Source organism: Pelophylax lessonae, assembly GCF_965119305.1.
Source record: "Pelophylax lessonae genome assembly, chromosome: 1".
Classification (NCBI taxonomy): domain Eukaryota; kingdom Metazoa; phylum Chordata; class Amphibia; order Anura; family Ranidae; genus Pelophylax; species Pelophylax lessonae.
The window spans coordinates 650,970,028-651,232,570 of record NC_138768.1 but is presented as its reverse complement, the minus strand read 5'-3'; the positions used below and the strand labels follow the sequence as shown (position 1 = coordinate 651,232,570).

Below are 262,543 nucleotides of genomic sequence, written 5' to 3'. Positions count from 1 at the left end.
GGGTGACCACATGTCCCGGATTGATGGGGACAGCCCTGCATTTTGCAGGCCTGTCCCGGGTCCCAGACACCTTCCTTCCCGGGACAATACAGGCTCCCCAACACCTTCATTCCGGGATAATACAGTGTCCCAGAATGAAACTGAAAAGCTGCCCTGTACAGTACATTCTGTGCCCTAATTGGGAAAGCTGTGCCCAATTAGGGCACAGTAAAGCTGGTTGTTAAGGAGCGAGTCTGGGAAGCCAGGCCATGACATCCTTTAAGCGGAGTTCCACCCAGTGAACTTTTTTTTTTAATAAAAATACCCCCGGGACAGTCAGGGCTAGTGCATTCCACAATGGCTAGCCTCTGAACTGTCCCGGGTTGCACTTACCTGCAAGAAGAAATACTTACCTTGAAAATGTATTGTCCAGCGCTGCCATCTCAGGTGTGGGCAGATTGAAGCCAGCGCGATCCTCTTCTGTGTCCTCTTCCGTCTTCTTCGGTCCCACGATGCACTGCACCGGCCCCGCCATCACTTCCGGTGCCGTACCGTCATCCCTGCACAGCTTCTGGGCATGCCCAGAAGCTGTTTTGCAAGGTATGACGGCGCCCGCACCGGAACTGACGTCGGGGCCGGTGCAGGGGCATTGATTCCTGGGAGCGATGACGTTCAGCTCCCAGGAATCATTGCAAGCCAGGAAGTAACGACTCGCTGCGGCCGCCGAGGGGAGGAAGAAGGAAGTAAGGTAAGTATATTTTCTTCTAAACGAGGTAAGTAAAAAAAAAAAAAATAAAAAAAAAAAATTGCGATTATCCATTTGTTTTTCAGGTGACCCGGAGCGAGAAGATGGAGGTAAATATAATTTTAGGGTGGAACTCCACTTTAACAACCGATGAGTCATCAGCTGTCAATGGGCTTCCCCGCTGCCAGCTGAATAACAATAATAATAAAAAATTGTCGGTAAAAACAGCGTGGGGACCCCCCTTCAAGTCTGGTATGGATTTTAGGGGGAACCCCACACCAACATTAAAAAAGAAAAAGCCTTAGTATTCCCCCCAAAAATCTTTACCAGCCCGAGCGCGCCCCCCCCCCCCCTTCCTGAAAACCATATCAGGCCACATGCCCTCAACATGGGGGGGGGAGGTGGGTGCTATGGGGCAGGGGGGGCTCTTCTGCCCCTCCCACCCCAAAGAACCTTGTCCCCATGATGATGGGGACAAGGGCCTCATCCCCACAACCCTGGCTGGTGGTTTGTGGGTAGTGGGGTTATCAGAATCTGGAATCATTTCTTGAGGCCCTTAGGCCCCTTTCACACAGGGGAGTCCATCGGCAGACTCCGTTTTTATCTCAGCGGGGGATCGATCCGTAGATCCCCCACTGAGCAGGCAGATGGCAGCTCTGTCTCCACGCTGTGTGCGGAGACAGAGCTGTCAGGTCCCCGCTGTTCGTTCTCATCCGATCCCATCCGCTGGATGGATGGAAAATAGGGTTTCCATCGATCCAGATTTGACGGATCGGAGGTAAGCAGTGACATGTCTCCGCTGACATCCGATGCCCCATAGAGATGCATGGGGCATCCGTTCAGATCCGCCAAAAAAACGATGACATCCGATCCGATCCTGTCCGTCAAATCCGGACGGATGGAAACCCTATTTTCCATCCGTCTGGCGGATCAGATGAGAACGGACAGGAGGTCCGTTCTCATCCGATTCCCCAATAGGGGAGAGCGGAGATATGACACCTCCGTCTCCGCACACAGAGCGGAGATGGAGCTGTCACCCGCCTACTCAGCGGGGATCGGCGGATCAATCCACCACTGAGTTGACGGAACGGAGCCGTGTGAAAGGGGCCTAACATGTCAAGACAGTACAAATACCCCCCAAATTACCCCTTTTTGGAAAGTAGACAGTCCAGGGTATATAGTAAGAGGCATGGCGAGTTTTTTGAAGTTTTTGAAGAAATTTTTTTCCCACAATTCTTTAGAAAATGTAGAAGTTATTTTTTTGATATATTTTTTTTTTTTTTACAGAAATGTCATATTAACAAGTTATTTCTCACAAACGGTATTGCCATACTTGCAACTACAACCCAAAACACATTCTGCTACTCCTCCTGAGTATGGGGATACCACACATGTGAGACTTAGCACCTTCAGCCATAATCCACTTTAAGACCAGGCCTTGTTCTGACCCTTTTTGTTTACAAGTAAAAATCGGTATTTTTGCTAGAAAATGACTTCGAACCACCAGACATTATATATTTTTGTAGCAGAGCCCCAGGAAAATAAAATGGTGGATTTTTCAAATTTTTATGTCGCACGGGATTTGCGCAGCAGTTTTTTCTATCGCAATTTTACACACTAATGCAAAAATATATTTTAATAAATTTCAATGCACACAGAGACAATATAATACCCAAATTTCAGTAAAATGTAAAATATGGCATTGCGCTGGGTAAATAGATACCAAACATATCACACTTTAAAATTGCTAGTAAACACGCTAGTAAAATGGCGCAAAACTTTGGTATTTGAAAATCTCCATAGGCGATGCTTTATAAGCCTTTATTGGTTACCAGTTTAGAGTTGCACAGGTTGTCTGGTGCTAGAATTTTTTCTCTCACTCTGACGTTCATGGCGATACCTCACCTGTGGTGTTATTGCTGTTTACGTATGCGTACGGTACCAACGTGTGCGTTAGCCTTTACACACGAGCCTGGGGGCTCTTTAAATGTTTTATTTGTTTATTGGTGGGACATTGGTACACTGACAGATGTTGATCGACCACTGAGGGACACTGACAGATGTTGATGTCACAATGGTGCACTATTGCAGATCTTCTGTGCACTGGTACAAATATAATGGGACACTGACATGTTTTGTGCACTGGTACAGATGTTTTATGGGGACACTGACAGATGTGCATGGGGCAGAGGTGACAGTGGTTCTTGGTATACTGTTTGTGGGGGCCTGTGACAGCTGTGTGTGTAAAATCATCCTTACACACAGAGCTGTCACAGATCTTGCAGATTCCCCTACCCCCCCCCGCCCCCCCCCCCCACCCCACACTGAGCTCTCACTGAGCTCAGCGGGGAGAACTGTCACAAAGACAAGCATCTGTGTTTAGATTGTGAATGCTGTGATTGGACACAGCCGTCACGTGATCGGGAGGGCCAATCACAGTGCCCATATCCAGATCTCGTCTTGGCTGTGTCCTGTGATCACAGCCTTCATTGGGTCGCGGCCACGTCCAGTGGGAACGTCCACTCAGAATGACGGAGTTCCTACCCGGCCATTTATATACAGTGGCCAGGTGGGAGGAGGTTAAAAAAAAAATACAGTTTCCCCCCATATAAATCCATCGTCAATCACGCCGCCCACCTACCCGCAAAAAAAAAAAATGTTCCCGTCGTCCATGAAGGCTGGCCGCCTACTGCAGGCTCCGCCATTTGACAGGCTGGAACATGCTGGGTCTGTGATGTCACAAGTGGGTGGTGCCACCAGGTGGCATCGCCAGGTGGCCTCGCCACTTACCTAAGAACTGTCAAATGGCAGATCCTGCAGTAGGTGCGGCTGGTGGCGTGATTGACGATGGATTTACATCAGGGGAGACACTGTTTTTTTTTTAATAAAGGAATTGTCAAAAACTGTCTCTATGTTTTTATTACTATTCGACATTTTTTTGGTGAATGGGTAAGGGTACTATGCACTCCATACTCATTCACATAGGGGGGGCCCTTGTTAAAGGGGGCTTTCATATTCCGATAAGCCCCCTGCCCACATTCTCCCACAACCACAGCCCAGGGTTGTGGGGAAGAGACCCTTGTCCACTACAACATTTTTTAATTTTGACGTGGGGTTCCCCTTAAAATATATACCAGACCCGAAGGGGACCCCACGCTGTTGTTTTCTACTTTTTTTTTTTTTAATTTATGTGTTTTGACTGTTTTTCTTTCTTTACAAATGTAATTTTTGCTTCAGCATGTTCTATACATGCTACAGATCTACAGATGTGCCATTTTACAGGCAGACTAAGGGGATCCCCATGATGTAAAAAGTACGCTGACTTAGTTAAAGCAGGTGCACATTGTATACCACCTGTCTTAACTGGTGACCACTGTTTGCTTTTGATTTTCCAAAAATTGGCAAAAAAAAAAAAAAGGTATCAAAGATCATCTATTTTTGGGAAGGGGGGTTCCTGAATGGCCGTTTGGAAATGTGGTCACCCCACAGCTGCCACATTTGGCACATTTTGGGGGCGGGGGCACCTGGTTATGACACAGGTACCCGCTCCCACAGCGGCAAACTGAGCCGAAATTCGGCCCCCTCCTCCTTCCCCCGCAGCCAGCCCTTCACACGTGCACAGTAGGAAACCGGCTGTGAAACCGCGAGGCTTCACTTTCAGTTTCCCTTAGTCAAGGTGACAGCGCGAGCACCCGATTGAAAAATCGGCTCAGGTGAGGACACCACTGGATTCCTGGACAAGTAGGTGCCCTAATATTAAAAGTCAGCAGCTACATTATTTGGCATACGCCAAATTGAGTCCACTCACTCCGGTAAGCCTCCTTATATATATATATTGGTGGTGGATGGTGTCACAGAAAATCTTCATTCATTCACTTCTGGAATACACGTTTGAAGATTTTTCTATACTCAATCCATTCAAAAAGACTTTTTGCCCTTATTCACTTTTTATTATTACCGTATAGATTTTTTTGTATATGTATTCTTCACAATGTTATGAATTTTCACTGATTATCATATGTTAATTATCTATGAGTGCTGCACATTTCGATATTTATACATTGTTTACACTGGTTCAAGCGTTGTGCTGGCTGCTGTGCTTTCTCTTTGGACGCAAGCGCGGTAATTGTTTCTGTATTTTTGTCTTTTCATGCGACAACACTAAAGAAATGACACTTTGCTACAACGTAAAGAAGCGAGTGTACACTTTGTATAACAGTGTAAATTTGCTGTCCCCTCAAAATAACTCAACACACAGCCAGTAATTTCTAAACCGCTGGCAACAAAAGTGAGTACACCCCTAAGTCAAAATATTTAAATTGGGCCCAAAGTGTCAATATTTTATGTGGCCACCATTATTTTCCAGCACTGCCTTTACCTTCTTGGGCATGGAGTTCACCAGAGCTTCACAGGTTGCCACTGGAGTCCTCTTACACTCCTCCATGATGACATCACGGAGCTGGTGGATGTTAGAGACCTTGTGCTCCTCCATCTTCTGTTTGAGAATGCCCCACATATGCTTAATAGGGTTTAGATCTGGAGACATGTTTGGCCAGTCTATCACCTTTACCCTCAGCTGCTTTAGCAAGGCAGTGGTCGTCCTGGAGGTGTGTTTGTGGTCATTATCATGTTGAAATACTGCCCTGCGGCCCAGTCTCCAAAGGGAGGGGATCATGCTCTGCTTCAGTATGTCACAGTACATGTTGACATTCATGGTTCCCTCAATTAACTGTAGCTCCCCAGTGCTGGCAGCACTCATACAGTCCCAGACCATGACACTCCCACCAACATGCTTGACTGTAGACAGGACACACTTGTCTTTATACTCCTAACCCGGTTGCCGCCACACACACTTGACATCATCTGAACCAAATAAGTTTATCTTGGTCTCATCAGACCACAGGACATGGTTCCAGTAATCCGTGTCCTTAGTCTGCTTGACTTCAGCAAACTGTTTGTGGGCTTTCTTGTGCATCATCTTTAAAAGAGGCTTCCTTCTGGGATAACAGCCATGCAGACCAATTTGATGCAGTGTGCAGCGTATGGTCGGAGCACTGACAGGCTGACCCCCCCCCCCCCCACTCCTTCAACCATTGCAGCAATGCTGGCAGCAATAATATGTCTATTTCCCAAAGACAACCTTTGGATATGACGCTGAGCACATGCACTCAACTCCTTTGGTCGACCATGGCGAGGCCTGTTCTTAGTGGAACCTGTCCTGTTAAATCGCTGTACGGTCTTGGCCACGGTGATGCAGCTCAGTTTCAGGGTCTTGGCAATCTTCTTATAGCATAAGCCATCTTTATGTAGAGCAACAATTCTTTTTTTCAGATCCTCAGAGAGTGCTTTGCCATGAGGTGCCATGTTGAAGTTCCAGTGACCAGTATGAGAGAGTGAGAGCAATAACACCAAATCTAACACACCTGCTCCCCATTCACACCTGAGACCTTGTAACAGTAACGAGTCACATGACACCGGGGAGGGAAAGTGGCTAATTGGGCCCAATTTGGACACTTTTACCTAGGGGTGTACTCTCTTTTCTTGCCAGCGGTTTAGACATTAATGGCTGTGTGTTGAGTTATTTTGATGGACAGCAAATTTACACTGTTATACAAGCTGTACACTTACTACTTTACATTGTAGCAAAGTGTAATTTCTTCAGTGTTATCACATGAAAAGATGTATAAAATACTTACATAAATGTAAGGAACATACTCACTTTTGTGAGATACTGTATATATATATATATATATATATATATGTATACAGTACTGTGCATAATTGAGTCACTTAGCTTTGCTTCCATGTTTCCATGTTCTGTGTGCGAAAACATAGCATCTGGGGTGTGGAAAAATGGCAGCAGATCTTGACTGATGAGTCAAAATGTATGATATTAGGCTGTAGCAGGAGGCAGTTTGTGTGCTTAAAGGGCTGGAAATAGAGTTTCCATCCATCCGGATTTCACGGACAGGATTGGATGCGGATGGCAGCGGGTGTCAGCGGACATGTCACCACTGACATCCGCTGCCCCCAGGGCCGGCGCAACCACTAGGCGGACCAAGCGGCCGCTTGGGGCGGGCAGGTCCGCAGCCGGGGATGGGCGAAAAAATTAACCTTTTTTTTTTTAAACTACTTTATTATCCGCGCTCTGCGCTTGGGAAGACGAGGCAGCCGGGGGGCGGAGCAGTGCGCCCCGACCCGCCCATTCTGTGACAATAGTGAATGAGAATTCGCTATTGTCACACGGATCCTCCTCCTGGGCAATCAGGGAGCGGGTCCTCCCGCTTCCTGATTGGCCGATTGGCAAACACCGTGCCATTGGACGAGGAGGAGGCGCCGGCACCGCGGGAGAACAGAACTGCGAGACCGTCCGTCCGTCCATGAGGTAAGTGCAGCTGAGCTTGAGTATGATGACTGCTGCAGCCACTTGCCTTGATTGATGCACGCCCCGGGCCCTCATCCCTCTCTGAGCTCTCTCTTAGTGGATTGCTGCTGTGCGCGTGCCCTGAGCTCAGCACATCATCCTCATCATCATCAGGGACAATGTGCTAAGTGCTAACCACAGGCCCAGTGGTCCACCGAGCGTCTTAGACACCTGGGGACAGATCCCACCCCCTTATCTATACTTCAGAATCATTTTTCAGTAATAATCAGATCAATTGAATTGGTTTTCAAGGCCAGAACAGATACGAATAAGGCAATGTTTTATTTGTTCGGAGCTTTAGATATCTATAAACATGCCCCCCCCCCCCAAAACAAATACAATTGATGGAATGATAATGGTGAAACACAGGGCTGCTGTGGGGTGCATCCGAGAATGGGAGGTTAGCAGGTCAGTGTACAGGGGGGGCATCAGAGAATGGGAGGTTAGCAGGTCAGTGTACAGGGGGGGCATCAGAGAATGGGAGGTTAGCAGGTCAGTGTACAGGGGGGGCATCAGAGAATGGGAGGTTAGCGGGTCAGTGTACAGGGGGGGCATCAGAGAATGGGAGGTTAGCGGGTCAGTGTACAGGGGGGGCATCAGAGAATGGGAGGTTAGCGGGTCAGTGTACAGGGGGGGCATCAGAGAATGGGAGGTTAGCGGGTCAGTGTACAGGGGGGGCATCAGAGAATGGGAGGTTAGCGGGTCAGTGTACAGGGGGGGCATCAGAGAATGGGAGGTTAGCTGGTCAGTGTACAGGGGGGGCATCAGAGAATGGGAGGTTAGCAGGTCAGTGTACAGGGGGGGCATCAGAGAATGGGAGGTTAGCAGGTCAGTGTACAGGGGGGGCATCAGAGAATGGGAGGTTAGCAGGTCAGTGTACAGGGGGGCATCAGAGAATGGGAGGTTAGCAGGTCAGTGTACAGGGGGGCATCAGAGAATGGGAGGTTAGCAGGTCAGTGTACAGGGGGGGCATCAAAGAATGTGAGGTTAGCGGGTCAGTGTACAGGGGGGGCATCAGAGAATGGGAGGTTAGCGGGTCAGTGTACAGGGGGGGCATCAGAGAATGGGAGGTTAGCGGGTCAGTGTACAGGGGGGGCATCAGAGAATGGGAGGTTAGCGGGTCAGTGTACAGGGGGGGCATCAGAGAATGGGAGGTTAGCGGGTCAGTGTACAGGGGGGGCATCAGAGAATGGGAGGTTAGCGGGTCAGTGTACAGGGGGGGCATCAGAGAATGGGAGGTTAGCGGGTCAGTGTACAGGGGGGGCATCAGAGAATGGGAGGTTAGCAGGTCAGTGTACAGGGGGGGCATCAGAGAATGGGAGGTTAGCAGGTCAGTGTACAGGGGGGGCATCAGAGAATGGGAGGTTAGCAGGTCAGTGTACAGGGGGGGCATCAGAGAATGGGAGGTTAGCAGGTCAGTGTACAGGGGGGGCATCAGAGAATGGGAGGTTAGCAGGTCAGTGTACAGGGGGGGCATCAGAGAATGGGAGGTTAGCAGGTCAGTGTACAGGGGTAAGTGCAGCTGAGCTTGACTATGACTGCAGCCACTTGCATTTTACTGTAATATAAGTAGCCATCCATGGATTAGAGACCGAATTAGTTAACAGAATGTTGCTTCAGCAAATGATCAGCAGAACTCCAATGGTGGCTGTAAGGCACATAAAAGCACATCCTTGACATGTCCACCATTGGACGTCCCCAGAGAGACTTTATCCACCCCTTGCAGACAGAAAATAAAAGGTGTTGACAGAATTTCCTCCTCCACAGTCTGACCCAAGTTCTGGTCCTGTGTTAGAGCCATCAGAAGGGAAGAACAGGCCGGGCACATGCCAAAAAAAAATCATGAGCCCCAGCCACAAGACAGAGGCAGGGACAACATATCCACAATTAAATAATGGTAAAATATTGCGCTCAACACATTAATATTCACAATGAAAAGTGCACTTGTGCAAATAAATTCATATAAAAGTCTTTAAGTGCTTAAATTATTAAAGGAAGTTAGGTGGTTAACAGCAGCAGTTTGATAGAAGCACAGACTTGATAGGGGTGAGATTCCAAAGCCTCCACCTCCACACTTTCACCCAGTGCTCTTATAAGATACTCCTTACAAGAAGGATATGACCTGGTATAGGGATTATTATGGGAAATCCAAGTCCATTCAAGTTCTGATGCAGATGCAGAAAGATACCCTCTGATCTTGAAGGAATCCAGTGTGCTCCTAACTTCTTGTTTGAGCTGACATGGCTGGCACTCTGACTCTGCAATTGGGGGCAATGCTGTGGCTGGCACTCTGCAATCATTGGGGGCAATGCAGTGGCTGGCACTCTGCAATCATTGGGGGCAATGCTGTGGCTGGCACTCTGCAATCATTGGGGGCAATGCTGTGGCTGGCACTCTGCAATCATTGGGGGCAATGCTGTGACTGGCACTCTGCAATGATTGGGGGCAATGCTGTCGTCACTGTGCATTGAAAGGGGGCACGCTGGTCTCTCTGCATTGAAAGGGGGGCACGCTGGTCACTGTGCATTGAAAGGGGGCACGCTGGTCACTGTGCATTGAAAGGGGGCACGCTGGTCTCTCTGCATTGAAAGGGGGCACGCTGGTCACTGTGCATTGAAAGGGGGCACGCTGGTCTCTCTGCATTGAAAGGGGTGCATGCTGGTCTCTGGGCATTGAAAGGGGGCACGCTGGTCACTCCGCATTGAAAGGGGGCACGCTGGTCATTCTGCTGGGAAAGTCAGAACTGGTTACTAAAATTTTTGAATCCCACCACTGGCCGGGTCCCCCGCTGTCCACTGGTGGCTCTGAGTCTCCCTGCACACTGGTTGCTAGGAAAGCCAGCCGATTGGCATCTAGCAACCAGTGACGTTCTGAGGAGGACCCATCATGCACAGCGGAGGAGGATCCTCCTCATCGGCTTGTCCTCCTCTCTCCACGCCTAGAAGATGGGCTCCACGGCCTCCACCCACCTCCTCCCTTCATGCACTGTGCAGCCGTTGTGGAAGGTAAGCAGACTGCTGCAGCTGCTCGATTTCATCCATTGACTGTCTGTGCCATCCTTTTCCTGCCCTATATATCCTCTGTGTGTGCCATTCTATTCTCTCTCTCCCCCCCTCTCTCTCCCCCCCCCTCTCTCTCTCCTCTCCCTCTCTCTCTCCCCCCTCTCTCCCCCCCTCTCTCTTTCCCTTTCTCTCTCTATCTCTCTCTCTTTCTCGGGGGGCCCAGTGCACTGCATTGCCCGGGGGCCTATAAGGCTCTTAAGATGGCACTGCGTCGGCGCCCGGTGTCCCGCTCCGGTGTGCTAATGCGCCGCAGCGCCTGTCAGCTGTCACTGTCACTTTGAGTGGAATTACCCTTACTTGGCAATTGGAATATTTGATTATTATAATACATATCATTTTCTGCAGCACACTACACAGCAGGCGTTAGTAAGGAGCCTGTTCTGAAAAATTCTACAAATATGTTCTTGTTCACATAGCTGGAAAACTACAATCAAAATGCCAAAACTATTTAAAGAAAAGAAATTATCAGGAGCGGGCTTCAGAAAGAGACGAGCAGAAAAAGAAAAGGCTGGGAAGCAGATGCCTGGAAATTTAATGAAGTTCTTGACCTCTCACAAACCCAGAGAGGAAGATGCTCCTGCATCAGAAACAGTTTCCAGTGTGGAAGATGATCAAGTTCACGTAGCTATGGATGAACAATCTTTCACATATGTTGTATCAGACCAACAGCCTGTCACACCTCAGGAGGCTGCTAATCTTCATGATGCAAGTGCTGAGAAAAGACAAGAAGTAGGTGATGAGCAACCTTCTACATCATCATACGTACCATCTCCTCGCCTTGAAAAGACTGTTGATACAGAAGGATCAAGTGAAGCAGAAATGGAGCAAGAGGAACAATGTTCTACTTTGGAGACTCTTGATTTGTCTGATCCTGCTAATTGGCCGACTGTTCTCACCCCCTCATTAAGGGATGCTATTGTCAGGAAAGGTCCTTCAAAGCAAAAAGCTAATTTTTATTTTCCCAAAGATGCGTCTAATAGACGCTTTACTAAAGCAAATTATAAGAGACAACTGCCAAACGGAGAAGAAACCTATAGGAACTGGCTTGTTTATTCTGTTAAGCTGGATAAAGTGTTTTGTTTTTGTTGTAAGCTTTTTGCAACTAAAATAACAAAAAGTTTGACAAGCGGAGGCTACTATGATTGGAGGAATTTGTCTCAAACCCTTCACATTCATGAAATGTCACATTCTCATATTGTTGCTGTAAGAGACTGGAATGAACTCTCTAGAAGATTTGGATCAGGAAAAACAATAGATGCTGCATACCAGAGATTTTTGACAGCAGAAACACAGCATTGGCAAAATGTTGTAAAAAGGCTTGTAGCCATTGTAACATACCTTGGTCGCCAGTGCTTGGCTTTTAGAGGTAGCAATGACACATTACATAGTGAAAATAATGGAAATTTTCTTCAACTGGTAGAAATGCTTGCCACATTTGATACGGTTATGCAGGAACATCTGAAGCGTATCAAAAAAAAGGAAATTTTACATCATTATTTGGGGAAGGACATTCAAAATGAACTGATTGGCCTTATAGCCAAAGAAATAACTAAACAAATTCAGCACTCACTGAAAGCTGCAAAGTATTATTCTATAATACTTGATTGCACCCCAGACATTTCACATATTGAACAAATGACTATAATTGTTCGATTTGTGTCCATCAAAGAAGGGGGGTCTCCTACTGCTGAACCAGAGGTCTGTATAGAAGAACGATTTCTTGGCTTTATCCAAATCCAAAGCTCAACTGGAGAAGGTCTGACAAAGGCAATTTTGACAGAACTTAAAAAACAAAATATTCCACTTAGTGATATGAGAGGACAAGGCTATGATAATGGTTCCAACACGAAGGGCAAACACCGGGGTGTTCAGAAGAGGATCCTTGATTTAAACTCGCGAGCCTTTTATGTTCCTTGCAGTGCTCATACTTTAAATCTTGTGGTGAATGATGCGGCCATGTCATGTAGGGATGGAGCAACATTCTTTTCTGTTGTGCAGAAAATATATGTTTTTTTGTCGGGATCTACACTTTGTTGGAATGTCTTGAAGAAGTACATTGGAATACTAACAGTTAAACCTTTGTCTGATACCAGATGGTCTTCAAGAATAGATGCTGTTCGGCCATTTCGGTTCCAGGTTGGAGAAATCTATGATGCCTTGACAAGTATTTCTAAGGATAGCTCGCACACAGCAATGGCACAATCTGAGGCGGAATCCCTTGCAAAAGAGCTAAATAACTACAAATTTTTATGTTTCATTGTATTGTGGTACAACATTCTAAAGAGAATTAACTTTGTCAGCAAGCTGCTTCAAAGCAAAAGCATGTACCTTCCAGATGTGATCGATATTTTGGAATCTACAACAACCTTTTTAAAAGAATATCGATCAGATCAAGGATTTGAAGATTTGCTGGACGAGGCTAAAGAGCTAGCCACAGAAATGGAAATTGAGCCTGTTTTTCCTGCATTACTGCGGCAAATAAAGAAAAAGAGGAGGTTTTGTTATGAAGGTGAAGATGAACCGATTGACGATCCTGCAAAAAAATTTAAAGTTGAGTGCTTCTTTAGTATTTTGGATGTTTGTTTTAATTCTCTTGATGAGAGATTTGAGCAAATCAAGCATCACAGCAAGCACTTTCAGTTTCTTTACAATATCCAGAAACTTACAAATGTACCACATGAAACACTTCTGAAGTATTGTCTGGATTTGCAGAGTGTATTGACTGATGAAAACTCAGGAAATACTGATCTGGATGGAGCACAGTTATGTGAAGAACTCACCATATTGGCTCCTATCTTGAAACCGACAATGACCCCTACACACATTTTAGCATATGCACTTAAAAATGACTTTGCTCCCAATGTCTCCATAGCACTGCGGATATTATTGACATTGCCGATATCTGTTGCATCTGGTGATCGAAGCTTTTCAAAGCTCAAATTAATAAAAAATTATCTACGTTTAACAATGTCACAAGAGAGATTGGTGGGACTTGCCATGATTTCTATTGAAAAAAGTATTGTACAGGACATTGATTTTCAGACTTTGCTTTCTGATTTTGTGAGCGCAAAAGCAAGAAAGGTTAGATTTTTATAGTGCTCACTTTGAATGTTTACATTATCTAGCACTTTAGTTGAATTGCATTGTTAACTCTCTGGAAACTTATGTTCTTGGCATGGCTTGGCTGCCGACTAGTATGGCCGCGTAGTACATTATCTGTACGTTATCAGTGTGTGTTATCTTTGGTGTTGAATAGGACTGAAGGTCCTAAAAATCTCATGTTCTCAAAAAACTCATGTTCTGATATTATAGTTTGAAAATATGTTTATATGCACTTATTGCTCTTCTTTTAACCAATAATGGTAATGTTTTGCCTTGAATAGGCCGTTTTAGTGTTGTACTGTTTGTGTGCAGTACTATTTCCTGCACTTCTACAAGTCTGTTTGCACTATTTCCTGCATTTTTGCTCATTGGTAAATGGTCATGTTAATTTAATGGTAATATTTTGCCTTGAATAGGCCGTTTTAGTGTTGTATTGTTTGTGTGCAGTACTATTTCCTGCACTTTTACAAGTCTGTTTGCACTATTTCCTGCACTTATTGGTAAAAAATTTGTTTTATAGCTGTATAACTTATTTTGTTAAACCGTTAATAAAAATGCACTTAACAAAAGCACAAATTAGTGTGTTTTTTTATATAAAAAAATTATTGAACAAAACATTTTTGCAAGGGAGGTGGGTGGCCGTTGGGGGGGGGGGCCAAAATGGAGCTTCGCTTGTGTGGGCAGAAATCCTTGCACCGGCCCTGGCTGCCCCATAGGGATGCATGGAGGATCTGATCAGACCTGCCTAAAAAACTGACAGGCGGATCTGATTGGATCGTTCGTGTGAAAGGACCCTTAATGCTGTTTTGAATACAAAGGGTGGTCACAACAAATATTGGTCTATTATCTTCTGTTCATTTACTTTCCATTTTATTAATTGATAAAAAAAAAAAAAATATTAACACTTCTGTTTTGAAAGTATTCTTAATTTACATCATTTATATATTACAATTGTTAGTGGTCCAAGTTGCAATTTAGGCTGTCTGTCTTTTTTTTTCTCATCAGTTAAGCTCTAAAAATGAAAATGCCTCACACTAATTTTGTTAACTTGATATGCATGAGAAATAATCTTACTTTTGTGGAATGTTTAAAGTTACAGATCAAAGTCTGAGGACATCACTGTTAAATATTGATAGGATTGTACTTACTCTGCGCAATCCCATTTCCCCAACTCCTTAAAAAAAGATTTGCAGATAAACTGTATGCATTTCTTCTGGAAACACTGTGAGTAACTACTTGGTAATTGTTTTATAACCTGGAGGTCCCTTTTTTTGTGGCCTCTTTAAGAATATCAAAAAATTGATCCAGTTAGTTATCTTTCTTAGTGAAATTTTTGGGTTAGCCACATAGATCCAAACCTCTGTGATATGACAGATTTAAATCTGACCGGTTGCTTTGGAACAGTGCAGGAAGCCTTTAAAATAATAATAATCTAGGCCGTATCTGATTATTGGTAGAGTTGTGCAGATTGGTCACATTGTTATGAAATATTAGATAGTGTAAGGCAGCTGGAAAGTATAAATTGCAGGTAAAGTATTCATAATGTGCAAAATACTTTAAAGATACAAAAGTGAAATATTGTAAATTTTTTTGAACCTGTATTACCAGGTTATTGACTGACTGTCAATACTTTTACAGGTTAATTGTCCGTTGCGATTTGCATGCACCTTTTATTCCAGCCAAAGGAATCTGGTGATTCTTTCCACTGGAATCCAGTGTATGCTGCTAAACTGCTGTATGAAGGAGGCCTTACTGTTATAGGATAACAACGTTCTGTCTTCGTCTTAATTATTTTCCTGGTTGTGATGATAAAAAGTGGTATGATCCACCTCTCTCATCATCTGGAAACCATCCCTGAGAAATGCCATTCAGCCATCAATGCAATGCAAACTTTTAGACAGACAGTAACTGGAAGGAGGCTGCAGGAGAAAAACAGCAGCACTGAGATGCAACAAAGAATGAAAAAAGGAGAAAAAAAGTATTTTTCTTAAAGAAAATGTTTTCAGGGTTTACAAATACTTTCACTGTTTTACAGGCAATGGATAACGTGGATCTGAATGACCCACCAGCTGGCCTAGAAAATGAGTTCCATACACTACTGACACCTGATGCAATTCATTTTCTGGCTGAACTTACTACAGCTTTTAATAATGATGTTGATAGGGTGAGTATTTTTTACAAAGCGAGCAAACTTATCTGACAAAAACCCTAAGCTTATTTTATCTGAATATGTAATAAAGTAGCATATTTTTTTTCTGAGGTTCCATGTAGTACAGTATACACTACACTTTCATGACTGACCAGTAATATCAGTACCTGAACACCTTTCCAGTTTGGTGCATCTCATTAATGCATATGTAGCAGCCATATACAGTAACACACCTTACCGCAATGTATGGCAAGACACCTTATGTACGTTAGCACTTTGCAATGCCATTCATTTTGAGCACACATTAACACATGTGTGTTACACATTTTGAATGGTACCTCAATGTACTAAAGCAAGACTGCTATATGTGTTCTGGCATGCTGCATTGCAAAAATTGGAGCATGTCCTTATTTGTACATTTTGGCACATTTCCAATACTTTAATATGAATGGGCGGACAGATCAGACCCCTAACAGACATTTTTGACACTTTTGGGGGTACCAGTGACATTACTACAATAATCAGTGCTATAAATATGCACTGTTACTGTAAAAATGACACTGGCAGGGAAGGGGTTAACATTACTGGTGATCAAGGGGTTAAGTGTGACCCTAGGGGCGTGATTCTAACTGTCAGGGGGCGTGGCTTGTGAGATCATCACAGAGACATGCGATCCTATATAGCAGGATCACATAGCATCTGTGATAATCTAAGGGAGAATGACAGACGGCTGTGTTTACATCAGCCGTCTGTCCTTCTCTCTCAGCTGCGGGATATGGCGAGTGGCCGGTGGCCATCGGAGCCACCGGTCACACGCGCTGGCTCTCTGGCTGACGGGCGGGAGCGCGCCAGCAGCGGCACGCGCTCGTCCCCTAGAGTCTCCTGAGCGAGCAACGTAGTACTACGTCACTTTGCCCAGGAGCGGCTGCCTGCCGCTGTAAAACTGCGGCGGGCGGTGGCTATGTGGTTAATGCAACACACATTGATATGCGAAAAAATGCATGTGCCTTAACATGTGCAATAATGGAGTTAACCAGGACACCAAAGGTCTGAATGAGCCTGAAGACTCATTCACACTAGCAGTGTTGGACCGTCTTCTCCAATGCAATCCCAAAGGAAGAACAAGGCTATTTACCTTCTGCCACTGTTCATACCAATACACTGCTCAAATGTGCACTGAAAAAGCAGGGCATGTAATTTTTTTTGAAAAAATGTTCCAATGTGCTGTAATGGATCACAACACATTGAGGTGCAAATGGTCCTTACTGGCTACAGTATTGGGCATGATAGGGCAATTTGTTCACTTACTCCCTGCTATTCTTTTCTTTTCTTCTTTCCATTTGTGTTGTTATAATTTGCATATCTTCTATGCAGTAACTAATACAGTTTATAAATTAGCTGAATATTTTCTTATTTATGGGGCTTTATGTCTCTGATAGATCACTGAAAAAATGTTCTGATGTCGGATTTAGATTTAAACCCTCTAAGATTCCTTCATAATGAACTTGTATGGGTGAACCAAAACCATATTTTTTTCAAATATCTTGAAAGCTAAACCCTTCTATTCCTTACAGCCTAGGGCAGTACCATCTTGGCCTCTGTTTGATCTGCAGTTGCCCAGTGTTGCACATGTGATCAACTATGACACCATCCATTTGATGGCTTTAAAGTTTGGTCGGGAGCTGACAAAAGCATGCCGGTGACTTTGACTGTTATCACCAGAGGCATCTTCATACAACAGGTCAGCATCACACGATATCAATTGTAAAAAGTCATTCATTTCAATCCATAAAGCAGTGAAACAGTAGAAAAAAGTTGACTCGTTTCAGCCCTCCTGTGCCTTAGTCATAACAACAATACAAACGAAACAGTTCAAATAAATAATTACCGCTCAGATCTGAGAGGTGGTGCAAGGCTGACAGGTTAACAAGTTAACCCTTCGTACACCAAACAGCATCCAGTAAAGATCAGCAGCACTTATTACTATAGCATATAATTCAATACAAACATCTTTAGATCAAAAAGAAAAAATCTCAACAAAGAGAATCAATGAAAAACAAATAAAATTAAAAATGATAGCTAAATAAATTAAACCAAATGCCAATAATGTATTTAGATACACTGTACCAATGAGGGGGAGAAAGGAAACAGAACTACCAGAGAGGATGAAGGGAGGCTATCGCAGATGCAGACCAAGGTCCCTCCTGAGGTTAAACCCCTTTGGGACTCTGGTCTGCAATCTGAAAATCCACCAAGCCTCACTCTCCAATAATTTCCAGTGGTGATCCCCTCCCCAGTCTGAAAACCACATGTTCTATGCCAAAGAATCTGAAATCAGAGGTGTCACCTCCATGCCATTCTTTGAAATGTTGGGAAATTTTTGATATGAACTTGGCATTTGGATTCTTGGAGACAACACCCCCCCCCCCCATCCGCTGCCACCACCTTCAAAGTGCCTCATTGTTGATAATAATCACACCTTTGCACAAGGCAAAGTTTAGTGCCTAGTGTCCTACCAGCAGACATAAACAGTGTAATAACATGCAATATTTTACATTTTTTGGGTTCATTTGGTAATAAACAACCCCTTCTAATCCTATACTTGCCCAACCAGACAGCTCACAGTAAACATAATATTAGGCCTCAAAGGGTAAATGTATTTCACAGCTATATTATGGTTCCAAAGCTTCCTTTGTCTGTTTTTTAGGAATTGCCTTCCTAATTGTATGTGTGTGTTGGTATTATGACACATTTGCAGATTTTGTGGCAAAGAACTGCACGGAAAGTTGAGCTTGACATGAAAAATGGTTATCCAGACTTCCCTCTGGAAAACACTCACATTCGAGATGATCCACACTGGAGGGTTGCAGCTGTTCCCCAAAGACTGCAGAACAGACATGTGGATATTGGTGATACAGCGCCTTGTCAGACTGAACGTTTTCACCAAGCCCTACTGTCATCTGCCCAAGGAATTCAGGTACAGTTTATACTAGTGATCAGCTTGCAGAAAATCTTTAATGTTGCATCAAATCCCATTTTTACCTGTTTCTCATCAAATGCTGTTATGAACATTATGAGTCTAGGGTACCAGTTTGGACTTGTATATTACTAAATACAGTAAGGCTTGTATTTTCCAAAACAGGTCAGTTTTGTATAAATTGAAAGGATAGCGGGCTGTTCCAAAGGAAAGCATTTGCAATTCGCAGATGCATGCGACAGCAGCTATCATTTGTGCCTCACTGCAATGCATAGCATCATGGCCACACAGATTGTGTACACCCCAAGCTGCTAAAGAGGGAGCCAGGTGGACTTGAATTATTTTTCTATTACGTCTTTTGATAGTGGAAACCCCTTGCGTCTATAGACACACAGAGTGCAGGTCAGAATTGAGCCAGCAAAAGTGTCCCCATAGCAAGGGGCTTGCTATGAGTGCACTCAGCAGGGGTGAGCGCTGCACTCCTTAGAAGAGGAGGATTGGTGCTGCTCTGTGCAAAACCATTGCACAGAACAGGTATATATATGACATGTTTGTAGTCCTGTGCCCAGGGCTCTGAGTATTATGCAGTCCTGTGCCCAGCACTCTGTGTATTATGTAGTCCTGTGCCCAGCGCTCTGTGTTTTTTGTAGTACTGTGCCCAGGGCTCTGTGTATTATGTAGTCCTGTACCCAGCGTTCTGTGTATTATGCAGTCCTGTACCCAGCGCTCTGTGAATTATGCAGTCCTGTACCCAGCGCTCTGTGTATTATGCAGGCCTGTGCCCAGCGCTCTGTATATTATGCAGTCCTGTGCCCAGCGCTCTGTGTATTATGCAGCCCTGTGCCCAGTGCTCTGTGTATTATGTAGTCCTGTACCCAGCGCTCTGTGTATTATGCAGTCCTGTGCCCAGCGCTCTGTGTATTATGCAGCCCTGTTCCCAGTGCTCGGTGTATTATGTAGTTCTGTACCCAGCGCTCTGTGTATTATGCAGTCCTGTACCCAGCGCTCTGTGTATTATGTAGTCCTGTGCCCAGCGCTCTGTGTATTATGCAGGTCTGTGCCCAGCGCTCTGTGTATTATGCAGTCCTGTGCCCAGCGCTCTGTGTATTATGCAGTCCTGTGCCATTTGCCAATAAAAAAAATATGTCCCCAGATTTAATTTTAAAAATCTGGTCACCTTACTAGTATATCTACGGTTGGCTGTCCACAAGCGGTTAAATTCTGCTTTCTTTTGAACAGAAATCTAGTTATGATATGATTATAAGTAGTAAAATAGTAATCTGCGGTATATAAAGCTGTATGCACATTGTGACAATACGAGGCCCTGCCACTGTGGAAATGTAAATATAAATGACACAGATTTTTCATGTATATAGAGTTAAAGGCTCCAGAGTATCGATTATGAGTGTAGAAAACAGTTTTTACAGCTTTCTCCGGGTTTTGGTATTGCTGGACTGGGTTCCGAGTTTGGCGACTTTAAATCATGGGTGTCCAACCTTTTGGCTTCTCTGAGCCACATTGAGTGTAGAGAAATTTTCTCGGGCCGCATATAAAATATATACTATAGTTAAGGTATGTAAGTAAAAAAAAGCCGCCGCGCCCTTCCTGCGCCGCCACATGCCCCTCTCCCCCCACACTAATTTAACACAACTAGAGGATGATCAAATGAAATAGAATCAGTATACAGAGGTTTACTTCTTCTGAGAGATATTAAAGGAACACTCTAACCACCATGGCCACTTCAGTGATTTGAAGTGGTCATGTTGGTATGAGTCAGAAACACTGAACATGCTGGGATGTTTACGGTTATGTGATGGGGGATAGTTGCACCCCTAGCACATATGACTTAGGCAGCCAGAAAATGTCATGTCTTTATTCATACATGTATGAACAAGGGCATGACATATGACAAAACACAACTAGTTATTAAAAAATATATTGCAACAATTTACACACGCTAATGCACATACCTTTTCTACTTATTTTGCAGACTGCTGGTGGGTACTGCTGGTGCTGGTTACTGCTGGTGCGGTTACTGCTGGTTCGGATACTGCTGGCAGGTACTGCTGGCGGGTACTGCTGGCAGGTACTGCTGGCGGGTACTGCTGGCAGTTAATGCTGGTGGGTAATGCTGGCGGTTACTGCTGGCAGTTAATGCTGGTGGTTACTGCTGGTGGGTAGTGCTGGCGGTTACTGCTGGCAGGTAGTGCTGGGTGGTACTGCTGGCGGTTACTGTTGGTGGGTAATGCTGGCGGTTACTGCTGGCGATTAATGCTGGTAGGTAATGCTGGCACTGCAGGTGGGTAATGCTGGTCATGTGAGTACTGCTGGTCATGACATTGGGTACTGCTGGAGGCAGCAGCGGCTGCAGTAGAGCCACTGCTTCCTGTATGGCTCCTGTCACCGGCAGCCTGCCACCAGATACAGTGGCACTTGCCACCTGCAGCCTGCCACCAGATACAGTGCCACTTACCATCTGCAGCCTGCCACCACATACAGTGCCACTTGCCACCCACAGCCTGCCACCACCTACAATGTCACTTGCCACCCACAGCCTGCAACCACATAGTCACTTGCCATTCACAATCTGCCACCATATACAGTGTCACTTGCCACCCGCAGCCTGCCACCAGATACAGTGCAACTTGCCACCTGAAGCCTGCCACCAGATAAAGTGCCACTTGCCACCCACAGCCTGCCACCACATACAGTGCCACTTGCCACCTGCAGCCTGCCACCACATACAGTACCACTTGCCACCCGCAGCCTGTCACCACATACAGTGCCACTTGCCACCAGCAACCTGCCGCCAGATACAGTGCCACTTGCCACCAGCAGCCTGCCACCACATACAGCGCCACTTGCCACCCATAGCCTTCAACCTGACCCCCTAGGTAGTGGATATCTTGGGGTCTATATCCTTTCAAGGTTAACTCCCCCTGGGTACTGCATCCCTTCAAGGCTGACTCTCCTGAGTCCCAGCCAGATCTCTTCAAGGCTGAATGCCTCAGACTGGGGTCCTGGATCCGGGTAGTTTCCCAGCGATCAGCTGCATTGCGGGCGGGCTCACTGAACAGCCAGTGTACGTGAGACTTCGTGGCTCCCCTGCAGTCAAAAGGCAGTACAGACGGGCTCACCAGATAGCCGATGTGTGAACACTCCCTGTGAAATCCCAGCCAGTGTCAGCAGGGCAAGCATTGGCGGCGACAGCGGCACTCTTCTGAATTTGACACCTGGGGCGGGCGGCGCCCCTCTCAATTTGGTGCTGTCCCTGGTGAGTGACGTCACAGGTTGCTAGATGCCAGGCAGTTCTAGCAACCAGTGGCTAAAAGCAGAGCATAATGCAAAGATGACTAGAGGGAGGGAGCCTTGAATCCTTGGGCAGTCCGCCCCTGATGCTGCCCCTCTTAAAATTTCGCCTGGGACCCATGGACCCACCGGGACCCATAGTAGGGCCGGTTCTGAGTTCAGTGGCCGGTGGGCCGCATTGTCTGCGGTTCCAGGCTGCATGCGGCCCATTGCCCGTGGGCCGCAGGTTGGACATGCCTGCTTTAAAGAGATATGTGAGGAAAGAAATCTCCAACCCAGTGTCCAGGCCTTGCATTAGACCAGCAAGCTGTGGGTGCAGGTACACACAGCCCTTATAATAAAGAACTTAGGCATAGTTCGGAGCTCCTGTCAGGAGACAGGTGTGCTCCACTCAAGAGACAGCACTCCCTGCTTGGGGAGAGATTCCATGTCCATCTGCCTGAGATGGTTTAAGCGGGTTAAGTGAGTTCAGGTAACTGAGGGATTGTAGAGGTCTTGGAGGAATGAGAGAGCCTGGGGTGCCAGAACATCCTCTGTTGAGAGGCTATAACTACAGGCTGAGTGAGCCAGGAAAGACCAGAAAACCAGGAGAGGAGGGTGGGACAGTCTGAGGGAACAGTGAAAAGAGAAGCGGTGCTGCTGAAGAGGGAGCCAGGTGTCTTTGCATTATTTTTGTATTATTTCTTTTGAAGGTGGAAACCACCGTGTGGGCAAGTTTTCTGTTAAACTTTTACTTTCCCGTTTAATAAAAGTGGGCTGACCAGCCCTAAAATGAAGTTCGGACTGGCAGATCTCTCTAAAATTGTTACTACCCCTGAGCCAATAACCCCCCAAGATCACAACATTCATATTATACATATTGATTAAACCCAAGCTGAGCATTTAGTAATCAGTTCTTATATGATGGCGGCCAATCGAATGGATTCTTATATATTTTTTTTTTACTTAGGTGGACTTTGATGATGGAAACTGTCCAACATTTTTCAATCAGATAAAAGGAATTTTTAATGTCTACCAAGTTGTTTATAACAAGGTACCAGGTAATATACTGCACATATCATACTGAACAACATGAAATAAATTACACACAGTATATGTATCTCATTGTATGTGTGTTAATCCACCTACAGGTATACCACCAATCTCAGAGGCCCCAGTGTTAATGCTTAGACCAAGAGCATGGAACATGGTGGAGCACAACATGCTGGTAATTTGTGATGACAATACACATTAAATCCAACATTTTCTAAAAGAAACCTTACCAATATTGTATGCAGGGCCGGACTGGCGTAGCGGGATACCGGGGAATTTCCCGGTGGGCCGCTTTAAGATGCGGCCGCTTTAATCATTTGACCGCGCCGCGGCCGCGCTATGATGGCCGCTGCAGCCCAGCCAGGCCCGGCCCCCGCTGCGCTCTAGTGACGGATCTTTCCTACTTCAGCCGCTATGAGCGGCATGACGTCACATGCGGGCGGCGGGAGCAGCTGTGTGAGACTGTGAGTGTGCGGCGGTGGATAATTCATCTGCCTGCATTGCAAGTAACTCTGCAAGAGGGTCACGGCGCCGATCCCTCACACAGACGCCAGCCAGCAGGCAGCAGCAGAATGATCGCAGCAGCCTGACTGAGACTGACCGTGACTGAAGGAAGGAGCGGAGGCGGAGCAGAGCCTGAGACATCCAGCTGAGCCAGGCAAGAGTAAATGGGCTCGGGCCTGGGGGACCTGGACCTCTTGCATTTGGGGGGGCAGCAGCATATTTTAGGGCCCCTACTAGTACTACAATGCTAACCAACTCCCCCCTAATAAAATGCTGACCTGCCCCCCCCCCTCATACAATGCTTATTTGCCATGCCATTCCCCCCCCTGGGCCCCCCTCCACCTAATACAATGCTAGCCCCCTCCCCCAAATAAAGTGACGACCTCCCCCTAATACAATGCTGTTTCCCCTCCCTCCCCCTAAATTTGGACCTCTCCTGTATAATGTCCGCACAGCCTCTGACCTCTCCTGTATAATGTCCGCACAGCCTCTGACCTCTCCTGTATAATGTCCGCAGCCTCTGACCTCTCCTGTGTAATGTCCGCAGCCTCTGACCTCTCCTGTATAATGTCCGCACAGCCTCTGACCTCTCCTGTATAATGTCCGCAGCCTCTGACCTCTCCTGTGTAATGTCCGCAGCCTCTGACCTCTCCTGTATAATGTCCGCACAGCCTCTGACCTCTCCTGTATAATGTCCACACAGCCTCTGACCTCTCCTGTATAATGTCCGCAGCCTCTGACCTCTCCTGTGTAATGTCCGCAGCCTCTGACCTCTCCTGTATAATGTCCGCACAGCCTCTGACCTCTCCTGTATAATGTCCGCAGCCTCTGACCTCTCCTGTGTAATGTCCGCAGCCTCTGACCTCTTCTGTATAATGTCCGCACAGCCTCTGACCTCTCCTGTATAATGTCCACACAGCCTCTGACCTCTCCTGTATAATGTCCGCAGCCTCTGACCTCTCCTGTGTAATGTCCGCAGCCTCTGACCTCTCCTGCTTAATGTCCGCAGCCTCTGACCTCTCCTGTGTAATGTCCGCAGCCTCTGACCTCTCCCGTATAATGTCCGCACAGCCTCTGACCTCTCCTGTATAATGTCCGCACAGCCTCTGACCTCTCCTGTATAATGTCCGCACAGCCTCTGACCTCTCCTGTGTAATGTCCGCAGCCTCTGACCTCTCCTGTGTAATGTCCGCACAGCCTCTGACCTCTCCTGTATAATGTCCACACAGCCTCTGACCTCTCCTGTATAATGTCCGCACAGCCTCTGACCTCTCCTGTATAATGTCCGCACAGCCTCTGACCTCTCCTGTATAATGTCCGCACAGCCTCTGACCTCTCCTGTGTAATGTCCGCACAGCCTCTGACCTCTCCTGTGTAATGTCCACACAGCCTCTGACCTCTCCTGTATAATGTCCGCAGCCTCTGACCTCTCCTGTATAATGTCCACACAGCCTCTGACCTCTCCTGTATAATGTCCACACAGCCTCTGACCTCTCCTGTGTAATGTCCGCAGCCTCTGACCTCTCCTGTATAATGTCCGCACAGCCTCTGACCTCTCCTGTATAATGTCCGCACAGCCTCTGACCTCTCCTGTATAATGTCCGCACAGCCTCTGACCTCTCCTGTGTAATGTCCGCACAGCCTCTGACCTCTCCTGTGTAATGTCCGCACAGCCTCTGACCTCTCCTGTGTAATGTCCGCACAGCCTCTGACCTCTCCTGTATAATGTCCGCAGCCTCTGACCTCTCCTGTATAATGTTCGCACAGCCTCTGACCTCTCCTGTATAATGTCCGCACAGCCTCTGACCTCTCCTGTGTAATGTCCGCAGCCTCTGACCTCTCCTGTTTAATGTCCACACAGCCTCTGACCTCTCCTGTGTAATGTCTGCAGCCTCTGACCGCTCCTGTGTAATGTCCGCAGCCTCTGACCTCTCCTGTATAATGTCCGCAGCCTCTGACCTCTCCTGTATAATGTCCGCACAGCCTCTGACCTCTCCTGTATAATGTCCGCACAGCCTCTGACCTCTCCTGTGTAATGTCCGCAGCCTCTGACCTCTCCTGTATAATGTCCGCAGCCTCTGACCTCTCCTGTATAATGTCCGCACAGCCTCTGACCTCTCCTGTATAATGTCCACACAGCCTCTGACCTCTCCTGTGTAATGTCCGCACAGCCTCTGACCTCTCCTGTGTAATGTCCGCACAGCCTCTGACCTCTCCTGTATAATGTCCGCACAGCCTCTGACCTCTCCTGTATAATGTCCGCACAGCCTCTGACCTCTCCTGTATAATGTCCGCACAGCCCCTGACCTCTCCTGTGTAATGTCCGCAGCCTCTGACCTCTCCTGTATAATGTCCGCACAGCCTCTGACCTCTCCTGTACCATGTCCGCACAACCTCTGACCTCTCCTGTATAATGTCCGCACAGCCCCTGACATCTCCTGTACCATGTCCGCCCAGCCTCTGACATCTCCTGTACCATGTCCGCCCAGCCTCTGACATCTCCTGTACCATGTCCGCACTTTTACCACTTTTAACTAGAATTTGCTCTTTTATATATAAAGCCCTTTATGCTTTCATATCTGTCTTATCTATATATAATACAGTTTTCAAACTTGCTTTTAAATGCATGGTTTTCCCTTTTATGAAGAAGATAATAATGGCGTTATGCTGTTGGGCCGGTATAATAATGCTATGGGGCTGGTATGAAATTTTTTCCAGGGCTGAATTTTATTCCCAGTCCGGCCCTGATTGTATGTAATGGCACTACCTCATCTACAATACAATACAAGGCACTGCTACATAGTCATGTGACACTCTTCTTATGCTATTACTCCTTAGTAAATTAAGCAAGATCACCTTTAATGTATCAAATCAGCTGTTTTACTTGTGGACTCCAGAAGACCCCATTACAATCATACTTGGAATAAGTTGGATATTTTACTCCTAAGGTCTCATGCACAATGGTTTCTTGTATGTTTATTCCTGACAGGAGAAAATGAGTGAATAACCTCACCTAAGCTGCAGTGTTTGGAGTTTGGGCATTCATTTATTTTTTTAATTTGGCCCTCTAGCAATGACCTATGTTGGGACCGAGATAAAAGAAAGGTGTTATTGCGCCATAATGCAATATTGGAATCTTTGTGTGAATCCACAATATCCAAAGTTATGGAAGCGTGATCAGACCACATGATGCTGTGAATGCTCACCTTAGCCACCCGCTGTATTAGATATTTATCCATAAGAAAGAAGTCAATCCTCGAGTAACTGTCATGAATATTAGAATAGTAGGTGAAGTCCTTCTCTGTGGTATGTAGGCACCGCCAGGGGTCATAAAGGTCCTCCCTAAAACAGAGTGGACCAAAATCCTGCCACCTCCTCATAACACTGGAAGAAGAGTCCATAGATGCATACATCACCATGTTAAAATCCCCACATAGGACAAGATTACCCTTCTACATTTGTTTAGCTTGTTTTATGACCTTCATATGACACTTGTTAGGGGCATATAGGTTCAAAGTAAAAAAATTCCTTAATGGCATTTATTTATTTTATTGGCCAGAATTTTTATTTAAACTGGTCATTAAAATGAATAATGCCTAGCGTTTATGCGCATTTATGTGCGTTTACACATGTTGAACGTTTTTTGGGGTCAAAATTTCCTCTCCTGAATACAATTTAAAGGCGTTCAGAAAACATCCTCTAAACTCCTCTGCTACTAAACTGGATAACATTAGGATAACATTAGGGGGGTTCATGGGCAGAAAAAAATGCCCAAACTCACAAAAAATGTGCATGAGACCTTAGTGCTATTGTTTATGCTCTGAGATAAACCTGGGGCCAGGGATGCCTACAAAGTCTCCTACATTGTCTACAAATGCATGAGTATATGTTTAAACAGTGATCCTTTGTGAAAACAGTTGTTGGCCCTTTTCATCATGCACTAACAGGTAATTACTGTCTAATGTCTATGTCCAGCTTTGGATATGGATTACTGCCGTGAATAAGTATTGCTCAGTCACAAAAAAAACCAAAAGATTTATCATTATATAGTCCAGTGTGTACATAGATAATATCATAGATCCCAACTGTCCTTGATTATGAGGGACTGTCCTTCATTATGAACAAAGTCCCTCTGTCCCTCTTTCCTCCTCATTTGTGCCTCATTTTGGTCTGATCTATATAGTTGTATATAAAATGCACTACTTATTTATCAAAAAGTGTTTTACAGTGCTAAACCTTTCATCAGAATTCTAAACTGCTGCATTTGTAAATTCCAAAGGCCAATATAAAGAAATAGAAGGTAAAAAAGCACTCATGGGTTTAACCAATCGTTTTTTCTGTCTTATTAACCGCTTGCCGACCGCCGCACGACTATTTACTGCGGCGGTCAGCCCCTCACAGGCAAATTGACGTAGTACTACGTCGCTCGCCTGTGAGGCTCTAGGGGGCGAGCGTGCGCCGCCGGAGACGAGCTCCCGTCCCCTCTCGTTCCCTAAGCAGTCCGCGCGAGTGACCGGCGGACCCGATGTCCGCCGGTCACTCGCGATCTCCCCGAGGAGAGGGAGAAAGGCAAGCGGCTAATGTCATTCTCCCCTGTGTAAGAACAGAGATCATACGATCCCACTAGCCACACCCCTTTACAGTTAGAAGCACGCCCCTAGGGACACACTTAACCCCTTGATCACCAATAAAGTTAACCCCTTCCCTGCCAGTGTCATTTTTACAGTAACAGTGCATATGTCTAGCACTGATTACTGTAGTAATGTCACTGGTAACCCCAAAAGTGTCAAAAATGTCAGTCAAGGGTCCAATCTGTCCGCCGCAATGTCGCAGTCCCGCAAAAAAATCGCAGATCGCCGCCATTACTCGTTAAAAAAAAAACACCAAAAATGACAGAAATCTTTCCCTTAGTTAGTAAACGCAATAACTTTTGCGCAAACCAATCAAAATACGCTTATTGCGATTTTTTTTTACCAAACATATGCAGCAGAAAACAAATTGGCCAAAAATGTTAAAAAAATTTGATTTTTACTTTTTTTTTTGCGAATTTCATATAAAAAAATGTGAAAAATATTATTTTTTCAAAATTTACGCTCTTTTTTGTTTATAGCGCAAAAAGTAAAAATCGCACAGGTGATCAAATACCACCAAAAGAAAGCTCTGTTTGTGGGGAAAAAAGGACGTCAATTTCATTTGGGTACAGCTTTGCACGACCGCGCAATTGTCCATTAAATTCACGCAGTGCCGAATCGCAAATTAGGGCCTGGTCAGGAAGGGGGTAAAATCTTCCTGGGCTTAAGTGGTTAAAGGAGGGTGTATCAGGGTATGTGTCCTATGCTTACATACGTTTGCTAATAGGTGTCCCTCATTCCTGTCTCAGAAAGTTGGGAGGTATGAATATAGCTCTGGAAATAGTGTTACTGATTATAATAACTTCTTTACAGGTAAACGGCAGGGAGATCCCTGGTCCGCTCTTTGATTTTGGCCTACTGATTTACCATACGGGAAGAAGACTTTATGAAAGTAAAAGTGGACCCTTTTTCTATTTATCAAAGGTAAAATATATGTCAGCTCTTAGGCCAGGTTCTGCAGTAACAGGCAGATACTGCAGAGGGTCCATCTAGAGGCCCTGAGAACCATCTCAAGAGTAGCAACCTCAAGATACATGTTACTTATGAGTTTATAAGTCATTGGTTGAGGAACAGCATTGTAAATTAACGTAAATGATTTTTAATATTCATTTTGTTTGGTTACGATGTTTGCAAAATGAAGTAACAAAAAGTAGAAGGCTGTAGCACGAGAGGCCTACACATTCTCTCACACTAGAATTCCCATATCTATTCTAAAAAAAACTGTTGTACAACCGCTCCAGCGCCCCTATTCATTATTATCCCAACCCTAGTCACTGCTACTTTTACTTGATAGGTTGTTCTGTAGATGTAAAAGAGGCAAAACATAAATAAACATGTGAAATAAAAAGTAGATATACTGTATATGACCACACAAGTGTAGGTTTGTATATGTACTTTTAATTGTGCTCTCAATTTTAGTGCCACAATTACGAGTATTAATTACAGCTATCAGAATACAATATTTTAATTATAGTGACAGGACAAAGTTACAGTGTTTACCAGCTAGCACATATTAATTCATTGTTTTCACTTATTACCTGGAAAGACTGTATAATATGTGGAATGCATTTTCCACATATGCAAAAGAAAATATCAATAGACATTGACTGTATGTGTGTACATTTAAAAAAACATTTAGTAAATGTGATTTTCATCCAGCGAATCTGCTAATACTTTTGTTCTGTGCAAATGAAGCAAATGTGAATGTTCTCTTTCTATTTTCTCCCAATGTTATTCCTTCATAAACAATAGTTTGGGAAAATACTGCATAATGGCCACAAGGTGGAGCTGAGGGTCATAGGAAACAAATACTTATTTCATATGATCATTTGCTCCATCTAGTGGGTATAATGTGGTATTTCCCTAAACCACTCTTTTTTATGAATGAATAACTTTCAGCCTGTATAGGAAATAGCCTGATAACATTTAATTTTGCCCCAATTGCACAAGAGGAGTGTACCAGCAGTTACTCAATCCAATAGCTATGCAAAATTTGTAATTACACCTCCTAGAGTAGCCAGATGTGGTTTCTAGACTACTCCTCAAGTGTACATCAGTTGCACATATAACCAAATGTTTAAACATGGAAGCTGCTCCACACCACACCAAATATTCCAACCCTCCACTGAGTACCCAAAAGCATTATCTACCTACCAATTAGATGTGATCATACAAGTGTAGGTCTGCATGTGATTTCTTTTTCTCAAACCTCCAGCTTCAAATGTGCACAGGCTTCTGGCTGGATCCTGACTCTGCATGAAGGCTGGCTGCTGTTGCTCTCTGTTTCCAGGTTCCCAGCAACTCTCAGAGGGCCAAAGGAGGGGAGAGAAATCACATAAAAGAGCTTCTCTCTATATAGAAATATATACCTAAAACATAAAACAAAAAACAAAAATTGTTTTAAAACTTCAAAGTAATCATGTCATTTTAACTCAGGCATAATTCAACCAACTGCGTTGTCTTTCTCAAGAACTGGCTCATGCAAATTCAAAGGCATTTTGCCTCTGAAAGCCTAGTTGGTCAAAACTCTGTTAATCCCTCAGTGCAAAATGTCAAACTTTACATGCAAATAAATAAAATGTGACATAATTTTACATTTTTCCAGGTGGAAAGCTACCACGAGGCCAGACTGTGGAATCAGATATTTGTATGGACTGAAGAAAAGGTGATTTGATAATTGTATTGCATTCTGGTACAGCTGTTTTTTTTTTTTTTGTGTGTATTTTATTGCAATATGGGCTATGCGGTAGGTTTGCAGTATCCTTAAGTATCAAATATTTAAGGGGGATTTTTAAAATTGAGCTAGCTGTTTTATTGATCTATCTGATCTATCAACTTCCAGCTAGGGACCCCAAATTATTAAGGGAGGTTCCCCACCCCCTAGGCGACACAAAACGCGGAGCTCGAACCTCCGATCGCCCCGGGATCAGCATTGAAACTCACTGAAAACTGAGCTTGTGCAGAGCTGTCAACACTGCTCTGCATAATCCCAAACTACATTGGGGACATGCACAGAAAGAGGAGATAGAGAGCAACAGGATCAACCAAGTATTTTGCAGAATACAGAAAATGATTGAATATGAACATTTTGTAATACACCATTTATTAACAGTTTTTATGATGCGGGTTTAGTGACACTTTAAGGACACTGTATAATTAGAAATAATATTTTGGGACTCCTGTTAGTCTGTTGTGGAAAAAGTGGTTTTGGGGATGCACTAACTATTAGGGGACCTATAATAGGAGGACATGCCATACTTTCTGGGTAGGAGTGTTATTTCTGGGTAGGAGTGTTATCAGCTCTACCATTATAGCCGCTCCAATTCTCCATGAGTTTGTGCAAATTGCAGGTGAATATCTGACCGAGTACACAGAGACCAGCGAATTTATTATATATATTCCTAAGTAAGAAAAGTGTGTTATTTTCCTTGGTGGGGATGGGGAAGTATTATCTGATCATATACAGTAGTTGATTCTGTTGTTTTACTATGTAGCTTCACCTACCCTTGGGAAGCATAAAGGCTACAGTGCTAATCGAAAGTGTGTTGGCTTCCTTTGAAATGGAAGAAATCCTGTATGAGCTTAGACAACATTCTGCTGGGCTGAACTGTGGCATCTGGGATTACTCGGCATCTTTTGTTAACAAGTTTGGTAATGAATACACTTTAACTTACTTATTGCATGCTATAAGTTAGCATTTAGTAGGGCACCTTAGTAATTCGAACAATTGGGACACATACACAAGATTATATATTTTTTGTCTTTTCTTTTCTTTCCTTTGCAAATGTAAAATGTGTCTCTGTGTGAAGACAGCCATCTTGGTAGAGGAACATGAATTTGCTTCCTTATGATGGAGCTGCCCTTCTGTTGTATGGTGATCTGACAAGTGTTCGGCCGCAGGCCGGTATTTGTAGGAGGAGCTAGCGGGCTTTATAGCACCGCCCCTCCTCTATACCGGCCTGCTGCTGCTCGGCTCGTCACTCGGCTTGGTCAGGTGTTCTAGTTAGTCACCTGACGTCGGCTGGATACCGCTGCCTCGAGGACCGGACTTCCGGTCGGGACCTGAGACACAGGAAACACCGCTGCTTGCGCCGAGCTCCTCTATCCCTACGGTGCATCCCAGCTCTTCCTCTGCCAGTGCCAAGCTCGTCCATCGCTGCCATCCATCCCAACTCCTCTGCCTCCAGCCGCCGTCTGCACTTTCGGCTACTGCTTTACTCCGCTGCTTCTCCCCGCTGTTCAGCAGGGGGTCAGGTACCTGCAGGGTATGGGGGGGGGGGGGCATCTTCCTGCACACACTGCCTGCCTCTCTGTAGGCCACGGCTACCTTCCTCACACATGTACTCCTGCACACACTGCCTGCATCCCTGTAAGGCCACGGCTAACTCCATTACACAGGCTCTCATGCACACACTGCCTGCCTCTCTGCTAGGCCACGGCTACCTTTTTGATTATTCGTGTTCTCCTGCACTCACTGCCTGCCTCTGTAAGCCTCGGCTACCTCATCTCACGTTCTCCTGCATTACTGTGCCTGCTTCTTGTTACACGGCTACCTTGCATTGGGGGGGGTCGCTCTGCCTTTGACGGAGAGGGGGGGGGGTTGGTGCCCGGGGGTTTGGGGGGGGGGGTCTCATTAGCATTTGCAGGGTATGTGTTTTGTTCCTGGTTCCATGTTATGTATCTACTAGTGGGGGGTCATGGGTTGACCCCCCTTTGAGCATTTTGCCTTTTTTCTTCAGGTTCTCATCATGTCCTTCAATGCCGGCATCAGGTACTACTTCAGGTTCAGGTTCCTTGTGTACCACACGGCTCCGCATTATTTAGTCTTCACAGACGCTACTCTGGCGTCGCCCATAGACACTGCTAGGCCAGTTCCGTCTCATTTGGCCTCCACACACTTAGTCACCTTGTCTGGCCATGCGCCCGGTGGTTAGGCCCCTTCCGGTTACACTTCAGGCTCGTTCCACACCTTCTGTGATTCACCTGCGGATGCCATTCGGTTCCTGTGCTCCGTTACGGCTTCATCACCTCTGTGCACATACCACACTTCATGTCGTTTTGTCCTCCTTGTAGGCACTGTTATTCGCTGTTGCACTCCAACTGTGTTGTTCTTGTCATGTATTGTTCCCCCCCTCCCCCGTAGGGCGAGTAACTGGCTGTTAGGGTTCAGGTGCTGGCCCTAGTTCCCCCCTTCATAGCCGGTCCCGTGAGGCCAACCTCCCAATCTCGTCGGAGATTATTTCGCCCCTCTGGCCAAACCAAAGCTAGCGCCTCGCTCCACCCTTCTCATGGGTTTATAGTTAGGGCCTCACCTGTCACGGCCACACGTTTTGATTCTGTTCTGTCACCGAGAGGCCAACTTTCCCGCCACCACGTCAGTGGCTCACGCCCCACGCCCAAATCATAGGTAGAGCCTCTCACCGGCCGCTTGGCATCTAGCAGGGCCTCACCTGTCACGGGGTAGTTAAGTTTTTCGCCTCTGGGCACTAGCTAGCCAGCCAGTGGTTCTCCAATACGTTACGGTCGTTAATCGGACTTGGGCGTTTTATTTTTTGTTTCCTTCAACAGCGGGCCTCAAGGAGCCATCCTGGAAGAAGGATCTTCCTCCCCCTCCACGCCAGCCAGACCCAGCACCCCTGTCAGATCTGGTACCCCCAGGGGTCGTCGGAATCCATCTCCGCTGGGCTCCTATGGGTCTTGGACCATCCCGAAGATCTCGGCGGTCCTACGCCAGAAGGGTATCCCGTTCCCAGCCACGGCAAGGAAAGCGGAACTATTCAGATTGATGACGGAACATCCAGAAGATCCTGGACTGGGCACCAGCTCTCAGGGCTGTACGTCAGCCATGCAAGGGACCCTGGACTCCATCCTGTCTTCCCTGCAGTCCATCGGCGATAGACTGTCCAAGCTGGAGGACGCCAGTCCAGCTCACGGGGGTCCTCCTCCTTCCTTGCCGGTGCAGACCCCAGCTCCCGTTAGTGATCAGGGTAGGCCCCCAGTTCCCCTCTTGCCCTCTTCTACGGTATCTCCTATCATCACCCCGGCCCACATGGTCCCCCCAGCTCTCCGCAAGGATATCTTGGAAGGGAAGGATGTAAACCTGATGGCTCTCCTCATTGCCTCCCAGGACATGGTCGAGAACAAGGTCTACAATTACGGAGATTTGTCCGTAGTTATGAAGGCCAGGGACCCCAGGCTCAATAAAAAGCTCACTATTCCAGAGTTTGTCCTGGCTTTCGGTATCTACAGGGACGTACTGTGTTCCGTCTACCCACATCGTCGGGAGGAGTTAGATCTTTACCTGCATAAGGTCGTGGATCTAGGGCACAAATACGGGGGTTTCACCTTTTTTGACTTCCACAAGTCAGTCTCAGCCAAGGCGGCGGCGGCCTTGGCTCAATTCAACGTACGGGTTGATTGGAGTCTTTTGGACACCGAGCTGTTCTGCAGGCACTTTGCAGGCTTGGTACCTCCCTCCTGTGCCACATGCTCCTCCACTTCGCACTCTGCCAGCCTTTGTCCCATGGAGGCTGAATCCTCCCCAGCCGGGGTCCTGGGGGGGGGGGGAGCTGGCAGGTCAGAGCAGCGTGGCTTTAGGGATAAGCTGGGTCGCCCCATCGTTTTCTTAGGTAAGGCCCAGGTTTGTAACAATTTTAACGGGGGGGCATGCAGCTTCAGTGCCTGCAGGCTGCTCCATGTTTGTTCCATCTGTTTCAGGGCCCATACCAAGTCTATGTGTCCGTCCAGGCTTAACCCTAAACAATGACTAACCGGGGTCAAGATCGAGGTGTTGGAGTTTTACCTGCAGGCTCACCCGTCTCCTCACCTGGTCGAGTATCTGGTACAGGGGTTCTCGGGAGGGTTCCACACGGGGCTGGTGTCTCTACCCACTGGGTCATTGGAATGTCCCAACTTGCTGTCGGCCAGGGAGGACCCGCAGTCGGTGGACCTGCTGCTCGGGAAGGAAGTGCAGGAGGGGTTCATGTTAGGCCCCTTCCCGGCCCCCCTCCTTCTCCTCCTGGCGTACCAACCCCATTGGTATCTCTACGAGTAAATACACCAATAAAAAACGATTGATAATCGACATGTCGGGTCCTCATTCTTCCACTAACCCTAGCCTAAATTCCCTTATCCCTTCAGCCGAGTTCTCTCTCCACTATACCACCGTGGACAATGCCATCCAAGCCATTTTAGGGGCAGGTAGGGCTGCTTGGCTCAGCAAGACGGACATAGCCAACGCCTTCAAGCTGCTGCCCATTCACCCCTCTTTATGGCACGTCCACGGTGTTAAGTGGAGGGAGGAATATTATTTTGCTATCAGGCTGACATTTGGGTCCAAAAGCAGCCCAAGGATCTTCAATACCTTTGCAGAGACGCTCTGCTGGCTCCTTCTGAACATCTCCAGGTGCCCCACGGTTTTGCACTACTTAGACGATTTCTTGTTGGTCGAACGAGGCAACTGCACGCCGGTCAGTTTGAGGAGCACCATGGCCTTATTTTCTACCTTAGGGGTCCCTCTGTCGCCAGGCAAGACGGTCGGACCTGTCACCAGGTTAGATTTCTTGGGGATTACCTTGGATTCCATCTCAATGCAGTCCAGCCTCCCTGAGGACAAACTTAGACGCATTCGTGAGGTGGTAGGCAGGTTCTTGGAACTAGGGTCTTTTTCGAGGAAAGAGTTGCAGTCCTTGATCGGGTCTTTGAACTTTGCCATGCGCATCATCCCCCAGGGCAGGTCCTTTATCTCCCGGTTGCTGCGGTTGTTGCCAGGTCTTCCGGAGGGCGTCATCTCCCACTTGGATCCCCCTGCCAGGGCGGACCTGGGTATGTGGGTTGAGTTCCTGGAAAGCTGGAACGGCATCTCCATGTTCATCCCGCCCATCTCTTCCCAGTCCCCCGTGTTTTGGACGGATGCGGCCGCCAATACCGGGTTCGCAGCCATCTTTGGGGACTCATGGTTCAGGGATAGTTGGCCGGCTGAGTCACTTGCCTTACCTGCTTTCCAGGAGACCTCAGCTTTGTTTGAGTTATATCCTATAGTGGCGGCAGCTGTCACCTGGGGTAGGTGCTGGTCAGGGATGGCAGTCAAATGTTTTAGTGACAACAAGGCTGCCTGTGACATTATCAACAAAGGCCGGTCATCATCTCTGACCATCATAAGGCTGGTTCGCAGGCTGACCTTGGTAGCTGCCACCTACCAGTTTTTTCTTTACTGTGAGCATATCCCGGGTCACTCCAACTCAGCCGCTGACGCTCTTTCCCGGTCTAAATTGCAGGTATTCTTCAACCTCCACCCGACGGCCGACAGATGCCCCACGCGGACCCCGGAGTTCGAGGAACTAGTCCTGGACTAGCCCGGATCATGGCGCATGGACGGGAGTTGGCCCGGATGGCTCTGTCATCCAACACCAGGAAGGCCTATGACCGAGTCATGTCCATCTTCCGAAGGTTTTTATTGGAATTTGGGTTGGACGACCACTCAGTTCAGACAATGGTCGCCTTCGCTGCCTTTTGCCACCTCCAGCTTAAATTATCCGCCAGTACCATCAAGCTGTATCTGTCTGGTGTTCAACACCATGTCCTGACGCACCAGCCAAACTCTTCGCCTTTTCTCAGGGCATATCCACTAAAGAACCTCCTGAAGGGTATTGGCAAAGTGGATCACCATACCTCGGTCAGGCGGTTGCCAATAGAGGGGGAGAAATTCCGGGCTCTCTCCAACTTGCTGGACACGGTCCCTTTTGAGCCATTCACAAATGCAGTTGTAAAAACCGCCATGTAACTGGCCTTCTACGGCTTTCTCAGGCCCGGGGAGTTTACGGTAGCTTCCTTAGCGGAGGGGCGCTCATGTCTCCTCAAACGAGATCTGGTCAAATGGGGGGATTACTACGTTTTGTCACTCCGGTGCTCCAAGACCAGGCAGGTGGGCCACCCCGTTACCATCCCTTTTTACCCATCGGGGAATCATTGGTGTCCAGTCAAAGTGCTGGACGAATTTGTGGCTCAGACCCTGAGCTCTCCTAGCCACGCTCCGCTTTTTACGCTGCTGGACGTTCCCCTCACCACGTCCAGATTTATATTCTACATCCGAACTCTTTGCATCAGACTGGGTTGGGACCCTGCAGCGCACTCTGGTCACTCCTTCCGGATAGGTGCGGCATCAGCTGCCTCCGGGAATAACACGCCAGGCCACATCATCAAAAGGCTTGGTCGGTGGGAGTCTGACGCTTTTAAGGTTTATATTCCTCACCCAGAGAAGGAGTTGAGACTAGCTTTTCGTAGGCTTGTGACTTGAAGTTGTATAGAATAAAGTGTGTTGTTTGCTTCCTCTTTTTGCCCTCTTTATTTACAGGCTACCCCCCTTACGTCGGTTCAGGCACACCACACCGACTTCCGTACCAGGGTGACGTCCTTAAGTACCGACCACAGGTGTTCGGCCGCAGGCCGGTATTTGTGGGAGGAGCTAGCGGGCTTTATAGCTCCGCCCCTTCTCTATACTGGCCTGCTGCTGCTCGGCTCGTCACCCCACCCACCTTCACCCTTTTTTCTTAACCTCTTACTTCCGGGGTGCCCTCTTTATTTACAGGCTACCCCCCTTACGTCGGTTCAGGCACACCACACCGACTTCCATACCAGGGTGACGTCTTTAAGTACCGACCACAACTGGTAGGAAATATTCAAGAAGCAGCGGAGGGGAGGTGCAGAAAGCACAGGTCTACAGAAGAAATAAACCAGAAGCAAGGAGATACTTGTACTGCAGATCCACAGGTAGTGTGCCCTTTCCAGCAAGCAGCATCCGTCACATCACCAAATCTCCCTCCAAGTCATAAGACTAGGAGTTGGAGGCAGCAAGTGCTTTAGGTGATCTCACAATGCAGGTATACAGCCATGAGACTGTAGGCACAGGAGTGCATAGGCATAGGAAATGCACTGCTATTTTTCCACAGGAATTCAAGATAATGTTTTGTTTTTTCAAGGTGCTGCTAAGGCACCCCTATAACAAAACAGATATTAACTTTTGAAGATCAGATCCTTTTAAGGAAAATAAGGCTGCATTCACACCTGAGCATTGAGTTTTTCGGGGCATTTTGTCTCGTGCTTTTATGTGTGTTTTTGAGCGTTTTTGCTTGTGTTTGTACAGCATTTTTAAGGTATTTTTGAGGTTTGTCATTTTTTTTATTAGCCAATAGAGAAAAAAAGATTCTGGTGCATAATTTGTTGCTATGTTTTAGCTTTTTCATCCTTATTATTTATTTATTGGGGGGGGATTTGAGATTAGGGGTTAGGCTTTAATTCATTAATTTAATATTCTAAATATTTGAATTAATATATATTTTTTTATTGTTAGGGATAGCGTTAGGGGTTAATTTATTTGTTTATTTAATTGTTAGGGTTTGGGTTTTTTAGGTGAGGGGTTAATTTATTTATTATTATTTGATATTTATTTTATAGATCGATTTATTTATAATTACTATTTGTTTTTGTTATTATTATTATTTATTTATTTTAATTATTGCATCTGAGCAGGGAAACACTCAAAACGCGCGATAAATCATGCGTTTCAGTGCCGGTTCACATTAGTGCGATCGCATGTAATTCGGAGCGCACTTCTACTAAATTACATGCGATGTCTGTGCGGTGCAAATTTCAGCCATACAGTTTGTATGGCTGAATTCGCACCGCAATCGCACTAAACACGCACAGGACCCTTTTTTTAATCTGCAGCAGAATCGGATCGCATGGTGGTTCACACTAGTGCGATCCTATTCTGTGCAAACTTGCAGATCGCACTGCGATATGTGATCTCAACTTGGGGTGTCGTTAACTTTTAATTGACACCCCCTGCGTATCGCATATGGCAGTGTGAACTGCCAGGGGTGCGGATGCGATGCGGGAACACTCTGCATATTTGCAGCGTTCCTGCATTGCACAAATGTGAACCGGGACTCAATGCGGGGAAAATAACACCTAAAAAACGCACCAATCTGCCCAAATTGAGCTGCAAATAAGCGCCAAATCTTTTTTGAACTTCAGGTGATTTGGAGTGGAGATGTGAACCAACTTCTCAGAGAATAATTGATTTTTTTTCTCCTCCAGCGTTCTGGAGCTTCGAGCTACAAAACACTTAGGTGTGAATGCCGCTGGTAGAATGCCACTATTCGATTATTGAATGTTGTACAATATCAGTCTTCTATCCTAATGACTGCTAGTCAGTTATACGTCTGTGAAATGACAGGGAAAAGTAGGGCAAGTACTACTTTCATATATCTTTGTTCAGCTATCGATCTTTGAATAATCACTTGTTCTTTTCTTTGATAGATGGTCAGGCTCTATATGCAAACCCCAGTCTGCATTCTACTTCTGAAGTTAAACAGTCTCAAGTTTAGTGGGATGAGTTGTGTGTTGGGAAAAATATCATTTTATTTAACACTTGCTATTTCTTCCATTGTTTCTAAAACATTAAAATACATTTTCTATGTTTATATTATGAATGATGATTTTTTCCATACTTTTAGGACATAGATTGGAGTTCTTACTGCCAGATCGCAGTAAGTATGTAAACATGGAGAAAAGGTTCCTCAAAAGCTACATGGATTTACTGGTCCAGACATGTCATCAGCGAGGAGCCCTGGCTACAGGTGGCATGGCTGCCTTGCTGCTCCCTGAGGACAAAGAAAGTGAGGAGTATAGCAATGTCATGGCAGCTGCCAAAAGGTGAACAAAAAATATCTAGCCCACTCATCTAAAACACTCTATACTGTTGTACTTGCTACAAACTATAGCCCAGTATCTGGTGTTACAACTCAGTAAAAAAATCAGTAAAAGTAAAAAATGAATTTTGCTTCAGTTTTTTATCAAATGATTTCATATAGTTTGACGTAAAATATTAGCAATATGTTAATCCAGCAGAATATTTGTATGCAAAAATCTATGATGTAGAGATAAGGTTGTTCAAAAGCCAATTGGTGCATTCTTGGTGACTTTATTGGTTTGCTGGAAAAGTTTGCTGCTGCAACTGAGATTCTTCATATGCAGTTCAGTCTCAGATGACCACTGTATACCATCCAGTCTTAAAATATACACAGCTCTGTGACATATAGTCTTGTCTGGCAGGGCAGGACACCTGAGTGTTTTTCTCTGCTGCAGTTAACTAAAGCCCCGTACACACATACCGATTGTCGGCCGTAAAGATTCGGCCGACGACCGATCAGCCGATTGTAGGCTTGTTAGTATGATGCTTCCGACAGCCGACAGCGCATTTTCGGCCGAACAGAATCTGTCGTGCAAGCATTAAAATTTTTGTTGGCTAACACCAGAACGGCCGATTGTTCGCCAGTCAGTACAGATTTCGGCCGACAGACAGCAGATTTGCAAGACTGAGTATGCTCAGAAAAGAAAAAAGACAAGGAAAGTTAACCATCACATGACATCACTTCTGCAGTCAGCTGTTGTTGGCCGACAAAATTCGTGTGCAGTCTTTTGCACTTTTCAACAGACAAGACAGCCCTCGGACAAAAGACGGCCGATCGTTCGGCCGACGATCGGTACGTGTGTACGGGGCTTAACACTTGTCCCTTCCCAACCTTTGATTGGGCATTGAAAGGAGAAGCAGCAGGACTGATGAGCTTATATGTGTCTGAGTTTTGGCTTTAGGCTTACTTTAGGAAGTCTAAAGCTGACCATAGATGGACTGATATTTGGCCAGTTCAGTATAAACTAGACAATTTTCTATCCATTTAAAAGAAGGCTGGTTGTACTGCAGTTGATCCATCGATCGTCTTCAGTACAATCAGCCTTTCCGGATTTTTTGCTATAAGCACAGGCACTGATCATTGTATACTGAGGAAACCTCGCAATGTAAGATTGCAATAGCTCCAGGGGAGGGTTTCCCCCATCAACAATTAATGTGTTGATGGGGTAATTGACCAATTTTCTGTCCTTCAACCTGTGGCTGAAGGAAAGAAAATTGGTTAATCTATGGCCTGCCTTTGGCCCCTTTCACACAGGCGGACCGTTCAGATCCACCTGTACGTTTTTTTGGCGGATCTGAACGGTCCCCCCATGCATCCCTATGGGGCATCGGATGTCAGTGGAGACATGTCCGCTGACATCCGATCCGATCCGTCAAATCTGGACGGATGGAAACCTTATTTTCCATCTGTCCAGCGGATCGGATGGGATCGGATGAGAACGGACCGACTGTCCGTACCCATTCGATTTCCCCCATAGAGATGTATGGGGAACGGACAGCTGTGTCTCCGCACACAGTGCAGAGAACAGCTGTCATTCTCCTGCTCAGCGGGGGATCGGCGGATCGATCCCCCGCTAAGAAAAACGGAGTCCGTCCAACGGACTCAGTGTGTGAAAGAGCCCTTATGCTGACAATACACAATACAATCTGATTTTACAATCTCCTTTTGATCTACTATCAGCTATGTTGTGAAAGGGCCTGCATTATTCGATACAAAAAGATTGGATTTTTTAGGTTTATGCTCATTTCACGTTTTTTTTTTTTTTTTACAAACATTGTGTAGCTACATTGTATAGTGTATGATTAGCTTGAAGTGCTGTTTGATAAATCAGTGCTTATATACAGGTGCATCTCATAAAATTAGAATATCATCAAAAAGTTCATCTATTTCAATAATTTAATTTGAAAAGTATAGCTCACATATTTTATATAGATGCGTTACACACAGAGTGATATATTTCAATCATTTCTTTCTTTTAAGTTTGATGATTATGGCTTACAGATAGTGAAAACCCAAAATTCAGTATCTCAGAAAATTAGAAAATGACATAAGACCAATAAAAAGAAGGATTTTTAATACAGAAATGTTGGCTTTCTGAAAAGTATGTCCTTGTACAGTATTGTATGCACTCAATACTTGGTTGGAACTCCTTTTGCATGAATTACTGTATCAATGCGGTGTGGCATGGAGGCAATCAGCCTGTGGCACTGCTGAGGTGTTAAGGGAGCCCAGGTTTTTTTGATAGCAGCCTTCAGCTCATCTGGATTGTTGCGTCTAGTGTCTCTCATCCTCCTTTTGACAATACCCCACAGATTCTCTATGGGGTTTAGGTCAGGCGAGTTTGCTGGCCAATCAAGCACCGTGATACCATGATCACTAAACCAGGTATTGGTACTTTTGGCAGTGTGGGCAGGTGCCAAGTCCTGCTGGAAAATGAAATCAGCATCTCCATAAAGCTGCTCAGCAGAGGGAAGCATGACTGTAGACTTAATAAAACACAGTGGACTAACACTAGCAGATGACATGGCTCCCCAAATCATCATGGACTGTGGAAAATGTTGCATTTCATTTGGAAATCAAGGTCCCAGAGTCTGGAGGAAGAGTGGAGAGGCACAGAATCCAAGTTGCATGAGGTCCAGTGTGAAGTTTCCACAGTTAGTGATGATTTGGGGAGCCATGTCATCTGCTTGTGTTGGTCCACTGTGTTTTATTAAGTCCAAAGTCAGTGTAGCCCTCTGCTAGGGAATTCTAGAGCACTTCATGCTTCCCTCTGCTGACCAGCTTTGTAGAGATGCTGATTTTATTTTCCAGCAGGACTTGGCACCCGCCCACTCTGCCAAAAGTACCAATACCTGGTTTAATAATCATGGTATCACTGTGCTTGATTGGCCAGCAAACTTGCCTGACCTAAACCCCATAGAGAATCTGTGGGGTATTGTCAAAAGGAAGATGAGAGACACCAGACCCAACAAGCGGATGAGCTGAAGGTCGTTATCAAAGCAACCTGGGTTTCCATAATACCTCAGCAGTGCCACAGGCTGATCGCCTCAATACCACGCCGCATTGATGCAGTAATTTATGCAAAAGGAGCCCCAACTAAGTGTTGAGTGCATACTACACTGTACATGGACATACTTTTCAGTGAGCCAACATTTCTTTATTTAAAATCATTTTTTATTGGTTTTATGCAATTTAAAATTTTCTGCATTTTGGGTTTTCACTAACTGTAAGCCATAATCACCAAAACAAAAAAATAAAAAAAATCCTTGAAATATATCATGCTGTGTGTAACACATCTATATAAAATATTTGAGCTTCACTTTTTGAATTGAAATACAGAAATAATTAACTTTTTGATGCTATTCTAATTTTTTAGATTCACCTGTATGTATTTTACATGAATTTAAATGCTGATACCGGAAATATACTGCCATGTTAAAGACATTTTCAAAACACAGATTAAAAATATGTCTTTGCTTTTAATGCATGAATAGCCCAATATTTGAATTTTTTTGGCCCAATTTTTGACTGGCTACCCAGAAATGACTACCCATTTAAGAACACAGTCCTGCCAATCCTCCTAAGGTCTGTGACATAAAAAGTTTTTTTTTTTTTTAATAAATACAGAATTCAAAGCTAGAACTAGATAATATATATAATATATGTTTCCCTAGAAACATAATTTCTTTACATAAATCTTCATTTTAGGTTAAAGCTTTTTGAAATCAATGCTGGAGTGGATGGATTTATGGTGTATGACATTGATCTGGTGTTGCCAATGCAGAAGGTAAAATAAACCTAAAAAAGGTAAAACAAACTCCATAAATTGGATGTTGCTATTGTAGACTCTGTTCCATTTGCTTGCTGCTGATCACCATAGCAGTACACAGACAGGTAGGAAGAAACAACACGACATTCTGAGACTTTTTATTTTTTGCTTTGCTCTCATTGCTTACTGGCAGAACTGAAAAATCTGGATATCAGTGATTTAAAATTAGAAATGCTGTCATTGCCCCTCCTCTCTGCCTTGTACAATCAGAGAACGCTTTGCATTCACTCAGATAATGCAAATGGCACATGTGCTGAGCAGCCATCCTCCTATGTTCAGAATACAGCAAGCCAGCTGTTCAGCACAGGACTTGGGAGATTACTGGAGTAGTAGTGTCTACTTCAATGCTTTCCAACATCCAAGGGCATTGGCTTGGTATATACACAGTTACATTGGTCCAAGCTGGACCAATGTAACTATGTATAAAATATCCATACCTGAAATTCTTTTTTAGCCCCCTGTTTACATTGGAGCAACTTGTCATACAATCTGATAGGTCAAATCACACGACAAGTCGCTTCCTATTGCTAGCAATGGCACTCTTCAGTGTGCGACTTGAATAGATATCGGTGCATGAAGCTGCACAGTCACAACCATAGTTGCACTGAGGTGCGGCTTTGAAATTGTGCGATTTCAGATGCAGTTGCACAATTTCAAAGCCGCAGTCAATGTGAATGGGGGCTTTAGGTGTTTCCAAAAGCCCAGGCTTTATGTTGCCTCAGTTATGAATCCTAACGGGTATAATGAACCAGCTGTTCCAAACGATGTTGTATGACTGATACTGTTACCTCTGTTAATGGCAATTTACTTTAATAAAACATTAATGGAAAAAAAAATGTGACTGTAAATACCCCTTCAATGGATAGATGTACACAACAAAATATGTTAAAAAATAATAAGTATCTTTATTACATTCAGTTAAAATTTCATATTAAAAGCACCCAATTTGTACATGGACTTTAATTCAACCACTTGTCTTATACTTAGTGAAGTAGAGGATGTATGGTATGATAGTCCTCTAGGATTATAATGTTTATGTCGACGCGTTTTGTGGAAGGATCTGCTTCATCAGGACCTCAAATCTTGTGCTAAAGTACAACTGGACATTAAAATGACACTGGAGACAAAAATACAAATCAATCACATATAATACAATATACATAATGTGTAGCATTAGTTGCTTACATATGAGTTATCTCCTAAAGGGAAAGAGGGAAAAGATGAGAAAAAAAAAGGGGATTGGGGGGGAAAGGAAAAAAAAAAAGGGGAATGGTAACAAAGGAAGGAAGGATAAGGAAAAAGGGGTTGAGGGAAGCAAAACTGTCCATTTATACTTATAAACATTTCTCATAGATTTACACCTTCCAAAAAAAAATATTATCCAATATAGCTTTGCTTGGATATATGCTCGGATATATACTTCAGAATGTTAAGAGGATACGGTAGATAAGTGTGAGTAAAGTCACGCACAAGTCAGAAATCCACTTTTGAGCTGTGCTAGGTATTAGAATATTGAATGAAATATTCTCAGTTAAAAAACTCTTAAATTATATAAAGGGATATTGTTGAGATATAATCCTGTTGCTGACATTTCATATTCCTATATGTTCTCGTATTTTTTAGCTTTTCCAGGAGTACACGGATGGACCAAACCAGTTACATGTTATTCCAGCTGTAAAGATCACTAAATCAGACTTACTTACAATGCCTGCTGTAGGTAGAACAACCTCTGTGCTATAACACCAATATGTAAAATATAATATAATGCATATTTGTGGTAATGTCATTATAATTGGTTTATACTGCCATCTTGTGGTTGTTTCGGTTGTTGCACTTGCTTTCTGTCTTTCCCTTCTGTGTTCCCTCCTGTCCCCTCCCATTTATGATGTATTTCCTTTTCCTGCTTCTTTATGCTTGTGGGAATAGAGATGGCCACATCTGTCTAGGCCTTCATACAATTTGCTCGCATCTGGGAACACATTACCATGTTTTGACCTGCATATACCATTCTTCAATGATCTGCTACATTTTGGTGTTTGCTATACCTTCTGCTTGCAATAAAACGTGGATGGAAAGCAAAAGGTGTCTGGTGAGTTCAGCTATCTGATAATGATTGTCCGCAGTGATTGCATCAGCTTATACAGGCCAGGAATAGGTCTCAGCAAGGCATAAGTCACTATTACAACAATTGGAGTCAGAATAACCTCTTACTTTGTTTAGTTAAAAAAAAATACAAATTAGGTTTTGTGTCAGACTCAAAAATCACAAGTAATAATGAAATGAATTAGAATAAATCTGGAACAGTGTATTAGTCACCAAGGCAACACATACTGTAGATGATTCGATTTTCTTTCCTCCTCACACAGGAGGAAGGAAAGAAAATTATTATTATTATTATTATACAGGATTTATATAGCGCCAGCCAGCGTTGATTGGGAAATGCCCCCTGCGGCGATATTGTGATCTGCCGGTGAGGGGGTGAAGGGAGCCTTCCCAGCTTGTAAAAGGAGTCTTTTACACTACTTTTTTTGCCTTCATTGTGTCAGGTCATAATACATTCTATGGATGTAGAAAGGAGAAAAGCTCTAAATCAAATTGTATGCCTGGGAAAGATGACAGCCTTTATCCATGTCTGGTGGAACTAGAAGTCTTTCAAAAGCTCCCATGAATTAATCTTTATCTGCTGATCATGCCTACTCCACTAGTATAGTTTTCATCTTCTTCTGGCAGGATATACACCTAAGTGCATTAACAAGCTCATATTACTTTCCAGTGGTCAGCTGACAAATGTTATCACAATTCCTGTGATCTATCCATCCATCTCTATGTGGTAAATGCAGTGAATGGTTAATAGCATTTCAAAGTCCCATTATCTATTCACCAGGTGGGTGACAACCTACTTCACCATGGGGGCAGGCCGGTTCCACATAACTTCCACTCATGCCAGCCCCTTTTACAGTCATCCCGTTGAAGCGACCATCAGGTATAGGTGCTTTAAGTGGATCTCTTTTATTGGGGACTTTTCTCAAAGCACCCCAAATGATGAAGGGCGTGCAGGCTAGTATCAGCATGGCAGGGGACCACATGCCATGGAGATACCAGCCCACAAGTCGAGTATGCTGGGCAGGTAACATCAAAAGGGTGGTCTGTTTGCTGTTTTGTTTTTCCATATGCAAAATTAGTATTTTGTTGCAGTGTGTATGGCAGAAGCAAATTCAAGTTCATAAAAATTAAGTGCCTGGGCTATTTATAAGATCAATGATTGGGAATCTTCAAATGACAAATATTAGACTGAGTCTGTAACATTCAGCCTCAGTAGAATATTGTGTATCAATTATGTAAATTATAAATCTAGTTTTTAATGTTAACATTTCCTTCCTTTTCCCATGTTTAGGGTGGAGTTACTTTGTTTGGTCTAAAGTATAACATAGCTGTTGGCATTCTGTTCATTGATGCCTGGCTTAAAGGTAAAATTTCAGCAGCTTGAAAATGTGCATCTAAATAGGTAGATCTTTTTAGCTTGAACCGCATATAGAGTCAAAACTTTAACTGAAAACCATAAAGGCGTTGAGCTAATTTTGTTTCTTTTAAGTTTTGTTTTTAAAGCTTTATATCAGTATCAATCAGACAAAGCCAATTTGCATCTAGTCTGCCTTTTCCTGATCCAAAGTTTGGACTGAGCTGTCCGATAGGGGATGAATCATTCAGTTTTGTTTGTAAATTGCAGAGTTTTGAAAGTCCTCCTCACCATATTAAATACAGGTCTTATTAAAAAAAAAGCTCCTATACATTTTCTTTGGTTTAGCAGATATTAAATATTTTACAGTATTTTATTAAAGACGGTATATTCTTTGAATGGACTGTACCTGTTACATAGTTACATAGTTACATAGTAGGTGAGGTTGAATAAAGACAATAGTCCATCCAGTTCAACCTGTGTAGGTGTGTGTGACTGTAATCATCTAACATAGCCCTCAATCTCCTGATCCTTGAGATGTAAGTCTAAGAGTCTTTTGAAAGTCACCATACTACCCGCAGAAACCACCTCTTGTGGTAGACAATTCCACAATCTTGTAGCCCTAACAGTAAAGAACCCCCCACGTTGCCTGAGGTTAAAACGCTTCTCCTCTAATCGCATTGTATGTCCTCGAGTCCTCATGCAATTCCTTCGAATGAACAGCTTTTCTTCTAAGCTGAGATCCCCATTAAGATATTTATAAATTGCTATCATGTCCCCTCTCAGACGTCTTTTCTCCAGGGAAAATAAATCGAGCGATTGCAGCCGCTCTTCATAGGTAAGGTCCTCCAACCCCCTAATTAGTTTAGTTGCCCTTCTCTGGACTTTCTCCAGCTCCAACACATCCCTCCTGAGGACTGGCGACCAGAACTGGACAGAATACTCCAGATGCGGTCGGACCAGAGTTTTATAAAGTGGAAGGATTATAGTCTTATCTCTGGAATACATCCCTTTCTTTATGCATGCTAATATTCTGTTGGCTTTGGAAGCTGCCGCTTGGCATTGCATGCTGTTGCCTAATCTATCATCAACTAAGACTCCCAGATCCTTCTCCATTTTTGATTCCCCCAAGGGTTCCCCTCCTAACGTGTATTGTGTTTTTATGTTTTTGGTCCCCAAGTGCAAAACCTTACACTTCTCCACATTAAACCTCATTTGCCATGTCGTTGCCCACTCCGTAATTTTGTCCAGGTCATTCTGTAGGATATCTGCTTCATGCTGTGCAGTTATTGCCCTGGCCAATTTTGTGTCATCTGCAAAAACTGATAACGAACTACTGATCCCGTCCTCAATGCTGTTTATGAATAAATTGAACAAGGTTGGTCCCAGGACTGAGCCCTGGGGCACCCCGCTTACTACCTCAGACCAGTCTGAGTATGCGCTGTTTATTACTACCCTTTGGACACGGCCTTTTAGCCAATTCCGTATCCAAGAGCAAACCCTGCTGTCGATACCTGCAGACCTTATTTTATAAATTAAGCGCTTGTGGGGAACTGTATCAAACGCCTTAGCGAAATCCAAGTACACCACATCCACTGGTCTCCCCCTATCTAGCTCACAGCTCACTTCCTCGTAGAATGCTAAGAGATTGGTTTGACAAGATCGCCTGTTTGTAAACCCGTGCTGGTTACTACTGATGATGTTGTTGTCTTTAGCATACTCTACGATATAGTCCCTTATCATCCCCTCCAAAAGTTTACATATTATTGATGTCAGACTGACAGGCCTATAATTTCCCGGGATATGTCTCTGGCCCTTTTTGAATATCGGAATCACGTTAGCCTTCCTCCAATCCCCTGGTACATCTCCTGTCCTAATACTGTCAGCAAAGATCAGGAACAGTGGTCTAGATATAACCTTACTGAGTTCCTTGAGCTCCCTGGAAAGTTTCTTAATATACTTCTACAGTATCTCACAAAAGTGAGTACATCCCTCACATTTTTTAATACATTTTATTATCTTTTCATGTGACACACTGAAGAAATTACACTTTGCTATAATGTAAAGTAGTGAGTGTAGAGCTTTTATAACAGTGTAAATTTGCTGTCCCCTCAAAATAACTCAACACACAGCCATTAATGTCTAAACTGCCGGCAACAAAAGTGAGTATACTTCTAAGTGAAAATGTCCAAATTGGGCCCAATTAGCCATTTTCACTCCCCGGTGTCATGTGACCCATTAGTGTTAAAAAGTCTCAGGTGTAAATGGGGAGCAAGTGTGTTAAATTTGGTGTTATTGCACTCACTCTCTCACTGGAAGTTCAATATTACACCTCATGGCTAAGAACTAAGATCTCAGGATCTGAAAAAACAAGAATTTTTGTTCTACACAAAGATGGCCTAGGTTATGGGAAGATTGCCAAGAACCTGAAACTGAGCTGCAGCACGGTGGCCAAGACAATACAGAGGTTTAATAGGACAGGTTCCACCTAGAACAGGCCTCGCCATGGTCGACCAAAGAAGTTGAGTGCGCAAGCTCAGCGTCATATCCAGAGGTTGTCTTTTGGAAATAGACGTATGCGTGCTGCCAGCATTGCTGCAGAGGTTAAAGGGGTAGGAGGTCAGTCTGTCAGTGCTCAGACCATATGCCGCACACTGCATCAAATGCGTCTGCATGGCTGTCATCCCAGAAGGAAGCCTGTTCTAAAAATGATGCATAAGAAAGCCTGCAAACAGTTTGCTGAAGACAAGCAGACTAAGGACATAGACTACTGGAACCATGTCTTGTGGTCTGATGAGACCACGATAAACTTATTTGGTTCAAATGGCGTGTGTGTGTGTGTGGCGGCAACCAGGTAAGGAGTACAAAGACAAGTGTGTCTTGCCTACAGTCAAGCATTGGTGGGAGTGTCATGGTCTGGGGCTGCATGAGTGCTGCTGACACTGGGGAGCTACAGTTGATTGAGGGAACCATAAATGCCAACATGTACTGTGACATACTGAAGCAGAGCATGATCCCCTCCCTTCAGAGACTGGGCCACGGGGCAGTATTCCAACATGTTAACGACCCCAAACACACCTCAAAGACAACCACTGCCTTGCTAAAGAAGCTGAAGGTAAAGGTGATGGACTGGCCATGCATTTCTCCAGACCTAAACCATTTTGAGCATCTGCGCAGCATCCTTAAATGGAAGGTGGAGGAGCACAAAGTCTTTAACATCCACCAGCTCTGTGATGTCGTCATGGAGGAGTGGAAGAGGACTCCAGTGGCAACCTGTGGAGCTCTGGTGAACTCTATGCCCAAGAGGGTTAAGGCAGTGCTGGGAAATAATGGTGGCCACACAAAATATTGACAATTTGGGCCCAATTAGGACATTTTCACTTAGGTGTGTACTCCCTTTTGTTGCCATTAATGGCTGTGTGTTGAGTTATTTTGAGGGGACAGCAAACTTACACTGTTATACAAGCTGTACACTCACTTCTTTACATTGTAGCAAAGTGTTGTCACATTAAAAGGTATAATAAAATATTTACAAAAATGTGAGGGGTGTACTCACTTTTGTGAGATACTATATGTCCTATAAAACTCAAAGTTTTGTACATATCAGCTTTGTTACATGTACTTGTCTCCAGTCATGTAAAATATTGCTTAACTTGAATGGAAATGTTATACTATTTTCTGTTTTTTTTTTTATTTATTTTGTTTTCTGTTACTTTCATTTGTCATTCATCTTTTCCAAGTTTTCCATACCTGTATTTTTTTTTTAGAAATTTTATTACTAGACATCGGAAGGTGCAAAAAATTACAAATGACAAAATATAGTCATTGTTAATGTAAATTAAATCACAGGAACAGTTATTGCGGCAAGAGATGCTTACACAATATTTCATTACATTGACGGTCAACAACCACCCCCAGGCTAGAGGCTTATGACAAGCATCTACCTCTTAGTCTAGTAAGCTTTTAAAAGTTTAACCCAAAAAAAAAAAAACATAGACAAAAAACAAAACAAATATAAGGAATATTTGATTGTTTACAATGTGTGAGACCACCATTACTACATTCCAACTACTGTAAATGTCTTTGTTACCTCACCATCCCCTCCCCGGAGCACTCAAGCAGCTGGTTCGTTCTCCAGAATTGCAGTAAAGTCAACCCAATGAAACCAAAACTTCAGATATTTTTTGGGACAACCACAAGCTTTATACATTATCCTGTAGAGCGGAAGATCAATATTAACTAATCTCCTCTACATCCCTAAGGTTAAGGACTCCTCATGAATCCACATCCAGCAATAAGCTTGCAGACGTAAAAAAATTAGTCTGAGAAACAATTTTGTAGCACTACCCATCTCCTTATCCTCAATAATTTCCAAAAGACCTAAAAAGGGGTTACATAGGTTAGGAAAGCCGAAGTTGTCAGCTATGAGCTCTGTTACCTGAGACTATAAAGGCCTCACTTTGGAACACTCCCGAACCATGTGGAAGAAAGTACCTTCCACCAACTGACATTTATGACAGTCTCTCTACTGCATACAAAATAAACGTTCAAGAGTATAATATGTCTGATGTAAATAACGTAATAGAATCATTCGATCAGTAGAGGTGATAACTGTAGATAAATAGGTAGAAAGCACCTCGCCTCACTGCTCATCTGACAACTCCGGTACAATAGCAGACCAACGAGCCTTGGCTCACTCCACCAGATGAGAAGTACATGAAGCCAGGGCCATATAATATCTAGATACTATCTTAGCATGATCCTGATCCATACCTGTATTTTTGTTGCAGAAAAACAATATTTGCATAGAACAGAAACAGAATTGATTTACATTTGCGTATATATGTTCACATATATTTGATCTATGTGTTTTTTTATTTCAGGTGAAGGACATTTCTTCTACAAAGGAAAAGTTGAGGATTCTGCCACAGCTGAAATATCCCGATCTCAGGTATTTTAATGCATATGTCTTAAACTTGGGGCTTATTTAATGGCAAAATAGCATTACTAAACTATGCACCATTTTGAAAACCCAATGTTTATCAAGTATGTCCTTGGAGTGGGACATTTTATATTAAGCCTCCCTTCAAATATTCAATATCATTGACAGTACAACTAATTGGTATAATGTAGTATATTTCCACACCATCCATTATGTTTCATTAACTTGCTCAAATTTGATTTTCCAACGATTTTCCAAAACACTAAACCAGGTGCAGTCAACCTTGCACAGGAGGTGATCTAGTTACACTAGTTTGAAGAATCTAAATAGTGATTGTAATAAAATTGTTGTTTGATTTTAAGTTCCAGTTTCTCTGGAAATAGTAATTTTATGAGGGGAACAGGGGAAGATTGGGTATTTTCAAGCTAAAACGTAAAAACCTGTTCACAAGCAACCTCTGCTTCAATGTTGCTACATGGCAAGGTCTTCTCATATTAGGCCTCCATGCCATGGACGCTTTGCTGTCTGACCCAAACGCATTTCCTCCTGGAAACATAGTTTTGGCAGGAAAAAGGCTTAATGTTTGTAAACTCATGTAAAGTGTATCTAAAGCCATTCTTTCTTTGTTCTGGATAAGGCCATGAGGGACTAAAAAAAAAAAAAAAAAAAAGGTGGAATTTTATTTCTGCTTGTGTCCCCACTAGGAAGAATCACCCTCACTAGTTATACTGGTGACCAGGACTGTAAGTGATGAAAAAGTAAATTCAAATTTTGATAGTTGTCACCAATACTGGAACAAAGGGGATATCTTTCCAATGGATACACTTTATCTGGTGAGAAACAAAGAGGTGAAGCCGCTCAGGTGTGTGTCTCAAACCTGGTGCAGGTCGGATCCGTTGTCCAGAAACATGAGAGGTTTGAAATGTAAGACCGCACTCTGGTTGGTATTTGTTGAAATCAAAATTGTTTCCTTTATTCCTCAAAGTAAAAGCAGACAGACAGTGAACAAGCAGACGTGTTAGGTTGACGCGTTTCACGACATTCCTAGTCGCTTACTCATAACCACAGTGTGTATGCTTTTACTTTGAGAAATAAAGGAAACAATTTTTGATTTCAACAAATACCAACCAGAGTGCGGTCTTACATTTCAAACCTCTTACACTTTATCTGGTAACAGCTGTGTAAGAGGAGGTTTCCTCTCACTCTGGCATGATTCCTGTTTTGTCCTTGTGTATCTACAGGACAGTAAGTGAAAGGAATGTTCTCAATCGCACAAAATATGACAGGGGTTTTTACTATTCCCTACTCCTTTTCTTCTTTTATGTTTTAATTTTATCCAAAAAAGGTTTTGCTTTGGGTGGATTTACTCTTAACCTTCACCGTTTAACTAACAAAACTATTAACCTGACCTTGAAATGTAACCCTTAACACCTAGACTTTAAAATGAACACAACTTTAACCTGTAAAACTGGAATCTGGGAAAAATATATCCTTACAGTGGGCCTCCTCTCCCTGCAAAATGCAAGGGTTATATTCTTTACTCTAGTGCAGGGATATGCAAATGGTGGCCCTCCAGATGTTGCAGAACTACAAGTCCCATGAGGCATAGCAAGACTCTGTCAGCCACAAGCATGGCACCCAGAGGCAGAGGCATGATGGGACTTGTAGTTTTGTAACAGCTGGAGGGCCACAGTTTGCATATCCCTGCTCTAGTGAGTAGAGGAAAAAAGGAAAAGTAAAGGAAAAGGCTATAATTAGTACCTTTTTCTCCCCATTCCCCAGCTAGTAGCACTCTTTTCTCTGATGTGGGCAGGCCATTGCATACAATGCAGGACTATTAGCCCTGCATTGTATGTGATGATGTCAGCATACAAGGTTTATACAGCTTGTTTCTCAGCCCCTGGACCTAAAAAGGCTTTACCCTTGCAGTGCAGGGAGACCCACTGCAAAATTTTTTTTTTCTGTTGCCCAAAATTTGGCTTTATTCACATGCCCGCAAGAGGGCATATATCATGCATGGAGCGTAAATAGTTGGTGCATAAAATCCACAGGTGTAGCATACAGCCTCCCATTGCAGTAAATGGCTGTACACTAATAAGCAAGGGTTATCACCAGCAAATGCATTAACTTTACTTACATCCCTTCCACCCCCATGCTCACTTTGGAAAGTGAATTGATATGCTCAGCACTTTCAGGTATTGGGGCATCTGACTCAGTCTGTTTGTTTCTATGTAAAAGTGCTGGTGATTGGCAGCTCAGGCATAAAGCTCTGAACATGGGGTTGGGCAGAAGAGAGAGAGCATTCTCAATGCTTTGTAAGATTTAAGTCTGAACTTAGTTTAAACAGGGCTAACTTTCTTCATTCCAAGGGGGAGTAGGTAAGTATTAAAGGGTTTGTAACCCCAAATTTTGCTTTGCTGCCAGCCCCTCTCTTTCAAGCTCCCATCCTGCACTGTTTGTAAAAAATGAAGCCTCTAAATACCATTTTGACAAGTCTCTTCAGGCCGGTCACATGACTCCTGGCCGCTCTGCTATTACGATCCAGGGCTACAGCAGGAGGGGTCAAGCTCTCCCTCTGACATCAGTCGGGAGTCACGTGATCGCCCCTCCTGCTGTAGCCCTGGATTTTATCAGAGCGGCCAGGAGTCATGTGTCTGGTCTGAAGCTACTTCACAAAAAGGTATTTAGAGACTTTGTTTCCTACAAGCACTTATACAGTGCAGGATGGGATCGCCACTGTGTTTCTTATTTTTTGTGCTTTAAATAAAAAAAGACCAACATTTTTGTTAAAAAAAATGCATTTTTCTTTGTTTCTGTCATAAATTTTGGAAATTAGTATTTTTTCTTCAAAAGTTTTGGCCAAAAGTTATACTGCTACATATCTTAGGTAAAAATAACTAAAATCAGTGTATATTATTTGTGAAGGTTATAGAGTCTATAAGCTAGGGTGCCAATCATTGAAAATTGATCACACCTAAAGTACTGACGACTTATCTCATTATTTGTGACACTAACAAGCCAGGAAACTACAAATACCCCCTAAAACGACACCTTCTTAGAAAGTAGACATTCCAAGGTATTTAGGAAGAAGATTTTTTTTTCACAAAATTGTGCAATTAACAGGTTATTTTTCTCACTTGCCATATGCATTCTTGCAACTACACCCCAAAATACATTCTGCTACTCCTCCTGAGTATGGCGATACCACGTGTGGGACTTTTTCACAGCCTAACCACATAGAGAGGCCCAACATGCAGGAAGCACCGTCAGGTGTTCTAGGACCAAACTGTATATTACACATCTAATTTCTTGACTACCTATCACACTTTTAAAGGCACTGGAGCACCAATAGAAACGCCCACAAAATTATTGCATTTTGGAAAGCAAACACCCGACATATATTCTATGAGGCATTATGAGTCTTTTGAACATGTCATAATTTTTTCCCAAAAGTTTTTGGAAAATGTGGAAAGAAAATTAAACCACATTTTTTAATGCATTTTTTACACATTTTTATGGCACTGACGGGCATTGATGAGGATCCACTGACAGGGTGGTACTGAAGAGCACTTACTGATGGCACTGTAGGACCCCGATGAGCCCCATAAGTACTCACTAATGGCACTGATGGCACTAATAAGCACTCATTGAGGGGCACTGTAGGACACTGATAGCACTGTAGTGGCACTGCAGGGGAATGATTGTACTGTAGTGGCACACTGATGGCACAGATGACACTGTAGTGACACTTATGCCCAGTACACACGATCCAAAAATCGGACGACCTTCCCGTCCATTTTTGTTTGGTTGCTAGGAACTCTCAATTACTGTATATTCGCAAATAGGAGAGGTTACTTACGATACGAATTTTCTCGGACGATTATTCAAAAGCTTCCGGTATGCGTAACCACGCTGTAGCGTGTGAGGGGAAATGATGTCTACTGCTCATGCGCTGTCTACTGCTCACCATTTTTTTCGGACGAACAACATACTGATAATACGATTATCGTACGATGTGTTATAATACGATCAAAATTTTTATGCTTGCACGACCGGATAATATCGGGCGAACTGTCGTGATCGCCTCTCGTAAGCTGTGTACTAACGATCAGATTATCGTCCGATCTTTTCACAAGTGTTATTTTTCATCCGATTTTTCGGATCGTGTGTACGGGCCATAAAGGGCACTGTGATGGCACTGAGGGCACATAAAAATAAAACAGACTCATGCTGCTCTCCCCACATGCTGTATCAGTGTGAGTAGAAAAGCTGAACTGCACGATGGCGGTTTGTTGACAGTGATTTCTCCGTCATTGGGCGGAGGGATCACATGGTAAAGGGCGGCTGTAACTGGACCCAGCACTCACAGACACTTCAAGATGCGTGCCCCAGTGGGCACGCTAGAAGCGCATTCGCCGGGGGACAGCAATAGACGCCCTCCAAGAACTAGCCTGCTGCACTGTAGCCGTCAGTCATCTTTTTCCCTGGCAGTCCATATAAAAGTCATGCTAAAACTTCTCGCACATTTCTATTTGTTCCCATTTAAAACTTGCACTTTATTTTGGACTGTTGTCTGTGTATGTCATTGTGTTAATTTATTCAAGTAAAGCATTTGAAATTTTGTTCTTGCCTGGTCTGAAGTTACTAAAGGGGTGTAATGCAAGTAATCATCACTCATAGTTATAGCTTAGATCATAAAACACCTTGCGGTATGAAGATAATGGTACAAGAGTTTATACAGTGTGAAGATAAAATGGTTACCAAGGGTAACCAGAATTTCTCTAGCAGCCTGTTGTAATTGTGTACATGTGACAGATGAGATAGCCTCTTGCAGTGAGGGAGATACTGTCAGCACTCCTTCTGCAGCTATCCGTCTGCCATAGCAATGGGAGCAGATCTGAGTTAAGCGAGTGCATGCATGGAGTCAGTGCTAGGTGCATGGCAGGGATCCATACTGTTACAGGGAGTGAGGTAGTGGTGATACGCTGGATTGGTGGAAAGGGCAAGGGTTCTGCATGCCCCTCCTAAGTTACCGTGGTGGTGTTCAGTACTTCGAGAGAGTTTACTCAAAGTACTTATCTGTTCCAGCAAAGGTACCCCATGTGCAATGCAGTGATCCTATCTAAAGTGCCTAGCATAGCCCAGAAGAACCCACCTTGGGGTAGACCTCCTATGTGATCCTTACTTGGTACCCACAATGAGAGGAACATGGAGGAAGTGTCACCTGCCTAATCTTACATATTCAACACTGCAAAAGGGAAGATGTAAGCAAAAAAGCAACATTGAAAAGCATTGGTTTTCCTAGCTTTTGCACTGGATAAGCAATCCTAATTTCCTTACTGCTCTAGATCTAGCAGCGGACAGGGCAAGCAATTCTAATTTCCTGGTTGTTCTAGGTCTGGCAGTGGATAAGGCACCAAGTGCAGCTGGAAGATGACAGCAGAAAAGTGACAAGAAACATGGTCCAGTGTCTTGTTCATGATGTGAAAGAAGAGCTTGGTGATCATTTGCAAATTTCAGATCTGTGAGTATAATTGGTAAAGTACCTGAAACGCTACTTTAGTTAATAAGCCTCAATAATTCTTAGGTCCTGTCAAAGTTTGATGTTGACACCTAAAAACGTTAACACTCCTCTAGAAGATTGGTAGCATTAGCACTTGTTTTGTTGAGTTTACATAGTTTTACCTATGGGGAGGGGGGTGCAGTAAATGTCAGTGCTATGTGACATAATTTAGGTGCACACTGTGCTTGCACTTAAAGTGTTACTAAACCCACAACAGTAAAATCAGTCTGTATGTGCAGTAAAGAATACTTGTACTCACTGTGGAACCTAAGGGGTAATCCTCTGCATTGTGTAAAAAGGCTGTTTGATCCTGGTAGAACAGAGCCTTGGAGGCAAACTCTGCACATGTTCCCTTTGGTGTGTATTGCTGGAGAGTTCTTTTTTTTTTTTTGGGAGGGTGCATGTGATCAGCACAGGGTCAATCACCACTGTCCAGACAGAGGATCAGGGGCCATGCAGCCTCATAAAACAGTCAAAGCAGAATGAAAACTCCTCCTACAATATTTAACCAGTGCTCAGCTGGACACTCCTATATACTGCTGATGAGAAAAGGTATTTAGCAGATAATATTTACTAAAATAATTGCATTTCCATGTTCTGTGTACTGTGGGAGACCAGATATAGTGAATGCAGGGTCCTGGGTTTAGTAACACTTTAACTTTTTTTTACTTTGAAATGATGTAGCGGCATGCTGCAAACAAAAGGCATCTCCAAAAACGGATGGTCAGTAACAAATGAATGCTTGGACATTATAAAAATATCACCTCTGAAACAAAAGCCAACTTTTTAAAGGAAAGCCTTGCAGCAAAAAAATCTTTGCAGGACAGCAGCTAAAAATGATTGTGTTTGTAATTTTTTCATATGCTTTCCCTGCAACAGCTTCCAGTTCACTAACGCTAAGGCTGCTCTATGGCCCCCTTTTAATAGCGAGAGGCTTAAACAAAAAGCCCTTTATTGGCCCTCTAAGCCTGTTAGCCATTGTTCAAAGCCTATGCAATGCTATATTGATTTGAAACAACTCTCATGGGTGAATCTGTACATATATTTGCTGGGACTGCAAATCTTGAACCTACAGGATTTGTCTCAAACCCATGGTAGCAACAAGCCCTTACTTTTGTAGGTCAGTTTGCAGCCTATTCAAATGAATGTGCATTAAAGCTGAGCATTAGGCCAGCTTAAGTTGCTGTAAGTATGTATATTTGACATCCAGATGGCCACTGGTGATGCTGTAAGTTACAAGAGTAGTAGTCTGCTCTTTTGCGTTCTGTCAAGTGGCTTCCCCTCTACACACAGAGGATGGGTTCACTTACTTGGCACCTCCACCATTCTTAGAATGTCTTGTTTTTGTTTTGACATAGCGCTTTATCCTGTGATATATATATATATATATATATATTTTCTTTTTTTCAAAGTGTCCCTCTGTATGGTACAGACGCGAATTTCGAAATTTGTACCTGGAGCATCTTCTTTGTGCTTTTGCGGCTGTGGTCAGGAAGGAACCATGTTCCACATATGGTGGCAATGCCCCAAGGTACGCCGCTATTGGATAAGGGTGTATAATTTTATATACACCCTTATGCAAATTAACCTGACCAAATCCCCACAACAGGCTTTGTTGGGTCTGGGGATGGACACCGCCACGAGGGCGCAGAAAAGGCTCATTACATTTATTTTTTCGGCCGCCGAAAATAACGATAGCACGATCTTGGAGGTCTCCGGTCCTGCCATTCGAGCAGCTCTGACATAAACTTACCTGGATTATGCTCAATTAACGTATGTCGGCTATGCTGAATGATAAAATGAAACGGTTTGATAAAGTGTGGGAACCGTGGCTCCGCTACCTTACTGGTAGTGATTAGCGGGAGCTGCGCCGTGGGGGTATCGGGGACGTGGGGCGGGGTCCTCCTCTTCTCTCCTCCTCTTCTTTCTTCTTTTCCCTTTCTTATTTCCTGCTATTTATTACTTCTATCTCTTTGACTTTTTTGATGTGTCATGAAAGCCCACTCGAGCATTCCCAATTATGATACCTCAGTGTGCTTCCATTAGCTGCCCTGGTGTCGGGACATGGTGATGGGCTGAATAGGAGGCTGATACTGCGGGGGTTTTGTTATTATTGTTTTCCACATTTCTAGCCCCTATTGCTCGTGATAATTTGTTGCTTGTATCCACTAATACTTGCTTTTGGTTAATGTTATCTTGCTTCATGTTGGACAGTTTAAAGGCTTTTCGCTTTTCCCAGGTGACAGCGCACAGTGGCAGTTTAAGCCGTTTGTTCATTTTTCTTTTTTTTTTTTTTTCTCTGCTTTTTATTTTGTGATTGCGATGGGATAATTGGGACTGATACGCCTATGTTAACGATGACAATCTTTGTACTTTTCATGTTCTTTTTCATAAAATATTCAATAAAAATCATTGAAAACAAAGTGTCCCTTTGAAAAAAAAACAGTGGATGAAACACTGCGTCAAGATGCAGCTGCATGGTAATCTGTATTGACACTACACATTATCCTGGAGGTGTTGCTGAAGATGTGCGGGACAGCCAATTGCACTGCTAAGTGATCAGCTGGGATATATTATATGCCTTTGACATCTTTAGGTTTGTGAGTAGTTATTGGATGTTTAAAAAAATGTTAGTGTTTTTATGGTAATACACTATGCGAGTTCCCCTTTCTTTGCCTAATATCTGAGGAACCATCGGATTATCATTCATTTAAGTGTTTGGGAAGACTTTTCAGAAGTGGTGGTGCATTCTGAGCGATTTTTGACAAGCTTTTATACATGAGGCATAACCACTTGGTGAGTGAGATTCACATAGGGTGAGTACTTAAGGTGATTGCTTGTGGAGTGGGATAATATCATCTTTCCTGCATGATTGCAACACAGCTATTTCCAGTTATATCATGTGTGGAACTTTTGCACTGACTTTTTAATGAACTTTAACACTTCATGCTTTGAATTTCTAGTATTATTCTAGCTCCTTCTGGAATCTATTAACATTGATTTGATTACAGTGAGATGTTTGTTTAGGCAAGAGACAGCAGCGTCAACCAAGGGAATACCACAACAACCTGTTGTGACCTGGATCCCTCGGTGATGTCATTGGTGTGGTGGACCTATTGGCACTGGGACATTAGGTGGTGGCACAGCATATAGGAAGAATCGGCACACTTCCAGCGATCCGTATGCGGTTAGGGGCTTATCCCCTGTGCGGCCTGGGATAGTGCACTGACAGCAGTGCACAGTTTTGTCCTTAATTTCTCCCAATGCATCTACTTTTGTGAGTAGGATCTTTTTACATTGTTTTAATAAAGCCTTACATTGACATACTATGCTAGAGCAGTGGCACTGTCTAGCCCTTCCCTCCTCTTTTGTTTCAGCCAAAGGAATATAGCCCACTTTTTTGTTAATAGTTTTTCGACTGGATTGGGTTCAGCAAAGATTTTTGGGGGAATAAAAATCCTATCAGGATCCCCACATAATCAAACCTGTTCCTATTGATCAGTGATTAGAGTGTGAAAAGCTGTCCATAGGATAGAGTCTGGTGGCATTACCTCTATTTCTCCAGATTCTCCATTATGGAAGAAACCCAGCCTACCCCATTTCTACAACTATTCGAATTCTTTCTTATGGACCAACTTTGGTATCAAGAAGTTACAAGATGTTGTGCATAAATGAGCTCTGCTGTCCTTTGATGAGCTGAAGGCTTCAAACCAGCTGCCTAACTCCCACCTCTTACTATCTACAGTTCAGGCTTTTCAAATTCAATTTGGAACTATCCAGTTCTCCCTTCAGCCAACTAGATTGGAATTTATGTTAAGAGATGATGATTTCGCTAAGCCATTGTCTACTCTTTATAAGTGACTGCTTCCAGAGCCTGGTAGATTGCTGCAGGTCTGCAGAGCAGGGTCGGTAGCTGATGTCCTTGACTTGATGAGATTATGATGATTGGGACTAATTGCGGGAAGCTCCTTTCACAAGACTGGCATCAGCTAGAGATCACCTGATCCATTATAAATTACTACTATCCCTCTCATTCCTTCCACTAAGGTATGCTTTCTTGTAGTGATCGACCGATATCGTTTTTTTAGTGCCGATACCGATATTTTGGTCATCGGATATCGGTATCGGCCGATATTGGCTGATATTTTTGGACATTTTTCACAGGTACTATTGTGGAGGGATCTGGGTGTCTAAAAGACCCCAAACCCCTCCTCTGCACTTAAAAGCATTCATAACGCCAAGTTTGGCTGTTTTGAATGCTCACATTTTTTTTGAATTTGCAGCCAAGTACCCGGAGGTGATGTCAATACATCACTTCCAGGTTTTTTACATGGAGACCGATCAGAGCCGAATGCGGCTCTGATGAGGGGGGAAGACGTCCCCTCCCGCTCCTTGTAATGACAGCCGAGCGGCTTCTCAGCCGCATCTGTTGTCATTAAAAGACAGCCGACCGTCGGCTATGGACAACGGTACCGGGGTGATGCCTCTAGCTGCAGGCATCACTGTACAAGCACTTTCCCGAAATATCGGCAATATTGGTAACCTCAGTGGCCGATTCCGATATATCGGGGAAAGTACATATCGACCCCCGATATATCAGCATTGCCGATAATCGGTCAATCCCTACTCTCTTGGTTTAGTGGACACTACAGCATGTTAGCTATTTATACTTTGCTCAGGCTTAGCTTTATTATGCTAGGAAACTGATTATTTTGTCCTGGAAGAAGGCCTCTGCCTTACTTCTAAAAAAGCACTGCCCTTTTACAAAGCTACATATTCCAATAGGGCTATGGCCTTCAAATTTGATATAGTTTGGGGAGTTTGAACTGCACCTCTACTGCCTCTCATTAAATATGCTATAACACGTGTCAAACACAAGACCTGCAGGTTGATTCCGGCCCGCCAGGCCATTTCACATGGCCCTTACACCTCCCCTGCAGCTGCAGCACCCCCCTCGTTTCCACTCCCACCTTGTCTTAGAAGTCAGCAGCAGGGAGGAGGGCAGAACTCCTCCACCAGGTCCTGCGTGCAGCTGCAACACCCCACCCTCCCCCCGTCTCCACCTGCCCTGGTCTCAGCAATCAGCAGACTCCAGTCCTCCTCTGGTTCTTCTCCAGACGCTGCAGTTTCTGTTTGCCCCCAGCAGCAGCATTGATCTAACATCTTCTAAAACAGGAGCCCTGCTACAGGGAGCACAGCCTCTCCTCCTCTCTTTGTGTATGGTGGGCATTAGACATCCCCCAATAGCAGCACAAGGTAAGGGGGTGCGCTGTGATTTAAGAGATGGTGGATGACTCTTGACATCTGATGTAGAGGGTAATTGGGTGCTCTAGACATCTAGTCTTACAGATACAACTGGTCCTTTGAGAGCAACCTTAATGCTGATGTGGTCCACAGTGAAATTGAGTTTGACACCCCTGTGCTACAATATTCTAAGCTCTTATCACTGTGTTTCAGTCTGTGCTATATTCATTCTGAATGTTTAGACTCTGACCTCTATAACATTTTGTGTTATCATCAATGCTCATTTCCTATGGATCCCCTGACCTTTTAAACCCCAGGGATGGCATTGAACTTCTTTTTTTGCACCGATCCAGGTACACTGCTTCTGTAGATAGTGAACTTAAAAAATTCTTTGGGAACATAATAAAGGAAGCTGGCTCTCACTTTCTTGCGCCCCCCCCCCCCCCCCTGCTGCCCTTGGGCCTTTTTTGCTCTGGGGCATCGAGGCGGTCGCCTGGCCTACAGTTCTGTTTTATTATTTTTCCACCGCTCAGAGTCACCCAGCTCCCAAATGTAATGCATGTGTGTCTTTCTTTTGATATGTTGCTCTGCAGTTATACTATGTTGGTGTTATCTCACTTGCAATAGACCTGTTCCCCCGGTCTTGTGTTCCATGCATCTCCATCATTATCTCCTACTTACTTACAGTGACCCCCTATTAGGGGGGCTCCCCGTTCGGGTGTTTTTTCTTGACTCCCGCTTGGGGATCCATTGTTTTTTTTTTCTCTAGACTACCCCTCTCTTGTCCCCCTCCTTACTCTTCTTCTTTTGGTCTTTTACCCTTCTTTCCCTTCCTCGTTCCTCGCTGCCCTTCTCCCCCTCTTTTTTCTACTATCTTCTTTTTCTTGGGCTGGGCCTACATTTCTGCCTCGGGTATGCCCTCCCTCTCCCCGGAGGTGAGTGCAGAGCTCGAGACACCTATCTCAGTCAAGGAACTGGGGGTGGCACTGGCCAACTCCAAGCCCAAAAAAGGCAAAGGCCCTGGGTCCCGATGGTCTCACCCCTCTTTATTATAATACTTTCTTTGACATTCTCTCCCCTTTTTTAACTACGGCACTCAATTCCCTGAAGGATGGGCACCGGATGCCTGTTTACACGCTTCGGGCCCATATCTCCTTGATCCCCAAGGAGGGTAAGGATGTGACTCAATGCGGGAGTTATCATCCCATTGCCTTTCTGAATACCGACCTAAAATTGTTTAGGCTGGTTTCATCCCGCTTACGGAACCTCGGGATAACACTATCCGGGTACTGAATTTGATCCATGCCTCCAGATCCACTCGGCGCCCCCTTCTCCTGCTTTCTACGGATGCGTAGAAGGCATTTGATAGAGTCAATTGGCAGTTTATCCGGGCCACCCTGTCCCATATTGGGCTGGGGCTCTCGATGTTGGCTTGGATCCTTTCCCTCTACTTCAACCCCTCAGCAGTCGTTAAGGTCAATGACTGTCGTTCTGATTATTTCGGGATTCCCAATGGCCCCCGCTAGGGTTGTCCGCTCTCGCCTTTGGTCTTTTTACCTTCGCTGGAGCCGTTTCTTTCCGTGGTGCGGGGGGACCCAGGGATCACGGGCTATCGGAAGCCCTCTGGAGTTCATAAGTTTGCGGCTTTCGTGGATGACCTACTCTTTTTCCTTTCGGATACTCTGTCTTCCCTACCCCACTTGTTGCGGGCCCTCCGGGTCTACGGCTCTCTATCATACTTTCAGATTAACCTTTCCAAGTCCCGGGCCCTGCCTGTCGCGATGGACGGTTCCACCCTGGACTCCATCTGTTACCTGGGGGTAAATATCACTGCCGACCCCGCCAACCTCTACAGCTCTAACTTTGACCCAATACTCCAATGGATTCATTGTGACTTGGCCCACTGGCACTTATTTACCCTCACCTGGTTTGGACGGTAAAGCGCCCTGAAGATGACCATTTTGCCCAGGATCCTGTACAGGCCATACCCATTCGCCTTCCTTCTTCCGGCGTATCGACACTGCATTTCGGGAATTTCTCTGGTCCCACCGGAGACCGCGCATACAGCTCCAGCTGCTTCATCTTCCGAAGTCTGGGGGGGTTGGCCTACCATGCATCAAGACCTACTATAGAGCTGCCCATCTTACCAGGCTGGTAGATTGGCATTGTCATGCTGAGGCTAAGAGTTGGGTGGCCATGAAGTTGGAGGATTCTGGCTACACGGCCAAAAGCTGGCCTTGGATCACCCTTCCATTGCCTACAGACCTTGCTAAACATCCAACCCTAAGAAGCACACTCACTGTTGTCCGAGAAGTGATCTGCCACACCTAAATCTCCCTCATGCCCTCCCCAATGTTGCCCATTCTGGAAAATCCAGACTTTGTGCCGGGCATTGGGGGTGCGCCTGCACCTCTGGGATTTTCTTGGGCAGGACGAGAGGCTCTCAGTGGCCTACTTGACTGCTCTTGGGGACCCCCCTCTGGACTTCTGGAGTAGTCTCCAACTCCGACATTTCCTTCGTAAGTGTGGCTGTATCCCGGGTATCTTTAGACTGCTTACGGAATTAGAGTGGATATGCCACAAACGTGAGCCGCATCCGCACTGCCTATCTATTCTGTATGCATCTCTGATGGCTACACCTCCTGACTATTTCCCTCCGTTCCTGTCGAAGTGAGAGTCTGCTCTATCTGTTAAATTTACTGATGCCCAGAAGGAGAAAATTCTTTACTTCGCACATAAATCCTCCATGGCTACAAAAATACAGGAAACCAACTACAAGATTCTCAGGAGGTAGTACAGGGTACCTTCACTTCTTCACTGTTTCTTCCTATCAGTCCCAGACCACTGTTGGCGCTGCCCCACGGGTCATGGGACCATTCTTCATGTATTTTTAGATTGCCCTAAAATCAAGCCTTTCTGGACGGTTGTTACTGACACCATCCGCCAGCTCACCAATGTAGACCTCTCTGACGACACTTGCCTGCTCCATCTCTCCCAGAGGCCCATTTAAAAATATAAGGCGTCTCACCATTCACCTGCTAAATGCGGCTAAGGCCTGCATCCCGCTCTGTTGGAAGTCCCCTGCTGTACCCTCAAAGTCCCTCTGGTTTTCTAAGGTCAATGACCTGAAAGATATGGAAGACCTCACAGCCACGCTCTATGAAAAGGAGGAGTCCTTTTGGGACAAGTGGACACCCTGGCAGCATTTTGTTCTAACCGATGCTTATTTGCGGGAATTCCCTCAGCCTGTTTGAGGCTAAAGGGGCCGGAGCTGGAGGGACCCCACACCAAGCCTTCGCCTCTTTCTTACTCCTCCGACTCTTTCTTCCGCCTTTCTTCGCTTCTCCCCTTTTTTTTTTTTATTGTGAAGCAAACAACAAATAGGACAAAATAAAAGAAAACGTAAATGTGCATAACTATTCACCCCTCTAAAGTCAATACTTTGTAGAGCCACCTTTTGTGGCAATCACAGCTCCAAGTCGCTTTGGATAAGTCTCTATGAGCTTGCCACATCTTACCACTGGGATTTTTGCCCATTCCTCCTTGCAAAACTGCTCAAGCTCCTTTAAGTTGGATGGTTTGCGCTTGTGAACAGCAATCTTTAAGTCTGACCACAGATTTTCTATTGGATTGAGGTCTGGGCTTTGACTAGGCCATTCCAACACATTTACACGTTTCTCCTTAAACCACTCAAGTGTTGCTTTAGCAGTGTGTTTGGGGTCATTGTCCTGCTGGAAGGTGAACCTCCGTCCTAGCCTCAAATCATGCACCGAGTGGTATAGGTTTTGCTCAAGAATATCCCTGTATTTAGCACCATCAATCTTTCCCTCAACTCTGACCAGTTTCCCAGTACCGGCTGCTAACAAACTTTCCCACAGCATGATGCTGCCACCACCATGTTTCACTGTGGGGATGGTGTTCTTTGGGTGATGTGATGTGTTGGGTTTGCGCCAGACATTGCATTTTCTTTGATGGGTGAAAAGTTCAATTTTAGTCTCATCAGACCAGAGCACCTTCCTCCATACATTTTGGGAGTCTCCCACTTGCCTTTTCGCAAACTCAAAACGTGCCATTTTGTTTTTTGCTGAGAGTAATGGCTTTCTTCTGGCCACTCTGCCATAAAGCCCAACTCTATGGAGTGTACGGCTTATTGTCGTCCTATGTACAGATACGCCAGTCTCTGCTGTGGAACTTTGCAGCTCCTCCAGGGTTACCTTAGGTCTCTGTGCTGCCTCTCTGATTAATGCCCTCCTTGCCCGGTCCGTGAGTTTTGGTGGGCGGCCGTCTCTTGGCAGGTTTGCTATTGTGCCATGTTCTTTCCATTTGGTTATGATAGATTTGATGGTGCGCCTAGGGATCATAGATTTGGATATTTTTTTATAACCTAACTCTGACTTGTACTTCTCAAAAACATTGTCCCTTACTTGTTTGGAGAGTTCCTTGGTCTTCATGGCAGTGTTTGGTTAGTGATGCCTCTTGCTTAGGTGTTGCAGCCTCTGGGGCCTTTCAAAAAAGTTGTATATATGTAATGACAGATCAAGTGACACTTAGATTGCACACAGGTGGACATCATTACACTAATTATGTGACTTCTGAAGGTAATTGGTTGCACCAGAGGTTTTTATGGGCTTCATAACAAAGGGGGGTGAATACATATGTACATGCCAATTTTCTGTTTTCTATTTCTAATAAATAGTTTTATGTATATATTTTTCTCATTTCACTTCACCAACTTAGACTATTGTGTTTTGATCCATCACATAAGATTCAGATTAACAAAACATTGAATTTAAGGCTGTAATGTAACAAAATAGATAAAAAGTCAAGGGGGTGAATACTTTTGCAAGGCACTGTATGAGAGGAATGCCAGTATTGGCCCGGAATGGAAGTGGTTAAAATTCATAACATTGGAACAGAATCTTCACTACCTACCAGGCCCTAAAATCCCAATTCACACGTAGGAATAGGGCCAACTTAAATTACCCACAGGGCATACAAGAAAAGAGCAATAATAACAATTGATTTTTGGCACAAGAACACGTCTAGGATATAAAATGGGGATTGTGGTGCGCTTCAAGGTATCAGTATCAGTATCCGTGGTGCAGCATTAAGGTAATCAGTAGCACCCTAGATAGCGCAGGAACCACACGTCTAGGATAGTTGAAAGGAGTTACATAGTTTGTGAGGTTGAAAAAAAGACATCAGTCCATCCAGTTCAGCCTATGATGTGTGTGTGTTAGTACATTGTATACCCCTGTATGTTGTAGTCTTTAAGGTGCCCATCTAATAGTTTTTTGAAACTATTGATGCTCCCTGCTGATACAACTGCTTACGTATTTTAAGGTTAAACCGTTTTTCATCTAGTTATAGTGAGTGGCCACGTGTCTTATTGTATTCCCTTTCTCTAAAAAGTTTGTTCCTTATGCTAGGGTCCTCACCAGTACAGTATTTGTACATTGATATCATATCCCCCCTCAAGCCTCTTTTCTCCAGAGAGAATAAGTTCAATGCTTGTAGTCTTTCCTCATAGCCGATGCCCTCCATTCCCCTAATTATTTTTATTGCCCTTCACTGGACTTCACTGCCAAGCCTGTTGTCCACTAGGACCCCCAGGTCCTTTTCCATCTTAGATTCACCCAGAGGTTTCCCCCCTAGTGAGTAGCTTGCTTTCGTGTTTCAACATTAAACCTCATCTGCCATGTAGTTGCCCACCCCATTATTTTGTTCAGGTCCGCTTGTAAGATTTCTGCATCCTGCATATAAGATATTGGCATGCTTAGTTTAGTATCATCCGCAAATACCGAGATTGTGCTAGATATCCCCTCCTCTAGATCATTTATGAAAAAATTAAACAAGATTGGTCCCAGGACAGAACCTTGAGGGACTCCACTTTCCACACCCGCCCAATCCGAGTACTCCCCATTTATCGTGATAGGGTTGGGGGGTACTGCGCTACTAGGAAATATTACTGGCCGGTTAAATAGTGAAATACATGAATAAATAAATAAATAAATATGTGAATGTAAGACATTCACATATTTATTTATTTATTTAGTCATGTATTTCACTATTTAACCGGCCAGTAATATTTCCCAGTAGCACAGTACCCCCCAACCCTATCACGATTTCCAAACTGACTGGTTACCAGCATTGGTACTTGCAGCATCTGGGTAGGCTTTATTTTGCAACATATCCTCCCGTAGACAGCGCGAGACTCACTCCACAACATATACTCCCCATTTATCACCACCCTCTGGACTCTCCCCTGGAGCCAATTCTCTATCCAGGTACTCACCCTATGGTCCATACCTACATTCCTTAGTTTGTACAGTAAACGTTTGTGGGGAACGGTGTCAAAGGCCTTTGCAAAGTCCAGATACACCACATCCACAGGCTTACCTTTATCTAGGTGGCAGCTCACTTAATCGTAGAAGGTTAATAGATTGGTTTGGCAAGAACGATTTTTCATGAATGCTGATTACTACTAATGATACTGCTTTTATTACTAAAGTCTTGTATATGGTCCCTTAACATCCCTTCCAAAATCTTGCAGACTACTGATGTTAGGCTAACCGGCCTATAGTTACCCGGGATATATCTCGGCCCTTTTTTAAATATTGGTACGGCGTTGACTTTTTTCCAATCAGCTGGCACCATACCCGTCTGTAGACTACCCTTAAATATCAGGAATAATGGTCTGGCAATCACCTAGCTGAGCTCTTTAAGAACCCTTGGGTGCAAGCCATCCAGTCCAGGTGATTTATTTATGTTAAGTTTCTCTAGTTTAGTTCTAAGTCTATCTTCTGTTAGCCATGGTGGTACTTCCTGAGATGTATTATTTAGTTAAGCCTTACAAGCTGGGTTAATGTAGCCCCCCGATTCTTTTGTGAAGACTGAAGAGAAGAAATTATTTAACACTTCCGCCTTTTCTCTGTCCTCTGTGGCCATATTTTCCTTGTCGTCTTTTATGGGGCCAATGTGTTCTGGCCTCGCTTTCTTACTATTTATATACTTAAAGAATTTCTCGGGGTTCTTTTTACTCGCTTCCGCTATATCTCTCGTGTTCTATTTTAACCGCCTTGATTTCGTCTTTACATATCTTATTACATTCTTTGTAATGCTTGAATGCTGCCAATGACCCCTCAGTCTTGTATTTTTTTTAAGGCCTTTTCTTTAGTATTAATATGCATTTTTATGTTGGAGTTTAGCCACCCAGGGTTTAGTTTTGCTCTTTTAAATTTATTTCCTTTTGGAATGCACTGGCCAATCCCTTTGTTTAGTATGCTCTTGAAGCACTCCCATTTTTCCTCCGTGTTCTTTGTTCCCAGGGTTCTATCCCATTTGATATTTTCTAGCAGAAAGCGCAGTTTTGGGAAATTGGCTCTTTTGAAATTCAGTGTCCTTCTATTACCCTTGTGTTTCCTATTACTATGATAAATACTGAATCTAATTGACCTATGGTCACTGTTTCCTAAGTTGCCCCGTATTTCTATATCTGTGAGCAGGTCTATATTGTTGGTAATCAGTAGGTCAAGTACCGCATTTTTTTTATTGTCAGTGCGTTCACCATCTGACCCATAAAATTGTCCTGCAAAACATTTAGGAACTGCCGAGCCTTGGCTGAATGCGCGGTTCCTTCTGCCAAGTCTATATCTAGATAATTAAAGTCCCCATTATAATGACATTTACCATCCTTGCTGCCAATCCTATCTGTAAAAGGAGGTCCACCTCCCCCTCCTCCCTCTGGTTGGGGGGCCTATATCATAAGCCCAATATTGCCTTTCCTATAGTGTTTTCACTTTTAAGTTCTACCCATAGGGATTCTGCCTCGTCCATAGCTCCATTATTAATATCAACCCTCATATTTACCTGTACACTGTTCTTAATATACAGACATACTCCTCCCCCTTTTTTACCTTCTCTATCCCTGCGATAAAGGAAATACCCCTGAATGATCGCCATCCAATCATGAAAGCTGTCGAACCAAGTCTCTGTTATCCCCACAAAATCTAAGTCCTCCTCAAACATCAGTAGCTCCAGCTCTCCCATTTTGTTGGCCAGGCTTCTGGCATTGGTAAACAAACCTCATAATTTTGACCGGTTGCATATATCCTCGTTTGATGTTGTTTTTAGGCTGCTCTTGTGATTTTTCCCCATACCCATCTTGGGTTTAGGGGCTCTGAACACCCTACCGCTAAAGTCCCCTTTTGTGCCCTCTGAATCTTGCTCCCCGCTGGCTAATTCTACATCTGTACCCTCCCCCCCATCACCTAGATTAAAAGCCCCTTTAAGTTTATGGCCATCCTCTCACCCAGATTGCATTTAGGTGCAATCCGTCCCTACCAAAGAGTCGCTGGCCGACTGAGAAGTCGGCCCAGTTCTCCAGGAACCCAAAACCCTCCTTACTACACCAGCTCCTCAGCCACTTGTTAACTTCCCTAATCTCCCGATGCCTCTCTGGTGTGGCTCGAGGTACAGGTAGTGTTTCTGAAAATACTACCTTGGAGGTCCTATTCCTCAACTTAGCGCCTAAATCCCTGAAATCGTTTTAAGACTCCTCCATCTTCCTCTGCCTATGTCATTGGTACCCACGTGTACCATGACAGCTTGGTCTTCCCCAGCCTGCCCAGTAATCTGTCCACCCGATCCATGATGTGCCGAACCTGAGCGGCCAGTAAACAACAGACTGTTCGGCGCTCACGGTCTTTGTGACAGATTGCACTGTCTGTCCTTCTAATGATTGAGTCCATTACCACCAGCACCTGTCTTTCCTTTCCCTTTCTCCCGGCCTCACTGGAGGAGTTCTTCCCCTAGCAGCTAGGGGCGTTGCTCTGCTCCAGCAATGCTGGTCCCTGACTGGTTTCCCCAACAACACGCAACGGGGCGTATTTATTGGGGTGCTCCAGCCCAGGATCGGTCTCCTTGCCTTTTTCCCTTCTACCCTTCCTGTCACCCATCTACTCTGCTCTGATACCTGCACCTCCGTTTCTCCACCCACCTCTGTGCAGGCCCCAGCCTGCACCTGTGGGGTATGATCCCAGCTCTCCTTCGGTATGGACATTTGTCTCAGTGCTGCCAGCTGCTTCCTTAGATTAAGGACCTGAGCTTCCAGGGAAACAACGTGCTTACATTTTGTGCATTTGTATTCACCCTCGATCGCATGATCAAGGAACGCATACATATCACAAGATGTACACCGAATCGCATCTCCACACCCGCCGGGCATTATACCTACTAATCTAATCTAATGGGGATTCAGTAATTTAAGTCCATCCTGTGTGGCTGTTTCTCTACTTTCTCACCCTCTGGTACTCCGCGACACTCACTGACACTCAGGTACTCACAGCTTAAACAGGAGACTCAGTGGGATTCCCTGTGAATTAGCTGCTGGTGGGAAGCCCCATTCAAAGCACTGGGATGCTGACCGTGCCCACAGCTCTTTGCAGGTGTTTGCGTATGATTGATCACGCAGTGATTACTTACAGATAAACCGCTCTGGACACAGAACTTCTGCAGCTAGGGAGGATCATCCGCAGATAATGGCTATGTGACTGGTTACATGCAAACAGCTGGAAATATTTACAGGCGCTGTCAGCCTACCATTGCTTTGAATAGGAATGCCCACCTATAGGTATTTGCAGGGCACTCTGCTGAGTATCCAGCAGGAAATCACAGCCAGTAGCAATTAACCACTTAAGCCCCGGAAGATTTTACCCCCTTCCTGACCAGGCCCTATTTTGCAATTCGGCACTGCGTAACTTTAACGGACAATTGCGCGGTCGTGCGATGCTGTACCCAAATTGGCGTCCTTTTTCCCACCACAAACAGAGCTTTCTTTTGGTGGTATTTGATCACCTGTGCGATATTTAGTTTTTGTGCTATAAACAAAAAAAGAGCGACAATTTTGAAAAAATAACAATATTTTTCACATTTTTTTATATGAAATTCCCAAAAACAATTTAAAAATCTAAATTTTTTAACATTTTTGGCCAATTTGTTTTCTGCTACATATGTTTGGTAAAAAAAATTGCAATAAGCGTATTTTGATTGGTTTGCGCAAAAGTTATTGCGTTTTACTAACTAAGGGAAAGATTTGTAATTTTTGGTGTTTTTTTTTTTTTTTAACGAGTAATGGCGGCGATGCACTGTTACTGTAAAAATGACACTGGCAGGGAAGGGGTTAACTTTATTGGAGAGGCAGGGGTTAAATGTGTCCCTAGGGGCGTGTTTCTAACTGTAAAGGGGCGTGGCTTTTTGTGTAACCACAGAGATATACGATCCTACATAGCAAGACTGTATGATCTCTGCAGTTACACAAGGGAGAATGACAGGCGGCTTTGCTTACATTAGCCGCCTGCCTTTCTCCCTCTGCACCGGACTATCGCAAGTGACCGGCGGACATCGGGGCCACCGGTCACACGCCCGGACTTGCTAGGGAACGAGCGGAGGCGGGAGCGCAGTAAATAGTCGTGCGGCGGTCGGCAAGCGGTTAACAAGTGTAAAGATGATTGAAACCTAAAATCTGTTGTGATCTTTGAGAATTACTTCACAGCAAAAGCAGCTAGAAAGGTCAGTGTGGGCTTTTTTTTAAAGCTTTTTCTTCTTGTTAAGAATATATACAGACTTTAATGTCGATAGTCTGGGCACAGTTGCACTTTGAAGCAGTATTAAAACCAAAAGCAAATATTTATGATAATGTAGCTTACCAAATCTTAGATGTGATGGCTGCATTTGTTTCCTTATTAGGCTTTCTTTCTTCCATTTTCATCTGGTGATCTAGCCAGTACGTATATGTTGTTTTTTAAAAACAAATACTTTCTTGCAGTTACAGAGATGGGACAAGCCATTTTACACTGGTAGGAGTGCTTAAAATGATCAGCTTTTATTTATGTAAACCCTTTATCGCAAAATGAAAAAACTGAAATTTTGTAAAATCTTACCGTAAAATTCCTTTCTCTGAGTCCTCCGACAGTCAGCGCCCCTCAAATAGTCTTCACCAATGGGTATTGACTTCCGCTCCTCAGGAGTAGCTAGGCATAAGACTTGTTAGAAACAAAAGCTTTTAGCATAGACACACCCATGGGGGCTGTCCCACTGGTCAATACCCTCCCTGCATTAAGCCATCCCAACTCAGTTTGGTAGCACAGCAGTAAGTGTACAAGAAAAAGCCCCAAAAGAGGGGCGGGGGCGGCGACTGTCGGAGGACTCAGAGAAAGGAATTTTACAGTAAGATTTTACAAAAATTCAGTTTTCTCTTACGTCCTCTGACAGTCGCCGCCCCTCAAATAGTCTTCACCAATGGGATGTCCCAAAGCAGTGTAGACATGAGGGGTGGGAGACGCTACCGTAGAAAAGGCAACGCAGTACCCACATCAGAGAAAGGGACCTTACACACACAGTAAGAGAACCTTCTGGGCAACAGAAAAGGCTCAACAGGAGCAACAACCCAGGAAAACACCCCAACAGCCAGGGACCCACAAAAAACAAGGGTCCCCTATGGCACTGCCGCACTGAGAACTTTGCAGCCAAAGGAGGCATCAGCTGATGTCAGAACATCAACCTTATAGAATTTGGAAAAGGTGTGCACCGACGACCAAGTCGCAGCCTTGCACACATGGGTCACCGAGGCCTGATGCCGGCAGGCCCAGGACATATTCATTGATCTGGTAGAGTGCGCCTTAACAGGGAAGGGCCTGGACAATCGTCTGTCTGATCCATTTGCCAATGGTCGCCGCAGACGCCGCCTTCTGAGGGCCCTCAGGAAGGACAAAGAGGGAATCCGATTTCCGAAAGGATTCAGTGGACGACAGGTAAACCCTGATCGCCCTGACAACATCCAAGAAATGCAACGCAACCTCCTTAGGATGCTTAGGCTTCGCACATAGCGAAGGCAAAACAATGTCCTCATTAAGGTGAAAGTCAGACACCACCTTAGGGAGAAATTACGAATTAGGTCGCAAGACCACCTTATCTTTATGAACCACCAGGTAAGGAGAGCGGCAAGACCAACGCCGCCAACTCCTGCGAGCCGAAGTGATCGCCACTAAAAAAGGCAACCTTCTTAGACAGCAGAGGCAACGATATCTCCCGGATGTTTTCAAAGGGAGAACGCTGTAACGTGGACAGAACCAAGTTCAAGTCCCACAAAGGTACAGGCTCCCTCCGGGGAGGGACCAAATGTCGCACACCTTGAATGAAGGTGCGAATTAAGGAATGAGACGCCACAGGGCGTTGAAAAAGAACAGCCAGTGCAGATACCTGGCCCTTTATCGTGGCCAGCGCCAGGCGCTGGTCCACACCAGTCTGGAGGAAAGCCAACACTCTCGTCACCGAGTATGAGCGAGGAGAAAACCCCCTGGACTCACACCAGGTAAAATAAGCTTTCCAGGTACGGTAATAAATCTTACCACACAAGGCTTTTTCTAGCCTTGATCAAAGTAGGAATGACCTCTGAGGAGAGATCCCTGTCTCTCAGGACCTGGCTTTCAACAGCCAGGCCGTTAAAGCCAGCGACTGTAAAGCAGGATGGAAGATCGGTCCCTGAGACAGTAGATCTTCTCGCATCGGCAGTCACCAAGGAGGCTCGACTGCTAGGTGAACGATGTCCGCGTACCAGGACCGACGTGGCCAGTCCGGTGCCACTAGGATCACCAAGTTCGGTTCCGAGGCCAGCCTGCGAAGGAACCTGGATAACAACTGAATCGGAGGAAAGGCATACATCAGACGATATGAATAAATAGGTGCGCTAAAAAAAGAAAAATCACAATGTGTGCATATCAATATACAAACCAAATATATAAACAAATATAAATAATTGTGCGTTTTCCAATAAGGACCAAAGTGTCAAAAAAGTGATCTTCCACAAAAAACATGAATAAAACCACGTGTGTGGAGTGCACAAAATAAAGACAACAAGAGTCCCAAATTCTTGAAACAATAAAATCATAAAATCCAAACAGTGTTCTCAAGTGAAAACTATAAAGTCCATAAATTCAAAGTGCTGTGTCTTGTGCTGAGTGACTGAAGATCCCACCACCAAAGGGCTTGCCTCCTTACCAGAGATGTTAAGCAAGTAGACAAAAGTCCCACTATTAGGATAGTAAGAAGGAGATATCAGAGAATAAGTCACCCCCGTGGTAAGGTATAAATAGCCTCTTACCAACTTCTGCACAAAAACAGTATCCACTGCTGGAGGCTTCCTGTGTGGATCGATTATCAAAGGATGTAGTCCCGCTCCTGCTATCGGTTCCTTATTGCCTTAAACTTCCACAATTGGACATGTGTGGGGCAAAAAAAGAAGACCATAGCATAACACCCCAAATATATGTTTATTATGAAAAGTAGTACACTTACATAGAAACAGGGGATGTGAGCGTTGTATGTTGTTACACAGCTCCCGGCTGCAGACCGGGCTTGTGTGGGCTTGTGTGTGACGTCACGTGGCGGCGCGACACGCCTCCTCTCTCAAGACGATACTGATGCCAAGGGGCCACCAGCGCATCCAAGGCATCCACCGGAGGATCGCGTGTTCTCGGCATGAACCTTTCCACCTTGTGGTTTAGCCGAGACGCGAACAGATCCACGTCTGGGGATCCCCACCTCGCACACAGCATGTGGAAGACCTCTTTGTGTAGGGACCATTCCCTCTGATCCAGGGTCTGGCGGCTCAGATAATCGGCCTGCCAATTCTCCACACCCGGAATGTGAACTGAGACAGAATGTCGGTCACCCCCCGGGCCGCCCGGGCACTCCTGGTGCCCCCTTGGTGGTCTATGTAAGCCACCGCGGTCGCATTGTCCGTCTGTACCCGAACGGGATGGCCCCGAAGTCGATTTGACCACTGGAAGAGAGAGTTTGATCGCTCTCAATTCCAATATGTTGATCAGAAGGGAGGATTCCTCCTCCGACCAAGTGCCCTGGGCAGACAGGTTGCCCAGTATTCCACCCCAGCCCGACAGGCTGGCATCCGTGGTAATCCCTGTCCACAGTAACGGACAGAAGGATTTTCCTTCCAACACCGCCGGGGACTGAAGCCACCACAGAGGATCCCTTCTGGTCCGGCGACTCAACGAGACACTCAGATCCAAGGACTGAGGTAGTCTGTCCCACCTGGCCAGGATCTCCGCTTGAAGAGACCGTGTGTAACTGAGCAAAGGGTATCGCCTCGAAGGCTGATACCATCAGCCCCTGAGACCGTATGCAGGTCCTGAGTGACTAGGATTGGTTGTCCCTGAGGGACCTGATCTCGTCCTGTAGGGTCCGGAGCTTGTCCTCTGGCAGAAACACTTTTGCTTGAGCAGAGTCCAGAACCATTCCCAGATAGGGAAGACGAACCGAAGGAGACAAAGTCGACTTCTGTACATTGATGGTCCATCCGAACTCCTGGAGTGTCTGTACCGTAGTGGACAGATCGCGCAGCAGGCTCTGACTGGCACTCGATCTTAACAGGAGATCGTCCAGATATCCCAAGACCGCAATGCCCTGTGCTCTCAGCAGGCACCAGCACTTAAACCCTTGGAGCCGAAGTGAGACCGAAAGGTAGCGCTACGAACTGATAGTGGTCCTCCGCTATGGCGAACTGGAGGTACCTCTGATGACCCTTGAAAATGGGGATGTGCAGGTACGCATCCTTCAGGTCTATAGAGGCCAGGAATTCCCCTGGACTCAGGGAGGCCACCACCGAGTGGAGGGATTCCATACGGAACTTGCGAACGAGCACGAAGCAGTTCAGAGCTTTCAAGTCTAGGATAGGACAAACCTTGCCCTCCTTTCTGGGCACAGTGAACAGATTTGAATCAGAATTCGGAGCAGCCAAGGTTGGAGGAAACCGCGCAAACGTCCCCCCACCCCTGAAACAGGTGAGGGCATCCCTTCAGGCAGAGGCGGATTGAGCCGCCGCACCGGCATGGCCGGACTTTTGCTTGCCCGCCCAGGGCTTCTTCTGGCCACCTTGGCCCTTGAAAGGTTTGCCCTTGTTTTGTGGCTTAAAGGCACGAAATGACCCCTGATTGGGTCTAAAGGCGGGACCCCGCTTGCCGCGAAAAGGCTTGTTCTTCGGATTCTGGGGCAGCAGAGTGCTTTTGCCCCCAGTGACTCCTTTCACCAAGGTATCTAAAGCCTCGCCAAAAAGGCGAGACCCTGCATAGGGAAAATCAGACCAGCTCTTCAGCCAGATCAGTCGACGGTTAAGTACCGCGACACTAGACAGGGTGCAGCCAAAGGGGCCTCATTCAAGGCCGCATCGCACAAATACATGACCCCTTGATGAATTTGGTCCACCATGGTCAGTGTAGCAGGTGGGGCAGAATCAGATGCGAGAGTGCGTCTGAGCACCTTAGTCCAATCCGCTCAACCGCCTGAGCCACCATGACAGAAGCGAAAATAGGTCTGAGCATGGAACCCGCCACCATGTAGGCATGGCGGGCAAGAGACTCCAACCTCCTGTCCGTAGGATCCCGGAACACCGGGGTATCCTCAGCGGGAACCAAAGTAGCCTTGTTTAACACGGCCACCGTGTGATCCACCTGGGGAGCCACACACCAGCGCGAATCTGTAGAAGGTGCAAAGGGGTAAAGCAGTTTAAACCTATTAGGCACCGTAAAAGGGCGTTTCAAACTGCGCCATTGTTCATTCACAGTGTGATGAAACTCAGCGGGGCAGGGAAAAACCTGCGCCGACTTGCGGGTCCTATGTGTACCAAAAGAGGACACAATGCCCGGAGGAGTGGGCTCATCCTCCAAATGCAGTGTTTCTTTTACAGAAGAAATCAACGCATCCATAGCTGCGCGTTCTTCAGGCGACCCCGGGGGAGAATCATCTACCCCCTCCACCTCTGCCTCCCCCTCAGACCCCAGCGGGTCCAGGGACGAGCGAGACCCTGAAAAAGGGCACGCCAGCCACAGCAGCTACATCACCATCTGAATTAGAGGAGAAAGATAGTCTAGGCCTTTTCCTAGCAGCTCGTTCAGCCATCAGCACCTCCATTTTTGACACTAAAGTTGCCACCACAGCGGCCAAATTAGGTATAACGGGGAGTTCAGCAGAACTGGGGTCCCCCACCAAGGCTGGGGGGAATTTGCTGTCCTGAGATTCCATTGCAAAACAATGACAAAAAAGTACTGGCCCTTTAAAAGCGCTGCGGATTGTGCAGCCCACCGCTAAATACACTGTGTACACAAACCCCCCAAAAGGGACAAAACTGAGCCAGGAAGGATAAAACAGAGAGATATGGAAGAGACAGTCTGCAGAGCCCCACAGAGTGTTACCACACCGATCGCTGCTCCAGAGGAAAAGGAAGTGAGGTCACCAAAGGCTGAACTATATGCTGCAAGGCTAAGGGAAAATGGCTGCCTATAGAAAGTAATGGGAGGCTTCGGCAAGATGGCCGCCGACATGTGCTCGGAACGATCGTTCTGCCACACACAAGATGGCGCCAAAATACTACATAGCAAGCTGTTGCAAAGCCCATAGTGAAGCCAGACATGCTGCCCACATCCAAAATGGCGGACTGCGCGGTTGTTAGCCGCAGCGGCCGCCGCACACACAGTCTGCACCTCCCAAACACTAAAAGTTACACAGGAGAGGGGCCCCCAAAACCACACAGCGCCAGCAGTGCACTAAAAAAGACCCCCGCAGGGATCGCATTAGGGAGCCCCACAAACGTACAGACATGAGGGGACACACAGCAACACAGGACTGCCACCCCAGACAGAGGCCCCACACAGAAAAGTACTTACCTGTACCGGATGGCATGGGGTGCCTCTATTAAACGGAAAGCTGCTGTCCTCAAATGACAGGGAATGCCGTCAGCCAAAACGCAGGACACTGCAGCATGCAACCGCATATGCGTCCAGTGAGGTAGCCACCTCACAGGCTGCATCCCTGCTGCGAACAGGGATGGGTCGTTCATAGCGCCAGGGCGAACCATAGCCGAACGCTCGATGGCGGGCCGGGGATCCCTCTGACCCTCTGCCCTGGAGAGCCAGGGCGGCCAGTCCGATTCCCAGCTCCGCAAAATCCATCTTCATCCGAAGATCCGACTAAAACTAAAGCTGACAAAATAAACAGCTAGTAAAGCAAAGAAAAAAACTGACATTCTTGCAAATAAAAATCATAAGAAAATATTAGACTGTAGCCCCAGCACAGGGAAGCCTATCTACTCCTAACGCTAGGCAGAGACAAACTGAGTTGGGATGGCTTAATGCAGGGGGGTATTGACCAGTGGGACAGCCCCCATGGGTGTGTCTATGCTAAAAGCTTTTGTTTCTAACAAGTCTTATGCCTAGCTACTCCTGCGGAGCGGAAGTCAATTCCCATTGGTGAAGACTATTTGAGGGGTGGCGACTGTCGGAGGACGTAAGAGAAATATTGATTGCTTTAACTGATTATAAGGTGATATCTGGAGTCCAGCTTCAAATTGTTAGTGTATTTATATCTGCAATATATACTTTTTTTTTTTTTGGTTTAATACAGCTTTAGGTGCATTTAGGATCATTGACAATAGAGGTTACACCTTATATATAGAAAAATAAGTGGAGTCAATATCTTTCTGGCCTCTTTAATACACAAATTCGCCCATTCATGATTTTTTTTTATAATTTATAGACAGAAAAGAAGACTTCTTACTGCATCTGAAGTATTCATGGAGGTGGTTCAAAAGAGGGATTTCCCAGAATTCATTACTACTTATCTGAATATGGAGCACATCTTTATCTGTGGTGATTTTTAGAGATTTCTTGAAAAGCTGACACCGCATTTTGGATGGAACGGCATAAAAACCAACTGGGTAGTAGAGCAGTACAGAAATAAAATGGAAAATACCCTTTCAGCACTATTTCACAAAAGTCTAAAATAAAATTTGCATGTATAAATCATGGCAATATTTTTAAGATTACGATGAGCAAGGTGTTTAATATTAAAGCAATTGTAAAGTCTTTCAAACATGTCATACTTGCCTACTCTGTGCAATGGAATTAGACCATTCCAAAGACCCAGACAACGTGGCTCAGCCACCCCCCAATCACAGGATTTGACAGCAAAGCCTGTGAAAGCAGAAAGTGGAGCGAGCTACAGCTAGGCACAGCAATGGATCGAGTCAATCAAGACTCAGGGAAGTAAGAGGAGGAATGTATCAAGGTAAAAAATATTTAAGCTTTAGAAGCACTTTAAAGTTACAAAATTGATACTTTAACATTGTTTTTTAAAATTTCCATAAAGATTGGTCTAGAAAGCTGTCAAATGTAGCTTTATCATGTAACAATTAATGTATGCAAGATCGTTGCAGAAACTTCGATTTTTAGTTTACCTGTATAATCTCTTTCTTGGAGTACATCACAGGACACACAGACATTTAAGTTCATGACTACTTGGGTAACACTGCCACTTTAAGGTTAATAGACACTGGCCAAAAAAGGGAGGAATTCCCACTTATGCATAACTCTTACTACCTCAGCTAAGCCTCAGTTCTGTAACAGGGAACAGACCAGAAGAACAGGAGATCTGTGTCCTGTGATATATACCAAGAAAAGGATTTTACAGGTAAACCAAAATCCTAATTTCTTAGTCGTACATCACAGAATGCAGAGGAGTGCATACTGGTTTGACCAAGAAGGAATAGAAAACCGAAAGAAAAGGAATCAGCACAGGCCCGGACTGGCCAAAGGGCACACCGGCATTTTCCCAGTGGGCCGGGGCTGCATGTCTTTAGCTGGCACACGACATGCAGGCCTGCTGATTTTCCGAGTATGCCGGGTGATTGTGGGAGGAGCAGAGTTTCTTCATTCCCCCCCACAAAGCTGTTCCATGGCAACCTAGGCCGCCGAACTTAAAGCACCTGTTTGTGCATGTGCCCCACAGCTACCAGGCACCTGGCAACCAGGAGGGATGGAGAAGCCACAGACCTGCCTCTTGCACATAAAAGGCGGCGGGATGCTGTGGCCGCTTATAGGGAAAGCAGTGCGGCTCAGCTATGATGCTCCTGATCAGCTGCTACCGGCCAGAGATCGCACCTTTTGCTAATAATAATTATCTTTTTCTTCTTTAGTAACTGCAGTCTGATTAATCAGTGTGCACCTGCTGTCTCTGGGCACTCCTCTCCCTTAGCAGCCATGGGCCTGGCTCAAGATGAAGGGGAGACTGTTCTACCCAGAAAACATGACTGTGGATGAAGTATTTGACAGGTTTTGGAAGCGCTACAAGAAGTAATACTCAAAAAGACAGTTATAAAGCAATACTCCTTTCTAACTGGCTCTGTAATACTTTATAACTAGCTTTGCAGTACGAACAAAGCCATTATTTAAAGCATAACTCACAGAGCCAGTTATAATGGAGTTTTACTTAATAACTGGCTCTGTGAGTAAAGCCTAGCACACATGGGCTGAATGTTGGCCGACATTCAGCCCGTGTGTACGGCAGCCGGTCCGACAGAAGTCGGCCATTTGGCCAGACTTCTGACCAAAAACGGTCTGCCGACTGGCTCCTGATCAGCGATCTTAGCCAATGGTTGAGAGCCCTGACTGAAGTGTTCTGGCGGAGGGCCGTCCCCCCGTCAGGACCCAATAGTTCAGCAGAGGAGATCACTGTACTAACATTGGATTGGTAGTACAGCAACTCCGACCTGAGCTGTCAGTACAGTGGTGTGTACGAGGCTTAATGCTTTAAAACTAGCTTTTTAGTAGTCACAAAGTCAGTTATTAAGCTTTATTCACAAAACCCGTTACTAAGCATTACTCGCAGCCCCGGTAAAAGATTTGCCTACTACCTGGCTTTGTGAGTACTCCATTATATCTGGCTTTGTGATCCCTGCTTTATAACCACTACTTTAGAAGTTTTAAAAGGGAACTGCACTTTATAACAGGGCTTGGTAACTTGTTTTCAAAAGTAAGCTCTAACAAGCAGAGCCCTGTGATTCCTACTATATTGAAGTGTATTGTATCTGTACTGTCTACCCTCAAGTTATATAGCGCTGCGTAAACTGTCAGTGCTATGTAAATCCTGTATAATATTATTAAAGTAGTAGCTCCCAAACCCTGTTTTTAAGGCTTCATTCGCACATGTGTTTAGGCACAATGCAAAGGGCAGGGGCAGGAACCTGCTGATTCCTACTGCTCTTTTTGACACCTGTGAGTCGCTAGCTGTGTTGACCTTCTATGTGTTCTGAAAGTGCAGGAATCGGGGGTGATCAGAGGTGTGATGGTGCAGGAATCGGGGCTGATCAGAGGTGTGACAGATCAGCCCCAATTCCTTCACCTCCTCACCTCAGAGCACTGCAATTTTTTCACTATTGTGTAATGGTGCAAATCTCCTTTGCTTTCTTACTATGGTAATATTCAAGTGGTTTACAGCATTTACTTTATAAAGATTCTTTTTCGTGTGAAGTTGAGTTTTTTTTTTTTTTTTTTAACCACTGAAGGACCAGGCCCATCTCTGACACTTGTTGCTTAAAAGTTAAAACCAGTATTTTTTGCTAGAAAATTACTTAGACCACCTCAAATATAAATATATATATTTTTTTCTTTTTTAGCCGAGACCCTAGACAATAAAATGGAGAGCGTTGCAATACCCTTATGTCACATCCTATTTGTGCAGCAGTCCGGATTTTTGTAAGAACTTACCGTAAAATCCTTTCCTCCGAGTCCTTTGACAGACTTAGCTCTTAATGCTTCTTCACTAATGGGTTATGCACCATCTACAGGAGTAGATGAGGCAGTGAAAAGTTTTTTACTCGACACGCCTATAGGAGCTGTCCCTTAATCCCAGACACACTGCTCTTAAATCAGTTTCATAGCAAGCAGTGAAAGAAGACACAACTAACCCCAAAAAAGATGGGCATGAGCTGCGTCTGTCAAAGGACTCAGAGAACAGGATTTTATGGTAAGTTCTTACAAAAATCTAATTTTCTCTTACGTCCTTTGACAGACGCAGTTTTTAATGCTTCTTCACTAATGGGACGTCCTAAAGCAGTGTAGGCATGAGGGGTGGGAAGAACGTAACCAAAAACTGTTAACGTATTTCCAAGGCTAAAAACGTAGACAACTGGGCAACAAAAAGCTCAACCAATACCAACAGGAGCTTACCCACAAAAGAAAAAAATTCAACCCCTTAAAGAGAAAAAAAAACAAGTCTCTTTAAACAGCAAAACCTTGCAGGCCAAGGAGGCAGCCGAAGATGCCAATAAGTCAACTTTATAGAATTTTGTAAAAGTGTGTGCAGACGACCAAGTCGCCGCTTTACACACCTGAGCAACTGAAGCCTGATGGAGTAAAGCCCAAGAGGCACTCAGTGCTCTAGTAGAATCAGATGTCCGAAAAGACTGTGGCTGACAGGTAAACCCTGATCGCCCAAACCACATCCAGCGAATGAATGCAAGGCAAATTCCTAGGGATGCTTGGGCTTAGCACAGAGCGAAGGTAACACAATATCTTCATTGAGGTGGAAAGAAGACACCACCATAGGGAGAAAAGATTAATTAGGTCAAAGAACAACCTTATCCCTATGTATGAACAAAAAGGCAAAAGGCAGGACAGAGCCGCCAATTCAGACACTCTGCGGGCAGAAGTGATAGCCACCAGAAAGGCAACCTTCTGAGACAACAAGGGCAGAGATATTTCCCAAGGGAGGTCATTGAAGAACGGACAAAACCAAATTCAAATCCCACAGCGGCAAAGGGGATTTCCTCGGCTGAGCCAGATAACGCACCCCATGAATAAAGGTGCAGATCAAGGAATAAGTCACCAAGGGACGTTGGAAGTATATGGCTAATGCCGACACCTGACCTTTTATCATGCCTAAGGCCAAGCAGCGCTCAACCCCTTTCTGCAAGAAGGCTAAGACTCTCACCACCGAAAATGAGCGAGGATGCAACTTTTGAGATTCACACAAGGCAATATATATTTTCCCAATGTGATGATAAATCTTCCTGGAAGTCGCCTTCCTAGCTCTCAATAAGGTAGGAATCACAGAATCAGAGAGACCTCTGTCCCTCAACACTTGGCCTTCAACAGCCACACCATTAAAGCCAGCGACCGTAAAGCAGGATGGAAGATCGGCCCTTAAGACAGCAGATTCTCTCGCAGAGGCAGCCGCCAGGGAGGCTCCAAAGACCATCTTTACCAGGTCTGCCTACCAAGACCGGCAAGGCCAGTCTGGGGCTCCCAGAATCACCGACACATTTTCCACCGCCAACCGGCGGAGGAACCGTGATACGAGTTGAATCGGAGGAAAGGTATAAATCAGCCAATAATGGCTCCAAGGCACCACCACCAATGCGTCTGTGGCATGGGCCAGAGGATCTTGAGCCCTGGACACAAACCGATCTACCTTGTTGTTCAGACAAGACTCAAACAGATCCACCTCCGGACTTCCCCATCGGACACGCAGGAGGCGAAAAACCTCCGGATGATGGGACCATTCCCCCTGATCCAGAACCTGACGACTCAGGTAATCCGCCTGCCAGTTCTCCACACCTGGAATGTGAAGTGCGGAGAGAGCTGGAACATGTGCCTCGGCCCAAGTCAGAATCTCGGCCACTTCCCTGGCTGCCCGGACACTATCGGCGCCCCCCTGATGATTGATGTAAGCCACAGCTGTGGCATTGTCAGATTGCACCCGAACCGAAGAGCCGTGCAGCCGAGGCGTCGAATGAAGCAGGCAGAGTTTGATCGCCCTGAGCTCCAGGACATTGATCGGTAAGGATGATTCCTCCATTGAGCACACACCATGGACACAGAGATGGTCCAGCACTACACCCAGCCTGACAGGCTGGCATCAGTGGTTACCATCGTCCACAACATCGGCAGAAAGGATCTGCCCTGGCTCAGACTGGGCAACAGAAGCCACCACGAGAGCTCCAACCTCGTGAGACGGTTTAGACAGATCATTCTGTCCAAGGACTGCGGGTCCTTGCTCCACTTGACAAGAATCTCTGATTGTAGAGGCCTTGTGTGAAATTGGGCAAATGGGACCGCCTCAAAGGGTCGACACCATCAGCCCCAGGGACCTCATACAAGTCCGCAGGGAGGATAGATCGTTGTCCATCAGCAGCCTGATCTCACCCTGCAAGGTCTGAAGTTTTTCCTCGGGGAGAAAGACTCTCCTGCCCAAGTAATTCAGATGCACTGACGGGGTCAGCGCAGACTTCAGGTGGACCATCAACTTCCAGAACTCCTGAAATGTCCGAACTGTGAATGCCAGGTCGTCCGACAGGGTGGCAGGAGAGCTTGCCCTCAACAGGAGATCGTCCAGATGCCCGAGGATCCCAATCCCCTTTCTGTGTAGCAAAGCCAGCACTGGGGCCAAAACCTTGGTGAAGACCCTGGGAGCGGAAGCTAGACCAAAGGGTAATGGCACAAATTGAAAGTACTCTTCCGCCACGCGAAACGGAGATAGCGCTGTTGACCCTCGCAGATACTTATCCTTCAAATCAATGGAGGCCAGAAAAATACCATCGATTCAGAGAAGCCACCACCGACCTAATGGATTCCATGCAATACTTCTGCACCCGCACAAAGCCGGTCAGCGACTTGAGGTCCAGAATTGGACGTACCTTGCCCTCCTTTCTGGGCACCGTGAACAAGTTTGAATAAAAACCTTGAAACCTGTCCCGCTGAGGAACCGGGACGATTACGCCCTGTGCCAGGAGATCCTGCACTGCCTCCCTGAGATCCTTCAATCGATTCAGAGACAGATGGAAGTTTGATGGAAAGAACCTGTCTGCTGGGTGAGACCGAAATTCGATCTTGTACAGTGAACAAATCAGTTTGTGAACCCACTTGTCATGAATCAGAGACGCCCAGGGTTCCCGAATGTAACGCAGACATCCCCCCCACCCCTGAACAGGGGGAGGGCGTCCCTTCATGCAGAGGAGGACTTGGCCGCTGAACCGGACTGGCCAGCCTTGGGCTTACCTGACCAAGCCTTCTTGTTCCCTCCGGAAGCTCCGAATGATTTGCCTTTTTCCTGTGCCCCTGGGGCACGAAAAAGCCCCCTGTGAGCCTTGAAGAAAGGCCCCCGCTTATTCCTGAGGCGCTTTACCTTTTGCGGATTGGGGGGAGAAGAGTACTCTTACTCCCTGTCAGGCCCTTGATTAACTCATCATATGAGTCACCAAACAGGCGTTCACCCAAAAAAGGAAGATCAGTTCAGGTTTTCTTAGAAGCCTGGTCTGCAGACCAGCTCTTCAGCCATACCATGAGGCACATGGCAATCCCCACCGCAGACACCCTGGCAACCAGAGGAGCCGCGTCTAGGGCCGCATCACACAGGTACACCATGGCCTGGGCCATCTCATCCGTGAGCTCAATTAGAGTTGGGGGAACCGATTCAGCATTCAAGTTACCCTGAAGCACCTTGAACCATTCCATAACAGTCTGAAAAACCAGGAGGGACGCAAAAACAGGTTTCAGAATCGAGCCCGCCAACAAGTGCAGGTGGCGGGAAAGAGATTTGCCAGCCCACCGGGTCCTTAAAAACTGCGGAGTCTTCCACCGGTACCACAGTCGATTTGTTCAACCAGGAAACAGTGTGATCCACCTTAGGTGACACCGTCCAACGATTTGAAACAGTCAGCAAAAGGGTAACGGCGCTGAAAGCGCTTGGGCACCACTAGCACTGCCATTGCTCATTCACAATATCGTGAAAGTCCTCGGGGCAAGGAAACACCTGACCCGACTTCTGGGCTTTGCGGGAGCCAAAGACCACCCGCTTTCCTGACTGTGTGGGCTCATCATCCAGTTGCAGAGTTTCCCTGACTGAACGAATCAGTGCTTCCACCAGAGCGTGTTCCCGTGCTGCAGCCGAGGACACATCCTCCTCACCATCAGACTGAGGACAGAGACCCCTCAGGTACGGGATTGTCCGTGGCAACCATATTAGGCTTTGAATCAGAAGATTGAAAAGGCATCAGCCGTTTTTGGGCAGATACTGGTTTCATAACAAGGTCCACCTTTGATGCCAGAGTTTCTACGGCTGCAGCCAAAGACACAAGAGATGGCAATCCGGATGGCCCGGACGCACAAATAAAATCAGAGGGGAAATTTTTGCCTTGGGACTCCATTTTGCAAGAAAGGAAAAAAAATGTGTACTACCCCTTTAAATCGCAATGGCAGTCCGCACCGCTGTACCACGCTATATCCGGAGTCCAGTCAGCCCACTTTTTTTCTATAATATGAAAGAATGTTACGCCGAGTAAATGGATACCCAACATGTCAGGCTTAAAAATCTCCATAGGCGATGCTTTAAAAATTCCACAGTTTACTAGTTTAGAGTTACAGAGGTCTAGGGCTAGAATTATTGCTCGCTTGAACGATCGCAGCAATATCTCACATGTGGTTTGAACACCACTTACATATGGTGGCGAGATTTACGTATGCATTCACTTCTCCGCGCGAGGTCAGAGAGACGGGCCACTTTAATTTTTTTTTTTTCTTATTTATTTTTACAATGTCCCTTTAAAAAAATGTTTTGATAACTTTTATTCCGATTACAAGGAATTAAAACATCCCTTGTAATAGAAATAAGTAGGACAGGTCTTTTTTAATGAGTTATCTTGGGTTAAAAAGACATCAGATCTCACATCTACATTTAAAAGCAAAAAAAAAAAAAAAAGTATTTTTTGCAAGAAAAAAAAAATGGGCCCTTTAAGGCAGTTGGGAGGAAGCGACATATGACGGCATTCCAGTCCTCCAAGGCCATAGATTCGAGTTGGGGCCATCTTGCCCTCACTCGACTCTCTGCCTAGGACCTGAAAGGACCAGATCGTTTCCCCTGCTACAGACAGCTCCAGTAAGCGGAGAAAACGACCGGGGAGGGGGGGTGGACATCTCTCCCGCCGCCCATGAAAGTGATCCCACAGCCAATCCGCCACTGGGACCACTTTACGTGAAAGAGGACCGCCGGCCGTGTAGAAAATTACTGTGGTTATGGCAGCTATCTGCTACTATAACACCGATATTTAACGTCAAAGCACTAACTTAAATACACAGTGGGTGGTCCGGAAGTGGTTAATGTATCTGGCACTTGCAATTTCTTAAAAACATTTTTTGACACGCTATGCCCAAAAGGTTGCCCCTGGATTAGAGTAACCCTCCTCTTGTGCTGCTTCATACTATTTCCAGGACTCCACTATCAAAACCAGTTAAAGCGGTTGTATACTTAAAAAAAAAAAAAAAACCCTGCAAGACAAAAGGCATAATGAGCTAGTATGCATCGCATACTAGCTCATTATGAAATACTTACCTTAGAACTAAGCCCCGACACGGACCCCCAGACACTGCTGTGGGGGCCGACATGATCCCTCAGGGTCTCTTCCGGGTTCGGCGGCTCCGGTGCTGTGATTGGCCGGAGCCGCGATGACGTCACTCCCGCACATGCACGTGGGAGTCATTTTTCAGCAAGTTCCCGGCAAGGAACGCTGAAGGTCCGCCGGACCTTCAGAGCGCATGCGCCGCTCGCGTGAGCGGCTGCATGCAGTGCAAATATCTCCTAAACCATCCAGGTTTAGGAGATATTAATTGTACCTACAGGTAAGCCTTATTATAGGCTTACCTATAGTTAAGTCGCAAAAAAGCGGTATACTACCGCTTTAAGGAAGACAAAAACCAGCATCATAAGGCAGCTTTGATCAAAATTGGCCCCAATCTGTCAGAATAAACTAAAAAAGGTACCGTAATTGAATCGACACATCTGGCCCCACATCCCGTCATCAACCACCCCCACTAATGCTCCCCCTGGCTGCTCAGTCTAAACTGCCTGGGCATACTTTTTGTCCCAGTCCGGGTCTGAATCAGCACAAGGGACACATTCTACTGAGCATTATGTACCTTCTGCCGATTCCTTTTTTCAGTTTAAATACTCTTCCATACATTCTTGGCCAAACCAGTTTGTTAGGAATCCCCAAAATGGCCTCCACCTTTACTCTTCACAACAGAAAAAGAAGCTGAAGTGGAGGAAAAGCATAGATCAGGGAACGCCTGTGAATCCATGGTTCATGACACAATCCTTTTAGGTTTGTTCTTAAATCTGGACACCAGGAAATACACATCTGGCATCCCACTGTCAAAAAGAATCTCTGCAAACAGGGTCCATTCTCCTGGACTCATCTGCTGATAGCTGCCAATTTTCCCACTGGGAATGTTCATGGTGGAGAGGGCTGGAATATAAGGTTCTGCCCAAGACAATATTAGGTCTGTTTCTTCCAGACCAGTCTTGTGCCTCCTTGATGCATGCCACAGCCGGGACCCCAAAGGTGGACAATCCGTGGAGAGCCAGTTTGAATAGCCCTCCAGGAAATTGATCGGCTACCTCTGGTCCTCTGATGACCATGTTCTCTGAACTGTGAAATACTACAGAACACTATCCAAGCTCAACGGGCTGCCACCCATCAAGAGCGTCCACAGTTTATTAGAAGAAAGTACTTCCTGAAATCCAGCAGCTGTGTGGATATTTACCATCCCAGAGCTGACCTGGTCTCAGGAGACAGATGCATTGACAGATCCAAGGATTCTTTACATTTGCCCCATAACAGCATGCTATTAAAGCTGCAGAACTCCGAAGTGAAACTGGGAACCGATTCGAAGGCAACTACCATCCTCCAACACCTACATGCATGGTTGAATCAAGGGACCTTCCAAAGACTTAAGGAACTCCTCCTAGGTTCGAAGAGACAGGCATTCCTCCCGTGGAAGCAGTACCTTCACCTCTACCACATCGAGTACTAAATCTAAGTAAGCCAGATGTGTCAAAACCAAAGCAGAGTTCTGAAAATCCAGCACACAGTTGAACTTCTCTAGATCTTTTACGTTTTTTTTTTACACTGGTTTCTAAGCCAATTGCTCCCTGAGAAGCAGCTCATGCAGGTACCCCAAAACCGGAAAACCCCAGGTCCTCAGCAATCCCAGAACCAAAATCAACACGTTGGTAAACACTCTGGGGGCATTGGACAGGCTGAACACTAATACCAAAAACTGAAAGTGGCAATCCTTCACCACAAATCACAGAAACCATTGGTAAGGCTGTAAAATCAGGATTTCTGGGTTGGAATCCTTGACAACCACTAACACCAGGAAGTCCTCTCGATGAAGCAAAGTAATCACCAATGGGGTAAACTCTGTCCAGAATGTTTGTACCTTCAGGAACTTGAAGACTCTTAAGGTCCAGAAAAGACCAGACAACTTTGTTTGTCTTGGTAACTGTGAACAGGTTGGGATTAAAGCAGTGAGACCGCTCCTGTCAGCACAGGTAACAGGTACACATTGGGACAGCAGTATTTCTAGTGCTGTAAGAAAATATTTTTTGTGGGTCTTAAGATACCCCAGAATGCATACAGTGTTAAGGGGGAAAGCAGCTAAATTCTAGCATGTAGCCTCTGCACCCCCCCCCCGTGCACTTGGGGGCACCCCTTTCCTGTGAGGTGGATATGCCTCTGGAACTGTAGGACCCGAGGATCCTACAGAGAACTGAGATAATGGGATTTTTGACAGCTCCTGATTCTTCTTAACCATCGGGGTATACTGTCCCCTACAGAAGTAGGACACTAGGCAGGAAAAAGCTTAACTACGCCTACGGACAGTCCCAGGAGGTAAACACCCACTCTCAGCTGACACAAGCAGTATCCGAATAAAGATAACTCCTCTGAGGGGAGGGTGCTGTGTCAGTCAATGATCAGAGAAATAGATTTTACGGAAAGTCAAAAATCCCATTTTCTCTTTCGTTCATTGACAGACAGCTCCTGATTCTTCTTAACCATTGGGGCATCCCAAAGCAGTGTCAAACATGAGGGGTAAGAAACAGCATAAAAAAATGCCCAAGGCGAACCATAGCCAACCAGGTAACATGGAGCTCAACCATAAACAACTGGAGCTCAACTGACAAAACAATACACTCTCAAAGAGGACCAGGTCCTCTAAACAGCAGCCAGCAAAACCTTGTAGCCAAAAGAAGCATCCGCAGATGCCAACACATCCACTTTACAAAAAACTGTAAAAGTGTGCACCGACGACCAGGTGGCAGCCTTGCAAACTTGTGTCACTGATGCTGGATGATGGAAAGCCCAGGAGACACTAAGCCCCCTAGTAGAGTGCGCCTTGACAGGAAAAGGAGGAACCTGACCGTTGATGCAATAGGTCTGAACCACCGTCTGATCCATCTGGAAATGGTCGCAAAAGAAGCGGACAACCCTTTGTAAGGTCCATCCTGTGAGCACAAATAGTCTGACTTCCTAAAACACTCTGTAGCGGTCAGGTACACCCTAATTGCCCAAACCACATCTAAGGCATGCAAGGCAATTTCCTTCGGATGTTTAGGCCTGGGACACATGGAAGTCCACTCAATGACTTCATTCCAATGAAAGACCACCTTAGGAAGGAATGATGGACAGAGGCAAAGCACCACCTTAGCCTTGGGAATAACCATAAGGTGATCGACAGGATAATGCCACCAGTTCCAACACCCTGCGCGCAGAGGCGATACCCAAAGGAGGCAGGGAAACCTCCTGAATATTTTCAAAGGGAGAATTCTGTAGAGCTTAAAGCACCACATTAAGATTCCAGGGCGGAAACGGAGCCTGCACTGAAGGAACCACATGTCAGACACCCTAAAGAAAAGGTAAGTACCAGGGAGTGTGTGGCCAAAAGTCATTGGAAAAAGACCGCCAAAAAACTATATCTGGCCCTTGATAGTACTCCAGGCCAATCAATTTCTATTCAACCCCCAGTTGAAGGAAGGTTAAGTCTGACCCACCGAGAAGGAGCGAGAATGAACCCCAAGAGACTCACACCATGCAATGTACGCCTTCCACGCACAATGGTAGATCTTCCTTGAAGTATATTTCCTAGCTTTTAACAGCGTAGGAATCGCAGACTCAGACAAACCTCCATGCTTCAGCACCTGACATTCAACAGCCAAGCCGTCAAAGCCAGCGACTGTAAAGCAGGACGGAAGACTGACACCCGAGAGGAAGTCCCAAAGGAGCATCGGCAACCAGCCGTACCTGATCAGCGTACCAAGACCGGCGAGGCCAGTCTGGAGCCACTAGAATGACTGGAATCCCTTCTGCCTCGATCCTGCACTTCAGTCCTGGCAGACGTTTGAGAGCCTGGAACGAATCGGTCAGCCTACCTTAGAATTCCGGCTACTTACCGAGCCACCAGGACACTTCTTGTGCCTCCTTTGGTGACTGATATAGACCACAGCAATGGCATTGTCCGAATTAATTTTTACCGTACACCCCTGAAGACGAATTGTCCAATGAACCAGACAAAGTCTGATTGCTCGGAGTTCCAGTACATTAATCAGCAGTCTGGACGACTTCCCACCCTGACAGGCTGGCATCTGTGGTGACAAACATCCAGTACAGGGGAAGAAAGGATTTTCCCTGTCGAAGTGCCAGAGAACCAAGCCACCTGTAGAGACCGTGAATCCGAGAGATTGTGTGGAACTGTGTAACCAGACCGCCTCGAGGGTGGACACCATCAGGACCAGCACCCGCATGCAAGCCCAGAGAAATGACCAGTCTAGAGTTTTTCCAGAGGAAGAAACTTGTCCACAAAAACTGGACTACCTCAGTTTGAATAACCAAAGCAGACTCCTGAAGTTTCAGAATCCAACCGAACTCCCTCAGGGTTCGCAGAGCAACCTCCAGTTGGCAATCAGAGCAGTTGGTGACTCCGCTCGCAGAAGATGATCTTCCAGGTACCCAAGTACCGCGATCCCCCACTGACTCAAACAATGCCAGCACCTGGGGCCAACACTCTTATGAAGACCCGAGGAGCGGAGGTGAGACCAAGGTCAATGCCACAAACGAATACCCCCCCAGGGCAAAACAGAGGAAGCGCTGGTGACCGGCGCATATTAGAATGTGCAGGTAGGCGTCCTTCATGTCGATAGAAGCGAGAAGAAATCCCCCTGAGGTAGGGATGCCACTACCGTGTGAATAGAGTCCATGCGGAAACTTCTGTACTCGCACAAAGCAGTTTAGCACCTTGAGGTCCAGAATTGGACGTACCTTGCCCTTCTTCCTGGTAACTGTTAGGAGGTTTGAGTAAAAACCCCTGAAAATGTTCCGAAGGTTGGAAGGGAAGAACCTTTCTGGAGGATAAGACCAAACTCAATCTTGTAGCCTGACCAAATAACTTTGTGGACCCACTTGTCCTGTACCATTGAGGTCCATGGATTCGGAAATCAGCGAAGACATCCCCCCCCCACCCCAGAAACGGGTGAGTGTGCCCCTGCATGCAGAGGCAGCCTTATACACAGGTCTGGAATAGCCCACTCATGGCTTTCCAGACCAGGTCCTCTTGGAACCTCTGGTGGAGACCCTGACTTGATCTCTTGTCTTGAGACCCTGAGACACGAAAAGGCCTGTTATAAGCCGAGGAGAATGGCCGACGTCTACAACGGGGCTCCTTGCTCTTGGTAGCCGGCGGAAGAAGAGTACTTTTACCCCCCTGCGAGACCCTTAACGAGGTCATCCAAGAAAGCTCTAAACAGGCGATCCTCTACAAGGGGGAGATCAGATAGGGCCTACTTAGTAGTCTGGTCCGCAGACCAGCAGTTCAGCCGGATAATACACTGAAGGACCACTGCGGATACCGAATCCATAGAAATCAAAGGAGCCACATCCAAAAAGGCATCACAGAAAAAACTGGACCAACTGATCCGCCAGTTCCGCAAAGACAGGGGGAAGTTTTTTCCCCTCCAGGTCCAGCCATAAAAGTTTAGCCCACTCGGTCAGAGATTGGGACACCAGGGCAATAGTAAATACGGGCCTAAGTGCCGAACCAGCCACAGTGAACATATGGCAGGCCAGATCCTCTGCCCTCTTATCAGCCAGATCTTTAAAAGCCAGGTACTCCTCAACCTAAATTAAGGTAGCTTTATTTAACCTTTAAACTGACGAGTCCACTACAGGTGGGGTCGTCTACCTTTAAATGCAGTTATCCTCATAAGGACACCGCAAGCAAAAAGCGCTTAGGAACCACTGAATTTTGGACAACCCCACTGTTTTGTGGCAATGTTGTCAAAGTGAGTGGAAAAGGGAACTCCTGCGCCGCTTTGGAGAGCCTGTGGGTGCCAAAAAGAGACCGGCGCCAGCAGCAGCAACCTCCAATATTAAAGTGTTACGCACTGACACAAACAGTGCATCCACCAGTGCCTTTTCATGAGGAGCAGAGAAATCATCCTCAGTATCTGAGCACTCAGGGTGTGTGGACGCAGACCCAGTAGGGTTGCTATATACCAAGCTCACAAAAACAATCAGAGGAGGGTGCCACTGTGATCCCGCCAAGGGCCACAAATAGACCACCTGCTGGACCCCGCAAAAAAACAAGGGGGTCGCCCTTCATAGGGGGCATAATAGGAAATAGCCCCCTAAAGGGGTCGCCCGTTGGGACGCGGACGCAGAGTACCCCGATTGTTCTGCAGTTCAAAAAAAGGGCATGTGCCCCACACAGTAATGGCAGCAAGGCTGTCATTTACAAATGAAGCATCCCCACAGCGCTACCCGATCATAGGGAGGCGCCAAGCTGACGAAATGGCCTGGGTTTATTGAGCAGTTTCCTGCCAAAACACATGTATCATTTCTTAATTTGAGACCTGTTTAATTGTGTGTTTAGTTTTACGAATACATTTTACTAAGACTGCCATGGCTTGCAGCCCTTTTTGTGGAGGCCCAGCCGCAAATGCACAGATCCTCAGCCTGGCAGATGCCCAAAGGAAGAGCGGGAGCTTCAGCTAAACTCACTGGGGTTGCCCCCCCCCAACGGAGGAACATGGCCTAGTAGGCCACAAAGTTGCGGCCTAAATTTTTGTGGGCACCCATCTGCTTGCATGCAAGCCCCAGCAGAGCCGACCACCCAGGGCAGTGGAGGGGAAGGTGGATGCCCAAACGGGAGGCAGTGGTCTCAGCCACCCTCAACCCGGCAAATGAGGTCACCAGATACACTGTATCCTGAAGATCATTAGCTGCAGGATCCAGCAGCAACATTTCAGGATGTTCCCGTTCTTGCCTGTGTGGTCTGAGTACAGTCCCTCTTAACCATCAGGTTGTAAAGGCTGTTTCGAATAAAGCCCCCCCCCCCCCGAGCAGGGGAGTTAGCATAGGCTGGGAAAATGGGAACCATTAAGCGGAGCTGGAAGGGGTTATGCCTGGGCAGGGATTTCTGCCAATTTTTGGTTTTTGGCCATTCACTTGAATTTTGCAGCAAAACCGAAGTGGTCATGAACATGAATTCCTCTGTGTCCTGTGCTGTACAATTTAGCAATCTTAGTAAAATGTATTGGTAAAACAAACACACAATTAAACAGGTCTCAAATTAAGAAATTACGCATGTGTTTTGGCAGGAAACAGCTCAATAAACCTAGGGGTTAGGCAAAAGACATGGCCTTGGGAGTTCTGGCTTTTTCTGCCAGAATAGCTATAATGCGAATATGAGATCTTGCCTCCTTAACCACCTCTCACCCGGGCCATTGTACATATACGGCCGGGTGGGTGTCTCGTCCTTCTGATCGGACGTTCCGGAACGTCCTTCAGAAGGAGAGAGATCGCGCCGCCGCGGGCACGCGCAGCGGCGCAATCTCGATGTGCCCGTGTCCCTAGGACACAGAGCAACAAGACTCGGCAGGAGGGCCCTGTGATTGGCCCTCCTGATCACATGACGGCTGTGTCCAATCACAGCCGTCATGTAATGTCAATACAGCCGTTGTAACGGCTTCGATCTCTTCTCCTCCTGACAGATCCTGTCAGTGAGGAGAAGAGGAGAGGATCAATTCTGCAGCCGGGGTGATCAGTGAGTATTTCTAATTACTCACTGATCACAGGGGGGGGGTCTGTGCTGGTAATCAGATGATTGATTACCAGTGCAGCCCTGGGGGGAGGGGGTGCCACTAGAGCCACCAGGGATGCCCACCCATGACCACCAGGGATGCCCACCAGGGATGGCAAACAGGGCTCAGAGAGCCTGCCAGTGGTGCCCCCCTATCAGTGCTGCCCACCAGTGCCCGTTATTGCCATCTATCAGTGCCGCCCACCAGTGCCCATTATTGCCCACCAGTGCTGCCCATCAGTGCCACCTATCAGTGCCCATCAGCGCTGCCGATCAGTGCCCATCAGCGCTGCCTATCAGTGCCCATCAGCGCTGCCTATCAGTGCCCATCAGCGCTGCCTATCAGTGCCCATCAGCGCTGCCTATCAGTGCCCATCAGCGCTGCCTATCAGTGCCCATCAGCGCTGCCTATCAGTGCCCATCAGCGCTGCCTATCAGTGCCCATCAGCGCTGCCTATCAGTGCCCATCAGCGCTGCCTATCAGTGCCCATCAGCGCTGCCTATCAGTGCCCATCAGCGCTGCCTATCAGTGCCCATCAGCGCTGCCTATCAGTGCCCATCAGCGCTGCCTATCAGTGCCCACCAATGCTGCATATCAGTGCTATCAGTGCCCATCAGTGCTGCATATCAGTGCTACCTATCAGTGCCCATCAGTGCTGCATATCAGTGCCACCCCATCAATGTCTCCTTGTCAGTGCGGCGTCATCAGTGCAGGAAAAAAACGTATTTATTTACAAAATTTTATAACCTAAACAAAAAAACTTTTTTTTCTTTCAAACTTTTCGGTCTTTTTTTATTTGTGCACCAAAAAAGAAAAAACCTGGCGGTGATCAAATACCACCAAAAGAAAGCTATTTGTGGGGAAAAAATGACAAATTTGGTTTAGGTACAGTGTTGCATGACCGTGCAATTGTCATTCAAAATGCAACAGCGCTAAAAGCTGAAAATTGGTCTGGGAAGGAAGGGGGTTCAAGTGCCCAGTATTGAGGTGGTTAAAGCATTTTAAACATCTTTGGTTTGTGTGTTTGATGGGTTACAGTAAAAGGCCTCCAAACCAACACTAAACATGTCAGTATAAAGCCTCGTACACACGCACCGATTGTTGGCCGTGAATTTTCGGCCACCGTTCCGATCGGCCGATTATCGGCTTGTTAGTATGATGCTTCCAACAACCGACTGCGACTTTTCTGCTGAACAAAATCTGGTGTGCATGCTATAAAATTTTTGTTGGCCGTCAACAGAACGGCCGATTGTTCGTCAGTCAGTATAGATTTCGGCAGACAAAAATCAGATGAGCAAGACTGGGCATGCTCAGAGAGGAAAAAACACACGGAAAGTAAACCATCACATGACATCACTTCTGAAGTTGGTTTTTGTTGGCCAACAAAAGTCCAGTGCAAGTCTAGAGCACATTTCAACCAACACAACAACACTGGACAAAAGACGGCCGATCGGTCGGCCAACAATCGGTGCGTGTGTACGAGGCTTTATATGACAACATTCTGTAATCTAGTGTACTGTCATGTTATTTCACAGGGAAAAACAACACATATAAGCCTTGCCTCTAGGTTTAAGGAACCACCATATCCAGCTATTCACTTTGTGATAAAGGTGGTCATAGTACAAACTATTTGTAAAACCCCTATTAAAACTGAGTAAACCGCAGCACGCACATAGCTTTACACTAGTTACACAGTTCTTGTTCTAGTCAGACCCAGCCCTAGTGTTACGTTTACATGATTTAAGTGCAAAAACGGAGTTGCGTTTATGAATCCTGGACCAATAGTTACATACACACCCATCAGCCATAACTACCCACCTAATTTTGAGTAGGTCCACCATTTGCCACCAAAACAGCCCTGAACCATCAGGGCACGGATGTCACTAGACCTCTGAGGTTTTGCTTTTTCTGGTACCAAGGTGTCAGTTGCAGATCTTTTAGGTCCTATAAGTTGCGAGACAGGGCCTTCATGGATCAAACTTGTTTTCCAGCACATCCCATACATTAGATTAGATTGAGATCTGAAGAATTTGGAGTCAAAGCCAACATCTCCCCTCAAACTCATTGTGTTCCTAAAACCATTCTTGCACACTGGCAGGGTTCATTATCCTGCTAAAAGAGGCCACTGCCATCAGGAAATACCATTTTCATGAAGGAGTGTTATGTCAGCAACAATGTTTAGGTAGGTGGTACGTGTCGCGTAACACCCACGTGAATGGCAGGACCCAAGCTTCCCAGCAGAACACTGCCCATAGTATCACACAGTCTCCGCCAGCATGCCTTCTTTCCATACTGCAACCTGGTGCCATCTCATCTCTCAGTGTGCAACATACTCGCACACGGCCATCTATATGATGTACAAGAAAACAGGATTTATCAATTTAGCCCACCTTCTTCTATTGTTCTGTGGTCCAGGTCTGATGCACATGTGCCCATGGTAGGCACTTTTGGCTGTGGACATGGGTGAGCATGGGCACCTGGACTGGTCTGTGGCTACGCAGCCCCATTTTCTGCTTTCAATTTAACTTTAGAAACATCATATGTACTTGCTGCCCACCAACTTTCAGATGCAATTTTAACAAGATAATCTTATTCACTCAACCTGCCACTGGTCAAAGTTATGGCTGATTGGTGTATATACAGATGTGATTAGCAGCTGTGGGCACAATACACTGCTCAAGTGTTTATACATAACACCCATTATTAAGAGTAAAGATAAAAGCGGGACAAGTGCTTTATTTAAATGGGGAAGGATGGAAAACAAGCCATAATAACAAAGTTCATAATCTTCTCTCTCATGAAGCCTGCAATGCACTGAATCAAGCCAATCTTTCTCGATGCCCCTCATGCAGTTACTCGTCAGTTAAATGGAGAGATATGTAAACTTTATGGCCTGTCTGCACGGTCCAGTACCATTTTGAGTCAGAGGCACCTGAAAGATCTGGTAAATGACAGTGATGCAAGATAAGTAAACACTTGTCTTTTCTCTCTTGCACTCTGCTCAGTTTTAGGTGGAACTTAATCCACTCACAGGGTGTATAAAGCATTGTCAAATATACAATATATATTAAAATATGTAACAACTTTTAATTGACCAGACCGAACTGATACTTTCAAATTTTGGCCAGTAAGTCAACCCATCCACAGGCTTCTCACTTTATGCAAAGGCCTTTGGTGACCAGAGGTCTGAATGCAAATTCTCAGGTCCCTGTTCTAGCATTTAAAGGGAATTTCACATTCCCTACTGGATTTTTAATTTCAATTACATTTTGGACAATAGCAGAGGAGGAGTGAGATGGCATGATTGTAGATTTCATTCCCGAGAACCCATGCTGCACCTCCCATCAGGAATAACACACCAATAGGTGGTTACATTTTTCAGCATCTACCACAATCGGAGTGCAAGTTCTCTCAGAATGTGTGACTCCGAGTATATACAGAAGCTGTAACCAAGGAATCAAATGATTCGGTCAAAAAGGCTCAAGTGTATGCAGTAGCGTTAACCGAGGAATCACATGATTCGGTCAGATTGGCTCAACTAGTAACATTTTTCAAAATGTTTTATTGCATTATATTTGGTACCTCATGTTTGACAACAAAAAAAAAGAAACATAGGTAACTGCAGAGAAGAAGCCGGTCTGTTATTGGAAGAGGGGAAAACAGTATCTGCCGCTCCACTGCAAAGTGTAGAGCCACTCCGGTAACTGAGCAAGTAGTAGAGCTTTTAGAAATCAAGTGTTTCAAGTATAACAAATTTGTGACACTGTGGAAATAATCCAGAGGTATCTAAATTGCAGTATCTTTTTAATCTGCATAATATAAGCAAGGCCCTGCTGAGGTTGTACTTGTCCCAAAAGACCACCAGCCTACTGTGAAGCCACGTCTCCAAAATGTGGGTGGATTACACTGCATTTCATCCCACCAAAGAAAAAAAAAAAAAGAAGGCAGATTTTTCTAAACCACTTCTGTTGATGCCACAACACGGTGCATGAATTCTTTTGGTTCTTGCAAAAAAGTTTCAATGTTTGGCAAAAACAATAGTAATAAAAAAAAAAAAAAGTAGAGGGCCTAGTTTTTTTTTCCAAATTATATTAATGTAAGTTACTCAAGTTGGTTTCAAATAGATTATTCTAAAATCGATCAAAAATAATAAAAAAAAATAAGTGTAAGCACAAACACCTTTAGGTATCTCGAGAACTTTTCTTAAGATAATATACTGTATGTTGCAGAATGTCCGCTATTCTCCAGATACCCATTTTGTTATATGCCACTGAATATCACACTTCCTCTCTAGGTCTCTGCAAAACTGTGGAGTACTTCAAATGACCTGGAAATTCCAGAACATCTCTTGTGCTCAATAAAAAAGAAAAAAAATCCAGTGCTAAAACAGCATTCTGACCCTGTGCAATGTCCGAGCTGTCTGTACACAGGCCCCTCTGACATTATTGGGAGTGTGCTGTCCGGGAGCATTCATCTCTAAAAAGACAAGATTGGAAGTAATATTTGTGCCGCACACCTGCTCTGACCACTGTAACACCCTTTTGGCATTTTCATAAATAATTTGCTTTAAAAACAGGGCAGCTTACTCAGATTTTATTCCCTCTTTAAATTTTAGCAGCAAAGGTTATTTAAAGAAACCTATCCACCCATATCCTCTAATACATCATTAATCTTCATTTTTTTTTTTAATCTTCAGCAGGATATAAAAAAAGTAAAACAATCTTTAAAGGCAATGATTCTTTTACTCCTTTCATTCTCCACATAAGTTACAGAGCAATACAGCAGGTGCGTGACAAAAATATTAGATAGTTGATATGGTCCAATGTCTGTTCGATATCAGCCGTTCACATTTCGTTCGCCAGTTCTTCGGGTTCTGCTGAACTATCTCCATTAATTGTGATACTCATGTCCTCGTCATAGCCAGGTGGCATGAAAGATAAAGCATAAGGGTAGAGCTTGTGACAGCTGGTTCTGTAGCACTCTGCAGCTTCTTTGTTGTCTCCTAAGCTGCCATCACGCAAGGCTTCCAGCACCTCAGTGCAGATCTGCAAGTCATGGGGAGAAAAAAAAGGGGAAACAAAATCACTATGGATGAACTATATATAGACAGCAATCAAATGAGTGGAAAAATGTAGGTAGCTTCTGTGAACCAATCTATTACCCACTTCAATACTGGGCACTTTTACCCTCTTCCTGCCCAGGCCCATCTTCAGCTTTCAACGCTGTCGCACTTTGATTGACAATTGCGCGGTCATGCAAAACTGTACCCATGTTACATTTTTATAATTTTTTCACACAGACTGAGCTTTCGTTTGGTGGTATTTAATCAGCACTGGGTTTTGTTTTGTTTTTTGCTAAAAGGGTTTTTTTTTTTTAGTTTGCTTAAAATGTTTTAAATAAGTGATTTTTCTCCTTCCCTGATGTGTGCCGATGAGGCTGCACTGATGGACATAGATATGCACTGATGGGGCTGCACTGATCAGTGCCCTAATTATCTGTGTACATGTCCCCGTCATGCTCGCCTGCTTTGGGCTCTTTTTTCCTCACGCTGTGACAGTGTGTGAGGAAAGTACTGCCGATAACCAGCAAGACTGTTTAGATTGTGATCAGCTGTGATTGGACACAACTGATCACATGGTAAAGGGCCACTGTGATTGGCCATTTACCGTGATCAGCTGTGTCAGGACACAGCAAACACAGAGCACGTGGGGGGGGGGGGGTTGTGTGCTTTCGGGAGGACGTCCATGGACGCGCCAACCATTCCCCCAAAAAGAGGCCGTCTTTCAACATTTACCCACAATTAACACGGGGATTGGGAAATGTATGAATCTTGGGTGAAAGCTCTGAAAACAATTCTAAATAAGACCACTTGTCTACTGTTTGTAATACGATTCACATTTCTTTTTCCAGCATCAAAATGTAGCAAGAACCCCAAGCCTTTTTTTGCTGGGGAGACCTCTGATTTTTAGTTATGTTGAGACCTACTACATGACGTGTGATTGTAACAAAACAAAGCTGCAGTTCTTTTCCTTCTGCAAACAGCTTGGATTTGCTTCAATACAAACGTTTGCAAAATAGAAATTGTATATTACCAAGGCAAGTATTGCTAAGAACACTCACCTATTCCTACCATGTAGCTCCCATGCTGTCGGGACCAGTGAGGTATTGTTTCACCACTGCTCCCCTGTGAATGAGATGTGCAGCATTTCCACCAGTGTGGGAGATCTGCCATAGGAGCAGGCGAGTATTTTGTGTAGAAAGACTATTGCTGGCAACAAGTTCACTAATGTGACAAGACCCTATTAGGATTTTCCCAAAGGGATATTTTCAACAGCCAGCAGCTGAATTGCAGCTTGTTCAAAATTAGCCACTAGTACTGCACGATATTGAAAAAAAAAAAAAAATCACATTGCGATATTTGTTTTCCCAACGATATATATGGCGATATTTTTTTGCGGCGGATCCTCTTCATCACGCATTTTTAGTAGTGATGATTGTTGTGAATGTTGGCTGTGACTGAGCGGGCTCCTTCTCCTGTCTGTTTACATCCAAACATGTGCAGCAGAGGGGGGTGCTCAGTGAGATGTGTGGGCTGCCAGTGGGGAGAGAGGTGTCTGCTGTTACAGGAGGATGATCGCTGCGAGTGGGACACCGGGCTGCAGATGTCCCGTGTGACCCCTCCCCCTTCCCATAGGCAGCGCTGTGTGTGAGATAGTACACACTTCTCTGCCTTCCACACTATCACATGTTCCGGCGATGTGACTATCGCCCAGTCTAACAACGCGATGTCGATGTGAACATCGAATATAGTTCAGCCCTATTAGCCACTTTATTCTATATTATGTCCCATATAAAATTTCATTAAAATGCAGATTCTAGTACAAAGCATGACAATTTCAATATGTGTATTTTTGGGACACTGAAAACAAATTGAAAATAAAAATGGTATAAATATAGAAATAAACAAAATAAATAAATAACTATGGGTAGGATGGTTATTCGGGTTACATAAGGGTTAATTGGGGGTTAAGTAATAAAATATTTTATTTCCAATTTTTTTTACATTATTACCTTGCATCCCCACTTACAGGCTATCTTGCAAGTGTCGTTTTATGTAGGAGCAGCTGCATTTTGAAAGCCGGTATTAGGGGCCGGGAAGCAGTGACAGGGGAGCTTAATGTAGGAGATTTGCCCCAGAAAATTTGATTTTTGGACTTACCGTATAATCCATTTCTATGATGTTCATTGACGGACACATGTTCTGGTATTCTTAACCATTGGGTTATACTGCCCCCTACAGGAGTAGGACACTAGGCAGCAAAATACTCTGGCTACACCCATGGGCAGTCCCAGGGGGTATACTCTCTCTGTTATAGCCACTCAGTTTTGTTACAAGCAGTGTCAAGAGAATTATAACTCCACAGAGGGGTGGGAGATGTGTCCGTCAATGAACATCAGAGAAATGGATTTTACGGTAAGTCAAAAATCCCATTTTCTCTTGCCTTCATTGATGGACACAGCTTCTGGGATTCTTAACCATTGGGACGGCCCAAAGCAGTGCTAAACATGAGGGGTGGGAAACAGCAAAAAATTCCCAAGGCTAAACATTAGTCAACCAGTTGACAGGGGCTCAACCAAACTCCTGGGGCCCACTTGAAAAAAAAAACAATACACCCTCAGAGAGGATCAGATCCTCTTAAACAGCAGCCTGCAAAATCTTGCGGCAAAAGGAAGCACACATCCACTTTATAAAACTTTGTAAAAATGTGCCCCGACGACCAGATGGCCACCTTGCAAACCTGCGTCACTGACGCCTGATGACGGAAGGCCCAGGAGGCACTAAGGGCCCTAGTACAGTGCGCCTGGACAGGGAAAGGAGGAACCTGACCTGATGGAATAGGCCTGAACCACCTTCTCTCTGAGCCATCTAAAAATGGTCGCAGAAGAAGCGGACAACCCTTTGCGAGGTCCCTCCGGGAGCACAAATAGAGAATCTGACTTCATGAAGGGACTCCGTAGCTGCCAAGTACACCCTAATTGCCCGAACCACATCCAAGGCACGCAAGACAATTTCCTTTGGATGTTTAGGCCTAGGACATAAGGAAGGCAACACAATGTCTTCATTCAAATGAAAATCATAGACTACCTTAGGAAAAAATGAAGGACAGGAGCGAAGCCCCACCTTATCCCTGTGAATCACCAGATAAGGTGGACAGGCTAACGCCACCAGGTCTGATATCCTGCAAGCAGTGGTGATAGCCAACAAAAAGGCCACTGTCTGGGACAGCCTAAGCAGGGGAAACTCCAGATGGTTCTCAAAAGACGACTTTTGGAGAACCGAAAGTACCAAATTGGGGTCCCAAGGCGGCAAAGGAGACCACACCAGAGGGACAAAGTGCCGAACACCCAGAAGAGATGTACGCAACAGAGATTTAGCCAAGGGTTGGTGGAACAAAAAACGCCAAGGCTGACACCTGGCCTTTGATAGTACTCAAGGCCAAATTCTGAATGTCCACCACCGATGGAACAGACTACTTTTTTTAAAAAAAGGAACTCTTCATAGGGGTATTGCCTAACAAACCGCTTAGGGACCCCAAGGGGACGCTTCGGTCGTCCTCACTCTTTCGTGACAATTCTCTCAAAACAGGCAGGGAAAGGGAAACCTCTTTTGCAGCTCTGGGTGGTTTGCGAGTGCCAAGGTAACCTGCGCCCCTGTCGCAGTCACGTCCCCCATTTTTAGAGGCTCACGCATAAATACAATCAGTGCGTCCACCAGTGCCTTTTAGTGTGCGGTTGCAGACGTGGATCAATCATCCTCACTATCGGAGTATTCAGGGCGCGTGGTTGCAAACCCATCAGGGTGACCCACATTGGCGTTGGCCGAATCAAATTCAGGATTTGATAAGACTGGGGAAGGCGGGGGTGCTTTTTGCCACCTCCGCCCGGGACACAAGAGATTCAAGGACCCCCATCATTGCATGGATGGATGGTCAGGACCCAGAGGACCCCGCAGACTCAGAGAAGGGGATCAAGTGGGGAGATGTGCTACAAAGACTCCATTAGCCACCAGGGGGACCCACAGAATAAGTGTAAAAAACACTGCTAAAGGGACAGCCCCACCACGCTGTCAGCACCACCAGGTCGCCAGCTACAAGCACCAATCGACCCTCAGCAGAGAGGGAGAAGACCCCACCAGACTCACCACCCGCAAAACCATGCACCGCTAGTCACCAGGAGAATCTGCACTGCACGTAAAAAATAGCCAGGAGTCAGCACTGGGAAATGAGGAGGGGCTTCCACTGCCGAGAATGCCGCCCTCAGCCTTCACTGTCATGGCCGCCGCTGTCTTTAATGGCAAACCACCACAAAAGGGCCGCCGTGCATTGTAGCCTGTGGGCGTGCACGCCCCCACCCCAGGGGGGTGTCCAGACCACCCATAAAGACCCTGCAAAAGTGGGGGGGGGGTGGGTGGAAGGGAGACAGTTGGAGGGGTGCCAAGAAGGAGAACCAGGGGGTACGGCCCTGCCATGGAGGGGCCCGTGCCCACCCCAAAACCCTCCAGGGGAAGAGGGTGGACAGCTACTCACCATACAAGTAACCAGACGGACACCGCTTCAGACAGATCCTTCTCTCCATCGAAATGGGGGGGGGGCTGACGGCCAGGAGGAAAAAGCTGGGACTCAGGCTAAGGCCAGGTCGTATGCGACCTCGCAAGATGTTTAACTCGCACGGCCAACCCCCGTCTATTGGGGCTATGTCGCGGCCAACCTAGCGATCGCTGAGGCCTGCACGCGCTCACGGACCAGCCTGGGGTGACCACTGGATCTAGATTATCCAGCCCTTCGCCCAGTCCGGCAGTTGATTGTAGATCTCATAGGAAAAATCCAGGAGGAAAAAATGTTCTATCTAAAAAAATTTGCCAGGACCAAAGATCCCAGCAAGGAACTAGGTCCTTACTTCTGACTAGGCAGAAAAAAAAATTAAATGGCTATAGCAGAGAGGGAGTATACCCCCCGGACTGCCCATGGGTGTAGCTAGAATTCTTTTTTGCCTAGTGTCCTACTCTTGTAGGGGGCAGTAACACCCAAAAGTTAAGAATATCAGAAGCTGCGTAAACGAAACGAAAGAGAAATAGTAATTTTTTTTTAGGGTGTATTCTCATTAAAAGCAGAACTTCACCCAAAAGTGAATGTGATGTACCTAAGAAGTGTGCTGCTCAACAGCTTTCAGTCATTACAGTACAATTCACAGGAAACCATCATGCAAGAGTACAAACAAATCACTTACTTGGAGACTTCGGTTAGCGAGGGATTCATCCAATGCGGTTGCTAGCTCTACTGCTCGCTTTTGACTTGAAGGATCCAAATAGTACATCATTTTGGCAGCTGTAACAATAAACATGCTTATAAATAAATGATGGGTAATTATTACTTTAAATTAGCCATCCTGCGGATGATATTAAAGGATATGCATCGGTTTGTCAATTTTATACATTCTTCAGCTGTCAGACTAGTTCATGTCACAATTCAAATATAAGCGCTTTCATTTTTAAAGCCAAGGAACACCCCAAAGCATCCCCCACTGCAATGTGGGGTTTAAACAACTGGAAAAGAAATTCATACTGAACCAGGAAAGGCTGGGGGCCTTTTAACCACTTGCCGACCGCCGCACGACTATCTACGTCGGCGGTCAGCCCCTCACAGGCAAAGTGACGTAGGGCTACGTCACTAGCTTGTGAGGGTCTAGGGAGCGAGCGCGCGCCCCCGGAGGCGCGCTCCCGCTCCCGAGTGGTCACGGACCCCCCCGCGCGTGTGACCGGTGGACCCGATGTCCGCCGGCCACTCTGCGATCGGCGGGGGAGAGGGAGAATGTCAGGCAGCTTGTGTAAACAAGCTGCCTGTCATTCTCCTCGCTGTATGAGAGCTGATCATCTGGATCTACTATGTAGATCCGTTGATCAGTCTGCATACAGCTGAAGCCCCAGCCAATCACAGTTAGAATCACGCCCCTAGGGACACACACAGCCCCTCCCTCTCAAATAAAGTTAACCCCTTCACTACCAGTGTATTTTTACAGTAACAGTGCATATATATAGCACTGATTACTGTAGAAATGTCACTGGTAACCCCAAAAGTGTCAAAAATGTCAGTCAAGGGTCCGATCTGTCCGCCACAATGTCGCAGTACCGCAAAAAAAATCGCAGATCGCCGCCATTACGCGTTAAAAAAAAAAACAAAAAAAATGACAAAAATCTTTCCCTTAGTTAGTAAACACAATAACTTTTGCGCAAACCAATCAAAATACGCTTTTTGCGATTTTTTTTTACCAAACATAGGTAGCATAAAACAAATTGGCCGAAAATTTAAAAAAATTTTGATTTTTACATTTTTTTGGGGGGGAATTTCATATAAAAAAAAGGGAAAAATATTGCTATTTTTGCAAAATGGACGCTCTTTTTTTGTTTATAGCGCGTGATCAAAAAATCGCACAGGTGATCAAATACCGCCAAAAGAAAGCTCTGTTTGTGGGAAAAAAAGGACGCCAAATTCGTTTAGGTACAGCGTCGCACGACCGCGCAATTCTCCGTTAAAGTCACGCAGTGCCGAATCGCAAAATACCCCCTGGTCGGAATGGGGGTAAAATCTTCCGGGGCTTAAGTGGTTAAAGTGGGACCAGAAAGTTGCATAGTGCAGGTGTCAGGGGCTCTGAGGGCACCTTTCGTTAAAAGGTGGTCAATTATACTGAACAGCACCCTAAAGCACTGATGGCAAACCTTGGCACCCCAGATGTTTTGGAACTAAATCTCCCTTGATGCTCATCTACACTGCAGTGTGCATGAGCATCATGGGAAATGTAGTTCCAAAATATCTGGGGTGCCAAGGTTTGCCATCACTGCCATTTAAAGGCTTATGTCTACCCATCACCTGTGCAGACAGGGTTACTTTAATAGTTCTAACACATAAATGGTAAAATTCAGGTTTAAGTGGAATTCCAGGCTATACCTAACTAATCTTAAAAATGCTCCCTCCCCCTTCATAACACCTATGCTAACCTGTTCAAGAAAGATGCTAATATACTTAACTAATTTTATGGCTGCTCTGTTCCAAGTCATGTGATCCTGCTCCCCTGTGTCAGCCAGCGACAGCTACAGAGGAAACGAGGGAATGCAGAAAACGGATGGGCCATAGGAGTCTAGAGGTGTCATTACTGCCCTCAGTCATTAACAGCCATTTTTGAAAACTCCTCTCCACTGTAGCTGCCACAGGGAAGATTACGACTGAATTGGAGTGGCCTGAAAATAGGCAAGTGTATACACCTTTCTTACACAGGTTAGGGGGAGGAGGGGGGATGGAGCATTTTTAAGATTAGTTGGATATAGCCTGGAATTACGCTTGAAAACCTTCACAACAGAAATAAACCTGTATTTGTGACCAGACCAATTCTTTTCAGGCAACAATCTTTTTCCTGTACAAAGAACACTAGTACATACTAGGGATTGATGGATATAGTTTTTTCAGGGCAGATACCGATTTTCCAGCCACCCTTCAGACCGATAGGAGATATTAGGTGCCAATATTCTGCATATTTAAAGTTTTTATTTACATTGTCCTTTTAAATTTATTTTTTTTATCACTTTTACTGCTGTCACAAGGAATGTAAACATTCAGTTTTAAATTCAGACATTAATAGGCAGTGACAGGTACTGGAAGGTATGGAGGGATCTGGGGTCTATAAGATAATTTTTTAAAATCTGGTGCCTGTAAGGCTCCAATAACCGGAAGTGATGTCATGAGATTGCTTACGGGTTACTACATCGGAGACCCAATCAGAGCCGATTATGGCTTTTTTCGGGTCTTCAGCCAGTCGGGGGATGTGCTGGTTGGTTGCTCGGGCCTGCTGGTGGGACGGGAGACCCGGGCGCCCTCCTGCTACTTGTAATAACAGCCGTGCGGTGATTAGCCACATCGGTTATTACAAGAAAGCCGACTGTCGGCTCTAAAAAAAAAAAAAAAAAAAAAAAAAAAAAAAAAACAGTACTAGGGTGATGCCTGTAGCTGCAGGCATCACTCCAGTACAACCACTTGAAGCAATATCGACAAGATTGTGACATCCTTCAAAAAAAGTGAATATAGGCCCCACCGATAATCAGTCGATCCCTACTCAACAGCTCAGTGTAGATGGTGAATTTTAGGATAAAACAAGGAAACACTCCTTTCAGGTGAAGTTTAACATGTTTAGCTCCCTGACTTTGCCCTGTGACTTAAATAAAGCATTCCCTCCAAAGGAAAACAAATGACCTGCGTGAAAGTGACATTCCTAAATGTTTCCTAACCTATACACTGCGTCATAACAGAGGATGCATGGAACCAAAGCAGGTCACATACAACAAAGGAGTTTATCTACTACTGGGGCATTTGACACCTTCACATTGCATCTAGGCAGAACATGTGGCAAGTGTTCAATGTTTGTTCCAATCTCTGTTCGTTTTCTTTTCTTTGATAGAACAGTGTGCGAATAAATGAAAACACCACATATGGATGGTGTTTGTTTAGAAATTACCTGATAACCGGTGGGGTATTGAGTCCTTGTTCTCTTTCAGGAAAGCATTGTTAAAATTTGCAGGACTTGTTTCACCAAAAAGTCTGTTCATTTCTTGTTTTAACACTGTTCTAAGGGATACATTTAGTTCTTTGCTCTCAGATACTGCATTAGGGAAAAAAAGAAAAAGCCATTTACAGTTTACTTTAAAACGAGGCATATGCATATACAGAACACACATGAGCAATAGCAAACATTGCTTTATTACACAAAATTGTAATAACGTACTAGTTTAAATATTACACCAATGATGGGCCTCATGTATCCACGTCAGTTCTAAGACTTAAAGAAATGTACAAATTCCAAATGTAATTTCCATGGACAGGCTGGAATCTGATGCAGCTTGCAGCAATGCGACAGTTCTTTGAAGGATACATACAGCCCGAAGTCTTTACCATTAAATAGGCGACTTCTTACTTCTGCAATATGTTATAAAGCTGACCATACCAGCAATAATATAATCTTTCAGCAGAATATTCATTTACATGAATTAAGTGTACCCTTCCAAAATAATTTGCACTAAATGAGATGTTTGATAAATCAACATTTTCAATGAAAAGAACCGAATGCCAATGCTTGTAAATCTCACAGCTAAACCAAATATAAAAAACTACAGACAAAGCATTTTGCCTATACTTCTCCCATGGATCCTAGGAGTACAGTACGTTCTGCATTCTTGTGACCCATTTTCAGCCAACAATGTGGCTAAAGACCACTGCTGACTGATGTCACTACATCGGTCCAGGCTTGGAAAAGATCCCGACCATATGGTCGGAATACACCCAGGAGCCTGGACTGCCACCTGGCTCAGCCTCTCAGCGATTCACTGAAAGCATTTGCCAGCCCCTCCACAGCCCAGTGCTCCAGTAAGCGCTGGAGGAAGAGCAGAGAGGCCATTATCCCAGAGTGTTATTGTTTAAAACAATTTGCTCAGTAATACCATAAAAGTGATTCGATTTATAAACATTTACCAACTACACAAGACATTATAGGCAGAATGCTTTAAGAAGATGTGTAAAACTTAAACCCTTTCAATGTCAGACCCCACGCTTCATTTTAAACCTCAAGTGGAGTTTGTAAAAGGCCCCCCAAACCATACATTTTCTGAAAGCATAGGGCCAGTGGAAAAAAAAAAAAAAAAAAAGATGGTGCTACTAAATTAGTAGGTCCTGTAAAAGTTGTACAAATTTTTATCACAATTATTTTCAATAAAATTGGATTTTTATAAGAACTTACCGTAAAATCCTTTTCTCTTAAGCTCATTGACAGACGCAGTCCTCTTGATTAATATCAATTGGGTTATACTGCCCTCTACAGGAGTAGGACACTAGGCAGAAGAAAACGTTCTGGCCACACCTTAGGGGCAGTCCCAGAGGGTATATCCTCTCTCTCTCTGCTACAGGATGTCAGTTATGTCACAAAGCAGTGTCAGAGAATTTAACCCAACCCAACTCAAAAATAGAGGGGCGGGTACTGCGTCTGTCAATGAGCTTAAGAGAAAAGGATTTTACGTTAAGTTCTTACAAAAATCCAATTTTCTCTTGTCGCTCATTGACAGACGCAGTCCTCTTGATTAATATCAATTGGGACGTCCCAAAGCAGTGCCACAAATGAGGGGTGGGATAACGGAAATCAAAATCCAATCTAGAAGGCCCAACCGATGCCAACCAGAAGTTTTAAAGGCTCATCAGACAAAAGGATGAGACTCAACTGAAAACCCAACAGAAAAAACCCCTCGAGGTAGACCACCGGTCTCCTCAAACAGCGGCCTGCAGAACCTTGCGGCCAAAAGAGGCATCCGCCGATGCCATCACATCAACTTTATAGAACTTTGCAAAAGTATAAACCGACAACCAGGTAGCCGCCTTGCAAACCTGAAGCACTGACGCCTGATGGCGAAAGGCCCAGGAAGCACTAAGCGCCCGAGTGGAGTGCGCCTTAACAGGGAACGGAGGAACCCGACCCTTAATAGAATAAGCCTGTACCACCGTCTGTCTGATCCATCTGGAGATAGTCGTGGCAGATGCAGGCAACCCCTTTTTAGGGCCATCCGTGATCACAAAAAGTGAATCCGTCTTACGAAACGAGTCTGTAGTATTCAAGTATACCCCGATCGCCCGAACCACATCCAAGGAGTGTAACGCAAACTCCCGAGGATGACTGGGCTTAGGACACAGGGAAGGTAACACAATATCTTCATTTAGATGGAAATCTGAAACCACCTTAGGAAGGAAGGATGGATTCGGACAAAGAACCACCTTATCCCTATGAACCACCAGATATGGGGAACGACAGGATAATGCGGCCAGTTCTGACACCCTGCGTGCAGAAGTGATAGCCACCAAGAAGGCCACCTTCTGGGATAAAGTAAGCAAGGGAATTTCCCTGATATTTTCAAAGGGAGGTTTCTGAAGAACCGACAGCACCAAATTAAGATCCCAGGGCGGCAAGGGTGCGCGCACCGGCGGAGCCAGGTGCCGCACCCCCTGGATGAAACTCCGCACCAAGGAATGAGTAGCCAGAGGCCTCTGAAAGAAGATTGCTAACGCTGAAACCTGACCCTTGATGGTGCTCAAGGACAGTTTCTGCTCAACCCCCTTTTGCAGAAAAGCCAATATTCGGGCCACCGAGTAAGAACGTGGAGGGAACCCAAGGGATTCACACCACACGATATAAGACTTCCATGTGCGATGATAGACTTTTCTGGAAGTCGCTTTCCTTGCTTTAATTAGAGTAGGAATAACTGAAGCGGACAACCCTTTGTCCTTCAGCACCTGGGTCTCAATAGCCAGGCCGTTAAAGCCAGCGATCGTAAAGCATGATGGAAGATCGGTCCCTGAGACAGCAGATCCTCCCTGAGAGGAAGTTGCCAAGGAACGTCTGCGACCAGCCTGACCAGGTCGGCGTACCAAGCCCGACGAGGCCAGTCCGGAGCTACCAGGATAACTGGAATCCCCTCCACCTCTATCCCGCGAAGAAGTTTCGGCAGCAACTTGAGAGGAGGGAAGGCATACAGTAGCTGATACTGCCCCCACGGGGCGACCAGCACATCTGCAGCGTCTGCTAGAGGATCGCGGGAGCGAGCTACAAACCTCCGCACCTGCCTGTTGAGCCGAGATGCCAACAGATCCACATCCGGGGTGCCCCAACGAAGGCACAGTTGGTGAAATACCTCTGGATGAAGAGACCATTCCCCTTGATCCAGAATCTGACGGCTGAGAAAATCTGCCTGCCAGTTTTCCACCCCCGGAATGAATACCGCGGAGAGAGCTGGAACAAATCGTTCCGCCCAACGAAGAATGCTGGCCACTTCTATGGCCGCCAGAACACTCTTGGTGCCCCCCTGGTGATTGACGTAGGCCACTGCCATGGCATTGTCTGACTGGATCCGCACCGGGCTGCCCCGGAGCTGCTCGGTCCAGTGAATCAGACAAAGTCTGATCGCTCTCAGTTCCAATACATTTATCGGTAACCTGGACTCTTCCAGGGACCAAAGCCCCTGAGCAGATAATTTGCCGAAAATCCCTCCCCACCCGGATAGACTGGCATCCGTGGTGACAATCGTCCAGTATATTGGAAGAAATGACTTCCCCTGGCTGAGCCTCGGAGACCGAAGCCACCAGACCAGAGACTCCCTGGTCCGCTCGCTCAGTCGGATCCGATTGTCCAGGGAATCGGGATTCCGGTTCCATTTGAGAAGAATCTCCTTTTGAAGGATTCGGGTATGGGACTGGGCAAATGGTACTGCCTCGAAGGAAGCCACCATCAGACCCAGGACCCTCATGCAAGTCCGAAGGGAAGGCCAGTTGACGGACAGCAACAACTGAATCGTTGACTGAATCTTCTGGAGTGTCTCCGCAGGGAGAAACACTTTTGCCAGGGATGTGTCTAAAATTAGACCCAGATATTCCAGCCTGCTGGTGGGAACCAGAGAGGACTTTTGCAGGTTCACCAGCCACCCGAACTCTTGCAAAGAGATCATAGTGATCTCCAAGTTTAGCAACAGAGTCCGCGGAGACTCCGCACGGAGAAGAAGATCGTCTAGGTAACCTAGAATCGATATGCCTCGCTGTCGTAACAGCGCCAAAACTGGGGCCAACACCTTTGTGAAGACCCGGGGAGCCGAGGCGAGACCAAAAGGTAACGCCGCAAACTGATAATGGTTCTCTCCTACAGAAAAACGAAGGAAACGCTGATGTCCTGCGTAAATGGGAATGTGAAGATAGGCATCCTTGATGTCTATGGATGCCAGAAAATTCCCCTGATGCAGGGAGGCTACTACTGTGCGAATGGACTCCATCTTGAATTTTTGTACCCGGACAAAATGATTGAGTGCTCTTAAGTCCAGAATTGGACGCACCTTGCCCTCTTTTCTGGGTATTTTGAATAGGTTTGAATAGAACCCCTGAAAACGTTCTGCCCAAGGAACGTGGACCACCACTCCTTGTTGCATCAAATCCGTTACTGCCCCCCGCAAAGCTCTTAAGTGATCCGGGGATAGTCGAATATTGGAAGGGAAGAATCGCACCGGTGGAAGTGATCGAAACTCGATCTTGTATCCCGACCGTATGACTTCACTAACCCATTTGTCCGGGATTCTGGAAAGCCATGGATCCGGAAACCGGTGAAGACGTCCCCCCACCCCAGATATGGGTGGGGGCGCACCTTCAGGCTTTAGTGGTCTTATCTTCAGCTCTGGAAGAGCCGGACTTTTGTTTACCCGACCAACGCCCCTTGAAACCCCCTGGAGGGGCTTTGGAGGACTTAGCCTTATCGCCCGCCCCCGCGGGGCGAAAAAAAAAAAAAAAACTTATGAGCGGAAAAAGAAGGCCCCCGTCTCTGACGAGGTCCTTTACCCTTAGTATTCTGTGGCAAAAAAGTGCTCTTGCCCCCAGTGAGATCCTTAATAATCTCATCCTAATCTCAGGTGGGGATACGTGTGTCGCAGGGTCCATGGCAAAGCCAGGAACCTCTCAGCAAACAAATGACAACATTTGAAACTTAAAGAAAAAAAACTTTTTTCTCTTTAAATTAATCCCTTCGCGCAATAGCGCCCCTCAGTGACCGCTTTGGAGCCCCCACAGAGAGAGAAGAGACACCCCCAAGGCTTACCACCTGATGCACAGAAGTTCCTACCGGACTGCTCTCAGAGCTGTCTTTACAGGACAGGAAGTCTTGTGGATTGATTTACCCGGGTAAAGGAAGCGGCCCCGCCCCTTCCGGCACTCCCACCGCTGTTTCACGAGGCTGGGTGGATCCAAGATGGCCGCCGCCAAAGCGGGGACATCTGGGCTACGCCATAATGGCGGCCCTGCGTGGCCCACGATAGAATGGCGCTCCGCGCATCTGCAGCCGACCGAGTTACATTGGTAACGCCCGCGGCCCCATACCTGCGCTCCAAAGGCTAGTGTTCCCGAACCGCCGACATGTATTTGACAATCTGCATACTTGTCTTAGAATGCCTGCGGTGCCATCCCTGACAAACCTCGAAAGGATGTTGTTCCGTGCGCCCTGACAACCTTAGCGATTGAACGGTAAGTGTCTGACAAACTGTATGACCGAGTTACTAGTAATGCGGCCCCATACTCCATCCTTTACACCTTTGTCGTGACTTTACAGGATAGTAAGCTCTTTAACCAAGCCTCCTGGAATCTTTACAGGACAGGAGCCCGCCCCTCTTACTTACCAACCTTTAAATCGGTGGGGAAGATAGGAGTATGTTTACCGGATAGAGGGTAACCCGTTATGAGGGTCCGATTATCCCACGGAGGGGCCGGGCCCACCCGACAGAGGGAGAGGGGGAACTTCTACTTACCATACCAAAACCGGCGGGCACAAACTCCTGACAGAACCCTTCACCGTGGTTGGGGGGCTGTCAGCCAACACAGACACCGCGCCAATTCAGATTGGTCGTAGGCGTCCTAGCGAGACGTTTAACCCGCAGGGCCAGTCCCCAACCAGTGGGACTATGTCGCGGCTGACCCAGCGCGGAGCTAAGGCCTGCACGCGTCCGCAAGCCGGCTGGGGTGACCACTGGGTCTCAACATCCAGCCCGTCGCCCAGCATAATTGCTTGAATGTGTCGCGGCCGACCCAGCGCGGAGCTGGAATCTGCACGCGCTTGTAGGCCGGCTGGGGTGACCACTGGACCTCAACATCCAGCCTGTCGCCCAGCTCCAGCATAATTGCTCGAATGTGTCGCGGCCGACCCAGCGCGGAGCTGGAATCTGCACGCGCTTGTAGGCCGGCTGGGGTGACCACTGGACCTCAACATCCAGCCCGTCGCCCAGATCCGGCATAATTGCTTGAAGATCTCACAGGAACAACTGGAGAAAAAAAGCTAACTAAAAAGGATTTATCTAAAAAAATCTTGCCAGGACCGAAGATCCCAGCAAGGAACTTAGGTCCTGACTAGACAGAAAAAACTGACATCCTGTAGCAGAGAGAGATGATATACCCTCTGGGACTGCCCCTAAGGTGTGGCCAGAACGTTTTCTTCTGCCTAGTGTCCTACTCCTGTAGAGGGCAGTATAACCCAATTGATATTAAGAGGACTGTGTCTGTCAATGAGCGACAGAGAAAAATACTTTAAAGTCATTATTACGCTCACAAACGCAACATAAAACTTACAAAATTCCCACTAAATATAAAAAAAAAAAACTGTAGGGAATACCAAATATTTGGAAATGTTTTTAGTTTCAAACAACTTTATTGAGAAAAGTAAAAGTGATACAATGAGACAACCTCCAAAAACACAATGGTTTTACAGGTGGAGGCCACTGAAATTTGTTTCCCTACTCATCTTTTCTGACTGTTTTTCACTAGTTTTGCATTTGGCTAGGGTCAGTGTCACTACTTGCATCATGAGGCGATACCTGGACCCTATAGAGTTTTCATAGGCATTCTAACTCCTCCAGGATGGAACATCAATATGTGCCATTGCCAGGTGGTTTGCCGTGCCTCCCACCACAGTCTCAAAAGCATGGAGGGGATTCCAGGAGACAGGCAGCTACAGAATTACCTCCAGCAGGCCACTGGTGTGAATTGTTTCTGACCAAACAATCAGAAACAGACTTCATGAGGGTGACTTGAGGGCCCAACGTCCTCTAGTGGGCCCTGTGCTCACTTCCCGTCACCGTGGAGCTTGACTGGCATTAGCCATTGAACACCAGAAATGGCAGGTCCCCCACCGGAGCTCTGTGCTTTTTACAGATGAGAACAGGTTCACCCTGAGCACATGTGACAGATGTGAAAGGGTCTGGAGAAGCCGTGGAGAACGTTATGCTGCCTGTAACGTTCAGCATGACCGGTTTAGTGGTGGGCACTGCTGTATTTTGAAGTAAAGAGAGAGGAAGAAACCAGCGCTATGGATATGAACTTCCGAGCCTCTAAAGTAATAATAATTTGGGTTGCAGCCATCAACCAACCCCTAAAAATTATAGGGGTTAGAATATAATATGGGGGAGAGAAAGGTTGGAAATGGCGCTACCCAGGGTGTATATGCGAATACACAAAGATTGGGTGTGATTTTGAGGAAGATAAAGTGCTCAGTGCAAATTACACACAATAAACTCGGTGCCCATGTAATCTTGTGTGGGTGTTGTACATATACCAAATAAAATGATTAAAATAATGGGTCAGATGTGAATAAATATCTAAAATTGTGGCAAGGTATGGTATGATGTCCCAATAAATATTGAATATAATGTGGTGTATATATGAATAAATAAATAAATGGGATAATATTGATGGCTTTGTGTGAGAAAACTCCACAAAGATGACCACTAGAGGTCGCACTTACCCCACTTCAAAATACTTCTCATATGCTTATGTAGGGTAAATAATTCTCAAACCTGTCCCCAGAAAAGGTCCTTACGGACCGATAGATCCCATCTGGGTAAAAGGGGAGAAAAAGAAACCTCTTAGTGTGGCAAATAAAATGGAGTTTCTAGAAGTAATAGTGACTCACACTTAGGTGCTATGTGCAGCAGATCGTGTCAGACAAGGTGCAGGCAGCGCCGGCGAAGCTTCCGCGTTCCACCCTCGGCGAGCCCCGGACCGGAAGTGAGGTTGACGCATAGGTTCTGCCCTACGCACGTTTTGTCATTGGAACGTCATTGACCGCTCCCGTAGACGTCCAATGACGAAACGTGCGTAGGGCGGAACGCGGAAGCTTCACCGGCGCTGCCTGCACCTTGTCTGACACGATCTGCTGCACATAGCACCTAAGTGTGAGTCACTATTACTTCTAGAAACTCCATTTTATTTGCCACACTAAGAGGTTTCTTTTTCTCCCCTTTTACCCAGATGGGATCTATCGGTCCGTAAGGACCTTTTCTGGGGACAGAAAATCACACCCAATCTTTGTGTATTCGCATATACACCCTGGGTAGCGCCATTTCCAACCTTTCTCTCCCCCATATTATACTGCTGTATTTTGGCCTAGGCCTAGGGCGGCACTTTGCGGGGGGCGGCAAAAAAGCCCCCCCCCGCATCAAAGACAACCTCCAATCTGTTCTGTGAGTCCCGTCCATCCTTTGAGTCTGCTCCCGTCACCTTGTCTGCCTCCCGCCGCCTCCCACACACACACAGTCCCTGGCTCTCAGCAGTGAGTAAGGGGCGTACTTGCCAGGGAGGGAGGGACTGGCGCCCCCATAGAGCGACCAGTGACTGGCCAGACCGGCTGCACTTCATTCAATGGATTGGCCGCCTACCCTCCTCCGTGCGGCATGTAATGGATACTAACTTCTCCCCGGGGCCGGGCGGAGTCTGTCTATGTCGAGGAGGCTGAGAGAGAGGGGGACATGGGAACCTCTGACCAGGACAAGAATCCCCCCTAGCAGGTAGAAATCACAATTTTAGGTTACCACTGCTCAGGGGCAGACTGTTTATTCAGAAACTTCCCGAGGGTCGGGGCCACTGCACCTGTACTTGTTGCAGAGTACCTACAGAACGATCGATGTAGATACTGCACTCCTCTCAGCAGTCCTAGTAGATGATCAGTAACGTGATTGGTACCCCCCCATCCTCTCCGCACACATGGATCAGCTTCCTGAAGGCAGGACAGACACAGTGGACAGCATTCAGAGCGGAGAGCCCGGTGTCTGGCCACAAAACAGTTAACACACCCCCCCCCCCCGGGAGAGCTGTGCATGGCAAGCCCCGCCCCCTCCTCTGCAGCCCTGATCTCCCATTCATTCTGTTGTCACCAGGCTGGACCGATCTCGAGATGATCCCATGTGTGGCTGGATCCGGTCTTCTGATTGCAATTCACATGGGTAAAATATGCACTGGACATGGACTCTCATACAGTACACACACTGCTGTGACATGAGCTATGGAGGCAGCATATTTACATATAGAGCAGTTCTAGATCCTGGCAGCCTGAGCACAGGGTAAAGCAGTCTTGGGCCATAAATGTGAGTAGCACACATACCGACCCCCATCCTCTCTCTCATCCACCCTCCCCCCATTCACCACTATCTCGCTCTCACCCCCTGCCACCCTCTCTAACCCCCCTTTCTCACTTTCTCTCCCTCTCTTTAACCCCTCTCTCTTACCCCCCTATCTCTCACCCTCCCTTTTACCCCCCTATCATGCTCTCTCTCGCTCTCTTACCCCCCTCTCTCGCTCTCTCACCCCCCTCTTTCGCTCGCTCTCACGCTCTCTCTCTCACCCCCTCTCTCTCTCGCGCTCTCTCTCACCCCCCCTCTCTCGCTCTCTCTCTCACCCCCCCTCTCTCGCGCTCTCTCTCTCACCCCCCCTCTCTCGCGCTCTCTCTCTCACCCCCCCTCTCTCACCCCCCCTCTCTCGCGCTCTCTCTCTCACCCCCCTCTCTCGCTCTCTCTCTCACCCCCCTCTCTCTCTCACCCCCTCTCTCTCACCCCCCTCTCTCGCTCTCTCTCTCTCACCCCCCTCTCTCGCTCTCTCTCTCTCACCCCCCTCTCTCGCTCTCTCTCTCTCACCCCCCTCTCTCGCTCTCTCTCTCTCACCCCCCTCTCTCGCTCTCTCTCTCACCCCCCTCTCTCGCTCTCTCTCTCACCCCCCTCTCTCGCTCTCCCTCTCACCCCCCTCTCTCGCTCTCCCTCTCACCCCCCTCTCTCGCTCTCCCTCTCACCCCCCTCTCTCGCTCTCCCTCTCACCCCCCTCTCTCGCTCTCTCTCTCACCCCCCTCTCTCGCTCTCTCTCTCACCCCCCTCTCTCGCTCTCTCTCTCACCCCCCTCTCTCGCGTTCTCTCTCACCCCCCTCTCTCGCGTTCTCTCTCACCCCCCTCTCTCGCGTTCTCTCTCACCCCCCTCTCTCGCGTTCTCTCTCACCCCCCTCTGCCGCGTTCTCTCTCACCCCCCTCTGCCGCTCTCTCTCTCACCCCCCTCTGCCGCTCTCTCTCTCACCCCCCTCTGCCGCTCTCTCTCTCACCCCCCTCTGCCGCTCGCTCTCTCACCCCCCTCTGCCGCTCGCTCTCTCACCCCCCTCTGCCGCTCGCTCTCTCACCCCCCTCTCTCGCTCTCTCACCCCCCTCTCTCGCTCTCTCACCCCCCTCTCGCTCTCTCTCTCACCCCCCCTCTCTCGCTCTCTCTCTCACCCCCCCTCTCTCGCTCTCTCTCTCACCCCCCCTCTCTCTCTCTCACCCCCCCCTCTCTCTCTCACCCCCCCCTCTCTCGCTCTCTCTCACCCCCCCCTCTCTCGCTCTCTCTCACCCCCCCTCTCTCGCTCTCTCTCACCCCCCCTCTCTCGCTCTCTCTCACCCCCCCGCTCTCGCTCTCTCTCACCCCCCCTCTCTCACCCCCCTCTCTCGCTCACCCCCCTCACCCCCTCTCTGTCTCATCCCAACCCCCCTCTCTGAGCATCCCCTATCTCTCTTTTTCTCTCACCCCCTACCCCCTCTTTCATCCCTCTCTCACCGCACCCTTCTCTCGCTCACCTCTCTCTCTGTCTCACCCCCCTTTTAACCCCTCATCTCTCACCTCCCTCTCTCTCCCTCCCCTTTTTTACCTCTCTCCCTCTTATTCCTATCTCTCCTCCCTCTTTCCCCTTCTGTCTTTATACTGTGCTATGTAATCAGCAGAAGACTACCTTCAGCCCCCAAAAAACACACCCACCTTTTGCTGCGGTGCTCTGTGTGCATCACACTTTTTTCTCTAGCCTTATGTCCCAAGATATGATCTTACACACATTTCCCAGCAATGCCAAAAGGAATGTCCATGAGTCTAAGCTGCAGACAAGAATTAGCCATTGGCCCATTCTTGAACATGAAGGCCTGACAGCTTCAATAGTTTGCGGATGAGACCTTCTGTGCAGCCAAGCTGCAATATGTGGAGGATGGGTGCCACAAACGCATCTAATGTGGGCAGCGCAAAATGTAGTTGGGGCTATGTGGGTATGGCTTGAGTGTGGGAGGGGACATGGGGGCCCCATTATATCTTATTGCCCAGGGGCCCTATGCGTTGTCAGTTCGCCCCTGCCACTGCTATTACTACAAATTAATAATCACATTTAAACTTTGCAGTAAATATATTTTCAATATGGAGCAGTTTGAAGTACATGAACTTTCACTGCATGTGAACTATTAAATGAGTTTGCATTGATTTCAACATGTGCAAAGTGCTCCATGCATGCTGAAACCAATGCAAACGCATTTAACAGTTCACATGCAGTGAAAGTTCATGTACTTCAAACTGCTCCAAGCTTTAACCACTTCTGGACAGGAAGGTTTCCCCCCTTAATGAAAGGCCACTTTTCACGATTCGGCACTGCATTAATTTAATGGAAAATTGCGCGGTCGTGCGACGCTGTATCCTAAAAAAAAAATGATGTCCTTGTTTTCCCCACAAATAGAGCTTTATTTGGTGGTATATGATCAGCTGTGCGATTTTTTTTTTTTTTTATATTGTGCTATAGAAAAAGAGCAACAATTTGGAAAATAAAAGGTTTTCCACATTCTGCTATATAACATTGCCCCCAAAAAAATGTAAAAATCAAATTTTTCATCATTTTAGGCCAATTTGTATTCTGCTACATATTTTTGGTAAAAAAAATACCAATAAGCGTATTTTGATTGGTTTGCGCAAGATATCGCGTCTACAAATTAGGGGAAAGATGTATGTCATTTTTATTTCATTTTTTTTTTACTAGTAATGGCGGCGATCTGCAATTTTTTTTTTAGCGGGACTGCCACGGACAGATTGGACCCCTAACTGGCATTTTTGACACTTTTGGGGGGACCAGTGACATTAATACAGTTAGGTGTCCGATCTGTCTGCTGCAGTCCCGCTAAAAATTGCAGATTGCCGCCACTACTAGTAAAAAAAAAAATCACGGGTGCCCGGCGGCAATTACTGCCACCGGCCCCATGGATTGGCATCCCCACTGCCTAATGGGGCCCCCATGAGCACATGCTCACCTCCAGGAGTGCTTTCATGAAGCACTTTGTACCCACTTTTACTATACAGAGAGGAAAAGTAGGAGCCTAAAGAGGAAGCGGTGTGGTTTACAGATGAAAGGGCGGGTCTGAAACAGGAATGGGTGTGGCCTTGACAGGAAGGGGTGGTTCGTAGTTAAATTAGGGGGTGCACAAGTTTAGTCCGGCCTAGGGCAGCACAAAACCTAAATACACCACTGATGGTGGGTCAGTAATAGTCTGGGGAGGCATATCCATGGAGGGACGCACAGATCTCTACAGGCTAGACAATGGCACCCTGACTGCCATTAGGTATTGGGATGACATTTTGGACCCATTGTCAGACCCTACATTGGTGTAGTGGGTCCTGGGTTCCTCCTGGCACAGGACAATGCACGGCCTCTTTGATTATTTTTATTTCCATTAAACGATGTGGCATCCTTTCATTCCCAAAACGTTACCCAGTCCATATCAGTATAAATAACCAGCAGGATATTTTTCCCAATTAAGATGTGATGTGTTTTCCAAAGTGTTACTTTGAGCTGTGTGTTATATTTTATTATATCTTTTCAGTGATTATCATCTTTTCTTCCAGTGACAACACTGAAGAAATGACACTTTGCTACAATGTAAAGCAGTGAGTGTACAGCTGGTATAACCATGTAAATTTTCAGTCCCCTCAAACTAACTCAACACACATCCATTGTCTAAACCGCTGGCAACAAAAGTGAGTACACCCCTAAGTGGAAATGTCCAAACCGGGCCCAAAGTGTCAATATTTTGTGTGGCCACCATGATTTTCCAGCACTGCCTTAACCCTCTTGGGCATGGAGTTCACCAGAGCTTCACAGGTTGCCACTGGAATCCTCTTCCATTCCTCCATGACGACATCACAGAGCTGGTGGATGTTAGAGACCTTTGCGCTCCTCCACCTTCTGTTTGAGGATGCCCCACAGATGCTCAATAGGGTTTAGGTCTGGAGACGTGCTTGGTTAGTCCATCACCTTTACCCTCAGCTTCTTTAGCAAGGCAGTGGTCATCTTGGAGGTGTTTGGGGTCATTATGTTGGAATACTGCCCTGCAGCCCAGTCTCGGAAGGGAGGGGATCAGCTCTGCTTCCGTATGTCAAAGTACATGTTGGCATTCATGATACCCTCAATGAACTGAAGCTCCCCAGTGCCGGCAGCACTTATGCAGCCCCAGACCATGACACAGCCGCCACACACGCTTGACACCATCTGAACCAAATAAGTTTATCTTGGTCTCATCAGACCACAGGACATGGTTCCAGTAATTTATGTACTACTACTTCTGCTTGTCTTCAGCAAATTGTTTGCGGGCTTTCTTGTGCATCATTTTTAGAAGAGGCTTCCTTCTGGGATGACAGTCATGCAGACCAATTTGATGCAATGTGCGGCATATGGTCTGAGCACTGACAGGCCTATCCCCCACCCCTTGAACCTCTGCTGCAATGCTGGAAGCACTCATACATCTATTTCCCCAAGACAACCTCTGGATATGACGCTGAGCATGTGCACTTAATGTCTTTGGTCGAAAATGACGAGACCTGTTCTGAGTGGAACCTGTCCTGTTAAACCGCTGTATGGTCTTGGCCACCGTGCTGCAGCTCAGTTTCAGGGTCTTGGCAGTCTTCTTATAGCCTAGGCCATCTTTATGTAGAGCAACAATTCTTTTTTTTCAGATCCTAAGAGAGTTTTGCCATGAGGTGCCATGTTGAACTTCCAGTGACCAGTATTAAAGTGAGAGCGATAACACCAAATTTAACACACCTGCTCCCCATTCACACCTGAGACCTTGTAACACTAACTAGTCACAACACCCGAGAGAAAATGGCTAATTGGGCCCCATTTGGACATTTACACTTAGGGGTGTACTCAATTTTGTTGCCAGCGGTTTAAACCTTAATGGCTGTATGTTGAGTTATTTTAGGGGGCAGCAAATTTACACTGTTCTACAAGCTGTACACTCATTACTTTACATTGTGGCAAAGTGTCATTTCTTCAGTGTTGTCACATGAAAAATGAAAAGATATAATAAAATATTTTATTTATATATACACACATATATATATATATATATATATATATATATATATTATATATACACACACACACACACACATATATATACATACATAGATAGAGAGATAGATATATAACCATCTCCATCCTCGTATCGAGGTGGTTATATCAGAATCATGGCTGCAGCCATGATCCTGGTACCATACTTTTCAGCAGGCAATTCCCTATAAAGTAAAAGTGAAGACCTCGCTCGGTGTGATGTTAGAAACCGATGAGGCTTTTGTCACTTCCAGTTTGTTTGTTTACAAACGGTTACCTGCATGCATATGTGAGTGGAAACTGCACCACACTAGTGAGGTATCGCCACAGATATCAGAATGACGGCAATAAATCGAGCACTAGACCTCTTGCGCAACTCTAAACTGGTAATCTGTAAAGGCTTTTAAAGTGTCGCCTATGGATAATTTAATGTACTATAGTTTGTCACCATTTCACGGATGTATGCAATTTTAAAGTGTGACAGGTTTGATATTTACTTGGTGTAACATCTTTGATATTTTACCAAAGAAGTTGGGTATTATAATTGGATTTTTGTCTTACTGTAAAATCCTTTTCTCTGAAGTTCATAGACGGATGCTGTCTCTGTTCTTCATAACAGTAGGGTTATACTGCCCCCTACAGGAGTAGGACACAAGGCAGAAAAAAGTTCTGGCTACGCCTATGGGCAGTCCCAGGGGTTTACCCTCTCTCCCTGCTATAGGATGTCAGTTTTGTATCAAAGCAGTGTCAGAAAACAATACCAACCCAACTCAAAATAGAGGGGCAGGTACTGTATCCGTCAATGAACTTCAGAGAAAAGGATTTTACGGTAAGACAAAAATCCATTTTTCTCTATCGTTCATTGACAGATGCAGTCTCTGTTCTTCATAACAGTAGGGACGTCCCAAAGCAGTGCCAACTAACATGAGGGGTGGGAACCGCAGAAAATAATTCCCCAAGGCTGAACCACAGCCAACCAGCCAACATAGAGCTCATCAGAACAAGATGAGACCGACCTGACAAAAACATTTAACATCCTCAAGGGAGACTGAAAACACCTTTAAACTTTGCGGCCAAAGGAGGCATCTTCAGATGCCAGCACATCCACTTTGTAAAACTTTGTAAAGGTATGAACAGACAACCAGGTAGCGGTCTCACAAACCTGAACCACAGATGCCTGATGGCTAAAGGCCCAGGAAGCACTAAGCACCTGAGTAGAATACACCTAACAGGGAAAGGTGGAACCTGACCCTTAATTGAATAAGCCTGCACAACCGTATGTCGGAACCATCTGGAAATAGTCACAGCAGACGCAGGTAGCCCTTTCCTTGGTCCAGCCGCAAGTACAAAGAGCGAATCAGACTTCCGAAAAGATTCAGTGGTCGCCAAGTACACCCTGATTGCCCGAACCACATCCAAAGTACGTAGTGCAAATTCCTTGGGATGTTGAGGCTTAGGACACAAGGAGAGCAACACAATGTCCTCATTTAAGTGGAAACTTGAAACCACCCTTGGAAGAACAGATCCAGAAGTATCACTTTATCCCTGATAGGGAGAACGACAGACAACAGGACAACGCCGCCAGTTCCGACACCCTGCACGGAAAAGTAATAGCCACCAAGAAGGCCACCTTCTGGGATAAGGTAAGCAGGGGAATCTCCCAAATATTTTCAAAGGGAGGTTTCTGGAGAACCGACAGAAACAAATTAAGGTCCCAAGGTGGCAACAGAGGTCGCACCCCCTGGATAAAGTTACGCATCAGGAAATGGGTGGCTAATGGCCTTTGGAAGAAAATTACCAAGGCCGAAACCTGACCCTTCATAGTACTCAAGGGCAATTTTTCATCAACTACCCGATGAAGGAAAGCCAAGATCTGAGCCACCGAGTAAGAGCAAGGGGGAACCCCAAGGGACTCACACCACGCAATATACGACTTCCACGTACGATGATCGATCTTTCTAGAAGTCACTTTTCTCACTTTAAGCAAAGTGGGAATCGCTGAAGAGGACCATCCCCTGTCCTTCAGCACTTGGCTTCGAACAGTCAAGCCGTCAAAGCCAGTGACTGTAAAGCAGGATGGAAGATCGGCCCTTGAGACATTAGATCCTCCCTGAGAGCAAGTCTCCAAGGAATATCTGCGACTAGCTTGACCAGGATGGCGTACCAAGCTCGGCGAGGCCAGTCTGGAGCCACAAGGATGACCGGAATCCCTTCCGCCTCGATCCTGCGAAGAAGTTTTTGGCAGCAACTTGAGGGGTAATCCACCTGCCAATTTTCCATTCCTGGAATATGAACAGTGGAGAGCTGGATCAAAGCATATCTGGCCATGGAAGGATGCCTGCCACCTCCAAAGCTGCAAGGACACTTCTGGTGCCCCCTTGGTGATTGACATAAGCCACGGCCGTGGCATTGTCCGATTGAATGCGCACTGGACAGCCCTGAAGGTACTCCGTCCATCGAACTAGGCAAAGCCTAATAGCTCTAAGCTCGAGAACATTGATCGGTAACCTGGATTCTTCCAGGGACCAGACCCCTTGAGCAGAAAGCTTGCCGAGAACACCTTCCCAACCGGACAGACTGGCATCCGTTGTGACAACTGTCTAATATAGGGGAAGGAAGGATTTTCCTTGTTTGAATGTCGAGGACCGAAGCCACCATATCAGGAACCCCCTGGTCACCTGGCTCAGCTGGATCTGGTTGTCAAGGGAATTTGGATCTTTGTTCCATTTGAGGATTTCCTTCTGGAGGATCCTCGTGTGGAATTGAGCAAAAGGAGCCTCCTCGAAGAACGACACCATCAGTCCCACAAGTCTGAAGGGACGACGATTTGCTGGACAGCAATAGCTGAATCGCTTTTGAAGTTTGTCCGGAGGAAGAAACACCCTGACTGAGGACGAATCCAAAGTTAGGCCCAGATAGTCCAGTCCTATGGAAGGAACCAGGGACAACTTCTAAAGGCTCAGAATCCATCCGAACTCCTCCAGAGTTTTCATGGTGATCTCCAAGTTTGTCACCAAAGGGCAACGCCACAAACTGATCCTCTCCCACGGCAAAACAGAGAAACCATTGATGTCCTGCACATATCGGGATGTGAGGGTAGGCATCTTTGATGTCTATGGATGGGAAGACATCCCCCTGGTGTAGGGAAGCCACCACCGCGCGAACGGATTCCATCTTGAATTTTTGAACTCGCATGAAGCAATTCAGTGCCTTTAGGTCCAGAATTGGACGCATCTTGCCCTCCTTTCTGGGGACCGTAAACAGGTTTGAGTAAAAGCCTTGAAAGCATTCCGAATATGGAACAGGAATTATTACTCCTTGTTGTAACAGGTTCTGTACTTCCCCAAAGAGAGCCTGTAAGCGATATGGGGACAGTCGCACATTGGAAGTGAAAAGCCTTACCAGAGGGACAGATCGAAACTCGATCTTACAACCGGAACGTATCACTTCGTGAACCCACAGGTCCGGGAACAGGCAAGATGTCCCCCAACCCCAGATACGGTTGAGGGAGCACCTTCAGTCCAAATGGGGTCTTATCCGCAAATCTGGAAAAACCCAATTTCTGTTTGCCAGACCAGGGTCTCTTGGAGCCACCCAAAGAGGCCTTGAAGGACTTTGATCCCTGATCACTTGTCCCAGAGGGACGAAAAAACATTTAATGTGCCGAAAAGGAGGGACCCCATCTACGATGAGGGTCCTTACCCTTGATAGCCTGTGGGAGAAAGGTACTCTTACCCCCTGTAAGACCTTCAATAATGTCATCAAGGGTAGCCCCAAACAGGCGATTACCTTGAAAAGGTAGATCAGCCAAGGCCTTCTTAGAGGTCTGATCCACAGACCAACATTTTAGCCAACGTATATGCCGGAGGACCACTGCTGAAACCGACAGTCAGGCCAATATTGGAGCCGCATCCAGCGAGGCATCGCAAACAAATTGCAGCCCCTGCACCAACTGGTCCGTCAGACCGCAAAGGCAGAGGGGAGTTGTACCCCCTCCAGGTCACAGCGTAGTAACTTAGCCCATCCAGTCAAGGTTCGTGACACAAGGGCAAAAGTAAACACCAGTCTTAGTGCAGACCCCGCCAGGGAGTACATATTGCAGGCCACAGACTTCGCCTTTCTATCCGCCGGATCCTTAAAGGACGGGGAATCCTCCACTGGGATCATGGTAGCTATATTCAGTCTGGAGACCAGGGGGTCCATCGTAGGTGGCACAGTCCACTTTTTTTTATACGGGACTCCTCAAAGGGGTAGCGTCTAGCAATCCGCTTAGGCACCCCAGGGGGACGTTTTGGGCAGTCCAAATGCCCCCGCCCTCACAGTCGGCCTGACGCCCGGTCCCAGCCCCTGGGAGTAGCTTCAAGTGTCCAATAGCCCCAATCAAAGCACCCTGTAACATGTGATTAGCTGTAGCCGATCCCCCACCAGATAAACAGAAGATGAAAAAGCCTCCGGGTGAAGGAACCACTCCCGGGCGGCCAAGACACACTTGGTACCCCCTTGGTAATCACAATAGGCCACAGCCGTGGCAAAGGCCGATTGAATCCGGACAGGACAATCTTGCAGATGAGTTGCCCAGTGGCTCATGCCAAACCATGTTGCCCTGAGCCTCTGCAATTTCGCAGAAAAGACAGACTGCCAACAGCAACCGGATAGTGCACTGTAACTTGTGCAGCTTGTCCACAGAAACAGGTGAGGGCACCCCATCACGCAGACGAAGATTCATCTGCAGATCCGCCTGGTCCATCTCCAATTTACCTGAGCAGGTCTTCTCGGAACCTCCAGAAAACATGAACTGCAGTACAGTCACTTGCGACCGGATGTACGAACTGGCCGCCTATGAGCAGCAAAAGAAGACCCTTGTCTAACACACGGTGCCTTGCCCTTAGAGGATTGAGGAAGAAGAGTACTCTTACTCCATAGCAAGGCCTTTGATCAACTCATCCAGAAAGGATCCAAACAGCCTCACGCCTGTGAAAGGAAGATCAGTCAAGGCCTTTTTGGAAGCCTGGTCAGCAGACCAGCTCATTAGCCACACCATGTGCCTAATAGCAATCCCCACTGCAGACGCCCTGGCCACTAACAGGGCTACATCCAGGGACTTATCACACATGAACACCAGGGCTTGAGCCAACTGGTCCATCAGTTCCAGAACCGCAGGGGGGAGCCGTTCAGCTTCCAAGTTGCTTTTAAGTAACTTCACCCATTCAGTATCAGCCTGCGCTACCAGAATGTTCACAAAGGTAGACTATAACATGTGACCTGCTACCCTACCACATGTAAATGGTGGGACAAGGATTCTAGCCGTCTATCCACGGGATCCGCAAAAATTGGAGACACTTCCACCGGTACCACAGTCACTTTATTCAACCTGGCCACCGGAAAATCCACTTTTGGTGGTACAGTCCACCTAGTGGACACTGCCTCCGCAAAGGGGTAACGGTGTGCAAAACGCTTAGGCACCACCAACATGTGCCGCCATTGTTCATCCACAATAGTGTGAAAAAATTCGGGATAAAGGAACACCTTGCTCGACTTCTGGGATTTGCGGGAACCAAAAGGCACCTGCGTACCCGGTGCTGTGGGTTTTATTTTTTTAAAGTTTCCCGCACGGAAACGATCAGGGCTTCCATCAATGCGCGTTCCCGCGCGGCGACAGATGAGGACAGGTCCTCTTCACCGTCAGAATGCGAACACACTGACCCCTCAAAGAGGTCTGTGTCTGCGGTGGCCATATCTATCTCAGAGTCCGAGCACCCTGCCGATGGAGGTGAGGGCGGAGGACGTTTGCAGCTGGCAACACCAGAACAGAGAAATTCCACTTTTGACATCAGGCTTTGCAAAAAAAAAAATAAAAAAATGCTATTTCGGGCTGCAACTATGAACCGGAGGGTCCGGCAGCCCTTTCCAGGAGGTCTGCAGGCAAAATTTTATCCAGGGACTCCATTTGCAAATGAATAATTTTTTGTGTATGTCCCTTTAAGACAGCAAAAACACGTGGTCCCACCTCTAATACTGCGGACCCCCAACCCCGATTAGTATATTATATATAATAGCAGAGCAGGGGGAAGAAAAAAAAAACCTACAGGGAGCCCCCAGAAAACTTTACCAGAGCCCAGAGAAAAACGTCCAATCTGATCAGTGTAGAAAACGAAAGTAACACTGAGCTGCACAGGAAGCGGAAGAAGCTCTGCCTCTATCATGAAAAAAAGCCTGATGCATATCTGTCCAGCCCACGGACCTCAAGAAAATGGCCACAATACATTCTCAATGGGGAAAAACATAAAATGGCTGCCCATACAAAACTAATAGGAACACACAAATCATGAACCACAGCAAAAATTGCAGCCCCCACGGTGCTCCATGCGGTCTCTGGGACCCCCAGGGAGGGTCTCAAAATAAGTCCCTAAGCAGGAACTCCCATTTTTCCTCCGTGTTCTTTGTTCGCAGGGTTCTATACAATTTGATATTTTCTAGCAGAGAGCGCAGTTTTGGGAAATTGGCTCTTTTGAAATTCAGTGTCCTTATATTACCCTTGTGTTTCCTATTACTGTAATTAATACTGAAACTAATTGACCTATGGTCACTGTTTCCCAAGTTGCCCCGTATTTCTATATCCGTGAGCAGGTCTGTATTGTTGGTAATCAGTAGGTCAAGTACCGCATTGTTTCTTGTCGGTGCATTCACCATCTGACCCATGAAATTGTCCTGCAAAACATTTAGGAACTGCCAAGCCTTGGCTGAATGCACGGTTCCTTCTGCCCAGTCTATATCTGGATAATTAAAGTCCCCCATTATAATGACATTTCCCACCCTTGCTGCCAATCCTATCTGTAAAAGGAGGTCCGCCTCCCCCTCCTCCCTCAGGTTGGGGGGGCCTATAGCATACGCCCAATATTACCTTCCCCACAGTGCCTTCCATTTGAAGTTCTACCATAGGGATTCTGCCTCATCCATAGCTCCATTATTAATATCATCCCTCATATTTACCTGTACACTGTTCTTAATATACAGACACACCCCTCCCCCTTTTTTATCTTCTCTATCTCTGCGATAAAGGGAATACCCCTGAATGGTCGCCATCCAGTCATGAGAGCTGTCGAACCAAGTCTCAGTTATTCCCACAAAATCCAAGTCCTCCTTAAACATCAGCAGCTCCAGCTCTCCCATCTTGTTGGCCAGGCTTCTGGCATTGGTATACAAACCTCGTAATTTTGGCCGTTTACATATATCCTCATTTGATGTTTTTAGGCTGCTCTTGTGATTTTTTCCCCATACCCACCCTGGGTTTAGGAGCTCCGAACACCCTACCACTATTGTCCCCATTTGTGCCCTCTGAATTTTGCTTTCCATTGGCTAAATCTACATCTGTACCCTCCCCCCCATCACCTAGTTTAAAAGCCCCTTTAACTTTTTGGCCATCCTCTCACCCAGTACGGCTGCACCCTCCCCATTTAGGTGCAATCCGTCCCTACCATAGAGCCAGTGGCTGACTGAGAAGTCGGCCCAGTTCACCAGGAACCCAAAACCCTCCTTACTACACCAGCTCCTCAGCTACTTGTTAACTTCCCTAATCTCCCGCTGCCTCTCTGGTGTGGCTTGAGGTACAGGTAGTATTTGTGAAAATACTACCTTGGAGGTCCTACTCCTCAACTTAGCGCCTAAGTCCCTGAAATCGTTTAGGACTCTCCATCTTCCTCTGCCTATGTCATTGGTACCCACGTTTACCATGACAGCTGGGTCTTCCCCAGCCCCATCCAATCTGTCCACCCGATCCGCGATGTGCCGAACCCGAGCGCCCGGTAAACATGTGAATGAGCCCTTTATATTTGTTTTAATTTTCTTTACAATTTTTATTTTTTTTTACAAATTATTTTTTATAATGCTGCTGGTTAAAAGGGGACTTTGGTGTACTATCAGGAATAAATAGACCCCTGATGTATCACATTTGCTTCTCTGCAGCTGCACTGAATGAACAGCAAGCACTCTGTAAAGAGGCTTCCTTTTCATTCGCAACCTGAAGACATAGTAAACAATATACTATGCTTCAGAATAAACACCAGAGTGATCTGTACCAAATCACTATGTTCCTTCAGGAGAGGAAGGGGTCAATAAACATCACATTTTCCAGCTACTAACCCCCGTCCCCCCAGTTTCGCTGCAGGGTGGTGAGACTAAAGAAAATCCAGGAGCAAGAGGGAAAACTGAGGACACAGTAAAAAAGAGTGAACATTATGGGTGGTGGAGCTGTGGTACCAGCAGGAGGGAGATAGGGTGTCACAGTTTAAGAAATAGTTGTGATCAGCTGGAAGTGATTCTGTGCAGCCATGTGTCATACGTTGGTAACAGCCAATTTTCCATTTGCATCTATGCATTCTGGTAAAAACGCAGGAAAAGCAAGTGTTGAGGTTGTGGCGTCAATTGTTAACAGCACCCCAAACGTGTTTTGTCATACTGCAGAATGTTCGGTCAAAAAAAGTGGGCGAAGCTCAGCATCAGAAAAGGTCCTTGAGCTTCTTTTGGTGCATTTGTCGAGCCAAAAGAAGCTCAAACTAATGGGCTGCCCTATGCTGCCACAAAAAAAAAAAATGCAACAATGTGATATGAAAGGGGCTGATCTGAAAGGGGTTGAATATCTATCATGCCTATAAGGAGACACAAAAAAGAATTTAGAGTAAGACCTGTAAAAGCTGGCCAATACAAAGCACTGATATTCTACCTACAGTACAAAGCACTGTAGGTAGAATATCTGAAAACCTGATTCTCCCTGAATAGAGAAATGTGCAATGAATGATAAAAAAAAAATCTTGATATTCTTTGCAAAAATTCTACCTTCGTTTGCACTAGTTTACTATAAATAGGGTCACAAGACTTACCTGCACAAAAAAAACGGACCAAACACCGGTGGAGCCAAGGATGGTTAGGATCAATGGTAAATGCCCTCTTCACAGATTGCAACATCAAAAGGAATTTTTCTATGAAAACAGTAGTACATATTTTAGGACAGACACTTTGGCAAAATTAAAGTTAGTCAAAATATAGAAATCAACTGTATAATAATTTTTACATTATATTTTTAGATTTGGATTTCTAGCCCAATCCTATTAACCGGAACAATCTTGAACAATCAGTAGTTTGTAATCTAACTTTGTTATGATACTCACACATTTACCTCTTTGGATTTCAGTGACATGTATTAACCACATTAAAACCACCCGCCGCACATTTACTGCGGCAGGCTGCTGCTTCTGCGCGAACCGACGTAGCCCTCGCACGTGTGGTGCTGGGGGGGCGAGCTAGATCGAACTAGGCAGTGGGGATGCTGATGCACGGGGCCGGTGGCTGCGATTGATGCTGGGCACCCACCATCATTCCCGGCTGAGAGAGGACGACGGTCAGCTGTTGTAAGCACAGCTGACCGTTCTCTCTGAAATGATCACAGAGCACCTGTGATACTTCTATATTGGATCACAGGTCCCTGTGGTCATTTCACAAGCCCATCCCCCATACAGTTAGAAAACACTCACCTAGGCTCACACTTAACCCTTTGCCTAACCCCTACGTTAACCCCTTCCCTGCCAATGTCATTATTACAGTAACAGTGGATATTTTGTTAGCACTGATTACTGCAGTAATATCACTGGTCCCCCCAAAAGTGTCAGTCAGGGGTCCAACCTGTCCGCCGCAATGTCACAGTCTCGCTAAAAATCGCAGATTGCCGCCATTACTAGAAAATAAAAATGACAAAAAACTTTCCCCTAGTTTGTAGACACAATAACTTTTACGCAAACCAATCAAAACACACTTATTGCGATTTTTTTTTTTACCATAAATATGTAGCAGAATACAAATTGGCCCAAAAGGATGAAAAATTTTGATTTTTAACCACTTAAGGATGGATGGCTGCTCAAAGACCAGGCCCTATTTTGCGATTCGGCACTGCGTGACTTTAACGGACAATTGCGCGGTCGTGCGACGATGTACCAAATTGAAATGGACGTCCTTTTTTTTCCCCACAAACTGCTTTCTTTTGGTGGTATTTGATCACCTGTGCAATTTTTTTTTTTTGCACTATAAACAAAAAAAGAACGACAATTTTGAAAAAAATTATATTTTTCATTTTTTTTATATGAAATTCTCAAAAAAAAAAAAAATGTAAAAATCAAAATTTAACATTTTAGGCCTATTTGTTTTCTGCTACATATTTTTGGTAAAAAAAAAAAAAAAAATTGCAATAAGTGTATTTTGATTGGTTTGCGCAAAAGTTATTGTGTTTACTAACTACCGGAAAGATTTGTCATTTTTATTGCTTTTTTTTTTTTTTTTTTAACTAGTGGTTTCGATCTGCTATTTCTTTTTTTGCGGGACTGCGACATTGCGGCGGACAGAGTGGTACTGGCTGGAGGATATAGGCCAGAGGGACAGCCCCCTGTGGGTGTGTCTATATGTTAATGTTTGTTGTAGAAACAAAATTACTGCCTAGCTTGCTCCTGCAGAGAAGGCCAATACCAATCGTGAAGACTGTATGAATGGGCAGCGACTGTCAGAGGACTCAAGAGAAAATTCATCTGACAGTCGCAGCCCGTTCAGTATTCCTTCACCATTGGAAAATGCACCCTCTGCAGGAGCAGGCTAGGTAGTGAAAAGGTAAACAAGCAAAGCTTTACAACAAGACACACCTCTTGGGGGCTGTCCCTCAGACATTACCCATCAGCCACTTGGTGCTGCTCTCCAGTTTCATAGCAAGCAGTACAGGAAGACAATCAACCCCACAAAAATAGAGGGGTGGGAGCTGCAACTGTCAGAGGAGTTACAAATTTTACAAAAATTCTATTTTCTCTTAAGTCCTCTGACAGTCGCAGCCTGTTCAGTATTTCTTCACCATTGGGATGTCCCAAAGCAATGCAGGTGTGAGGGGTGGGAAGACGCAACGAAAGAAAAGGCAACGTGTCGACAAGGCCAGAGAAAAAACTGAGCCAACAGGGCAAAAGAAGCTCAACAGGAGCCAACCCCAGAACACAGTCACCCCAAGAAGAGATAGACCACCACATCTCTTCAAACAACCGCCGCGCTCAAAACTTTGCGGCCAAAGGAAGCATCAGAGGATGCCATTACATCAAGTTTATAGAATTTTGTGAAAAGTGTGCACAGACGAGCATGATGGCAAAAAGCCCAAGAGGCACTGACGGCTCTAGTAGAGTGTGCCCTCACAGGGAAAGGAGGTACCTGACCCTTTAGTGAATAGGCCTGAACATAGTCTGTCTGATCCATTAGGAAATGGTTGCAGCGGACGCAGCCCTCGGGAAGGACAAACAGGGAATCAGACTTCCTAAAGGACTCTGTGGAAGACAGGTAAACCCTGATCGCCTGGACCACATCCAACGAATGCAAGGTAAATTCCTTGGGATGCTTGTGCTTCACACAAAGCGAAGGCAAAACAATATCTTCATTGGAAAGCAGATACCACCTTAGGTAGAAAAGATTGATTGGGTCACAGGACCACTTTATCCCCATGAACCACCAGATGAGGTGAACGGCAAGACAATTTCGCTAATTCAGACTCTCTGCGAGCAGAGGTGATAGCCACCAGAAAAACAACTTTCTGGGATAACCCAGGCAGAACTATTTCTCTGATGTTCACAAAGGGAGGCCATTGTAAAATGGATAAAAACCAAATTCAGGTCCCACGGAGGCAAAGGAGCCTTCCACGGGGGAGCCAGATAACGCACCCCTTGAATAAAGGTGCGAATCAAGAGATTAGTTGCCAAGGGCCGCTGGGAGAAAAATGGCCGACAACTGACCTTTGATCGTGCCCAGCGCCAAGTGCTGATCCATACCTTCCTGCAGGAAGGCCAAAAATCCTCGCCACCGAAAAAGGAGCGAGGATGAAACCCTTGCTATTCACACCAGGCATAATTCGCCTTCCAGGTAATCTGGTAAATCTTCCTGGAGGTAGTCTTCTGAGCCTTTAGAAAGGTAGGAATTGCAGCATCCGAGAGACCCTTGTTTCTCAACACTTGGCTATTAACAGCCATGCCGTTAAAGCCAGAGACTGTAAAGCAGGATGAAAGATCGGCCCCTGAGACAGAAGATCTTCTCCCAGCAGAAGCAGCCAGGGAGGCTCGACGACCATCTGCACGGGGTCCGCGTACCAGAACCATCTGGAGCCACCAGAATCACTGGCACCAGTTCCGATGCCAACCTGCGGCGTAACCTGGACAATAGTTAAATCGGAGGAAAGGCATACGAACCTTCCCACCTTTTTTTGGAGCCGAGACGCAAACAAATCCACGTACGGGGTCCCCCACCGGGCACAAAGGAGATGAAACACCTCCGGATGCAGGGACCATTCTCCCTGATCCCAGGATTGACGACTCAGATAGTCCACCTGCCCGTTTTCCACTCCCGGAATGTGAACAGCTGAAAGCGATGGAAAATACGCCTCGGCCCAAGACAGGATCCCGACCACCTGCGTGGCTGCCCGGGCACTCTAGGTGCCCCCTTGGTGATTAATGTAAGCCACCGCCGTGGCTCTGTCTGTTTGAACACGAACCAGGCGACCGTGCAGCCGAGTCAACCAATGGAACAAGCAAAGCTTGATTGCCCGGCGTTCCAAGACATTGATCGGCAGGGAAGATTCTCCCGCCGACCACGTCTCCTGGGCACAGTGTCCAGTACACCTCCCCATCCTAAAAAGCTGGTATCTGTGGTGATCATCGTCCACATCAGAGGCAGGAAGGACTTGCCCTGGGACAGGGTGGGTGACAGGAGCCCCCACGAAAGGTCTGTCCTCATGAGACGGCTCAAACAGATCCTCCTATCTAAGAACTGAGGATCCTTGTCCCACCTGGCAAGAATCTCCGCTTGAAGAGTTCTCGTGTGAAACTGAGCAAACGGGATGGCTTTGAATGCCGAAACCATCAGACCCAGGGACCGCATGCATGCCCATAGAGAGGAGAGATCGTTGTCCCTGAGAGACCCGATATCGCTCTGCAAGGTTGGAAGTTTTTCCTCCGGAAGAAAAAAACTCTCGCTTGGGCGGAATCCAGGACCATCCCCAATAAGTGAGGCGAACCGACGGCGTCAGTGCCGACTAAGTCGATGGTCCATCCGAAAACTTCTGGAGCGTCTGAACCGTCACAGACAGATCATTCAATAGAATGGCATCTGAGCTCACCCTCAACAGGAGGTAGTACAGATAACAGAGGACCGCAATCCCCCTCTTGCGCAGCAAGGCCAGCCCCGGGGCTAAATCCTTGGTAAATACCATGGGAGCCTAGGCCAGACCAAAGGGTAATGCCCCAAATTGAAAATGGTCCTCTGTCACCGCAAAGCAGAGACACCGCTGATGACCTTTGTGGATAGGGATGTGCAGATAAGCATCCTTTAAATCGACGGAGGCCAGAAAATCTCCCTGAAATAAAGACGCCACCACCCACTGGATGGATCCCATCCGGGGACTTCCACACCCGCACAAAGCGGTTCAGAGACTTGAGGTCCAGAATCGCACTTTGCCCTCTTTTCTGGGCACCGTGAACAGGTTGGAATAGAACCTGTCCCGCTGGGACAGGTACAAAGACTCCTTGGGCAAGATGATCTTGCACAGCCCCCTTTAGATCCCTCAAACGATCGGGAGACAGACGGAGAAGGAAAGACTTTTAGTTTTGGTGTGCACAATTATGTGACTGTGCAGAACAGTGTTTCAGTGCTCTACTACATATAAAGTGCTGGTGCTCCCCTTTGGTGTTCCTACTCCTTATACACAGATGCTATTGCAGTCCTGGTAGTCCAACGCTGCTCTTCTGTCCCACTGCAGGGGGCTGCTGGAATGCTTTTGGTTATTCAATATACTGGCCGTAGTTCCCCTCAGTAAAACAAGAAAATAGTGCTCGCCATAGGGAAGTACGATTAAAGGATTTATTTAATCATAAAACACATGCATTGCACTTACAGAGTATGTCTGGCGCTTTCTGCTCCTGCAGCGTGCGTTCCACCGACCGGAAATTACATCACAGGAAATGTCGTACTAGCTATTGAGAACGCCCAGTGGGAGGGCGAAACGCCGCAACTAGCAAGGGAGAGCGTACAACATTTCCTGTGACGTAATTTCCGGTCGGTGGAACGCACGCTGCAGGAGCAGCAACCACCGGACCGCAAAGCGCCAGACATAGTCTGTTTGCAAATGCAATGCATATGTTTCATGATTAAATAAATCCTTTAAACGTACTTCACTATGGCGAGCACTATTTTCTTGTATTACTGAGGGGAAATACGGCCAGTATATAGAATAACCAAAAGCATTCCAGCAGCCCCCTGCAGTGGGACAGAAGAGCAGCGTTGGACTACCAGGACTGCAATAGCATCTGTGTATAAGGCTGTTCATACACAGGGTTCCGGTGAGTAGGAACACCAAAAGGGGAGCACCAGCACTTTATATGTAGTAGAGCACTGCAACACTCTTCTGCACAGTCACTTTATAAATTGTGCACACCAAAACTAAAAAAGTTTTTTTTATATGGACTTATGCACTAATGGACTTTGATTTATGTTTCATGCATATTTTAACACGGTTTGCACTGAGCACTTTATGTAAGCAGTTTTCACATGTAAAATAAAGTATTTATTTATTTTTATATTTATTATTGAAATAATTTTTTTGCACTTGGAGCAGCGCTGACTTACACACTTCCACATTTAAAGGCACACACACCTTATTAGTCAGCAGCAGCCACCTTTATACCCATACACCCATAAGCACTAGGACCTTTTTCATTTATTTCGGAGATGGAAAGAACCTGTCTGCGGGGCGAGATCGAAACGCGATCTCGTACCCTGAGCGAATCAGTTTGTGAACCCACCTGTCCCGAATTTGGCTCCTGAAAGTAACGCAGACGTCCCCCCACCCCTGAAACAGGTGAAGGCATTCCCTTCAGGCGGCGGACGACTGGGCCGCCACACCAGACTGACCAGCCCTGGGTTTCCTGGACCATCCACGATGAGCCTTGAAGGAAGGACCCCCCCTAGTGCGGGGTGAATTCCCCATAGAGGTTTGGGGTAAAAAGGTGCTCTTACCTCCCTCCCGTAAGACCGTTGATCAACTCATCCGAGGTATCACCAAAAAGTTTATCTCTCATAGGAGACAAGTGACATCAGACAGTCTTTTTGGGAAGCCTGGTCAGCCGACCAGCTCTTTAGCCAAATGATGTGGGGGATTGCGACCCCAACCGTGTGACCAAAGGAGCATCGTCCAGGGCCGCGTCACATAGGTACGTCATGGCCTGGGCCATTTGATCCACCAGGTCAAGGACAGTCGGAGGGACTGATTCTGCCACTAAGGTGCGCCTAAGCACCTTGAACCATTCAGTGACCGTATGTAAAAATCACAGAAGCGAACACAGGTTTGAGCAGAGAGCCCGCCACCAAATACTAGTGGCAGGAAAGCGTTTTCACGCGCCTATCTGCCGGGTCACTGAACACAGGGGAGTCCTCCCCAGACATCAACGTGGATTTATCCAACCAGGAAACAGTGTGGTCCACCGTAGGTGACGCCGTCCAACGAGTGTTGACCGGGTCCGCAAAGGGGTAGCGGTGTTGAAACTGCTTAGGCACCACCAGCATATGCTTGATGCCACGCCACTGTTCGGTCACGGTTTTGTGAAACTCCTCGGGACAGTGGAAAACCTGACCCGACTTCTGGGCTTTTCGGGACCCGAAGGAAACCCGTTTACCTGACTGGGTGGGCTCATCATCAATATTTAAAGTCTCCCTGACAGACTGAAAAAGTGCTACTCCCATAGCGTGTTCCTGCGCCGCAGCGGAAGACTCCTCCTCTCCTTCCGAGTGCGAGGACTGGGACCCCTCAGGGGGGCATTGTTCGTGGCAACCAAAGCAGGCTCTGAGTCAGAAGACTGGGAGGGCATCACCGTTTTTGAACAGTACGTTCAGACTTCAGCAGATCAACCTCTGACGCCAAAGTCGCAATTGCAGCAGAGAAGGAGGCCATGGACGTTGTTTCAGGAGTTCCCAAAGCAACAACCAGGACTGTGGGGAATTTGCTAACCAGAGACTCAATTTGTGAAATAAAATTATTATTTTTTTGGACACTGGCCCTTTAAAATCGGCGATTTCTGCGGTCCTCCCCGCAAATATGCATCGTCGCCGGAGTCCCCTTTTAAATGATGCAGAAAACAAACAGCACAGTTTTTAGGGTGAAATGCCTGAAAAAGCAGAAGAAAACAGCCCCACAGTGTCACAGTGTAAAGTACCAGACTCACTCACGAGCTGCTGCAGTAGGAAGGAAGCCAAAAGGAAGTGACCTCAATCACTAGAGGCCGATGTAGCGCCCTGAGCCACAGTAATATGGATGCCTATTACATTTAACCACTTGCCGACCGCCGCAAGTACATATACTGCGGCGGTCAGCCCCTCACAGGCAGAGTGACGTATCGGTACGTCACTAGCCTGTGAGGCTCTGGGGAGCGACCGCACGCCGCCAGCGGCGCGCTCCCGCTACCGCGCGGTCACGGACCCCCCCGGTCACTCAGCGATCGTCGGGGGAGAGGGAGAAAGGCAGGCGGCTAGTGTAAACAAGCCGTCTGTCAATCTCCCCTATGTAGAAACAATGATCATACGGTTCTACTATGTAGGACCGTTCATCATTGTTCCTACAGCTCAAGCCACAGCCAATCACAGTTAGAATCACGCCCCTAGGGACACACACAGCCCCTCCCTCTCAAATAAAGTTAATCCCTTCACTGCCAGTGTAATTTTACAGTAACAGTGCATGTATAGCACTTATTACTGTAGAAATGTCACTGGTAACCCCAAAAGTGTCAAAAATGTCAGTCAAGGGTCCAATCTGTCCGCCTCAATGTCGCAGTACTGCAAAAAAAGAATCGCAGATCGCCGCCATTACGCGTTAAAAAAAAAAAACACCAAAAAACGACAAAAATCTTTCCCTTTGTTAGTAAACACGATAACTTTTGCGCAAACCAATCAAAATACGCTTTTTGCGATTTTTTTTACCAAACATATGTAAAACAAATTGGCCGAAAATGTTAAATTTTGATTTTTACATTTTTTTTGGGGAATTTCATATAAAAAAAATGTGAAAAATATTGTTATTTTTGCAAAATTGACGCTCTTTTTTTGTTTATAGCACATGATCAAAAAATCCCACAGGTGATCAAATACCACCAAAAGAAAGCTCTGTTTGTGGGAAAAAAAGGACGTCAAATTCGTTTAGGTACAGCGTCGCACGACCGCGCAATTGTCCGTTAAAATCACGCAGTGCCGAATTGCAAAATACCCCCTGGTCTTTCAGCAGCCAAATCCTCCGGGGCTTAATTGGTTAATGCACTCGCAAAATGGCCGCTTCCCTTACTAGGCGGCCGCCCATAGTCAAGATGGCGCCCAATGCCTAGAAAATGGCTGTTGCCCACACAGGGTAGCCAGATAGGCTGCCCTCACCCAAAATGGCGGCCAAACGGCGCCAAAGTCAGGAAAAAAAACCCAGGAGCTGGCCACCGCGGGAATCCCTCAGAGACCCCCCAGAACAAGTAATAACCCCCCACACCCGCCACCAGGCAATGTTCACCGCAGAGCGCCCCCAAAGGGTGGGAGGGAGGTAGGGGGTCGCCCATATCGGACACTACAGAGACCGCAATTTCTGCCTTCCCCAAGGAGTGGGCCCACATGACTCCCCCACAGGCAACTGTCCCAGGGACACGGGGGTAGCATCACTCACCATACCGTGGGCTCCGCTCCGACATGGAACACCTCCCACCCTGAGTGGGGGTGCTGTCAGCCAGGAAGGGATGCTGCAACACAGGGCGTTCGAGTTCAGACCTCCCGGCGAAGAGAAGCGCTCCGCAGGCTGGTCCCTATCCACAGGGGCACAGTCGTGGCGAGGCCTGGGCGTACCAATAACCAGTGCACACTCGTTGGCAGGCTGGGACACCATAAGGATCTAGATTATCCAGTGTGAGGCCCAGCTCTGCTGTCGCTTGTAGTCCTCCAGAAGGATCCCCCTGACTAACTAGCGATAGTGAGTGAGAAAATAAAATAAAAACATCTTTAAAGAAAAAAAAAAAAAACTGAAACAAGGCGTCTCAGCAGGGTACCCTAGTCCTACTCCTGAGCTAGGCAGCAAGAAACTGGAGAGCAGCACCAACTGGCTGATGGGTAATGTCTGAGGGACAGCCCCCAAGAGGTGTGTCTTGTTGTAAAGCTTTGCTTGTTAACCTTTTCACTACCTAGCCTGCTCCTGCAAAGAGGGCGCATTACCCAATGGTGAAGAAAAACATGAGCAGGCTGCGACTGTCAGACGACTTAAGAGAAAGAGAAATATTGATTTTTTTTTTTTTCTGAAATGTCGCTCCAAGTTTATAACGCAAAAAAAAAAAAAAAAAAAAAAGCACAGGAGATTAAATACCACCAAAACAAAGCTATATTTGTTGGAAAAAAGGACAATTTTATTTTGGTACATCGTCGCACGACCGCAGTTTTCCGTTAAAGTAACGCAGAGCCGAATCGCAATAAATGGGGGCAAAACCTTTCCGGTCCAGAAGTGGTTAAAGCGAATCTAAAAGGGGAAAAAAAAAAACCCCCACACCAAACATGTTATATTTACCTGCTATGTGCAATGGTTTTGTACAGAGCAGCCCCAATCCTCCTCTTCAGGGGTCCCTCGCCGGCGGTCCTGGCTTCTCTTCCTTGCCGAGTGTCCCCAATAGCAAACTATTGTTATGGGGCACTCGAGCAGGCTTGCTCCCGAGCCGCGCGCTGAGTGTCCATTCACACGAAGCATGACTCAACCCCACCCTCTCCTCATTGACTGTGACTGACAGCTGTGTGAGCCCATAAGGGAGAGCCCCTGCTCTCGTGCACATCGCTGGATTGAGATGGAGCCCAGATAAGTATAAAGGGAGGTGAACTGAGGGATAAGCTGCACCCAGAAGGTTTTTTACCTTAATGCATAATGCATTAAGGTAACAAACCTTGAGCCTTTAGAACCACTTTAATTATGCACTGTACGTAGGCACTGCTGTGTCCCAGAATTCACTGAGCCTGCCTTCTGAACTACAGAGGTGCCAAGAGGAGATTCAGGAGACAGTCAGTAAAGAAATCTCTGCTTGCAGGTAGAAAGATAACATGGAATATGTAGACCTTAGAAACTAATAGTAAAAAGCAGAGGAGAGGCTGCAAAGGATGCAGGGAATCAAGAAAGTTGACGGCCAGCAGACAGGCAGCACTCTCAACATGAAGACATTTAGGCTTATATTGGAAATTAAAAAAATAGTACTTCTTGTATTGCTATTACAATGCTTATGTTTTAAAATTAAAGTGGTTGTAGACACAGAACTCCTTTTTAACTTTTGTTTTTCGGAGGTTCCTGAAGTCTGGATGTCCAGACCAATTTTAGCAGTGCTAGAATGTTTTGGTTAACTTGACTACAACAGACTAATTTGCTAACCATAAAAACCGTATTTTTGTCTTAGCGTGAAATTCTTTTCTCTGATGTTCATTGACGGACACAGCTTCATATCTTCATTGACCGATGGGTTATGCTGCTCTCCTTAGGAGTAAGACACTAGGCGGAAAAGGGTTAAAAAAGCCTGACTACGCCTATAGGGCAGTCCCAGAGGGTACACTCCGACTTCTTGCTATAGACTCTCAGTTTTTTCTGCCTAGTCAGGAGTAAGGATCTGGCTCCTTGCTGGGATTTATTTGTCTTGAACAAAAGAGGTCCATGAGTCCGGAAAGAAGCAAAGACGTTCCCCCGCCCCATGTATGGTACGGGAGGATTTAAAACCCTTGTCTTTCGACCCTGCGGATGAAAGGGCTGCTTGTGGGCCAAGAAGACAGGACCATGTTTGCGGCGAGGTGCTCTGCTCTTTGTAACCTACAGGAGCAGAGTGCTCTTGCCTCCCGTGAGACCTTTCATGCTCTATTCCATGGAAGCTCTGAACAAGCAGTCCCCAACGAAGGGACGATACATCAGCACGTTTTTGGAGGCCTGCTCCGTAGACCAGCATTTCAACCAGATCACGCAGCGCAGAGTCACCGCTGTCATTGACACCCTGCAGGCTAAAGGGGCCGCATCCAGGGAGGCATCACAAATATACTGTAAACTATCAAACATATACTGTAGCCCCTGTATCAACTGGTCCGCCAGCTCAGGAGGATGCGGACCTCCTTCCAATTCCTGACGAAAAAGCTTTGCCCATTCCGTTAAGGTCTGGGAGACCAAGGTTATGGCAAACTTTAGCCTCAAGATTGAACCTGCCACGGTAAAAAGATAGTGGACCAGAGATTCAGCCTTCCTATCTACAGGGTCTTTAAAGGAAGGCGTGTCCTCCACTGGTAGCAATGTGACTTTATCTATCCTAGAAACATGAGAAGCCACCATCGGTGGAACTGTCAGTTTAAGAGGGACTCCTCAAATGGATACCTCCTAGCGAAACGCTTCGATATCCCAACCACGTGTTTTGGGGAACCCCACCGACTAGCGACAATCTTGCATAAATAGGCAGGAAAGGGGAACAACTTCGTCACTGTTGAGTGCCTCCAGAAGCACCTTTTCTTGCGCAGATATAGTGGAACAGGAATCCTCCTCACTGTCAAAGCACTCAAAGTGCGTGGATGCAGACCCCGTGGGGTGACTAGCAGCCAAATCAGCCTCGGAGTCTGAGGAAGCTGGTGCACTTTTGTGTGAAAAAACCCCCACCGCTGCACCGATTGCACTACAGGTCTCAGCAGCACTGTTATAGCAGAAAAAGGTAGATATACCGCCCCAGGAACTGACCACCAACCGACTTAGGGGAAGATAGAAGCGCCAACCGCCTGCTGCACGCCGATCCAAAACGAAGAGGAAATGGCTGAGCTGTCACTAGATGCCCACCCCGCCGAGCACTGTTCTAGCTTCAAGAAAATGGCTGCCACATGTACAGTATAGGAACCACCAAAAAAATTGCCGCCCTATCCATGTACGCGGCCTCTGGAAAATGACGGTGCCACACAGCGAGGCGCGCGATTTCCAGGACCCACAGGGACCCCTGAGGTACTATAACCAGCAAGAGCCCCCCCACAGAACAAATACCACACAAAAAGGCAAGTGGAGCCGCCGTCCACACGCTCCCTCCCCCTTCCAGCCACAGCTCACCCATCACAGAGAAAAATTGTGCGGGGGGGGCGGGGTGCTAGTGCAGGGGGAACCCCACTAGTGAGGGGGGGTGCATCTGGGTAGGAAGGATCTATGGGGTGGGGGGGGGGGGCCCTACCGACCTGGGAAGGGGCCCGCGTCCACCCAACACCCCAAATTTTCCAAAGGGAGAGGGGGGACACTAATCACCACACCTATGGAACTGGGCAGGCACAACTCCAGGCAGATCACCTCCCCATCTTAAGTTAGGCTGCAACTAAGGCTGCGACCAGGTCGTGTGCGTCCTCGTGAGGCGTTTCACTCGCAGAACAGCCCCCCGTTCTGTGGGGCTATGCTGCGGCCGACCTAGCGCGGAGCTGCGGTTTGCACGCGCTCGCTGGACATACAGTAAGGATCTAGGATATCCAGTGTGTCACCCAGTCCGGCAGTTGATTGTAGTTCTCACAGGAACAGACATAATTGTAGAAGAGACAACAAAAGAAAAAAGTACAGTTTAAAAAAGGAAAAAAGGCCAGGACCATAGATCCTAGCAAGGAGCTAGGTCCTTACTCCTGAATAGGCAGAAAAAAAAAAACTGAGATCCTATAGCAAGAAGTGGGAGTATACCCCCTGGAACTGCCCTATAGGTGTAGTCAAGCTTTTTTTTTTTTTTAACTCTTTTCCACCTAGTGTCCTACTCCTAAGGAGAGCAGCAGAATCGGTCAATGAAGATTTGAAGCTGTGTCCATCAATGAACGAAATAATTTTTTTTTTTTTTTAAATGAAATGGAGATTTCAATTGTTACACTAAAAAAGCCCCGCTCTACTTTTTGTTATAAGCTGACAAATGCACACAAATATATTCATACGGAATATGATTCTGGGTAATGACAATTGCAGCAGGAGCAGGAGCTTCCAGCCTCCATGTGATCACCATGCCAAAGCCGATTTTGTTAGAACACTTGTCTTATAGAGAGGACTTGAATTTTTGCTACAACCTTATGTTTAAAATGATTGAAAAGGTATATTTTTTTCCTAAAATAAAAAAGAAGGTATATGTATCTGCTCTGTGCAATGGTATTGCACAGAGTGGCCCCTTTCCTCTTCTGGGGTCTCCCATTGGCGTTCTCAGCTTCTCCTCCCAAGTGCCACCATAGTAAGCAGATTGTTTTGGGGGCACTTTATGTGGGCTTGACCCCAAGTCAGGCTGTGTGCATCTACAGACTCACACAGCGTGGTTCAGCCCCTTCCTTAACACAGGAATTGATTAAAAGCAGCAGGAGCCAGTGGCTAACGCCTCCAAAGAGAGAAATGCTGAGAGAAGCACTGCTGCTCTTAGCCACAGTGCTGGACCGAGATAGGACTCAAGTATTTAGAGGGGCTGGGGAGCTGATCACAAAAGGTTTTATTTACCCTAATGCAGAGAATGCGCTAAGGTTAAAAAAAAAAAAAATTCCTTTACAACTACTTTAAAAAGGGTTGTAAAGGCAGAAGGCTTTATATCTTAATACATTCTATGCATTAAGATAAAAAAAAGCCTTCTGTGTGCAGCAGCTCTCCTCAGCCTCCCTAATACTTACCTGAGCCCCATCTCTATCCAGCGATTCATACGAGTGCCATGGACGCTCCCTCCTGACTGGCTGAGATACAATAGTGGTGCCGTTGGCTCCCACTGCTGCCAATCAGGAGTAAGGGGGCAGGGCTGAACCACAGCTCCGTATCTGAATGGATACACAGAGCTGCAACTCGGCTCCGGTGCCACCAAAGCAAGCTGCTTACTGTGGAGGCACTCATCAGTAGGGAGGGGCCAGAAGCACAGAAGAGGGACCAGAGAAGGAGGAGCATCCGGGTTGCTCTCTGCAAAACCCCTACACAGAGAAGGTATCAGGTTTGTGTTTTTAATAGAAAAAAAAAATTAGACTTTACAATCACTTGAAGCTGCAAGAACTACAGTAAGGTAGTTGTGTTATTCCTAATGTGGTTGGAATGTTTTAGAAAAGTGTTTAGCAACTAGGGTGCTGCAACACCCTGGACTGTTATCTGGCCTCCCCTGGGGTGTTGCAAGCACAGGAAAGTGGTTTCAGCAGCCATCCATTGGTCAACACCCGCTGATCAGTTTTTGCCGTGACTAATCACAGCAGAAGTTGTGCATCACGTACCCTGAAAAGCAGAATATATATATATATATATATATATATATATATATATATATATGTAATTCTGCACAGAACAGCCTTTACGGCCAGGAAATGTGCTATAGGTCAGTCGGCAAGTGGATATAGTAAGTCCAAATATTTTTGCACTCAAAAGTACATATTTCAGCATACAGAACATAGGTTTTTCTTACCTTTCCTGAAATAGATTTCGAATGCATATAGATGTATTTCTATTTTGTTCTTAACCAGATTCTTTAGTGGTGTTAAAAATTTAATAGCTTCTTCTAATGGATTTTCCACCTGTATAAAAGAAAAAAAAAAGAAAAGAAAAAAAAAAACAATGCAGTTAAAAGAAAACACTGGCGCCAAAGCCAAGAGCAATGGCTACTGTTCTAGACAAGACAAATACATAATATGATGCAGGGAAAAGATATTGGTTTATAATTTTCCTATAACATATATTGCATTACTTTACAGCACATCAATTTGATCTTATGCCAAAGAACTTCTTAACAGCTATTGTCCTAACCACTACCGTCTTAACCTTAGGTACTGTAAGCCAGAATGTTTGAATTGTGGGAGGATACCATTTCTAAACACTGGTACCCAGCTGCTGATCCATATCAGTCTCTCTCCTCAGAATCCCACCATTTATGCCAAGAGCAGCTCTCAGGCTACCACTACTTGGCATGCTCTGGCAGTCTCTCTAATCAGAATTTCCACCATTCATGCTGAAGAACTGCCATCAGGCCACCACTAATTGGCATCTCTAATAAAACACACCCCAGCCTTCGAAATCTATTGTTTTTCAACAGATTTCTGAAAATACCTTTGCTAGCTTTTCAGGAATGAGTTCTTCCTTTGGGCCTCCAATCTCTTCATCGTCATCCTCCTTTTTCTTCTTCTGGTTCCTTTGCTGTTTCTCCTTCTCTGCATTCTTCTTCTCTTCTTCCAGCTGAGCTTTTTTCTGAGCTCTCCTTTGCTTATTGCGCAGTTTCTTCAGCTCTTTGTCTGACATATTGGCTACCAGGGAATTCAATGCATACAAAGATTAAATAGCTAGTCCACCCAAAGCGATATTTTAGTTCAGCTGGACTGGTGGTCTGTCTCTTGGGAAATCCATTAGCAAGATCTCCCCACTATATTTTTTACCTCTACTCCCACCCATGTACTACATCATGGGTGTTCCCACCCCCCTTCTGCATTTTCTATATATTGAAAGTTCAACTTGAAGAGAAGCAGAAGGCAGTTGCTGCAGCAGATGTAGGGACCCGACAATTCAAGCATAGGATATCATCAGAATTTCTGAAAAACACACGAATCTACAAAAAAATGCTAATAATTTGGGGTACACTATACCTTTAACAGGGTCACCCAAACAAGGAATGCATAAATTGAAAAAAAAAAAAAAAAAAAAAAAAAAAAAATTTAAATCATTAAAAAAGCGGAATTCACATAAAAATCACAAGTATATAATTCATCCCTTATCTAGAGTAGGATGAATACAGCCCTATTGCTTGCAGCCCCTAACCTGCTGTTTAAATTGCTTGGTAGACTAACAAATGCCCAGCAGCAGCTATCCATGCACCTTCACTACCTTCACTTCACAAACTCAGCCCAAGACCAGGTCTGATCGGGACAGCTGTCAAAAGTCCGGGAATGTGCCCAGAACTTCGGGACTGTTGGCAACTATGCTGGTCATGGTCCAGAGGAGCTGAGTGGGCAGAAAGTGACAGTAGACACTTCCAGCTCCGAGCCTTATCAGGCTGAGGCATGGCATGCAATTGAGGGGGCATGCCAACAGTTTTTTTTTTTTTCTTTTCAAAAGTGTCTTTTTTCCCCAGTAGCAAATTGGGGAGGATTACAAATGACAAGCTGCTTGTTTCCCTGCCAGACTGCACAAATGAGTTGTGCTGCCTTGCTATGTAAGCTACAATGTTCAGTTTAATTTTGGTTATCTGGGTTTACAACCACTTTATTAAGGTAATTACACTGAGCTATATTACGTTTTAAAGACAAAGAAATTATTTTTACAACATACCTGTGTCTGCCTCGTGCTCCTTATTTTCATCTGTTAAAGGGTTGTCATGAAGTTTCAGGTAAATTTCTATAGCAATCCGGGCAGCTTTGAAGTAAAATGGGTGTTGTCTGAGTACATCCTCTAACTTTAGCAAGTCCACATAAGACCTGAGTGTAATTTTTCTCATACAATAAGTGTGGAAGTCAAACTGGTCATCAGTGATCTCTACAAAATGCTAAAATAAAATCACAAAGCATATTGTTCGTATTAGCTATGTGCACACTAAGCAGAAAATGTATTTACAGACATGCTCCCACATTTATAGCGTTAATAATGATCCCACCCCCCTCCATTCCAGAATATAAAAACTGGATTTTTGGCTTACTGTAAAATCCTTTCCTCTGAGGTTCACTGACAGACACAGCTTCAAGTCTTCAGACTCTCTAGGAGTAGGACTATGCGGAAACCTTTTTGGTTACACCCCTGGGGCAGTTCCAGAGGGTATACCATCACTTCCTGCTGTAGGACTTCCAGTTTGTAACAAGCAGTGTCAGAACAAATAACTCAACCCCAAAAGAGGGGTGGGTGCTGTGTCTGTCAGACCTCAAAGATTTTACGGTAAGACAAAAATCCAGTTTTGTCTTTCGTTCACGCATCTGAAGATGCAATTACATCCACTTTATAAAATTTTGTGAATGTGTGTACAGACCGCAAATTAAGCCACCTTGGACACCTGAACCACTGAAGCCTGATGACGGAAGGCCCATGAGGCACGAAGCGCCCTCGTAGAATGCGCTTTAACAGGGAAAGGAGGAACCGGACCCTTAATAGAATAGGCTGCAGCACCACCTGCCTGATCCGCTTGGAAATGGTCGCAGCAGATGAGGCCTGCCCCTTACGAGGTCCATTCGTAAGAACAAAGAATCAAATTTCCTAGTTGGTTCAGTCACCGCCAAGTAAGCCTGAATCGCTCTTACCACATCTAAAGGAATGTAAGGCAAATTCCCTAGAATGTTTAGGCTTAGGCCATAAGGACGGTAGCACAATGTCCTCATTCAAATTAAATCCCAAAACAACCTTAGAAAGGTACACCTGACAGGATCGTAACACCACTTTGTCCCTATGAATCACCAAGTAAGGTGACCGTAATGACAACGCAGCCAACTCCGACAGGAGACGTGTGGAATAGCTACTAAGTGGGCCACCTTCTGCGACAGAGTGAGCAGAGGAATTTCTCGAAAGGGAGGCCTTTGAAGCACCGACAAATTGAGATTCCACGGAGGTACCAGGGATCGCACCGGAGGAGCCAGATGGTGAACTCCCTGCACAAAGGCGTGAATCAAGGATTTTGCCAACAGCTTTTGGAAAAAAATAGCCAAGGCAGAAATCTGGCCTTTGATGGTGCCCAGAGCCAAACGTTGATCTACACCCAATTGTAGAAACTCCAACAGTCGAGACACAGAAAAAGAGCGGGATGAAACCCCCCCCGCGACTCACACCAAGTAATGTATGCCTTCCAAACTCGATGATAAACCTTCCTGGAAGTAGATTTTCTAGCTTTCAACAGCTTAGGAATCACAGACTCCGACAGCCCCTGGCTTTCAATAGCCACACCGTTAAAGCCAGCAACCGTAAAAAGCAGGATGGAAGATTGGTCCCCGAGACAGATCTTCCCTGAGAGGAAGTTTCCAAGGGACGTCTGCTACCAGCCCTGCATATATCGGGACAGGTGAGGCCAGTCTGGTGCCACCAGAATGATTGGAATTCCTTCTACCTCGATTCCGCGTAGCAGTCTCGACAGAAGTTGAATTGGAGGAAAGGCGTAAATCAGACGATACTGACCACCAGAGAGTCTGCGGCGTCAGCCAGAGGATCCCGAGACCTTGACACGAACCTCTGCACCTTCCTGTTGAGACGGGAAGCCAGCAAGTCCACATCGGGGGTCCCCCACCGGGTGAAGAGACCATTCTCCTGAATCCAACGTCTGCCAACTGATATAGTCCGCTTGCCAATTCTCTACCGCTGGGACTGTGCACAGCAGAGAGGGCCAGAATATATTGTCCTGCCCATCTCAAGATGCCAGCCACTTCCTGAACTGCCAGGGCACATTTGTGCCCCCTTGATTATTGACATATGCCACAGCCGTAGCATTGTCCGATTGTATCCGCACGGGGCGCCCCTGCAGACGATCTGTCCACTGAGACGGACCAAGTCTGATTACCCGAATTTGCAGGATGTTGATCGGCAAACCTGGACTCCCTCCTGAGTCCAGACACCTTGGGCCGAACACACTACCAAGACACCTCATTTGGACAGACTGGCATCCGTGGTGATTACAGTCCAATACAGGGGAAGAAAGGATTTTCCCAGATGCAGGGCCGGGGGTGCGGAGCCATCATAGGAGAGACTCCCTTGAACTCCGACTCAACAGAATCAGATTGTCCAATGACAGCGGATCCTTGTTTCATTTGATCCAAATCTCCCTTTGCAAAGTTCTGGTGTGGAACTGCGCAAATGGAACTGCCTCAAAGGTGGAGACCATCAGACCCAGTACTTGCATGCAAGTCCTGTGAGACGATCAATGGTTGGACAACAGGAGCTGAAAAGCCTCCTGTAGCTTCAGTAGTTTTGTCTGAGGAAGAAACACCCAGACTGACGCTAAATCCAGCGTCAGACCCAAGTAGTCCAGCTTTGTGGACGGAGACAGTGCCGATTTCTGAAAATTCAGTGTCCACCCGAACTACTGCAGATTTCGCACCGTAACCTCCAAGTCGGCTTCTAGAGCCGAAGAAGACTGCACGCAGAAGCAGATCGTCCTGGTAACCCAGTACCACGATCCCCTTCTGCCGTAACAAGGCCAACACAGGGGGCAAAATCTTTGTGAACACCCGAGGAGGTGAAGCGAGACCAAAGGGTAATGCCACAAATTAAAAATGCTCCTCGCCCACGGCAAAATGAAGAAAATGCTGACGCCCGATATATATTGGAATATGAATGTAAGCGTCTTGAGATGGATAGAAGCCATCAGATCTCCTTGAAGGAAAGCTACTACAGTGCGGAAGGACTCCATCCAAAATGTCTGAACCCGCACAAAGTGGTTCAGAACCTTGAGATCCAAGATCTGACGAATCTTGACTTCCTTCCTGGGAACTGTTAAAAGATTTGAATAAAAACCTTGGAAACGTTCCGACTCTGGAACCGGCACAATAACTTATTTTGCTAACAGGTCCTGCACTGCTTCGTAGAGGCCCTGTAGTCATTCTGGAGACAGGTGTAAGCTGGAAGGAAAGAACCTTGCCGGAGGCAAGAACCGAAACTCGATCTTATAACCAAACCCAATCAGTTTGTGGACCCATTTGTCCTGAATGAGCAATGTCCACGGATCCGGAAAAAGACGAAGACGTCCCCCCACCCCAGATAAGGGTGAGGATGCCCCTTCAGGCTGGGGAAGGCTTGTCTGCGGAACCAGACGCGCCCGCTTTGGACTTACCATTCCAGGGTCTTCTAGAGCCTCCCGTGGATCTCGAGCCCTTTTCCTGCGATTCAGACGGACGAAAGGCTGCTTGTAAGCCGAAAAGAAGGGACCCCTCTTACGGCGAGGTTCCTCTTGCCTCTTGTATGGCCCTTAATGACCTCTTCCATAGAGGCACCGAACAAATGGTCACCTACAAAGGTAAGATCAGTCAGCACCTTTTTAGAAGCCTGGTCAGCTGACCAGTACTTTAAGCAGATCATGCGACGAAGAATCACAGCTGTTAAAGATTCCCTGCCGGCCAGGGGGGCTGCATCCAGGAATGCATCACAAAAATACTGTAACCCTTGGATAAAACTAATCCGCCAGCTCAGAAGGATGCTGACTCCCCTCCAGATCCTGGCGCAAAATCTAAGACCATTCTGGTAAGGTCTGGGATACCAAGGTAATAGCAAATACTGGTCTTAAGATTGAACCAGCCACAGTGAAAAGGTACCAGACCAGAGCCTCCGCTCTTTTGTCCACCGGATCATTAAAAGACGGGGAATCTTCCACCGGCAAAAGTGGGATCTTATTCAACCTGGAAACCTGAGTCCTCGCCGATGGTGGAACCGTCAGTTTCTTCACAAGAGACTCCTCAAAAGGGAGATCATCTAGCAAAATGCTTCGGCATTCCAACCATGCATTTCAGGGAACCCCACTGACTAGTGCCAATCTCCTCAAAATTGACACGAAAGGGGAACACCTTAGTCACGGTGGAAGATTTGCTGGTGCCAAACTGCACCTGCGTCGCCGACTCAGCTGCAGCTGAGTCCTCCAAGTTTCCCGCACTAACACAATCAGGGCCTCCACCAGCGTTTTTTCATGCATGGCTGCAGAGTAGGAGGACTCATCCTCACTATTAAGAGCACTCAGCGTGCGTGGACGCAGAGCCAGTTGGCTGACCCTCATCCACTGCGACTACATCCACCTCAGAATCTGAGGATGCAGAGGATACAGGTGAAGGTGGGGGGTGCTTCTTGCCAGGTCTCCTTTGTAGGGCCATATCTACTATAGCTACTAGTGACTGCAGGGCTGCCATCATGGCTGCCAGGGCAGACTGAGATCCAGAGGGTCCCGCAGCTTCCAGGAGTGAATCAGGTGGTGAAACAAGCTCCCCAGGCTCCATGACCATAAAGGCTTAAGAGGAACTGCTAATCAGCAAAGACATTTTTTTTTTTAAACGAGAGGCCCCTCCCCTCGTGCACTGCAGTGGCACTACAAGCGGCGGCACTGTATACAGCAAGGAAGGATAGTGCACCCTCAGAGACTCACAACCTGAGCTGGAAAGCACCGAAACGATCTGCCACACTGCTGGAAAGAGGAAGAGGAAATGCTAACCTGACACTAGAGGCACCCACAGCCTCAGCACTGTCTCAGACTACAGGAAAATGGCCACCAATACAAGGTCTATGGAGAAACCAAACACATGGCCGCCGAACCGGGAATCACAGAGACCACGGATAAAATGGCAGTACCATGCTGCGCTGCACAGGAACCTGAACGAAAAAATTTACAGACCCCAGGAGAGGACACCCCCGGGCAGCACCCAGGTACGGACAACCCTAACCGGGACTGACCGCGGCATCACCCACCTCTCCTCCAGTCCAGCACCATGTAGTCCCCCTACCCAATTTCATCCATGCCCCCAAACAGGGGCCAGGTGGGGGCATTCAAATGTAAGCACAGGGGGGAGAAGACACACAGGGGGGCCTACCCTCCCCCGGTAGGGGGGGCGGCCATACCATGGTCACGGCCACTCCCAGCAGTCCACTGCACCATCTTGGAATGGGGGTGCTGCGGCCTGAGGTAAGCTTTGACTCTGGTCATGACTGCTTTCGTGACCAGGGCTATGATGTGACCTCGTGAGGTGTTTCACTTGCCCGTCAGCCCCTGTCCAGTGGGACTATGTCACAGCCACCTTAGCGCGGAGCTAGTAGTTGGGTTGCACTCGCAGGCCAGACTGGGAAGACCGTAAGGATCTAGAATATCCAGTGCGTCGCCCAGTCAGGCTGTTGATTGTAGTTCTCACAGGAACAGTTGATTGAAGTTCACACAGGAACAAAACAATAGTAAACAAGTAAAAAATTAAATTTTTCATCTGCAGATCCCAGCAGAGATCCAGGTCCTTACTCCTGACTAGACAGAAAAAAACTGAAGTCCTACACCAGGAAGTGATGCTATACCCTCTGGGACTGCCCCAGGGGCGTAACCAAAAAGGTTTCCACCTAGTCCTACTCCTAGAGAGCAAGAGCATAAGCCCAATATTCTGAAGACTTGAAGCTGTGTCTGTCAGTGAACGAAATAGAAATATAACTGGCAAGGATAAGAGGTTTATTTCCTGCAAGTTTGTATTTAAGATTGCAAGAGGCAATCCTCGATACATAGGGAAAAAATATGGATCCACAGATTCTCTAGGTCTACCTCCTACACGTAACCAAGGTTAGACCCAGTAACCAGTGCCTGGGGGAGGAGCATAACCAACTTGGCGAGAGGCTTTTGGGGGGCAGAAACTTTTTTTTTTTCTTTACATCAGGCTGGTTTTATACCCAGTGAAAATATAACTGAATATTTTCCGTTTCTAGAATCATAACATAAAAAAACGTGGAAGATTAAAGAAAATCTGATCAATAATAAAAAAATAAACAAACAATTAAAAAAAAAAAGTATTATTATCTGTACACTTACTCGCTCAATTTCATGGCATTTTTTAAGTGCTTCCCCATACTTGTTCATGGACTTGTACGCTTGTGCACACTCTGTCTGGAACCACATGCACTGCATTTCATTCAGGTTCTCCACGGCTGAAGTGCCTTCCTGTAATGAGAAGTGAGGAATGTTATCTTGCAGCACTGCTTAACTTGAAAGTATTTTTAAGATATTTATGACTAATAAAACAGAAAACCGGTGTTCCAGCTTCAGCTGCTCATCATTTAGTCCCGGTTCACACATATGCGATGCGGGAACCCTGCAAATCCACTGCAGTTTCTTCATCGCATTCAACTTGCAGGCAGTTCACACTGCCATATGCTAATCGCTGGGGGTGTCAATACAAAGTTAACGACACCCCCAGATCAGTTGCATATCGCAATGCGAACTGTCAGTTAAGACATGAATTGGATTGCATAGGTGTGAACATCCATGCAATCAGATTCTGGTGCAGACCCAAAAAAGGGTCCTGTGCAAGTTGTGTCCGAAACCAATGCGAATTCAGCCATACAATCTGTATGACCGAATTTGCATCGGACAGACATCGCATGTAATTTACAGAGTAGTGCGCTGCGAATCACATGCAATGTCTGTCATCGCATATATGTGAACTGGCGCTTATTGTGAGGTGAGCAGACATTTCACCAGGTGATGGGATTGCATTTTGATTTAACAATAAGATTGAAGAGCACAGTGGTTGATCATATTAATTGAAAGACTTTATTTGCTTTGTTTTTATGTTGCATGTGGGATAGATCTATCCATCTATAGATATATTTTTGTAATCATCACTGTTGCTGATTTGGTTATGGTCAGTAGCGCTGCACTGTATTGAAAGTAACATAGTAGTTAAGGTTGAATAAAGACAATAGCCCATCCAGTTTAACCGGTGTAGGTGTGTCAGTGATGATAATCATTTCCCATATCCCTGTACATTGTGTTCTTTAAGATACACATCCAAGAGTCTTTTAAAATGTATCAATACTCCCCGCTGACACCACTTGTGGAAGAAAGTTGCACATTCTTACCGGCCTGACAGTGAAAATCCCCCTTACGCAGCTTAAGGTTAAACTGCTTCTCCTCCAGTCTCATTGTGGCCATGTGTCCTCTTACACTGCCTGAGATTGAATACCTGAGATTGAATAGCTTTTTTCCTATGCTGGGATCATCTCTGAGGTATGTGTAAATCACTATCATGTCCCCTCCAAAGCTTCCCTTTTCCAGCGAAAATAAATGTAGTGCTTGTAGTCGGTCCTTGGAATTGAGGTCCTCCAATCCCTTAATTCGTTTTGTTGCCCTTCTTTGGACTCTCTCCGACTCCAGCATCCCTTCTGAGTATTGGTGACCGGAACTGGAGAGAATACTCCAGATGTGGCCGGACCGGAGTTTTATTAAGTGTCAGGATTATAGTTTTATCTTTGGAGTATATCCCCTTTTTTATGCATGCTAGTATTCTGCCAGCTTTGGTAGCTGCAGCTTGACATTGCATGCTATTGCTCAGTTTGTCTTCCACTAGGACCCCCAGATCTTTTCCACCCTTGATTCTCTCCCCCCTGCCGCAAGGGGTTCCCCCCTAGTGAGTAATTTGCGTTTGTTGTTAGCCCCCAAGTGCATTACTTTACATTTCTCCACATTAAACCTCATTTGCCATGTAGTTGCCCACTCTATTTTGTTCAGGTCTTTCTGTAAGATTTCTATATTCTGATGTAAAGTTCTTGCCCGGCTTAATTTTGTGTCTGCCAAAAATTGGATTTTTGACTTACAGTAAAAAACATTTCTCTGATGTTCATTGATGGACACAGTTATACTGCCCAACAGGAGTAGGACACTAGGCAGGCAAAAGCTTGACTACGCCTATGGGCAGTCCCAGGGGGTATACACCCACTCTCAGCTATAGGCACTCAGCAGTTTTGTTACAAGCAGTGTCAGAAGAAAGCCAACTCCAGAGGGGTGGGTGCTGTGTCCTTCAATGAACATCAGAGAAATGGATTTTACAATAAGGCAGATGCCAACACCTTGTGTCACTGTCGCTTGATGACAAAGTCCAGTAGACACCAAGCACCCTAGTAGAGTGCTCTTTGACAGGGAAAGGAGGAACCTGACCCTTGATGCAATAGGTCTGAACCACGGTCTGTCTGATTAATCCGGAAATGGTCGCAGAAGCAGCGAACAGCCCTTTGTGAGGTCAGTTTGTGAGCACAAATAGAGAGTCTGACTTCCTAAAAGACTCCGTAGCTGCCAGGTACACCCTAATTGCCTGGACCACATCCAAGGCATGCATGACAATTTCCTTTGGATGTTTAGCCTGGGACACAGAGAAGGCAACACAATGTCTTCATTCAAATGACAGTCAGAGACCAACTTAGGAAGGAATGACAGACAGGGGTGAAGCAGCACCTTATCCTTGTGAATCACCAATAAGGTGGACAGGATAATGCCCCCATTTCAGACACCCTGCATGCAGAGGTGATAGCCACCAAAAAAGGCTACCTTCCGGGCAGTGCAAGCAGGGAAACCTTCCAAATATTTTCTTGTACAAAAGTTTTTATTTTAAGAAAAGGCATAAACATACATCAAAACACGGTATATGTGTACAATTTGAGAAAAAAAAATGGAACGCATGAAACAGGTAGCAGCAAAACATGATACAGACAACCTTAAAACATTGCGGACCAGATAAAGTTTATCAGCAAGCAAAAATTTGTAGACAGGGACCGAAAGTCCCCCCTAGTGGCTTATAGTGCAATAAAAACAAGTTCTAATACGTTCCAATGAGCAAACAGAGGCTGGGTCTGAAAGTAACGAGCAAGAGAAGAAAACAACACTAAAAGACAAAAAAGAGAGAGAGAGAGAGGGGAAAGAAGGGGTGAGAAAATAGGACAAACAAAGAAAGAAACGACAATAGAAGAAGACTAAAGAGGGTGGGGAGAAGGAAGGGAGAACGGGTCCTGCGGGGCGAGCGTCCAGGGGGCATTAAAGAGAAAGAAGGGTGAACTGAAATCTGGAAGGGGCAACGTTCGAGATCCAGGGGTCCCACACCTTAAGAAATTTAGCATGAGAATCAGAGACCATCGCAGTCAATTTTTCATTAATTAGAATATCATTCATACGGTTCTTGACCGCCTCAAAACTAAGCAATGGGGTCTTCCAAGATCGGGCGATTGTTAATTTCGTAGCTGTAAACAAATGCTGAGCCAACTGACGTTGTGTACGGGTCAAGTCAGGTATAGGTTTACACAGGAGCGTCTCATACGGTTCCCTCTTCAGGGTGACCTGAAAAATATTACGGAGCAAGGCATAGATCCTGATCCACAATCTACTCACCTTGGGACATGTCCACCAAATATGTGCCATGGTCCCCTCCTGAGTGCATCCGTGAAAACACAAGGGAAAATACGCAGGTATAAATTTAGGCAGTCTAGCTGGGGTATAATACCATGTGTAAAATAACTTATAAGCATTTTCCAGAATCAAGACATTTCGGGAACATTTAGAGAGCTGCCGTCATGTGCTGCCAGTCTTCCCTGTCCAACCTACCCCCCAATTCCAGTTCCCAGTTAGAATGATAGACCGTGAAAGGGGGTGTATCGCTGGCAATAATAGAGGCATATAGGAGAGATACGAGTCCCGGTGAGTGGGGCCGTGCCCTACAGAGGCTTTCAAATGGCGTAAGTGTATAGGGTAAAGGTTTATGTTTAATGAGTTGCTGAAGGAAATTATGGTGTTGCATATATCGATAATGTTCCCGCAAGGGTATATCATGTGAGGAGCGGAGGGCCCCAAAAGGAAGTATCCTTGTAGGGGTAAATAATGAGTGGACATCCACAAAGCCATGGTCCGTCCACCACGAAAATAAACGTGGATTATCAAGGCCAGGTGGAAACATAGGAGTCCCAGAGGCGAAGAGAGTGAAGGAGGCAAGGACGCAGGTCCGGCGGACGAAATTTAGGAGGGAGCCAGGGGATAGAAGAGAGGGGGACTGGGCAGGCGTCCATCAGATCAATTGTGGCCCATAGTGGCATTTGAAACGTGTCGTGCAAATGAGAGAGGGGCTATGGACGCCGCAGTGTAGTATGCCCATAGATTCGGGACCGAAAACCCTCCAGAGATCCTACGAGCATACAGGACACGTTTATTAATGCTGGGTCTAGAAGAACCCCAAATAAATTTCAAAATTTTGCGCTGATGAATACGTAAAATATGAGAGGGGATCAGAACCGGTAACACGAAAATAGTATAAAAGTTTAGGAAGATAGGTCATACGAACGGCTGCGATCCTACCAAACCAAGATAAAGAAAGGTGAGACCAAGAAGAAAGCAGGGCTGTCAAGTGGCGGAAGAGAGGCGGATAATTAACAGCATAAAGACCGTCATATGTGGGAGATAGTTTAACACCCAGGTAGGGCAAAGCAGGGAGCCATTTGAAAGGAAAGGCTGCTTGAAGGGACACCACATCCTCAGGAGGCAAAGTAACTGACATCGCTTTAGATTTGGCAGGATTGATACGCAGGCCAGAAAAAACAGCAAACGAGTCCAGTAGGGCCAAAAGGTTGGGTAACGAAATCCTTGGCGAAGCAAGGGACCTCCCAAATATTTTCAAAGGGAGGTTTATATATAGCTGAAAGCACCACGTTAAGATCCCAAGGCTGCAATGGAGCCCGCACTGAAGGAACCAAATGTCGGCCACCCTTAAGAAAAGGTACGCACCAGGGAGTGTGAGGCCAAAGATCATTGGAAAAAGACGGCCAAAGCCGATACCTGTCCCTTGATGGTGCCTAAGGCCAATATCTGTTCAACCCCCCGTTAAAAGATCAAGATCCGATCCATTGAGGAGCAAGGATGAACCCCAAGAGACTCACACCATGCAAAGTACATCTTCTACGTATGATGGTAGATCTTCCTAGAAGTAGATTTCCTAGCATTCAACAGAGTAGGAATCACCGATTCAAACAAACCTCCATCCTTCAGTACCTGGTGTTCAACAGCCAAGCTGCCAAAGCCAGCAACTGTAAAGCAGGATATAAATTTGGACTTTGGGAAAGCAGATCCTCCCTGAGAGGAAGCCCCCAAGGAGCATCGGTGACCAGCCGTACCTGATCGGTTACCATGACTGGCAAGGTCAGTCTGGATAGAATCCCTTCTGCTTTGATTCTGCACAGGAGTCGTGGCAGAAATTTGAGAGGGCTGGAACGAATCGGTCAGCCCACCTTAGAATGACGGCTACTTACCAAGCCGCCAGGACTCTAGTTGTGCCCCCTTGGTGATTGACATAGACCACGGCCGTGGCATCGTCCAAATGAATTTGTACCAGGCACCCCTGAAGACGAATTGTCCAATGAGCCAGACAAAGGTTGATCGCTCGGAGTTCCAGAACATTAAATCGGCAGCCTGGACTCTGCCAGAGTACAGACCCCATGAGCACATCTGTGTTGAGGAAGCCTCCCCACCAGGTCAGGCTGGCATCCGTGGTGACAACCGTCCAGTACAGGGGGAGAAAGGATTTTCCCTGTCGAAGTGCCAGAGAACCAAGCCACCTCTAGAGACTGTGGATCCTTGTCCCATTTCACCAGAATCTCTTTAGCAGAAATCTTGTGTGGAACTGTGCAAACAGACCGCCTCAAGGGTGGACACCATCAGGCCCAGAACCCGCATGCAAGTCCGGAGGGATGACCATCTGCTGAACAACAGAAGCTGAATTGCCTTCTGCAATGTATGGAGTTTTCCCAGGGGAAGAAACACTCTGGCTGAGGCAGAGTCAGACCCAGTTATTCCAGTTTTTAAAGGACAGAACCAAAGCGACACCTGACGGTTTAGAATCCAACTAAACTCCCTCAGTTCACAGAGCAATCTCCAGTTGTCCATCAGAGCAGTCAGAGACTGCGCTCGCAGAAGAGGATTGTCCAGGTACTCCAGTACCGCGATCCCCTGCTGACTCCGCCCTCCTATCAGCTGGATATTTAAAGGCCGGGGACTCCTCAACTGGAATGAAGGTAGCTTTATTTAACCTGGAAACCGACAAGTCCACTACAGGTGGGACCGTCCACCTTTAACGCAGGTGGTCCTAAGGACACGGCAAGCAAAAAAACGGAATTTTTGTAAAATCTTACCTGTAAAATTCCTTTCTCTGAGTCCTCCGACAGTCGCCGCCTCTTCATATTCGTCACATATGGGGTATTAGACTTTGCTCCGAAGGAGTAGCTAGGCAACAGAATATGTTAACAATAAAGCTTTAACATATCCCACCCTCAAGGGGTGGTCCCCTCAGTCAATACCCTCCTACTTCCTGCAACCATATCTCAGTTTTAGTGGAATAGCAGTAGAGTATACATTCAAACCCCAAAAGAGGGGCGGGGGCGGCGACTGTCGGAGGACTCAGAGAAAGGAATTTTACAGGTAAGATTTTACAAAAATTCCGTTTTCTCTTACGTCCTCCGACAGTCGCCGCCTCTTCATATTCGTCACATATGGGGACGTCCCAAAGCAGTGCAAACATGAGGGGTGGGAAACGCATCCGCGCCGAAAGGCAACGCAGTCTCCACATCAAAGAAAGGAACCTTACCAAAGGAAGGAAACCAGCTGGGCAACAGCAAAAATAAGTGCTCAACAGGAGCAACAACCCAGGAAAAGACAAAAAAACCAGGGGATACAAAAACTTATCCCAACAGCCAGGAGTCCCCAACAAGGGACCCTAGGGAACAGCCGCACTAAGAACCTTGCGGCCAAAGGAAGCATCCGCCGATGCCCGAACATCTACTTTGTAGAATTTTGTGAAAGTGTGTACGGTCGACCAAGTCGCCGCCTTACACACCTGGGCTACAGAAGCCCCATGACAGGCCCAAGACGTACTCAGAGATCTAGTAGAGTGCGCCTTCACAGGCACAGGGGGAACCTTCCCCTGCAAGGCATAGGCCTGTTCAATGGTCTGCCTGATCCAATTGGCAATGGTAGAGGCGGAAGCCGCCATGCCCTTCCGAGGACCCTCTGGAAGAACAAACAAGGAGTCCGTCTTTCGAAAAGACTCAGTCGATTTAAGGTAAACCCTAATCGCCCGAACAACATCCAGAGAATGCAATCTCACCTCCTTTGGATGTCCTCGTTAAGATGGAATTCCGAAACTCGTTTCGGCAGAAAAGAAGGATTAGGTCGCAAGACCACCTTATCCAAATGAACAACCAGGTACGGAGACTTGCAGGACAAAGCCGCCAGTTCCGACACTCTGCGAGCCGAAGTGATCGCCACCAAAAAGGCGACCTTTTTGGACAACATAGACAACGAGATCTCCCTGATCTGTTCAAAAGGAGCACGTTGTAACACAGACAGGACTAGATTCAAGTCCCAAGGGGGCAAAGGATCCCTCCTAGGAGGAACCAGATGCCGCACACCCTGAATAAAAGTGCCAACCAAGGAGTTGGAAGCCACGGGACGTTGAAACAGAACGGCCAGCGCAGACACCTGACCCTTTATCGTAGCCAGCGCCAAACGCTGATCGACACCCGTCTGAAGGAAAGACAGCACACGGGAAACCGAGTACGTGCGGGGTGAAAACCCCCTGGACTCACACCAGGCAAAATAGGCCTTCCAAGTACGGTAATAAACCTTTCCCGAGGAAGACTTCCTCGCGTTGATCAAGGTATGAACAACCTCTGGAGAGAGACCCTTCTCCTTCAGGACCTCGGTCTCAACAGCCAGGCCGTCAAAGCCAGCGACTGTAAAGCAGGATGGTAAATCGGTCCTTGAGACAGTAGATAGTCCCGAAGAGGCAGACGCCAGGGGGCGTCGACCGCCAGATTCACGAGGTCTGCGTACCAGGACCAGCGAGGCCAGTCCGGTGCCACAAGAATCACCGTGCTGCGTTCCGAGTGTAACCTGCGAAGGAACCGGGACAGCAACTGAATCGGTGGAAACGCGTACATCAGCCTGTACTGATGCCACGGGGCCACTAACGCGTCCGACGCGTCTGCCCGAGGGTCGCGCGTCCTTGCCACGAACCTCTTCACCTTGTAGTTGAGGCGAGACGCGAACAGGTCCACATCTGGAAGACCCCACTTCGCGCACAACATCTGGAAGACAGCCGGGTGGAGAGACCATTCCCCCTGATCCAGGGTCTGGCGACTCAGATAGTCCGCCTGCCAGTTCTCCACTCCCGGAATGTGAACCGCCGTTATCGCCGGGACATGAGTCTCGGCCCAAGACAGAATGTCGGCCACTTCTCGAGCCGCTCGGGCACTCCTGGTGCCCCCTTGGTGGTTGATGTAGGCCACCGCCGTGGCATTGTCCGTCTGCACCCGAACCGGGCAGCCCTGCAGCCGGTCCGTCCAGCGATGAAGACAGAGCCTTATCGCACGCAATTCCAGAATGTTGATCGGGAGGGAAGACTCCCCCTCCGACCAGGTCCCCTGGGCGGACAGAACGCCCAGAACACCACCCCAGCCCGACAGGCTGGCATCCGTGGTGATTATCGTCCACGAGATCGGACGAAACGACTTGCCCCCGGACACCAACGGGGACTGGAGCCACCACAGAAGGTTTTCCCTGGTGCGATGACTCAACGAGATCTGAAGATCCAGAGATTGAGGTCGCCCGTCCCACTTGGACAAGATCTCCGCCTGGAGACCCCGCGTGTGAAACTGCGCGAAAGGAATCGCCTCGAAAGCCGAGACCATCAATCCCAGACATCTCATACACGTCCGCAGAGACGAGTTCGGAACGTCCCTGAGGGACCTGACTTCCTCCTGAAGAGTCCTGAGTTTGTCTTCCGGCAGGAAGACCTTCGCCTGCACCGAGTCCAGAACCATTCCCAGATAGGGAAGACGAACCGACGGACTCAGTGTCGACTTTGGAACATTTATCGTCCAACCGAACTCCTGCAGAGTTTGCATCGTGACAGACAGGTCCTTCTCCAGACCCTGACTGGTCGCAGACCGAATCAGAATGTCGTCCAGATACCCCAGGACAGAAATGCCCTGGGCTCTCAATAATGCCAGAACCGGTGCAAGCACCTTGGTGAAGACCCGCGGAGCCGAGGCGAGCCCAAAGGGCAACGCCACGAACTGGTAATGATCCTCCGCAATGGCAAATCGAAGGTATCTCTGATGACCCTCGAATATGGGGATGTGAAGATACGCATCCTTCAAATCGATGGAGGCCATGAATTCCCCCGGAACCAGGGCAGCCACCACCGAGCGCAGGGATTCCATGCGGAACTTGCGAACCCGCACAGAGCGGTTCAGAGCTTTCAAGTCCAGAATTGGACGAACCTTGCCCTCCTTTCTGGGCACGGTGAACAGATTGGAATAAAACCCCCGAAATCTGTCCCGATGAGGCACCGGAACCACCACTCCCTGAGCCCTCAGGTCCCGCACCGCCAGGTGCAGATCCCGCAGTCGCTCTGGAGACAGTTGTAGATTTGAGGGAAAAAATCTGCTCTCTGGCCGAGAGAGAAACTCGATCTTGTAACCAGATCGAACGATTTCCAGAACCCATCTGTCCCGCACACGGGCCAACCAGGGTTGAAGAAAACCGAGCAAGCGTCCCCCCACCCCAAAACTGGGTGAGGGCGCCCCTTCAGGCCGAACTGTTATGGGCCGCAGGTCCGGATTGGCCGGACTTCTGTTTCCCAGACCAGGGTTTCTTCTGAGAGCCCTGGCCCTTGAACGGTTTGCCCTTGTAGTGCGGCCGAAAGGCACGAAAGGACCCCTGAGGGGGCCGAAAATGAGCATGCTTCTTCCCAGAAGCCCCCTTAGCCTTGGGGAAATGGGGCAAGAGAGTGCTCTTACCCCCGGTAATCCCCTTAATCAACACATCCAGGGACTCCCCAAAAAGGCGAGACCCATCATAAGGCAGATTGGCTAAGGTTTTACGTGAAGATTGGTCCACCGACCAACATTTTAACCAAACCAGGCGGCGAGACAACACCGCCACGCTGTGCACACGCGCGGCCAACGGAATCAGGTCCAGGTCCGCATCACACAGATACATGACACCCTGGTGGATCTGATCCACCATATCCAGGGTCGCCGCCGAGGCCGAATCGGCCACTAGGACGCGCCTAAGCATCTGCGTCCAACTTGCGATCGCCTGGGCCGCCATGAGAGAAGCAAACAGAGCCTTAAGCATAGAACCCGTAACAGAATAAGTATGACGGGCAAGAGACTCCAGTCTCCTATCCGTGGCATCACGGAAAACAGGGGATCCCTCTGCAGGGATCGCAGTGGCTTTGTTCAAAACCGCAATAGCATGATCCACTGGCGGAGGCACACACCACCGTTCATCAGTGGCAGGCGAGAAAGGATAACGCAGCTTAAATTTACTTGGTACCGCAAAAGGCTTGCGCAAATCGCGCCATTGGTCCTTAACAGCGCGCTGAAAATCAGCATTGCAGGGAAAAACCTGCGGCGTCCTGCGTTTTCTCTGCGTCCCATAAGCCGCCAAGGCAGCTGGGGGACACACCTCGTCCTGCAAACGTAGCGTCTGCTTAATGGAAGCAATCAACTCATCCATGATTGCAAGCTCTTCAGGCGAGCCAGGGGGAGAATTATCAACCCCCTCAACTTCAGCCTCTACCTCAGACCCCACTAGATCAAGAGAGGAGCGGGACCCCGATAGGGGGGTCCCCCCCAGAACAGCCCCATCACCTTCACCCTCAGAATCAGAGGACAGAGCAACTCTGGGCCGTTTAGTAGATTGAGCAGCCACCAGCATTTGCACCTGTGCAGCAAGGCCAGCCACAATAGTGGCTAAATCCCCCCCTGGGGGGGAAACAGCGGTCCCCTGGCTTTCCACCAATACTGTGGGAAACTTGCCCTCCTGAGAATCCATTGCCCCTGTATGCCAGACAACCAAGGGTTAACTGCCCCCTTACAGCAAGCGCGGCAAGCGCAGCCCACCGCACCACACTCAGGCACAATGAGACCCCCACAGGGAATATACAGACTGAATACAGGCAATGGAACACAGGAATAGAAGGATAAAACCTGAGGAGACTCCGCTGCTGCTGCTGCCTCGATCGGTGCTTCCAGGAGAGAGGAAATGATGCTGCCAGGGCGCTCTATGTAAGCCTATGGAGGCTACAAGAAAATGGCCGCCGTGCATGTAAACCATGCGGCCGGAGCGGGCGCCGGTAAAATGGCGTCGTTTGGCGCCGAAATCGCCGCTCCACAGTGCATAAATCACACACAATATTATCCCATTATATGGATACATGTTAGATCGCCGCAGCGATCGCTGTATATGCCCCAACATGCCATTAAAAACATGCCCCACAGCACACAGTTCCTCACACTGCCCAGCCTGACATACTCAGTGTCATACAGCTCCCCCCCCCTTGCAGCCCACAGCATGCAGCCGAGAGATAGGGAGACAAGCAGTGTGATTAAAGGCAGGTTACACAGTCCCAGACTGAGACCCCCCCCAGACAGACAGGTCCCCACATAGATACACTTACCTCACATGGCGTGGGGAACCCGCACAGGCGAACAAGCCGCTGCACATGAGGCAGGGAGAGTCGCAATTCAAGACGCACACAATGGCGGTTCAGAAACCGCACAGCGTCCGGTGAGGTAGCCACCTCACCAATCATCCCTGCACCGAACAGGGATGGGTCGTTCACCGTGCCAGGAGCGTTACCTGGCTGAACGCTCGATGGCAGACTGGGAAGCCACTGACCCACGACCTGCGACCAGGGGGGATCAGCCCGAGACCCAGTCCGCATGATCCTCTTCGTCCGAAGAACTAACTAATGCTGACAAAAATAACAGCTAAGTAAAGGTAGAGAGAAAACTCAAACAAAATATCAAAAAGAAGAAAGAGTCTGGGACAAAAAGTCCCAGCACAGAGAGAGCCAGCCACTCCTGACAAGCTAGACATTAAAACTGAGATATGGTTGCAGGAAGTAGGAGGGTATTGACTGAGGGGACCACCCCTTGAGGGTGGGATATGTTAAAGCTTTATTGTTAACATATTCTGTTGCCTAGCTACTCCTTCGGAGCAAAGTCTAATACCCCATATGTGACGAATATGAAGAGGCGGCGACTGTCGGAGGACGTAAGAGAAACACTTCGGAACCACTGCATTTTGGACAACCCCACTGTTTTGTGACAATGTTGTCAAAGTAAGTGGAAAAGGGAACACACTCGCCGCTTTGGAGGGCCTATGGGTGCCAAAAGGGACCGGTGCCTCCGACCCAGCATCAGCCACAACCTCCAATTTCAAAGTGTCACGCACTGACACAAACATACACCAGTCCCTTTTCATGCTCGGCTAGAGAAGCAGAGGAATCATCCTCACTATCTGAACACTCAGGGTGCATGGGCGTAGACCCACCAGGGTCGCTACATACCAAGTTCACTCGGAAAACAATCAGGGGAGGCTGTCAACTCTGCGATCCCGCAAAGGGGACCTCGACCATGGGGGCCCACGAATGGACCACCTACTGGATCCCCGCACAAAAACAAAGACCCACAGTGACCACCACTGGGGGGGGGACCACTGTCTTCAGTCTTTTATTCAACACAACACACCAAAGCAAAACCCCCCAAATCCAATATGCTTACATCAAATAAAAAATTGGATTTGGGGGGTTTTGCTTTGGTGTGTTGTGTTGAATAAAAGACTGCAAGACAGTATTACACTATTGTGTCTCCCATTCCATTTTTTTGGTACCGTTTGGTCCCTGAGGGATATCCAAGCACAGTGGTCATCCAGGTGTCAGCAGAGGTGGTCCAGACTCTCAAAGGGTGCAAGCAACCTATGCTTATAGGCGCATGATCATTGTAACTCTGGTGAGTGTCCATTCCTAAGGGGATCACTTTTTGGTGTGGTGAAGGTATACGCCGGATCAGAACACTGAATACTGAGCACTGGGAGTACCAAAATTTTTATGGAAATTTTATGTGGTTTTTTTAAACAAAAAGACCGTATGGAGTGTGGATTTTACTCTTTTATGAGGACTGGATCTTTTACAATATAGCTTTTACCTTTTTATGAGGACTGGTTGATTTCCAATATGGTAATACATATTGAGCGCTGCTGAGTGTAATCAATGCTGAACACTTATTAATTTTAGTATTTATCACATTGCTTTATAGAAAGAAATCTTGAGTGCCTATAGCTGAGAGTGGGTGTATACTCCCTAGTACTGCCCAAAGGTGTAGTCAAGCTTTTTCCTGCCTAGTGTCCTACTCCTGTAGGGGGCAGTATAACCCAATGGTTAAGAAGAATCAGGAGATATGTCTGTCAATGAACGAAACAGAAACGGAGATTGAGCTATTTATCCCGTCCTCTATATCAGTGGTCCTCAACTCCGGTCCTCGGGGCCCACTAACAGGCCAGATTTTAAGTATTACCTTGGGGAGATGCAGACTAGAATACTGCAATCACTGAGCAGCAAATGAGATCACTTGTGATGTAATTTAGTTATCTTGCAAACCTGGCCTGTTAGTGGGCCAGAGGACCGGAGTTGAGGACCACTGCTCTATATCATTTATGAATAAAATAAACAGAATTGGTCCCAGGACAGAACCTTGGGGTACCCCTCCTACCACTCCAGACCAGTCTGAGTACACAGTATTTATCACTACCCTTTGGACATGCCCCAATAACCAGTTCTCGATCCAAGACCAAACATTTTTGGTATCTTTAGTGTGGTGAATCCAGTGGTGTATTTAGGTTTTGTGCTGCCCTAGGCCAGACTAAACCCGTGCACCCCCTAATTTAACTACGACCCACCCCTTCCTGTGAAGGCCACACCCCATTATGTTTCAGACCTGCCCTGTCATCTGTAAACCACACCCCTTCCTCATTAGGCTCCACCTTTTCCTTTTTTGAGCTCCATCTCTTCCTCTCTGTACCTTAAAAGTGGGTACAAAGTGCCTACTTGTATATTTTGTGGTTTTGTATGGGTACGTCATTTCGCGGGAGCGCTCCTGGGGGCAAGCTTGTGCTCCTGGGGACCCCCGCTAGGCAGCGGGGATGCCAATCCACAGGGCCGGTGGCTGCAATTGCCGCCGGGCCCCCGCGATCGCTCCACACAGAGAGAAGAGTGGTCAGCTGTTGTACACGCGGCAGACTGTTCTCTATGAAATGATCACAGAGCGCCTGTGATCCTCCTATTTAGGATCGCATGTCTCTGTGGTCATTTCACAAGTCCCCCCCCCCCATACAGTTAGAAAACACCCCCTAGGCTCACATTTAGCACCTTGATCACCCCTGGGTTAACCCCTTCCCTGCCAGTGTCATTAGTACAGGAACAGTGCATATTTTTAGCACTGATTACTGTAGTAATGTCACTGGTCCCCCCAAAAGTGTCAAAAATGTCAGTTAGAGGTCCCATCTGTCCGCTGCAGTCCCGCTAAAAATCGCAATTGCCGCCATTACTAGTAAAAAAAAAAATGAATTAAATGAAAATGACATTTCTCCTAGTTTGTAGACGTGATAACTTTTGAGCAAACCAATCAAAATACACTTATTGGGATTTTTTTTTTTTTTTACCAAAAATATGTAGCAGAAACCAAATTGGCCTAAAAGGATAAAAACATTTAGATTTTTTTAATTTTAATAACAAAATTAATAAAAATTGCAGAGGTGATCAAATAGCACCAAAAGAAAGCTCTATTTGTGGGAAAAAGTACATCAATTTTTTTAGGGTACAGTGTCGCACGACTGCGCAATTGTCCGTTAAAGTAATGCAGTCCTGAATTGCAAAAAATGGCCTGGTCATTAAGGGGGAAAATCTTCCAGTCCAGAAGTGGTTAAAGCTTGGAGCACTTTGCAGTACATGAACTTTCACTGCCTGTGAACTGTTAAATGTGTTTGCATTGGTTTCAGCATGCATGGAGCACTTTGTACACGCTGAAACCAATGCAAACTCATTTACCATTTCACATGCAGTGAAAGTTCATGTACTGCAAAGTGCTCCATATTTGTTAAAAATATATTTACTGCAAAAATGTAATGGAATTATTAATTTATAATTGTAGCAATAGCAGTGGGTGGTAACCTAAAATTGTGATTCCTACCTGCTGTTGGATGTCCTGACCTGGTTGGGGGTTCCCTTTTCCTCCTCTCTCTCTCCTCCTCCTCGACATAGATAGACCCGTCCCGGGTAGAAGTTAGTCCCTCTTACACGCCACGCGGAGGGTGGGTAGGTGGAGCATTAGGCTCCGCCCCCACCCACACATTGAGGTGCATCCTGTCTGGCCACTCACTGCCGCTCTATGGGGGCAACAGTCCCTCCCTCCCTGGCAAGTATGTACGCCCCTCAGGGCTGGGACAAGGCCATCCAGCGCCCTGAGCAAAGATGGCAAACTGCGCCCCCCCATGTGTATTCACAATTCACATCTCTGTGTTAGTGTGACACCCGCTGGGAGTGAAGGCAGCTTCTCTGTCGTCTTGTCTCCAGTCATGTGATATATCACATGGTAAGACAGTCTGCCCTCACTCTATAGTGGCACTGTGCTGAGACTAAGGCATTGCACGCAGTTCCGGGGAGTTTGCAGTGTGGCCTCATTCACTTGAACAGGTTGCCTTCAGCAGATGTTAGTGCATGCTGAAAGTGACGGGCGGTATAATTCCTGCCACTGCTGCAAATCAAAATATTGCAGCAGTGGCATCTGTAAACCTCTAGCTGCTGCCTCTGCAGCTTAAACGGCGGGAGTGATAGGGAGCTGTATTATGAGGCTCAGCAGCATGTTTTATTGCCCGCCAACCGCAAGTGTAAATGAGCCCATGACTAGGTTCACACTGTTACAGGTGGTTGCATGTGCGGGACAGCGTGTAAATGGCACCAATTCCTGCACCCACAACCACCTGCAGGAAAAATTCCCTGCTCTTTTACAGATGCACAAGGCTGCCATTTATTCTTATTGGCACCCCCACACATCTGAAAATGCAGCACATTTTTTGGTGCGGGAAATTGCATGGTGCTTTTGCACCATGCGATTTCCCTGCGGCTGCGTTTTCCTAAAGGTGTAGGGACCTGTTTCCTGCAGGTACAGTAGTCCATTTAAATGAATGTGCTGCTGTGCCTGCGCAAATGTGAGTCACAGCAAACACATTAGTGTGAACCTGACATAATAGTCACCTAAAAGGAAAATACATACAGCAAGGTGCCTCCAACATATTTTACTTAATAGCACAAAGTCACTTTATAAAATACCTCTGCTGAGTACTCCCCTATTCAATCATATACTGTACACAGTGCTCAGATGAAAAGAGCAGAACATCACTGCATTGTACCTGTAATTCTCAGAGTTCTTGGGTTTAATCTGGGCATCTTCTGTCTGCTTCTGTCCCCCATCTGAGTGTCAGCCTGCTCTCCACCTGCATTGCTTTAGTATCCTTAGCTCTGCCATGAGTCCCGACATTTTCTTCATCTTCTGCCAGCCTCTATCCCCGCCCACTGGCCCACCCACCATGTATAGCACTTCCCTAGACCATTAACTACAGGTCTGATAGGAGGTGGGCGGGGACAGAAGATGCAGAAAACGTCGGGACTCAACCTGGACACAGAGCTAAGAATTCTAAAGCAATGCTGGTGGTGGGCGGGCTGACGATCGGGGACAGAAGCAGAGAGAAGATGCTGACACTAAACCCGAGCCCCAAGCATGCAAAAGCCTTGCAGGTGGTGCTCACATTATCAGCACTTCACCTCCGCTGCGCCCTCCCTCCCGCCCACCCCTTGTACGAGCCCTGACGCGGCGACGCCCCTTCACTAAAAGCTGAAGAGTGGAGACTGTGTGTGTGGGAGGAGGCGGTGACAGGCAGGCAAGGACCAGGGGAGCAGACAATGAGGCGGGACTCGGCACGCAAAGTGAGGGGAGCACTGCAGACAAGCAGACGGGCCTCACAGAGCGTACCGGTTTTTTTTTTTTATGCGGGGGCAGCGGCTTTTTTGCCGCCCCCCCGCAAAGTGCCGCCCTAGGCCTAGGCCTTGTCGGCCTAGACCAAAATACAGCAGTGGGTGAATCACTAAGTAGTGTACAGCAGCTATTGAATAATTTATTTTTACGCAGGAATTGTTTTATTGTTTATGTACACATAAGAGCACTGTTTTATAGGTAGCGCTGATGTACACAAATTATTAAACATGCATATGAAAGACTTACCATGAAATGAAGCCCTCCAGCAGCACGTTATCACCACTGCAGAGACCTTCATCTTCCTTCCAGGTTCGCACACTACAGCTGCTTGACTGACCAAGCCGCAATGACGTCACTCCCGTGAGATTTAGCCGCGGCAGACACCTCTGAAGGAACAGCACGGGTATGCAGTTCCTTTAGAGCTCATTCGCCGGTGACGTCTCTGGCTGCAGAGACACCGAATATCTCCTAGACGGTGCACGGTTAAAATATATTCAATAGCTATTCACTATTCATTAGATATTAGGATATAGTAGATATTAATTTTACCCCCAGGTAAGCTTTATTTTTACCTACAGGTAAGCTTTATTATAAGCTTACCTGTAGGTAAAAATAAATAAAAAGTTTACTACCACTTTAATATATTTCCCAAAATTAGGAACACTATAATAAGAACTTCTATAAGAATGTTTAGATTACAAATAGAAGCAGATAACAAAAATGTACTAGAATGACATTAACATTTTGGAAAAACTGTGATACAAACCCTTGTAAACTTAGAGCACATCTCCTCAGCATCCTTTATCATGTTGGCTTTCAACATGTACTTTGCACACTTTGAGTTGATAAACCTATCTGCTGTGTCTAGGGCTTGAGCTTCATCCATCCACCGAACAGCCTCTTTGATGTTACCAGCATGCTAAAAGATGGAGAGAATACCACTGTGAAACATAACACATCGTATCACTTGACAGATAACCATTAAAATATAATAAAGACAAGGACTGGACAAACTGTGCTTATAAAAATTTCAGAATCTCTCCTGGTTTTTGTCAATGTAATACTTTTCTTAGATCCCCAACATCTGTTCACTCCTAGACTAGCTGGTCCTGAATTGGACATGATTTTGTCGAAACCCCTGCTAACCAAAAAAAAAAAAAAAAATCTAACGTCACAGATGGGGCTCCCTAAAAAACTGAATACTGTTCTCTGGCATAGACCATTTTCCACTATATCACTACACAGACAAGGTTTTTCTTATTACTGTACCCCTCACAGGACAGCGTTTATACACACCAAATGAGGCACAGTGCACTGCATTATGGAAAGCCAGAAGACGACTTGTGTAACCCCTCACCAGGAGGTTTTAGGTATTTCTGAAGGATGCATTGATGGAGTAGCATGGCAGACATGGGTGTTAGGAATTTCAAGGTTTCAGGCAACATTTAACCTACATAATACATGCAAGTTTTATTTTCAACTTTTCAAGCAGTTTTTCAAAAAGTGCCATTTTGTCAGTGAAAAAAAAAAAATGTAATGTGTTTTCTTCTGTGTTTAATGTATATTTAAAAAAGTTTCCACACACATTAGCACAAATACTGTATAAACACCTTTCTGTGCAAAATAAAAACACCTACAATGCACACTTAAGGCTACATTCACACCTGAGCGTAGCGTTTTCGCGCATTTTTTACCGCGATTTTTGTGCAGGCGTTTTTAGATTGAATAGAGACCAATGGAAAACGCCTGTAATCTGCCCAAAAAGAAGCTCATGTACTTTAACGTTGGGCGTTTTGCTCACAGCGTCAAAACGCTCAGATGTGAACAGGGGCCATTGAAATGAATAGGATTTGTCTTGTTGGGCGTTTTGAGAGCTGATCCTAGAGCAGAAAAACTCCCCAAAAACGCCCCAAAACGCCAACGGAGCCTAAAGAGGAGGTGATCAGTCTGTGGCACTGCTGAGGTGTTATGGAAGCCCGGGTTGCTTTGATAGCAGCCTTTAGCTCGTCTGCATTGCTGGGTCTGGTGTCTCATTATCTTTTTGACAATACCCCACAGATTCTCTATGGGGTTTAGGTCAGGCAAGTTTGCTGGCCAATCAAGCACAGTGATACCACGATCATTAAACCAGGTATTGGTACTTTTGGCAGTGGGGGCAGGTGCCAAATCCTGCTGGAAAATTAAATCAGCATCTACATAAAGCTCGTCAGCAGAGGGAAGCATTAAGCGCTTGAGAATCTCCTGGTAGAGGGTTGCACTGACTTTGGGCTTGATAATGATAAAACACAGTGAACACCAGCAGATGACATGGCTCCCCAAATCATCACTGTGGAAATTTCACACTGGACTTAATGCAACTTGGATTCTGTGCCTCTCCACTCTTCCTCCAGACTCTGGGATCTTGATTTCCAAACGAAATGCAAAATTTTCTTTCATCCGGTAAGAGCAACAGTCCAGTCTCTTTTTTTCCTTAGCCCAGGTAAGATGCTTCTGATGTGGTATTTGGTTCAGGAGTGGCTTGACACAAGGAATTCGACAGTTGTAGCCCATGTTCTGGATACATCTGTGTGTGGAGGCTCTTTAAGCACTGACACCAGCCGTAGCCCACTCCTTGTGAATCTCCCCCAAAAATTATTGAATGGCCTTTGCTTCACAATCCTCTTAAGGCTGCAGTTATCCCTGTTGCTTGTGCACCTTTTCTACCACACTTTCTTTCCACTCAACTTTACATTAATATGCTTGGATACAGCACTCTGAACAGCCAGCTTCTTTAGCAATGACCTTTTGTGACTTACCCTTCTTGTGGAGGGTGTCAATGACTGTCTTCTAGACTTCTCCATGATTGTGAAACCTACTGAACCAGACTGAGAGACCATTTCAAGACTCAGGGCACCTTTACAGGTGTTTTGAGTCAATTAGTGGATTAGAGTGTAAGACCACGAGTCTACAATATTGAACTTTTTCACAACTTTTTTTTTTCTAAGATACTGAATTCTCGGTTTTCACGAGCTATAAGCCTTAATTATCAAAATTAAAGCAAAGAAATGCTTAAATATATCAATCTGTGTGTAATTAATAAATATATATATATATATATATATATATATATATATATATATATATATATATATATATATATACACACACATACACACACACATACATACATAGTACAGACCGAAAGTTTGGACACACCTTCTCAAAGAGTTTTCTTTATTTTCATGACTATGAAAAATTGTATAGTCACACTTCAAGAGGTAATCACCTGAAATGGTTTTCACTTCACAGGTGTGCCCTGTCAAGTTTAATAAGTGTGATTTCTTGCCTTATAAATGGGGTTGGGACCATCAGTTGTGTTGTGCAGAAGTCAGGTGGATACACAGCTGATAGTCCTACTGAATAGACTGTTAGAATTTGTATTATGGCAAGAAAAAAGCAGCCAAGTACAGGAAAACGAGTGGCCATCACTTTAAAAAATGAAGGTCAGTCAGTCTGAAAAATTGGGAAAACTTTGAAAGTGTCCCCAAGTGCAGTCACAAAAACAATCAAGCGCTACAAAGAAACTGGCTCACATGCGGACCGCCCCAGGAAAGGAAGACCAAGAGTCACCTCTGCTGCGGAGGATAAGTTCATCCGAGTCACCAGCCTCAGAAATTGCAGGTTAACAGCAGCTCAGATTAGAGACCAGGTCAATGGCACACTGAGTTCTAGCAGCAGACACACCTCTAGAACAACTGTTAAGAGGAGACTGTGTGAATCAGGCCTTCATGGTAGAATATCTGCTAGGAAACCACTGCTAAAGAAAGGCAACAAGCAGAAGAGACTTGTTTGGGCTAAAGAACACAAGGAATGGACATTAGACCAGTGGAAATCTGTGCTTTGGTCTGATGAGTCCAAATTTGAGATCTTTGGTTCCAACCACCATGTCTTTGTGCGACTCAGAAAAGGTGAACGGATGGCCTCTACATGCCTGGTTCCCTCCGTGAAGCATGGACGAGGTGTGATGGTGTGGGGGTGCTTTGCTGGTGACACTGTTGGGGATTTATTCAAAATTGAAGGCATACTGAACCAGCATGGCTACCACAGAATCTTGCAGCGGCATGCTATTCCATCCGGTTTGCGTTTAGTTGGACCATCATTTATTTTTCAACAGCACAATGACCCCAAACACACCTCCAGGCTGTGTAAGGGCTATTTGACCAAGAAGAAGAGTGATGGGGTGCTGCGCCAGATGACCTGGCCTCCACAGTCACCGGACCTGAACCCAATCGAGATGGTTGGGGGTGAGCTGGAGCGCAGAGTGAAGGCAAAAGGGCCAACAAGTGCTAAGCATCTCTGGGAACTCCTTCAAGATTGTTGGAAGACCATTTCAGGTGACTACCTCTTGAAGTGTGACTCTACAATTTTCATAGTCATGAAAATAAAGAAAACTCTTTGAATGAGAAGGTGTGTCCAAACTTTTGGTCTGTACTATATGACTCACTTTTTGAACTGAATTACTGAAATAAATTACCTTTTTGATGATAGTCTAATTTTTTTTTTTTGCACCAAAATTTCACTTTTCTCATAATGCATCATTGATTTAAAGTTCTTACTGATTTAAAAAAAAAAAAAAAACAGATATACATTAAACCACATATTTAACAATAAATCCTTAAAAATAATGTATATATGGGCTTTATAAAATCTTTTTTCCCCCAACAAATAACTTAAAAAAGAAACATGGAACAGGAGATGACACTGAAATAATGCTTATACAGGTTGAGATGAATGGGTTAACTAATAAAATAGGAGGCATGTCCTGGTTAATTAGGGTCAACTAGCAGCTCTCTGAGCACACAAACATACCTCTGTATCAGCTGCAGTTCTCACACAGACCTGTCTGACAGAGAACTGAGGAGATCAGACAGCTTAGGCAGGCCATAGACGATTCAAATTTCGTTCGAAAATCGTAAATGGCAGTGTTATCGAACGATTTTCGTATCGTTAGTGTGGTATGTAAAACGTTCGATTTTCGTACGACAGCAAAAATTCACATATCCAACATGTTGGGTTTTTTTGCGAAAATCGGCCGAATTTCGTATCATTAGTGGGGGAGTTGTATGATTTCGCCTAACAAAACACAGAACAGTAGGGAGTGTGTCCGGTAGAGATGTGGTTAAAAGGCACAAAAAATATTTTTTTGTCGTACGATTTTCGGCTCACATTGATGGTACACTCGATGATGTGCACGAGTGCCGCTTTCGTTTATCGAACGATAAATCGTACGTAATTCGAATCGTCTATGGCCTGCCTTAGTGTGTTACTTTCATTTTGGCTTACAAATGTTGCACTGAAAGCTCACTGTGATTGGCTGTCAGAGTGATCTTTCAGTAAGGAAGACTTCTGACTGGCTCCCAGTCATAGGGTTGGGAGCTCATCTTTCTACAGACACCAGGTCTCATGGGGCTGTGCATGGGCTGCAGGACCCTACAGGAGACGCCTTGTGTACACAGGAGGGTGTTTTATGGATGTAAGACGCTGAAACAAAATAATTGCATTTAAACACTTTCTAAAACTTAAAAACTATAAAAGGTGTATTTCGCTACTGTCACTTAGCTATGAAGCAGGAATATTAATCTACCTTGTATATTTTAGCTTTCACAAGAAACAGTTCAATCAACGTTGGTGTGCTTTCAATAGCTGCATTAATGTAATCAAGAGCTAATGATGGTTGACCAATCTTGTCATAGTGCTGTGCCAAGTAGTACTGAACCCACAGTAATGTAGTTGGTGGTTCTTCTTTTCCATCATCTGTACAATTAAATAAGAGAGACTTAGGATTCTATGTCAAGAATAACTACCAACAAAAAATGAAATATCTACTTTAAAGAAGTCTGGTGATTAAAGCTTAAACTCTGCATTATAAAAGGAATGGAAATCACACAATCCTCCATTACCCATAGGAATCAGATATTTTACTGGACTCAGAAGGGCAAGAAGTAGCACATTAAGAACACCTGTTACTTTGCACTGAATGTTAAAATTACAGGCTCACCTTAATACTAGATACAGAAAACAGGCTATTTTTTTCCATTGAGCAGAACTCAGGCAATTTGTTTTTTACTGTGCAGTGGGGCTGTGCTTGCACTGCATGGGCTAACTGCTCGCTTTGGTCTAGGGGTACAGAGAGCTGAGGTTTACTCACCTAATCCTCTGATTCTTCCAGTGCAAGATTGGTCTCTTCTGCTCCTAACACCCCCCCCCCACACCCACCACGCAGTTCAGTGGTCTTGTGTGGTGGACTGTTCGGTTCCTGATATCATCACACCCATAGACCAGCTCTCGGCATTAAGACGTCAGGAACAGTCCACCACTGAACGTGCAGAACACCATTTTCCAAAGGATCAAACGATTGGGTGAGTATAGGTGCTGTGTTCACCCAAGAAAAAAACCTAGACAAAACGAGCAGTTAACCCATGCAGCCCTACTGCATGGGGGGAAAAAAAAATTTGCCCAAAGTTGGGCTTTACGATAAACAACGACAAACCAAGAAAACTGCTGTTTGTTCAGCAATGACAAAAAATAAACTTGGCTATAGAAGTTAGTTACACTTACCATTAATGTTAAACAGTCGGCAACTTTTTAGTGACGTTTCATAACCTACGACAAGATTTTCAATAATCTCCACCTGGAACATACCAAGAAAAAAAAGCTTAGAAACAGACTAACACACCAGTGAGTAATAAAAAATCAGAGGCAATGTAATCAAATGGAATGAGCAATTGCATCAACAGACCAAAATTGAAGAATATCACATGAAATCTACACTGATCGGTTTCTTTTTCATACATGCATTAACAAAACAGAACATAGTGCATAGTATAGACTTCCCTATACTGGTAACTTGCATGAAGGGGTTTCAGCTAGGTTGAGAGTTAGGGTAGAATTGTGCAGGATGCTAGTTAACTCAGGATGCTAGTTTCAATTTTCACAAATAACCTTTTCATAAGGAAGAATTTTGGTTGACTAGATAACCAAGGAGCTATTATATGCACTAAAGGATACATCCAGTTGATGGATGTTTTGCATGCCACAAATCTTCCCAAATTACAGTGTTGTGTTAAAGAGTTATATTTAACTACAAATAGACACCATTACCCAAAAAACAAATACTTTACCTTCTCCTTGTCATTGTACAACAACCGCAAAGTGTTGAAAACTGGAGGACATCCTTTGCTGAAGTTCATCCTTAAGTATTTATCCAAACACACCCTAAATTTTTCACCTAAAAAACAAAGAGCTATGAGTGAACAAACAACTAAGCAATTGTACATTAGAAGGAAAACTGATCTTTTTACACACCTGTTAAGAAGTTTAAAGGCAGTCTCCTTGGCACTAAACCTTTTGGAAACTTAATCCAACTGTCCTCATAAATCTTCAGTCTCTCTTCTACAGTGGCTGCAAATAAATACATACAAATGTTTTAATGCTTAATATAGCACATAGGCACAAACAAAACAATAACTAATCTGCAGGATTCCTGCCCAGAAATCATATATGAGAGTTCTTCAAAAAGTTTCTGCACTTTGATATATACACTGGAGATGAAAATTACAGAACTTACAAATACTTGATTTCTTCAGAAATAATATAATTTTCATTGCTCAACATGTGATGGAATTTTTGTTTTGGCTATACTGTGCTAATAGAACAGTGTTTTTCAAAATAACCAAGGCGCTTAAAAAAAAAAAAAAAAAAAAAACTATTTTGTAGAAAACACCATGATCAAAATTGATCCATGATCAAACAGCAATGACTGTAGCATGGAGAAAGATTACAACTAAAATTTCTGAAGGTTACAACAATCAACAATTAGTAGGTGGTGTACAGGCGCTTGTTTTAAGATGACTTTAGCACATCTGCAGCCACAGGACATTACTCGTCTCCAACACTGCTCTGGTGTGATTTTGTTCTATTCGTCTTCCTGTCTCTCACAGTTCGGTGACTGTAGTGGGTTTTTTGGGCATTACTTTGTCGCCAAGGATTTTCTATTGGGTTTACTCAGGACTCTGGGCTTGCCATTTCATTATTTCAATGTTTGCAGCTTCAAGGAACTGCTTTAGCCGTTTTGCTGTGTGACAGGGGGAATTGCGTGCATTAAAACTGTTGGCTGACTGCATGATGAATGCAGGGAAAGAAACATGTTGTTGAAGAAGGTTCTGGTAAACATTTGCATGCACTAGTTGTATAAAGCCCCGTACACACGCACAGATTGTTGGCCATAAATTGTCGGCCAACGTCCGATCGGCCGATTCTAGGCTTGTTAGTATGATGCTTCCGACAACCAACTGCGAATTTTCGGCCGAAAAAAATCTGGTGTGCATGCTATAAAATTTTTGTTGGTGTCAACAGAACGGCCGATTGTTCCTCAGTCAGTACAGATTTCGGCAGACAAAAATCAGATGAGCAACACTGGGCATGCTCAGAGAAGAAAAAACACACGGAAAGTCAACCATCACATGACATCACTTCTGAAGTTGGTTTTTGTTGGCCAACAAAAGTCCAGTGCAAGTCTAGAGCACATTTCAACCAACAAACAACACTGGACAAAAGACAGCCGATCGGTCGGCCAACAATCTGTGCGTGTGTACGAGGCTTAAGCCGCCCAAATCCTGCTGCAGTAACCCCCCCACCCCCCACCCCTTTCACAGACTTCTTTACACGCTTTGGATACAGTCTTTTCCCAGTTTGACGGTGAACATAATGTTTCCCATTGGACCCAAATAAATTAAACTTGCTTTTATCACTAAAGTGCACTTTGGATCAATTCTCCTCTATCTACACACCATGCTCCTCAGCAAAGGTTAGTCTAGCCTTTTGATTCTTTCTGCTAATGGGAGGTTCGGTCACTGCATAGTGGGCTTTCAGTCCAAATTCTCCTAAACGGTAAGACACTGAATGAGGAGACAGATCCATCTCTGTTCAGCGCTGAACTGGCGAGCAATCGCAGCAGTAGTGTTGAACCGATTGCCCATTGAGATTCTCCACATTATCCTATCCTCTATTGTATTTGTCTTTCATGGATGACCAGCCTTCTGGGGGGACTTGAATGCGTTAATGACTTTGAAAAGATGCAATATTCTAGAAACCATAGATTTGGAATCACAAACTTCTCTTGCTATGGCTGAAAGGGTCATCCTTTTGGTCTTCACCTGCTGCTGGAGGGTTTTAGTCACTGTAGAACAGCCCACCATCTTGCAAAGTCAGTGAAAACTAGAAAGTTAGGCTGCCAGTTAAATAGGATTTGTCAGAAAATTTAAAGAAATTGCCACCAGGTGCCAGGTTAACACCAATAACTGGGAGGTATCTGAAAGGGTTCTCTAATTTTGATCAATATTCTTCTTAAGTTTTTTATTCTGTGCTCCAAAATAAATGTACCATCAAATATGCTGAACAAAACTGCTCTTTTACTCCTGTTTGGATAATTTCAAATAGGACTAAGCGGTGACCTTGAAAATTTAGGAAATTGTAGGTTGTTCTAATTTTGATCTCCAGTGTGTATATACATTAACACATACATACACACATATAAAAATATAATAGAGTTAAAGTGCGGAAACTGTTTGAGGAACCCTCGCATTCAAAATGTGAGCAGTTATTACATGTAATGACAAAACTCTGTATAATTTCCTTTAAATTGCTTATGCAATTAATTTACTCAAGTACAGGTGCATCTCAAAAAATTAGATCAAAAAGTTAATTTGTGAAATTCACATGAATATAGATTCGTTATACACAGAGTTTTCCATTTCATGCATTTCTTTCTTTTACATTTTAAGGATTATGGCTTACAGCTAGTAAAAACCCAAAATTCAGTATTAGAAAATTAGATTACATAAGACCAATAAAAAAAAAAAAGGATTTATAATACAAAAATGTTGGCTTACTGAAAGGTATGTCCATGTACAGTATAGTATGCACTTAAGTATGCACTCAATACTTGGTTGGGGCAAGTCTATCACACTCACAATATATGAACTAACTTCGGGTCTGTGTCCGCAGGCTTTTGTCCATTTTAAGCAGGCTTTGGGTTCACAGTCTAAGAATGCAAAACCCCTTTTAAGCAGTTCAAATGAAGTTCAGAAGGAGGTCAACTACAGGTCAAATTCACGTGTCAATTAATTCTAGATGGTCTCAAAAGCACCTCAAACCAATGCCCAGCAAGATACAGGGGTTGATTTACTAAAACTGCAGAGCGCAAAATCTGGTGCAGCTGTGCACACAGTAGCCAATCAGCTTCCATTTTTTTTTTGTCAAAGATTAACCACTTTAGGACCTTTTTCTGACATTGTTGTCAGAAAATTACTTAGAACCCCCAAATATATATTTTTTTAGCAAAGACCCTAGAGAATAAAATGGCAGTTGTTAAAATATTTTAGGTCACACTGCATTTGCGCAGCGGTCTTTCAAACGCAATTTTTTTTAAAAAGAAAAAAAAAAATCAGTTTTAATAAAAAAAAAATGAAACGAAAGTAAAAATGGGGATTTTTGACTTACCGTAACATCCATTTCTCTCATGTTCATTACCGGACACAGCTCCAGATATTCTTAACCATTGGGACGTCCCAAAGCAGTGTAAAACATGAGGGGTGGGAACAGCAAAAAAGAAATTCCCAAGGCTAAACTATAGCCAATCAGTTAAACAGAAGCTCAACCAAACCAACTGAAGCCCACCTGAAAAAAACAATACACCCTCAAAGAGGATAAGGTCCTCTAAAAAGCAGCCTGCAAAACCTTGTGGCCATAAGAAGTATCCGTAAATGCCAACACATCCACTATATAGAACTCTGTGAAAGTGTGCACCGACGACCAGGTGGCCGCCTTGGAAACCTGCATCACCGACGCCTGATGACGGAAAGCCCAGGAGGTACTACGCGCCTTGACAGGGAAAGGAAGAACCTGACCCCTGATAGAAAAGGCCTGAATCACCATCTGGAAATGGTCGCAGAAGAACAACCCTTTAAAAGGTCCCTCCATAAGCACAAATAGAGTTTGACTTCCTGAAAGACTCTGTAGCTGCCTGGTACACCGTAATTGCCCAGACCACATTCAAGGTATGCAAGGCAATTTCTTTTGGATGTTTAGGTCTGGGACACAGGGAAAGCAACACAAAGTCTTCATTCAAATGAAAAACAGAGGAACAATATTGTTGGGAGTCTGGTGCTCCAAGATTCCAATGTACAAGAGTTACCTGTACTGTTAGAGAAAGGGCTGGAAAATAAGAGTGTGCTGTCCATGCAGGAAGTTTATTGCACTGGGATTAGGCTGCCATTCTCAGAGTGTGCACATGCTCTGTGTGTGTACAGGAGATAAGAAGGGGAGGGGCACCACTAAGTGCAGTATTATAAAGGAATGCGTTTATTGCAAAGGATTAAAAACACTTACAAACAGGGAAGAAATGGTAGGCATCTCTAGGAGTAACGGTCTATCTCCTGCTGCTGCATCCTGGAGGACTTGATCGCTCCATCACTAGGGCTGAAGGCCTTATAAAGGAGCTTACAAAAAATTGTGCAGCGCAATCCTAGAAATGATAACAACCACCAATATGATGATCATAAATAGGAATAAATAAAGTCCAAATCACAATAGTAAAGTGCCAAAAGAGGTGAAGAAGTGCAAAAGTCCTTTTGTTAAGGTGATGAAAAAGGGGCCCAAAGGAGACTGGTGAACAGATCCAATATTAATGTGCCTTCCTCGGTGCTCACAAGTTCCCACCACCAAGCATTCTCTGCCTCTCACCTTATGGCATAGACACTACAGGGTCAAACAGCTTAACCATCCACTATCAGGGGACACAGCTTTCGAGATAACCAGTAGGCAGGCCCTGCGGGGTCACTCAGCATGATACCTCCACTGCCAGGTAAACGCCTCCGGAATGCCTCCCGCAATTTGTAAAAAAATTAAAACAGGATCTAGTGCTCTCTGTTTATAAATCGCTTTATTAAGTAATGGATGGATAAAGAATGCACTCACATTATTCCCAAGGTAAATAGCTAAATGCAGAGCGTGCAGTGTTGCTTCCTGGTGTTCGCATCAAGATGGCCGCGGGTCACATGACTTCCCCCCGTACGCGTTTCGTCCTTACGATGGGCGGGACTTCGTAATCAGGTCTATGCCATAAGGTGATAGGCAGAGAATGATTGGTGTTGGGAACTTGTGGGCACCGAGGAAGGCACATTAATATTGGAACTGTTCACCAGTCTACTTTGAGCCCCTTTTTCATCACCTTAACAAAAGGACTATCTGGCACTTTACTATTGTGATTTGGACTTTATTCATATTTATACTATTGTGATTTGGACTTTATTCATATTTATTCCTATTTATGATCATCATATTGGTGGTTGTTATTTATCATTTTTAGGATTGCGCTGCACTATTTTTTGTATGCTTACAGGAGGTTTTTCTAGGTTGCCCTTGAGTGTCCAGCTGCTAGTCCAATACTTATTAATTTTAGGTTCAGTGCTGAATATTTGTTTATTTTATATATATAGTTTACTTATGAAGGAGCTGTCGGCTCCGAGCATGTAGCCTCGTCTTCTATTCTCCACATTCTCTGTGGTCAGGACTCCCCGACCCGCACCGGACAGGACTTCAGCTACCGCGTTCCATGCTGGCCAAGCGCAGAAGCACTACAGAGGAACACCAGCCCTTCAGCCCTAGTGACATTAGAGAGATCAAGTCCCCCAGGATGCAGAAGCAGGAGATCCTAGAGATGCCAACCATTTCTTACCTGTTTGTAAGTGTTTTTAATCCTTAGCAATAAACCCATTCCTTATAATACTGCACTTAGTGGTGCCTCCCCCATCTTTACTTCTCAAATGAAAAACTGAGACAACCTTTGGAAGGAAGGAGGGACAGGGAAGAAGAACCACCTTATCCGTGTGAAACCCCAAGTAAGGTGAACAACAGGATAACACCACCAGTCCTGACAATCTGCGCTCAGAAGTGATAGCCACAAAAAGGCCACCTTCTTGGACAGCATAAGCAGGGGAATGATTCTCAAAGGGAGGCTTCTGGAGAACCGAAAGCACCAAATTGAGATCCCAAGGCGACAATGGAGCCCGCACTGGAGGAACCAATGTCGGACACCCTGAAGAAAAGTATGCACCAGGGAGTGTGTAGCCAAAATTAATTGGAAGAAGGCCGCCAAAGCCGACACCTGGCACTTGATGGTACTCAAGGCCATTTCTGTTCAACCCCTCGTTGTAGGAAGGTCAAGATCCGAGCCACCGAGGAGGGAGGATGAATCCCAAGAGACTCACACCGCTCAATGTGCGTCTTCCACGTACGATGGTAGATCTTAGAAGTAGATTTGCTAGCTTTCAACAGGGTAGAAATCAACTCAGATAAACCCCTATCCCTCAGCACCTGGCGTTCAACAGCCAAGCCGTCAAAGCCAGTGACTAAAGCAGGATGGAAGATCGGTCCTTGGGACAGCAGATCCTCCCTGAGAGGAAGCTACCAAGGAACATTGATGACCAGCTGCACCAGGTCGGCGTACCAAGCCCAGTCTGGAGCCACTAAGATGACTGGAATCCCTTCTACCTCGAGCCTGTAGAAGTCTTTGCAGAAGCTTAAGAGGAGGGAAGGCGTAAATCAGATGATACTGACCCCACGGGGCCACCAGCGCGTCTGTGGAATCTGCCAGAGGACTCCCTCACCAAGCCACAAACCTCTGCACCTTTCTGTTGAGCCGAGACACCAACAGATCCAGCTCAGGGGTGACCAACCAGAGACATAGCTGATGAAACAGCTCTGGATGAAGGGACCACTCCCCATGGTCCAATGCCTGCTGACTGAGATATTCCGCTTGACAATTTTCTACCCAGGGAAATTGTGAGGCGGAGAGGGCTGGAACAAACCGTTTTGCCCACCTTAGAATGCTGGCTACCTCCAGAGCCGCCAGGACACTTTTTCAGGGTTCATACACATTTTTACCAATACAATTCCATGACTTTTCCATGACTTCACGTAAATATTCATGACCTAAAGTTTCATGAAATGTCTATGTATACATGTTAAATAAGAAGAAAATCCATGTCACACCCAGCATATTTTTACTAAAATAAATGACAATCTTTGTAGTGTACAGTACCTCTGCATTTAGGGTTTCGTTTCAGGATACAGCGCGACTCAAAATGGTCCCTTGTTTTACAGTGGATGAGATGGAAGCACCGCTGCAGCAGCTGGGAGCCGGTGTCACTTAAGGCGCACAGGTGAAAAAGCCAGCGATCGGATTGGAAGCTGTCGAGCACGCACCTGCAGACTGGTGCTTTGCACCTTTAGCCTGGCTAGACACCGCTGGCTCTCCCATGTTCAAAATGTCAAATGTTTTACGACACAGTGTACATTTAGCACGTCCCGGGTCCTGATCCTTCTCCAGCCACCTCTCATACTTTTCATGATGAAGCCATACATTTTAAAGCTGCATTTCCCTGGCATTGCTACCCTGTGAACACACTAACTTGACTGGAGGGTCAAGTCCTTGTAAAAAAAAGTTGTTGGGCTGTGGACATGATACAGGAGGTGGTCAGGGGCTGTGGACATGATACAGGAGATGGTCAAAGGCTGCAGACATGGTCAGAGACTGCAGACATGATACAGGAGATGGACAGAGACTGGGGACATGATACAAGAGATGGTCAGAGACTGGGGACATGATACAAGAGATGGTCAGAGACTGGGGACATGATACAAGAGATGGTCAGAGACTGGGGACATGATACAAGAGATGGTCAGAGACTGCAGACATGATACAAGAGATGGTCAGAGACTGCAGACATGATACAAGAGATGGTCAGAGACTGCGGACATGATGAAGATAGAAGAGCACTAGGGGGGCGGGAGAGCACAGGGGAAGCAGAGAACACTGGAGGAGCTGAATGGCACGGAGGGGGGGGGGTTCGGAAAGCATTGCAGGGGGGTTGGAAAGCGCAGGGGGGTAGAGAGCACTGGGGAGGGGGAAGCAGGGAAAACCAGAGGGATGTAGAGCACGGTGGGAGGGGGGGGGGGGGGACTGGAAATCACAGAGGGGGGAGGCAGGGAGCACAGGAGGGTGGAGAGCACTGGGGGAGCCAGAGAGCATGGGGGGAGATTAAAAGCACCGGGGAAGCTGAAGAGCACCGGGGGGGCTAAAGAACACTGGGGGGGGGGCTAAAGAACATTGGGGGGGGGCTAAAGAACATTGGGGGGGCTAAAGAACATTGGGGGGGCTAAAGAACATTGGGGGGGGCTAAAGAGCACTGAGGGGGGTTGATAGCACTGGGGGGGGGGTTAAAAGCACTGGGGTGTTATTAGCACTGAGGGGGGGGGGCTAAAGAGCACTGAGGGGGGCCAAAGGAAGTTGTATAGGAGGGGGATGGGGCAGCTGCATATAGATGAATTGAACTTCCCATATTCCTCCTGCAGCCGCTGAGAGGAGGAGTAACAAGCATTCAGCGACAGCAGGAGGAATATGGAAAGTTCAACTCATCTCTATGCAGCTGCCCCATCCCATCCCCATCCTATCCCCCTCCTATCCAGGACACAAAACAAGGCTGCTCAGACACTCTGACTGACCTTCTTCCTGCCGCTGCAGCTGCCTTCTTCACACGGAGATGCGGGCGGCCCGGCGGACACTGGCCTGACACCCCCCAGTGTGGCCTGGCGGACACTGGCCTGACACCCCCCCCCCCCAGTACGGCAATGCGGGCGGCCTGGCGGACACCGGGCTGACACCCCCCAGTACGGCCCGACACCCCCCAGTGTACGCCCCCCCTCCCTCCCCGCTGGTACGCCCCTGGGAGCGGGGACAGTAAGTGCACTATTTCTTGGATTCAGGTTTAGGCGGATCAATCCGCCGCAGAGTTCCTAACCTGTCACGGTCTATTCATATTGAATAGGCCAGTGACCAGGCTTCAGCTGTGCAGCGCGCTGCGGCTGATTAATCCGCCTAAACCCGAAACTGAGAAAATAGTTCACTTACTGTCCCCCGCTCCCACAGAATACAAGGGGCCTGGAGAAATTTTCTAAATTAAATAGTTGCACAAAATTCCATGACTTTTCCAAGACTTTGTGGGGTTTACTCATTTTCCATAACTTTTCCAGGCCTGGAAAGTGTCATGTCAAAATCCCATGACTTTTCCAGGATTTTCATGACCGTATGAACCCTGCTTCTTGTGCCCCCTTGGTGATTGACATAAGCCACGGCGGTAGCTTTGTCCTTATGAATGCGCACTGGACAACCCTGAAGACGATCCGTCCAATGATCCAGACACAGTCTGATCGCTTGGAGTTCCAAAATATCGATCGGTAGTCTGGATTCTTCCAGTGTCCAGATCCCCTGAGCAGAATGCTTTCAGAGGAGACCTCCCCAGCCGGACAGGCTGACACCTTTGGTGATCACTGTCCAAGGGGAGGAAGGATTTGCCCAGCAAGTGCTGGAGAACTAAGCCACCATATCAGGGACTCCTTCGTTCCCTGACTCAGCCGGATGCGATTGTCCATAGTCTACGGGGTCTTGGCCCATTTGGTCAGAATCTCCCCTTGCAGGGACCTTGTATGGAACTGTGCAAACAGAACCACCTCGAAGGTAGACACCATCAGGCACAGCACCCGCATGCAAGTCCGGGGAGATGACCATCAGCTGGACAGCAGGAGACAAATTGCAGTCTGCAACTTCTGGAGTTTGGCCAGAGGAAGGAGCACTCTGGCTAAGGCCGAGTCCAGAGTTAGGCCCAGATAGTCCAGCTTCGAGGACCGAAACAGAGTAGACTTCTGAAAATTTAGAATCCAGCCGAACTCCTGCAGAGTTTGCATTATGATCTCCAGGTTTTTCCACCAGCAAATAATCCGCTGGCGGAAGGAGATCGTCCAAGTAGCCCAGTACCGCGATCGCCCATTGACCCAACAAGACTAGCACCGGGGCTAACACTTTTGAGAAGACCCGAGGAGCAGAGGCGAGACCAAAGGGTAACGCCACAAACTAATAATGCTACTCTCCCACAGCAAAGCAGAGAAAACACTAGTGTGACTGGCACATATTGGAATGTGAATGTAGGTATCCTTGATGTCGACAAATGTGAGGAAATCCCCAACGCAAGGATGCCGCCACAGTTCAAATGGACTCCATTCTGAACTTCCAAACTGGTTGGTGAATTGAGCTGGGAATTCTTTCTGTTTTTGTGTCACATGCATTGCCCTTCCATGTGCTCTTTGCTATGAAGGCCAGTTATAGGTGGGGGCAGGGGCCATTTTGTGTGTTGTTGAGGTATACTGATGAGTGGACACACTGGATGCCTTTGCTGCTATTGTGCTATGAGCTGGGTGTCCACTTGGCCCCAAAGTGCCTTTAGGAGGTCTACCCCCAGGCTCACCTACCCCCTATCTATCCATTAGAGTGCATGCGCTTCCACTGTGGAGACTCTCATAAATTTACAGAAGTTAGGCCTTCAGGTAATACAGGGTGCCATGAAGTGGCCCTGCAGCTTACACATGCGTTTGCAAATGGGTGATAACTAAACCAGTTTTTAAACACGTACTGTCAGACAGGTTAATTCAGTTGGTCAGCAAACTGGTTGGTGAATTGAGCTGGGAATTCTTTCAGTTTTGGTCTCTTGCATCCAAACAAAGCCGTTAAGCATTTTGAGGTCCAGAATTGGACGCACTTTGCCTTCCTTCCTGGGAACTATAAACAGGTTTGCGTAAAATCCCTGAAAACGTATCCGAGTTAGAACCGGGACAATCACCACTTGAAGTAACAGGTCTTGTACCATCTGTACCGCCCCAAACAGGCAGTCCGGGGACAGGCGCTGGAAGTAAAGAACCTTTCCGTGGGACAAGAGGGAAACTCGATTTTGTAACAGACCGAATGACTCCATGGACCCTTTCGTCTGAAAAAACTTCTTATGAGCCGAGAAGGCAGGCCCACGTCTATGACAAGGTTTCTTGCCCTTAACAGCCTGCGGAAGAAAAGTACTCTCCCCCCCCCCCCCCCCCCCAAGAGACCTTTCATGATGTCATCCAGGGTGGCTCCAAACAGGCGATCTCCTTGAAAAGGAGGATCAGTCAAGGGCTTTTTAGAAGTCTGGTCCGCAGACCAGCACTTGAGCCAAAGACACGCCAAAGGACCACTGCCAAAACAGATAGCTGAGCCACTAGGGGAGCCGCATCCATAGAGGTAGCAGATAAACTGCAGCCCCTGAAACAGCTGGTCCGCCAGCTGGGCAAAGGCAGGGGGAGCTGTTCTCTCTCCTGGTCACAGTGTAAGAGCTTAGCCCACTCGGTCAGACTTTGCGACACCAGGGCAATGGTGAATACCGGCCTCATTGCCGAACCAGCCAGAGTGTACATATTGCGGGCCACAGCCTCCGCCTTCCTTTCAGCCAGATCCTTAAAGCGGAGTTCCACCCTAAAAATGAACTTTCCACCGTCCGTTAGCTTAAAGAAACCTGAAAAAGAATTGGATTATTAAATATTTTTTGTGTTTCACTTACCTTGTTTTTAATGAAAATAAACTTAAATTCCTTCCTCTTCCTCCCTCTGCGGCAGTGGTCCCCAACGTCACTTCCTCCTTAGCATTGACGCCTGGGAGATGAGCGTCATCAACCCCAGGAGTCAATGCGCCTGCACCGGTGTCACTCGTCACTTCCGGTGCAGGCGCGTCATTCCCTGCTGAACAGCTTCTGGGCATGCGCAGAACCAGCTGCAGAATGGCACGTCTGCCCCGGAAGTGACGAGCAGGGCATTTTGGGACTCCGACATCACCGAAGAGGACACGAAGAGAGGCGCTCCGGCTTCAGCTGCCCACACCTGAGATGGCAGCGCTTGACAAGACATTTTCAAGGTAAGTATTTCTTCTTACAGGTAAGGTAAAAAGGGTACAGTGCAGAGGCTAATCGTTGCTTAAATGCACTAGCCCTGACTGTCCCAGGGGTATTTTTATCAAAAAAAAAAGTTTTGCCCGGAACTCCGCTTTAAAGGCCGGGGACTCTAACAGAAATAATGGCTGCCTTGTTTAATCTGGAAAATGGAGGGACCACCACCAGTGGAACAGTCCACTTCTTAAGGGACTCCTCATAGGGGTAACCCCTAGTAAAACGCTTAGGATCCCCACGGAGACACTTTGGTGGTCGCCACTCTTTAGCGACAATTCTGTCAAAATAGGCAGGGAAAGAAAACACCTTTGCCGCTCTGGATGGCTTGTGAGAGCCAAAGGGAACCTGCGCCTCCGTGGCAGCTGCATCCTCAATCTTCAGGGTCTCACGCACAGATACAATCAGTGCGTCCACTAGTGCCTTTTCATGCGTGGTTGCAGACGCAGAGGAATCATCCTCACTATCAAGAGGATTCTGGGCACGAGGTTGCAGACCTAGCAGGGTGACCCACGTTCGTAACAGCCGAATCGCAAGGGAGGGGGGGGGGGCCTTTTCCACCTCCACCGGGGACACAAAGGACTCCAGTGCATCGATGGATGGTTCGAACGCAGAGGGCCCCGAAGCCTCAGAGAGGGGATCAGGTGGGGAGATGTGCTCCAAAGACTCCATGAGTCACCAGGGGGACCCCACAAAAGTTTAAAAACACTGCAAAGCGACAATCTGGACCGGACCAGACCACCCAAACGGCCACAGCATATGTGGAAGGGAGGGTAGGATGGAGGACACTGAAAAGGGGGGGATGCCTGACAGGAAGGAGGGGAACCCGGGGGTCTGATCGTCCCAAGGAGGGGCCCGCTTTGTCAGGTTATCGATCTATGAAAATTTTAAATGATGAAATATATTTGCGACACTTACAGTGACCTCAGCCTGACACATCAACCTCTGTAAGAAAAAAAAAAACTGGCCACACACACACACAATAGTATTGACCAAACCTTCAACAGTGCAAATTAAGACAGGTTTGTGTAATTAGTCAGAAACAATTGGCCATACAAAAACGTCCCCATTTCTCAAGGTTTTGTACAAAGAGAGGTGATAAAAACCTGAAAATCAAAGTTTGAAGAAGAAACTTAATCAACAGAAGAAAAAGCAATAGACGGTCCCCATTGTTCTAGGGTGAAAACTAACTCTTCCTAAGACGCAATAGTATTGACTCAGCTGAATACATAAGCCTCTTCAACAAAATAGTGACTAGGATGTGTGCATCTGTGTATGTAGATATGTTTTTTTATATATATATATATATATATATATATACATATATATATATACATATACACATATATGTATATATGTGCGTGTAGGTGTGTAGGTATATGCATGTATATGTGTATGGTACATATGTACATGTGCGTATGTGGATATATGTGTGTACATGTATGGATATGTGTGTACACGCACGTGTATTAATATATCTGTGTGTGTATGTGCATGTGTGTGTATCCAGTTATCACCATATATTGAACTTTGTTGTTATATGTAGGGGATAGTGTTTCACAAGAATAATTCATCAATAGAGATGGCTCACCCACCAAATCACAAATAATGTTCAATGATGCTATAAACTACACTAGCATAAATCTCTTGTACTTAAAAGAATATTACACAAGGATTATGGAATTATCCCTACAGGAAATGAATACAGCTATTAATAATGACACTACCAGCAGAAAACATAATCTTGGATCAAAATATTGAAATGTTATAAAAAGCAGAAATCACCAAATCCCCAAAAATATAATTCATATATGGTTTATAGCAACTTCCACATCACATTATAGGACAATCCCATTTGCAATGATGCAACTGTTAACCAATGGGCAGGTGACAAATGACCAGTCACTGCCCACTTCTGGAAACCACCACTGAGAAGACAGTCAATATTGGTTGGGGAGTGGTCATTTCAATCAATAGTTTCTGATCATATAAATAAGGACCCCTGGGAAAACAAGAGACTCTGAAAAAAAAAAAATCCTAAAAAACACGCCTAAGGAAGGACACAGGAAAAGACTGCTGCCATTTTGACCACTGCCCATTGGCTGATCTCCTGCTGAGAGACGAACTACTTTACTTTGAACATTTTCCTTGGAAGGAGTGGTGAGAGATAGACTTAATAATTTAACCCATTTACTCCCAAGATAATAGGAATTGTATGACATTGTCTGAAATTATACATATATGGTCATTTACATCGGGTAGAGCAACTCTATATGTTAATTTTTCTTTTCACTGAATCAATTGATTTTATGAATTTCAAGTGTTTGTCTAGAGTTAAGGCTGAATTTAAGTGTGTTGGGTATAATAAGGTGTGGCTCTTTAAGATAAGTTCCTTTCTTTCCTACGGCCGCGGAAAGTGAGAAACTGCCTTAAGAGTGGTCAGGCATTTTGTTTTTAATATTTTAATTCACAGTTAATTTTACTTTTATCGGGTTATATTTAATTCTGTGTCTGGTTTAAAAAAAATTAAATTCTAATCACATTGTATCTGTGCAACGTATTTTGATATTGTGTGTGGAATATTAATCACCAGTAAATTTAGTTTTGTATGTAAATATATAATTATACTCGTATCTTAATAAATTATATTTATTGATTTAATTGGGAGATATTTATATATTGGTAAGAATTCACCGTAAGCGCCAAGGGCTCAGGAAAATTGTTGTGGTATATTATTGGAGGTCTGAACAAAATTGATTGGGTTTTTCTTAGTTATTAAATTATTTGCCGTAATCGGCTGGAGGCACTGCGTCATAATTCTATTGATAGTTCAGACATCGCCTTTTAGTAATAAATTAAAAATAGTCAAATTTTATACCACGCTGCACAACAGCTTCCACCCCAAAACTCTCCAGGGGGAATATTGAGAGGACTATGCCATCAGATAGCAGCAATTTGAGCATATTAATTAAATATCACTAATGCCAAATCCTTAATATTCATTAGAACATGGAAGGTTGGGAGACAAGGGTTTTGTTGGCACTTCAAGTAATTAAAATAACTTTTATTTCGATTTCACATAAAAACAGGGAACACACAATATATATTGCATATAAAAATATGGCTTAAAAACAAGCCCAAAAATGTATACCAATATGTAGCTGAAGTATCAATTTCATACAAGGTAAAGAGGTTTTATATACAAATCCTTCAAAAGATAAGAGAATTTGGCACCAAGAGAGTCCTGCTGATGGATTGCAGAGGGAACAATGGCCGCCAAGCTGAATCAACTGATGCTGTATTCAATCGATCTTAAATGTATTTTCAATTGCTCAACATGTTTTGCCTTATTCCAGGCTTCATCTGGAGCTCATTTATGAACGACTTAGCGGCCTCTCCGGAAGGGGAACCAAGTTGGTGGCGGTTCCCTATCCGGAGAGGTTCTTTGCGGATACATGGTCGGAGCAATTACAAGTGCTTACTTTATGGGCTCTTAGGAGAGATTCCTAGACAGAGCCTTCCACCAGCACTGGTTAGATTGATAACAGCCAGGCATACACAAGTTTTGGGCGGCTACACTCTTAAGATGTTTCTACCTACTATGAGTATCAAGATCCGACCAATCCACAACACCCCCTCCGTTAACTACAAATACTGTTGAGACATATGTCTCCGTTTATATAAATGCACAGAGTCGTTCATAAATAAGCTCCAGATGAAGCCTGGAATAAGGCGAAACATGTTGAGCAATTGAAAATACATTTTAGATCGATTGAATACAGCATCAGTTGATCCAGCTTGGCGGCCATTGTTCCCTTTGCAATCCGTCGGCAGGACTCTCTTGGTGCCAAATTCTCTTATCTTTTGAAGGATTTGTATATAAAACCTCTTTACCTTGTATGAAATTGATACTCCATTAACCGCTACATATTGGTATACATTTTTGGGCTTGTTTTTAAGCCATATTTTTATATGCAATATATATTGTGTGTTCCCTGTTTTTATGTGAAATCGAAATAAAAGTTATTTTAATTACTTGAAGTGCCAACAAAATCCTTGTCTCCCAACCTTCCATGTTCTCTCCAGGGGGAATGGTGGGGACAGCTTCTCCCCATACCAGGAGGGCACCGCTCCAGACAGAATCCCTCTTAATCGAAATGGGGGAGCTGTCTGCCAGGAGGAACGCTGTGACTCGGGTTGAGACCCGGTCGTATGCGACCTCGTGAGGCGTTTAGCTCGCAGGCCAGCCCCCGTCCAGTGGGGCTATGTTGTGGCCGACCTAGCGCGGAGCTGAGGTCTGCAGGCGCTCGCTGGCCAGACAGGAGTGACCACTGGATCTAGATTATACAGCCCGTCCCCCATTCCGGCAGTTGATTGTAGATCTCTCAGGAAAAATCCAGGAGAAAAAACGTTTCTATCTAAAAAGAAAAAAAACACGCAAGGACTAAAAGATCCCAGCAGGGACTAGGTCCTTACTCCTGATTAGGCAGAAAAAAAAAAACTGAGTGCCTATAGCAAAAGAGAGGGAGTATACCTCCTGCGACTGCCCATTGGTGTAGCCAGATACTTTTCCTGCCTTGTGTCCTACTCCTGTAGGGGGCAGTATAACCCAATGGTTAAGAATATCAGGAGCTGTGTCCCTAGATGAAGGAAAGAGAAAGGTAAATATTTAATTACATAATGTGAAAGATGAGGTTACATCAGGTTGATCGATATCTAAAATGTTATGCTTTTTGACGATTGTGGCGTTAACTATGGTGGTTTGAAAACAGTTTACATGTGCAAGCGCGACTTACGTATGCGTTTGCTTCTGTGCGCAATCTCGGAAGAAGGATGGGACAATTTAAATTTTGTTTTCTCTTATTTTGGATCACTTTTATTACTTATACAAGGGATGTAAACATCCCTTGAAAAAGAAATAAGCATGACAAGTCTCTTTAATAATAGACCCCAGATCTCCAATTTATCTTTAGGTAAATGAGCACAAAAAAAAAAAAAAAATTCCCTTAGGCGTCGCTCCGGTTCCCCAAGGGCATAGAGCAAAGTTGGGGCTATCTTGCAAAGGCATCCAACGGAACAGAACAGAACGGCTTCAGGAAGTTCGGAGACGATCGGGAAGGGGCGGGAGGGGGGCACCTCGCCCGCTGCCTATAAAAGTCATCTTGAAGGCAAATCTGCCGCTAGGACCACCTTTCTATGAAAGCCGGCTGCCAGCTGTTAAGATCCCGGGGTTATGACCCAGTATTTAACGTCAAAGTAATGACATACATTTACAGTTAGGCAGTCGGTAAGTGGTTAATTGAACAAGCTAAAGTTAGCAAATGATTGTATACCATGCAGAGCAGCACCAGATTTTGCACTTTCCACTTTAAGTAAATCAACCCCACATTGTCAAATTAAACTGCTCATGAGAAAATTACATAGGCTGACACTTTTAATCTTATCTAAAAATTATTTTTAAAATAATATATTAGAATTTTGACTGCACTAACAAACAAAGCTGCTAGCACATCAACAGTGCTAAATAAACAGATACAGTCCAGTTAAAGTGTATCAAAGCTAATACAAAGTGGGTGAAAATAATTAATATATATTGGTGAGTCCCAGGTGTTAGGAGATTGAACCAATAAGTGTAAAACGATCAGAACTAATGTAGGTGATCAAATGAAGACGACTCCCCACACCAACAAAGCGAATAATGAATGCCCCCACCAGAGGTTATGGACCCAAGTACCATATAGCAAATGGGTCAATCGAGCTTGATATTATCCATGGGTCTCCCAAAAGGTGGCTGTATCCAAGGATATTCCCAAAAGTAGCGATATATTCTTGAACAAAGATGGCTAAGTCTCCCAATCTGATGTCCATATGTGGAAGTAATAAAAACAACACATGGTGGACATAGTGTAATACAGCTTACAATGAGATTTATTAAAAAAAGATCAATAAAACTTACAAATATCCATGTAAACCAGCATATAGATTAAAGGAATGATGGGGGATAGCAAATAACGTGGCTCTGATGCATTTCGTCACATCGGACTTCCTTAATGGATATTGCTAATAGATATAATCAATTCCATACTATTTATAGTTAGTTCAATTTAATTATAATGTTCGTATTCCTGTGCCTCGCCGCATCATCCAAGATGGCATCGGCGTGCGGCTCAAGCCTCATTTTGGAACAGGCTGAGCCTCGATATGGCCATTACTTCCGGGAATGTATTGCTATGCCTTGCCGCTTCATCCAAGATGGCGTCGGCGTACGGTTTAAGCCTTGTTTCGGAACAGGTCGAGCTTCAATAAGGATTACTGGAAGTAATGGCCTTATCAAAGCTTGACCTATTCCAAAACAAGGCTTGATCCGCACGCCGACGCCATCCTGGATGACGCGGTGAGGCACAGCAATACAAACTCTCCTGGACAGGTGGAAGCATTATAATTAAAATGTAACTATAAAAAGTAAGGGAATGATTTTATCTATCGGCAATATCCTATGAAGAAGCCAGATGTGACAAAATGCGCCAGGGCCACGTTATTTGCTATCAGCCATCATTCCGTTAACCTATATGCTGGTTTACATGGAAATTTGTACTAGAGATCGTCTGATTATCAGCCGATATAGCGAGGGCCCGGGCGGTTACTGATATTGCCGTGACATCATCACGTATGTTGTGCCACGCGCCTCCGAGCACTGGCAGTCTGGGACAGCTTCTGCTGGCTTCTTAGGCTTCTTCCTCAGCCTCGTATTGGAGTCTCACAGTGCTCAAAGCGAGTTTTCCAGCCACCGCGGCCACATACTGGAGTCTCTGCACACTGCACAAAACTGCTAGATAAAAGCTAGACAGTGGATTGGAGTCAGTGCCAGTGGACTATTGCTGCAGTAGTGCGCCACTCACTGGTGCAATAATTTTAAATCACTACTGCAGCAGTAGTCCATTGACTCCCCACTGTCTAGCTTTTTTCTAGCAGTTTTGCACTGACTGCAGTTAGTGATTTAAAATCATTGCAGTGAGTGCACTACTGCAGCAGTAATCCACTGATTCCTCCAATCCACTGTCTAGCTGTTTGCTGTTGTCTAGCTTTTTTTCTAGCAGTTTAATTTGCATTGACTGCAGTGTTAAAAATGTTAATAATAAACATTAACATGTTCAGTAACAGTAACAGATTTGTGTCGAAATTTGTGTTTATTTTGCAAAACTTTAAATGTTCAAAATATCGGCCGATACCGATATTTTTGCCAATGCATATCGATATCGGCAACGAAAAACCAATAGCGGTCGATCACTAATTTGTAGGTTTATTGTTTCAAATAAATTTCATTGTAAGTGGTATTACACTATGTCTGTGTTTAGCTTACTTCCACATATGGACATCTGATTGGAAGATTTAGCCATCTTTGTTCAAGAATATAGCGCTACTTTTGGGAACATCCTTGGATACAGCCACCTTTTGGGAGACCCATGGATAATATCAAGCTCGATTGACCCATTTGCTATATGGTACTTGGGTCCATAACCTCTGGTGGGGGCATTCATTATTCACTTCGTTGGTGTGGGGAGTCTTCCTTCATTTGATCACCTACATTAGTTCTGATGGTTTTACACCTATTGGTTCAATCTCCAAACACCTGGGACTCACCAATATATAATAATTATTTTCCCCCACTTTGTATTAGCTTTGATACACTTTCGCTGGACTGTATTTTTTTTTTTTTTTTAGCGCTGCACTTTTTTGTATAAAAATTATTTTTATCTAGCTGGCATAAAGAATCCAAGGCTTCCTTATTTTCTTGTATCTGACCTGGTCCCAATATGCAGGACAAGGATATTCAGAATTTGCTTGCTGCATGTTTGTCCCAGGAAAGTTCTAAATTAACAATTGGCACAACAGCTTGGCAGTTAGCATGTTCAGGAAGTCAGCAATCCCAAACACACCTGTTCTTTTTATGTGAAAATGTAAAGTATCTATAGCTAAAACACTTATTCCTAATGGAGTGGGGAAGAGGTTAGAACCTCTGTCAGATTTTACTATTCAGGGCTTCATTAGAGAGATATCCCCTTTATTTCCTGCTTTGGGGGACAACATTTTTTCAAACAAAAAATAAGGGAAAATCTGCAACAGGGAAACCAGCAATACAAAAGGTTACATACAATTCTAACCTTCCCATACTGGAGTTTAGAAAAAAATATGTTTTACTTCTGTGTGTGTTGATGGAGTTTCCTTCATTCTTATCAGGTGAAAAGGTTGTCCCCGGGATAGGAAGTGAGGGGAAACCTTTTCAAACTAAGCCCAGGATAAGCAAAAAAAAAAAAAAAAAAAAAAACCAACAGGAAATATAATCTCTACTTATTGTTTCCAAAACAAACACAACTGGCTATAAACCCACTATAATAAAAACAGTAGTGGTTTTCGATGTACAGTATTGCCTTTTGGATTAAAGCAGAATTGAACATCCATAAAAAAAATGTAATTGGGCCCCAGGAGCTTTTAGCCATAATTGTACTTGTATGCCAAGCATATTAGAATATTATGGCAGACTTATGCTAACTAATTGATCCCCTCCAGCACAGCACCATCCATGCTCCAGTCTTAAGTGTTCCATCTTCTTGAGGTCTTCTTTCCAGGTTCAGACTCTTTAGCCATGATGATGTAATTCTCACCCATTGAAGTCACAATGTCACGACATAGATCCATGTCGCAAATGTACGATGAGTTGTGTGGCTCAGTGTACACCAGTGCCGACAAGCAGTGTGAAGAGTTTATGACGAGAGACCAATAGGGTATCTTTGGTCAATAGAAGCCTACCTGTCCGTATTATTTTTCTTTTAAGCTTAATTCTGCTTTAACACTGTTGAAAATATAAAATAATGATTATTTACCTGGCTTTAGGGCCTTTTCTAAACCCTTATAAAATATGACCAGTTCTCAAGACTCCTCTCCTGCAAACCCTGATCCACATCTGCTGCCTCCTCAAATCGACCCAAATGCAGCAAAAAATCTGCTCTGTTGAATATATAAAATAATGATTTACCTGGCTTTAGGGCCTTTTCTAAACCCTTATAATATGACCAGTTCTCAGGGCTCCTGTCCTGCAAACCCTGATATACATCTGTTGCCTCCTCAAATCGACCCAAATGCAGCAATAAATCTCCTGAAAAGAAAAGAAAAAAAAAGGAATTAGATACTATTAAAAAGCCCCACAATACCAGTTAGAATTTAAAAATATTTAAAAAAACCTCATCTCAGAGACCTACATATTTCTGGAGATATGACAGTTTAAATTCCACTTTTTTTTTTTTTTTCTTTTTACGTACGGTCATCAGTTCCAAAATTTATACAACCCCACCCAAAAAAAATGGAAAATGAGAAAAATTTGGAGGAAAATTTAGCATTCAATAAATATATAAATCTATATGAAAAAAGGTGAAAAAAAAAAGGTAAAAAAAGTTTTTGGTATTGTATAGTCCTAATACAGGAACATTAGGACTCTTATTCCATACCAAAGAGTTTTTATACTCATGTTAAATTGGGATTTAACTAAAGATATCATTCAGAAGCAGCGGTGTCATAAAATTCAAATTTGACACATTAGTCAATGACATACAACCTATTCTGGAATAATATTAGCTGCACAGTTTACATAACAAAATGCACATGGGGATGCTATCAATGATCTGATGAGCCCCCATGTGATTCTGTTTTGGATGCATCTCCAAATCCGTCATTTTCTGACCTCACAAGGTCCAATTATGCAATGACCTAGGCCCTTAACGACTTTGGAAGCTTTATGTATGCGTACCGCACCAAAAACGGCACTTGATTTCTACATTGTACAGTTCCCTCTTAGCCCATACCCCTCTGTCCGAATCTCCAGCCTGTTGCGCTTGGGCTCAGGAGTTTGACCAAGTTCTTTCTGATGCCGATTGGGAGGACACTTGCTCAGCTATCCAGAAGCATACACTCAATGTGGCGATTCATGAAAATGGCTAAAAGATTTTCTCACGCTGGTATAGGGCCCCTTCTCTACTCCACAAGTTTTACCCCAATGTCTCCAATCTTTATTGGAGATGTGGGTTCGGAGTTGGTACCATGCTGCTTGTATGGTGGTCATGCCCCAGGCTTCAGCCATTTTGGTCAAAAGTACAATTTTGAGAGTTACTTCTTATAGCCTAGATTTCTCTCTGCCGCATTTTCTATTGAATCATTCTTCCCAACTGAAGGCATCTTATCATAAGCATTTGGCAATGTGCATAATAAACTCTGTATTGCATACAACTACCACCTTTAGTCCTCCTCCTTTTCTTAACTCCTACTTTCTCTCTCCCCCCGCCCCCCTTTTCCTTTTTTTTTTTTTTTTCTCCCAGTTATTTTTGTACCCCTCTCACCCATTCTTTTTAGTTCTGCTTGGTCTTTAGTCCCTTTTTTTTGGCTCCTTTGTGTCCTCTGCTGGGTAGGGCTGAGACAACTACATTTGGCCTGGTGTCTAGCTCACTTTTGTTTGAAACGATTGCTGGAATTGTGCTCTCTCGATGTCTTACGCTTGTTATACGTTATATACTGACTGTACTTTTCTTCTGCATAAAATCTTGTACTCTTTTAGGGCTCTTTCACATGGGCGTTCAGATCAAATCCGTCTGTCAGTTTTTTAGGCAGATCTGATCGGATGCCCCATTCAGCCCTATGGAGCAGCTGATGTCAGCGGTGACATGTCCGCTGACACCCGCTGCCATCCGCATCCAATCCTGTCCGTGAAATCCAGACGGATGGAAACCCTATTTTCCTTCTGTCCTGGGGATCGGATGAGAGCAGACAGGCGGCCGGCTCTCATCCGATTCCCCGTAGAGAGCAGCAGGGCTCTGACACCTCCCTCTCCGCACACAGTGCGGAGACGGAGCGGTCATCCGCCGGCTCAGCGGGGATCGGTGGATCAATCCCCGCTGAGCAGAGCACTGTCCACAACGGAATGCGGACCGTGTGAAAGGTGCCTTATATTTTGCAATAAAACCTTCATGAAACAAAAAATAAATAAATAAATAAAATGAAACTTGTACCTTTCGTTTCTTCCACTGCTAGCTTATCGCAGATCTGCTTTTCATATGTACAAAGATGATCCAATGCCTCCTTAAAGAGCTCAGCTTCACGAAGAACCTGGTTCTGATAAAGCAGCAACTCGCTATACTCATAATCAACTTTATCGGGAGAAGTCTAAGGGAAACAAACAGAAAGCAGACAACTTTAACACTTGAGAACCCTTGTACAAAACACATTTAAAAATACAGAAATCTAAGAAGAAAGAAGCTTAAAGCGGAGTTCCACCCTCAGAATAATTTTTTTAACAAAAATAGCATATTAATATTAATACATCTCGCTTCACAAAACCGCTATTTGCATATTTATGAGTTGAACAGTGTATTTGTTTAGTGAAAATCTTACTTTTAAACCTGCTGCCTGTGCATTGTCATCTTTACTAAGGGCGTCTGAAACAGCAGTGTAAGACTTCCTGACCTTCTTCCTGATTGCTGTTCATTCTGGCTACCCAGAATGCAGCAGGAAATCCCGCACATGGGCAGTACTATGCTTTAGGCATAGTACAGGTTGCTATAGAAACGTTGGCTCAGGAGGAAGTTGCCACCCTCTATATCCCTTCCCCGCCTCCAGGAAGACACATGAGAGAGAGAGAGAGAGAGAGAGAGAGAGAGAGAGACAGAGAGAAACATACTGCCAACTAGTACCTAGAAAACTCTTGTCTGGCTGATGGGGAACTTTACCCTCCAGCTGTTGCAGAACTACAAGTCCCATTATGCCTCTGCCTGTAGGAGTCATGCTTGTAACTGTCAGCCTTGCAATGCCTCATGGGACTTATAGTTCTGCAACAGCTGGAGGGCCGCCAGTTTGACGAAAATGGCACGCTGTTATGGGATCAGCACTTTGCACGGATGGACCGATGGATGCATGGCACGCTGTTATGGGGTCAGCACTTTGCACGGATGGACCAATGGATGCATGGCACGCTGTTATGGGGTCAGCACTTTGCACGGATGGACCGATGGATGCATGGCACGCTGTTATGGGGTCAGCACTTTGCATGCATGGACGGATGGATGCATGGCACGCTGTTATGGGATCAGCACTTTGCATGCATGGACGGATGGATGCATGGCACGCTGTTATGGGGTCAGCACTTTGCATGCATGGATGGACGGATGGATGCATGGCATGCCGTTATGGGGTCAGCACTTTGCATGCATGGACGGATGGATGCATGGCACGCTGTTATGGGGTCAGCACTTTGCATGCATGGACGGATGGATGCATGGCACGCTGTTATGGGGTCAGCACTTTGCATGCATGCATGGACGGACGGATGGATGCATGGCACGCTGTTATGGGGTCAGCACTTTGCATGCATGGATGGATGGACGGATGGATGCATGGCACGCTGTTATGGGTCAGCACTTTGCATGCATGGACGGATGGATGCATGGCACGCTGTTATGGGATCAGCACTTTGCACGGATGGACCGATGGATGCATGGCACGCTGTTATGGGGTCAGCACTTTGCACGGATGGACCGATGGATGCATGGCACGCTGTTATGGGGTCAGCACTTTGCACGGATGGACCGATGGATGCATGGCACGCTGTTATGGGGTCAGCACTTTGCATGCATGGACGGATGGATGCATGGCACGCTGTTATGGGGTCAGCACTTTGCATGCATGGATGGACGGATGGATGCATGGCATGCTGTTATGGGGTCAGCACTTTGCATGCATGGACGGATGGATGCATGGCATGCTGTTATGGGGTCAGCACTTTGCATGCATGGATGGATGGACAGATGGATGCATGGCACGCTGTTATGGGTCAGCACTTTGCATGCATGGACGGATGGATGCATGGCACGCTGTTATGGGGTCAGCACTTTGCATGCATGAATGGATGGACGGACGGATGGATGCATGGCATGCTGTTATGGGGTCAGCACTTTGCATGCATGGATGGACGGATGGATGCATGGCACGCTGTTATGGGGTCAGCACTGGGTCCCCCAGCACAACCCCCCAAATCACCCTCCTAGTACCCCCCCCCCCCCCCAATTCCCCTGCTAGAAGAAATCTTATCCTGTCACCTCTCAAATTCCCCATCCCAGCACCCCCCCCCCCCATGTCGGATTGTCCTGGGGGAGGGGGGGGGGAATAAGAGAATTTGTACTAGCAGGGTGGGGAGAAGATGATTACTTCATGGTGGGATTGGTGACAGGATAAGATTTGTGCCCCCGAGTGCAGTTCTCCCTTTCTTCAAGCATCGCAGGCAGACCTCAGATACAGCGCGGCACATCCCTCTGTCATTCTCCTCTTCATATGTCAGAGCGGAGGAGGAGCAGAGGAGGAACCTAAGAGAGAAGCCGATTACTGAACTTTTGGCTTTGCACAGACAGCTGCCGAGGGAGAGATAGGGCTGCAGAAGGGGAGAAGATTGCAGCTCAGGAATGACACTGGATGTCAGATCATCGGGACTATACAGAGTTTGTTATCCCCTCTCCTCCCAGCAAACAATGTGGAAAGGGGGCGGGTAACAAACTCTGTATAGTTCCGATCTGACATCCAGTGTCATTCCTGAGCCGCAATCTTCTCCCCTTCTGCTTCTGCAGCCGTATCTCTCCCTCGGCAGCTGTCTGTGCAAAGCTTTAGGAATCGGCTTCTCCTCCACCGCTCCTCCTCCGCTCTGACATAAGGTAAGGAGAAGCCGAAGGACGCCGCTACAGTGATAGGAGTGTGAAGCCTGGCAAGAAGAGAGAGAGGGAGCACATCCCGCTCTCTCCTGTCAGTGTAATCAGTGTCACAGAAACACTCCTAACAGCGCCCCCCTCCACCTCCCATGCTGCAAACACCGCCGGGATAAGCTGAGCCGAGTTCAGGTCGGGTCACTGGTCTCTGACACCCTGCGAGATGTGGGGCTGTGCCGCTGCGGTACTATAATAAATAAAAAAGAGTGGGGCTGCTGTGAGTGAAGGCAGACTAGGAACAGCATCAACCCACTGCCATGACAACGGCCCTCGAGGCGTCATTTCCGGTTTTAAAAAACGCGAGATGAGGAGAGGCCGATTGCCTTCTGGGAGTTATTACACACAGCTCCCATGAAGCAATACGAATCAGGAAATGACGACATCGGCCGCGGCCGAGGAGGGGGGGAGGAAGCAAGAAGAAGGAGGAAGTGAACTTTATAATGAAGTAAAAATAAGGTAGGAAACTCAAAAAAAAAAAAAAAAATGCCCAATTGATCTTGAGAATGCACAGCCCGAACTAAAACTGCAAAGTTGTGAAACAGGGTGGAACTCCACTTTAACAAATTTTTAAGTCTTTGTTAATATATCACCTGCAGACTTTGACTCAAAAAAGAAAAAAAACTTCTCAACTTTCTTTCCATGCATGTTGCCAAGAGCACCCTAGCCAAGAAAACAATCTTAACTACACTTGCAAAGACAGCTGGTAGCAAAGGAAGAGGAGGGTGGCTATACCGTACAAATTTCATTGCTGGAGTTTTAGCCCTTGTTCACACTAACTGCGGCTTTGAATTTGTGGGTCTTCATCTGAAATCACACGATATCAAAGCCGCATGTCAATGCAGCTTCAGGTGTCACATGGAAGACATCTGTCCGGCTTCATGCACAGATGTCTATGCAAGTCGCACCCAAAAATCGCCAAAAGCAGTGCAGGAATTACTTTTTTAAATAAATTGCAGCACCACAAAGCTGGCGTCGCACCGATTTGAACAGTGTGATTTACGGCAATAAGATGTGACTTGTCATGGGATTTGACCTGTCAATGTGAACGAGGGATATCTTAATAAAAATAAAAACCTGATTTATTGGTGGCAGACAATATTTTTTTTAAAGTATGGATACACTTTTAAGCCGAACTTGAGCCAAAACGTTTTATTTTGTTGGGACAGATTGGTGCAGGCTACACTCCCTTGTCAAGATTTCTGTCTAGGTCATCGACACCAATAATGAAATGTGAAAAACAGGTAAGCAGGAAGTCACAAACCAATAATGTCTGAACCCATCCTATATCACTTAACCTAGACAAAAGCACACTGCAGCCATGCCCCTCTATTAACATTTAATCCAATGCTGTGCATAGTAACCAATCAGCTTTTAACTGCAGCTTGTTTAAGCGTTACCCCCCTCCCAAAAAAAAAAAAAAAAAACGATCCTGTTCCTTTAACCACCTCAATACTGGGCACTTAAGCCCCCTTCCTTCCCAGACCAATTTTCAGCTTTTAGCGCTGTTGCATTTTGAATGACAATTGCGCGGTCATGCAACACTGTACCTAAGCCAAATTTGTGTAATTTTTTTTCCCCACAAATAGAGCTTTCTTTTGGTGGTATTTGATCACCGCCAGGTTTTTTCTTTTTTGGTGCACAAATAAAAAAAGACAGAAAAGTTTGAAAAAAAAAAAAAAAAGTTTTTTTGTTTAGGTTATAAAATTTTGTAAACAGATACGTTTTTTCCTGCACTGATGAGCACTGATGAAGCCGCACTGACAGGCACTGATGAGGAGACACTGATGGAGTGGCACTGATATGCAGCACTGATGGGCACTGATAGGTAGCACTGATATGCAGCACTGATATGTGGCACTGATAGATAGCACTGATATGCAGCATTGGTGGGCACTGATAGGCAGCGCTGATGGGCACTGATAGGCAGCTCTGATGGGCACTGATAGGCAGCACTGGTGGGCACTGATAGGCAGCACTGGTGGGCACTGATAGGCAGCACTGGTGGGCGGCACTGATAGATGGCAATAACGGGCACTGGTGGGCAGCACTGATAGATGGCATTGGTGGGCACCACTAATAGGGGGGGCACCACTGGCAGGCTCTCTGAGCCCTGTTTGCCATCCCTGGTGGCCATGGTGGGCATCCCTGGTGGTCATCCCTGGTGGCTCTAGTGGCACCCCCTCCCCCCAGGGCTGCACTGGTAATCAATCTGATTACCAGCACAGACCCCCCCTGTGATCAGTGAGTAATTAGAAATACTCACTCATCACCCCGGCTGCAGTATCGATCCTCTGCTCTTCTCCTCACTGACAGGACCTGTCAGGAGGAGAAGAGATCGAAGCCGTTACAACGGCTGTATTGACATTACATGACGGCTGTGATTGGACACAGCCGTCATGTGATCAGGAGGGCCAATCACAGGGCCCTCCTGCCGAGGCTTGTTGCTCTGTGTCCTAGGGACACAGGCACATCGAGATCGCGCCGCTGCGCGTGCCCGCGGCGGCGCAATCTCTCTCCTTCTGAAGGACGTTCCGGAACGTCCGATCAGAAGGAGGAAGCTCCCACCCGGGTCGTATATTTACAATGGCCCGGGTGGGAGGTGGTTATAGCATGAATAACAGCACAGTGCTTGTGCGGTGTTATTTGGCCCCTTCGATCACCTGCAATACCTGGCTGATCCTGCCTGGTTCTGCCCTCCCCCCTGTAAACTGACACAGTTTATCATGGCTGCTGGGCCCTGACACTGTGGTCAGTTTACGTGCCTCTGTCATCCGCAGCTCTCCTCAGTCTCCAGTGTCCTTCTCCCCCCTCCCCTCCCTGCCTGTAAACTCTGTGTGAGCCGCCCCTTTCTAGCGCTGTTCCGAGAAGTGTGAACATTACTGTTTCCAATCACTGCCAGCCCCTTTGCTAGCATATCATGTAGTATATACTTTATGTTTTGTAAAATTCATCTTTTAAAACACCCTAATCCTTCTCCCCGATCAGCGGTCACATGAACGCCCATCGCTCTCTTCCTCCAATGTATACATTACAGAGGGGAGGTCACGTGACTGTCCGGCAGCCGTCAGAGGAAGATTTCTGCCCCTCCCTCTATAGTACATACAACGATAAAAGAGCGACGAGTGGTTACGTGACCGCTGATCAGGGAGAAGGATTAAGGCAGGGCTCGACAAACCCTGGGCGCCAGGTCGCATTTGCGACTAGAATTAGCGACCTGGCGCCTGGGGTGCCCTGCAGAAGGTGTCCTGTCATTTTTGCACGGACTTCCGCGCACGGAGTGCACGGACTTCCGCGCCGTCCGAAAATTGAGGCCCCGGCTTTTCGGCCTACTTGAGATGAGAGAGGCTTCCAATGGGGAACTGGCTCCCTCTTGTGGTGGCCGGGAGTAATGACTGTTGTAATGACTGTTTCCACTGCCTGTTTGTTCTCAATGCATTACCATCTCCCTGTCCAGTTAGTTACCTTTGACAGGGAGTGTGGTTATTATTATTTATTTAATTTATTTTTTAAATGTAGAAAAAAAATATATATATATATTTTTTTCTTTTTTTTTTAATTATTAAAAAAAATTTAAAAAATGTCTTTTTTTTCCCCATTAAAAAAAAATTATATATATAAAATTTTTTTTTTTTTTAAATGGGAAAAAAAGACATTTTTTAATAATTAAAAAAAAAAAAATTATATATATATATATATATATATATATATATATATATATATATATATATATATATATATATATATATATATATATATATATATATATATATATATTTTTTTTTTTTTTCCTCATCGCCATGCCACAGCCGAAGGCCCCTTTCACACGGGCTGTCTGATCAGGTCCGCCTGTCAGTTTTTCAGGCAGACCTGATTGGACCCTTCATTCTCCTCTATGGAGCAGTAATCTGCCGCCATCTGATCCTGTCCACCAAAAGCAGACGGATTGTGGTTCTGTTTTCTATCCATCCCGTGGATCGGATCAGATGGCATCGGATGGAAAGAAAGAGACAGTCAGTCTGTTTTCATCCAATTGCGCTATAGAGGAGAGTGGGGTTCTAGTCGTATTTATGTGTAAATTTAGTATCCGTTTTATTAAATAAAGCTTGGTTGTTAGTTTAAAAAAAAAACTGGCTCCTAACTTTTTTAGCTGGCTCCTAGATTTCAGGAAAAATTTTCAAGCCCTGGATTAAGGTATTTAGAAGATGTGGGGGGGGGGGTGAGATTCACCTCTGACGTGTGCAAGCTAGCAAAGGGAGGACATGTGACCACACAACAGAGCTGGGCAAACAATGGATTCAGCTTTATAATTTAAAACAAAATACACTGTACTTAATATTTTGCTGAAACAGAGGATAAAAGTATACAATAGAGGTTACTTTACAACCACTTTATCAAAAGGGGAGGAGTAGCTGCAGCAGAATACTCAATTAAGGCAGGAGGAGAAGGCAGGGCGGGGAAGAGACCGGCTTCACAGTTCACACACAGACTACAGAAATGACAGGGAGAGCACGAGGGGGATATGCAGACACCCCGAGGAGAAAGATGGATGATGGAGGCATGTAATCTGATCATGCTATCCGGGATCAGCAGCCATGATAAGCATGGTCAGAGCACACACAGGAACAACCAGGATCAGGTATTGTACAACATAGAAAGGGACAATTGAGATGGCAAAAGCACTGTGCTATACCTCATGCATTAAAGGGACAGGAATTTTGATTTTTTTGGGGGGGTTACAACCACTTTAACCACTTAAGCCCCGGATGATTTGGCTGCTAAACGACCAGGGGATATTTTGCGATTCGGCACTGCGTGACTTTAACGGACAATTGCGCAGTCGTGCGACGCTGTACCTAAACGAATTTGACGTCCTTTTTTTCCCCACAAACAGAGCTTTCTTTTGGTGGTATTTGATCATCTGTGCGATTTTTTGATCACGCGCTATAAACAAAAAAAGAGCGTCAATTTTGCAAAAATAATATTTTTCAAATTTTTTTATATGAAATTGCCCCCCCAAAAAAAATGTAAAAATCAAAACTTTTTAACATTTTCGCCCAATTTGTTTTACGCTACCTATGTTTGGTAAGAAAAAAAAAAAAAAAAATATCGCAAAAAGCGTATTTTTATTGGTTTGCGCAAAAGTTATCGCGTTTACTAACAAAGGGAAAGATTTATGTCATTTTTGGTGTTTTTTTTTTTTAACGCGTAATGGCGGCGATCTGCGATTTTTTTTGCGGTACTGCGACATTGCGGCGGACAGATCGGACCCTTGACTGACATTTTTGACACTTTTGGGGTTACCAGTGACATTTCTACAGTAATCAGTGCTATACATATGCACTGTTACTGTAAAAATACACTGGTAGTGAAGGGGTTAACTTTATTTGAGAGGGAGGGGCTGTGTGTGTCCCTAGGGGCTTGATTCTTACTGTGATTGGCTGTGGCTTTAGCTGTAGGGACACTAATCAACGGTTCTACATTGTAGAACCGTGTGATCAGTGTTTTTACACCGAGGAGAATGACAGGCAGCTTGTTTACACAAGCCGCCTGACTTTTTCCCTCTCCCCCCGACGATCGCCGAGTGACCGGCGGACATCGGCTCCGCCGGTCACACGCGCGGGGGGGGGGGGGGGGGTCCATGACTGCGCGGGCGCGCGCTCGCTCCCCAGAGCCTCACAGGCTAGCGACGTAGACTTACGTCGCTCTGCCTGTGAGGGGCTGACTGCCGCAGTAAATATACTGTGAGCAGTCGGCAAGCGGTTAAGGTTTGACAATAAAACCTTAAAGTTGATTGGGTACTACACCAGATTCTGTGTGCACCAATTTTAGTAAATCTCTCCCAGGAAGTCTAACATTCATTGCCACCTACAGTAGGACTGGAGACCGAGTCAATGGACTACAAGAGAAGGATTTAAAGGGGGGTACAAAAATTCTATTTCCTTACTTGTCTATTGAGGGACATAGGACGTCATTTACCTTCAGGATGTCCAAAAGCAGAGGGGTGGGTAACAGTGATATATATATTTTTTTTGTTATATTGCTAACAGACCCAAAAAACCAACAGAAAACTGCACACTACTTGCAGATAAAAGAAACACCTGAAGGACCTTACACTTGAAGCTGGCATAAGATGAGGCCCAAACATTCACCAGGTATTTCTCTTCCTGCAGCCCCTTCTCACACACCATATAAACACACTTTCTACACTTTACAACTCCTTCTTTACTGATCCTTATCTAAAAGGGGGGGGGGGGTGTATGATTAGGGGCTGGCAGATCAGACACACAGGAGAAGAACATTCCCCATATATGCACTATACTTTAGGCAGGGAGTCTCCACTGTCTATGACCTGAGCAGGGCTGGGAGGGGGCGTGGCACTACACAGACTACAGCAGATAGATGATGAGGAGCGTAGGTTCGGCCCCTCTATATCTTCTAGCAGGCACACAAAACTGACCACGCTAGGAGGGATCTGCCATCATAGCTAACATGGTCAGTTTGAAACAGGAAATCAAGGAATTGTCAGAATGGGCAGGTATTTTTCAGTAGCCTGCTCAATAAAAAAAAAAAAAAAGTTAGACAACACTCACTAAGCAGTAGGCGAAATAGAAGGCATATACAAGTTTTTCATTTTAGGGGTTACAAACGCTTTAACTTCAATAGAATAGTGCCACCCTTATACAAAATACATCATTGCCAAAATGTAAGAAAGTAAGATGTTGCGCTCTGCTGCACAGCAATATAACATGCTAACATTTTATATCTACATATTTTGATACAACAAATCATGTATTTTTACAACGCCATAAATGAAAAACAGAAGCCATGAGACATTGCAGTCTTTATAGATCCAAGAGCCAAGTGGCTTTGTCTCTGTACAGAATAACAAACAGCTAAGCTATGGCATGATGTACAGACTCTGGAATTTGGAGATAAAATAAATGGCTCAAGGAAAAAAATAAATGAATAAATATCATTGTAAATTGTATTTTATGCTTCACAGATCAGTAGCTATTTTTTTTTTTTTTTGATTGCTTGCAAGGAAAACAGATATATTGTAATGCATCTTGAGTGTGCTTGAAGCGCAGTTCCAACCAAAAGTGGTACCCGTCCTTGCTTCGGTCTGACCTCACCACGGCGAGGTGCGTCAGATCAGAAGTTCAGCCCCCCTCTTCCTTCCTTGCCGCCGAGCCATTCAGAAAGCGCAGCCTGCTTCGCGCATGCACAGTACAAAATCGGATGTGAAACCTCAAGGCTTCACTGCCAGTTTTTCTTACAGGCTATGGCGGTGGAAGCATCCAAAAGCCGATGGAAAGCCGACATCGCTGGATTCCAGGATGGGTAAGTGTCCGAATACTAAAAGTCAGCAGCTACACTATGTGTAGCTGCTGACTTAATTTATCAGTGGGGGGGGCTGGAGCACCGCTTTAAAACGGATTTACTATGTTACAAAAGACAAAATATTCAAAAATGGGTTTAAATTTTTTTACAGGCAGTCCCTGTAATAACAGGCAGTTATTTAAAGGCGCATTTTAAAGTCATATCTAGTGAGTGAGCATTGCCATAGGGGCATCACTGAGGTGCGGTGGAGGTGCACGGTGTGATTAATTGAGCACTGAAAACTGGAGATCTATTCACCTACCCTGCCTATCAGATTGTAACAGACTCTTTTGCTAAATATTGTTTAGCAGCATTGTTCTCATCATATTTGGACTTCTAGACATAACTTAGCGCTGCTAGTGTGATTCTGGACTCAAGTAACATGGTTCTTTGAGTCAATTTTGCACCTGTGTTAAATATGATTGTTTAATAGCAGCAGCTATCCTTTTAAAGGATTTAGGATTTTAACTTTTTGATCTTATTCGATATAAGTGATAATACGAATAGCGCTTTGTGAGTGGGGATAGTAGGGCAAGCATAACTGCACCTTACTCTTTGGACGAATATGTTCTTGCCTACGACAGAACCCATGGTGCCCCCAGTGCACCTGCCAGAGGGTCCCGGGAATGGGTCATAACCTCTGCACTATACCGCAGATGCGCGCCAACAGATCCACGGCTGGAGTGCCACAACGAAGGTACAACTGCTGGAACACCCCTGGATGAAGGGACCATTCCCCTGCATCAAAGGCCCGTCAACTGAGGCAATCCGCCTGCCAATTTTCCACACCTGTAAGGGAACAGTGGAGAGAGCTGAAAAAAAAAAGCTCTCAGGCCAATGAAGAATGCCTGTCACTTCCAAGACCGCAAGGACACCCTTGGTACACCCTTGGTGCCCCCTTGGTGAATGACATAAGCCATGGTCGTGGCGTAGTCCAATTGAATGCACACTGGACAGCCCACATCGACTGTCCCCGAGGTAAGAAGAAACTGAGCCGAAAGGGAGGGACCCTGTCCCCAACTAAAGCCCTTACCCTTGTCAACCTGTGGAAGAAAAGCACTCTTCACCCCCGTGAGACCCTTATATAACATCATCTAGGGCAACGCCAAACAGGCGATCCCCCTGAAAAGGGAGATCCGTTAAGGCCTTCATAGAAGTTTTATCCACAGATTCAACACTTCAGCCAAATATACGCTGGATAACCACCGCCGAAAACTGACAGGTGACCCAATAAAGGAGCCGTGTCCAGTGCGGCATCGACCTCAAATTTCAGCCCCTGCGCCAGCTGATCCAACAGCTACCCCAGGGCAGGAGGGACTTACTCCTCACCAAGTCACGGCATGGGAACTCCGCCCATCAGGCAGAGTCTGTGTGGCAAGGGCAATCATAACACTGTTCCCAGTGCAGACCCCGCCAGGGAGTACAGATAGCAGGCCACGGCCCGTGCCAGCATGACCCCCAGGTCCTTAAAGGACAGGGATTCCTCCACCGGAGCAACGGTAGTCCCATGCAGCCTAGAGACGGGTAGAACCACATTAGGCGGTACACTCAACTTTAACAGAGACTCCTCAAAAGGGGCAACGTCTAGCAGCCGCTTAGACACCCCAGGGAAAGTCGCAGACAGTCCCATACTTCATAAGCATGCTAGCAAATTCAGCTGCTCCGGATGGCATGTGAATGCCAGATGCAACATGCGCCCCAGGCACCGCTGCTGCATCCTCTATTGCAGGGTGTCACGCAACGAAACAACCAGTGCATCAACCAGCTCCTGTATCAAGCAGGGGAGGTATAAATGCCATCCTCATTATCCGAGGAGACAGGGTGCAAGGTAACCGACCTGGCAGGGAGGTCCATGTCTGCGGCGGCTGTGTCAGACTCAGAATCCGAGACATTAGATGAGGAAGCGGTAGGTGGAGAAACGTTTCAGCAAACCTCGCTTTCTCAAGGCCACCTCCACCCGGGTCCCAAATGCTTCCAGAACCGCCGAAAATTTATTGATGGACAGTGGAGATCCGGAAGGCCCTTCGGCCTACGTGAGGGGGCCAGGTGGGGACACATGGTCTGTAGGGTCCATACTGAACCAGAAGAACCCGCTAGCAAAATATGCAAAAAAATAACTTTTGTGCAAAAAAAAAAAAAAAAGAAGAAACAGTCCCATCGCGCTACAGCGCCCCCCCCCCCCCCCCCGAAGGTCAGGCAAGCCTTGAAGATGAGAGAGAGATAGAGAGATTAGAGATAGATAGAGAGACCCCAGAACCCACTGTTCCAATATGCATTGCATTTCCAGGGCTGCACGTGTAACAAGCAAGCTCTCTCATAAGGGAGTGAGCAAAGGAAACTGCCCAGGGTGGAGGAAACCCCCGGAAACCGTCTCCAGGCACTCCCACCTAGCTTCTCTAGCAGAGAATCCACCGCAAAATGGCCGAAAATGGGTGTACCAAGATGGATGCTGTCATAATAGCAGACAAGGCTACAATGGCGGCCAGTGTGGCAACAAGGCCCACAGGGAGCCGCGTCCACCCCAAAATCCGGCAGGAGGGGGGGGGGGGGGGGGAGTTTACTCACCGTACCGGGAACACAGGAGGGCGCCATCTCCTGACAGGACCTCTCTCCGCCGAAGTCGGGGAGCTGTCGGCCAAATAGGAACACTGCGACATAGGCCTAGACCCTGTCGTGTGCGACCTTGCAAGATGTTTAACTCGCTGGGCCAGTCCCCGTCCAGTGGGACTATGTCGCGGCTGACCCAGCATGGAGCAAAGGTCTGCACGTGCTCGCTGGCCAGCTGGGGTGACCACTGGATCTAGATTATCCAGCCCGTCGCCCAGATCAGGCATAGTTGCTTGAAGATCTCACAGGAAAAAAATCCAGAAAAAAAGCTAGCTAATAAAAAACCATCTACATAAAAAAATACTTTTTATGCCAGGACCAAAGATCCCAGCAAGGAACTAGGTCCTTACTCCTGACTAGGCAGATTAAAATGGACATTCTATGCTGGAAGAGAGGGGGTGTACCACATGGATCAGAGGACTGCGTATGGATCAATGAATGATAGAGAAATGTAAACATTTCTGACAGTAATAGGCAGTGACAGGTACTCTTTATGGAGAGATCTGGGGTTTAAAAGACCCCAAAAATCCCTCCTTCACACTTTAAAGTGTTCAAAATGCCAAAATCAGCATTTTGAATACTGTCTTTTTTTTTTTTAAATCGGCGCCATTGGCAGCCGAGTAAACCAGAAGGGAATGTACCAAGGTTACTTACTCAGAGACCTGATCGAAGCCGAAACCGGCTTTGTTCGGGACTCTGATCAGCCGGTGGGAAGGGAGACTCCTTATGATAATTGGCGAGCAGCTGCTGAGCCGCATAGGTTTTTATCACAAGAAAACTGACCGCCGGCTCTAAAAAAAACGGTACCAGGGTGATGCCTCTAGCTGCAGGCAACACCTCGGTACAACTACTTCTTCAAGCCGACGTACAGGTACATCAGTTTGCGGGAAGAGGTTAAGACAAAAGAAGAACTCACCTTGGGGTGGCCATGGGGCATCAAAGACAATCCTGCTTTTGTGTAGCACAAGAAAGGGTTCTTGCAGGTTAAGGCAGTGTTTTTCAACCTTTTTGCAACCAAGGCACCCTTTGCAATCTGGCAGAATCTCGAGGAACACCAATCAAAAACGTCGGAATATCGTATCCATTTAAAAATGTTTGTCTTCTTTATTTTACTTTTTTTTTTCCCCACTGTCCCTTAAACTTTAAATATTTTTATTTAATTTTATTCCTATTACAAGGAATGTAAACATCTCTTGTAATAGAAAAAGGATGACAAGTCCTCCTTAAGGATAGATCTGGGGTCAAAAAGACCCCAAATCTCTCCTTTACTTTTAAAAGCAAAAAGTTAAAAAGCAAATCACCAATTTTTTGTTTTTTTTTATGTAATATAAATATACATAAGATGGGGTTTAAATAATGTATTACTGATAAAGGAAACTGCACTTTTTTATGTTGTAATCCGTTTGCACACTTGCTGCAGTTTGGCTGCAGCGCAGGATACCCACGGTTTTCATGTGCGTTACCTGTGGTTTCTCATAAACTTCCACTGTGTCCTATATTTTTGGTGCATTTTCTGAAAGCACACAAAAATTGAGGGACATAATAAAAGTCACAGCTTCCCCAGCGCATGTGGCTGCGGGAAGTGATCTTAGACCGGCCCCTCTGTCATTTCTAAATGGGGAACAATGTTTTTTTGATAAGATGGCTGCAAGTTGAGGTCATTTTGCGTGGCACACCGGGTGACTCTTCACAGCACACTGGTTGAGAAACCCCGGGTTAAAGCCACTAGCTCAGCAACTCGCCACCTAAATATGAAGGCTATGAAAAAGGCAACGAGTGAGGACAAAGGGATCTCACTAATACAGTTGTCAACTTATGAGCTAAAAGTAGGCCTCAAATGCAGCTCCTGACATCCCCAAAGGGCTGCACATAATGCTCCATATATGTAATGCTTGACAGAACAGTGTAATAGAGAAAATGAGGGTCAGAGAGTGTGGACATTCTACATTTTTGGATGCAGAAGACAATTTGAACATGTTACATGAGGCTAGTGGCGATCAATGCTAAGCAATGTTCCTACTACAATCTGCTGAAATCTGAGGGTCGCACTTTGTATAGCAAAGGGACCTAATATGTTCAAAGGGTAAACTTTAAACAGCTTAAGAGAACCAGTAGTGGAGAGACAGAAGAGAAAATTAATAGTGGTGAAATAGATGCCCTGTTCAGTGTTTTATTGGGCCCTCAAGCGGAGGATTCTTCTCAATCTGCAATAATGACCCTGGATGATGAACTTCATCTCTATTTGAAGGAATCCGTAATTGACAGAAAAAGTGATCATCTTCAGTGGTGGAAAGAAAATGAGGGACGCTACAAAAGACTTGCTTCTCATGCTAGAAGATACCTTTCTGCTCCTGCTTCCTCTGTACCAAGTGAGCATGTTTTTAGTCAAGTGTCAGCAATTTATGAAAAGAAAAGAAGCCGTTTAACTGGTGAACATGCTGAAAGGTTATGCTTTCTGCACTATAATATTGTTCTACTTGACTGGGAGTATTGATTTGAAAGTGTAGTAGTAGCAGTGTCTGTCCACCAGTCCACTCCAATCCACTGTCTAGCTTTTGTCTAGCAGATTTGTGCCGCAGTCAGTTCAAAAGTGCTAGAAAAAAAAGCTAGACAGTGGATTGGAGTAAGTGGACTACTGCTGCAGTAGTGCGCCACTCACTGCTGCAATAATTTTAAATCCCTACTGCAGAAGTGCAGTAGTGATTTAAAATTATTGCAGTGAATGAGTGCCCTGACTCCATTCCAGTCCAATCCACTGTGTAGCTGTTGTGTTGCCTAGCTTTTTTTCTAGCAGTTTTGCAGTGATAGCAGTAGTTGCAGTGAGTGCCATAATGCAGACTGCAGAGGTACTCCACTGACTCCAGTCCAATCCACTGTGTAGCTCTGTTGAGTTGCCTATCTTTTTTCTAGCATTACTTGCAATGAGTGCCCTACTGCAGAGGTAGTCCACTGACTAAGCCAATCCACTGTCTAGCTGTTGTCTAGCTTTTTAATCTAGCAGTTTTGCACTGATTGCACTGCAGTAGGGATTTAAAATTATTGCAGTGATTGAGCACACTACTGCAGCAGTTTATTATGCATTAATGAACAATCAGAATGATAGGAAAACTTCAATTTCAGGGACATTTTTTTCACATCAGTTCTCATGCAGTTAAAGTGTGAAGAAAGAGCCCTTAATGTTATAAAAATGTTAAGTTTTACATGTTCAGTAACAGATTTGTGTCAGAATTTGTGCTTATTTTGCAAAATTTTAAATGTGCAAAAATATCAGCTAATACCAATATGCGATGGCAAAAATATCGGCAAGGAAAAACCGATAACGGTCGATCACTACATCTAAGCCTGGGCGGCTCTGCAGCAACTGAAGAAACTTACTAGTAGAAAACATTATCTTGATAAAATGAATAAAAAGTAATTAGCAGCTTGATTCACTCAGGAGGAAAGAAAACATCTGTTCTCCTAGGACACTAGCAAAAAACTGAGGCATGCTGGAAGTGGAAGGGGTTGCACTGGGCTATCCTTGCAGCCTTTGTTTTGGCAGTGTTCAATCTCCTGAAAGCGACAATGTACCTGAATCACTTCATCCTGTGGCCCGTATTAGGCGATTAAGAAATTAATAAAAACTCAACCACATGCAATACCTGCTGGGTCTTACGAAATTCCTCCAGGATCTTTGCAGCCATCTCGTAGTCTTCAAGCAAATGGTAAGCAATAGCATAACCAATCCAAGATGCCCTCTGTGCTGGCCTCAACTGCAGCAACTGGTACCTGGTTTCCTACAAATCAAGAAAAACGTGCACTTAAAGCTTAGGTTTAATCTGTTAATGTTTGGCCTTCCCTGGTTCTTCCCCACCCCCCTTCATCAACAGGATATTGTTTTCAAAAAATGTTTTTTTCATTATCATTACATACCTTATTTTAGACCCAATGATGTCATCACTGGGTCTGTGCGTCTATATATAATGCAGACAAATCATGGATGGTGGGGGGCAGCAGGGTGCTGTACATAGCTTTCTGAAAACGTCACAGCATCCTGCCTCAGTATTCCTCTTAGGAGCCCTCAGCCCTGGTGCAAGCAGTAAGGCTGGCTCTTGCGAAGAGTTGTGCAAATAGCTAAACTTTTGATGGGTAGAGGTCAGTCTGGAGAAGCAGGTGTTACCTAATGCAAATGTGTACTGCCCAGTAACACTCATAAGTTATGCTGAGACAGGGTCAGTCAGGCTGGGGAGAAAAAAATCAGATGAGGATAGACGTCCACCAGCCAGGAAACAATGTGAGCTCTACCTGAATTGCTGCAGCTTCTTTTGCACATTTGAAAAGCTCCGTGTGCAGTGAAATCAGTTTTTCAACGGCAGAGCCTGTACAACTGTGCAAGACTGAACAGAAGGCTGGAGTTGGCATTTAAAATATTATTTTAAAAAATGTAAAGAATTCCAAAAGGGTTTAATATCCTAATCTAAAGGCATTTTTTTCACTGAGGTAAAGGCTGTCACATACATAATTCTGGTATTGGCGAACTAAGAAATTAAAACATTTTTACATACCCGGTAACCCTCAAGGTCCCGCATTTGGATTTGAAGCAGAGAGAGATCCCTAAGGATCTGGAGATTGTCTTTGTCCCATTTCAATGCATTTCTGTAACACTTGATGGCTTCATCATACTTTTTATCAGACCTTTGTAATAATCCATATACATGCCAGCCTTAATAAACATGTTAAGGAAGATTCCAACTCAATATACACACATTCACACAAGTTATACACGCAAGCTTTATTTCACAGCTGTGCCCTATACTAAAAATAAGAATAGCACCTATGAAAATGGTGAATGGTTTAATTAAGGCAATTAATGCATACCAAAAGCGGGATCGGAAGGCCACTTAGAAGGATTATGAAAGCTTTGTTACCAAGAATACAACTTGGACAGGATTATAAGGTTTACAAAGGATACAGACATGACTCTTTAGATCATTTCTTAGTCCTCTTCGTACAAGATCATAAGCATCCTCTTTCTTCCCAAGACAATTTAAAGTCAATCCTTTCATTGCCAGAGTTTCTGTAGAGAAAAAATAGGATTTAGTGATCCTGTTGGTTGCATTAATTGTAACAATTAGATACTGAAATTGTATTCTTAGACCAGTAAATCAACACAAATACACACTTCATCATCAATACTTACCCCCATGTTCAGCAAACTTGGGATTGGAAAGTATCTGCTTACAAAACTTCAACCCATTTCGATATTGCTTGTGTTCATAACATCTCTGAATAAAAGAGAATTGAAGACATTCAGATGCACAATAAAGTTTCAAACAATTTATATATGTTCATGCAACACAAGGGGGGGGGGGGGGCACCCCTGCCGGGAGAACACAGTCACTACTGATAACAGTTATAACAGCCGCTAGTAATAATCACATGTAAAATTTGACAAGCTGGCTGTACCCAAGTCGGTCGATCAATCAACTTGGTACATTCAGCCTACCCATAATACAGGTTTAGAATCTTGGCTGTTCTCTGCTGAACCGACCGAGATTTTCACCGTCTTTGGATGGCCTAACTGTGAGGTCTGAAAACAAAAATAGAAAAGAATTGCAACCTTTCCCTCTTTTTCACACCAAAATGCGACGGATTGGAGGTAAAAGGATATAAATGGACTCCTATAGGTTTACATTCGCCTTCCCAAAGACCTAACATGGGCCCATTCAACTCAGGGTAGAAAAAATAAAACAGAAAAGGATATCACAAAAGTGATATCCATTCCATTCTGCTATGATTCATTCATGCATTCCCTGCTGACGAACTGGGCGACGTTTGTACTTTTTAATCCACGATCACATTGGTCCTATTTGACATCTCAAACTGCACGTGAAATCGGAGCCAATTGCCGGCAATAGCGCTGTCTGAATCAGTGTGACACCGACTTTGCCACACCGATTTCCAAAAGTATTTTCTGCACTTCTTTTGGCGACTTCAGGGGGCGATTTCAATAGACATTTGTGCAGGAACCCGCACAGATGTCTGAAATCGCCCCCAAAGTCGGACTGAAAATGTCAGTTTGAAATCGTATGAGTTCAGCTGAACTCACACGATTTTAAACCCGCCTCAGTGTGAGCCTACAGTAAAATTTAAAAAAATTAAAAAAAGGAGAAGGTTACATTGAATAGTTATCAAATAAATCAGAACTCAAAAATTTGTGCACCAGCAAGACAGCTAAGTAGGTGCGGTGTACAACATTAAATATCTTTACAACTTATCAGTGTAGAGTTGACCATAAGCCCCTGTTCACGACAGTGCGATTTGACAGTTCCAAATTCCATGACAAGTCACACCCTATTGTTGGCAATGAAATTGGTGAGACTCCAACTTTGCAGTGCCCACTAATTTAAAAAAGAAAAAAAAGGTTCCTGCACTATTTTAGGTGCGACTTGAATAGACATCTGTGCATGAAGTTGAACAGATGACAGCCAAGTCGCACCTGAAGTCACACGGACCTGAAGCTTTGAAATTGTGTGACTAAGTGCAGTCGCAAAATTTTAAAGTCAAATTCAGTGTAAATGGTGGATAAATGAGTGACCTATTTTTTTTGCTCTCACTCTGGCATGTGCAGTGCAATTGTTGTTTACTTGCACCCCCCCCCCCCCCCCCATATGTACATTTACACTGAAGGTGTGTGCTCAGGGTGGTAGGGGTGCTTTATATTTCGGTTAGATTTTTAGGTTTTATTTTTTTTTTATCCACCTAAATGTATTGCTATCACAAAGGACTAACAAGCCCCTTATGTAATAACATTGGGCTGGTGACTGGCACAGATTATAAGAACATCAGGGGTCCCTCTGCTCCAGCCAATCGAGAACAGAATGTGCTTGATCTGCTGTTCTACCCAGGGTAGGGGTGTTGAAAATAATCAGAGCATCGATGCATCGCGATTCAGCCTTTAACGATTCAGCACCAGTGCGGAATCCAGCTGAATCGCGATTATGCATGTTGTCATCCTGGATCCCCCCCCCCTCAGAAGTGTAACTACGGAGCTGGCGGTGTAATGTGTTGGTGCTATTCCAACAATTGGATGTTTTAGCCTTAGGAGGCGAGCGCTGCAATACGTCAGCATGCCGCCCCCTCCCACCAGTCACCTCCCCAATGGGCGAGCGAGGTGCCCCTGTGAGACATCTGTTACATGGAAGAGCACAGGGATAAAGCATAGACTCTGCTTCAGCAATGAGCTGCGAGGAGGGGGCAAGGGGGACGGGTAGGAGCGCTCCAAAGGTTTACATGACCAGACACCAGCCTGTCATCCTTAATATAAGTGAGGGGTGAGTGTATAGAAGTGGCACATCCCCCACCTGCTGCATCTATCCAGTCTGTGTGTACTGAGTGCCCATCACATTAGGGGCTGCACTCCTTTTTTCTGTCTAGTTCCTTCCTGAGATTTCCCTATAATCTTTCCCCTCTGGAAACATCCACTAATCTGCAAGCTGTATACTTCTTTCTGATTGCTGATTGGAATGCCTTTTGTTTTTGTTTTTATGCAGTGATGTTGACCTCTCGATTAGTCTTTCGGCAGCAACTTGGATAAATGATTTGTTAAAGTGATACTAAAGGGTATTATTAGTTTTCCTTTAAAATAAAAAAAGATATAATACTTACCTCCTGACCGTCTCTTGCATCACGTCTGCAGTCTCAGACCGTCTCTTGCATCACGTCTGCAGTCTCAGACCGTCTCTTGCATCACGTCTGCAGTCTCAGACCGTCTCTTGCACCACGTCTGCAGTCTCTGACCGTCTCTTGCACCACGTCTGCAGTCTCTGACCGTCTCTTGCATCACGTCTGCAGTCTCTGACCGTCTCTTGCATCACGTCTGCAGTCTCTGACCGTTTCTTGCATCACGTGTGCAGTCTCTGACCGTCTCCTGTAGTATATGTTAGGGGGAGCCTGGAGCTCCTCTAACTACTTTACCTCGGCTCACTGGAGCTCTATTGCAGCAAAGTGGCCCGATAACGTCTGGCGACGTAGACCTACGTCGCCAGACATTTCCCCCTCTCGGCGGCGCGCGCGCACTGCCGGAGGCTCGCTTCCGCTGTATTCAGTCACAGCGGGAGTCGGGCCAGGGGAGGAGCGGCGGTGATCAGCGCCGCTCTTTCCGATCGTCGGGAAATAGAGTCTGGAGATCTGCCCGCTTGTGTAAACAAAGCGGGCGGATCTCCCAAGTGACAGGCAGGGTCAGATTGCAGGGTTCAGCATAGCTGAACCTGCGATCTGTCCCTGTGTCACTCAGTCCCCTCCCCCCACACACGTCCGTAAGCACCAGGCATACATTAACCCCTTGATCACCAATAAAAATTAACCCCTTCCCTGCCAGTGTTATTTTTACAGTAACAGTGCATATTTATAGCACTGATTACTGCAGTAATGTCACTGGTACCCCGAAAAGTGTCAAAAATGTCAGTCAAGGGTCCGATCTGTCCGCCACAATGTCGCAGTCCCCCAAAAAAAAAATTGCAGATCGCCGCCATTACTCGTTAAAAAAAAACAACAAAAACGACAGAAATCTTTCCCTTAGTTAGTAAACACAATAACTTATGCGCAAACTAATCAAAATACGCATTTTTTGCGATTTTTTTTACCAAAAATATGTAGAAAAACAAAAAAAAAAACAAATTGGCCTAAAATGATAAAAAAATTGTGATTTTTACATTCTTTTGGGGAGGGGGGGGGGGGAATTTCATATAAAAAAAAAAAATGTGAAAAATATATTTTTTTTCAAAATTGTCGCTCTTTTTTTGTTTATAGCGCAAAAGGTAAAAAAAAAATAAAAATTGCACAGGTGATCAAAAACAACCAAATGAAAGCTCTGTTTGTGGGGAAAAAAAGGACGTCAATTTCGTTTGGGTACGGCGTTGCACAACCGCGAAATCGTCAGTTAAAGTCGCACAGTGCTGAATCGCAAAAAGTGGCCTGGACGTAAGACAGCAAAATCCTCCGGTGGTAAAGTGGTTAAGTTGTTGTCTGCTGTGTTCAGAATTTGCTGTATTTTTTAAAGAGTCGAGTTTTTCTGGCCGCTTGAATTTTTTGATTAAAACCAAAAGGCAGTAATCGTGATGCATTGCGGAATTGAATCGTTGACAGCATAATCGTAACCAAATCGAATCGTGAGACCAGTGAAGATGCACACCTCTAACCCAGGGCACACAAAAATGTGTATTTCAAAGGACAGAAAAGTGACCCTGACATAAGGATATACCTCAGATGTAACTTGTTCAACAAACCAAAGATTTAAAGAATCCCTACACCTGGAGGTCCATCTCGAGGTAATTTTACATGAACTACCTTGCCACTTGCACTAACTCTCCACTGACAGACTGCTAACAGAGCAGCAACAACAATCACCTGCTAATATGTTTCTAAAACAATTCTCGTCATTCTAATCAAAATTGGTATTAAGACCATGACAATGTACAAAAGTAGTGCACTTAGATCAAAAGAGACAATGCAATGTGAAAGCAATAAAAATAGAACTGGTCCTTCCACCCTAGCAGTTGTATCCATTTAGAAACTCCAGGTTCTCTAGATAAAACTGGCTCAGCCAGTATAAACGCTCTTGCAATTGACAGTGCTAAACAAAACTCAAACAGGTTTTGAAATGAGTGGCTTATCCATAATTACATTTACTGAAGCTTCAGGTCCAAGTTAAAATCACTTGAAATTAATGGTTGATGAGTGCTAGCTACTGTTGAAGTTTATTGCACTCAATTGCAGCATTGCATTATGTGGTATTGTTTGAGCCTACATGCTTTCAACATAGAAAGCAACATGCCGATTATTTATACTCCTCTTTCCCTGTCTGGAAGAGCTACAGGCACCTAAAGAATTTCTCACATCCAACACTCTTCCAGGTGTGTCGGATGCCTTGTCCCCATCCACTGGCCCCTTAGTCACTAAAACACACAGCAGTGATGACTGCAGATGTAATCATAGCATGGGGGGTGCAGGCATTCAACAGTTATGAAAGTAAGAGATTCTTCAGGGGGACATAGCTCCTAAACACAGTGACGATTACAAGAACAGGAGGCAGGAAAGAATTATGAATCTTCTATTACAAAAAACTATTTATATCATTTTTTTAAGGTGCTAATAATAATCGCTTTAACAAGAAAACCTTCTTGTTTGATCCTCTGATCCGGATTCCACTATATTACTAAAGACTTAAAGTGGGTCTAAAGTCGAGGTTTCTTTGCTGCATTAGGGTAAAACAAAGAAAAAAAAAAATTTCGATTGACACCTCTCTCGATCCAGCCTGTGCCCGTCTGCAGCCCCGCCCTCTTCTATTACTCTTCTCACAGGACATTGGCTCCTTCTGCTGTCAGTCAAATCCTGTAGGGGAGGGGGGATTTGACTGACACACACAGCCAAGCTTGGGAGTGCGCCCGCACATGTGCATCCATAGCAAACAGATACCTATGGGGGCACATGGAAGAGAAAGAACGGACAGCAAGGCAAGGGACTCCAGATGAGGAGGTAAGGAACTGCCCCTTGTATTAACCTTGCACAGAGCAGGTATGTATAACCTCTCTATTTTTTGGTGGAAAAAAAAGAAAGGGCCTTCAGTATCACTTTAAAAACAGAACTTACAGAATTTAGCCACTTTGATAAATGTGCAGGCTCACTAGGAGATAAGTCCAACAAGGTGGATGCCACCTATGGACTTCTCTTTATTTTAGATCTTACAGTTTTATGGTGCCCCTGGTGGATACACTCCAAGGCTGATTAAAGCATGTCTGCCCACCAGATCCTCTGCTTCCCATTCACAGAAGTCTTTGTATTTTTTAATGAGTGCAAAAAATACATAGGCTTCTGTAAATGGGGTACAGATGGGAGGTGGAGAGACAGGTATAGCAGACTGAAGTCAACTGCGCAGCAAAAAGGGGTGGAGACTAGGAGGTCCAGTGTTGGAGCTCCAGAAAGATAGTGATAGCTATCTTAACAACATTTATAAAAAGGTGTTTTTTGTGGTCTTTGTTAGCAGTAAAAACCTATTCTGTGTACCCCTTGGAGAATCTGGGACATAACGCATGGTTATGCCCTGTGGACTTACAGAGGAATGAGCTTCAAAGTATATACCCTTCAGAGCCAGGGGAAAAAAAAAAAAGAAAAACACGAGTAAGGTGAATAGGGCAAATGGACCAGAAGATTTATTGCCCTTTTTCACTACTTCAGGAAATCAACGCTAGCTTTACGGTTTGTGAGTGGGCGGAGCCTGAGGAGAATTCTGAGAGACTGGCTCCTCTTCAGGCCTGCCTTGCCTTTGGTTGACAGCAGATGGCAGTGGGCGAATGTTCTAGCTACTTTTGGTCTGAATAGTGGCTATGGAATCCACCCAATGCCATCCACAAGCAAGGTAGTCTTGATAGTAAACTAGTTTTAGAGTCAAAGAAAATCAAGGCAAGCTTCAAGTGTTTGGAGTTTTGGGCAGATGCCAATGGAATCACCTACCAGCTTCTAAAACATTTAGAGGATTTCAATACTAAGGTTTCTGCCTTTAGAGGGATTGTAAAGTCTTTTTTTTTTTTTTTAAATAACAAACGATGTTATACTTACCTGCTCTGGGCAGTTGGTTTTGCACAGTGGCCCGGATCCTGCTCTTCTCGGGTCCCTCTTCTGTGCTCCTGGCTCCTCCCTCTCATTGAGTGCCCCCACAGCAAGCAGCTTGCTATAGGGCACCTGAGCCGAGTCACAGCTCCATGTGTCTATTCAGACAGTGAGCTGTGACCCAGCCCCGCCCCTCTCTCTCCTGATTGCCTTACTGACTGTGGCTCCCGCTGCTGTCAATCGCACCACACTGCTGTCTTAGCCAATGAGGAGGGGAGACCCAGGCAGCTGAGACACTCCTGCAACATTGCTGGATCTAGATGGGCTCAGGTAAGTATTAATGGGGCTGCTACACACAGAAGGCTTTTTTTTATCCTAAAGTGATTGTAAAGTCTCTTTTTTTTAAAGAGGTTGTAAACCCCCTTAAAGCGGTTGTAAACCCGAAAACAAACAAAAAAAAAAACCTGCAAGACAAAGGCATGATGAGCTAGTATGCATCGCTGTGATTGGCCGGAGCCCCGACGACGTCACTCCGGCGCATGCGCGCGGGAGTGATTTTCAGGGAAGCTCCCGGCAAGGAAATCTGAAGGTCCCCCCGGACCTTCAGAGCGCATGTGCCGCTCGCTTGAGCGGCTGAATGCACTGCAAATATCTCCTAAACCGTGACGGTTTAGGAGATATTAATTGTACCTACAGGTAAGCCTTATCATAGGCTTACCTGTAGGTAAAAGTGTCAAAAAGCGGGATACTACTTTAATGAGTTTTCCCTATAGGTAAGCCTATAAGGCTTACCTATAGGTACTGTAAATATCTCCTAAACTTGCACCGTTCAGAATATAGTTACATTGCATGCAGCCAATGACGTCACCCGTGGCGTTCCTTCAGAGCCCAGTGCCGTAACTGCGGCTCCCGCGCGCAATCAGGTGGCCGGGGAATGCGCATCCAGGAAGTAGGACGGCCCAAAACGTCTCTGGTGTTACAGGTGAGCGGGCGGCACTGCGGAGGCTTCATTCTAAGTATTTCATAATGAGCTAGTATGTGATGCATACTAGCTCATGATGCCTTTATCTTTCAGGTCTTTCTTTTTTTAATTTTTTTTTTTCTAAGGTTTACAACAAACATGTTATACTTCCCTCCTCTGTGCAGTTGGTTTTGCACAGAGCAGTCTGGATCCTCTTCTCTGGTCCCTGCTCCTGGCCTGCCCCCCCCCCCCCTCTCCTATCAAGTGCTGCAACCGCAAGCAGCTTGCTTTGGGGGCCCCATGAGCCGAGATGCAGCTTCGTGTGTGCATTCAGATATGGAGCTACCGTTCGGCTTACTGACTTTGACAGCCATGGGAGATGGCCAAGGGACTCGTGGACATCGTTGCACAGGTAAGTATTAGGGGTGCTAGGGAGACTGCTACACAAACAGAAGCCTTTTTATTCAAATGGACAGAATGCATTAGAGTGGTGTTGCGGCCCACCCCCCCCCCCCCCCCAAAAAATGAAAAGTCAGCAGCTACACATACTATAGCTGCTGGCTTTTCATATTAGGACACTTACCTGTCCTGGAGTCCAGCGATGTCGGCACCACAGCCGATGTTTCCATCGGCTGTCGTGTGCTGCCGCCGCCATTGCTGCTAAGGGAGGCGGGCATTAAATTCTTATGTGCAAAGCGTGCGGAGCTCTCTTACTGGACTAGAAAAAGGAAGGAGGAGGAAACAACTTCTGACGTACCTCGGCGAGATCCGACAGTACCTGTCAAAAACAGGAGAGGGGCGGGGGAGGTGACAGAAAGCAGAAGCTCCACTTTTGAGTGGAACTCCGATTTAAGATAAAAAAAAAACCTTCCTGCCTTTACAACTCCTTTAATGCATAGAATGCATTAAGATAAAAAAAAAAAACCTTCTGCCTTTATGACTCCTTTAAGCTCACAAAACTGTGCTTCTGCCACAGTCATTATCAGAGTGCAACATGCACTTTATGTACTTTCAGTAACTTTACATTATGTAAAATGCTGCAGGAAGAGAAAGACACACTGTGATGGTTTTTAGGACACAAATCACTATATTCCCCAGGTAATCTGACAATATTGGCTATGTTACCTAAATGCATTCAAATTACAATTTTACACACCTTTTAAATAAACACATTCCTTTTAAAGAGTAAGGCCCCTTTCACACATACGGTCCGTTTTTCTTCCATCCGTTGAGGGATGAAAAACGGACATCAATGCATCTCTATGTAAAAACAGATGACAGCTGATGATCATCCGCAAACATCCGTTTTCATCCGCTTCCGTCAATGTCTGTTTTTTGGAACGGATGAATACCCTATTTTTCATCCGTAAAAAAAAAAAAAAAACGGATGTAAACAGACAAACGGTCCTTTTTTCAATTGGTAGTGGACGGATGAAAAAAACATGAAAAAAAAAAAAAAAAACAGATCCATTTTGACGTGACTGAACTGATGGACTGAACTGATGAACTGAACGGACCGGACCGGACCGTATGTGTGAAAGGGGCCTAAGTGACGGTTCAAATTAGTGCGATGACAGAGATTGCATGTAATTTGGAGTGCACTGCTCCTAAAATTACATGCGATCTCTGTGTGGTGCAAATTCAGCCATACAGTTTGTGTGGCTGAATTCGCACCGCAATCGCACTAAAATACTTTTTTTGGTCCGCAGCAGAATGGGATCGCATGGTGGTTCACACTCGTGCGATTTGATTCTGTGCGAACTTACAGATCGCACTGTGATATGCGATCTTATCTGGGGGGGGGGGGGGGTCATTAACTTTTAATTGACACCCCCCAGCGTATCGCATATGGCAGTGTGAACTGCCAGGGGTAAGGATGAGATGCGGGAACACGCTGTATATTTGCAGCGTTCCCGCATCGCACAAATGTGAACCGGCACTAAGGCTCAATTTACACTCGTGTGACTTTGGAGTGTAACTTTGGATGGGTGCAATTTTAATGGTACTTGTTGTCCCTCTGCAAATTTGGACCCACTGTTTTAAGTAAAACATTAAGGTATGACTTTCATGCATTTTTTTGAGGGTTAACATTGAAGTCTACTGTCCTCAAGTTGCATGCAAGTCGGAAAAAAGTAGTGCATGAATGACTTTAGAGCGGCTTTCACATTTGTACGACCTGAAAAGTCGCACAACTTGAAGCAATGCCTATGTAATCTTGGGGGTCTATGGACCTCAAGTCGCATAAAAGTCAGACCAAAGTAGTGCAGGGACGGCTTCAAGTTGCACAGTCACAGGACAAGCCGCACAAGTGTGAAAGGGGCCTTAGTACACCTGAGCCAAGTCACCATATATGAATGGTTATCATTGGAAAACATGGAGCACAACTTATGTGACAAGTCGCACAAGTGTGAATGGGGTGCAAGAGCAGGCAGATGTAAAAAGATCCTGTTGTATCTTGAATAAAGCTACTTAAATGTTTTTAAATCGTACTTCCAATCATTAAATTAGCCTACTATAATAACCACCATATTAGCATAATATTTAGAAAAAAAAAAAAAAAATGCAGTAACATAAGACTCTTAAACTTTAATGAATGGCAAAGTTCTCTAAAGCTGGCCATAGATGGGTCCGTTTTGTTTTTTTTTCATTCAACCAGAAGGTTGAATGAAAAAAAGTGACCCAATTCCCCCATTCAAGGTGTATGGGGGAATCCTGCATGCTGTGTCGTATTTTGAAAGTGGGGAAACATCCCTGTCTTCAAAATACACTGATCAGCGCTGATCAATTTTTTCCAACAGGCAGGTTGAACAGAAGTTGATTAGTAGATCGACCTCCATTAAACCACTCTTGCCATACATGGATTGAAATACAGCTGGTTCAGCAGGGAAATTTGACCAATATATGGCCAGCCTAATAAATGGAGCTTGCTGACTGAGCCCTGGTTCAGACTACCGCGACTTAAAGAGTTCAAAGTCGCATGACAAGTCACGCCGCATTAACTGCAAAGGAACCGTTCTAATCGGTGTGACAGCTCCCTCTGACCTTTCCCTCTGAAAGGTTCCTGCACTACTTTTGATGCGACTTTGGCACAACTTGCGTTGACTTCTGTTAAAATTGTATGCAAGCCGCAGTAAAGTTGTACTGGAATGTCGGATCCGAAGCCACGGCAGTGTGAACTGGGGCTAAGAACAGAGCTTAACCACTTCAGCCACAGAAGGTTTTACCCCCTTCCTGACCAGGCCCTATTTTGCGATTCGGCACTGTGTTACTTTAACGGACAATTGCGCGGTCGTGTGACGCTGTACCCAAACAAAATTGATGCCCTTTTTTTCCCACAAATAGAGCTTTCTTTTGGTGTTACTTGATCACCTATGCGATTTTTATTTTTTGCGCTATAAACAAAAAAAGAGCGACAATTGTGAAAAAATATATTTTCACATTCTGCTATAGGACATTCCAAAAAACATAACAAAAAATTAAAAAAATCAAAATTTTTTAACATTTTAGGCCAATTTGTTTTCTGCTACAAATTTTTGATAAAAAGAGAGAAAAAAAAATCGCAATAAGCTTATTTTGATTGTTTTGCGCAAAAGTTATCGCGTCTACTAACTATGGGAAAGATTGTCATTTTTATTCATTTTTTTTTTACTAGTAATGGCGGCGATCTGCGATTTTTTGCAGGACTGCGACATAGCGGGGGACAGATCAGAACCCTGACATTTTTGACACTTTTGGGGGTACCAGTGACATCACTACAGTGATCAGTGCTAAAAATATGCACTGTTACTGTAATAATGCCATTGGCAGGGAAGGGGTTAACCCTGGGGGTGAAGGGGTTAATGTATGCCTATATGCTTACTAACTGTGTGGAGGGGTTCTCCGACAGGCACAGACTGATCGCATGTTTCAGCGTAGTTTAGACTGCTGATCTGTCCCTGCCTGTCTCACAGAAGATCCGCCTGTTTTGGTTACATAAGCAGGCGGGTCTTCTCTCCGTTTACCGGACGATCGCAGGAGGAAGGCGGCAATCGCCGCCTCTCCTCCCGCAGCCCGCCTCCCCCTGTGTCTAGACACAGTGGGAGCGCCGCTCCGGCGGCACGTGACCACATGCACTCCAGTCACGTAGTACTATGTAAAAAACTAAGTAATTTTTTTCCTTTTTTCACGTAGTACTACGTGACTGGACGCAGGGGAGCCGGTCTACCGCAGTAATATTATTGTGGGCAGTTGGAAAGCGGTTAACAGTGAGCTGTTCTACCTTTACTAGCCAATCAGTGTCTTGACCAAACTGCAGTACTTGTTTGCAATAGAGAAGTTTGAATGTTCAGGACTTTATATAGTATCTGGCAGGGGTGTCTGGATTAGAATACGGTCCGAAGAGAATCTATTTTTCTGTCAAACAAGACAATTCACAAATATCAACTTTGACTATGTATGTAGTGCTTTGGTAAAGTGATTCAAACTAATTCTGTGGGTGGTAGAGGAAGAGTGCTGAAACTGCATTTGTAAAACACAGGAAAGCTTGTTTCTGCCTCCCATGGGAGGTGCAGGAACAGAAGCATAATGTTCTTATACCAGCTGAAGGAAGGTACCAGTTTAGAATTGATGCAGGTCATAGCCTGCAAGAATTTACAGCTAAAATGCTGAGCTAACACCACAGCTGTACCCAAGAGCAAGTAGCTCAGGTTACCAAATTGAAAAGCACACAACTTGCCAAAACATAGGAAAAGGGATTTCTTTCCTTCAGCAAGATATTAGACAAGGTAAAATATAATCCTAGGGTGTTTTACACCGCCCATATCTGTTCTGATCAGCAGGGGGTCCGTGAATTGGAGCCAAACGGCAGGCAGATTTAAAACAGATGTGCGTCCATCTACATCCAACTACCTCAGGCCCGTCACATTTATGTCCGGAAAAACCTGCAAAGACGCAGACCTTTGGAGTATGTTTGGACCACTTGTGTGGAATAAGCCACATGAACCTTTAAAAGGTATCAAAAAATCTATCTGAATGGCATACTATAAGGCTAGGCATGCAAATACAGATTCCTCCAGCCAAAATATCCCTTGCTGGCTCTTGTATTCCGACAGCTGGCCTCCATAACACCAGAATAACTTCATCTGACTTCTATTCTCCACTCATGGAATCATTTCCTGCAGCTTTCATTTACAACAAATCATCAGGTGAAAAAAGGGAAAAAAGCCTAAAAAAGGAAACTAATGGAGGCACCACATTGAACTAGTTTAGCTCTTTGGACTCACTTAGTACAGCCAAAGAGTGACGGGTTAGACACAAGCTGTTGGTTGCAGTAGCATCCATCAGCTTTTGCCCATTTTCCTCAGCTGGCTCCTGGCTGAAAAGTGAAAGTGATCTAGCAGACTTTTTTTTTTTTTCAATTCAGGTTTCAGAGCGTTCTTTCCCTGGAAGATACAGCAAGAAAGGCATCTAAGGAGAGCAGATCTGTGCTTGAGCGGATGCTAACAGGTAGGGGAGACATTTAGGTCTAACAAACCTCCAACGTCTCCAAAAAGAGTAATTTACCCAGTGCTAGCATATGGATTTTGTTATCCCCTTTTGATAGCAATAAAGGTAAATAAAAAAAATAAAATTATAATAAAATGTATTTTAAAAAAACAAACGTAACCCCCTAATGCCCAGCACACACCCACAAATGCAAGTGTGCGCCAAAGGAGCTCACATGTACTGTACATCTCAGCACCCCTATCCTGTACTAAGTTATAAGGGTATGACATGTATATATAAATGTATATTCCAGCACCCCCTTCTGGTTGTAGTAAAATGTCATGTATACAATAATATATCCCAGAACCCCTCACAAAAAATAGGGACATGACATGTATTTAGTAATGCACCCCTGTAGTCAGTTATAGTGATACGAGATGTATACAATAATTTATATCTCAGCACAACCTCCATGTACTCAGTTATAGTGATATACATTATAGAATACATGTCATATCTCAGCACCACCTCCATGTACTCATTGATGGGGGTATGATATGCATATAGTAAGGTATATTAAAGCACCCCCTACCTGTATTCAGTTATAGAGATAAGACATGTACACAGTAATGTATATCTGAGCACTCCCCTCCATGTAGTCATATATACATTACGGTATACATTTCATATCTCTATAACTGAGTACATGAAGGGGGTGCTCACATATAGGGATAGACACGTATACAGTAATGTATACCCCAGCCCCCCTCCTAGTACTGATAGGACATGTATACAGTAATGTATACCCCAGCCCCCCTCCTAGTACTGATAGGACATAAATACAGTAATGTATACCCCAGCCCCCCTCCTAGTACTGATAGGACATGTATACAGTAATGTATACCCCAGCCCCCCTCCCTGTACTGATAGGACATGTATACAGTAATGTCTACCCCAGCCCCCCTCCTGGTACTGATAGGACATGTATATAGTAATGTATACCCCAGCCCCCCTCCTAGTACTGATAGGACATGTATATAGTAATGTATACCCCAGCCCCCCTCCTAGTACTGATAGGACATGTATACAGTAATGTATACCCCAGCCCCCCTCCTAGTACTGATAGGACATGTATACAGTAATGTATACCCCAGCCCCCCTCCTAGTACTGATAGGACATGTATACAGTAATGTCTACCCCAGCCCCCCTACTAGTACTGATAGGACATGTATACAGTAATGTATACCCCAGCCCCCCTCCCTGCACTGATAGGACATGTATACAGTAATGTATATCCCAGCCCCCCTCCCTGTACTGATAGGACATGTATACAGTAATGTCTACCACAGCCCCCCTCCTAGTACTGATAGGACATGTATACAGTAATGTATACCCCAGCCCCCCTCCTAGTACTGATAGGACATGTATACAGTAATGTATACCCCAGCCCCCCTCCTAGTACTGATAGGACATGTATACAGTAATGTCTACCCCAGCCCCCCTCCTAGTACTGATAGGACATGTATACAGTAATGTATACCCCAGCGCCCCTTCTAGTACTGATAGGACATGTATACAGTAATGTATACCCCAGCCCCCCTCCTAGTACTGATAGGACATGTATACAGTAATGTATACCCCAGCGCCCCTTCTAGTACTGATAGGACATGTATATAGTAATGTCTACCCCAGCCCCCCTCCTAGTACTGATAGGACATGTATACAGTAATGTCTACCCCAGCCCCCCTCCTAGTACTGATAGGACATGTATACAGTAATGTATACCCCAGCCCCCCTCCTAGTACTGATAGGACATGTATACAGTAATGTATACCCCAACCCCCCTCCTAGTACTGATAGGACATGTATACAGTAATGTATACCCCAACCCCCCTCCTAGTACTGATAGGACATGTATACAGTAATGTATACCCCAGCGCCCCTTCTAGTACTGATAGGACATGTATACAGTAATGTATACCCCAGCCCCCCTTCTAGTACTGATAGGACATGTATACAGTAATGTATACCCCAGCCCCCCTTCTAGTACTGATAGGACATGTATACAGTAATGTATACCCCAGCCCCCCTCCTGGTACTGATAGGACATGTATACAGTAATGTATACCCCAGCCCCCCTCTCTGTACTGATAGGACATGTATACAGTAATGTATATCCCAGCCCCCCTCCCTGTACTGATAGGACATGTATACAGTAATGTATACCCCAGCCCCCCTCCTAGTACTGATAGGACATGTATACAGTAATGTATACCCCAGCCCCCCTCCTGGTACTGATAGGACATGTATACAGTAATGTATACCTCAGCCCCCCCTCCTAGTAATGATAGGACATGTATACCCCAGCCCCCCCCCTCCTAGTAATGATAGGACATGTATACAGTAATGTATACCCCAGCCCCCCTCCTGGTACTGATAGGACATGTATACAGTAATGTATATCCCAGCCCCCCTCCCTGTACTGATAGGACATGTATACAGTAATGTATACCCCAGCCCCCCTCCTAGTACTGATAGGACATGTATACACTAATGTATACCCCAGCCCCCCTACTAGTACTGATAGGGCATGTATACAGTAATGTATAGAGTAATGTATACCCCAGCCCCCCTCCTAGTACTGATAGGACATGTATACAGTAATGTATAGAGTAATGTATACCCCAGCCCCCCTCCTAGTACTGATAGGACATGTATAGAGTAATGTATACCCCAGCCCCCCTCCTAGTACTGATAGGACATGTATACAGTAATGTATAGAGTAATGTATACCCCAGCCCCCCTCCTAGTAATGATAGGACATGTATACAGTAATGTATACCCCAGCCCCCCTCCTAGTACTGATAGGACATGTATACAGTAATGTATAGAGTAATGTATACCCCAGCCCCCCTCCTAGTACTGATAGGACATGTATACAGTAATGTATACCCCAGCCCCCCTCCTAGTACTGATAGGACATGTATACAGTAATGTCTACCCCAGCCCCCCTCCTAGTACTGATAGGACATGTATACAGTAATGTATAGAGTAATGTATACCCCAGCCCCCTCCTAGTAATGATAGGACATGTATACAGTAATGTATACCCCAGCCCCCCTCCTAGTACTGATAGGACATGTATACAGTAATGTATACCCCAGCCCCCCTCCTAGTACTGATAGGACATGTATACAGTAATGTATAGAGTAATGTATACCCCAGCCCCCCTCCTAGTACTGATAGGACATGTATACAGTAATGTATACCCCAGCCCCCCTCCTAGTACTGATAGGACATGTATACAGTAATGTATAGAGTAATGTATACCCCAGCCCCCCTCCTAGTAATGATAGGACATGTATACAGTAATGTATACCCCAGCCCCCCTCCTAGTACTGATAGGACATGTATACAGTAATGTATAGAGTAATGTATACCCCAGCCCCCCTCCTAGTACTGATAGGACATGTATACAGTAATGTATACCCCAGCCCCCCTCCTAGTACTGATAGGACATGTATACAGTAATGTCTACCCCAGCCCCCCTCCTAGTACTGATAGGACATGTATACAGTAATGTATAGAGTAATGTATACCCCAGCCCCCCTCCTAGTACTGATAGGACATGTATACAGTAATGTATACCCCAGCCCCCCTCCTAGTACTGATAGGACATGTATACAGTAATGTATACCCCAACCCCCCTCCTAGTACTGATAGGACATGTATACAGTAATGTATACCCCAACCCCCCTCCTAGTACTGATAGGACATGTATACAGTAATGTATACCCCAGCCCCCCTCCTAGTACTGATAGGACATGTATACAGTAATGTATACCCCAGCCCCCCTCCCTGTACTGATAGGACATGTATACAGTAATGTATACCCCAGCCCCCCTCCTAGTAATGATAGGACATGTATACAGTAATGTATACCCCAGCCCCCCTCCCTGTACTGATAGGACATGTATACAGTAATGTATAGAGTAATGTATATCCCAGCCCCCCTCACCAGGATCCGTTTGAAGAGCGCATTCTCCTTGGGCGGGAGGCTGACACTCGGCATGTCGCGGCCGTTGCTCGCCCCTCCAGTTGGACTCGCTGTTCTGCTCCTCCTGCTTCCCTCGCCCGGTTCCCCTCGTGCTGTGGCCCAGTTCGTCTCCTCCCCCCGGTAGTCGGTGTGACTAGTCCTGTGTGCTAGCGATATGCCTCTCCTCCTCCCTGGCCTGTCAGGGCCCCGGCCGGGCGCTTCACGTGGTATCTGAACAGACCCGACAAGAGGCAGAGGCCAAAATGGCGGAAGGAGGAGGGACGGCTTCCCGGGTCACAGGGAGAGCAGCGCCTGCGCCATGACCCGGTGTCCTACTCTTTCCGCTGACAGCTGTGTACGCCCACAGAGCACTCAGGGGCCTCAGTGCTGGCTGTGTGCGGAGCGGAGGAGGACGTGGTGGGTCTCTCACCTCTCTGTGCGCCATAAGGACATACGGAATAGGGGTGTCTGTATATGGGGAGGGCTCGTACTTTATTCACAATGATTTATGTCTGGTTACCCTACCAGGAAAATATTCTCATAGGACCTTCCTTCCCTTCTATTACTTTTGTCCTTTTAACCCACTGGGTTCACCGAAAAAAACCTGTCAGCTCCGGTTGGAGCAGCTGTACTAATTATCTGACTTTAGTACAGCGATCTACCCTGCAAAGCTGTTGTGTTCTGAAATGGCCCTTCACAGAACACTCTGATTGGCGCTCTCCACCATTGGCTGAGCCGTTTGTTCGGCCACTGATTTACCAGCATGCACGTCCAACGTTTGGCTGGCCTCTGCCTTACACACGGGTCGAATGTAGGCCAACGTCAGCCAGCATTCGGCCTGTGTGTATGGGGCTTTAAGCCTCGTACACACGCTACGAATTTCCGATGACCGGTCTTCCGTCTTTTGTCCAGAGTGGTGTCTGTTGGTTGGAATGTGCTCTAGACTGCACACGAATTTTCCCATACGATAGAATTCTACTTCACAAGTGATGTCATGTGTTGGATTGCTTTCTATGTGTTCTTTCATCTCTGAGCATGCCTAGTCTTGCTCATAAGATTTTTCCCCATCGAAATCTGTACTAATGAGATGAAAATCGGCCGTGTTTTGATGGTCGAGAAAAATTATATAGCCTGCACACCAGGATTTTTTCGGCCGAAAAGTCGGAGACGGCTGTCGAAAGCACCATACTAACAAGCCGAAAATCGTCAGATCGGTCGCGGCAGAATTTCTTCTCGTGTGTACAGGGCTTTAGGCTGATGTCAGACTCTGCCTCCTACCACATATCACTATTCATGTAGGATAACCTTCCATTTACCTCAGTGGAGAGTCTCCCTCATTGGGCCTGAACATTGACCAATCTTGCTGGCTGATGACTGGATAGCAATGGAGAGACCTTTCTCTGACCACTAGCGAGAGTGCAACTCCATAGAGGTTGCTAACCACACATATGGAGGAGTCTTCCACAGCGGCAAGTGTCCTGACTTCTGGCAATGATTGCTGTCAGAATACCCAAGCAGCGATTATATCTGATTAGGTGTAGGTGCTGCTCAGCCAACAATTTTTTACATGGGTCCTTCAACTTATCAATTAGGTCCCTTGCCCACGGGTGTCATAATTTACTGATGTTTACTCAGGAACTGACGCCCGTGTGCAAGGGGCCAAAAACATAATGTAAAGATCTCAGTAATGTTGAGTAAAGTTGTACAAGTGTGTAATATACTCGCTAGAGCTGCACGATTCTGGATTAAATGAGAATCACTATTTTTTTGCTTAGAATAAAGATCACGATTCTCGACGTAACATCTTTTACATTATCCCAAAAAATTGGGCTAACTTTACTGTTTCGTTTTTTTAAATTCATTGTGTATTTTTTCCCCAAAAAACTGCGTTTGAAAGACTTCTGCGCAAATACAGTTTACATAAAAGATTGCAACGATCGCTACTTTATTCTCTAGGGTCTCTGCTAAAATATATATATATATATATATATATATATATATATATATATATATATATATATATATATATATATAAATGTTTGGGGGTTCTAAGTAAATTTCTAGCAAAAAATACTGATTTTAACTCGTAAGCAACAACTTTCAGAAAAAGGGTCAGTCTTTAAGAGGTTAAACTACCCTCACCAAGGCTCCACACCTGAGCGTATCGTTTTCAGGTGTTTTTTTCGTGAGTTTTTCAGGCTATTTTTTTTGCAGGTGTTTGAAGGCAGGCATTGACATCTAACAAAAACGCCTGTAATCTGCCAAAAAAGAAGCTCATGTACTTTTTTGAGCTTCAGGCATTTTGCTTCAGGTGACAGAACGCTCATATGTGAACAGGGGCCATTGAAATTAATTGGATTTTGCTGGTTGGGCGTTTTGAGACTTCAGAGATGAGCGTTTTATGAGCTAAAAAAATAACGCTCAGGTGTGAGCAGGGCCTTACAGTCGGAAGTTCATTCCTTTGATCTAAAAGAACAAAATGATACATTGTAAAACATTGTGTTTATAGTTATCTAGCAGCTGTAACAGTGTTAATAAACCTTTGCCTGAGGCTCTTTTTTTTTTTTTTGACAGCTGTGAGAGAGCAGAGAACACCTCTAAGAATCGAGATCAATGCCTTTTTAAGATCGTGAGGGGGGGGTGAATCGAGATTGTGTTTTTTTTTTTTTAACAAATAATTGTGCAGCTCTAATACTCGCATAACCAGTTCCCATCCAGGCCAATTCTGACATTTCTCTCCTACATTGTAAATTTGTACATTTTTTTTGCATGAAAATTTCTTAGAACCCCCAAACATATATATATATATATATATATATATATATATAGTCCAGTGCACATTCATTCGGACAGTGCCATGGCCGTGGCTCATGTCAATCACCAAGGGGGCACAAGAAGTGTCCTGGTGGCTCTGAAGGTAGGTGGGCAGAACGGTTTGTTCCAGCCCTCTTTGTCGTACACATTCCCGGGAGGAAATTTGACAGGCACATTACCTTAGTTGGCAGGCGTTGGACCATGGGGAGTGGTTCCTTCATCCGTAGGTGTTTCATCAGCTGTATCTCTGATGGGGCACCCCTGAGGTGGATCTGTTGGCGTCTCAGCTCAACAGAAAGGTGCAGAGGTTTGTGGCACGGTCAAGGGATCCTCTGGCTGACGCCACAGACGTGCTGGTGGCCCCGTGAAGTCAGTATCATCTGATTTATGCCTTTCCTCTTCTCAAGCTTCTGTCAAGACCTCTATACAGGATCGAGGCAGAAAAGACTCTGATCATCTTAGTGGCTCCAGACTGGGCTCGCCGGGCTTGGTAAGCCGATCTGATGCGGCTGGTCGCCGACGTTCCTTGGCAGCTTCCTCTGGGAGGATCTGCTGTCCCAAGGACCGTTCTTTCATCCTGCTTTACAGTCACTGGCTTTGACGGCTTGGCTTTTGAACGCCAGGTGCTGAAAGATAGGGGTGATTCCTACACTGTTAGGAAATCTACCTGTAGGAAGATCTACCATCAAACATGGAAGACGTACATTGCATGGTGTGAGTCTCTTGGGGTTCTTCCTCGCTCCTTCTCGGTGGCTCAGATCTTGACCTTCCTTCAACGGGGGTTAAACAGAAATTGGCCTTGAGTACTATTAAGGGCCAGGTATCGGCTTTGGCGGTCTTCTTCCAGCGACCTTTGGTCACACTCTCCCTGGTGCGTACCTTTCTTCAGGGTGTCGGACATTTGGTTCCTCCAGTGCGGGCTCCGTTGCCGCCTTGGGATCTTAATTAGGTGCTTTCAAGGCTACAGAAGCCTCCCTATGAAAATATTTGAGAGATTCTCCTGCTTACGCTGTCCCAGAAGTTGGCCTTTTCAGTGGCTATCACCTCTGTGCGCAGTGTGTCAGAACTGGCAGCGTTATCCTGTTCACCTTACGTAATGATTCACAGGGATAAGGTGGTTCTTTGCCCCTGTCCATCGTTCCTTCCGAAGGTTGTCTCTGATTTTTATTTGAATGAAGACATTGTGTTGACTTCCCTGTGTCCCAAGCCTAAACATCCAAAGGAAATTGCCTTGCATGCCTTGAATGCGGTCCAGGCAATTAGGGTGTATCTGGCAGCTACAGAGTCTTTCAGAAAGTCAGACTCTCTCTTTGTGCTCACAGATGGACATCGAAAATAGTTGTCCGCTTCCTCTGACACCATTTCCAGATGGATCAGACAGCAGTTTTTCCAAATAATTTGCAATTTTTTTTTTAGAAAAAATACTTAAATTTTTTCTTTACACACAACCACTATATAATACACACTTTTTTTTTAAATCTAAAAGATGATGTTATGCCGAGTAAATAGATACCTAACATGTCACACTTTAAAATTGCGTACGCCCGTGGAATGGTGGCAAACTACGGTACCGAAAAATCTGACACTTTAAAAGAGTTAGGAGGTCTGGAGCTAGAATTATTGCCGATAGGAACAAGAGAGAAGCTGCTCAAGGTGAGTGGATCCAGGTAAATTAATTGAATGGGTGGATCTCTTCTCATGGGTGCAGGCCTCGGCTCGCCAGCCATACAAAATATTTAAGAAAATAAATGGCTGCATACCAGAATGTGGAAAGTCCATTTATTGCATATTCCCAATAAAGTGCATGACATGCACCTCACGGCTGTAGCTGATATAGTTTGATGCGTTTCACAAAATTACATAGTGCTTACTCATAATCCTGAGGTGTTCCACTGATATTCCTTAAATAGGTCCTGCCCCCTCCTGTACAGACACAGGCGTGAGCAGTGTCAGTGGAACTGCTAGAATTGCTGCTCTTGCTCTAACATTTGCGTGTGGTGCCATCACCATTTACATATGTTTTCAGGACTTACGTATGCATTTATGCTTAAGCACAGGGGAGGTCCCGCTTTCAATTTTTTTATTTATTTTATTCAAAACTTTTTTTTTTTACTTTCTAATTTATTTATTTTTTTTTTTTTGATCAACCTTGTTGCTTTTACAATTTGATGAACAACATATCTTGTGAAAGCATGGGCGGTGACAGGTCCTCTTTATGGAGAGATCTGGGGTCTATTAGACCCCAAATCTCTCCTCTGGGCTGCTTAGAGATTATCAGAAGAGTGGCAGCCAACAGAGCCTCCCATGATTATTTTTCATCTGGTTCAACAGAAACTAAATAATTCAAGTCCAGTGTTGTTATCAGCTCCTGTATGTTTTTGACTTGGACTGCTAGCAGAAAGTGCACTGTGGTAGTTAAATACTTTTTTTTTTATTTATTACAGGTACTTGTATTGCGCTGTCAGTTTACACAGCACTTTACATATTCATTATACATTCATATCAGTCCCTGCCCTTAAAGAGCTTTCAGTCTAAGGTCCCTAACTCGCTTACTTGGAGTGTGGGAGAACCTGGAGGAAATCCACACAGACACTGGGAGAAACATGCAAACCGATGCAGGTAGTTCCCATGGTTGGGATTCTAACTGACAACCCCAGTGCTGCCAGGCTGAAGTGCTAAGCATGTATTAAACCCCAAAAAAATGTTATAAATTTCAGTTCACCAATTTTGGAATCGTACACATGTTCCAACAGCGGCTGCCTCTCAGCCTGTACAGAGAAATGACCAGAGTTGCAGCTGTCTTCTGGTGTTCACATAAATCCACACGTGGAGTGATTGCCTATTGTTATGGACAGATGATCGGCCCTGGATGTACAGTGAATCCGGAAAGTATTCACAGCCCTTCACTTTTTCCACATTTTGTTACGTTAGTCTCATTCCAAAATGGATTTAATTCATTATTTTCCTCAAAATTCTACAAACAATATCCCATAGTGACAACATGAAAGAAGTTTGTTTGCAATCTTTATAAATGTAATAACAATAAAAAAGAAAATAACGTACATAAGCATTCACAGCCTTCATCATGACGCTCAAAAATGAGCTCAGGTGCATCCTGTTTCCACTGATCATCCTTGAGATGTTTCTACAACTTGATTGGAGTCCACTTGTGGTAAATTCAGTTGATAGGTGTGTGCCTTTCCAAATCATGTCCAATCTATATAAGGTCCCACATGTCAGAGCACATACCAAGTCATGAAGTCCAAGGAATAGTCTGTAGACCTCTGAGACAGGATTGTATTGAGCCACGGATATGGGGAAGGGTACAGAAAAAATGTCTGCAGCATTGAAGGTCCCAATGAGCACAGTGGCCTCCGTCATCCATAAATAGAAGAACTTTGGAACCACCAGGACTCTTCCAAGAGCGGGCCGCCTGGCCAAACTGAGGGATCGGGGGAAAAGAGCCTTAGTCAGGGAGTTGACTAAAATCTCAATGGTCACTCTCACAGAGTTCCAGCGTTTCTCTGTGAAGAAAGGAGAACCTTCCAGGAGAACAACCATCTCTGCAGCACTCCACCAATCATGCCTGTATGCTAAAGTGGCTGGACGGAAGCCACTCCTCAGTAAAAGGTACATGACAGCCTACCTGGAGTTTTCCAAAAAGGCATCTGAAGGACTCTGTTTTTCAGCTGCAGGAACTGGGAGACTAGTCAGGATTGAGGGAAAGATGACTGGGGTGATAGTTTATCTTCCAATGGTACAAAAACCCTAAGCACACAGCCAAGATAACAAAGGAGTGGCTACAGGACAACTCTGTGAATGTTCTTGAGTGGCCCAGCCAGAGCCAGACTTGAACTCGATTAAACATCTCTGGAGAGATCTGAAAATGGCTGTGCACCAATGCTTTCCATCCAACCTGATGGAGCTTGAGAGGTCCTGCAAAGAAGAATGGGAGAAACTTAAAAAAGACTTAGGGGTGTAATTGGTGCCAAAGATGCTTCAACAATGTATTGTGCAAAGGCTGTGAATACTTATGCACATGTGATGTTTTTTATTTTTAATAAATTTGCAAAGATTTCCAACAAAGTTCTTTCATGTTATCATTATAGGGAGTTGTTTGTAGAATTTTGAGGAAAATAATGAATTTAATCTATTTTGGAACAAGAGTGTAACATAACAAAATGTGGAAAAGTGAAGCGCTGTAAATACTTTCTGGATTCACTGTAATCTGTCTGTCTGCTGCTGCTTAAAAATGTAATGATGTAAAGCAACTAACCAGTGCATCCATGAAGCTAAAAAGAGCTTTTAGAAGCAATGAAAGAATATCTGAAAAATATTATTTTCTATCAATTGTTATTAAAGGCTAAGTTCATCTTCTGAACATAGTTACATAGTTAGTGAGGTTGAAAAAAGACATCAGTCCATCCAGTTCCACCTATGATGTGTGTGTGTGTGTGTTTGCTTTTAACCGTACATTGTATACCCCTGTATGTTGTGGTCTTTAAGGTGTCCATCTAATAGTTTTTTGAAACTATCAATGCTCCCTGCTGAACATGTTTTATGTTACACCCGTATTTAGGGTGTAACATGCTGAGCATCTCCCACCTCACTCCCCCCTTACCTGTTACAGCCGCCAAGTGTTTTTTTCCCCATAGCCACTGCATGGGCATCTGTGAATGAATTAACTACAAGTCTTATCCTCCAATGCAGCAGATGGCTTGTAGCCCTCACTGAACTAAGAGGGCACTGAACGGCTCTCAAGGTCAAAGCTGTAAGGAAAAAGATACACGTAGGAGCACAAGCCAATGCCCAAGTCGCACAAGCTTCAAAAATGTAAGCAGAAACAAACACTATACGGGTTGAGGCAGAAACGCAGTTAAAAGTCGTCCAAAAAAGTGAAGGCAGCTGTGGCTAATTTCAAGGTTTTGTAACAAGCAGCAGAGGAAAGATTCATCCATAGTACCATCCTAACTGCCTCCAATGAGTCTGTAATATGAACCCTGCAATTTGTCCTAAGCTGGAAAAATGTCTACCCAATTGCATAGGATATGTTAAATCTAATTTAAAGGAGAAGCTGCAGCAATCAACCACACAGGTCACCCTGGCACATTGGACACTTCTCTACTTACCAAGTTACTAACATTTATTGCAGAAATTCATGTGCCACCATACACTTTCCTGAATCGAGCTTCCCAAATCACCTTAAAATGATACCAAAGTCTCTTTTTTTTTTTTTTTTTACAATAAAGTTTTATTGAAATTTTACCAAATATGTACAACCACTACAAGAAAGTAGAAATAGTAAATTAAAGAACAAAGTAAGACAGGTCAGGTATAGATGTGTAAAAAAAAATGGGAACACATTTAATATTGAGGTGAGGTGCTGATGACAAGTACATCAAATGCAGTACACAAAAAGGGGAAACCTAAGCAGTAGGGATAAACAAAGGGCACCCAACAAAATAGAGGCCTGATGCTCCACCTGACTCCGCACCATCGACAACACTGGTGTGCCAGAACAGAGGAGGGCCAACCGAGGCATCCCATAACAAGAGCACCCAGTGTGTATCTATACCTGCCCAAGTTCTGTGAAATTTAAACACAGCAAAAATGTATTCAAATTAATTTGCACACCATGGGTTATGAGAAAAAAGGGGAGAAGAAAAAAAGAAATAGGGAAGGAGAAATGACCTAATTAGGAAAATATGAAAAACAGAATGGATCACTCTAGTCCAGTAGTAGGTGCATCTGTGGGGAGGAAATGTAGCAGCTCTGGTGTCACTTGAATGCTGTACAGTGATGGTATTTTAATCTGTGGAAATCTCAGAGGAGTAATATATCCATACAAAACACACCGAGGGCGCACAACCTAGTGCATTATCCTGGGACAAATAATTTATTGTATAAAAACACGGTAAGTAATATACTCACATATTTGCAATAGTAAAAAGCACATCACATCTCAGCTTGTTCCATCCAAATGCATCAACATGTGCAGAGGTGACTCTGAAGAAGAGGAATTTTTCAAGTTTAGCAGAGTAGGACATGTGGATTGTTTCCAAAATCTGGGAAATAATAATTTGGTTGCATTTAATAGATGAGAAGTTACACTTTTTTTTATAAAGTTTTAAGGAGGAGGGAACCCCATGGTGAAGAAAATGTAAAAGGGAGCACTCTATAGATCTAAGAGTTGTCTGTTTGGTCCGGGGGGGGGGGGGGGAATAGCCCGATGGTTTAATCTTGGGACAAAAACACCACAGGTTGAGAAACGTGCCTGGACTATCGCAGCCCCTCCAACAGCAAGCATCTACCATTGGATACATATCTGTTCTAGTCAGACAGGGGTCCGGTACCACCTGGTGAGGAATTTGTATGACATTTCTTGTGTACGGGAGCTTATGGCGGTGGAGTGAGTCAATCTAATCAGTCTCTAAATCTGTGGCGGGGTAAAGTCTTGACCTATGTCCACTAGATTGTGGAAGGGCGATGCATAAAGATTCAAAGGTGGTAAGCATATTAAAGGCTCTCAATTGAGGTTGTAGTTTATTAAAGAAATCCGTCAGTTGGCGATATTTCCAGGGAACTAAAGCCTCGTACACAAGCACAGATTGTTGGCCGACTGATTGGCCGTCTTTTGTCCAGTGTTGTTTGTTGGTTGAAATGTGCTCTAGACTTGCACTGGACTTTTGTTGGCCAACAAAAACCAACTTCAGAAGTGATGTCATGTGATGGTTGACTTTCCGTGTTTTTTTCTTCTCTGAGCATGCCCAGTCTTGCTCATCTGATTTTTGTCTGCCGAAATCTGTACTGACTGAGGAACAATTGGCCGTTCTGTTGTTGGCCAACAAAAATTTTATAGCGTGCACACCAGATTTTTTTCGGCCGAAAGCATCATACTAACAAGCCTACAATCGGCAGATCGGACGTTGGCTGACAATTGACGGCCAACAATCTGTGTGTGTGTACGGGGCTTAAGGGTATGTTCCCAAAGTACTGCACTAACTCCGAAAGGGGGGAAAAAAGGGCCTCATGGGGCATATTGGACGCATGCTGTTTTCCTGTCTGAACCTAAGAGGCAAAAATGCCAGGTTCTTCTCCAGAAGGGAACCATGGGTATCCTAATGGAACTAGGGAGGAGGTTGGAGGATTATAATGGCCCAATGTATTCAATCTATCCCATACAGACAGGGAAGCTCGGGTCAAGGTAGCTGTTCAGTCCGATAGGCCCCTAGAAGCAGCAGGGATCCAGGGAGCACCTGCCAGGTTCCTGCCCACCATTGTTTTCTCTAAGGGGACCAAAGTCTATTTTTTTTTTATTACAAATAACAAACATGTTATACTTACCTGCTCTGTAGAAGTGGTTTTGCACAGGGCACCCCAGATCCTCCTCTTCTTGGGTCCCTCTTCGGTGCTCCTTGCCCCTCCCTTTGAGTGCCCCCACAGAAAGCAGCTTACTATGGGGGCATCCAAGCAGAGCCACAGCTCCCTGTGTCCATTCAGACATGGAGTTGCAGCACGCCCCTGACCCTTTTCTCTCCTTATTGGCTGACTGACTTTGACAGCAGCAGGAGCCAATGGCGTCACAATGCTGTCTCCGCCAATGAGGAGGGGAGTCCCGGGCAGCCAAGACACCCCTGCAACATCTCTGAATATAGATGGACCTCAGGTAAGTATTAGAGGGGCTGAGGGGGTCTGCTGCACACAGAAGGTTTTTTTATCCTAATGCATAGAATGCATTAAGATAAAAAAACCTTATTCCTTTACATCCACTTTAAAACCTCCAAGACTGGTCACACTGGGGTTGATTTACTAAGATTGGAGAGTGCAAAATCTGGTGTAGCTCTGCATACAAACCAATCCATTTCCAGGTTTCTTTTGTCAGCCTAATTGAACAAGCTGAAGTTAGAAGCTGATTGGCTACTATGCGCAGCTGCACCAGATTTTGCAGTCTCTAGTTTCAGTAAATCAACCCCATTGTTCTTGAGACCGACTGGACTGAACACATCTGCTACTTCATCTTCTCCTTCAACACCTAAACTCCAGGTATTAGATACCACCAAATCTAGCAATAGTTAAGGAACACCTGTTACGACAAGGCTACAAGGAACACCTGGACGCCGGACCCTACTAAGTACATAAGAGAGCTTATAAAGTTCAACGATCACCCAGAGAACTATAAAAAAAATAGAGATCAATTTTAAGACAGTAGTATTCCATAAACAGATGGTTAGGTTGTCAGTTGTCTAGGAGACTTAATACTGTTTACATCTTCAAACCGGACAAAGGCCTTAAAGCAGAACTCCACCCAAAAGGGGAAGTTCTGCTTTAAGGACTCGTTCCCCTCTCCTCTTTGACACTTTTGAGGGGGGGAGAGTAGGTACCCGACTTTGACAGGTACCCCCTGTATACTTTCGGAAACAGAAGTTCGCCCCCCCCCTCCCACAGTCTTCTGGGACACTGACAGGTCCCAGAGGACTGCATCCAACATTTACGTTGTGCTGCAAGACTCATGCATGCGCAGTGGGCACCCGGCTGTGTGAAGGCGCAAGCTGTCACAGCAGCCGGGTGCTCAAAGTAAAGATGCCGGCCACAGGTGACTGGAACTCCACTTTAATCTCACATGGGAGAGGTTAGTTCAAATTTACGGGAGCTCTGAAGTTATTAAGCTTGTCTTGTTTAGCAAGCTGCAGAACTCTCTGAAACTCTCAAATGAAGACAACCAGGAGTTCTAGGAACTAAGTGAACTATTTATCTATCTATTCGTTGGGTGCAACACAGTACTTTTCCAACTAAGTGATCATCTTGAGCTTGAAATCGCCAAGGAAGACTCACATCTACAACGCCTTAGCTATGTAGACACTGTGAACAGCAATAACCCAATTGTAACAAAATTACTATGCAATATTCAGGAAAAATGACCAATAACTGGTTCAAGTAGAGGCATCAAGTGTCTTCCCCACCCTTTTTGTTCTTTTCAAAGCTCATCAAAGACTTAGCAAGAGCTAAGAACGAACCAATCTTTTCTACTATCGACTTGAGCATTTCTAGCTCTCCAAGACCAGAGACTACAAGGCTCCAGTTAAAGTGATTATAAAGTCTCTGTATTTTTTTTTTTTAAATACCAAACATGTTATACTTACCTCCTGTGCAGTTAGTTTTGCACAGGGCAGCCCAGATCCTCCTCTTCTCAGGTCCCTCCTTGCTGGTCTTAGCTCCTCCCTCCTCTCAAGGGCCCCCACAGCAGGCAGCTTGCTAAGGGGAGACCCGAGCCAAGGAGCAGCTCTGTGTGTCCATTCAGGCATAGAGCTGCCGTTTGGCTTGTTCCCTCTCTCTCCTGATTGGCTAACTGACTTTGATTGACAGCCGTGGGAGCCAATGGTGCCGCGGCTGTGTCTCAGCCAATCAGGAGAGAGACTCCCAGACAGCCGAGGGACTCGTGAACATCGCTGGGAAGAGATGGGGCTCAGGTAAGTATTAGGGGGTGCTGGGGAGGCTGCTACACCCAGAAGGTTTTTTATCCTAATGCAAAGAATGCGGTACTTTGTGCCTGGAAAATTGATAACGTCCATGGCATCCAAAAAGCGTTCTTTTAGCTCAAAAACGCTTTTGGATGAACTGGAAAACAGCTATGTATTGGAATTATTTGAACTGAGCGATAGCTATTCTTGGGAAAATTCGTCATCAGGTACTAAAAGTGACAACAGCGAGGATTCTGCGACTGAGCTCAGCGATGTGCAGACTTGGTGCTCTATTGACTGCGGTACGGATCAGGCAGCGCCCCCAAGTACAGATTCTCCCTCATAATGAAATATCTCCACTTCAATAACAATGAAGAATTTGATTAAATTTATTATTATTACATTATAATTTATGATTTAAGTGAGTTATTCCTAAGAATTACAGGCCTAAAATATAAAACATATTTCCATGCAAAACAATGTACTGCTTTTAGCACAGAAATTCTGACATAATCAGACCACCAGGGAGGTTAAATGCTTAGAACATTGATAGGCATGTATTACTCTTACATCAAGGCCCCATTAAACTAGACTCTACATTCACTGAAGATCTTACACCCATGTCAGATCATGGCAGGCAGCACCATGAGCAGCCACCTCCAATGACCATATTTAGATATAGTAAGCTACATCACAAAGGACTTTCAGAGGAAACCAGTGCCAAAATATGTCTGGTGATAGTGTTTCTTAAGGGACAACCAGAGAAATCTAAACAAATGTATGCCAAACCAACGAAATACAGTAACATCAGGCTGTAACGCTCCGGCGTTTGTTTAGTGAAATGGATATGCAGCTGCATTTCTACTCATTAGTCGTGCAGAGATGTGTTGAATTACCATATCCAACTCTCCAGACTCATCATTGTGGCCCAGCCTGCCTCAGCATGCAAATATACAGGCACTCAGTTAAGATGTTCCTGGAGTGATAGGTTGTATACGATAGTATAGAGGTGATGTGCTGAAAGGACAGGCGTGAGTAATGATAGCAATGATAGGCACTCAATAGTAATGTTCAGGAGTGTTAGCAGATGGTGATAGATAGTATGCAGATAGGTTAGCAATCATGTACAATTAACAGGTGGTAGGGGACAGCAGATGAAGTGTACAGGAATTGCTAACTCAGTGCAAGGATATAGATGGTAGTAGACTCAAGAGCTAGCAATCTATGTAACAGTGCAGATGATAGAAATAGTAATGCATAGATAGCAACAGTCTTTAGTATACAAGGGTAGATAGTGCAAGTTGATAGGAAGGAATCCCCTGCGGGGTACTTATCACTAGTTGGTTTTAGAGAGATGAGGGGTCCGGTAATGAGGAGAAGGATCGGTAGCGAGATACAGGATCCGTAGCGAGATACAGGAAATAGCTGGAGGCTTCGGCAGCGTCAGACAAGGCTGTGTAACAAGCGGTTTGTACGAACACCTTGTGAGTGAAAACCGGCGAATGAAATAGCCGCTCAGAGCGGCGCCTAGTGATGACGTCACGAGATGTAAAGGGACAGGTAGCTATATGCGGAAGAATTGGGCTGGAAGGGTACCGAAGGTACCAGAATCTTACAGTACCCCCCCTTAAGGCCGGCTCCGGAAGGCCTATAGCACTGGTCTCTCCGGGTATTTGGAGTGGAACCTTCGTATAAGCCTGGGAGCGTGAACGTCAGAAGTATCCAACCAGGTGTCGTCTTGGGGTCCATAGTTTTTCCATCTTATGAGATATTGGAGTTTCCCTCTTAGGATACGAGAATCCAAAATCTCCTTAATCTCAAATTCTTCTCCGCCTTCAACTTGTACTGGAGGTGGAGGCGAGATGGTAGGTCTTATTCCTTGGTTGGGAACATGTGGTTTCAGTAGCGACACGTGAAAGATGGGGTGTATTTTAAGATCTGCCGGTAAGGTGAGTTGAACTGCAGCTCTCCCAATGAGCTTCTCAATTGGGAAAGGTCCTAGAAACAAAGGCCCAAGCTTTTTACTGGGGATCTTTAACCTTAAGTTTTTCGTAGATAGCCAAACGAGATCCCCAATAGCATATTGAGGAGAAGGTCTTCTACGGAGGTCGTAGTACCTTTTTTGTTGGCTATGGGCATGTGAGATGGTGGTGTTAAGTAAACCCAGAGAGTCTTTTATTTGGGTAAGATAGTCAGAGGCTACTGGGTTACTTGATGGCAGGATGCGTGGTGGAAGAAGTGTGGGATGAAACCCATAGTTTAGGTAGAATGGACTTTGCTTAGTAGTACTGTGGGTTGCGTTATTGTAAGCAAATTCTGCCAGAGGGAGGAGGTCCACCCAATCATCCTGTAGGTATGAGGTGTAGCAACGCAAATATTGTTCAATGCACTGGTTGACTCTTTCAGTTTGTCCATTGGTCTGAGGGTGGTAGGGAGAAGTAAGTTTTCGCTCAATTCGTAGTATATGACATAGAGCTTGCCAAAACTTGGAGATGAACTGTGAACCTCGGTCAGATAAAAGAGTCTTTGGAATTCCATGTAGCTTGAACACATGTTTTACTAGTAATTCCGCTGTTTCCTTAGATGAAGGTAGTCTGCGAATAGAAATGAAATGTGCCATCTTTGTCAGATGGTCCACTGACACTAGAATGGCAGTAAATCCTTTGGAAGGTGGTAATTCTACTATAAAGTCTAAGGACACAACTTCTCATGGAACTTTGGGTATTGGTAGACTGCAAAGTAGACCAGATGGTTTTGTAGTGTCAATTTTGGACCTTGCACAGATGTCACATGAGGAAACAAATTTTTGTACAGACGTCTTCATATCAGGCCACCAAAATTGCCTGGTGAGCAAATTGAATGTCTTAGTCATACCCATATGTCCTGCCATAGGTACGTCATGTGATAATTCCAAGATCTTGGTACGCATACCAGGAGGTATGTAGAGTTTGTCGTTAAAGTAGAGGAAGCCTTCTGCATCAGCACTTAGTTGTGGTGGTGGTGAATCCAGTCCTATACTGTGCAGAATCTCTTCCTTCAAGGAACGAACAACACCAATAATACGGTCATGGGGTATTATAGGAAGTGAAGGGATTTCGGCGCAGTTATCTTCGGTTAGCCGTGATAGCGCATCCGCTTTTTTGTTTTTGTCTGCAGGCGTGTAGGTCACTAGAAAGTTGAATCTTAGGAAGAATAATGACCAACGTACCTGCCGGTGGGAAAGAGTCTTGTTGGTTTGAAGGTATTGGAGATTCTTATGATCTGTATATATGAGTATTGGCAATCGAGTACCTTCAAGTAAATGTCGCCAATTTTCTAGTGCCAATTTTATGGCAAGCAACTCTTTTTCACCCACTGGGTAATTCACCTCTGGGCTACTTAGTGATTTAGAGAAAAAAGCAACTGGGTGGAGTGGTGAAGTATTCGTTGGTCGTTGGGAAAGAACTGCTCCTACAGCCATATTTGACGCATCTACCTCCAGGATGTATTGAAGGGATGGGTCTGGATGGCGTAGTATGGGAGCAGAAGTGAAGCTTGATTTTAACAAGCGGAAAGCTTTATTTGCTTCTTCAGACCATTTGAATGGTTTCTTTACACTTGTAAGTTGTGTGAGTGGTCTCACAATAGAAGAGAAGTTCTTGATGAACTTCCTATAGAAGTTTGAAAATCCAAGGAATCGTTGTAATGCCTTACGAGTTGTTGGTACAGGCCAATCCAGTATACATGATATCTTGCTCATATCCATCTTGATACCGTTCTTAGATATGATGTATCCTAGGAATAGTACTTCTTCCTTGTGAAATAGGCATTTTTTTAATTTTACGTATAAGTTGTGTGCGAGTAATCTGGATAGCACAAGTCTTACATGTCTTACATGCTCGGACAAGGACTGAGAATAAATGAGTATATCATCCAGATATACCACAACACAAACATCAAGTAAGTCTCTGAAGATGTCATTTATGAATCGTTGAAATGCTGCGGGAGCATTACACAACCCAAAAGGCATCACTAGATATTCGAATAATCCATATCTGGTTCTGAATGCCGTCTTCCACTCATCCCCATTACGGATTCGGATAAGGTTGTATGCCCCTTTTAGGTCCAATTTTGAAAAGTAGGTAGCTCCACGCACTTGTTCAATAAGTTTGGGAATGAGAGGTAAAGGATAGCGATCCTTTATTGTAATGGTATTTAATTGCCTATAGTCAATAATAGGCCTGAGACTTAAATCCTTATTGCGGACAAAGAAAAGTCCTGCAGCTGTGGAAGAAGTAGAGGGTCTAATAAACCCTTTCGCTAAATTCTCATCCAAGTATTCCTTGAGATGAGAAAGTTCATCCTGAGAAAGAGGATAAACATGACCGAAAGGTAGTTTACTATTAGGGAGTAGATCAATAGAACAATCGTAGTCCCTATGGGGAGGCAATACATGAGCATTTTTCTCAAGGAAGACTTCTGATAGATCCTGATAACATGGTGGTGGTGAAATTTCATCTGACACCATGGACAGGATTGTTTTATATGATTGAAGGTTACACGTGGTCTCGCAGTAGTGAGAGGGGAAGGTTAAAGTCCGTGTTTTCCAATCAATGATTGGTTGATGTATGTGTAACCAGGGAAGTCCCAAAATAATGGGAAAATGGGGTGAAGGTAATACATCAAAAGTGGTGGTCTCAGCATGAGACTCGTTAGCAGTAGCAAGGAGTGCTTGTGTCTGATCGGTAATTGGACCAGAAGATAACGGAATACCGTTAATAAAACTAACAGAGACAGGTTTAGATTTTGAAATAATAGGTATTTTATTTAAAGCAACAAAACTAGTGTCAATGTAGTTCCCACAAGATCCTGTGTCGATCATAGCCTTGGTGGTGATCCTATTATGGTCCCACTGTAAGGTCAAATGAATAAAAAGATAGGGATTTGAAAAAGAAGTCGTTAATCCCCCCAGCAAGACATGTGAACACTCACCCTCTTTTTTGCGGACAAGGGGACAGACGCTTATCAAATGATCTGGGGAGGCGCAGTACATGCAGAGATTTTCAGATCTTCTCCTGGCTCGTTCAGTAGACGATAATGGTGGGCGTATGGTTCCTACCTCCATAGGAGTAGGGTCAACGGGCGAAACCCAAGAAGGATTGGATAATGGTATTCCCATTTTCTCAGCCTTTCTTTCTCGCAGTCGCCTGTCAATATTGATGCTGAGTTGTATTAAGGCATCCAAAGTGCCAGGTAAATCCGCTCAGGCGAGCTCGTCTTTAACGGCTTCCGATAACCCGAGTCTGAACTGGGTTCGCAAAGATGCATCATTCCACCCTGAATCAAGGGTCCATCTTTTGAACTCTGCTACGAAGTCTTCAACAGGTCTCCTTCCTTGTTTTAAAGCCCTCAATTGGCTGTCAGCAGTACTCTGCCTATTTGGGTCTTCATATAGGCTAGCGAGTTCTGCTAAAAATAAAGGATAGGAGTTAAGAAGAGGGTCATTTTTCTCAAAGAGAGAGTCTGCCCAAGCCCGTTGATCACCCGACAAATATGAGATAGTGGTGCAGACTTTAATTTGGTCTGTAGTGTAAGTACGAGGTTTTAGATTAAAAAGCAATTGACATGCGTTTTTAAATTCACTAATTTTTTTTCGATCACCTGTAAACACTAGAGGAGGGTTTATTTTGGGCTCACGAGGTTGAGCAGCAGTAAGCTGTGAAATACGAGCTACCTGCTGTCTCAAAGTCTGATTTTCATTTTTCACTTCGGTAAGGGAAAGGATTAGTGCATCTACCTTTTGTGTTAGTTGTAACACATGAGTGGCTAATTCTGCTGAATCCATTTTTTTTTTTCTGGTTCGTACAATCTGTAACGCTCCGGCGTTTGTTTAGTGAAATGGATATGCAGCTGCAGAATTTCCACTCAGTAGTCGTGCAGAGATGTGTTGAATTACCATATCCAACTCTCCAGACTCATCATTGTGGCCCAGCCTGCCTCAGCATGCAAATATACAGGCACTCAGTTAAGATGTTCCTGGAGTGATAGGTTGTATACGATAGTATAGAGGTGATGTGCTGAAAGGACAGGCGTGAGTAGTGATAGCAATGATAGGCACTCAATAGTAATGTTCAGGAGTGTTAGCAGATGGTGATAGATAGTATGCAGATAGGTTAGCAATCATGTACAATTAACAGGTGGTAGGGGACAGCAGATGAAGTGTACAGGAATTGCTAACTCAGTGCAAGGATATAGATGGTAGTAGACTCAAGAGCTAGCAATCTATGTAACAGTGCAGATGATAGAAATAGTAATGCATAGATAGCAACAGTCTTTAGTATACAAGAGTAGATAGTGCAAGTTGATAGGAAGGAATCCCCTGCGGGGTACTTATCACTAGTTGGTTTTAGAGAGATGAGGGGTCCGGTAATGAGGAGAAGGATCGGTAGCGAGATACAGGATCCGTAGCGAGATACAGGAAATAGCTGGAGGCTTCGGCAGCGTCAGACAAGGCTGTGTAACAAGCGGTTTGTACGAACACCTTGTGAGTGAAAACCGGCGATTGAAATAGCCGCTCAGAGCGGCGCCTAGTGATGACGTCACGAGATTTAAAGGGACAGGTAGCTATATGCGGAAGAATTGGGCTGGAAGGGTACCGAAGGTACCAGAATCTTACACAGGCTTCCCTGCCTTTTTTAGTTTATTACTTAATGTTTATATATATATATACTGTATATTAATAGTAATAAATTGATTAAAAAGGGCAGGGATGTCTGAAGTTATGTATTTTTTTATATAAGACATGCTCACTGTGTGGTAACCTTATTGTATTATTATTTTTTTATTTGGGTGTTGTTTGGGAACATCGCTGATTGCATGCATTCATAGACTGTTGCTGTCTGCCCTCTTAAATTTGTGTATTTTCCCATTGTGGACATGCATTGCTGGATTTTGGTCTATAGCTCATGTATTCACCAACTGTGTTTGCCCCATATTGGCACTATATATCCAAGTTCTTAAGAGAACATTAAGTTAGCAAATAAGAGGTTGGCAGTCTGCAAGAAAGAGTAAGGACTGTTCAGAGAGGGATCGCTTTGATGCAGTTGCCAAGCTGGGACATGTTTCCCAATATATGCGAACTAATGCCCCATACACACGTGCAGATTATCTGCAGACTTTTGTCTGCAGATTTACCTTTTCTATGTAGTGCAAGGGCCTGCCGGATTGCATACAAATTGAAAGTGTTTAGGTTTGACCTCATATTATATGGTTTTGGTAAGTCTGCAGACAAAAGTCTGCAGATAATCTTCACGTGTGTATGGGGCATAAGAATCCCCCTTTTAGAGTTTGCTATAAATCCGATAATAAGTGGTTATACCTCTTTAGGACCTGAACACACATCTCCATGTCCATTGCATAGTGCAGGCTAGTCATCAAAAAGGGCAGAGATGCCTGAAGGTACTATATATATATATATATATATATATATATATATATATATATATATATATATATATATATATATATATATATATATATATATATATAGTTAGGTCCATATATATTTGGACCCAGGTACATTTTTTTTCAGGTATTTACCAATACATATTCAAGTTATAGTTATATATAATGGCTATGGGCTGAAAGTGCACACTTTCAGGTTTAATTTGAGGGTATGTACATCCAAATCGGAGGAAGGGTTTAGGAATTACAGCTATTAAGAATAGCCACCCCCTTTTTCAAGGAACCAAAAGTAATTTGACAATTGAATCATGTGCAGGTGTGGGCTACTCCTTTATTATTTCTTCATTAATTAAGCAGGTAAAAGGTTTGGAGTTGTTTTTATGTGTGGTATTTGCATTTGGAATCTATTGCTGTGAATCTACATCATGTGTTCGAAAGGAGCTGTCCATACAATTGAAAGAGACCATTGAAGAGATCTTCGTCTGGGACGACAGCCATGCAGACCAATTTGATGCAGTGTGCAGCGTATGGTCTGAGCACTGCCAGGCTGATTCCCCCACCCTTCAACATCTGCAGCAATGCTGGCAGCACTCATACATCTATTTCCAAAAGACAACCTCTGGATATGACGCTAAGCACGTGGACTCAACTTCTTTGGTTGACCATGGCAAGGCCTGTTCTGAATGGAACCTGTCCTGTTAAACCGCTGTATGGTCTTGGCCACTGTGCTGCAGCTCAGTTTCAGGGTCTTGGCAATCTTCTTATAGCCTAGGCTATCTTTATGTAGAGCAACAATTCTTTTTTTTTCAGACTCTCAGAGAATTCTTTGCCATGAGGTGCCATGTTGAACTTCCAGTAACCAGTATGAGAGTGAGAGCGATAACACCAAATTTTACACACCTGCTCCCCATTCACACCTGACACCTTGTAACACTAACAAGTCACATGACCGTGGGGAGAGAAAATGGCTAATTGGTTCCAATTTGGACATTTTCACTTAGGGGTGTACTCACTTTTGTTGCCAGCGGTTCAGACATTAATGGCTGTGTGTTGAATCATTTTGCGGGGACAGCAAATGTACACTGTTATACAAGCTGTACACTCACTACATTGTAGAAACGTGTCATTTCTTCAGTGTTGTCACATGAAAACATATAATAAAATATTTACAAAAATGTGAGCAGTGTTCTCAGTTTTGTGAAATACTGTGTATATATATATATAGTATGTCAGAACTTTTTATCATACTTCTCTCATTTTACACTATAGAAGATTGAAAGTCTAGGTTCAGGTTAAATAATGTCCTAGTTAATGATACAATGCCTTGGAATGGTTGTTTGTGGGAATAAGGAGACACTGTTGACATCCAATATCTCAGAACATCTAGTAAATAGACCTGGGAAGGAGGAAAACCCCAAGCAAGCTAAATGGGGTTTCAATTAAATTAGACAGTTTTCCCTTCCTATAAACAGGATCAAAGTAAAATAAAACTACTCATCTATGTTTATGAGAATTTCAGAATTCACAAACATGGTATTAAAACACATTGTATGTTTGCCCAGGTGGAAGGAAATAAACAATCTTGTATCCCCCATCAAAAATAGCTCCTCTATTGTTCACTGAAATAAAGGATATTGGGAAAAGTCAACCTGCGAGAAACTCTGAACACCAGCTTGAATCCATGAAAAAAAAATAAATGTATATGTTTTAAGATTTTATAGACAAAATTTGTTATTTTTGGAACATTTTAGGAAAAGACTGCAAGAAAATGAAGTATTTAGACACTTGTCCATTCAGATGTATACATATCAAGGATGAGATATCATATTTTCTGAAAAAGGACTAAAAGGGAAATGATCATCTCCTTAGGTATTTGATGTGTTGTATCCTTAATCAATATTGTCGAAATGTGTGTGTTATAATGTAGCCATAATCAAGTAGTAATATGGCACTCATTTTAATACTGTTAAGTGTATCATCAATATTGTAATTATGGACTAAAATGTATATCTCTTTATAGTTATAAAAATAATTTCATTTAAATGCTGGTACCCCAAATTAGGAAACTGCCAGTTTCTCAAAGGCATTTTATGTTTTCAGGCCAACTAACAGAGTGAATCCTTTATAAAAAAAAAAATCATAATTTTTCCAAAAAAAAAAAGTTAATATACAGTAATGGATCAGGTGTTAAAGAAGATCCATTTCCCCTGGAAAACTGAAATAGACATTTCTGGTCCCGGAGTGTCATCCAGTGGTCAGAGGGAGATAATACATAGGTAAATACATAATTGAACATTAAAGCGGTAGTAAACTCACAAATCACACTTTCCCTCATAATAATCACTGTGCTATTACTTACTCGTCAATGCCCTTTATCCTGTCCTCTCTTGCACCGTTTTGTTGACGTGATGCACAATTTGTCTGTCATCCACAGCATGTTCTTTGTGCCATAAGTGAGGACATTCTCATGCCATGCCTCCTTCATCAGTACTTGCGGCACTGCATTGCAATCACGAGAGTGCTGACCCTCGGTTATTTGCTGAAACACCCCATGTGACTTGCCACGTCACAGTGGGTGTAGACATAGCTCCATATCAACCTCAGAGCAAGCAAAGATAACTCCTAATGTGTGTGCATGAGATTACGGGTGCTTATACTAGAGAGAGGGCGGAAGTATTATCATGCTGGAAGCGGAAGAGAATAGACAAGGCTTTGGCCGGAAAACTGACAAATAAAAGTAAGCATAAAAAAAACCTTATTATAAACGTTTTATAGGGAAAAAACATGGCTATATGAATTATGAGTATTTGACCAATTGCCCTAATGTTTACTTAGAATTAAGGTGGCTGAGTTTACTACTGCTTTAACCTGACCCACCAATCAGAGAAAGGGTTACACCTTCTGGGCCTGGATTATCAAAGTTTTATGAGTGTATTGTCTGCCACTCAGAAAGATAGCAAGTCAGGTAGACAGGGGATCATACTTCACCATCAAGAGAACACACGCCCATCATCTAGGGAGATTGCATCATCTGAAAAGGGAGACTTCACCACCAAGATCAGACTGCCTCATCTAGATCACACACTTCACTGAAGCCAGGGCACACAGCTTCAACCGAGCTAGACACCATTTTCAATTACAAACTCCACCCATTAGTCATCATAGGAGAATCTGGCCAATAACCCTTTTAATGCCTACACCTATATGTGGAAGAGTAATTATAGTCTCTATATCTATTTTGATTTTTATATGTGCAATTATTTTATGCTAGCTGATTTGCTCTCCCATTAGATATCCTAACACCCAAAAATGTAGTCATATTAATTTGCCGTATTGCCATAACTTTAGATGGACTTCAACTACAGTGTGTTTATGGGTCAAGTAAGTCAAATGTAGATTATGTTTCAAATTTTATCCAATTGGATATCTACAGAAAGAGAAAATCATTATTGTATTCGATCTCATAGGTATTCAGTAAACCCCCCTCCATCGCGGGGGTTACGTTCCGGACCCACCCAGGAAAAGTGAAAATCTGCTAAATAAAGACCCTATTCAAATACACCCTAGGCATGTTTTTATACCTTTCACTGTACTTTTAAAAGCATTTTAAGGTCTTTAAACACACTTTTAAAACAACAGAAACACATTTAAACACATAAAATATACTGAGAGACAGAGCAAGAGCAATAGAAAACACAAAAATATTTAATTAACAATGATTTAATTAGTAAAATAATATTAATAGGTCTTACAGAAAAAAAACGCAATATACCGGGACCGCAAAAACTGAACCGCGATATAACGAGGGTTTACAGTATACTTTACGGTAACAAATAATTTTCAAACTTCATTGCAAAATGTAGTGCCTGTGTCCACCTATTATTCAAAGTTAGTGGTGTTTGTAAATAATTTATTGTAGATAAATAATGATTTATTTTTGATAGTCTCAGTCCATACTCGCACCGATCTTATCATGTATTTCAAAGATTTCCGCATGGGCAAAATTAACTCAGCAATAAATATTTAAGTCAGTTAAATTATTTTTATGAATGCATTTTGTATTGGAGGCACTGTGGTTCATCGATCAATTAAACAATCAATTTAGCTGACTAAAATAATTATTCAGACATAGTACAGGACACGAGGAATGGGTCTTGCAAATGGGGAAATATTTCGCCACTATTTGGATTGTAATCCTTTTAACCTCCCTGGCGGTATGATTGTTTCCGATTTTAGGTGCTGAAAAGGTACCATTATTTTGCATGTAATTCTTAAAGATGAGCAGCCCAAACCAACTATTTACATATGATTTTTTTTTTTACTGTGCGTTCTTCTTTATAACATCTCGGGTATGATTAAGTTTGAAACACAAAATCATAAATTATAATATAATAAATAACTATAAAAAAGTTAAAGTATATATATGATGGAGGTGGGAGCGGGCGGGGAGGAGGATAGTCTATGTGGAAAGCTTTACTCCAGATGCCTGTGTAGCGCTATTTAGATCACTCTTGGCGGCTACTGGGGTATGATGACGCCACCTGTGTAGTATTTAGGAGCAGAGTCTATATAATCTGTGTGATCAGGATAGGATTTATAGTAAGCGCCAGTGCCTCCACTCAATCAGGGCTTGTGATTAGCAAGTGAAATCCCAATTGAGAAAACATATCCATATAGACAGTAATCCACACTGCAGAGTGTTTAAATGTCCATGTATTGAAGAAATAACATTCAGTGAACCATACAACATAAGATATTTTCCTCAGGAACATGAAATCATTAGTAGAGTCTCTGTGTGTCTCAGTGAGGGGATGTTACAGCACTTACAGTCTCTGTTCTCCAGCAAGAAAATGTCTGTGTCTCCTCATGTCTCTCTTTTTTCCAGTCTTACCCAGCAATCCTTGCTCTGCCCTTTTTGATGACCTCATCCTTCTTGCAAAGAGAGAAAGATAGCCAGCAGCCATATTGAAAAAGGGCAAAAACAAACACTGCATAACAGGAATACACAATTGAAAGATGGGCAAAGAAATTATCACATCACTACACCTGCATACTTAGATGTTCCCTTTTTTAACCATCAACCATGTGAGTTGCTAAACGGTGAACCTTCATTAAA

The 262,543-nt window shown here is 45.4% G+C and overlaps 2 protein-coding genes across 2 annotated transcripts; one reads left to right on the top strand and one right to left on the bottom strand.

Annotated features, from left to right (window-relative positions):
* Positions 1 to 14,444: 14,444 nt before the first annotated feature.
* Positions 14,445 to 80,635, top strand: LOC309544735 (uncharacterized protein). The gene is made up of 15 exons (XM_082243712.1): positions 14,445 to 14,536; positions 15,348 to 15,476; positions 18,220 to 18,438; positions 22,697 to 22,787; positions 22,878 to 22,954; positions 28,728 to 28,838; positions 30,520 to 30,579; positions 31,409 to 31,565; positions 39,431 to 39,629; positions 43,376 to 43,454; positions 45,120 to 45,209; positions 46,891 to 46,963; positions 51,837 to 51,904; positions 57,292 to 57,419; positions 80,307 to 80,635. The coding sequence occupies exons 2-15, from the start codon at positions 15,351 to 15,353 to the stop codon at positions 80,428 to 80,430; spliced, it is 1,602 nt and encodes a 533-aa protein (XP_082099838.1). The 5' UTR covers positions 14,445 to 14,536; positions 15,348 to 15,350; the 3' UTR covers positions 80,431 to 80,635.
* Positions 80,636 to 100,306: 19,671 nt separating this feature from the next.
* On the bottom strand, positions 100,307 to 237,998 carry NAA15 (N-alpha-acetyltransferase 15, NatA auxiliary subunit). The gene is made up of 20 exons (XM_082259847.1): positions 237,695 to 237,998; positions 220,845 to 220,929; positions 220,617 to 220,721; positions 220,210 to 220,367; positions 219,307 to 219,441; positions 202,940 to 203,093; positions 200,920 to 201,039; positions 180,334 to 180,429; positions 180,150 to 180,256; positions 179,587 to 179,659; positions 178,613 to 178,782; positions 173,756 to 173,908; positions 156,113 to 156,241; positions 149,935 to 150,148; positions 148,723 to 148,916; positions 148,085 to 148,193; positions 133,472 to 133,570; positions 110,079 to 110,222; positions 106,806 to 106,903; positions 100,307 to 101,563 (listed from the first exon to the last, which is right to left on the bottom strand). Exons 1-20 carry the CDS (start codon positions 237,746 to 237,748, stop codon positions 101,363 to 101,365), a joined length of 2,598 nt encoding a protein of 865 aa, XP_082115973.1. The 5' UTR covers positions 237,749 to 237,998; the 3' UTR covers positions 100,307 to 101,362.
* Between the last annotated feature and the right edge of the window lie 24,545 nt (positions 237,999 to 262,543).

Excerpts from the sequence above, each read along its gene's own strand:
- LOC309544735 (XM_082243712.1), top strand. The coding sequence starts at position 15,351 with ATGGATAACGTGGATCTGAATGACCCACCAGCTGGCCTAGAAAATGAG. Across the intron at positions 28,839-30,519 it reads CCTTTTTCTATTTATCAAAG|GTGGAAAGCTACCACGAGGC; the intron begins GTAAAATATATG and ends ACATTTTTCCAG. Across the intron at positions 31,566-39,430 it reads ATCTTTTGTTAACAAGTTTG|GACATAGATTGGAGTTCTTA; the intron begins GTAATGAATACA and ends CCATACTTTTAG.
- NAA15 (XM_082259847.1), bottom strand. The coding sequence starts at position 237,748 with ATGCCGAGTGTCAGCCTCCCGCCCAAGGAGAATGCGCTCTTCAAACGG. Across the intron at positions 203,094-219,306 it reads AATTTCGTAAGACCCAGCAG|ACTTCTCCCGATAAAGTTGA; the intron begins GTATTGCATGTG and ends TGTTTCCCTTAG. Across the intron at positions 180,430-200,919 it reads AGAAAAGGCCCTAAAGCCAG|CCACTGTAGAAGAGAGACTG; the intron begins GTAAATCATTAT and ends ATTTATTTGCAG.